Raw genomic sequence first — 279,004 nt, forward strand, 5'->3', positions numbered from 1 at the left:
ACCTTATACTTGATGATATATGTACACAGATGGTGAGTCTCCATTGATAGTATTGCAGCTGACAGTCGAGAAGATGAGTTCGTGCCGCTTTCTTTCAGCTGGTAACCGAAATGGCAACTAGTGAAACTGAAAGTGATCCTCCGACGCCTATAACCTGTCAAAGTATCCATCCATATGGCATTCTTTCTTCACATTAGGGATAAGGGCACTCACAATGCAAGACTCTATCGCAGAGTCCAAGACAATTAATTACATATTATTTATAATATTTTGCTGATGTGGCACCATATTTATTGAAGAAAGAGGTAGAAAAAATAAAACTCCAAGTCTTATTTAGACTCTAAGTCCACATTGTTCGAGGTAATAAATGACTTTAGACTCTATGGTAGAGTCTGCATTGTGAGTGCCCTAAGGGAGAAACGTGATGGCAAAAGAACAGTGTTTTTGTTCGTTTGAACTACTTTATCAGTATTTTTTAGTGAAAGAACGTTATTTTTCTCTTACAATAAATCAGCATCAACATTAGCTAAATTTTAGCAAAGCGAATATGAGATCTTTAGAAAGCGTACACATTATCCACCACTGCTATATCATTGTAGGAAAAGGATACACATTTTCTGTATCAAAAAAGGAGCTGCCTTTTCAGCTTTCCCCGAGTGGGCTGAAGCATCAGACATTTTTGTCATTTGAATTTATTGCAATCTTGTGATGAAGAGATTTACTATATTTGTTGCCACTGTTCTCTTTTCATTGAAGTTGAAGCAGGTTTGGAAATTGTGGAACAGATGCTTTGCTTCAATCTATTGTTCCTCCACTAGGCCATGTTTAGTTTTCAAAAAAATTTTGCAATTTTTTTTTCAGATTCTTCGTCACATCAAATCTTTTAGCACATATATAAAACATTAAATATAGATAAAAAATAATTAATTATACAGTTTAGCTATAATTTACGAAACGAATCTTTTATAGTCCATAATTGAACAATATTTATCAAATACAAGCAAAAGCGCTACAGTGTTGATTTTGCAAAAAAAATTGAAACTAAACAAGGCCTAGCTATCACGATTTGCACTTGGCAATGATTTCAGCTCATATTGCAACGCTTAGGTATGCTCGTCTGTGAAATGTTCACAACGTTTATTCATGAACGACATGCCTTGCGGTGAATGTACCTGTCACTCCGCAAGGGCACCGTTTCTTTGACACAGGCATGCGCTTTGTATATTGATTGAGAAAATATACATCGGCAATTTTCTACGTTAACAATTATCCAAAAACTTCAGAGCATACCGAACCTTCAAACCTACAGACCTTGTTCGATTGACAGCACGTCTCCTACCTTGTTGTGTTGTATACATGATACCAAATTAGTTTAGCCTAGGAACTAAGGATGTGGAGGCTATCTGGCAGTCATCTCCTACGGACAAGGCATATTTTGCCTCGTGTCAAAAATCGTACAAGCATTTGTCGGCTAACATATGGTACTATTGTTGCTAAAGTGCTAATAAATTACAGATACAATGAGTTGGAAAACATGATACCCCGACGCAAACTCTCACTTGCCTTCTCGAACTTCTTCTCAAGGTTAACCTCCCCTACGGCTTCAGCAGCAGCTCTCAACTGAGAACAAATTCAGAGTTAGAATAGAAGGCTGAAACATGGAACAAAAGGACGTTCACTATGAAAGTAATTACAAATAAAGAGCAGGCATCGTTGATAGGCATGGTGCGCATCTACCTATCATTATCCGAATAGCAAAAGCACAAAATGTATTTATATCTTTGTAGCAACCGGCTGTAACCGGCATCCAATCACATGTACTGTAGCCGGTACCCAAGGGCACATCTAATCTATCTCTCTTATAAAGCTAGTCCCCACTGCAAGTCTATCCAACATGGAAGCCATCTATATCATCCCCCACTAACTATCCACATCATCTCCACTAATAGTCATGTCATCCCAATAACTTTCAACATCTTAATGCATGCTATCCAGATCATCTTCACTTAATTTCATTCCAAATTCTTTGCAACCCCTTCAGCAACGCGCGGGGTATCTTCTACTGTTCCAAACTCACTATCCAGCCAACCAAGGTGCAAACGATGCACAAAATTGAGCAGTAACACATCTACAGTCGATTTAAACTTTTCTCGTGCAAATTAATAACTTCAACACTATATCAGAACTATGGCTCAGACTTGTATGACATATTAAAGCATGTCAATATGAGTATATGACAGTAAAGTACTCTAACATAGTGACATCTTATAGTGGACATTTCCCAAGCAGCCTTACCACATTCTACAAGCCTAATACTGTAAGTCTGTGATCAAAGGAATGCATCCATACAACCAAGTGACACTGAAAGTGTGGAAAGCAATAAACACATGATGGAAGGTACTTTATGTTGGAAGAGGAGATAAAGATGCCAGTCTACCTGATTCAGAAATTCATCCAGCCTTCGAGCAAGCCTTATGACACTTCCTTCAAAAATGTCGGTCATTTCCATCACCTCTGCAAAGGTGGCTCCCTGTATGAAGATAATAATACATACAATTAAGATAAATTAATGAAATCACAGCAGCCTTTCCAATAGTCTAAAATTGCATCTAATCAGAAATTAGACAAAATATGAACCAAAAACCAAACTGGATATTAAGATGTTTCTAAGGTCAACAGAATTTCCAAAAGGATCTTTAAAAAAAATAAAAAAAAACTAATATCAAGAGTTGTACAGGGCCTCAATCTCACTAACCCTTGACCAGCAGTATATGACATCCATAAGGTAAGGTCTGCATGTTGATTCAACATATTCCTCCACATTTACTTCCAGTTTGCATTCTTTTTGTACCTAAAACAATGAGAGATCAAATCAAATACAGGAAGATAAAAAAATATACAGGAGGAAAAGAAAACATGCTCTTTGACCTCACTGCATTGGAAACAGGAATGGGAAATTTACATCTCAATCAAGTTCAGGGACATATCAAAGTTTGAGACAAGTATGCACCTCAGCTATTTTTCTTGCAGCCTCCTGAAGTTGCGTCATCGGCCTAGAAAGTTCATTTCTTAGGCGTATCTGCTCACTTGATTTATCACAAGGTACAAAGCAGCTAGCAAGGGAAGCAACTTGATGATGGTCAAGATCATTAAATGTACCTAGACAGATGGAAAATATTAAAGCAATACTGCAACTACAGTCACAGAGAATAACTTGACACACAAAATCATATAGAACGGATACCATTGAACATAAGTTCAGTGATAAGCAGTTCATCCCCTGTGTCTATTAAACAGGCAGCACGTCCTTTTAACTGGAGAACACCATCAGCATCAATATGACCAAGCATCTTCAGAACGCGGGATCGGTTCTTAAGTTCATCTCTAAATTTTTGTAGCTGAATGAAGAAGTTACAAAAGTTCATTTAGTTGTTTGAAAGGGTCCCATTGGACCAAAGGTAAAATAATGAAACCAACCTGTGAATCCCGCATCTTTGACTTGAGTTGCTGAATTTCACTATTCAAGTCTGCTTTCCTTTGGTACCAAGATAGTTCCTGATCACTTTGACCAGACTAAGATAAAGAGTAGCAAAAGATACGTCAGTCAAAAACAGAAAATACATTATTCCAGATACTTCATGATGCAAAGGTGACAGAAATATATACCTTATGAAGTCTGTGAGAGCATTGTTTCTGCTCAAGGTCCTCAAGTTTATGTACCAAGTCAACTAGTTCAGGTTCTTGAATACCCATATCCTGTTAATAGTATTAGACAATCAAAGTGAGTGCATGCTTCAAGAATTTGTTCTATTGAATGCTAGAGCATTAATTGTAACATATGCTCAGACAAATTGGACCCATAACTGAGAATTGCCATTAGAGGGGCAGAGGGCAGAGCAAGAAGTCATCAGAAGTCTCTGAATATGCAAGGCAATATCAGGAGCTAATGATCACGTGAATAGATTTGTTCTTTACAGATAAATTATGTGCAGAAAATGCATTCAGGGCCACAACGAAAAAATACATGTTCCATATATTTGGAAATGTTAATTGCACAATAAAATTGTATCAGAGAAGGAACAACATTACAATTCACAGCTATTTAACAACACAAGAAGAGCTGGGTTCATGTAAAAACTAACCATGATTCCATGTGTTTGAGTTTGTTATAATTTTCCGGAATTTAAGCCACAACAAAAATTGCTAGTAAATTCCCATAAGAAAAAAAACTATCATACGTTGATTGGATGTAGCTTCGGAAGGCCTTGGGGGTAGCGCTTTCCTAGTTCTTGCACTGCAAAAAGTATATTTTGTCTTGCTTCAGGTGGTCGTAGATCAGGAGGAATGTTGATTCTAACACTGCTTAGACCAGATACTAAAGGCAATGGTACAGGCACCTGTAAATACCTCAAGATTAATCAGAGTAATACCCCAGATGATGATAGTCTAACATGATAAGACTCCTTGTCATAAAGCTTCAACTCACCACATGCATTTCACCCTTCTCCCCTGGGCGAGGCGGGCATGGCTTTGAACGTGATCCATTCTCGCTGGAATTAGAGGAGCAGTGAAGCAAGGTGTCAACTATATAGTTATTGCTGCGTGATGCACTTAATGCAGGGGGGAGAGTCCCAGATACTGGAGGTTTCTTCACTACATTTACAACCACACCCCATCCCCAGTCTGTTGAACCATCCCTCACTCTAACCTGCCAGAATGCAAAATACTGAGTGGGAAGAATATGTATAATTTTGTAAAGCCTACAACAGAAGTGATCACAAAACAACAGTTCATCAAGGAAATAAATAGTGAGCCAAAGCAGAGGAAGTATTTCTACACTTTCTAGTCAGCCAAATCCAAATAAAATGGTAGTGACAACCTCCTTGACCACAAACAGAAAGAAGTTGTGAAAAATTGAGTTACCTACCAGCCTCCCAGGAACCAAATACAACAAAGCCCTCTCTGGTCTAATCATCTCAGACATGATTTTCTTCTCTAGTTCAGATATATCAAGCCCCAATTTGTGATATTCAGCAAGATCAGTCTGTACAAGGAAATGTGCAAGTCTAGTAACAATGACGATGATGACAAATAATATTGAGTACAGCAATTAAGATAGCATACCTCTCCAGAAGAATCGAGAAAGGTAGCTTCATCCTCCAACCGTGTAATCTTTTGAATTATTTCTGGCAATGCCTGAAAAGCGGTAGTTATTTTAAACATTGGCTAGTGTATGAAAGCAGAAGCATCTATAAGAGTTACTCAAACAAACCTTCTCATACTGAAACTGATGGAATGAATGCCTAATCACATGCTCAGCGGTAAATTGGCCCTCTACACGGCTCATTAAGTTCAAAATAGTGTAATAGCTCAGTCGAAAAGTACTGACAAGAGGTGCTGGTTTGCCTAACACCATGTCCTTGATAACACTCATTTCCATCTGCAGAACATACTCATGTTAAGTCGGACAGACAAAAGCAGCAGATTAAAAGATAGGCGCAACACATGATCAACTGGAATAGTTAGCATAAGAAATCATGAAAGCAACCCCACCACCCCGCAGGGCAGGGAGAGAGACAAGGGCCACGCCGAGCTTACCGGTGGCGGCGGCTGCGAGCTGGAGAAGAAGGAACAAGGACTAGGGTTTAGGGTTTAGGGTTTAGGGTTTAGGGAGAAGTTCATCATAAAGCAAGCATACGTTTAGAACAAAACCAAACTTTTATGTGGGGATATTTCAACAACACAAAATGAACCTTTAAGCACACCTACTCAATTTCAATTTAAACTGCAAAGGTTCAATGCAGTCTCAAAGCATATCATAGATCATGTTGAACTAAGTAAACATCCGTGCATACCAACAGACAGTGAAACTGATATAAAAAGAACAAAAATGGAACCTAATAAGCATCAAGTGGATTTCTAACTGCAATAGAAATAGCAAGAACATTAGATATTAAGGAAACCAGTGATCAATTCTCACGTCAGATTTTGTCAACTGGACACAGAAAGACAATTGCATAATCAGGATGCGGTGGAATAGATTGTGTTGTATTCATCCCAAGAGGAAGCCCAATTTTGTTAAAATAGTGTGTTAAAAACAAGTCAAGTAGTCAACAAAGACACTAAATACCGTCATAAACACGATGACATGCTATATGAATTGTACTTGAAAAGCAAAGATAATAAGGACATAGAACAATGAACCTTTACCTTCTCATCTATCATTATAACACAAATACCACGTTCATCCTTGCCACGCCGGCCAGCTCTTCCACTCATCTAAGAGTGCAGTCCATGTAAACTTAAAGTAAGAATGGGCGTGTATATGTCCTCTCTATAAACTTACATATATGAGTGTATGCCTGACTTGCGTTTCATATATAAAAGTTTACCTGTATGTATTCTCCAGATCCAATATAGCGGTTGGTATCACCATCCCATTTTTTTACAGAGGTGAAAACAACGGTTTTTGCAGGCATATTAAGACCCATGGCAAACTGAAGCAGAACATAGCAAAATGAAGACTGTTACTGATCAAATGGGGAAACTAACAGTAAAAAATGCACTATTTGCATAAAGTGTACAACAATAGTTCTCTTACTTTACCTATTTGAAAACTAAAGAAAGAATCCAATCAAGAAATTCAACTCTACCTTATACTACATGTAAAAGATATGAAAAAAGTTTAAGGTCAAGAGAAATAATCAGGATAGAGATCATACTGTCTCAGTAGCAAAGAGAGCTTTGACAAGACCTTCTTGAAAGAGCAACTCAACAAGCTCCTTAATTATTGGAAGAAGTCCAGAATGATGTACTGCAATACCTCGTTTAAGAAGCGGCAACATCAACTCTATAGCAGGTAAACTTCTATCTTCCTCAACTAAACAACCAATAGCATTACGGAAAACCTGCTCAATGCATTCCTTTTCGTCCTCAGTGTTGAAATCAAGTTTTGACATAGACATGGCATGGTGCTCACATTCTCTTCTACTAAAGCTGAAAATTATGACTGGTTGAAACTTGCGCTCCATAATCATCTGAAAATTAAGATGCACTCAAAATTAAGCAGGGATATGAGTGTCTCAGGTCCAAATAAGATAACAACACTGAAATACAAATGATATATCAACAACTGAACCATAAATATTTACTAGAGAGATGTCAACTTTAAGGCTCCTGAAACACAACGTACTTTACATTAGAAAGTTCCATGCACATATGAACTGCTAAATTCAGAAAGGACACTAAGCCAAAGAATATCATGCACAGAATAGAAGAATGTGAATGTCTGTCTACCTTGACAATTCTGTATATGTCAGAATTCCCAGAGGCACTTCCACCTTTCGCAATTCGGCCACTCGCTTTAGGTCCACCACCTTTCCTTCCATCCAGTTGATTATTTTGCTTCGCAAACGAGTCTTGTAGCTTTGAAAAGTTATCTTCTCTAAACTGGCCATTTTCATCTACTACAAGGTACAGACCAGAACCGCCTATTGGAAACACATAGTGCTGCAATGGTGTCGGTCTGAAGTCCGTATACACAACATGACAAGGCTGCTTGTGCAGGCTGCATATCCACTCAGCAAACTCAGTCGCATTCGACATAGTAGCGGAAAGGAAGACCATCTTGATGGCAGGGGGCAAGAAAATGATGCTCTCCTCCCACACGACTCCTCTCTCACGATCCTTCATGTAATGTATCTCATCAAATATAACCCAGGCAACCTCCTTAATCACCTCAGAACCCCTGTAGAGCATCGCCCTGAGGATTTCTGTCGTCATGACCAGGCACGTGGCATTAGGATGGAGCGTGACGTCACCAGTCATCAGCCCAACATCTGTGAACTCCTGGCTGAGCTCCCTGTACTTCTGGTTGCTCAGGGCCTTGAGCGGGGAGGTGTAGATGACCCTCTGCTTGTCCCTGAACGCCATTGCAATGGCGTATTCAGCAACAACGGTCTTCCCCGCAGAAGTGTGCGCAGAGACAAGCACGGACTCGTTCCGCTCCAGGCACGCGATGGAGGTGCTCTGGAAGGGGTCGAGATTGAACGGGTACTGCTTGGCCATCTCCCCATTGAAGTCCGGGTTGGCGAGCGTCCCGTGCACCGCCTCGTCCTTGGCCGACTCGTACCCTTTCGGGACGGCGACCTCGTGGACGCACGAGCGGGAGAGGTTCCGGCGCTTGGCCGCCGGGTCCGCCTGCGACTGCGACTGCGCAGGCGCGGAACTCGGCTGCTCCTCCGCGCTCGAGTCCGGCGCCTTGCGCTTGCAGGTGCTCTCCGCCTCTTCCCCCATCGGCCCCCGCTCGACCCAAACCTAAGGTACAGAACCCAACGCCAACGGCGCGTCAGTAGGTCAGATGCGAATACAAGGTTTGGGTGCTTGGTTTCGCGCAGCGGGGAAGGGAAGACGAAGGAGTGGGCATACCTGGCGGTGCTCGTCGCCGGCGAAGGGCCTGAAGAAGACCTGGGCACCTGGCGTTTGTCGGCAGCGGCTGTCGCACAGTCGTCTCCACGAGAGAGGGAGACAGCGCGCGCGGCGGTGGGTTGGGGTTGGCGGCGGCCGGCGGGGGAATGCCGAGGGGAAGAAGGGGAAGGCAGGCGCTGCAGGGATAACAGGGCTCCTTTGAATACAGCAAGCCCAGTTGGGATACCGGCCCAGTCTCCGCCGGTGAAAAAAAAAAGCCCGTGAATTTGCTGCCCTCGCAGAATTGCACGTGACGTTTTGCTTGGCGTTGTCTTTTGTAAACAGAAAGTTAGATAGAGCATCTCTTTTTTTAAAAAAAAAATATAGGAATAGAGATTTTAGAGAGAAGGTACTCTCCAACAGCCTTTTTAATTTAATATCTAATTATAGATATATATGTCCTATATTTCAGATTCTCGTTAGCCAAAGACATAGAACGATCCCTGTAGGGCCGTTTTAAAAAATGTTTGAAATACGGTTGTAGTATTAGTTTGTTATAAATTTCTGTCAACTTTGTGACCACATCGATCGTATCCATACATGTTTAGTTCCTAAAAAAATTTGTAAAATTTTTCAAATTCTCTGTCATATCGAATCTTTAGACGCATGCATTAAGTATTAAATATAGATAAAAATAAAAATTAATTGCACAGTTTGGTCGGAATTGACGAGACGAATCTTTTAAGCTTAGTTAGTCCATGATTGGACAATATTTGTCAAATACAAACGAAAATGCTACTGTGTCGATTTCTCAAAAAATTTGGAACTAAACAAGGCCTAAAACAGTGGAGATGGAAAAGGAGATTACTGGAGCCTTTTTTCTTTTCTTTTCTTTCTTTTTTTTTTTTGGCTCCTGCTTTGCATGGCAAAGTGCCCCAGCTCCTTTTGCTTGGTATATGCATGCTTTGGGGTTGCTCTTGGTATAGTAGTAAGTCCGTTTGACACGCTGGTTCATTGGCAAAAACCGCAAGGAGCCGCGAACAGGCACTGTGCCAAACGCACTCGTGCTACCACCTCCTCTAAAAATTCCGATGCTAAACTAGTAGTACGTGATTGTCACGCGAAGCACAAGCCTGTTAGGACGATGGTGAAGGCAGGCATGAGCGAGGTGCTCACGTTTTGCATGTGCACAAAGGCTGCTTTAACCGATTTTTACTTGCTGGTGTGTGATAGCAGTGCACTCGTAGGCAAGTATATATGGTGCGTGTGCCTCACTTTGTAGCTAAAAAAAAGGCCACGGGATATGATCGCGTCAGACGTACACCATTTGTCCGTCTACGTGATCGAGCAGAAATTACGTGGTATATATTTGACATATAAAAAGATTACGTTTTTATATACATGACATTTTTTAGGACTACTTATACTGAACCATTTTTTTATTCTAGCTTCATAAATCATAATGAGAGACTGAGACTGTTTGGCCAAGATTAAAGCGGACGGGTGTATGTTGAGAAGTGTGTGATATACAGGCTTGTTTTCCAAGAACTTGTGTTACTTTTTGGTAGTACCAGGGACATGTTAAGTGATGACATGCTTGCGCAAAAAAAAAAAAGTGATGTAAAGTGGTCCAGCAATTGCTGTCTGTCTGAAAGATGATTACCATCTGCTTTTCAGCCTAAGGATATATATAGTGGTCAGCAATTGCTATCTGTCTGAAAGATGATTACCATCTTTTTTTCAGCCTACAGGACATATACTCTAAATTTGGTCTATGTCAAAATAACCCTTTAAACTAATGCATGGTTCAATATACTCCCCAATTTTTCAGTTAATTTATTATTAAAATTCCTGATTTACTAAAACAATGATAACATAATTAAGATTTACTACCGATGTTCTGGATTGTAAATTCTTCTTGCTTTTCTAGATATATATAGCTAGCTTTAGCTATGCACCTAGATATACAGTAAAATGTTACTCCCTCCATCCCAGAAAGAAAGTCGTTATGTTATGCGTGTAGGTCAAACTTTTTAATTTTGACTAGGTTTGTAGAAAATATGTACATCATTTATATCTCCAAATAAATTTATTATGAAAGTATATTTAACGATCTACCAAATGATACTAATTATGTATTATATAAATATCAATATTCTTTTATACATAGTTGGTCAAAGTTAAAAATAGTTAACTTCTCATGAAGCAAAAATGATATATTTTTTTAGATGGAGAGACTATGTATCTAGAAAAGCTAGAACTTACAGTTTGGAATAGAGTATTTTTAACATAAAGTGTGATGCCCTATATCATCTCATATAATTTGAAAGCAAAACTCAACTTCTACCATTGCCTGGAAAAGAATGCAACTATAGGTGCATTATCGATTAAAGTGCTCAAAGTTTAACTAAATATATAGTTAAAAGTACTAATGTTTATGAAACTAAATAAGTATATTATGAAAATATATCACAAGAGAAATCTAGTGGTACTTATTTGATACCATCAGTATTTATATAACTTATATATATAATTAGTCAAGTTTTGGATGCTGGTTATACTGTGGTAAAATTACATTCTTTTCTGGACAAACCGAGTACATGGAGAAACAAATAACAAACCTTGTTAAGGGCTAAGTTGGGCCAACTGAAAATAGTAGGGGTAGTACACTATAAGAATAGTGTTGATATACATGACATTCGCAGTTGGTCACAATGTCCCCCCAAAACACATACCCAACTACCCAAGGGGGCAAATAATAAATAAAGGGGTTATATATGATTAGCTCCCTTGTAAACAAACCCAAGCCTAACGAGTAGTACTCTTATACGCTAGTAAACCATTATTAGTGCATTTGCGCTCGTGATCATGGCACGACAACTAGAACTACACTACACACATTCCTTTGCCGTGTTGCACACGTACGTATATATAGGCAGGATCATGATCAATGGAGCAACATACGTGGTCGTCGAAAAGTGCACGTCACCACCATCACCATGTTGCCGCGCATCGCCGTCGGCGAGATGATTTCAAGCATGGATTCCAGACGGATATATTTATACACATAATAAAATTATACTTGGTGAATAAATGCACTTCCTTGCAAATGATCGATTCCCCGGCCGGCCTGTCGTCGTTGCTTTGCTTGCTCACGGACCAGCATGCATGAGGATGATTCTTCATTGCTGCGTGCATGTGCATGCACACTTGCATAGTGCGTGAGCACTGTAACTCAGTAGCAGTAGTAAAGTGGCATCACCATGTTCTCCTGGTCTAGCTATCTGTATCTTGCTTCATATATGCAGGCTATAAGGCGCCCTAGCTAGCTACTAGTAGCTAGGAGCCAAGTTGCATTGGCTGGCCGGCGCACTTGGGGCGTCAAACTCGTCCGTGCCAATATATGCATGCCCTCGCTCTGTGTGGTGGATGCCTACGGAGCAGGGAGAGTATAGCTAGGCCTGGTTTACATCCAAAATCTTTTTTGATTTAGATACTGTAGCACTTTTATTTATATTTAATAATTATTGTCCAACCATGTATAGACTAACTAGACTCAAAATATTCGTTTCGCAAATTACAAGCCAACTGTGTAATTAGTTATTTTTATTCTATATTTAATGTTCTATGCATTTGTCGCAAGATTTAATGTGATGGAGAATTTTAAAAAGTTTTTAAATTGTAGGTGCAAGGCCCTAGTACAGTATCTGATCCTCCCTCTGGTTGCTGGGACGACAGTGGCCCTGTTTGTTGTGATGGGTAATTCGTCGACACGCACAGAGAGATGAGCCACAACGGGAGACCTGCTGAGGCATATATCCATGTCTACCATACCACGTAATTGGAATCACTCGAGAGCCTATCCGATCGATATGCTCTAGCTAGAATTTGGACCATATATATTCTCTTCGGTGTGTTGACGCATCCTCCGTGACACGTGATACGTACTACTGTGGAAGCAGGGAGATCGAGCTGAAGGATCATGCATCCAATCGATCTTTTTTTTTTGGACCATATGCATTCGTACGTGGAGCTTCACGTACCAGATTCTGAAAATTTTCACGTATATGTACAAGATTCTGAAAATTGGTCGAACGACGGTTCGAATTCGAAATTCTCATGGAGGCGGTTCGTTTGTTTTGACCTGGAGGACACTTGTCGCGTGCATCGTTTTTCACCGGGCCGCTTCTAATTTTTGCAGTTATTATCTTTAACTCAAATTGTGGTGCTCGTATCCAAACGACAAAGACATGTGTGTGAGTTTGTTTGTACTCACGTACATGTATGTTTCCGCCGATGAAATGTCTCAACACACACACGCGCCACGCATATATATGCATCCTGCTCTTCAAATCAAACTTGAAAGGGCAACTGTATATATATTTCTGAACACAGACGGCCTGCTATTCTTACACACGCACGTTGCACGTAGCCGTACGTACAAACAAACAAACAAACAGGAGAACGTACATACGTTTATTTGTGCGTAGGACACGGTAGGAGTCGTACGCGCACCATCATCGAAAGAAAAATATCTGCGAGCGAGAGTTGTGGTTGTGGGTGACACGGAGCCGATCGATCGGCCTCGGCCTGGCAACACCTGACGATGCCGCTCGTGCTGGCTTTGCCGTTTCGGTGCAAGTTGGGGGGGCCGCCCCACCGCGCGGCGCCGGCCTAACATGCCCCGTGCCCAAGCAAAGCCGCCAGCCTCCCTGACCGCGGTCGTCCTTTTTTTCCTTCCCGTGGTCTGCAACTGCAACTGCATGCATGCATGCATCCACATCCACATCCACTGTAGTGCACCAGCGACGCGCGTCGCCCGTCCGTCTCGGTTCTCGAAATCTGCTGCGCCGGACGCGGATCCGTGTGATGATGATGATGAGCGAGTGGACAGTGGAGTAGAACACCACCGAATCATGCCGGGCGCCCGGCATGCCTTGCCAGCCCGTGGCCAAGCTCAGGGCCAACAAGACTCCAACGATGGTGGTACGGTAGCAGATGGAGAACCCAGAGTTTGCGATCGTTCGGTGCTCGACGACTGCTCGTCACCGACGGGGACAGAAAAAGATCCGCCTCCAAACTGAAAAACCATCAGAAAATGATGCGGCTACTACTATTCCAAAAACGCTGAACTCGGTAGGAGTAGCTCGCAAGGTTTTTTCATTAAAAAAATTCACAGGAGTTTTTTTTTTTTGTGTGTGTGACCGGAACAACAAGACTCCAAATTTACTGATTGTAACCTTGTCCCTGTCCAGTACCGGAACTCCAGAAATCTCTATTCCAAACTACGACGACATGGCTGCCTTGAAGCCAAACAAAAATAGAATCCGTTGCGACTATTCTCGGTACGGTAGTCGCCGCAGGCCGGCGGGAGCCACATGTAACGTAACGGAAAAATAAGCTTAGTGGAAGTTTGGAACCCAACACAACACTTGGCAGGCACACCAGGATTGGTTTCACTCGCTCCACTCAAAAGGATGCGCGCCGGTACAGCCCTACAGCAACGGGTGCGCGTCTTAAAGCCGCGGGTGCGCCCGCGCGGAAGAGATGCAGATGCCCCCAGCCCGGACAGAGACCGCACCGCACCGCACCGCACAAGGAGGCTCGCTACAGGGCCGGCCTTGTGAGAATCTGAGTTGCGATACGCAGCAGCACACGACGCCGACCCCGACCGCTCGCTTGCGGCGCGGAACAAAGCAGCCACCGCCACCGCCACCACCACCACCGCCGCCGCCGCCTCTTCCTCCTCCGCTCCCTTATTCGCTCTCGCTCCCACATCCACCACCTCTACCGCCGCACCCCTCCTTCTTCTTCTTCTTCTCCTCCTCCTCCTCGGCGAAGGCCGGCCGGCCGCACACAGCGACGCGGTGGCCGCAGTGGACGCCCGAGCCTCCAGGTAGAGACTAGCTAGCTCGCTAGCTAGCTAATCTACTACCAGGCCGGAGCTTGTCCATTGCTGGCACACACCATCATCAGGTGAGTCGTCGTCGTCGATCGTTGCTTCATGATCGAGCCGCTAGCTGGTTCCTTCCCTGCGCGAGCGAGCTTATGTGTTACGACCCCAATAACCGCCTGCTCCCTGCTTGTCGGCTCCGTCGTTATTGCGGTGTACGCAAGCGCTATCATTTCTCTAGGCTAGCTCTCTTCGCTTTCCGTGGTCGGGGATGCAACCCACACGCCGGCACGCAGCATCATATCGATCATAGATGTGTTGCTTGGATCATAATTAACCGAGTTTTCTTGCCCCCCGGGTGATATCTTGTTGTTTCTTGCAGCTGCCTCGAGCAAGCGATCGACCGGATTCGGATCATGAACCGGATGGAATTGGAAATGCGGTGACGACAACGATCGATCGACCTGCTGTGCCTAGCTCGATCTCTACCTCTAATTAATTAAGGTGTGTGTTGAATTCGAACAGCATCGTCAGCTGTGCTTGTTCATCCTTTGTTCTTGATGTGGTTCCCTTTTTGTTTTCGTTAGAAGAAAAATGAACTGGATCATTCGTCAGTAGTACCATTTCTCTAACATAGATGGATCCTTATTCGACCGGCCGGGTTTCTTGAAAGTTTAGGAAACACACGCACGTTGTGTCTGTTGGCTGTATACGTACGGTACGTCGTAGTTGCTGTTGATTAGACGATTAACTGAATTTTGTACGTAGAGAGTAAGCCATGTTCCTTTTTGCCAACAATCCAAGATCAGGATATGCTCTACAGAGAAAAGGAAAAGCATGCAGTCGGATATGTGCGCTGACTACTACTGCCCAAAAATATGACATGACCCGCTCACAATTAATTTCTCATACAAATTAAAAGCTGAGGGAGCTGTGTGTGACTTTTCTTTCAGTCGGTGAATTCTGATTAACAGTAGTGGTTAGTAAAAACGCAACAACTAAAAAAAATTCACACGGAGAACTGATTAATATACCTACATACTTTAACTACTAGATTAGATCATTACAGACTTTACGAGCTACCAAAAACAAAATTTACTAGTATAGCTACAGCTACCTACATGAAAACTGCAGGAATATATAACTTCCCTTGTGGTGCATAGTTGCGCCAGGGAAAAAAAGGGAGGAGAATTCAGGCCCAACACTACTGCTACCATTCGTCAAGGAGAATTCAGGCTCCTTTGCTTTATTCCAGTCCACAATCATCATCCAAATGCTTTGCCTGCTGCCTGCCGCTTTAATTTGCTCTTTTTATTTTTTCCCTACAAACATCCAAAGCTCTGTGTGACAGTCACAGAAAAGCCATGTGTGTATCCTCTCCGGCAGTCCACGGAGCTTTCGTTTCCGCCTCTTTAACCGTAATCTCACTCCAAAGGCTGCTTGGCAAGCTCTGCTCTGCTGATTTATGCTGTTTCTCGTATTGCGCATATATGCGCTCATGTTATCCGGTCGTCTCGTCACACGCACTGCTTTTCTTTCAAATGCCTTTCACCTCTTTACATACGTATATACCCTATCTGGAAACTAGCCCCTTCGCCACGTAAGTGTGATAACTACCCTTTTCTGATTTTCTCTTAAACCTCGCTGCTCTTCGGTTGTGTTCTTCGGTCCATGACGATCTAGGTGATCTAGTCCTAACTACCGTGTGACCAATCTTTACGTCAACACTGTCACTTTGGAGAGAACGTTTTGACGCTTTTTTTTTGAAACTCGGCTGATTCATTAATGAACTGACAAATCGTTAGGCACAATCATCGGGAATGGAACTTGTGATAAGCTCCTCCCTTCGATGCACCCATAACCTAAAGCAGACAAAGCATGGTAGCTCTATATATTGCCAGCTCCACCCAAGTACGTGATTACAAGCAAACTCATTAAAATTGAAACTGACTAGGAACTTAAGCTCTTCAATCAGAACAGCATCTGGTTTTGAACACGCAATGCAATAGTTGATTGCCAGCACTGTTCCAAGGAAAATGATATACTAGCTATAGCGTTCATGGGGAAAACAGCACCGTTTCTTGGAACCGAGTTTAACTGTTAGGCTCAACCTAACTATATACTGGCAGTAAGTTATATATATGCAATGCTGCCACAAATAGGAAGCAGGAATACATATGGCTAGTAGGATGTAGCTAGCTTGCATATACAGTGGCACAGTGTGCCGAAACAGGGCGGTAGTGTTGCCCACAAAGCAAGGCAGGAACAAAGCAGGTCTTTAGGGGGCCGAGGACGCATGCTTTGGCGCAAAGAAACACATCGTTTTCGACCGCGCCAACGACGAGGAATGAAATGATGTGCGTGATGTCAGTCGAGCGAGACGTACGTAACGAACTAGTACGAGCTCAGACGCATCACGCCCCTTGCGTGTGAATGAACAAAATCTCCTCCTTTTGTTCTTGTCTGGATTAATCTTTGTTTACCTGATTACCTCTCCCGCCCTGTGTCCCGTCGTTGTATGCATGTGTGCAGGAAAAGCAAAGGAGAGAGCAGCTAGCGGGCCGCGGTCGGTGTCAAGTTCTCCGTTCTCGGGGGGCCGTATAGATGACGCTTGGCGCCGCGGCCGACGACATGGAGGCCGCCGGCGGTGAGCGCATCAGCGGGAGGCGCGCGCGGTTCACGGAGGACTGGTGCTGCTGCGCCTGCGCGGGGCTCTTCCTGGGTCCCAACCCGATGATGGCGCGCTACATGTACGCGCTCATCTTCCTCGTCACCAACCTCCTCGCCTGGACCCTCCGCGACTACGGCGACTCCGCGCTCGCCGAGCTCCAGCGTGCCTACCCACCCACCCACCCGTTCTCCATGCCCGTGCACGCACGCTTGATCGAGCCGTCTCTGACCGTGCGCGTTCCATGGCGTGTTGGTGATGTGCATATATGCATGCAGGGCTCAAGGTGTGCCAGGGCGCGCGCTACTGCCTGGGCGCGGAGGGCGTGCTGCGGGTCAGCCTCGGCTGCTTCCTCTTCTTCTTCGTCATGTTCCTGTCCACCGTGAACACGCGGAAGGTGCACGAGTGCCGCAACTCGTGGCACTCCGAGTGGTGGCCGGTCAAGCTCGTCCTCTGGCTCGGCCTCACCGTCGTCACCTTCCTCGCGCCGTCGCCGCTCGTCCAGCTCTACGGTCAGTGTAGTTACTCCTCCTGTCGATCATATATAGATGTTTCCATCCAGATATATACAGCCTTTTGATCTTTTGCTGACGACGATGCTGGGGCGTTCGATTCGTCCCGTTCCTCTGAACCTCTGCAGGGAAAGTGGCGCATTTCGGAGCAGGGTATGTTTTTCTTGTTCTTCAGCTCAGCATTTCAGATTATGTTTCGTTCCATGGATAGAAGTAGAACATGCATGTCCTAATGAACTTGTGCTTCGATCGGAATGAATGAAATCGAACACAAGCAGGGCGTTCCTGGTGATCCAGCTCATCAGCGTCACCAGGTTCATCATGTGGCTCAACGACTGGTGCCGGTCAGAGATCAGCCAGAAGAGATGGTAGGTTCACTGTCACTGACGATGGCCTGCTGCTGCCCAGCCCATGCATGCTGCTGCTGCAGCTGCTGCTGCTCTTGCATTCTTTACAGTACCTGGCTATCATGGATGCGTGGTCACCGTCCGTCCTGTTGCGAAATGTGTGCATGCAGCCACTTGCAGATTCAGGTGGTGTCCATCGTCACGTACGTGGGGTCGCTGCTGGGGATCGTGCTCATGTACGTGTGGTACGCGCCCAGCCTGTCCTGCAAGCTCAACATCCTCTTCATCACCGTCACGCTGGTGCTCGTGCAGCTCATGACCTTCGTCTCCATGAGCTCCAAGGCAAGCAAACAAGTGCATCCATCCATGCTCTGAAAATGGCGTTCATTCATCATTAATTCACAGCTGGAGCTTGGAAATGTAGCTAGCTAGGCTGAATCTTGTTTCTTGGTTCTTGCCCTACGAAACAGGTGAAGGCAGGGTACCTGGCGCCGGGGCTGATGGGGATCTACGTCGTGTTCCTGTGCTGGTCAGCGATCAGAAGGTGAGATCGATGGGTTCTGAAATCCTGCCTCTGTGCTGTGCGTACAGTGACTGCATCTGAAATTAATCGGTGCGTTTCATATATAGCACGATTTCCTTTCGTAATTCATCTCTTTTTCCTCCAAATTTAAAACAACAGTGAGCCGCACACGGAGGTTTGCAACAAGAAGGCAGAAGTTGCCACGAGCGCAGACTGGGTGAACATCGCGGTAAATAAAGTAGCCAGAAAGTTCAGTTAGAAAGACGAATTGGCATGTGACTGACAAGAGGTGTGTGTGTCTCTCTCTACGGCAGAGCTTTGTGATCGCCGTCATCGTCATCGTGGCGGCGACCTTCTCGACGGGAATCGACTCCAAGTGCCTCCAGGTGCGTGCTCTCAACTCTCATTTGGGCTGAAGAACGAACCAACTGATCACAGCCAGAATGAACCAACTGACAACTGAGAGTCCGAACAAACAAACTCGCAGTTCAAGCAGGCGGAGGGGGAGTCGGAGGAGGACGACATCCCCTACGGCTTCGGCTTCTTCCACCTGGTGTTCGCCATGGGCGCCATGTACTTCGCCATGATCTTCGTCGGCTGGAACGCGAGCCACACCATGGAAAGGTAAGTGATGAGCTCAGATTTCACAAGGGAGAAGAAGAGAGAAAACTCACTCACTCTGAATATAGAATCCACTGAATATGCATGGTCTCATGTCATGATCGATATCCGCCGCCGCAGGTGGACGATCGACGTCGGTTGGGCGAGCACGTGGGTTCGTATCGGCAACGAGTGGCTGGCAGCACTCGTATACAGTAAGTGACCTGAACTCAACTGCCTCCCTTGCTCGCGGCCATGGCGGCCAGGGCTGTGCTTACTGACGATGACGACCGGACGATTGAATGCTTGTCGTATATATGCAGTATGGATGATGATCGCGCCCGTAATCTGGAAGACAAGGCAGGTGGGATCGTCGGCGGAGACGGAGACATGAGCAGATTTCACTGATTCTGACGGCGTGATGACAGCCAGCAATTTATATATATATACAAACGCAAAACAAATGAAAGGGAAGGGGAAACGGCAAGAGGTGGTGCGTGCTATGAATTGCATGTATGCATCGCCGGCAAATTCGCATTCCTGGATGTTCGTTGGTCAATGAGGATGATGCACTGCTGCTCGATCGGGTAGTTTTTGCTAAGCCAAGACAAGGCAAGAAGGAAGAGGCAACTAGGGAGTACTATATATGCTACCACTAATCCACCGTGAAGCTCGGTTGAGGAAGCTCATCATCGATCTCGCTGTACTAAATTAACTATCTGAAAAGCATAGAGCTTGTTTGTTTGGGAACCTGACAAAGCTGTCTAGTCCGAGCAATAATGCAAATCCGGGCTCCTTGAGGTTTGGGATTGCTGCTCTGCTCGGCTGCAGCTGTTTGGACAGGTCACCATCCGATCACTCCTATAATCTTTTTCGAAAGGGCAGAACACTCTTATACTCTTTTGCACTCTCATAATCTTTTGCTTGTCACTTGTCATTGTCACTGACTCACTGATGCTGCGGGGCTAATAAAAGAGCATGTTTAGATGCTGCCTGTCAGGCAGCTGCCCACCCAAGCAGTGATTAGCTAGACTCCAGGCCAACGAAATTGTGTGCCTCGTTGGTGGGGGTTGCTTGTTTGTGCATGGCAGATTCTCAAGGTTTGTAGGCAAACATACCGTAATTGTGTGGACACAGAATTACTGATGCCTTGCAAGACTGAGAGGCGTTTACCAAAGAAGGATAGGGAAGTTGCTGAAAAATAGTCTTCAGTCTTACTTAACGCAATGTAAAAACTTGTAAAACGTTGTAATGTTTTCAATTCATCTGGATTTTGGAGCCACACTATAATTTCAAATCAGGTGGGGGATTCCCCCACTCGGCTTATCAAAAGAAAAAAAAGACTGAGGCCTTGCTCAGTTCACAGATTTTTTTGGCTTTTTCATATGTATTTGACAAATTTTGTCCAATCATGAACTAACTAGGTTCAAAAGATTCATCTCGCAAATTACAGACAAATTGTACAATTAATTTTTAGTTTCGTCTATATTTAATGCTTCATGCATGCGCTATAAGATTCGATGTGACGGTGAATCTTGAAATTTTTTGACACCTTTCTAGAAACTAAACAAGGCTTTAGATGAAACCATGACGCTACGTGTCCGAAATGAATACACGCTGTTTGGTTATTTGGCCAGGGAACCTTGCCCACAAATCTCTATATGACCAAGATCTATTGAATTCGTTGTGAACAATCTTATTAGACTATAGAAAAAAAGTTGAAGTGAACATTACCATAACAGAAAAATACTATGAAATATATATTTAAAATAGAAAATAAAATAACAACAAAAGCAAAGTAGAAAATAAAATTAATAAAAATAAAAACTAAAACAAAATATAAAGATACGCCATGGAATATACAGTGAATATTATCGGACCAATACCAAATATACAAAGGGACGTCTCATGAATATAATGAAAAAGATGAGATGTACCCCGTGAACATCTCATGAAGGGAACAATAAAAAAACACATAATCGAAAATCTCATGAATGCTATATGAAGAATAGAAAATGCACCATTAAACATGTCAATACACGAGCAATCCTAAACACACTGTAGAACATCCCATGATTACTTAGAAATGTACTGTAACAATAGATAAAGAAAAAACGAAGAGTAAACCAAAATAAAAAACATAACAAATAAATAGGAAAAATAGAAAGGAAATAAAAAATTTTCATGCAATGGAGGAAAACGAAAGAAAGAAAGCATAAGCCGAAAACTGATGTCCTGTGCCCATAAAACAATTTTAGCAGAAAACGAACCGAACTCCTACTTTTGTGGGCTGAATACTGGTTGATTGGACCGAGCTCCAACTTAATGGGCCAAAACTAGAGTTTGTTTGATTCTCCTTACTAAATTTTAGCTAGCTAAAATTATTTTAGCTACTCTTGGATATAACTAATGGAACTAAACTATTTTAGCTCCTTTTAGTCAATATGTTTGGAACTTTAGCTACTAAAGTGACTAAAATTTAGTTAGCTAAAATTTAGCAAGGGGACCAAACAGTGCCTTAACTTCATGGGCCAAAAAATGGTTGGGACAAAAAGAACAGCCCGATCCGTCTGACGAAAACCTCGATGACGCCTTTGGGTGGAAGGGTGTGATTTTACGCACCTTTATTTACTAAATTTATGAAAACTATCTACCGTTTTCCATTTATTAAACTAAATAAAATATTTTTTGGTACTCATCCCACGTCTATAACTCTTATAAAGATAAACCGCACTAGATGAATTCTCTCTTAATGCAAGGTGTCCACATCATTCTCCACTAAGTGACCCACTAAATATTCTATCTCTTCACGCAAGGTGTCCACATCATTCCCCACTAAGTCCATGTCATCTCATATTAATTACAAAAAATGACCATGTCATCTATATCATGTGAAATATTTTAAATTTTTAATCTATTAACATACAAGAGTATGTACACTATTTGTTTTATCACCAATTAATTCCTCTATAATGTAACCAAATATAAGTTTTTGTTCTATTAACTTTTACTAGATCTAATACAATAAAATACATGCAAGTCAAATTCATATGCATACATACATAATAAATTGAATGTCATATAGTAATGCTATGTATATAATGATTTATTTTTATGAAAATACCGCAGCAACGCGCGGAGAATTCACCTAGTTTCTTTGGTAGTGTTCCCACCTTATTTGTACATTTCTAGTACTTTTCTCTATGTATTTCTTCTTTTACAACCTCATTTATCTATATGAACGACTTTACCTTTTCCAATCACCATAAAGCTGGTCTCGTGCAATTATAGCTAGCATTCTAGTTAAGAACAAAAAAAGGGACAGGTAGGGATCAGAAATTAAAGCCCGAGTGTATAACAATAGCACTAGTGTCCGGTAGTGCAATATAGTGCATAATTAATGTTATTTCTTAGATAATTTTTAAACCACATAATGTTGTTATGAAGGAGTGAGTAGTATTTTATATGCATTTAAGTATATGCTATGTATATCTAGAAACCACAAAATAATATAGAATTTAATTTGGAAAGGAGGAAATAACAACTATAGAAATATAGAATTTAATTATATGCAGAATTTAGTTTTTTACATGCTAGCTTCTGAAAGTTATATTATTTACTAAAGTTGGATTATACAAGCTAAGTTGAGAGGTTGTTTGGACTCGGACATTGTAAAAAATGAGCAAGGTTGATCTATATATTGAGGAAAACTATCATAAATGTCCTTAATCTCTGTATTGGGTGGGCAAAAAACGAGGGGTAGATTCGTCAAGTTGGATCCACAAGCTGAGCTGAAAGGCGCTGCATTTTTTCAGCTTGTTAGATTGTGGAATCTGAACGCTCTCATATTGTGAAAGTTACAAGTTAGATCTGTTTGGATACCCAGGCCTGCTGCATGCATTATGCGAGCTTCTAGAAGCTAATTGTCAGTTAGGGAAGTGGAAGAGTTGGAGCTTCAATCATGCTAAACCTTAAACTTCTAGAAGCAGGTGCTCGATCTTGCTAAGCGCAACTGAGATCCATCCATCGTCCCGATCGATGATGGACCCTCTATCATGCAGATTGCAGAAAGATAAGAATATATAATATTAACATATATATATATATAGACTCCATCATCCATCCATCCATCCCGATCGATGGACCTTCAATCATCCAAAAACCTTTTGTCGCCGTTGCCATGCATGACGAAAGATATATCCAGAAACCTTAAATTTGCCCCGGCTGATCGATCGATTTCTTGCTCGATCGGATTTCCCGGGCGGTCGGTCCCTCCCGTTGCCATGACGAAAGATCCAGCACGACGATCTGCTCGACGCGTCCGGTGTCGTGACGGACTGCTGGTGGGGTCGAACGAAAGCGTCAAGTTCCGGACTCATCTAACGATTGGTGCATGCTTACCAAATCGGGCTCGCGATCCTAGCTAGTGGCTGCATGTCATCGGGGCGGCCGGTCCGGTCGTCGCCTCGGCGGTTCGTGTTCGTCACGGCGCACGTCACGGGGGCGACGACGACGTCGATCGCTTGCCCGCCTGCCTGCCTGCCCCCCGATCAATCACACACGCATGTCTGGCTAGGGGCCACACGTGCGGCATATATAGCGGCAGGCGGCAGCGGGCTGTATAGGAGCTGGAGCCGCGCGCGGCCGTCACGTCGAGCAGATGAGGTGCGCGTGCATATCCAACTCACGGACGGAGACGAATGAGGTCGGGAGTCTGCCCATCGCCATCACCGATTGGGCAGGGACGGCGTTTGCTTGTTGTTTTGTTTTGCCACTGGTGGGCCGGCCGCCGCACGCCGCCATTGGGAGTTCCTTTCCTTGTTCCTGCTTGTCTCTTGTGCGCGCTCTCGCCTGCTTCTAGAGCAGGGCAGGGCAGGGGGCCGCGACATCGATTGCGATTTACTCAGCAGTATTTAATTTAATTTGCTACCCGGGATCGGATCGAAGTGAGAGCAGTTACAATAATGCGTTTATAGCTAAGCAGCTAATGCTGATGTGGAGAAGAAAAGAGATAAAAGAGATGATAGTTTGGCTCTCATGTAAGCACCAAGCTGGACACGGATGCATAGGTAGTAATGGGCCCAAATAGCAATTGTTGTGAGAAGGAATAGAAAAAAGAAGATATTTTAGAGATAAGTATGAGACAACTTATTGTATAACTGAGCTCTAATTACTTGGTTTATAGCCAAACACTTGGCTCTATTATTGACCTTGCTCTGAGGGACACAGTTTTTCTCCCTTTTAAGGGCATGTGCTCTCACTCCCACCACCACTAGATTTGCATTGAGAAGTGTACAAACACACATCTCAATACAGATTCGCTTTGAGATATGTATTTGTACACTTCTCAATGTAAATCCAGTTGTGGAGGGAGTGGGAGCACATGCCCTCAAGGGCAAAAATAACTTTACCTTGGAGTGACTGCCCGTGCGCTGCTTGCATTGCTGTCCACTCGTCAGTCAACTGGTTTCTAGTTTTTTCTTCTCTTCATTCATTCATATATTATAGGATTGCTGCCTTAATCTATCCATCTTTTTTTTCGCAATCATGCCTAAGCATGTATTTTATTAAGCAGAAAAGAGTTTGTTACAACCCGAGATGCTACGATAATCCTAGGTTACCGAAGCATCTCTACAAACGAAGGCACACGAGCTTGTACTTACTAAGTAAAGAATTTAGCGACCACTAGAGGAATGCCGCAATCAAATGGGCATCAGCAACGACAAATGTCTATAGCCAGCAATACGCCACTCATCAAACTCCTGTTGGATGAGCTCGTTGAGTTGCACGACCGAGGTTGCTGCCCCGTTGAAGGTATTGGCATTGCGTTCTTTTCAGACCATCCACCCAATAAGGAAGAAGACGGAGTCGAAGCCTTTGCGTATTGTCTTTGGGACTTCCTTGACGTAGAACAACAACATCCTGTAGATGTAACTTCTTGAGCCAAGAGTGCCAGACCTCCTTCGCATATGAGCAGCCGAGCAAAATGTGATCAATTGTTTCAGCATTCTCCTTCGCTTGTAACAAGATCCATTTCTACTAGCCCCTAGCGCTAACGTTCCCAGAAATGCATCTGGGAATGGCTTACGGACCACCTATACATAGCTTTATTGTACTAGTGGTAAGTGTATGCCTCATTTCAAAATTCATTTTGTATCTACAAATATGAGAAAAGAAACAAATAATTTTTTATCTTTTATAATGGGAAAATTGAATGTTTTTTATTGTTTGACTTTACGAAAGAGTTTTGATTCGTTCATGTCTGTTTTGGGAGGAAGATGTGTCTAACGACAAAAAGTCAAAGGCCAACCCAAACTTTGGAGTAAAGAGAGATGAGATCAGAGGAGAAGAAAGAGATGATGAGGATCTTAGTTATCCAAGTTAAGCTTAGTTTCTTTTTCAAGTTTGAAGTTCGGGTATCTGGTTTTGTGATGGCATCCACAATGTCGATCTAGGATACCATATTTCTTGCTGTATTCAACCTCTCGGAATGCACAAGGTTGTTCAATGAAATGCGTCAAAGAAATGTCGCTATGTGAATTTGCTGCATGAAAGAGATGTCATCATGTGATTTTGCCTATATTTGTTTTGCTTTTCTTGTTGGTCAAAATTTGGAGATTACCTTTATGAATATATGCCCGTAAAATTCATGCACTTAATATGCGATATTAAAACTTTTAAAATCAAGTTTAAAATTTGATGTTTGAATATAATAATCTTACTAAATATGTATTTGAATAGAATAATCTTACTAAATATGTACTATACAAATTAGGTAAAAAAGCTTATTGGATCCAATTTGAAAAAAATGAGGTATGAAAAACAAATACCATCACTAAGAGTCGATCACAAGGTCCAACTTCAAATAGTTAGAATTAGATCCAAAAAATAAAAACAAGTACCTGTGAATTGAAAAATGTGAAAAATGGTAGTGAAAAATTATGTATGTGTATGTAAGCCTATATACGCCTTTTCAAAAGTCAGCTTTGAATGTGGCAAACTATGGTCTTGTTCAGTTTACCAAAAAACAAAAAAACTTTTCAATATTTCTTGTCACATCGAATCTTGTGGCACATGCATGGAGCATTAAATATAGATAAAAAACAAAAACTAATTGTACAGTTTGCCCGTAAAATTGCGAGGCAAATCTTTTAAGTCTAGTTACTCCATAATTGGATAATGTTTGTCAAATAAAAGTAAAAGTGCTACAGTGTTAAAATTCAAAACCTTTTTGATGTAAACAAGGCCTATATATAAAAAAGGCCTCGTTTAGTTCCGAAAAGTGAAAAGTTTTCGGTACTGTAGCACTTTCGTTTGTTTGTGATAAATATTATCCAATCATGGACTAACTAGGATCAAAAGATTTGTCTCGTGATTTACAGCTAAACTGTGTAATTAGTTTTTGTTTTTGTCTATATTTAATGTTTCATGCACGTGCCACAAGATTCGATGTGACGGAGAATTTTGAAAATTTTTTGGTTTTCATGGTGAACTAAACAAGGCCAAAGTTGGAATGGTAGGCCCGTGCTTTTACTATCGAGAGAGATGTTGACGCTTGTTTGTTTTGAAACGAGGAAGATGGGGTCAGATCGAGCCCCGTGGCACTTCAGCAGTTCCGTGCATTGCATTTGCACCTGATCCCCTCGGCAAGATGGCAACACAGGCATGCAAAGGCCAACACGAACACTGCCACAGCCCAGAGAGGCAGGTAGGACGTTACGCTACAGTGTCCGGCGCCACATGCGAAACGACACCCAACTGGCCTACTGTGAGTACTTTGCAATGCATTGCATGTGGCGGTTAGCTCAGAGCTGCGCCTGGACCTGGCCACTGACGTATTGCGCCAGGGCAAGGCAGCAGGAGGGCTATCTAGGAAAGACAAGCTACCCACACATGCATTGTCGGTCCTTTATATTAAAGAAGATTTACTGCTGCTGAATTGTTACTTGTGACAACCATGGTTGAAATTTAGATGGGCTTGGCCCATTTGAGAATTTTCTAAAAATTTCTAAAAAAAAATCTCAAAGGCTAATTTATGTGTGCAAAAAGATGATGTAGAAACTCTTTAGTCCCACCTTGTTTGTGGAAGTGAAGGTAACCATATTTAAATATTAGATCCCCGCTCACTTCTCTAAGTTTAGTGTGACGAGGAAAAAGAGAAGCCCACATGCGCGTGCTCACTAACTAGGATGGATTTGGGTGCATGGCAAATGCGTCCAAGGGTCTGCTGAAATCTAGCTCCCCCATTTTGCAGGGGTGCAACCTCTTTTTGTAGTTTTTAGTTTTGCTCTTGGCCTTCAAGTTTGCAGAGCTCTAAATGATTTAGATTATGATCGTGACACGAGATCGGCTTGAACAAGACTGTACAAGCAGCATGTCAGCCATGCCAAAATACATCCTATCGAGCTAGGGCTTTTGCCTTTTCCCACCCTTGTGCAGCCACCGTAGTTTCTCGCCGTAGTTTCTCCAGCCCATTCGCTTGTGTGCACCGGTGATCGGACAAGCAGGTTTCTGGAACCTTTGTTTTTGTATCAGGGACCATAAGAGGACAAAGGTTTTTGAGAAGCTCTCTTCGCGCGACTACTCCTAGCCTTCACGACAAGACGTCTTCTATCCAAGTCAGGCGACGCTATGTCCTGGCGTATCCGTCGTCAACTGCTCCAATCTCTTCCTCCATAGTTCATCGACGACCTCGCGCCACCACCACCAACAGTGTCACCATTTTTATCTCCATCACTGATGACGTCGTATACTTCTATAGTCGAAAGGTATACACCTCGTGATCCAATATCTTTGTTCATACTTTTTGATATGGTGCCTAGGGTACGAGCTATGCTTACACTAGTTCTTTTGCTCATGCTGATAGATCACGCTAATATACAAACTATGCTTAATCTAGTTCTTAAATTTGTCATGATCTATATTCTAAATTTAATCTGAAAACTGCCTAATTATTTAACAAAAACTGCCTAATTATTTAACAACCAGCAGCAGCGGCTGCTCTGCTCACCGCTTGCGTCACCGGCGTCCTCTCCCCAGTATAAATAGGCGGCATCGCGCCCACCTCTCTTCCACGAGACCACGACCACACCATCACTCGCTCGTCTCGAACGCACGCTCGCCACAGCCATCAGCCACTCACTCACTAGCTAGCTTCCAGCAGCAGCGCCATCAGCGGCCACTCTCGCACAATGCCGGCCATGGTGGAGGAGGAGGTCGTCATCAGGGGGGCAGCGGCGGCGCCCGAGCCGGAGCCGCACTTCCTGGTGGTGACCTTCCCGGCAATGGGCCACATCAACCCGGCGCGCCACCTCGCGCGCCGCCTGCTGCGCGCCACGGGGGCGCGGGTCACCGTCTCCACGTCCGTGTTCGCGCTCCGCAAGATGTTCCCGGGCGCCGCCGCCGAGACGGAGCCGGAGGGCCACCGCGACGCCTCGGGGGTGTGGTACGTGCCCTACTCCGACGGCTACGACGACGGGTTCGACAAAGCCGTGCACGACGCCACGCACTACATGGACCAGATCAAGCTGGAGGGGTCGCGCACGCTGGGGAACGTCCTCGACCGCCTCCGCGACGCCGGCAGGCCCGTCACGCTCGTCGTGTACACGCTGCTGCTGTCGTGGGTGGCCGACGTGGCGCGCGCCCACGCCGTGCCCGCCGCGCTCTACTGGATCCAGCCGGCCACCGTGCTCGCCGCCTACCTCCACTTCTTCCGCGCCACGGACGGCGTCGACGCGGCCATCGCCGCGGCGGGCGGCGACCCGTGGGCGACCGTCCGGTTCCCGGGCCTCCCGCCGCTCCGCGTCCGCGACCTGCCGTCGTTCATCGTCTCCACCTCCGAGAACGACCCCTACGCGTTCGTCGTCGACGCGTTCCGCCAGCTCATCGAGCTGCTGGACGGCGAGGACAGCCCCAGCGTGCTCGCCAACACGTTCGACGCTATGGAGCCCGAGGGGGTGGCGTCGCTGCGGGACCACGGTGTGGACGTGGTCCCCGTCGGCCCCGTCCTCTCCTTCCTCGACGACGACGACGACGACGACGCGGCGGCCGGCGGCGGGAACGACCTGTTCAGTCAGGACGGCAAGGGCTACCTCGACTGGCTGGACGCGCAGGCGCCGGGCTCCGTGGTGTACATCTCGTTCGGGAGCCTGTCGGTGATGAGCGAGCGGCAGATCGAGGAGGTGGCCCGGGGCATGTCCGAGAGCGGCCGCCCATTTCTGTGGGTGCTGCGGGAGGACAACCGGAGCAGCGAGGGCGCCGCGCCGCTCGGCGGGGAGCGCGGCATGGTGGTGGGGTGGTGCGACCAGGTGCGCGTGCTGTCGCACCCGGCCGTGGGCTGCTTCGTCACGCACTGCGGGTGGAACTCCACGCTGGAGAGCATGGCGTGCGGCGTCCCCGTCGTCTGCGTGCCGCAGTGGACGGACCAGGGCACCAACGCGTGGCTAGTGGAGAGGATCGGCACCGGCGTCAGGGCCGCCGTCAGCGACAAGGACGGCGTGCTGGAGGCCGACGAGCTGCGGAGGTGCCTCGACTTCGCCACCTCCGAGATGGTGCGCGCCAAGGCCGCCGTGTGGAGGGAGAAGGCGCGCGCCGCCGCGTCGGAGGGCGGCTCGTCGGAGAGGAACCTCAAGGCGTTCGTCGCCAAGCAGATCGCCGGCGGCAACAACTAGGCCGTCTCGCTACATGATTATTATTGCCAACTATGTGCCCACGACAGCTGGCATAGATACTATCCAAGACGTAGGAAATGGAACTCTATACTACAACTGTACTTACATTGTTGCTCTTGCTGGATTTGGTTCGATTCCAATTAATTACTAAGCATCTATCATGTACATGCATGTATGTTCATGTCTTCATGATATGTTTAAAAAAATCAATGTTCTTCATGAAACTCAAGGTAAAATTTATAAAGTCATCGTAGACGTCATTTTGTCGATGGACATATCACCTATCACTGAAACAATAACGTCATTTCGACGGACACACCATCTATCATTGAAATAACAACATCATTTAAACTTGAAAGAGATTTAGAAAAATATCCACGTCAATTGGATAGCTCGAATTCGTAGACATGTTCCATCATAAGTTGATGTCAAGTCAATAAAAATGTACTCCCACGTAGGAGACTAGGAACAGTTATTATAGGTTGACTAGTCCGCTTATGTATATGTTCTATATATGTTCATCGAAGTATATATGCGAGTGACCGGCAAGAAATTTGTTTGAACACAATAATTCTTGTGTGTCAACCGCGTCCATGGGTAGGAAAAAATTCGGGGTATTATTTTAAACGTATAGATGGACTGAACCACGCATCCCTAGGTCCGCAAGGTGTTTACGTGCGGATAGTCCTCGCGCAATTGTTTTCCCATGGCTATAGCCTCTTTGGATTGCTTTCATTTGCAGCTCCTACAGGGATCAAGAATGCATGTATGAAAAATTCCAATAAAGTGTTTGGATGCAACATATGAAAAACACACAAGGATTGGGGGGGGGGGGGGGGGAGAGAGAGAGAGAGAGAGAGAGATAACAAATTTTTTAAAAAAAAACCTAAGAGGTTGTACCTCGTGTTCAGTTTTCTCTAGAGAATTCCTATGAGTACCATACGTTGATCCATTGTAAAGAATTTTCATTACGATTTCAGGACCACATGATACCTTTAAGGTTGAAAATCTCAAACATTTCCTCAACAAATTCTAACACAGCCTTAAGTTCTATGTCACCCAAGGACTAAAAAAAGACAGTTATCTAATATCCCATCATTTTCTTTGATTGTAGGCTGAGGCTGAAGACAACTTTTTGCAAATCGCTCTGGCCCAGAGAGATCATCCCCATGTTTGAGTTTGACACGAGGCTTATCGCAAAACATGATTAGTTTTCCAGCTGTTTTTCTGCTCTAGATAGTAATCAAGTTGTAACTTTTCTTTGATAGAGATATGCTGCGTCCTCGCCACTTAGCGCTGTTGCTGAAGGCTGCAGCTGTACAGCGTGCTACACTTGTTTGCAGCCGCAACAGCAAGAGTAATTAGTAGTAGGACTGTAGAAGCGAGCAGGATTATCGATATCTGACCTGTGGTGCTCGACACTTCTGTTTGAGAAAGTTCACATGGCAAGTAAGGAAGAACGGGAGAAGAAACCATTATCCAGGTCATTATCGTGTTTTCGAACTATTTTGCTCCGCAAACGATCCACTTCTTTGTATGATCCTAGCTATATACAATATTGGCTCGATCTACTCTTATTCAAATTGTTTTAATTTGCTCCCCAGCATTTTTTTTCTTGTTTTATTTCCCCTCATATGAGTTATATTTTTGTTTCTGATTTCGTCGGGTGGTAGATGATATTATACCCTGTTTGCATTGCAATTGCAACTCCAATTATTCATCGATTGGGAACATTCGACAATGCTTTTAACCCTTGATATATATGAAAAAAAAAGAAAACGCATGAAAAATAATTTAAAACAATCAAATTATTTTCATAATACAAGTTAATATCCTTCTGCCCTTCCCCCTACCTTGTTCCCCCACCCTGTCACACAGCATCGTCGCCATCAAGTCTCCCACAAGGGACGAGGAAGATGGCAACGAGAGGTTGCAGGCAATCTAACGGTATGTGAAGGGAAGTACAGAAAAATAGATGATTTTGGTTTTGAAAGGTACCGCTAAATGCATACCAGCTTCGCAGTCGCAATAGCAGGTGCGAACGCGACCTCGCAATTAGCTTTGTGTGGCGTGCAATATCACATCTTGGGCCGCCACTGGAAGACAAGTCAACAATCCGTCATGCTGCCACACATGGATGATTGATGGATGTCGATTTCCTTATAAATTCATTGATGCCATACGTCGTTCTGGGCACAATTTAGCCCCGCCCCTTTTTTTTTTGTGGAGAATTCAAATGGGCGATACATGTGGCACGAACTACGTGTTCGTGTCTTCATTCACACCACAGCATTGAATGTGCAGGATCGATTTAACGAGGAAAACCAGAATGTACATGTACCAGAGGAGCCACATGTCAGATTTCAGAAGAGGCACTACATCCTGTACTGTGCCATTCGTTTCATTCATTGTGTGATAGCGGCTAGAAGCTCCCAAAGGCCCAAACAAATTCACAATCTGAGTGACCCAATAATGAGACAACATAGCCGCTATGCAGACAACACGCCAGATTGTACCAACAGATAGCTGACCTACATCCTGGCCCATTCTTCACCGGGCAATATGTTAACCGGGAGGTCTAAAGAGAACAAAAAAAAAAAAAGATGACAGAAAACCTATGTACAGGAGATGCGAAGGAGGGGGGAGAAGGGGAGGGGATGCTATCTACTGACTCGATCAAATGGAGCAAACATGCTCCCATAATCAGCAAAAGAAGCATCGAGCTAAAGTTGTATGTATGCTCGCGGCAAAAGGCCCAACAAAAAAAAAAGTCAGCGTTCCTCATTCCTCAAATCCCTTCTGCCATCCCGAGTGTCTCTGCTGGAGGATTTGATTGCATCAGCAATCATGAGGGCTACCGTGGCCTTATGGAGGGCAAGGTCAGCCTTCTGCATCAGGCAGTGGGCCTTTTCCCTCTTGAGCTTCGCCATGGCAGCAGCGTGCTGTGCTGCACTTGCAGCATCCCGCAGCTTGAGCTCCTCAATATCAACACGGGACGAGCCCGGGAAGAGGTGCTTTGAGTTCTGCCAGTCATGAACGACAGCATTCCAATGGTCATGTGCACTCCTTTTTACTCTCTGAGGGCGGAAGGAAGGTGATGGCTGGTGATCATCAGAGAAAGCAAGGCTCGCACTCCTTTTGACACTATTGGTCCTCAAAAATCTTGGTGTAGAACTTCTTTCTGAGTCAAATGCCCGAGGAGAATCTGTTCTCGAAGAGAACCTGGGAGAATACCCTGTTGGGGAATAAAGAGAACCAGTGTCATACAATTCGCATATCCTCCCATCCACAGTGCATTCATTGTATCTCCTGCCTGATACTGGACAAGAGGAAGATACATCAGCAAACAGGAAAAAGGCAAAACAATCATTAGAGCATCTCCAATGGCTCCCTTAAAACAACTCCCTAATTTGTTTTCCGTAAGGAGACAAAACAGCCCACCAACAGTTTTGCATCTGAATTCCCTAAGGCTCTGTTTAGTTCCCCAGCCAAAAAATTTTCATCCATCCCATCGAATCTTTGGACACATGCATGGAACATTAAATGTAGATAAAAAATAAACTAATTACACAGTTTGGTTGAAAATCGTGAGATGAATCTTTTAAGCCTAGTTAGTCCATGATTAGCCTTAAGTGCTACAGTAACCCACTTGTGCTAATGACAGATTAATTATGCTTAATAGATTTGTCTTGCAGTTTCCAGACGAGCTATGTAATTTGTTTTTTTATTAGTTTCTAAAAACTCCTCACGACATCCTTCTGACACATCCGATGTGACACCCAAAAAATTTTCATCTCCAATCTAAACAGGGAGCACTGGGTAAATCTCCCCCTCGACTCACAAATATACACGTGTTCCATCTTGCTATCCATCCAGGTGTTCCCATCCCCGCGGTATCCCGCACGGTTTTCCCTCCTATCTAGTTTTCTTGTTTTAGGAAGCTAACCATTGGAGACTATTGAAGAACGGCAAAAATAGAGCTCCCTATTCATTTCATTCAATTGGCATAATCATTGGTTTACCAAGTAACTTTTAAGGAGCTTTAGCAGATGCTTAGTCTAGTACTCCCTCGAGTTTTGCATATACTTGCGTTTTGGAAACAGCAGTTTTCAAAACATAGCTATGACCAATATTTTCTATGAACAAAAATGAACATTGTAACAAAGCTGTGCTTTTCATAAAAGTATTTTTCAAGACAAATTTATGCATATGACCTTCGAGTTTCTGACGCAGCACTTTAAAGTTATTTGCAACCAAAGTTTAAAAAGCTTTAACTCAAACCTTGTCCTTTCAAGTATTTGCAAACCAAAGGGAGTAGCCATTAAGGGAGAGTACCTTGCCGGTAAAAGCCATCATGCTCTCTTGAAAAGCTATGGCAGCCAGTGGACATAAGCTTCTTATGAGAACGCTGCTTTGGTCCCTTGTATGGTACATGGAGTCCACGAGGCCTCAAACAGAAGGCAAACAATGCAGGCTTGGGAGGCAATTTCTTTTCTTGGTACCCATTTGATGAACCCTGCATTCTGTATACCTTTGATTCCCATTCATGTACCTGCTGCTCGTAGATCTTCCACATAGCGGACTGAAAAGTGAAAATGATGTAAGAGTTAGAACAAGATTGTGCCCATTCTCAGCAATTATTTGTCAGAAAGATATGTCATAATCAAAGCTCAGGAAAGACAATCAATTATTTCACAGGAAGCATCTATGTTAACCTGAATTCTAAAAATAATTGATCAGAACCGAAGAACAATCAACTATGACCAAACAATTGCTGCATTGCTACTGTTCAAAAAGAAGGCTTTCATATCTTTAGCCAATTAATAAGCAACGAAAAGATCCCTCAAGGATCTATTTCAATAAGTCTTAGTCAGAATGATACCCTGCCACCGTGGGATAAGATTGATTTGCAGCAAATGTAAAGAGTGTTATGGTGTTTTACTTCACTACATTGGCACTGGCAGTTATCAAAAAGCTGACAACAAAATCTGAAATTGATAACTTGTTTGCAAAATAATGTCAAGCATGTTTCAGTACTATATGCCTAGATAAATAAATAAATAAATAAATATATGCACATAAAACTATGCAAGTGAACTGCAGAGTCACGCTGGTACCATGATTCCATGAAGGATCCATGACTGCTTACTAAACATTACATGAAACATAATAACAGAGCTAGATAACAACTATCCAATGCTCACCTGTTTTCTCTATTGTATCAACCAAATGATGACTAAACAATGGAAAGCTAAACAAGAAGCCAAAAATAAATAAATAAAACGCAAAAATATATGTGTTCACCTGAAAATGTCGAATAAGCGGCATTCCCTTTTTCTGCCTCTTATCCTGCCAATATGCATGTATCACTTCAATAATGTCCAGAGGTACATCATCAATATCCAGTTCCTTCATCTGATCAATGCTGAGTTCATTACAGTCATGGCTATATGCAAACTTCTCTAGTTTGTCCATAACCCTCTCAAACAAATCTTCTGCCAACTCAAGTGTGCTGGTGTTGTCTCTTACTAAGAATTTCCGCCAGCTTGATATCCACTCTTCATCATCACTGTCCATGTCATATAACACACGGGATTGATCAAGAGCAATTTCAACATCTGTTCCAATGTGGACAAGATAATCTTCAGATTGCACAAAGGATACCCCATCATTATCATCATGGATTTCAACCAAACGGACACCAGGGATTGGAATGTTTTTCACAGAAGCAGCTCTGATGTTGTGGCTATAACACTCATCATGCATTTGCTTGAAAACCAACCACTGGCTTCTGTCAGGAAATTCCAGGCACCATTCAGCCCCACCTTTCCACATCATGGCATGTGTATAGCGGTTTGTGGCTCCAGGCTGCAAAACTTGACAGACCTTGTGAGCATACTTGGTCCCTTCAGCAAGCTTCACACATATCCTCCGTTCACTCTGACCATCAGAATCCATCGTGATCTGGGTATCATACTCCCTCCAACCTCTATCACCCACTGTAACAAGAACATTTGCAACACAAGTCAATGACTCTGGACTGCTATGCCCACTTCTAGAACTATCAGGAAGTTTCTTTGCATCATTTGTCTTAGCACTAACATGAGATTGTATCTTGCGGAAATGGCCTTTGTTTTTTATGCCAAGTTCCTCACTTCTAGGAGAAACTGAGTACGAAACTTGACTTCGTGGCTTCTTAGAACCACCAGCAAAGCCAGTCAACACGTGATCTTCTGGCAGTAATTTTGAACCATCTCCAAAAGCACGTGATATAGATGTAAACCGGTTCTTATGGTAAGTAGTTCTGGGGGCAGTTGGTGTAACACGACCAATTGGATGTTCATTCAATTCCTGAACCAAGTTAGATATATGTTGCTTTTCTTTTTCATCTTTGTCAAAAGGTTTATCATTTGGTGCATCAATTGCATTCTCTAGAGGAACATTGATGGAAAGACAAATCTCTGCAGACTTCTGTGAAGAGCAAATATCACCAAGATTGGAGGAATGTGGCTTGTCAGCACCAATACAAGGCCCATTTTGATCTTGAAACTTTATGTGCATTATATTTGCATCACCAATACTGCTGACATTACATTCTGGGCTCACATTCCTTTCAGCAATCTTGGATTCCCTACTAGCAGAGCTAGATGGATTTGCACAACTAGCAGAAGCCATATCCAATGGACTATCAGGTGATGAACCAAGATTAAGTGAACAAACTTCAGGTGGAGCATGGCAAACTGTATTAGATTCATGTTCCGTTACCAACTGCTGCTGATCCTCATCCAAAGTACATGACATGGGTTGCTGAGAACCACTAGTCGAATTGCTTTCCGTTAACAATTTTTTATGGTGCCAAAGCAGTAGTGAAGGTGCAGTTGTCATGTCCACAACACTTTGAGCAAATTTACACTGCACATCCAAACAACAAATAACAGGTTCAATATCTGAATAATTAGACTCTGGGTGAAAGACAGACTCCTGAACATCAAAACCCTGTTTAACAGAAAATATTTAAACGATGATCAGCTGATTTTCTAAAAAAAAAATAGAGTTCTAGCACAATGTTTTTAGAGCAGTGTGTTAGATGATGTTAACAACTATGTGTAGAAGATCAATTAAAAATAGTTGATTGCACAGAAAGGTGCAGATCAATAAACAAACAGCAGTTAAAATGTGTATTTCCACTGAACAATGATTCAAATTGACATATGAATCACATGAGGTATAGACACAACATAACGTGTTGTGCATTGCAGTTTTACAGGGAAAAGGGTTATTGAGGCACAAAAAAATTGACAATAAATAACAAGATGGAGGGTTATGATTACAACAGAAGATAATAAGAGACCACATACAACAGCAATGACAGTACTAAATCATTGACAGGAAGTGGGAAACCCTGCTAGGTACTGTTTCGGCCTTAAACAGAATAAAAAAAACACATTAAGATGCACATTAAGAGTATTATTAATGCAAATATATGGGCAATACGATTCAAGGTTAAAAAAGGCACAAGGCGCACTCTAGGCGTTTACATCAGTTTGTTCTGCATATATGTAATTGACTAACTATGAATTGGACGCCAACATGTGTATGTGTAATTCTTGTTTCTACAGTACCAGAGAGGAGGTTATGAGAACAGAAATATCAAATAAAAGTATATCTAATACTATCTTGTGACAAAATAGAAGTTCTCGTGACTAGAATGTAAGAAATCAGTAAAGGGAATGATAGTAAAGAAATCTCTAGGATTTGTTAGAAAAGTGAATGGGCAAACACAAAATTGCCCCCTCTCCCTCTGGTGGAGGGCGCCTGCAGTCCAATGCAATCTCCGTGCACTGCCACAAAGATTGACACCATCTCGCGCACTCCCCGCAGGATCACGACCCCCAATCCCTTTCCCTTCTGCTCCCTTCCCCTTCCCTGCAAACGGATGCATGAGAAAGGGAGGTGGTGCCGCAATGGATCCGGTAGTGCGACTCCCTCAGGCAGCGTAGCTCTGGATCTGGTGGCACGACACCTATACCTCCACCTACCCCTCCGCCCAGGGCTTAAGTGTGCCTAGGCGAGCCCCTAATTACACCTTGTGGGATAAAATATTGTTTCGATGAATTGTAACATAGACAAACCTATGTTTTTGCGCAGTTTAAACAATGATTGTCTGTCTAGCTATTCGAGAAAGAGGATAGCAGACAAGCATATAGCATAGTATTACACGGGGTAAGAGTGATGACCATCCATCACTAAGGTTCCTCAGAGAACCCAAAACTGGTTATTGATAACCTCACATAAAGTCCAGGAGTACTTACAGAAAGAAGCCATTATAAGGGGGTTGCTACTGCATACTGAGTAATGTACTAATGTTAATGCCCTTATTTGTTAATGACACGGTGTTCATAATGTGAAAAGCACGCAAGATTGTTTAAATGCTTTAGGGAATGCATTTATAATAGTCATGCAAGGCGGGAAGATACCTTAGAGAAGAGATCCATTGAAGAAAGGGCTCTTTGACCGGTACATTTTGTAGAATCTTTAGACAACTCCCTCTTTGGACAGTGATATTGAAGCTTTCTTTGAAGATGTTTCCATTTTGATTTCTCTACACCAACAAAGTTGAAGAACATAAACACTACTTGACTTCTACCATGCCCACCAGATATCTGAAATCTGATTGAAGTACAAGGTATTCTCGATTCCTTGGTAGTTCTCTGCCTAGAACACTGCTTGAAGCTTCCAGCAAGTAAACAGAAAAGTGATACTGCCGATCTCAAGCATGTGTCAAGAAGGAAATGTTTCGAGCCTAAAGCATTATCAACAAGAAGTATGTCCAGATGTACAACTGGCCATAAGGCAACCAATGTACCACATTGAAGGAGAAAGAAGGCATTGAAAACCGAAGCGCAACATGCTTCACAAAGCAACTTATAAACAGGTTTCAGTGGGAGGCACAATGCAGGTATGACATATGTGATTGAAGCACCAGTTGCAGTACTAGATTCCATACTAGGAAATGCAGCAAGAACCATAGCAGAACTTCCTCTTCTTTGGCAATTAGAACGCTGTTCAGAAATGCTAAGAAAACCATTCTTTTTTCTGCAAAATCGCTTCCTAGAATAAACAAAGCGAAACCTCCTGTCCTCAGGTGTGGTCCTATCCTTGAGAACCTCTGCACCCCCATTTGCAAGTGAACTACATGGTATAGAATCATTAGACTCCTTGGCAACAGAACCACGGCACTGCTTTTGGTCAAATGAAATTGCAACAACATTGGAGTGATTGTGATCCTGCTTGCTGATGCCACAAAGTGTAGCTGATTTTGCTTGGTTTGATCGAGCCAACCATGAGATGATGGGACCTGACTCAGAACTCTCTGTATTGCTTCCATCCATGTCTTCTCTGTCACCATGTTCGTTCTTCGGCTCAAACACTGACCTTGAGTTTGTGCATTTAGATCTATTGCGAGCTTCCGCTGGTAAGAACAGGAGTTTAATCCTCTCATTTTGAAGATTGATCCATTCTTCATCCTTATCATCATACCTAACATGATGTAACCTTGTGACTGGATTATATTCCTTGACCAAGCCAAAGTACCAAGTCTCATCAAGAGGCCAAAAAACCCTGATCCTCTCTTTTACAATGCAAAATGGATCCACATCGCTAGGGCTGACTTCATAAAAATGCCGACGTGGACGACGCTTCCTGAAGGGAACTTTACCATCACGCTTCCGCAGCGACCTAGCAGGACCAGGTACATCCTTGATTTTTTTGTATGAATTTTTAAAATGATTTGAATGCAGAGGAAAAGATCTCTTTGATGACCTATCAGGTGATTTCATTCCCTTCCTTGGTGATCCAGCACATCTGTTATCTGATAAAGAACAGAGCATCCTAGCAGCATTTTCTTCTAAACTAACACCATCATCATCTTTGACATGGTCACAGCCACCCTTGTCAACATGAACGGCTTTTGAGGGTTCACCTGAAGGATGTGATTGCTTTTCAACTGAGAATTCAGTTTCAGAACAGAACTTGGTGCCAGTATCCTGAGCACAAGTACCATTCTCAGTTCTCAAACAACTGACAGGTTCATCACCACCAATTCTATTCTCCTGGAACGCAACTGATTCCCCCTTCTTGTTCTGCCTCGGGAGTTGGGAAGACATAGGAACTCCATTAGCTTGTGGAATATTATGACCACCAGTCCAACTCTCAGTATTAGCATTCTGAGCCAGCCTCCTTAACCTCAAGACGCCACGAGGCTGCCTGATCACTGTAACTCCTGCTGAAGTAACTGAATGTTCAGAGTGTTCGTTCTTATTTCTCGACAATGAGAGTTGGCGACAACCATCCAGACTATCTATGCTCCATGTGGAATCACCTGAGCTGGAACTTGGCGTCCCTGGTTCATTGAGTTCCATTTGATTAGAACCCAAGTTGTCACGCTTCCTCTTATTCCCCGCAGATAAACTGCTTGAAGGAGCCTCCTTTCCATCCCCATTTGGCAAGGCAGGGCCATGTCTTGCTTCAACAGATTCCCTCTCGGACAAAGTCTCCTCACCATCTAAACCCACCACTGATTCGGTAGCATCTGTTGCAGTGGGTTTATCACAGCCACTGGATTCCATTCACGAGCCCACGAATCAAGAGAACAGATTTCCGTAGAATTTCACCTCCTAAACATGGGGATTCAGTTGAATCCACCGGCGGAGCCAAGGCCCGGCCACCCTAGGCAGCTGGCCGGGCTCCCACGGTACAGCAGAGGCGGGAGGGGAGAGGGAGGTGCGTACGCAGGGTCGCCGGCCGGTGGCGGAGGACGGAGGCGAGGGCGCGAGGCGACTGGCGAGAGGCGGGAGGGGGAGCGACGCCGCCGCCGAGCCTGGGACTGCCCCTCCGTCGATGGACGCCGCCGAGGGGGAGCCGCCGACGCGCGGAAGATCCGACCCCTGGGATCGAGCCTGAGCGCGAGTGGGGGAAGGAGCAGAAGATCTGCGCTGAGGGACCGAGCCTGAGCGGCGCTGCGAGGAAGACGGAGGCGGTGCACTAGTGCCTTAGGCACTAGTGCCTTGTTTAGTTCAACAAAAAAAACCAAAAACCTTTCAACCCATCATATTGAATCTTGCGGCACATCCATCAAACACTAAATATAAATAAAAAAACAAAAATTAATTACACAATTTACCTGCAAATCGCGAGATGAATCTTTTGAATTTAGTTAGTCCATAATTAGACAATATTTATCAAATAAAAACAAAAGTGCTACAATACCGAAATCTAAAAAAAATTCGGAACTAAACAAAGCTTAAATAAAAGCCCACCCATTTTTTTCTCTTTTATTTTTCATTTCTTTTTTTTGAGCAACTTCCATTTTTTTCCTTTTAACATCTTTTGACAAATTAGCACCTCTATAATTAATATCTATATATTTAATATAATATATGTTACGGATCATACTAGTGTCTCCAGGATCCAATCACATAACATTATGACATAATGATTCTCTAAAAATATTTCTTTTAAAATACAAACCCTATTAGGGGAAATTATGAAAAATTTTCCTCACACCTTTTCTTTAAAAGGGAAAGAGGGGAGATAGATAAGGACTTATGTATTCATTTGCTCTTTCTCAATTGCTCTCCATCTCTTCTCTATTTATTCGGTTTAAGATCAAAATTGTAATGTCTACTACATCATAAAACTGTTAAGGGGTTATGAATCCTTATGCATGCTTATGTATTCATTTGCTCTTTCTCAATTACTCTCCACACTCTTCTCTATTTATTTAGTTTAAGATCAAAACTGTAATGTCTACTACATCACAAAACTCTTAAGCGATTAGGAACGCTTAAGCATGCTTAAACTTAGTCACCGAGCCACTACTCGCTTAACACTTAACCCCTCTTATAATCTTACGTTATGTTTATCTGGTTAGTATTAGTATAATATTACGCCCAAGCTTCATAAAATATTTGGCTCCGTCACTTGTTGAGTCCATGATCAGTTAACAGAAACAGTTTCAATCATCCTCTCATCAGCAATCCCACACCATCAGTTCATCCACAATCACCACAAAAGTCCATTTGATATCCAAACATTAAAAGAAATCACAGATCTGTGCACGAAAAATATGTTTTAAAGCCCTAGAGGCATTAAGCGTCGGTGACGGACCAGAGTGGGCGACAAGCCTGGTGGCGTTAGCAGGGGTGACCGGCGGCGAAGCGCTTAGTGTCTCGGGGATCGAGAGAAAAAAGGACGATAAATTTTCCGAGCGGCGAGACGATCCCGCCACGGATCGGCGACAAATTGATAGGAGAAATCGAATCCGAGGACAGGGGAGCGCCGATCTGTGCCAAAAGCCCCTTGCCTAGTCGATCCAATGCGGCGAATTAGGATTTCGTCGGTGCCAATGGAACCTAGGGTTTGCTCTTCTCGAGTTTTCCCTCTTTTCTTCAAGGTTAGTTTTTTGTCTTTACCGAGCGGGGAATGGTGGGGTACAACTAACTGGCGAGGAGAGTGAGGAAGTGAAGGGTGCGGGAGTTGTGGGAAACCGTGTCGTCCGATCTCGCTAGTGATGAGAGGTCACCGCTTCTAGGCTTTGGGTGGCCTTGGAGGCGCGTCATTGAGTGAGCTAAGCAAACTTGGCAAAGATTGCCGGGTCGGTCCTTTTCTTGAATTTAATTTTTATTTTTAATACCAGCAAACATCTCTATGTCCGATTGTCTCAGTGTTCTAATCTCCGGCTAAAGCATTTAACAAATGCCTTCTCAAACAACTCTGAACTAGATAAGACTATAACGGCTAAATTATACATATACATAAATAATTAGATATATGTACGTCCGTTATTTTGATGGATTTGATCAGTTTTAAGCATTTGACAGATGCCTACTCAAACAACACTAACAGAACTAGATAAGGCTATAATAGTCGAATTATAGGTAAATTATTTAACCTAGCTTAGGCAGATGTATGTTGTTATATCTAAATATTTAAAAACTTTACTACAACATAACAAATAATAATAACTCGCTAGAGGAACACATATGATTTATAGTTTGTAGGTTCAACGAATGTTATCTATTCTAATACGTCTTGGAATTTGTATTCTTGCCTGTTGCATATTGGAACATGATTCTACCATCACTGATCACTAGATGTAAGCTATTTTAACCTCTGAGTATAAACGTGATTCTAGATTACATACAAGACACAGAGAGCATAAAGGAGTTGTGGTAAGTAAGAAAAAGACCATTAACATTAAATATAGATACATATAAACTCTCTTTGTTGTGAAACATAAATGTTTTAGAAAATTATGGAACATATTATAGGGTAAAGTAAATAACACGTGTGAACCTTCCTTAATTTTTAGAGAATATCGTACTTATTATATTTAGGTTGGTGATTAGACATTTATTGATATTTGTGTATTTGAATGCTTATCTTTAAACTGAGTAGAAGGTTATTTCACTTAGAAACCTTTATAATTTAGGGTTTTTTTCTCGCTCTTATTTTGATATAGTTGTAGCATATATTTATACACACATGCAAGTTCATACTACCCACATATGCCACACGTGTATAACTAGACATATAACTACACGCAAAGTAGTAGAACCACTTCTTGGATAGCTTGCAAGCTAACTGCAGCATGTAGGCTGCGAAGACAGCCAAAATCACATAGCAGTCTGAAAAACACAACACTGTATTAGTTTAGAATACTTGCTCTTTTTACGCCTCTCATATGAATACAACATATATTCATGCACATAAACACGTCCACATTATCCACGCACGCCACATTCACACTACACGTTCACGACAAGATAACTACACACAAAGTAGAACCGTTTCATAGATACGTCATCAATCCCATAATAAATATTGTTTTAGTAGAGTTCAAAATCTATCCTAAAATAAGTGCACCGCTAGGTATGAGACAACTTAACTCTAATTGTCTCTTTCTTTCTCTCTTTTTCAAAGTGTAATAATTACATTTCTATAAGAGCACGAGAGTGTTTGAATGGTTACCGCTGCATGCCACGCCGTTGTTGTGGCTGCACCAAAGTTGCAGCGAGGAAATTGTCGACCACAGTTGCGGTAGCTTTTGGCATGAAAAACGAACTAGCCCGTTATGGCAAGGCTGCACCGCAAGTTCGGCAGCCAACCAAACACACGCTCAACTTCGGCAAGAAAATTGTGGCACGGTGCGGCAAGTTCTAGACTCCATACAAATGCTCCCATATGTAATTTTTCACTAGCATTAATCTCTTTATTAAAGATCTAGAAAGCTCACTTATTTTGAGATTCACGTCGAATGTTTAGACACATACATGAAGTATTAAATATAGACTATTTACAAAACTAAAAACATAGCTAGAGAATAATTCGTGAGACGATTTTTTTAAATCTAATTAGTCTATAATTAGACACTAATTGCTATAGTTATAAATATACTATAGTATCTATTAAACTTTAGTACCAAACACCCCCTAGCTCCTTCCTTAGACCGTCGGCTGATACATCGTTGTTTCTCTCGAAGTATTGCAAGGTATAGCATTAGGATTTTTTTTTTGGTTAAAAAAAGGCAGTGCATTAGTTAGGGGTGAGAATTGGTAGAAAATCGAGGTATAGCGACATACCGCGCCATATTAAGAGAAACAATGATTTATCCTACCTCAGCTAGTGCACATGAGGCTCCTATGGTGGCATACGAAGAAATGAAAATAGCCCGTCAATACAACACTAGTGCTGCCATTAGGTATTTAACCAAACGAAGCAACTTGATCGCCACCTTGTACGTACCACTGCAAACGATTACAACTTGACAAGGTATCGGAGGAAATATTTCAAATGTATTTCACACACCTTTCAAAAAAAAAGTATTTTACCCGTCTTAGAGTAAGGCCTTGTTTAGTTCGAAAATTTTTTGGTTTTTAGCCACTGTAGCATTTCATTTTTATTTGACAAACATTATCCAATCACGGAGTAACTAGGCTCAAAAGATTCATCTCACAAATTATAGATAAACTATGCAATTAGTTTTTATTTTTGTCTATATTTAATGCTCTATGCATGCGATTAAAGATTCGACGTGACGACGAATCTTGAAATTTTTTGAGAACTAAACAAGCCTAAACTCAGAGGCCAACATCAGATCAGCACCGTCAACACTCCACAGGAGCTTCACTGGCACTAGCCAGGAGCCCAGGACAGCTCCTTTTGGACGGGTTTCAGGAACCAATAGGAACTCTTACAAGTTACAAACCAAACCCAAACATAACTTGAAAAGTACAGGGCGGGCGCATATCAGGGCACAATATATTATAACAGCATTCAGGTTTTTGTGTCATAACCAGTAAACGGAATAACAATTTCTCGCATAGATTCAAGCGCACAAATACAATCGAATTTGTGACAGGCCTCCTTGTTTGAGCTTTCAAAACTGTGGTCACCTGAAAGATGTGGACCTAAGCCTTTTTCTTCGATGACTTCTTGTGGGGTTTCTTCTGGGGCTTAAGCTTATCAGATTTCGATGACATATCTTTCTCTTTCCTTCTCTGCTTTTCCTTTTTCACCTTGTACATTGTGATTGCCTGCTTAGAAAATTGTTCACAGATGCTGTTAGCTCGCCCAAACAAAACATGGAGCAGTGCCACCAATGGTGGGCAAAACACAACTTTATTTAAGCGGTTAAATCCTGAAACTTGCCTTGCCAACATCAAGCGGTTCATCAGAGTTTCTGGCAAGTAGAGAGTTCAGGATTTTGTCATTCTGCTGTTTCTCCAGGCTGCCCATTCCCTTCCCTTCGGCAACTGGGAGGAACTGCAGAAACGGCATCATTCAGCCAGTGAACAAAATCAGCCTACAAAGGTACAGACTCAGAAATCAAAGTCATTCAGATATAAAAACCTTTCTGTGTTTGCCAGAGTGCTTTGGAGGTTTCTCGCCAGGCAACTTCTCATCAAACTTCCCACCGCTTGCTGTTGCTGATGAAGCCATGCCAACAACACTCTCAAGATCCTCTTTTCTAGATTTTTTTGGAAGGTCAGCTTTAGTTCCTGTGATGGGCAAGGCCTTTGCAGCAAGCTGTATATGACTGCATACAAAAGATATTGGATAGCTGTAATTCTAGAAGGTTGATTCCTAATACAAGAAGACATTCATAATAGAAAGGAAGGGGAAGCAACAGTTACTAGTGAAGGATAACAACCTTGGCAAAGCGCCAATCTTTGCAGCTTTCTTTAAGTTCTCTAGTCTGTTTTTTTCTTGCTTTTCAACCCTCTTCTTCTTCTCATCCCTTCTTTGCGCAAAGGGATCAACACCAGGCTCTGCAATAAATGAATAATATTAAAAGTGTATCAGGTTGGCAAGCCAGATTTAGGACACATGAGAAAGATTGATAAACGAACAAGAAAATTCTTGCCAGATCCAGGAGTTAAACTATAAAAGTACTACTTATCTAAAATAAATGAGGCAAAGCATTGCACATTAAGAAATGCTGAACAGAGCCAACATGCACAAGGAGATGCATATGACAATTAAAACATGGCAACATGCTACTGGATAGGGAGGAGAGGCAACAGCCATGTTGCACAACAGGTTTGTTGGCAAAAGTTCAAGAAGACAAGTTACTAACCATCAGTCAATTTGGCTTCAACGATTGGAATGTCTTTGTCATCATTAACACGGTCATAGCCATAAGTCCGCTTCCAGGATTGAGTTTGCTCATCCCACTCGCGCTTGTTCTTCTTGCGCTTGGTTATTCCTGTGTTATGATCACCCAAACAATGATGAAAAAAAAACGAGTAAATTTCTAATTTCCACAAAAGAGTCATAAAAAGCAAAGACATTGTGGACAACAGGATCACCTTTCGCCTTTGCAAACAGCTCCCACTTGGTCGGTGGCTTGGGCTTGGGTAGCTGGCAAGAACATAAACCAGGTTGTTAAACATTCGAAACACCTCACGTCACATCACATATGCTTAATGTCTTGAGAAAACAGAGGCAAACAAGCCAGCAGCTTCAGCTCACGGCCATGTCAGAAGCACAACTTTCATTTCCATCGTCAAAAGTGGAATAAAAATAAGATGCCTTAGTGAATCGAGCACATGTTTTGCAGCAAACGAGGTTCTAATTTGGGCACAAGATTTATAGCAGCAGCCGAAACAGCAGCCCATCCCATGTGACTGACTACTTGTACAGCGCATCATCTTCAGAGGATGCTTTAGTGTAGCGTATCACCACCATATAGGCAAACAGAACTAGCAGCAATTAAGAGAGAGGTTCTCACATGCTTCTCGCGCGGGAGTCGGACGGTGGGCGGCGGGAGGTGGACGATGGGGCCGTCGCGGTCCTCGCTGGGAGGCAGCGCGAAGAGAGCGTCGGCCACCGCCTGCGCCAGCTCCGTCCCCTTCCGTAGACACTCCTGCCTCAGTTCCTCCCTGAGTTTTTCCGCCCCAACAACCCCACCGCATTCTGTCAGGAAAAAAACACCGTAACAGAAAAGGAAGGCACGAGACACACTACCTGGAGGCGGCGGCGGCGGCGGAGACGACGTGGTGTGACGGGTCGTACGCCATGAGGTTGCCGAGGTCGACCTCGCAGCTGGAAGCGGCGGCGACGACGGCGGGCACCTCCGCCATGGCTGCGCCGGTATGAGGCTCGCGGCTGGCTGGGGAAGGGAAAGAAATCGAGGCTGCGACTGGAGAAGGGAATTAGGGTTTTACTTGGGGCTCGCTGGCGCTGGCCGCTGGCCCAAGTGACATGTGAAGCGTGTCTCAATTGGTGGGCTAGGCCTGACCCACAGACTTAAAAAGCCCAACTACGTACGGCCCAACTGAAGCTATGCCACACCACATGCCAGCCTACTCATATCATCCAGGCCCGTTTTGGTTGGAGACCTGGGTGAGTTGCCTACTTGCCTCACAAAAACTATATTGTCTGAAAGTTGCCAGTGAAATTCATGATTTTTTGCCTAGACAGGTAAGATTAAGGCCCTATCCCAGTGCTAAACTTTAGCATTTCACTTTTAGCACTTTTTTTAGCAATGAGATCCAAACAGGAGTGCTAAAAGTGTTCCAAAGCCTATAATATGGACTAAAAACTTTAGCACCAAAGGAGGCCCTAAAAAACTTTAGCCTTTAGTGCTAAAGTTTAGCAAATGGCAATGGATCCGAACACCCTCTAAGAAAATATGTTTGGTTGGATGTCTGTGTCTGATAATATTAACCAAATTAAAGTGATTTTGTATTACCTATATATTAAGATCGGTATATATTACCTGTGCCCGAGAACTAATTGTTAGGACTAGATATTTTGATAAAAAAAACCTCCAATGACTCATTTATTTGATTATCCAAATATAGTTATCTTCTGTTTTGAATTTCTCGCTAGCCAAAGATAGAACGAGAATAGTTTTCTAGAGTGCACACAAACTATAGAAAATTATTGAAGAGCGAAAAGATATATAGAAAATGATTTTTACATAAATGACTCTCCAAATGATAATTTAGGCCTTGTTTAGTTCACCTCAAAAACCAATTTTTTTTAAGATTCTCCGTCACATCGAATTTTGCGGCACATACATGGAGTATTAAATATAGATGAAAACAAAAACTAATTGTACAGTTTGCCTGTAAATCGTGAGATGAATCTTTTAAGCCTAGTTACTAAGTGCTACAGTGTCAAAATCCAAAAACTTTTAGGATCTAAACAAGGTCTTAGAAAGTGAGATTTAGAAAGACTTTTGGAGATGATCTAAAATTCTAAATCATATTGTCATTTCCATAGGAAGACATGAACTGTTGTATCAACACTACTATTTTAAAAATCCTTTACACAGAAACCACATGGCATGGAAGATATATGAAACAATTGGAACACACGATACATCCAAAACGCCATATGTAAGTGTACATGTAACTATGTAAGCACATCAGCTATCTTTACTATCTGAAAACACGAGAGCGAGGAAAAACTGTATGCTATACATCTTTCTGTAGGGGAGCAAAAAAAAAAACAAGTGGCTATCATATCATATCTTCAAATACAGTGTGTCAGAGTTGGATGCAACTGGAAACAGATTTTTGCTTCTGTAGGACAGTAGACTAATTAAAGGTATGTTATACATCCTTTTCAATTGCAATATATAATATGTTAGAGACTCAAATGTAAGCGGTGAAGGAAACTACCGGTTAAACATACTAGTAGACAAAAAGTTGATTCAAGAGAAGCTCATGCACAACAAATCTAGGCATGATACACGGCCATGTCATCAAATGACAGAGATGTAAACCGGAAACAATCAGGTGAGACTTAGATGTACTGATCGTGGTCAACAGAAATATAATACCACGGACTAGAAATATATATAATGTCTTCATGTTGGGAGGATTGGACCTCTCTGACGAGACCACTTGAAGCACCCACACAAATGCTTTGTGCCATTCCGCGCCCTCATGTAAACACCATAGGCAGCTGGGTCACCCTTGATCCAAACTGACACTGAGAACAAGACAGACACTAGACCAAGGATAATCCCAGCAATATATCCATGACTCCCCATGATAACCGAGAGGTCAACGATCAGAACGAAAGCAGCAAGACAGGTGCAAAAGCGGGCGCACGTGGACAACACTGTACGTGCGTAGCCTGTAGATACGACTGGAGAAGTGGCCATAAGACCTGCTGCCAATGTACCAGCTCCCACAATTAGCGACACCACGAAGATCACCTTCAGAGCTTTGCTCCAACCAGACAGCAAATCATCGAGGCCATCTCTAACACCCATGATCACTAAAGCAGCAAATGCCAGCTGAGCCAAGAATCCCTGCAATTGACATCGCGGAAAACTAAGCTAGCATGCTCTGAATATTGATATTCTCAAACCACTGTTAATTAAAAAAAATCTCAAACCACCAATTAATGTGAATCTTAGAAATACATTCATGTCCATTGGATTAAAGCATTTATCATTAAAAATGGTCAATCGATTATCGATTTGGTTACGCTAAGATCGACTGCTGAGCTATAATTTGATCGAACAAAAGTAACAGAATCAGACAGAAAGAGCTCCCATGCTATTATGCTAATTGATTTTACTAACTGCGTGTGGTTGATACCTTGCCCAACCAATTATATCGTGGAAAGCAGGGAAAGTATAACATACATCACGTTATCGATCAGCAGTTTATAACAGATTAACAGATCAAAATCAAGTACCTGATAGTCCTTACTAGCCTCAGCTGGAGGAGGTGGATGCGATGCATCCTGGTTGCTCTGCCTCTGCAGAGGTGGAGGAGGAGGAGCAAGAGGAGGCGCGCACTGCAGGTTGGCGAGAGCGAAACGGGACCAAGCAGGCAACATCAGGGTGTGCGCCCGAGGATCGCCGTGGGTCCACTTGATGAACGGCTTCTGAGAAGGAGGGCCGCTTGGTGTGTGCGCCCGAGGATCGCCGGGGAACCACGGGATGAACGGCTTCTGAGCAGGAGCGCCGCGGGACGCAGTGGACGGCTTTGGCGAAAGGGGCACGTCGCTGTGGCCGACGAGACTGCGCCTCCGCATCCACGGCAGAGACGACGTCTTGTTGCGCCAAGAGTAGAACATCTCGCCGGCGCGCGAAGCCCACGGCACGAAAGGGGCGGCGTATCCGGTGGTAGTAGGGCTCGTACCGACATGGTAGAGGTGCAGGACGGAGCGTGGGAGAGGCTGCCACGACGACGCCGAAAGCTCCGATTCCGCTGCCTCAGGCGACGAGGAGTCGGGGGACGTGGCGTTGGCGGCGGCGGGGATGTGGTGGCGGTGTGTGCCGTCGTCCGCGCCGGCCGGACCGCCCTTGTTGCCAGCGGCATCGGCGAGGCGGCGATAGCGGGAGAGCGTCATGGCAATGCGCTGCCGTGCAGGTGGCTTCTCTGCGCTGCGGGGTGAGGCCGCGTTTTTGAAATTCAGAATTTGGGGAAGGGACGGTGCCGCGGTGCTACTCTACATAAATGGAAATAGGGGGGGGGGGGGGGGTTCCAACTTCCAAGCGCCAAGGGAATGCCCAAATTTGGGATTTGGGTGTGGATTCTGCAGTGCTGTCTTTGCGCAAACATGAAACGCATCTCGGATTTCTTGGGTATAGAATAAAGCTACTATACATGATCCGATGAGTATGAAATATTTACTATAGTTCAAGCATAAAATAATTAGTCCACCATAAAAATTTCACCATAATAATTGGACCACAGAAGCTGCAGCTATAAATTATTCCAATTAATTACAGATAAAATTTGATTTTGCTAACTAATTTAAAGCTATAGAAAAAATTTGTATTAAAGTATAACATATTATATATTCATTGCGTAGATCTACTCATGCGGAGTCCAACAAAATTAGATTTTCTATTTTATAATTTTTCTGTGATTTACTGTGATTTTTCAAAGATTATATGAAAACAAATAGAAAAAAAAAAGTCAAACCCACTGTAGCAAAACCATGTAGCAAAACCGCCGGGAGGTGGGGGGGTTTTAATTTGAACGGTTTTGGATAGTTCAGGTAGTAAATTAAACTGTTTCATAATTCGAAGGAGGGGTAAGTAGACATCACCCTATAGTTCAGGGGTGATGTAGACTTTTTTCCAGATAAGACCTATTATAATTTTAGAAAATATATTTTGAGATCTTAAGCCTTGAGGACCTAGATAAGACCTATTATAATAGACCTTGACCTTCACCGTTGAGGACCTAGATAAGACCTATTATAATAGACCTTGACCTTCACCGTTGAGGACCTAGATTACACGTGCAGACAATTGTTTTTTTAGATTTCAGGGGCATAGCCCCGGCCATTGCATTAACAAAGACCATATCACCGTTTACAGCATCTGGAAACTTGATATGATTCGATACAGAAGAAACTTAGCCACGTGACGTGAGAGCTGTTGATGAATTTTATTCAATATAAAATACTGGGATCCTGATTGAAAGGTTCTTGGTGAAGTTGCTCTAACTGGCTACATAAAATTACAAAAGCAAATTCCACATATGAACAGCATTACAGCAAAGCAAGAGACCGGAAACGTCCATTCATTTATACACTTCTCTCTACACCCGAGGCTAAGATCGCTACCTATTATTTACAGGCTCAGAAACTTTGTTTCCGAGAAAGAATGCAACTACAACTGAGCCAATGTACACGTACAACTCCTTGGCGAAACTTGCATATCTACAAAAACAATTCATCAGGCCACCTAATCTTTGTATGACAGCTGCTACGCCCAGTTCTTGCTGTGCGCAATAACAAAAATGAATCAATCCTGCGATGTTGCTGAGTACTCGAAGAGAAGCCTATTGGATGGGGTAGACTGGAAGAGAACACGGAGCCTACTAGTTAGCTGATATATCAGCGTCCACTGCATCGCCATTTCTGAATCTTTCATTTGCCTGACGACGGAAGCCTGCACATTGATGACAGGAATTTAGGTCAATTCCTATTCAATACAACACATTGCACCTTATCAGGCTGAAAGGTTTAACTTGTTTCCTTTTTGAAAAGAGTGTATACCTGAAGGCGTTTTCCGAGCTGCACTTCAACCTCCGTGGCAAAAGAGATATTATTTGCCAGAGATTTTAGTGGATCAACTGTTGGATCCACAGAGAGTAAACTTGGGATCTGCGGAGCATAAACCAGTCGCCACCGTGCCTGTCCAAACTCGCCCTTGCCTTCAATCCTTGGCATCAAAGTTTCCAGCGTTGCAGTTGCAAGCTTCTTGAATGCAAGCTGTCCGTCACCTTCTAATAATGATTCTGCAAGCTGTGATTCGAAAACCTTGGCAGCCTAAAAGACAAGGAAAGCAGATCTAAGAACTAGATATTAATATATGATAGAAAAAGAATGCAGCAAACCAATTTTTTAATGATTGAATACTTTGTGCACTGTTGGAGATAATCCTTTGTGCCCAAGTGCATGCTAAATTTAGCTAAATTTAGAGTCTACTTTAGCTAAATTTCAGCATGGAGTAATAGGCTGATTATTTTGGTAATATTCTGCATCAATTAGGAGGCTATCACAGCCACAATTGTAGCTGTCAGCACTGTGTAAAGCTCAAGTCATTCCAGCCACCAAAACCAATGTGATCGTGTATTTGTGTGAGTTCCCGGTGATCTGTTAGAGGCTATTTGCCTGTCATGCGCTTGTCTACTCTAAAATGGATTGAGTAAACACCCAGCAGAAGGTACATAAAACGTAAGAAAGTTCACCAGATTGCAATAGTTGAAGATTTGAAACTAAAGCAAGGTGTTATCGATCCTACAGTAAAGTGACTTGGTTTATAACTCACTGCAGTAGTCTTACCTCACTAGGTGACAGAACATCCTGGTCCACAGAGCGTGTTGAGGTTACCACCAGATTGTCTTGCCACATGCTTGCTCGACTTTGGATTTTGAATTGCCATTCAGATCCAACAAGAACGAGATCAAGAACAGGATCCAAACCAAGATCAGGTTCAAATTTTGCTGCATTTAAATGATCATTTTTAAGTCTAACCTGCAATTGAGTACATGCAGAGAGTAAAAAACCATCATAACCATATCAACTTGAATGTATACTTTGACAAAATGAAGATATTCTAAGCAAGGGCTTAGGGAAGTAAGGGCTTACTTGCGTTGCTACCAGGTTGACCTCACCATTTTCAAATGTTAAGATGCCCTTAGGTCTTATATACTTTGGATGAACCATCCCATTAAGCTCTAGGTCACCACTGACGGCGAAATTCAGAATTAAAGGATAAACAATCCTTAATTCTGGTCCCAAGGTGAGCTTCAGATCATTTAGCCGTGCATCAATGTTTGGCTTAAAACTTCCATGCTCAAGAGTCTTTTCTGTGTCTGATTGATCTCCTAGTATATAGAGATGGAAAGCTTTAGTTGGCTCATGAAGGAAACAGAAGAAATGCTGGAGAAAATAGCATATAAAAAGCAAAGAATATGCCAATTATTTCATGGCAAAACTGAATTTTCTGGTTGGGCATACTGATGTGCAAGTGCAACAACATAAGTAGTCAAGCAAAACATGTTGGCCAAGAGTATTTGGTGGAAAATATGAGTGAAGCTCAAATTTAACTGAATACATACTGTCTGCAGATGTTGACAGTGACCCCAGAATTCGTGAGACATCCTGTGAAGTGGTTGATTGGTCAAAACCAGAAAGAAGATAACCCGACTTGTTTGAAGTCAACCTAGTGACAGCAGCACCATTGCCTTTATCATGAGGCAAATATGCTTCACCATGACTCAACCGGATCATCCCAGAAAGATCTGGTCGCAAAATTGAGCCTGTAACTTGCAGCTGGCTGTCTACTTGGCCACTGCATAAGTCAGCACAAAAACAACAAAACAAATGTTAAGGCTCATATAACTCCACAGCATTGCGTGTTACGTATTACTCCATCTAGTCACAAATGTTAAGGGCATATTCTACAGTCAGCATTGATTCACCTATCAATTTATGAGATGCATGTAAGGACAGCATTATTGTAAATGCATTACATAAATCTTGAAGGCAGTACCAATTACACTATTACAATGCCCAACCCAGGATTCTGAAAACCTCATAGGCTAAAAAGCTCTAATACGGAAATAAGTATAACTAGTAATGTATACCCCTCTTTAATGCCACTGCCAGTAAGCAATATGTAGGAGCATTCAGAGAAAACACTTGCCCTAAAAAGATGCTGTATTAATCTTCTTGGCTATTCTCTAAACTAAAATCATCCTAGTACTCCTAGGTACTTTTTTTAATTCTATTTTCTTCCTTCATTGCTCTCAGTCTCTCACATTTTCCAATTAGTACAAATGAACGGCAAAAAGACTATTGGACCTACTTTCTTAATCCTTGTGCACAGGTCCAAAATGATCTAAATTTTGCAATAAGAGGGAGTATCTATTTTAGAGCATATACGTATAACTTAGAAACAATGCAATTATTTATTTTGATAAACAAAAGGATAAAGAAACAACAATGACCTCAAAATATTTTTTGCTCGTATGTCCAGAACTTCACATTTCAAATCAATCTTATCGTTGGCAGATGGCTCGCTATTTTTAAGAGGTAGGGTCCCTTTCATTGACAATCTCCCTTTCCTCCCAACCCTGCTTTCCATTGAACTGATGCATAGTCTGTTGGATATGACTTGAATTGTACCCGCAAAATTCGTCAATGGTGTCCGAAGAAAGGGAGAATTCACAATTGCTCGATTAAATGTTGCTGACCCATCAACAACAGGCTGATCAACAGTGCCTTTAACCTTGGTAAATAAAAGACAAGGGCAAAATATCAACAACACAGTTTCATGTTAGATCCATGGGGTGTGTGTGTGTGGGGGGGGGGGGGGTGAGTTTCTAAAGATTTCACAAGGACAACAAAAGAACCTGTATATAAACACAATACAATAGTTTTTCACACTATATTACTGAAAGGATTTGCGCAACTAGTCAGAGACATAGACTGTCACTAATAGAACAATACGAATTTAAAAAAATACCTGGAGGAGGACATCAGCATAGCCTTGAAGCCAGTTTGCATAAGGACTCAATGCAGTTATCAACATCATACCCCCATCCTTTATATCTGCATCTATCCTCACTTCACCTGGTTCTAGCATGTTATAACTTAAACCTTTAAGTTTTTCAGCTAATTGAAATTCCCAGCCCTCCTCCGTCTTGTCTCTCACAATTCTTGCTTCACTGATCTCATTTGATGATCCTCTGTCTCTTGCCCAAACAGGGATTCTTATGATACCTTGTTTCCCATCTGCCTCTTCTGGACTTTCCTCTATTGAGCTGTTGTCTACATAAGTGACCGGGATACTACCTTGAATGTTTACATGTCCACTTTGTATTATTGGTTCGAAATTTGCATCAAATACGAAACGGCTCGTATGGGTAACAGAAGCTAATACTTCTGCTCTTCCAAGATCGATGCCTCCAATAGTGCCATCAAGCAGCCTTATTTGAACATCACATTCTGGTTTTGCCAGAGTACCTCTCAAGTCCCCCTCCATGTGCAAAATACCTTTGATGGGAGTCAACCATTGCCTCAGAAAATGAATTGAGTCTGTGGTGGATGATTCTATAGCCTGAACTAAAGCTGGTATAAGGCCAACTGGGAAGTTAAGCACAGCAAAGTGAAGATTTGTAAGCGGCCCAAGAATCGACCCATCAGCATGAAGGGTGGCATTATCTTTCTGAATAAATAATTTATCTAATCGCAGACCATCATTATTGCTGAATGAACCAGATGCGAGAACACGCTGTGTCTTGTAAGTTCCCCATTCCCAATCTTCACCATTGAAATCAAAATCTGCCTGTGTGGTACATAACTTTGTTATGATCATGCATATGTACATGCAGAACATAGTCAAACCATAACTGTAGGATAATTATCTTGTTGAAGGGATAAAAAAGAATGTAAATTGTAAAGGAAGCAAGTCACACACATAAAAACAAATACTAGGAAAGAAACAAACAGAAAATAAAATTGAACAACAAAATACACGTCCACTCGTGCTTCTTCTCAATTGTTTTCGAAATCCTAACAAAAAGGCAACTACAAAGGGCCAGTTTCAGAACATGCTCACCATGGTATCCCCATTACCACCTCCACTGGCATCAAGAGAGCCACGCCAATAGCCTCTTAGTTCAGCTAAGCCAGGAAGTGTTATATCTTCCATTGTGTCATCATCCAACCAATCATGATACATTTCTAATGCCTGGAGCAAGTAACAAGGTAAAGTTTAATATAAAGAATCATGTCATCATGAGACCATAAACCATAGCATTAGACTAGCCATCAAAGTATCAAACCCTATGCCAGTGGATCTACTTGACTACAACACTAGCTTTAGTACAATACCTTTAGCTGATCATGAAGACTTTGAGCATTGAACCCAACAGAATGTAGACATTGCATAAAAAGTTCCTGAAAACAAAAGGAGGGTTATATGGTGCTCTGCCCTCTAGGGTCTAGGCTCTAATAGACATAATACCAATAAGTATTTTATCCAACCATAGAAAAGCAGATTTAAAGGACCAAATGGGTACCTTTGATCTCGAACGAATAACTGGGTCTGTACTCCGTGAAAGAAGCCTTGCTAAAGGAAGCATTTCAGCTACTTCAGCACCAGGAACCTCTAGTCGCATCCTCCACCTGCCCATCGAGGACATTATGCTACCAAGATGCCCTCCCATTGCTTTCTCTATGAACCCATTACTCTGACTTTCCACAGGCAATCTATCACGTGTTCCAGGAAAAACATACTCCCCTTGAACCTCATACTTGCTATTAGCTTGCTCCAGGATAGATTTTTCCATAGTAATCTGTGTTTGAATATATTAAAGAAAAAGGCTAGTGAGAGAGAAAGAGAGGGTTCCAAAATAGTAACTAAAAGACACAGGCCTTGCTAGAAATGGATAAATAATGACAGGAAAAACCTATGGATGCATGATGCATTCACACCATACACCAATTAGTCTGTGCTAACAACTGCAGATTACTATCACTCCTAGAGATCAAAAGCAGCGTAAAACTGATGATTGCTGAGGGTATATACGTCTAAAGAAGAGTACAGTCAGAGATTGAGATTATTAATAAGTGACTTGTTTCTACAGTGTCAGCGTGTCCTTGATTCTTTGGCTCAGTGAAGGTGATGCCAACACAGAACTCTTCCATCTACATGCCAAATACCGAAGAAGAAAGTATTTCATAACCAAGCTCATCAATGAGGGAGGGTTCACAAGCCATGAAAATAATAGAAAAAAAATCATTCTTGATTTTTATGGTCAGATGCTTGGGGAAAGTGTTGATTGAGATGTCATGGAAGACTACCGGTGTCTTGCCGGCAAAAAAAGCACCAGAACCGACGGTTTTACAGGGAAATTTATATCAATGCTGTTGGCCAACCATTAAAGACGATGTGATGGCAGTGGTTTCAGCTATATGGAGCAGAAAGTTTATGAACTTTGAGCAGCTTAAGTCGGCATATATCACCCTCTTGATAAAGGATGAGACTACAAGTATCAGGAATTTCAGACCTGTAAGTTTGGTGCATTCCTTCATTAAAATTGAAATCATTGTGCGCCTGTGAGTGCGAGTGTGATGGTGTCCCCAACAAAATGGTGGGTGCCTTACTGCTTGCAGAAAAAGAGGCGCAGCTTTGGGGGCATGGCTGGATGCAAGGGCTCTCCATGTTGCGTGCCCTTGCACTTGCACCTAGTGATTAGGTCATGTCGTGGTCAGTTTATCTTTTTTCACGGGCACAAATGTATATTGAGAACCAAAATGGTGTGAGTGTTTGAACTTTGGGGTTTCTATCCTTCTCTCTTCATACAACGATACGAGCTCTCCTACGTGTTCTAGAAATTTTGTTTCTACAGTGTGCATATCAGTATACAGTCTTCCAAGGATGTGTTACTAATTATCAGTTATTTTTGTATTCCAGAATTCAACTGTACAGATCAGTCTGAGTTCCTAGCAGAAACATCATTACTTATTATAAAACAGCATGCCTCAAAAGAGATGATTTGCCAATCCTGGTTTCAGAACTGAAAAAAAGAACCTATCCCGCATGGCCTCATTCTATATACGTGTGAAGACTCGGGGCAGCAACAGGCGGCTGAGATGGGTCCGCGACGAGCGGACAAGGCAGATGGGCCCACGGGACCGAGGCGGCTCAGGAAACAAGGAAAATTTTGAAAAGAAAAACTTACAACATCACCGCTCCATCGAGCAGCTATATCAAGTGCTTCACCAAGCACGCCACTAAATTTGGGACGGATTATTGACAGCAAACCATGACCTCTTCTTTTCTGAAAATTAAGCTGAACTTCTGCCTGCAATAAAAAAATGTCATGTCATACAATAGGGGATTACTCCACTAACAAAAGTTAGTGATTTTGAATCTTCCGGATTCAACCTGTATGGCCACAAGATCCCAATAAAAGTTTTTTAAAAAACCCTAGAACAATAGGCAAAAGTAACAAAAAAATGCTATGGTAGTAGAAGACAAAAGGCATTGCAAAAGTAATAAAACAAATACATACACGGTGAACAATAAACAACCCAAAATAGCAGTAAACCAGAAAGTTACATTACTGCAAATAACCATGCCACATTTTCAACTCAACATGTAAATTTGAACTTTGTTAACATGGTCATAGTATAACATTATTAGTGTACTGCAACATGCAAATTTAGAATTTTAGATTTTGTTGACATAATCAAAATATAACATTATTAGTATTAGTATTGCATATTGTTGATGATTTGTGCACAGCAGCTTTGCTTGGGATTAAAAGCACTGTTGTCGTCATCGTTGCATATTGTCAATGGCTACACTAATATAATCATACCTTTTTTTTTTCCAAAAGGCAGGAGAGCAGCACTTCTTTGTATTAGAATATAACATATCCTAAGAGGCTAAGACAATATATCTTAGAAAAAATCTAAAATGTGGCAATCTCAAGAGAAGATATGTCCAAACTTAGATAGGTGAGTAATCTAGTTATAGGTATATGGCACAGCAGCGCAACCAAAGAGATCTAATGAACAGATAAAACTCATATACACAACCTGCCCATTTTCCTACACCAAACAGAAAAAAAAAGATAATGTCACATTATTATCTAAACTATCATTACCTTCTGAACAAATCCACGCAATGAAGCAAACTCCAGCTCATCGAGTGTCAAATTGCGAACCTTTAAAACCAGGAAACAAGGCTCAAGAACATGTAGTATTAAAAGTTTGAATAGACTTCTAAAATCTATAGTGATCCATAATAACCACTGGCAAGTAAAATACAAACCATATCAGTGGTGTACCTCTAGACTGGTCAAATTCTGAGGATGATAACAGATATTAGATCTCAGCTGGCCCTTCTGGAGGAAAACTGACAGAAGCCTTACATCTTGAATATCCTCATTTGAAGTGAAAAGCAATGGTCCATTCACTTCTATGGAAAAATTTTCATCAGGCCTGCCAGTAGCATTCAACTGCTTGACCAGGGAATAGGGATTGTAAGAGGAAAATGAACAGGAACCGCAGTGAAGTCCATACTGATACAATACTAAAATCAACATAGAACAAACATATTGCACACTCTATCCATCTTTTTAGAGCAAAACTTCATGTGGAACAAATCATATGCATTCAAGAAAACAAGTTTATTTTTTGTGTAGAACCAATGGGTGGGTGCACATGGAACTAAAGATCCTTTAAAGTCTCAAAATTATGATATGCTGTCATTTCAATGAAGCCTCTCTTTTGCAAAGTTTCTGCAGTACCATATTAAGATTACTATTTGCTGAAATGTAATCTGTTAAAGTAGTATAAATGCAGTATAATTATCAGAAAGAGAAGTGTATTAACTTGGAAAGAAAAATGAACTTGAATGCATATGGACGTCCAAAGTTTGATAAAAATAAACAAATGGAGGACATATTTTGTTCAGAATTTCTATCCTTGTATTTCAAATTTGCCTTTGATTTGTATTGCAAAGTAAATAGGAGATATGTCGCGTTTGAAAAGGTCAAATATAGGAAGTAATGAAACATTAGTTAAGATTATGGTGGATCTATTTGTGCACATAATACCATCATTGCTTTTGGCCATGGCTTCAAGTACACAAAACTAATACACATGCAAACAGAAAAGGAAAAAAAACTGAATTTGACTATAGAAAATAATCTGAATCAGAAGAAGCTGGATATGGGAGATGACCACAAGAAACAAACAATTTGATAAGAAATTACCATCATAGAATCCCGTGATATGGAAAGGAAACCAGTAGATTGTGGCGCTAGCATGAGCTGGTTGAGTTTAATTCCAGAAAGAGATATGTCGCCTACAAGTTTTGACACATTGGTCTCAAGCTTATTTTGGTCAATGTTACTTTGAAGAACACCATTGATATTGCCATCAGCTATATTGCTAGATTTCATGATTTTTCCTTGAAATTTGACCCTTCCAGATGCTTTCAAATGTAATGGTCGTGGTGAATCGAAAGGTATTGAGGAGGCTATATGAGCAAACTCAAAGCCTCTCATACGTAAATCCAAATCAACACCCTCCACAATTAGTGGCATGATTTTTTTCATTTGGTAAGTCTCCTTGTTCAACAAGTAGTCATCAATATATGATGTTTGAACACGAGTATTTAAATCGAAGGAGACTGATGAAGAGTTGACCATAATGTAATCATGTGCAATAACAATATTGCCACGTGCATCTGAAAAAGAGTCTTCAGCATTTGGTGCAGCCCATTTGATATCAAACTTCCTGTAAGAGATTTGTTGTTAAAAGATTAACAAAAACTAGGACAGTTGACATTAAATTTAAGATACTCACGGTCTAATGAGGGAACCAGAAAGTCTAGTCTCTCCATTGAGCTCTCCAATCTTGAGTGGAATCAGCTGGATTCCTCCAGGAATGTAACGATGCAATACTTTATCAAGTAGAATGGTCCCAGACAAATTAATATCCATAGCAGAATCATCACCTTCCCCCTATAAAGATTGAAATCTATAACTATATTTTAAATAATGTGACTACTTGTACTGATGAGAAACCGTAGGTTAATTATAATGGATTAAAGTAGCAATACTGCAAATTTATGCTTGCCTTCTTAGGAGCACACTGCTGTTATTTTACTTGTTATTAGGAACTTTAACAGCAAGAAATATAGGTTGTTTGTAGTAGTTTGCTAAGCTCTCAACAATGAACATTCACTGCAACCCCAGGGAAATGAACAATAGAATGGCTTTGATGGCCAGCAACTATATTTGTTATAGCAAGTGGAAACCTATGGTCTTATGAATGCTCTTTGAGAATTGTACTGAATTAAATCATTCCATATAAATTTTCATTTTTGAGTTGTTATTATATCATCATCTATTCGTTGCAATTCAAAATATTTCACTTAGTTCTCATCAGAAATGGCCATTTGGCGTAAATTGAAGCCATTATAGTAGAAGTAGAAAGAAGTTAGTATGACTCAATCAAGCACAGAGGGGTGACTGAATGGAAGTGTGAAAGACACTGCATAACAACAATACCTCTGGGCAAATCCATGCATTACCAGCCCCTCGAATTTCTCCGCCATCCAATAGGCATGCTCTAATACCATATAAATCAGCAACCTGCATCCAGGGATGAGAACAAGTGAGAGAAATAGTTGCTAAACTCTAAACTTCCGAAGTAGAAGAATTATGACTATATTTGTACTCACGGAGTTGTCAAGGTTGAATGTGAAATTGGCCGATACATGAGAGAATGGAATATGGTCAAATGCAGCAACTGCACCAGCCTCTTTGTTTTGCATCACAGCTTCAGAAGCTGCAGATGGAGGCATACCAGATACTGAAAAAGACTTCCTTGAGACAATCCCACTTCCAACAAAAACAGGAGCATCAAGGGGTCCTTGACAGTTAAATACAGCAGTAACAGAACCGGCCAACTGAACAGATTAAGTTGTGGTATCAGAGGTCAAGTCATAAAAGGGCCAACAGGAACATGGGGCATAGAGGTGTTGAAACACATTACATCAGAACTAGGGCCATTCCAAATCATCATGTACAGGAAAAAAAAAGTAAGATTCATAACTCACGATGATCATTTAAGCTATCATTTTGCTTCATCCAGAGGCTAATTCTTTTCATGCTAAGAACCAAAGCAATATGCTGTCCCCCACCCCATCCCCCCACACACACCCCACTCCCCTCTCTCTTTTTGAGGTGGAGAATAGCAACTGTAGCCGTACAAATAAGTGAATTCAGCCATCAATATCAACCCAAATGGGTTAGCCAGTTAACTATTTGTCCATAGGATGACGATCATACAAATAGAGAATATATCAACATCTTATCTTTACTCGCTCTACTAGACATGTTGGGTGTTCAATTTAGCTAACTCCACATATGACTTTTTAAAAACTAAATTCTCACACTGAATAAGGTAGTGCAAAACTAAGTCGCAATATCATATTCCTTACTTACAAAACTAATCAATAATATCATTGCCTTTTGTTTCTTAATTGAAACTAATATATTCAAATTTTATTTCTACCATACTATAGTTGAACCATCTATGACATTTCCATATATACCAAGAAATTGAGTCAAAAGAGATCAATCCAGATGCATGCAGAACTGGAATATGATATTACTCCCTCTGTTTTACTATGTTTGTCCATAGTATTTGAGAGAAAATATTCCATATTGTTTGTCATAGAAGATATCATTATTAGAATACTTCCACATGGTTTGGTCTATGGTATGCTATCGACAAATATAGTGAACATAGGAGTAGCAGAGACAGAGCAAGTACCAGAGAGAGAGAGGGGGGGGAGGAGAGGAGTGGAAGAGGGAGAGAGAGAGAGAGAGAGAGAGAGAGAGGGGGGGGGAGAGTGAGAGAGAGAGAGGGGAGGGAGAGAGAGAGGGAGAAGAAGTGGGGAGAGAGAGGGAGAGGAGTGGAAGAGGGGGGAGAGAGAGAGGGAGTGGGGAGGGAGGGGGAGAGGGAGGGAGAGAGAGAGGGGGGGAGGGAGAGAGAGAGAGGGCGAGAGAGAGAGAGAGAGGAAGGAGGCTGGGAGGGGGAGGGGGAGAGGAGGGGGCGCGGGAGAGAGAGAGAGAATGTCATACCGGGAACATAAGAGGTTTCATTTTCATTGTCCTCATAAGTGCATTAACTTCAACGGATGGAACCTGAAAATAGAATAAAAGTTACCAAAAGATGTGAGCATTGCTGTTTAGGAAACTATGTATATGAAATGACACCGTGTATGCAATTAGAACAGTTTATGGTACCTGGCACATTAGATGAAACTCTCCATCCTCAGGATTTAGTCCCAAATCTCCAGAAGCTTCAACTGGAGCGTCACCAAACCACCCACTTGCATTGTGCAGAAATACTCTTTGACCACGAAATGATAACTTTGCCACTATATCCTGAATATATTCAGGCTTATTATTAAAGGGTGGTAACTACACACTTGCAATGTCTCCAGCACTAACATTTCCAAAGATTTTATTCCATCGAATACATGGGTTTAAATGTAAACGTACAGAAAATGATGATGGAGCATCCAATATCTGAAAAGCTAGACCTTTCACATCAAGCTGACCATGAATGCTTGGAAAACTGTCACCCTTTGACATACAAATATGCACCTGTAATAAGCATACCAAATGGTCAAGCATGGTATAAGAAAGCTTCATGAGAGATTGGTGTCTTGGCGTGGCTAACAGTAAACCCTATTAAGTTCAGCCACTCATCCAGAGCATGTGAGAAGGCACATCTCTGCTTGTTTTAAAAAATAAGAACATGCAACAATGCAAGCAGTAAAAAAAGGATATGTAAGAGATCATGCTTAGCAAAGTACCTCACCGGTAGCTCTTCCTTTGTGCCAAACAATAGGTATTTCTAAAATTCTTTCAAACAGCTGCACATGAAAAGTGCTTTTCAACACAGAAACTAAACTTTCAACATCATTTATTCGATAATAAAACTATGGTAAAACATAAATCATAAAAGCAGTATCATTACCGGAGCAAATGCATCGACTAAACATAAATCATAAAAGCAGTATCATTACCGGAGCAAATGCATCGACTACATTGAGATTAGCATGCCATGTTTCCTCAGCTATGTCAACAAATACATCTGTAGAAAGATAACCCCCTCCTTGCGAAGATCGGTCTTGCCTCCACTCCATGCAATTCCCAGTTACATGCACGTGTACACGATTATAATTGTTTTTGAACTTGACATGTCCACTAGCATGTTTCATTTCTCTACAATACACACGAAGTCAGTGAAAACAAAGTAGTGGGCTCATTAAAAAATGCCAATACTACTCCCTCTGTTCTATAATATAGTGCATTGTACAGATTTTAGGACAGATTATGAGAGAACACAATAGACCTGTGTGCCCTCACTTTATTTCCTAATCAGACACTACCATCAACATGATTCTGGTGATTGGTTGATAAATGGAAAGTAACAATATATACCTACCAAATTTATGCTACTATTTAGTGCAAACTGTTTTCTGCCCCCTAAAATCCCTTATATTTGAGTATAAAATTTGAACGCTTGTATGCGCTATATTACAGGACGGAGGGACTATGATCAAACTCCGAGCTGAAATTAGTTTCAAACCTACAGCATAACTTACATTTTACAGCCATTTTACAGAATTGTGCTTACAGACTAGGGTAAGATATGTTAAAGTGCATTCTGCATACCCAGACTGTGAGTGTGATGCTTTAGCAGTTTTACTGTGGAGTGGTAATTTATAAGATAGGTTATAGGCTAATACAAATATGAAAGCCTAAGTTGAAAATATTTACATTCACAATGTCGCAAGTTGATCAGAGATAATGTGCTAGAAATATTAAAAAAAAAAACTACAGAAGACCACATATCTGAAACAAAGATGTTAAATGAAGACGTCACACCTGGGTTCTTGGTCACCATATCCCAGAAGCATCAAGTTACCTCCATTGAAATAGACAGAATCAAGGGTGATCGGAAGTGCATTCTGAACGCCACCAGGATGGATCTGACTAGTCCCTTCTGTAAGTTCAGCAGAGAAATCTCCAGGACCAATAGCAAATTGTGACTTCAATTTCTCAATTTTAAGATCCAGAGATGCACAAGGTGCATTAAAACTGAAAGGAAAACTCTTTAATTGGAACGGCCAAAATGGCACCCAGTTGTGAGCATGCGTGCATGAACCAAAATCCCCAAAAATAATCTCTTGCTGTGGAGCAAGTTTATTTTCAGAAGGATTCTTGGCCTGACCGATCTGCAGATCTTCCAAACTGTGCCATAGTAACAAGTTGTTGTCAAAATTACTTGAACTGCACTGACTAGATAGTTGATTATGCGATGAGGATCCAGCCAAACTGGCTGATGCAGTTTTAGAGTAGCTGACAGTTTCATCATTTGAAGCAATTCCACTGCCACCAACATTGGCATGACCACCATCAGATGAGCCTTTTCCTGGTCCAGGGGACGAACCATCAATATTAATGCGATCTTTGTTCTGAAAATATGCTACAGCAGCATCTGCACTGCGTCTAAGAATCCTTTGCTGAGAAGAATTATCAACATCTGGAATAACCTTACTGAGAGCCTTCCTCCTGTATCTGAGCCTACTAGAGCTTGAAATCACCCTAGACCAGAGGTTAATCCTGGGAATGCGCGATTTGAAGCCAAAAGACTTCTCCAAATCTGCATGCTTTGAACCAGAGTCGATGCCTGTTGCCAAGTGATGATCCTTCTTATGCATTTCATCAGCGCACACAGGAGGACTGGACTTCCCAATCTCAGTAGTCCCATCAACCTCCAGAATCTCATTAGTGGGCAGAGAAACCGATTGGCCACTCGGAATGGTGTATCCCTTTTCAGCAGCTTCCCTTGCGGCTTGATCCCTCTCCTCGTTCCATTGCTCCGCGGCCTTCTCCCTGGCAAGCCTCCTCGTCTTGGTGCGGTAGTCTATGCCCTCCTCCCCGGAGTGCCTCTTGACCGTGCCCTCGGAGGGCGGGGGAATCCCGAGCCACGAGAAATCCTTCTTCTGTGCCACCAGCGCGGAGGGCTCGGACAGCACGGCGTCCACGACGACTCTTCCCCTCCTGATGCTGGCGAAGGGGCGTATCCTAATCTTCATGACGGGCACCTCGGCGCAGGAGAACTCCTCGGCGTGCGGGCCGATGGAGCAGGTCTGCAGCGTGATCCCGAGCGGCGAGACGCTGCGCACCTTGCCGAGGCGGACCTCCCGCTGGAGGTACTCGCTGAGCGCGGCGCATGCGGCGGGCAGGAGGCGGGCCTCGACGAAGGAGCGGGCCCGGAGCTGCGCGAGCCAGGAGAGCGCGGCGGCGACGGAGACCACTGCGGCGAAGACGGAGCAGCGCACGAGGAAGAGCCCCTCCCGCCATACCGGCGCGAGCGAGCCGATCAGGGCCCGCGGGCCCGGGAGCAGCGACGGCGCGGGGCTGTGATGGGCGTGGGCACGGTGATTGCTGTGGTGGGCGTGCGCGTGCGCGTGGGTGGCGTCGGCGGGGGAGTCGCTGGAGTCGGAGACCTTGAGGCGGAACAGCGGCGGCGGGTCGAAGCGGGCGAGGGTGAGGAGGGGGCGCGAGGTCAGGTGGAGGCTGCGGCCGCGCGGGCGCCGTCGCCGGCGCGGAGATGGGCAGTGGGAGAAGAGGAAGGGCGACGGCGGCGCGAGGAAGAGTGAGGCGCAGAGGCAGTGCGACATTGGGTGGGGAGGGAGCCAGCGGCGCGTCGGCCTCGCGCGCCTAGGTGACCATTTGCGTGCGGCAAGAGGAAGGGGAAGGAGGAGAGGGGGAGAGTAGTGGTCTGGGCGCGGGGCGAGGCGACAGGTGATGCGAGGGAGATGCTTGCCTTTCGCTGGGACCGTTTCGTCGTCGCGCACTAGCGCTGCTGGCTTCCTCTTTGCCTGGCCTGGCCCGGCCCTCTGGCGCTCTGGCGAAAGCTTAGCCCAGCTTTCGCTTCCATGCCTCACCTCAGTTTTCTTCTACTGCCTCCATCAAAGAATGTCGCTTCTCCAGTTTAATCAAATTTATATAAGATACAGTTAGATCTTCAATTAAGTTTATTACAAAAATATATTTCATAACTAATCTAATGGTACTTATTACATATTATAAATGTTAATACCTTTTAAATTATATTTAGTTAAAATTAAAAATCTTTTACTCCTCAAGTTGCGAAGATAACATTCTTTTTGGGACGGAGATAGTATTCCTTTTTCTTTTTACCTTTGGATAGGGTAATGGTTTATGAGAATTTGGTCTCTTATTTAGGAGTTGTAGCATCTAATCAGCCGATCCACAGTGTGCAATGCGAGTGATCGTTTGTCCAATTGGAAAAAGGTTGCACCAGCTTGCAGCCTTGCACAAGGTAGTAAAATGTTACCGTCAATACATCAAGTGGGCTCACATGAGTCCCAACGAAATTGCCAAATGGTAGCACCTTTCAGCAAAAACGAAACGGGATGCATCCCAGGCATAGTTATTATGATGAGTAGTGCTGATACGCCATCAAATCAAATCTTACAAATCATCAGACTACAATATGTTATTCCATAGAACTGTAGAGTGATGAGGGCAACATTCAGAACCTGTTTAGAACACAAACCAGAAATCATACAGGAAATTTTCAAAGAAATCAGTTCGATTTTGTAGTGAAAATGCAAGGGGAAAACATCTCACTTTCCAAACAGGTTTCAAAGTTAGTAGTCTATAGGAATAGAAGAGGTATATATAAGATGAAAGAAATCAGGCTGAGGATAGTGTAGCCACCGCAGTAATGCAAGAATTGGGACATGGGACTACAGGAGGTGCCGGAGTAGCCCTGATTGACCATGTTGTCCATGAAGTTTTCATTGGATTGAACAATTTAAAACACAATTACACCACCGTTTTGCAACCACAAAGGCCTTTCATGAATTCTGAAATAAAACTCAGAAAGGCACTTCCCAGTCATAAATACCACAACTCAAAAAAGAAGTTTTATTGTGAGTCCAAAACGAACAAGGGGATATCAAACTCAGAGCACCCAAAATTTTATGCCCATTTACCGCACGGGCTGCTGGTTGTAATGACTCTTCTCTTTCTTCTTGGCTGCTGCAAGCCTTGCGCTCCTCGCTGCGGCCTCGGCAGCGGCAATTTTGGCAGCTGTGTCCATCTCTTTGCTCGATTTCTTCTTCTTCATTGAAGCCATCTTCTTTAAGCGCTCCTTCACATCCACAGCAGTGGTATCTTCATCAGGTCCTGCACTGGCAGTCTCCTCTGACCCGTCAGCTGCTTCTTGTGTTTCTTTTCCCTCCTTTAAACTCTTGTCCTTCCTTTTCTTCTTCTTTGAGGTCTTGCTCTCCGAAGGGGCAGGAGCATCTTCCTTTTTCTCTGCATCACCAGTTTGGTTGGCACCTTTCTTCTCAGCTGCAAGAAAATATGGCATGAGAAAATTGAGTCCATACAAATAACAAAACCACACAAGAGAGCTATTGAGATCAGGCAGTTCTACTGGCAGCATGTATGATTCTTACCATCCTGTGCGGCGCTGCTCGAATTCCCAGAAAGTCCCAGCTCAGCCAATACTGCATCAAGTTCTGCTAGTTCCTTCTTTTTCAACTCCTTTTTAGACAGCTGCCTTTCTGTATCTTTGGGTGGCGCAGCCGGGGCTGCAGCTGTCTTGATAGCAGGCTCGACTGGGGCATCTTCCGCTTCATGCTCAGGTTCATCCTCAGCTCCATCATCAGCCTCATCATCAATGTCCTCATCATCACTCTCAATGTCCTGCAGCATAGACACAAGCAAATACATCTAAGAATACGATCAGAGGCTAACTATAAGGACAATCAGTGTTCCATCTCCCACAACATGAATAAATTATACTTCCACTTAACAAAGTTCAATTTCAAAGCAAAATTTTTGACAGAAAACAAGTAGAACAATAACCAGAGTTTGCTATGACAGACAAGCAGCACCTGTCATGTATAACCATTTCCAAATCACTTGCTTAGCCAAGATATAGAAGTTGGAACAAGTCCCTGTCCAAGGTGCTTCTTTTCTTTTCTTTTTCTTTAGTAGGTGGTTTATCTCCAATGGTATTAGTACAAACACATCTTGTAAAGAGCTTCACTGTAGCTCTCAATTGCATTATGCTCCTTTAGACCACAGCTAATTAGAACTGGAATCCTAAAGGTAGTGAAGAAACATCCATACACACAATGAGCCTCTTTAATTCGTTACTGTCAATATGTGAGATTATACAGTTACCCAGCATTCTCGCACCCGTTGCTGAATCCATTAATTGCCAAAAAGGATAGTATGGGCTATATTGCGGATATGGGCATTAATACACCGATTTGCCAATTCTGCTTACGCGACGTAACTACACCGTGTCAGTTTGTCAGCTAAGCATATGCTGTAGAACACGACAATCCTTCTATCACCAAATCAAAGGACAAAGTTATTCACGTGGTATGCCTAGTCGCCTACAGCAATTTGCAGCTGAAACTAAGCGTTTCAATACCTACACCAACAATTGATTGCCATATTGCACACACGAGACACGACACATGGCCAAGGGAAATAATTGTATCCGTTACCGACACCAATAAAACGGCACAATGCACACGTAAACCTAGAGAATTTTGCATGCCCTTACTCCACCGATTCCGCGCCAACTGTCAACTAACCAGTACACATAGATTAAACAGCAGCGAACAGTCTGACGGTATAAGAACATTTCATAGGCGCATTCCACAACCAAATCACAAGGCATACAGGGAAGGTGGGGGAAATAGACCTCCTGAAGGGCGGCGCGCACAGCATCCTCGACGTCCTCCTCCTCCTTGACGGGCTCGTCGGCGGTGCCCCAGACGGGGCGCGGCGGCGCGGTGGTGGCGAAGTAATCGTCGTCGTCGTCGTCCTCGACGTCCGCCCAGGACTTGGTGGTGAGCGGCGCGGGCGCCCAGAAGAGCTCCTTCTGCGGCGGCTCCTGCTGCTGCGCGGCGCCCTCGCCGCTCTTCTTCCTGGAGGACGACCCGGCCGCCTTGCCCTTGTCGCCCTTCTTCTTCTTCTTGAGGGACTCGAGCGCCGCGAACACGTTGCCGGTGTTGAGCTTCACCTCCTCCGCCGCTCCGCCCCGCCTCCCCCCTCCCACCATGCTCCCCGACCGCCGCGGTGGACCCCGGCGAGACGACCCGAGCGAACCGCGAACCCGAATCTGAATCTGCCCCCGCCCGCCGATCTGCGTGGACGAATCGGCGCGGAGGGGTCCTCGCCGCCGGGGGATCGGGCTTGGATTGGGATTCGGGTAGGGATGGAGGCGCGGTTGCTAGGGTTTTGAGATGGGTGGAGGCTGGAGACGGAGGGGGACGCGTGCCGCAGCCTTCTCCTGGCGTTTGTTTAAGCAGCGGCGCAACGCAGAGACGAGACGAGACGAGAGAGAGAGGCACGGTGGTTTGCTTTGCTGCCGTGCTTTGCTACCTATCGCTAGCTGTAATTCTATCCACCCGCACCAGCACTACGCATTGCCAGACTGCACACGCCACGCGCTGTGGTGCGGGTGCCGTGCCACGGCTGCCTTGCCTGTCGTCCAGTCGTCCTCCCGCGCCTGATGTGGGACGTCACAGAGAACTCGCCTGAATCCTGATGCCCTGAGCTTACATTTTGCGCACTCGCAGAGAACTCGCCTGCGGCCTGAGCATGGAACGTTTGGATGCAGGGACTAGAGCTCATCCGGTATCACACGGTGTTTCATATGAGATGTTTAGATACTAAAAATAAAATAAAAGGATAAATTTTATTAAACTGAATTAATTTATCGTTAGCACATGTTTATAGTAGTACAACATCGTTAAATTATAGACTAATTATGCTTTAAAAAAATCGTCTCAACTAAAGTTTAGACGCATCACCGCCAGCCATAATATCAGATTCATGTCGTCATTTTTTTTCTTAACCGTACTAAAAGCGCAAGAAAAACTGTAGATGAAACAAAAATAAAACTCTAAAGCGCAAAAGAGGCATCATCCATGATGTCAGGACTCTAAGCGCAAAAGAGGCATCATCCATCATGTTTATAGACAGATATAAGGGATACCCTACCTCAAAATTAGCTTAGACGTGACAGATATCCTATCTGAAAATTAGCGTATGAAAACAGGAGAAACAGCATATATCAGGAACAATCAGAATAGCATGTGAAAGAAGTGGCAGGGCAGACTCCCGTATAGCGATCTGACAATGACGAGAAGCGGTCTTGTAACACTGCTACCACCTTCCTAATACTATTACTGTTTTAGCGAATTGTTACATTATAAATATTCAAATATATAGTGGAGATATTACCAACCAAGAGTAACATATAAGTACTGGAACTCCTCCCAATTTACATGACCACAAAAGGGTGAACGATTGCTTATCATCCAGGGTGAAAATTGTGTACACGGTGTAGTATGAGTAAAAATAAAAGAATACTACGCATAACAGCCAGAGCATCTCGGGCAGAATGATGCAGAAGATCAAGCGACGAAGAATATGAAGATCATGAGGAACACCATCAGCACAAAGAATATCTTCATCATCAGCCACCTGTTGGATGAAATGCTGTTGAGGTACTTCAGGAGCTGGCCCTGTGCTCCCTCCACGTTAGTCAGTGTGTCATCCATGTTATCGTCAATTCTGTCATGGACAACACGGCAATTAATACAAGATAGCCAATAGGGCACATCAATGCCACACCATGCAATACAATAGGAGCAGTACGGACTGATAATACAGGATCTGTTTGGGGGTAAGGTCCAAGAAGATATATGCTTCTACCAATGCCAAACTTATCACGGATGCCACGAGATTCTAATCAGCAAGGTACAAAAGTTGGTTCATTTTTTCCCTGATCATAATTTGGTACATAGTGTACGGTTTAAAGGCTCCTTGACCATGCTAATGCCAGTGTCATGGTACTGTTCACGTGCCCAAGGACAGGCCTTGACCCTTAACAACCGTATCCACCTTCCTAATGGACCATACCTTACTTTTCTAACTAAATAGATAAAAGCCCAAGAATAATAGATAGGATACCAGTTAACTTAACCTTATCCTCATAATCTAATTACTTATTAAGAAACATAGAAATTCCAAACCCTATCTAACTTTAATGCTTGCACTAGGCGCTGTTCAAGTGCCAGTATCAGTGCCTGCTTACAACCAAGCAGCCAGCAAATTCTCAAATTCATTGTCAACATTTCAGACAATGTTCATCTTTGATAAGGCCATAAATTCTCTTTAGGTGAGGTCATGATATGTTAACACCAATGCTCACCTTCAACATATTAACACTCAAAAAATGAAGATATGGATCTAAGTTCAAGTGAGTTTTTATTTCATGGACAACAAATGGAATAGAATTTGGATGAGGAAGTTCACCTGATTGCTAGCTCTCCCTGTTGAGAAACCATGGTTGCTAATTGTGTAAATATGTTGCTCAGCTCATGGATTGTTGATTCCACATTTTGAAGAGCCTCAGCTCTGCTCTGCATATAACTGTCCTGCTGTACAGCCAATTGCTGCTGCTGTGCAAAAGGCTGAGATGATGATGATGATGCCCCATGGTCTCCATTAGTCTTTTTCCTGGTGAATGGGAGCACAAATTTAAGAACAGAACTCTAAAAGCACACAAACAATGGTTTGCATGGCCAAGCAACAGATGCATTCTGCCAAAAAGTGTTGGTCTAGCCAATTTATATAAAATAACTTCAGGGCAACCATAGAGATAACAAATAAAAAAGATTAGCTTATTCCAATATGTACATGTGTGCCAGCATTCATGACCTCAAATGACAATAAAGACAGAAATGTGAACTCAAATGAACCAACCTGCGTCCGCCTAAGCAGCATATGTGTATCGGTATCGGAAGGATATGGATACATGGATACGGCAATTTTCTAAAAAAAACCAATACGCAGATATGTTTTACTATTTAAAATTTAAAATAAAAAAAATATAGTAGTCTCAAATTTAGGAAACTAATAGAAGGCAATTCAGGCTCACGTCAAGTTCCTATATTCCTCATAAAGTATTGGACAATACTTATCGCCATAAAGTATCTCCTCCACCAGTTCTAGGCTTCTCCAGAATGGCTGCAGATCCTACGCTAGCACTAGCATTTAGCACTACTCATATTTGGAGACGCCATCTGCTGTGCATACAAGCAATCAAGCAGTCACGAACTGCGGAAATAGAATAGATCGAGAATGGGAAGAGGAAGAAGTGGGGAGCACAGAAATCAAGCAACAAGACGAACTGAAGAAAAGAAAAAGATCGAGAACGGGGAAGGGGATGAAATCACAGGAGTTCGCTGAAGCCTTGATCCATGTCGCAGAGGCAGAAACTCGTCACTTGTGGCCAGCGAGCGTGTCACCTGGAGGCGACGCGAGGTGCGGGCGTCGAAGGCTAGGGCATCGGGGGCCTCGGGGCAGAGGGAGATGAGGGAGCTTCTTGTTGGGCTGGGCCGTATCAGCGAGGCAGATACATGTCGGCACACATATCCAATATTCACGAAAAATGGAAAAATCGGATACTCAGACAGTACGTATCGGCAGCGTATCCAACGCATATCCGTAGCCGATACGTATCCAATACGAGGCCCCAGCCACGTATCCGTGTAACGTAGGTGTCCGCATGGTAAATAACAAATTTCATGAGTAAGCATTGAGTTGAGGTTGTTCCATCAAACTAGTAACCTAGAAAATACCCAAACAAGCAGTGCAACAAACAGTACATAACATTGAATTATGTGAATGTTGATGTACTTGGTCAGACATGAGGAATTTTGTGGAACAGTACCTCGTTTGTACCACATTACTTACATGATAGCAGACAACTAAGGTGATTTTGAATAGACTAAAGCAAGTGAGATGTTAGCAGTCCAATGCCCAACATACAGCTAGCATAGAATGTGAATGACAAAACTAAGGTGATTTTTGAAGGGCTGCTGACAGGTGAAAGTACAAATTCATCAAGTTTTGCATGTGTAACAGTACCTCTGGAATAATGGGGTAGATGCAGAGTCGCTGGCCCATGGTGCTGGGGGCACAGAGGACTCTGATGGATCCCTAGCAACAAGGGGTCGTTGGCGGATGAATGGATTTGACGCATCGTTTGCAGCTGATGATGAGAACATTTGCCTTCTATTTTCATGAACCTTCAAATTCTGCACATCAAGGGAAGAAAGGTTTTAAGCAACCATCTGTGCTGAAGACTTTACAAGGGAGGAAAGGAGCACTATTATCGAGGAAACAAACGATTTTATCTGACCTCTGTTCGCATGGTAAGAACTTCTTTAAATTCTTTTGTTGCACTCATCAAACGATTTTTAAGGTTGTCCACAATTGTAGTGGAATGATTTGTTGTGTCCTTGGAGAGACTGCCACTCTCATTTTGTGAATTGCAGATAGCTTGTAGGTCTACAACAGCAGTATTCAAAGCCGTGATATCCTTCTTGATAACTGCAGTCAACTCTTGAATCTCCACTGTGGGGTCATCAAAAACAGATGTTCTCTTTGCCACTACAAACATTCATTTTATAATATCAGTTCCATAGAATAGCACAATCTTTATAAGTGCATAATATTTGAGTGTTCACAATAAGAGATTCATAGAGTCATGTGATCATATCATTGATGAGGCTTTGTCATAATACATCACAAATGCCACTGGAACTAATGAACAAAATTAGATCTTATGTCAGAATGCCATAGACTATATGATTAAGGACTTAGTAAAATGTGAATTCATAATGTCAGGTTCAACTGGCACATCAAGGAACATAAATCCATAAGCAAAAAGTGGCAACAAGCAAATACACATTTTGCCAAGGAAAATTGCAAAGTTGAAGATTTCGCAGCCTACCCTAGTTCTTTGCATTACAAGTGGAAGGCCAGAGTAGTTAAATCATTTAGAATGGACACCTATTTAGACAATGCCTGGATAAGTAGGAAGTCCAGCCATGTAAGCTATTGGCAAACCAAAGCTAATGCTCACTGACGTGATCTGGTGCAGATAAATAACATTCATCTTCAATTTGAATTTGAAAAAAAAATAGTGGCCCAAATCTCCATATTTCCTCAAACATGCTCTTCAACACCGTTAAGCACAAGGTTTGATACATGAAAGCATTAAAACACGGCGTAATAAAGCGCTAGTAACAAATCAGCATCAAATCAGATCTGACGCTATCAGAACAGCACCAACCATCAAGTAACTAAAAAATATTTGAGAAGATATGATGTCAATCCGTGCCTTGCCCAGACTATGGTTCATGTTTGATACACTTACAGCCACATTACAAGCATGCAACATTCACTGAAGCATCTAAAGTAGCAAGCCGATAGGCAGAATAGTTTATCTTAGCTCGTTTTGGCCGATTAAGGTGCTAATGAACTGCTAATGGCATCACTGAAACCATCAAAACAGAAGCACATCACACTGTAGTCTCAATCTGAATATAGCAGAAAATATCCGGTTAAACAGAATGCAAACAGTACGGAACAAAAGTGCCATGATATTCCCAAGTTAACCACAAGCACAAGCACCTAGCAATCACTGCCTACAGAGTAAATCTCTACCCAAGCATCCTACACACGACGAGAGTCCCGAGATCTCGCCGCCAATACGATGGCTAGCAGTTCAGCTAATCTGAAGCAACGCGCGAGAGACGAATCCAGAAGCACGGGAAGGAATAGGACGGAGGCCATACATTTGGCAAGGCGGCTTAGCTTCTGGGAGGTCTGGTGGATCCCGAGCCCGATCTTGGACGCGCGGTTGTTGAACTCCGAGCGAGCCGACGTGGCCGCCATCAACCCATCGAGGGGCCCGGTAGAGCTGCTGCTCGCCGCCGCGGGGGCCGACGACTGGCGGCGCGCGCTCTCGACGGCGGCGCGGAACTCGTTGGTGCGGTCACGGAACGACGCCTGCGCGGGCCGCGTCGGGTTCATGGCGGCCCCCGGCGATGGATCTGCACGTGGATCTGGATCTCTATCTCGCTCTCGCTCTCGGACTCGGTGGCGGTGGGTGGGAGGGGACGAGGGGCGGGGGAGGAGCACGCCAACGAGGGAGATGAGCGCACGGGCAGTTGGGGAATTGATCGAGCTGGAATAGAAAGTGGGGGGTGATTTGTTGATTGTTGTCAGAGATTTACAGCAGTGTTTTGCTTCGCGACGAGGGTGAACCTACGCGGAGAGGGGACGCCCCCGGTCGAATATCTTCTCTGCTCGTAAAAAGAACCAGGGTTTTTTTTATTTATTTAGGTCATTATAATTCTTTGAGATTTTTTACGGTGCTTGGGAGGAACCGGTGGTTCCTCCTGTTAACCTTCTTTGCGGCGGGTGTTAATAAAAAGTTATAATTAAGGGTAGTTTAGTATTTTGCCTAATGTACTGATTCTCAGCTTCTAAATCCAATTCCACGAACTGCTTCGTGTCGTGCTTCGCGAGATCTACGATGTCTCCCAGCTCGTCGCCAATCGAGATCTACGATGCCTACAGCTGAAGTTACAGCTGCCGCTGACCTTGGATGCGCACACACCGCTGCACCTCCAGGCCTGGAGCAGCTGCCGCCGGAGCTGGACCAGAGAGCTTGCACACTGGTCAGGCCTCACGTGCTATGAGAGGGAGGGAGGTCACTGGTGTGCAGCGCCTCGCAGGTCACCGGCTCGCCGCGCCGCCTCGCTGCAAATCACGAGGGTGGGCTACTGCCTCACCAGCTCTTTAGGACGTCGCTCACCGGTCAGCTCCGCGCACTAGGAGAAGGATGCAGGTGTGGGGCTTGCCCACTGGGGCCGCGCGCCACTGAGATCTCGTGTCACCGCCAGCCACCGAGGGCCGCGCACAGGGCTGGGCGTCGCCGAGCCCCGAAGGGAGGTGCCGGGCCTGCCCACCAGGGGCCGCGCGCCGCCGAGCCCCGACGCCAGCCAGCAGCCACCGGGGGGCACACGCCGGTGAGATTTCGCGCCGCCGCCAGCCACCGAGGGCCGCCGCTCAAGAAGACGATAAGAGAGACAAAGATCGGTGCAGATTTGAGAAGCAGCTCCTGTTTGTGTGCAAATGAGAAGCAGCTTCTATTCCAGTGCTGACGAGAAGTGGACTTCATTTTCTGATTCAAAGAAAATAGGAGATGTAAAAATACTGTTATACCCTTTTTGTTTATTTATAAACTAGTTCCGGGTCCACTTATTCTTTGGTTCCGGTCCACAACTTAAGTTCCTTTCATCTGGTTCTTTCTGTTTTTAAACCATCGGATCTAAGCAAACGGATGGTTCCCATTTATTCCAAGCATAGTAAAATTTCTCTAATTCTTTAAGTTTTGACATATGTCATTATAATTCGTTTATTTGAAAATCTATCATTATGATCTGAGTTAAACACACCGGCGGTACTTTAACTTGTGCGCCTGTGTCACCTATGTCCATAAACTTACAAACTCGAAATTTGGCTCCCTAAACTTGCTTAGTCGTGCACTGAAGGTCCATATCTCTTCATATACGTCTTGTTCGTTTCATCGTTTGGCTAATAAACTATGGCAGAAAGTATCGTTGACTGATTTGTTGTGAGAGAAAAATACTAGTGAATGGCTCGCTGATACGGCTGATAAGCTGAGGCCGTGTTTAGTTGGTGAAAGAAAAAAAATTTCGCGACATTGTAGCACTTTCGTTTATTTGTGGTAATTATTGTCTAACCATGGACTAACTAGACTCAAAAAACTCGTCTCGTAAAATTTGACTAAATTGTGTAGTTAGTTTTAATTTTCGTCTATATTTAATACTTTATGCATGCGTCTAAAGATTCGATGTGATGAGGAATCTTTTAGGTTTTGAGGTGGAAGTAAACAAGGACCGAAGCTAACAAGGCCATAGTTGTTGACTAAGATAAAATTTTATAAAAAAACATTCTAGCATAGTTATTTTCTTGGTCGTGCGCCCTGGGTTCGTCCACCTGCACCTAAAATCTCTCCGGTAGGGCTAAGATGAACCAATGTGCATTCGCCTACATTCTCCATTTCACTGTTGTGGATGGGGCTTCAACTATATGATACCTTGTCGTGGACAGCTTTAACTCCTTGATTTTGTAACCCACGGTGGAGCTTTACTGTTGGACGATGCCTGAGATCTCTTGGTGGCGTACAACGTCATCGGAGAGAGCACCTCCAGCTTCGGTTGCACGTCGAGCGAGGAGTCCGCACCATTGATAGACCATCCTTCCCATGTCGTTCTACCAGGCTTCGCTGTTTTGACTACCACGACATCTCTATCTTTCACCAACAACCATGACACCGTGATCCACATGGCCATGACTTCGCTGAGCACCACTCTTGTTGTGCCAAGATACACGGCGGGCTGGTATACATGTGCGGTGGGAGCGTAGCGGGCCAGCCTTGGAGCAATACGTGGATGCTGGCGTTGGTGAAGGAGTGCTGGAGGTAGTAAGATACTATAGAGGGTGATTTTGTAAAATTTTATCCTAGTCAACGTCCTCGAGTATGGACCTCCGGAACATGACTAAACAAGTTCAGGGAGATAGAATTCAAGTTTACAAGTTAGTGGACCTAAGTGACATAGACACAGAAGTTAAAAGGTCGTCAGTATATTTAACTCTTATAATTTTATTTCTTCCTTTTCTATGCCATTTTGTACGCCTACCACGTACAAGGACACTGTCAGACCCATATGCCTACGGAAACGTTTATACGAGCATGTATGGACATGTACAGGTCACTGAGAGCGAGCAGCTACGAGCTAGACTGCTGGGCCGCTATCTGTGTTCCGCTTCTACCATTGCTTCTGCTTGCACGCGGGCTTCTCGCTTTCGTTGGTGCTTCGTGCGTGCGTCCCTCTCCTGATTCAGACTGTTCAGGAACTAAACAGAAGTTTTACCATTTTGCTATAAAATCGTTGTCATTCTTATGATAAGATTAAGAACCACGTTTGTATTTTTTGTGATGTGTACGACCATATCCAATGTAAAGGGTGTTTGGTTGGAATGTTAAAGTTTAATAATAGAGACTATAGTTGTTTTATTTGTCAACTAGTGTCTCATCATAGACTAACTAGATTTAAAAGATTCGTTTCGTAAATTATTCTTTAGCTATGTTTTTAGTTTAATAATATTTAATATTTTATACATATATCAAACATTCAATATGGTACGAGTTAAAATGTATCGGAGAAAACTAAACGGGGCATAAGTTGATTGATTCAAGATTAATCCATCAAACGTGTGGTCTGCTACTCTGCTTTTGCGATGGACACGTATAGGTGGGGCCATGTAGGCGCAGCGTTGCCCCGTGCACCGTTGTTGCTGCTTGCCGCAGCAAACGGGCGGGCCACCCGTGCTCCTCCATCTGCGCGTTCTCCAACTTCTGCTCCTTCACCCTCTCCGCTGCTGCGCATATGGACGCCATGTCGCCATGGTCGCGACTCTCGAGCTCGAAGCCAAGCTTGTCACCATTGTTCTCGGCTGCCCTCACCACCGCTACCAGCACCACCAACGCCCCTAGGCCGGCCGGCCCCATCTTCTTCTCTTCCGGACGTGTGCTCGCATGAGCTTTTGCCGCTGGAGACCACCGGCCATCGCCGTCTTCGTGACGCCCTCACCGCCGCCCGCCGCCTCTGTTCCGTCGCGTGCATGGTTCCCGTTCCCACCGTTGGTCGAGCCGCGGTAGGCCCGGTGAATCCTGCTGGCCTGCACTCCTCGCCGCTGCCAGGCGCTCTAGATTGACGGATGCTTGATTGATGGAACTTTTTTGTAATTGCAGTGTGATTTGCGCAATATGCCAGCTGTTTCACACAGCTTGAGAAGGATGAAAAGTATCAGTTGGTTTATGAGCTTCTAAAGATATTCCTTACTAAGAGGCTTGATTCCTACTTAGAGTTTCAGAGTGCAAACTCTGCCTTGCTGAAAGATATGCATAACCAAAATGCGCCTCATGTCTTTGCTCGATCTGAGCAGCTGTTGCTCTGGTGAAATCCCTTAGGGCTCGTTCGTTTGCCGTGTATTGAGCCCCTGGAATGATTCCAGCTGGAATTGCTTCAGTAATTTGTATAGTTTTCATAATCTGGTATTGTTCCTGGGTCAAATCCAAGGTAACCGAACGTAGCCTTATTCTGCAAGGTAAATTGTCTGTTCTACTTTCTGTTCATTCTGTCAAACAGCTTTTATTGGCATTGCTGGAATTTTTGACTTTTGTAATGCCTCGTTAGATCAACGATGACAAGGTGGAGCAATGGATTGTGAAGGCAATTGCATCCAAGATATTGGATTGCAAGGTTGAGCAGCTTAACCAGACTGTCATTGTCAGGTATTCATGTTACTAAGACTTTGCAGACTATCTTCATCTTTTAGCAGTGGATCAAGGTTTGTTAGCTCTCAGGCATGTTATGTTGTTATGTTGGTTAATTTGTGGTGTCCTGTGTAAATTTAAGTCGGCACACAGAGAGGATCTTGTTGGGATGCAACAGTGGCATGGTCTGCGCACAAAGCTTGGAGTTTGGAGGGAAGTCGGCACACAGAGAGGATCTTGTTGGGATGCAACAGTGGCATGGTCTGCGCACAAAGCTTGGAGTTTGGAGGGTAACCTCTTGATTCTTATCGAATTTGCTACTTGATTTAAGCGCGTTATCTAGAGAGCCTACTCTGGTGGCTTTGGCCTATTAACGTTTGCTGTGCTCCTGATTGAGTTTTCTCGGAAAACTATGATCCAGGGATACATTCCCAGTGCTATCAACACAAATACAAGCTAACAAAGTCACTGAAGAGGGGACACAAGGGATGCAAGGCTTGATGATCCGCTGATTCGAGGCGGAACTGTACCAGAATCTTTTTGTATGAGACAGTGTAATGATTTACTTAGATACTGTGACCATGCTGGAGAGATCCGAAGCATGCTAAGCAATGTGTTCCTTGTATTTGGTCAGGCAGCCGTGCAGTGCAAGTCAGTTGTTACAAATACCTAGAAATACCAAGTTTTTCCACATGATGCACAGTCTGCCCTGATAAATTTCTTTTCACTGATATTTTTTGTCCTTTCCAAATTTTGATCATTCATACGTGTTCGATCAGACCATCTTGTGGTATCCTTATTATTTTATTATTTCTTCATTTGGCTGGACTTGTGCACGAACAGTATTGTTCTATAGAGAGAGACACTCGAATGCATTTTTGTTCATTACCATCTCACCAGAAGAAAATTTCGGCACTTCCCCATAATGAATTTTCTAACGTAATATGCAGAAGGTTTATTTTCTTTTTGTAAATACACGTTTTGGTTTATAACTGAAAAGTGAATGCAAAATGCATTTCTGTTCCTCCGAAATACTACACCTACTTCTTACAAGAACAGAAAGTCAGCACTTTTTATAGAACCCCACGAGTAGAGCAACAAATTTAGCTCTTCAAGAGAGTGGCCAATGCTTTTACTGAACCTCGACATATCAGTCTGTTGTGTTTATAACGTCGCAAAAATTGGTCAGGCTTGTGACTATCGCGCTAGCCTTTAGGTAGGCAGCCACATCCTTTGAATTCCATGCTGTAGAGAATGACATGATCAGTCTGATAGTCTCTCCTGTACCTGAACCTTTTCAGATTAGCAATTGGAAATCAATCCATCCTCGCCCTGCTACAAATCAATATAAATGCAGTTAGATACAAGTAGGAGATTTCTTGCAAGAAAAAAAAAGATACAAGTAGGAGATACCTCAACGCTACAGCGACGAAACGCTGAAACTTGTGACCGCATGCGCAGTTTAGTTCCTTTAGCTCATTTAGCTGCATGCATGACTTATTTACTACAGTAGCAGTCTCAGTTTGCCGACAGCATTTGCTTGGTGGAAGCAGGAGGATGGCGGCAGGCAGCGTCAGTTCTCGGTTGGGTAGGCAGCAGCCCATCCAAGTTTTAGGCACGACGAGAACGAGACAAGACTCGAGTTGGCAGAAGCAATCGCTGCTGATCAGACTGTTACAAAAAGCTGGTGTGGTTGTTGGAGGCTGCTAAGCTTCCACCTTGTCCTGGTTCATGCATTCTTAACATTATCTCCATCGATCTCTACATGCACGAGCAGAGCAGATATGTTATACTCATATGCAATGCAGCCGTGTAGGCCATCTTCTACTCGAGCAGCAGCAGCAGCCATATGCACACTATTCAGAGCAATGAAAACATGCCTGAATATCAGGTGCATGCACTGGGAGTATATATATGTGTAGTAACTTTTCTAAACTTTGCACTGCTAGATATGTAGGTAGATGAGTCAAATCTCTGATTATTGCTCTTGCTCCACTTGGGCTGATATTTGTGTGTGCATAGATATCCCAACTCCCAAGTGCTAACTCCATTGGTATCGTCATCATCCATACATGCATGGATGAGTTTAACTGAAGAAATGGACTCAGGTAGTGGAGTGTGGGGTGAGCAAAAGGTTGTAAGAGAGACGGGCTAGCTACCCTTTTCTCGCAGCATAACTATGATTGATTGATCTCTTTCTTGGCAATTACTTCTCTGCTTAGCATAAACTAAATAAATTGTTAGATTACCTGTCTAAATCCCATTTCCTCGAGGTCGTTTCAGGCAGTTAACTATGAGAAACGTGTTCTAAAAGCGTGTGAAATAGGGGGGGGGGGGGGGGGGGGGAGCAGCATGGTGTTGGTTTTGTTTTTCAGCTGTTCTGGACAGATTTAAATCCCATTTTCCTCGAGGGCATTTGAGGCAGTTAACTATGAAAAGTCATTGGAAAGTCATGGAAGGAATCCAGCATGATGTTGGTTTTTCAACTGTTCTGAACAGATACTTGCCAGTACCAAACAATAATAATGTCACAAACGCAGATGCATACCAAATAACAAATACTTATATGAAAAGAAACTGGCAGCGTCAGCAGCCACTGACTGATGATTAATCAGCTAGATTAATGGATAAATTTTGATTAGCGATCGTTCATCCAGACGCTCCGTTACAGGGAAAGCATATATCGACATGAAGCACCGACGGTTGCCATTTCACCAACCATCTTTTGGTATTTGGCTCATGTGTTCAATATGAACCAATGATACTGGTTTCTCTAACTCTTGTAGGCGGTATTGCATCTGGTTGCGTTGACATCATAGCCATCATTATCATCATCATCATAAAAGGGTTGTTTCCTTCTGTCATGATGCACAGTTGGAGGGCGCGTACATATTCAGTTAAGGCTGAATATTCAGCCCACACTACCATTCTTTTCTGAAAGAAGTTTATTTTTTCTGAAAAAATTCTGGATTTTGGTCTATCAATTTGCATAATGAAACTAAACAACATGTAATTTTTTTGGCAAAATAGTTGTCATTCTTCATTTTGGATTTTGGCTTCTAGAGAGAAAAAATAAACCCAAAAGAGCCTCAAGAGGCCATAGTGAGGACAATAAATTCTGCATTTTGAATATAACTAAACATAATTCTGAAAATTTTGGCATTTTGCAGTTCTCATTCCAATGTAGCTGGTATTTTGCATTTTATATTTCATGGGAAACTAAACAGGCCCCTACTCCCCATTCCAAATTGGAAGACATTCGGGGTTTTCTAGATATATAGCTTTTGCGTCAGTTGGTGGATGTCTTTTTTTTCCTAGAACTGGCTTTTGAGTTATACTTGTCCTAAACTCCTTTCAAGTGTTTTGTGTTTTGAGATGTACTCCCTCCGTCCCTAAATACTGCTATTTCTAGCAGATTTCAGACAGATTAGTGTGGCAAACAAAAGACTATTCTACCCTCAATTAATTTGGGTTCCACCATTTAATCATGCACGTTAAGCCATGGTTCTCTGGTCCCAACGAGCTGCATTTAATGCCAACTAAATAGACTCAAACAATTACCATGCGCCAAAGTACTACTCCCTAGAAGAAATTAAATGGGCTGGTGTGACCACGGAAGTTCCGAGGAGAATTAAATGGGCTGGTGGACTGAGTATGCTAGTAGAAATAGCAATATTTGTGAACAAAATTTTCTCCTAGAAATAGCAGTATTTAGGGACGGAGGGAGTAATAAGCTTGGTCTGATTCCTCTTGTTGGAAAGGATGAAGCCATATATTTCTTTTCATTATCTTAAAAAAAGATGTATAACTTTTGCTATGCAATTAGATATATGCATTATTATATCTTGATAAGTAGTAAACGTATCAAAAAAAATCAAAACGTCTTATAATTTGGAATGGAGGGATTACTAAACCAAAAAAATCAGATATCTTTGACTACCAAATCTAAAATTAAAATAAAAATATTGCTTCATTTCTAAAATAATCATGGTCAATCTAAATTAGAGAATATGAAACCATAACCATTTTTTCAAAAAAAATAATATTGTTGATGCTCTATTTAGTATTTACAATTGTTTGGGTCTTATATTGTTACTATTGTTCGTAATAGTTATGAGTTGACTGCTCTGTATGTAAATTATAGTTTTTCATATTACTTTATGTTGATTGGATGATCAATTAGCTGATTGCCCAATGTTTGAGTCCTTTCCTTGTTTGAAACTTATTACCTACTCATTCTTTAAAGATTTAAGGTAAAAAGGAAGGCATACAATGCTTAATCTTTGTAGTCGAACATGGCATCCGTGAGCTCTGTGTTCGAGATATTCCATGCATGTACTTGGAGTATGTTGGATCCTTTTGGCCGATCTTCTGGTCTGATATAGCACAAAACAATACTTTAAAGAAATAACAGTCATCACAAGAGTAAAAAAATACTAGCAATGGGAACAAATAAGATCCAATCTATTAGAAAAAGATCACCAATGTATAGATGCATTATTTAGAAAAAAAGATTGGTACTAGTTTCACATTTTGCCGATCTAAAATAAATTAGTGATAGTTCTTTATAGATTAGACTAGATTTATTTTTATCTAGAAAATACAAGTATAGGAAAAAAAATACCTTTGAAACCAGCCAGAATGTTATATTTGCTAGTTTTTTATATTTTGATGGCAAAAAATATGTATTTTTTTGCAAGGAAAAAATATGTAGCATTTTAGTTTGAAATACTCAAAAGCAGACTTTCCCAATAGATATACTTTTTTCGCGAGAGGGTTCTTTGTGAATTGCATTTAGTACTTATTTATTACTCCCTTCATCTCCGTCTTAAATTGTAAGTCATTCCAAAAATCTTAGAGAGTTAAAACATCTCAAGTTTGACCAAAATTATAGAAAAAAACCACAAAGTTTTATGGCATCAAATAGATATACTATAAAAATATAATTAATAAAAAATATAATGATACTTAGTTGATATTATAAATATTATTATTCTATTATATAAATTTAGTCAAACTTGAAAATTTTTGACTCTTCAAGATTTTTGGGAGGACTTATAATTTACAACGGAGCGAGTATGTTTATTAGACGCGCAATCATCATACTGTAGTTGACGACATGCGTCGCACGCGACTATCAGCCAGGCGGCTCATACACCCTACTCCGACGCTAAACGACGATCCCAGCTGGAGTGGAAAAGATGTGTGGTTGTCTGACGAAACGAGCGAGAAGCTGTGACCTGTCCCTGTGCAAACTAGCGCGCATTACTTTGGATTTCTTTTCTCCCTTCCCTTCTCCTCCCACACATTCCGCATGCGTGCTGCTTGCAACTTGCAAGGCTTGTTTTTCAAATTATAAGCTACCACGTACTAGCGCTCATGATGATTATCCTATAGTTAGTTATCTAGAAAAAGGAGATTAGAGCGAGCAAAGCACTACGCTTGTTTGTATCACTGTATCCACCCCACAACGAGGTTGAAAAAGTTGGCGTCCCACACACAAACACTTGCGATAAAAAAAAAGACACGAGAAAGTGTAAAGCGTCTTGGTTAGTTATTCACAAAGCAAAGCGAGGCAGCGAACTCGGCGTATCTTCGTTTTTTAGGTCAAATCTGCTCACTCGGTTTGAAATCCTTAGACACTGGTGTTTCCATAATCCTTAATTTCTAAATAAAATAAAATTAAATGACATTATTCTTTTTAGTAATGAACTAATGACCATAACAAGAGTATACTTGTGATGACTTCATTAAGTTTAAGATTTCCCGCTTCAATCTTTTAGAGATGCATATATGTAGCGCTAGCGTTATTTCTTAAATAGTGAGCGATAGTCTCGTTAAAAACAATATGCCTGTCTTTAATCTCTAGATCTGTCGGTTTATTTTTATTTTTTTTTAAAATAATGCTGATAGGAACAAGATGTGTTTATATGGACGAGAGTATACATGGCTCGTCTATGCGCGCCATCGAAAAGAAAGGAAAGCGAGGCGGCTTACGCAAACTCCCGCGTGCCTGCGCATACGATACGAACAGCGTGCTGAACGCCTCGGATGCGAGCCGCGCGCGCGAGTCTACCGTGCACGCACCCAACAATAAACAAGGGCGCGCGGCATCTCCATCCCCATGTCGTCGTCGCCGTGCTCTCTTCTTTTGTTTCGCTCGCTACCTGCTAGCGAGTAGCGACGCGCGGCCTCCATCACGCGGACGTAATGCTAGTATATACACCGTGTTAGTTAAACCAATCGACCCGTACGGCACTACCCGTGTCTCTATTTTGCTAAGAGGGTGTGTTGATTAGAGATGTTAAAGTTTAATAGGTATCGTATAATTTATTCAATTATAAATTTTTATTTTCGAAACTAAACGAGGCCTAGGCAGGAGGAGCAAGTAATGCTTGGCTTGGACCGTGTCTCGTCTCCAAAGACGACTCAGTAGTAGCTTCCATGCCCTGCTTAGAGTTAGGCCTTGTTTAGTTCCAAAATATTTTGCAAAATTGACACTGTAGCTTTTTCGTTTGTATTTGACAAATACTGTTCAATCATTGACTAACTAGGCTCAAAAGATTCGTCTCGTCAATTTCGACCAAACTGTGCAATTAGTTTTTATTTTTATCTATATTTAATACTTCATGCATGTGTCTAAAGATTCGATATGATGGAAAATCTGAAAAATTTTGTAAAATTTTCTACGAACTAAACAATGCCTTAGAGATAGCATACGAGCGTGACTTCACACTACTGGATCGGAAGGCGTCGCATGCTGGAGCGCATGTGTCTCGGCTCCGAGTCATTTAATTTGCTGGCTGGGTGCTGATGGGAGGGACGTCGCTTTCGGAGGAATTTGCGTGCCTGATGGTGAAAGAAATGAGGAGCTAGAAAACGTACGTGGACGACAGGGTAAAAAGTTGGGAGAAGAACCAATAAACCATGCACATGCGTACCGCGATATAGGCCTTGTTTAGTTCAAAAAAATTTCAAGATTCTCCGTCACATCGAATTTTGCGGCACATGCATGAGGTATTAAATTTAGACTAAAACAAAAACTAATTACACAGTTTGTCTGTAAATCGCGAGACGAATCTTTTGACCCTAATTAGTTTATAATTGGATAATATTTACCACAAACAAACGAAAGTGCTACGGTACCCAAAATCACAAAATTTTGCCAACTAAACAAGGCCATATACGAGAAGCCGGCCGGCCGATGTCTTCTCTGTACTGTATGTGATGAGTCGTGAATGTGCCAGGACTGGTAGGCAGGTGACAAATCGGTTTCATCGGCTGCAGAGGATCGTGGTGTCTATATATATTCTGCTAACTAACCTGGAGTAGTTAGTGATCCACCCCTACTTATTATATTATGTAGTATATGTGTATATATTATCTGTAGTGATTAATTGACCTAAGTATATTAGTTGATGAGCCAAGGGGTTACGTTTTTTTTCTTTTTCTGTGTACTGCGCATGCTTGAGAGTGGTATTATACTGACTGATGCGGACGAGTGAGAACACACAGAACAAAACAGGTTTTCATTGAGTCATTGAGAAACGGAGTGCGTCGATGTGGGTCCACGGATAGGAATGCACACATGATTATTGCATCCGCCAGAAGGAAACTGCACATCATGACTTGATGAGCTGATGATCGATGCAGCCTAAAGTTGTTCTACGTAGATTCTAAGGAAAATGTAGTAGTACAATTTTATGTAAGATCGAAGTCATAAAAACGATTCTACTGCCTCCCAAAAAAAATCTTAGAATGTGGCAAAAAGAATCGAGATTTTAAAATTAAAACCATGATGCAGCATACACGAGGGTACAGTGCACGAGGCTGGGGATCGGATGGTGGGCTGGTGGCTTTGTTTAGTTCAAACAAAAACCAAATTTTTTTTCAAGATTCTCCTTTATATCGAATCTTGCGGCACATGCATGGAGCATTAAATATAGATGAAAATAAAAACTAATTACACAGTTTATCTGTAAATCACGAGATAAATCTTTTAAGCCTAGTTACTCTATGATTGAATAATGTTTGTCAAATAAAAACGAAAGTGGCACAGTTCTGAAAACCGAAAAATTTACGGAACTAAACAAGGCTGTAGAGCAGCCAGGCATTGGGAGAGCCCATGGCCCCACAGTAGTCCGCCACACAGTCGGCTCCAGCGTGGCAGCTTCTTTGACCCTGACGCCACTGAGCGCGTGGGCCCCCGTGGACGCCTTCCATCCGACTCTCATCCTCGTCACCACCCCAGACCCATCACCCACTCTCCACGCGGCCGCACACCTATAAATACGCCAGCAACCACCCTTCCCGTCCAAGTCAATCCAACAACCAGATCAGCCAAGCAAGGCAAGGCGCAGCAGCAACAACAGGGGAGCTTGCTTACCTGGTCCCCAATCCCCATTCCCATCTCCTCCCGGCCGCCTGCCTCTTCCCTTCTTCCTTCAACAATCCTTCACCAACTCCATCCCGTGATCCATGGCGGCGGCCAAGTCCATCGACCGGCTGCCGGCGCGCCTGGTGGTTCCGGCCGAGCCGACGCCAGCCGGCCCGCTCCACCTCTCCTGGCTCGACCGGTACCCCACGCAGATGGCGCTCATCGAGTCGCTGCACGTCTTCAAGGCGGCCCCCGCCACCGCTACCGGCGGCATTGACGGCGGCGCCGCCGCCAGCCCGGCCAGGACCATCGAGCGCGCGCTGGCCCGCGCATTGGTCCACTACTACCCTCTCGCGGGCCGCCTGGTCCTGTCGGAGTCCGGCGCGCAGCAGGCGGTGGACTGCAGCAACGCCGGCGTGTGGTTCACGGAGGCCGAGGCCGCCTGCACCCTCGAGGACGTGGACTACCTGGAGGCCCCGCTGATGATCCCCAAGGACGACCTCCTCCCGCCCACCCCCGCCGCAGGCGACGAGGAGGACGAGCGCGCGCTCGTCCTGCTCGTCCAGGTCACCTCCTTCGCGTGCGGCGGATTCGTCGTCGGCTTCCGCTTCAGCCACGCCGTCGCCGACGGCCCGGGCGCCGCGCAGTTCATGAACGCGGTCGGGGAGCTGGCACGCGGCGCCGAAAACGCGTTGTCGGTGGTGCCGCAGTGGGGCCGCGACGCGATCCCGGACCCCGCCGCCGCGCTGGTCGGGCGCCTCCCGACTCCCGACGCCGACAGCAAGCGGCTCGAGTACCTCGCCATCGACATCTCCGCCGACTACATCAACCACTTCAAGGCGCAGTACAGCGCGGCGCACGCGGGCGCCGCGTGGTGCTCCGCGTTCGAGGTGCTCATCGCCAAGGCGTGGCAGAGCCGCACCCGCGCGGCCGGGTTCGACCCGGACTCCCCCGTCCACCTCTGCTTCGCCATGAACGCGCGGCCCATGCTGCACGCCTCGCTCCCGCGTGGCGGCGCCGGGTTCTACGGCAACTGCTACTACATCATGCGCGTGTCGGCGCCCGCGGGGAAAGTGGCCGGGTCCTCGGTCACGGAGGTGGTGAAGATCATCAAGGACGGGAAGCGGCGGATGCCCGCGGAGTTCGCGCGGTGGGCGGCGGGGGAGGTGGGCGCCGCCGGCGTCGACCCGTACCAGATCACGTCCGACTACCGGACCCTGCTGGTGTCCGACTGGACGCGCCTCGGCTTCGCGGAGGTGGACTACGGGTGGGGCCCGCCGGCCCACGTCGTGCCACTGACGAACCTGGACTACATCGCCACGTGTATCTTGGTGAAGCCGTGGGCCCACAAGCCAGGGGCGCGGCTCATCACGCAGTGCGTCACCCCGGACCGCGTCGCCGCCTTCCACGAGGGCATGCTCGACACCAGCTGTTGAACAGGTCTGTCGGTCTGTGTGTGTTGGAATGGATGAGAAGTACGTACAGCCCAAGGCGTTAATGGATTAAGGTTAATGGAGTGATTAGGTGGTGGTAGTACTATGTGGGGATTGGTATTGGATTAGCTAACTGATGATGGGTGGGGTTGAAGAGTGTGGATGCATTGGTTGGTGGTGATGTGTGTGTTACCTGCTGAATAACTCTTCAGACTCCTCAATTCAGGGAGTTTGGGGAAACTGAGCTGTATTGCATCTGGTGGGGGGAAGCCGCCACCTACTTACACCATTATTACATTACACTATTCATCTCCGAAAACAAAACAATTATGCACAAGAGCTGCTGACAGCTGTTATTATCCTGTTTTCGATGTATAAGAGCAAGTTTAATAATACAGCCTACTTGCTGGCTGTAAGGTTCCTTACAGCCTTCTTGCAGCCCACCCATACAATAGTTAGCTATTCACTATTAATATATGGCCCACTTATCACTCTCACAAAGTTTCTTGGTTTTTGTGTCTAAGCTGACTGTAAGCTTACAGCCTGCTTCTCCTCTCTCTCCTCCCTTCTCTCTTCCACATCAGCATTTAGCCAGCTTACAGCCCACTCTAATCGCTTGTTAGTTTTTGTTCTGTTGAAAGCGCCAAGTATTATCCTGTTTTCTTGATCTCAGGTGAAATGGTGGTATCGGTGAGTGCTAAGTGATAGCGCCAACACTTCACCTGTGAGTGAGAGCCAGAGCCTTTGTACTATGCTGTCAAGCAGGATCAGTAACCGATACTGATACATGTAAAGGAATCCCCAGCAGAGACACAGACACAGACAGTCATGTAAAGGAAGCGTATGTTGCTACACAGACACATGCAGAAGACAACGAGTTCAAGGCTAGTACTACGTTTCAAATGGCTTCCCTGTCATTTACCCTCGGATTCAGTTAAGTCAGAAAGCAGCGTACCCTGTCGAGATCCATAGCTATTTTAGAACGAAAGGAGTACAATGTTTTCTGTATTTTCCAGTTGCATCTTGCTCTATCGCAGATCATCAGTCAGTCAGTATACAACAACTATGCACACATAGTAGACCAGACTAACAGCCAGACTGGAAAAAAGATCAACGTGCGAACGAACCATGCATGAAGTGGGCACAGAATCAAATCTGACTGAACCCATCTCCAGCCTATCTGTATGTGCTCCTTGTTTATCGCCTGCCGTCGCACTGTCCTGCTCGCATATTCTTTCACCAAGTGGGCGCGAAAAATAAGCAAGCTAGCGAGGAGGCAGCACGCCGTCGCCATTGGCGTCCTCCACGGAAGTTTGCAGGCGCTATGCCATTCTTTAGCCGATAGGTCTCACTCTCACTCAGCATAACAGATTGTTAGGTTGATCTCAGGCCCAGCCCAACGGCTGGGGCCTCTTACCCCCTGGATCGCGCCCTGATCGGGGGCGCCCAACCGATCCATGGTTGGTGGGCCCCCGACGCGCTGCGCTATATAAACAGGAGTGGGGGCCGCAGGCACGGAACTCTAAGTTCGCCGTGCACATCCCCACTCGACAAACCCTAGGCCATCCGATCGGCTTGCGCAGTGGCGTCGGGAAGCACCACTGCGCCTCTCTCCTACCCCGCCGTCGTCGGTCAGTGCCGGTGGAGGCCCGAAGGACGACGGGATCTACTCCGCCACCGCGTCCACGCCCTCAACATGGACCCCGCTGGATCTGCACCCGCCGCCAACGACGGTCGAAACTCTATACTCTAAATCTACATGTTCTACTTCCTTGTAACAGGTCTAGTCTGCATATGTATATCACTGTCCTTATTACTTTGTACCCCGAATCCCTGTTCAAGCTACTAGTAGTAGATCCTGTTATTAGATCTATCAATGGTATCAGCCGATCTAGTAGTAGATCGGGTTTCGGGGATTACCCAGCAAGAACAGCAAGTAGAAAGAAGGGATTTTCAAATCCTAACTTTAAATCAGTCAATTTGAAAACACCCAAACCCTAGCGCACCAGATCCAAATGCAGAAGAACGAGATCAGGGAAGGGAACCAACGAACCCTAACCCTAAAAGCATAGATCGGGAAGGGGAAACCTAACCCTAAAAGCAAAAGGAAGGCCAGTGAACTACCTGTGACGCGCGGGTCGAGTTGTGAACTCCGGCACCGCGCGGTTCTCCATGCACTTGCACCCAGGGCACCGCACACGAAACGCTCGACGGCGACGCGCTCCACAGTGGGCGAGCGCGCGCACCGGCGAGGGACTCGTGGCGGCGCCGTTTTCCTTCTCCGGCCGCCGAGTGCAACGCCGGCCGCTGCGGTGGCATTTTTTGCTGCTGGGCGCGGCGTGGGCTGTGGAGAAAAGCACAGAGAAAGAAGAAAGGTAACGGCCGGGGCGGCGGCGTCTTCACCGGCGCCGGCGTGTTTTCCAGCCGCGGCGGTCCTACTACTGTGAGCCGCCGCCGTCAGGGAGCAAGGAAGCAGAGAGCAAGAGTTAGGGTTTTGGTGAGAGGCGGCGGCGGCCAGCCCTTTTATTTGCGCGAATTCCACGCTGAACCGTCGGATCTGATCCAACGGCCAGGATTCGCTGGACCGACTTTAAGCCCAGGCGGGTTGCGGTGTTGGGCCGAATTCCAGCCGCCGGCCCAGGTTGCGGCCTGCCTAATGGCCATGCGACTGCACGACATTGGGCTGGGCCGTTTTCCCCTAACTGGGCCGCGAGCATCCAGTCAGAGAAGAAAAAAAAAAAAAAAAAAAAAAAAACTGCCGCGCTGCTGGGCCGCTTCAAGCGAGCCGGCCCAGGCTGCGGTTTCGCCAGCGCCCACGGCCCGCGCATGGGCTGGGCCAAAAACGCAGAGGCCGAATGGCCTGCTCAGCATAAATAGCACAGAAATTTTTTATTTTTTCTGTTAAATTTTTCAGAAGCATTTTAATATTTATTTATCCAGTTTTTGACTCTATTTAATCTGCACCAACGTGTTTATTATTTAGAGAGCAAGATCAGCTAGTTATGCTTCTGAAAATAGCAAGTAAATTAATGTTTTTTCCGCTGCGCAAGTTATTTTTTCGTTCTCATATTAAATTGAACCAACGGGATATTTAATTTGAGACATGAGTTTTAAAGCCTAGAATTTTTGTGATATTGTTATTTTTTGACCAACGTTAATAATAGCAATATTGCAAATTCCGAGTTCTAATTTTATGCTTTTATTCTATTCTGCCCAACGGTGATTAGAATTTATGTACAGAGTTAATTTTTTGTATATCTTGATTTTGACCAACGTTAAATTAAGATATGCAATTAATTTTCCTAGATTTAATGTTAATGTTCTCACTATTTTCTCATATTTAAATTCAGACCAAGCACTCAATGCGATGCACTTCATCAGTGCAATCCCAAAGCTGACGGGACAGAACTATGTTCTGTGGCGCGAGGAACTTGATGCTGCTCTAGCACTTGCTGAGATAGATTTGGCTCTTCAGGAGCCAAAGCCCACTGAGCCAGAGGAGCCCGAAAGGGCTCAGAATGAGACCGATGAAGCTTTTGCTAATCGGAAGCGAGACTTTGCTCCCATCAGAGCAAAGTATGATCTTGAGAAGTACAAGTGGGAAAAGTCAAACCGCAAGTGCAAGATTGTCATCAAGAAAACCATCACAGAGGGCCTAAGAGGTGCAATCCCAGAATGTGACACAGCAAAAGAATATCTTGAGAAAGTGAAGAATCAGTTCACTGGTTCAACCAAAGCTCATGCTTCCACCCTGATCCAGAAACTCACTAACATGAGGTTCACAGGGGGGAGTGTGAGAGAGCACATTCTGAGCATGAGCACCATGGCAGCCAAGTTAGAGAAGCTAAAGATGCCCCTCGCTGATGGTTTCCTCATTCACCTAGCTCTAAACTCACTTCCTAAAGAGTATGAGACATTTGTTGTTAACTACAACACACAGCCAGAGGAGTGGGATTTAGAGAAGGTGATTGCTATGTGTGTGCAAGAGGAAGAAAGGCTCAAGAATGCAAATGGTGGTTCTGTGAACTTTGTGAAAGGAAAGAACAAGAAGCCATTCTACAACAAGAAAGCTCCAGATGCCTCCACCTCCCAGAACAAGGGAGGAAGCACTTCACAGCCTAAAGCACACCCAAAGCAAGACAACCAGCACAGGCAGGAGGACCCGGATCGCTGTAGATGGTGTAATGAGACAGGGCATTGGAAGCATGACTGCCCTAAGTTCATGAAACATTGCCTAGTGAAAGGTGAGGACATTATAACTTTTGTTGATGAATCCTTATATCTAAGTTATGCTAGATCCACATGGTGGATTGACTCAGGTGCAACTGTTCATGTTGCAAACTCTTTGCAGGGATTCAGCGGAGGGAGAACCCTTCAAAGAGGAGAAAGACAGATTAAGGTGGCCACTGGTGTTGAAGCTGAAGTTCAAGCTATAGGAAATTTATCTCTAGATTTAGCTAGTGGTTTCACCCTTGAGTTGCATGATGTTCTTTATGTTCCCTCTTTAGCTAGAAATTTAATTTCAGTTTCATGTTTGTCAGACTATGGTTTTGATTGCCATTTCAGCAAGAATGATTGTAAGCTACAGTTAAATAATAAATGTGTGGGTCTTGCCTTCCGACAAGACAAACTTTATTTATTATCTTTGTCTGAGAATGTGAATGCTGAATGTAATAATGCTGAGAATGCAATACCCGCAGATGCTAGCAAGAAAAGAAAGAGAATTGATTCCTCATCGAAATTATGGCACTGTCGTTTAGGCCATATTTCGAGGGGGAGAATAGAACGCTTAGTCAAAGAATCAATCCTCCCACCATTAGAACTCTCAGAGTTAGAGCAATGCGTAGATTGCATTAAAGGCAAGTTAGTAAAGAACATAAAGAAAGGCGCTAAGCGAAGCATGGGAGTACTAGAATTGATCCACACAGACATCTGTGGACCTTTTCCAGTGACATCTGTGGATGGTTTTGATTCCTTCATCACATTCACAGATGACTACTCTCGTTTTGGATACATCTATCCAATCAAAGAACGCTCAGAAGCTTTAGACAAATTTAAGATATTCAAGGCTGAGGTTGAAAACCAACTAGACAGAAAAATCAAAGTAGTAAGATCTGACCGTGGGGGGGAGTACTACGGTCGACATACCCCTTATGGACAAGTTCCTGGACCTTTTGCAAGGTTCTTACAGGAAAATGGCATAGTAGCCCAGTATTCAATGCCAGGGGACCCACAGCAGAATGGAGTAGCAGAAAGGCGTAACCGTACTCTAATGGATATGGTGCGCAGCATGATGAGCTATTCCACTCTGCCGCTGAGTTTGTGGATGGAGGCCTTAAAAACCGCCATTCATATTCTCAACAGGGTTCCAAGCAAGTCAGTACTTAAAACCCCGTATGAGTTGTGGACCGGCAGGAAACCCTCAGTCAACCATCTGCGTGTCTGGGGGAGCCCCGCTGAAGTAAAAGTGTTTAACCCAAACATAGGAAAGCTAGACCCCAAAACAGTAAGTTGTCATTTCATTGGCTATCCAGAAAAGTCGAAAGGTTATCGTTTCTACTGCCCTGGTAGACATACCAAGTTTGTGGAAACGAGACACGCTAGTTTTCTAGAAGATCAGATGATCAGGGGGAGCAAGGCAGCGCGAGAAATTAACCTTGAAGAGAAGCGGGTGTTCGTGCCCATTCCCATGGTGCAAGAACCCTACTTTACGCTGCCTGTTGTTGTTGGATCTACACCAGTAGTGACAACACCTGCTGCTTTTTCGCCTATGGCCAATTTGGAACCTGTCCCTCAGGAGCCGAATGAACCCATAGTCGAAGAACAACAGCCCCAACAAGAGCAACCTCAAGAAGAAATGCCAGTAGCAGAAACTTCTGGCAGACCTCAAAGAGCGAGAAAGTCTCCTATTCCAGATGACTATATAGTCTATGAATGCGAAGAAGTTCAGATGGAGGATGAACCCACTTCATTTGAAGAAGCCATGAGGAGCACCGAAGCATCTAAGTGGCAAGAAGCCATGGAAGATGAATTAAAGTCTATGAGTACCAATAAAGTTTGGGACCTAGAGAAAATTCCTGAAGGAGCCAAAACAGTAGGCTGCAAATGGGTCTACAAGGTGAAACGTGACTCCAAAGGGAACATAGAAAGGTACAAAGCAAGACTGGTAGCCAAGGGTTTTACTCAGCGAGAAGGGATAGATTATAATGAAACATTCTCTCCCGTCTCGAGCAAGGACTCTTTTAGAATCATAATGGCCCTAGTGGCACATTTTGATCTAGAATTGCATCAAATGGATGTGAAGACAGCTTTCCTCAATGGGGATCTAGAAGAAAAAGTATACATGGCACAACCGAAAGGTTTTGTTGTGACAGGCAAAGAAAGAATGGGCTGTCGCCTGAAGAAATCCATTTATGGATTAAAGCAAGCATCCAGGCAGTGGTATTTAAAGTTTGATAAGACAATCAGAAAGTTTGGGTTTACAGAGAACGTTGAGGACAATTGCGTATATGCAAAGTTTAAGAATGGGAAATACGTTTTCCTAGTACTGTATGTAGATGACATTCTACTAGCCAGTAGTGATGTCACTCTACTGCAGGAAACCAAGAGATTTTTGTCCTCAAATTTCGATATGAAAGATTTAGGTGAAGCTTCTTTTGTCTTGGGCATAAAGATTCACCGTGATAGAAGTCGAGGGGTATTGGGATTGTCCCAAGAGGCATATATAGAGAAAATATTGAAGAAATTCAATATGCATAAGTGTAGACCTTCACCTGCTCCTATTGTAAAAGGTGACAAGTATGGGGAACATCAATGTCCCAAGAGCAAGTTCGAGCGCGATCGCATGCAAGCCGTTCCATACGCTTCAGCTGTCGGAAGCTTACAGTATGCTCAAGTGTGCACACGCCCAGACCTGGCCTTTGTGACCGGGTTACTTGGTAGATATCAAAGTAATCCAGGTATGGAACACTGGAATCTAGTAAAGAAAGTCTTAAGGTACTTGCAAGGCACGAAAGGGCTCATGTTAACCTATAGAAGATCTGATGACCTACAAATAGTAGGGTATTCAGATTCTGATTACGCGGGAGATGATAGAAAGTCTACCTCAGGGTATGTATTCACTCTCGCGCAAGGAGCCATATCATGGAAGAGCTCAAAACAAACAATAGTCACTGCATCGTCCACAATGTATGCTGAGTTTATTGCTTGTTATGAGGCATCAGGACAGGTGAATTGGCTTAAGAAATTTATACCCAGTTTAAAGGTGGTCGACAGCATCGATAAACCACTAAAGTTGTATTGTGACAACGAGCCAGCAGTGTTGTATGCTCACAACAATAAGTCAAGCAATGCAGCCAAGCACATTGACATAAAATATTATGTTGTCAAGGATAAAATCCGGGATCACGTCATAAGTCTTGAACATATAAGCACAGAAAAGATGCTAGCGGATCCGCTTACCAAAGGCTTACCGCCCAACGTGTTCAGAGAACATGTAGCCGGCATGGGTTTAAGGGAAAGCCTGTGATTCCTGGATAGTAAGGGGCCCAAGGCGAGAATTCATCTCTAAATAGAAAAGTGTTTGTGGCTGTCTAATCTAGCAGTGATAACTGTCAAGATGAAGCATGCTCAATACACTGATTTGTGATGGGGTGAGTTGACAAAGCGAGATAGCACAGTTGAGATCAAGGGGGAGAATGTTAGGTTGATCTCAGGCCCAGCCCAACGGCTGGGGCCTCTTACCCCCTGGATCGCGCCCTGATCGGGGGCGCCCAACCGATCCATGGTTGGTGGGCCCCCGACGCGCTGCGCTATATAAACAGGAGTGGGGGCCGCAGGCACGGAACTCTAAGTTCGCCGTGCACATCCCCACTCGACAAACCCTAGGCCATCCGATCGGCTTGCGCAGTGGCGTCGGGAAGCACCACTGCGCCTCTCTCCTACCCCGCCGTCGTCGGTCAGTGCCGGTGGAGGCCCGAAGGACGACGGGATCTACTCCGCCACCGCGTCCACGCCCTCAACATGGACCCCGCTGGATCTGCACCCGCCGCCAACGACGGTCGAAACTCTATACTCTAAATCTACATGTTCTACTTCCTTGTAACAGGTCTAGTCTGCATATGTATATCACTGTCCTTATTACTTTGTACCCCGAATCCCTGTTCAAGCTACTAGTAGTATATCCTGTTATTAGATCTATCACAGATGAGTCCTACACTGCCACTGCGAGTCAAGACTGTTTGTTGCAGGAACCAGATCTCCATGGGGTCGTGGGCGTGCGCGTGCACCTCATGCCTAGCTGACCATGCTTTCAAAACTCAGCTCATCCAGCTTTGTCAGTGTTTCGCTGTCTCGATGCTCTTCGACGTGAAAATATCAAAATAAGGCCTTGTATAGTTCACTCCGAAAACCAAAGAATTTTCAAGATTTTCCGTTACATCGATTCTTTCGACACATGCATAAAATATTAAATATAGACGAAAATAAAAACTAATTGTACAGTTTACCTGTAAATCGCGAGACGAATCTTTTGATCCTAGTTAATCTATAATTGGACAATATTTGTCACAAACAAACGAAAATGCTACAGTTGCGAAATCTAAAATCTTTTCGCATCTAAACAAGGCCTAAATGGTCATGTGAATTCCTGCCTGGAAACCCAACAGTCCTGTTCGTATGAAACGATGACAAAAACAGTTTATCCAGTGTTCACTTCAGGTTTTCCACCCCCAAATAAAAGGGATCAAAGAAAAGAACTAGAGAGAAATTGCAAAGCCCTGCAGGATTCAAATAACATATATATAAACTACGACCAAAACATCCATGGCATAATTAGAAAGCCGCCTTGTAATTAAATAGATGTCCCATATATAGTACTCCTCGGTTCTAAAAAAAAAAGGTCTTATCTAGTTGCTCACTGATCCCCATAATCACTGAGACCGGCCGTGCAGGCTGTGGTTGGTTTTTCCGGCATACTCCCACCGTCCCAAAAAGAGTGACGTTTTTGACTTTGAGACATCGTGTTTGACCATTCGTCTTATTAAAAAATTTTATGTAAATTACAAAATAAATTAATCATGAGCAAAGTATCTCTAATGATAAAATAAGTCTTAACAAAATATATAATATTTATGTAAAAAATTTGAATAAGACGAATGGTCAAATAAGATGTCTGCAATTCTAAAACGACACTCTTTTTGGGACGGAGGGAGTATCTTTCTTCACGTCTGTGGTGTGGTTCGTTCATCCTGCTGACTATCTGCAGGGTCTCTAACCGTTTGAACCGCCACAAGAAACGGATCAAGATTCCAAGAATTAGGCCAAAGCATATGCAGATACCGCAAGTTGCACCAAACCACCACCACCCCTGTAGAATTAGCACATGTCTTGGCGATCCACTACTACTAGGCCTTGTTTACTTCACCCTGAAAACCAAAAAGTTTTCAAGATTTCTCGTTACATCGAATCTTGTGGCACATGCATGAAACATTAAATATAGACGAAAATAAAAACTAATTACACAGTTTAGCTGTAAATCACGAGACGAATCTTTTGATCCTAGTTAGTCCATGATTGGATAATATTTGTCACATACAAACGAAAGTGCTGAAGTACCGAAAACTTTTCACTTTTCGGAACTAAACAAGGCCTACGCCCATGAGCAGGAATTCCAAGTTGTGGCATGCAGACAAAACCTATAATATGGATTCAGTTATCCAGTACTCCTATATATATAGCTACATAAACTACTGAACCAACAGGCCTGTCAGGCCAGCTCTTATGTCAGAAAACAAGTGGTATGGATATCTGGAATCCGGTACATTTATGGTAAGGTTCCGTTTAGTTCACTCAGAAAACAAAAAGTTTTCAAAATTTTCAGTTACATCAAATCTTGCTTTATATACATGAAACATTAAATATAGACGTGAGATGAATCTTTTGATCTTAGTTAGTCTATGATTAGAAAATATTTATCACAAACAAACAAAATGCTACAGTAGCGAAATCTAGAATTTTTTCACATCTAAATAAGGCCTAAGAACTGAGGCCTAGCTGTGGAGATGAGGATCATTCAAAAGTTCAAACAGTTTGCCCGAGTGATAAATTCACTGTTGCAGCTTACGCTATGTAGTGACTCGTATATTAGTACAGAGGTAGGAGTAATAACAAGCATTTTTTTCTTGTCCCACCAAAATCCAAAAAGTTTTTAAGATTCCCCATCACATCGAATCTTGCGGCACATGCATGAAGTATTAAATATAGACAAAAACATAAACTAATTACACAGTTTGGCTATAAATCACGAGACTAATCTTTTGACTCTCTATGATTGGACAATATTTACTACAAACAAACGAAATTGCTACAGTAGAGAAATCCAAAAAAATTTCACATCTACACAAGGCGCAGAGTGCTTGTTTGTATTTCTCGACAATATTCACAAATCACAAGAAGGCAGATAATAAGCTTCACTGGCCGTGCTTGGATCCATTGTTCGCCTCGCCTTCTTGTTTGATTGTGCTCAGAAGCTGTTCGATCCAGGTGAAGTGTCGCTGATATCGACCCTGAGACAACGCCAAATGCACCCCAGGTTCATTCGTGAGCGACGAGCAGGCCACGAACAGGTAGGTGATCACTCGCTGTGTAGACTGTGCCTAGGTGCGTTTATAGGGATGAGTTACGTCTCGTAAAAGAAAAAAAAAATCATCACAAGTCTCCCGTTCCGAGCATTGGCAGTTTGGTACAGATGGCATTGGCGAAGCTCTTGGGCTTCGAGCCCATGTCGGTGTCGCCGATCCGAGCGGAGTCCATGTTCTCTTGGCCACAAAAATCTAACCTGCGGTGGAGTCGACCCTGTCGTGAAGCATCCTGTATTAAGGGGAATTGCCTAGGGCTATTTTTTTTAGATTACGGAATCTATTTTTTAGTTCGCTAAAAGTATAGTAGCGAGTAATAACTAGCTGGCTAATAATGAGCTAGCCCAAATTAGCCCAAAAAGGAAGTAAATTGTGTATAGCTATGAAAATCTCGAGTTCCTTCGTGCAAAAAACAAGTGCCACGACTACCAATACATATCCAGATTTTGACAAATGCAGCAAAGTCATATAGCATCAAACAAATGCACTGTCTAAGGGGATATTTGGTTGGAGATGCTAAAGTTTAATAGGTGCTGTAGCACATTTAGAATTATAGTAGTTATTATCCAATCATAAACTAATTAGCTTAAAAAATCGTCTCGTAAATTTATTCTCTAGTAGTTTCGTAAATAGTGTAAATTTATTACTTCATGTATATGTCTAAATATTCGATGAGATATGTGTCAAAAAATAGCACCAACCAAACAGGGCCTAAGTCGTTTTTGGTTTTGTGCTAGCAATGATCAAATTTATTGAAAAATATGTTAACATCTGTAACACCAAACAAATGCACTGCCAAAATCTATTGCTGATGCATCTAATGAATGTTGCTTCATATTGTGAATGTTTGAGATTTTTTTGTGGATTTGGTTAAAATAAAGAAGTTTGGTTTAGTCCCTATTCAAATCAGCTAAATTAAGTTGCTAGGCTGCTACCTGCTAAAAATGCTCTAGCTAATCCAAACAACCTAGCTTATAGCCGCCACCTTTCCTATCATGGAGTGTTGTCCACATCTTCCTTTCATTTTTTTGTGCCTTTCGCCGGATAATCTAGCTCTAGATACCATGAGGTGTTGATGGGCAATGTCTCTATATGTTTACACAAATGGGTTGCTAACGCACCAAATACCGAGTTTTGTACATGTACAATTATTTTGCATACAACTTAAACTACTAAAGTACAATTACGCACCTAAATAGTTCCATATATACACGCAACTTCCATCCGGATGTTTTCAATCATTGGAATAGCATAAACTTTTTAACGAAATTGGTAGGTGTGCCCTTTCATATATAGTAGTAATACAATTAGTATTAGAAGGTAGTGCTGATGGAATTACACATTTCTATGTTTTAAAACATGGACTAAGATATTTAGCCACGATCTCTTTCAAGAGCTATAAAAAACTAGTGGAATATAATAGAAGCTGTTTCATTTAGATGTACAGAAAACATGAAAAATTGTAAATTAATTATGTATGGAAACACTTAACCAAACAAAATTATATGAACTCAAATACATATATGAGCTCTAGGAGAATATGCCTCCATATCAATTAGTTAACATTTAGGGCCTGTCTGGTAGATTCTCCATCTAAGCTGATTATATGAGAGAAGAAGTTCTATTGTTGAAAGCGAATCTCTTTGATTTTTTAGCATGAACTCTCAAAACCACGATGGATAATTACTTCACAAAATTAGGAGAAACTACCTTTTCTAGCTCCGAGAGAATCACTTCATGGATTAAACAGAGAATTACTTCTCTCCGAAAACTATTTGGCAAAAGTCCTGCTGAATCCACTAGAGAATCAACTTTAGGGGGTGTACCAAATAGGGCCCTTACCATAAAGGTGAACATACACAATGCCACGATTAACATTCATTTCATTCAATATTCAATTATCGATAGTTCAATGGTTTATTACATTAGTATCAAGTAAATAACCCAAAAAAAGAGGTATAGACTGCAGTCCTTTGGACTAAAGAATGAATATTTTCCTCGATTAAAATTAGTGGTGCTAAAACTATTCCGCAACTAAGGGAAAATTGTAGTCTTTAGCGAAGCTAAAGTGTCATTAGTGGCAATAGTAGAAGCGTTCATAGAATCACAACGGTAAACCTTATGAAAAAAACTATATTGAGCTATTAGAACCCTGATTGTGAGAGAACCCAACCAAAGATAAACAACTACTAAGAAAAGTAAAGAATGCCTTCCAAATGGTATCTATACATCTAGTGCATTACTAAGGTTGTGAGGCCGCCTTGCTACTAATAACGAGTGGAGCAGCAAACATGATACATACCCGGACCATTTTAAGAGCAACACAACGTGAGCACTATCATCATGTAAAGGGCAAAGCAAGAAGAAGCAACAACCGACCAAGCCAAACAGGAAAAAAAAAAGAAAATAAAAGAAGAGAGGTGGGAGTGGAAGCAACGAACCCTCCTCCACCTCCACTACTCTTCTATATAAAAAATAATCCGCTGGCTGATTAGTGTAGGAAATGATGAATCACATCAGCAACAGCGCGGCAGCCCCGCGGCGCACCCACTCCCAACCCAACCCACCACTTCCCAAAAGCAAAGCACGTTGCTAATCTAACCAATCCCCTCCGCTTGCTTTCCTTCCTCCTTCGCCTTCCTCCCCACCACCACCAACAGCACCACCACCACCACCAGCAGCGCTCCATCCATCCTCGCCTCGGCTCTCCCCCTGCGCCCCCTTCCCCTCCGTCACCGATTCCCTCTTGCTCCGTCTTGATCGGGCGGGCGGCGGGAGGGTCAGGCTGGCAAGTCGCGCGGCGATGATCACCTCTCCGTCTCCCTCGCCGTCGCCGTCGTCGTCGCGGACGCCCAACAAGGGCGGGGGCGGCTCCGCTACGCCGCCGCCGCCGCGGAGTCTGCAGGCCAGCAAGTGGCGCAGCGGCGCGGTGCGCGGGGTGTACGGGCGGCGCCTGCTGGACGCGCTCCGCGCCACGGGCGGGGGCCAGCCGCGCGCCGTGAAGGCGGCGGCGGACTCGGCGCTGGCGCTGACGGCGCGCGGCCAGACGCGGTGGAGCCGCGCTATCCTGCTGGCCGGCGCGGCCTGCAGCCGCCGCCGCGTGCTCGTCAAGGCGGGCGGCAAGGTCCGGAGGCGCCGCCGCCCGCCTCCGCCGGTGCAGGCCAGAGACAACGCGGCGTTGCTCAAGGGCAAGGGCAAGGGCAAGGAGAAGGGCAAGGTGCAGGAGCGGCTCCGCGTGCTGGGCCGCCTCGTCCCGGGGTGCCGGAAGCTCCCCGCGCCTACTCTGCTGGAGGAGGCCGCCGACTACGTTGCCGCGCTGCAGATGCAGGTCAGCGCCATGCGCGCGCTCGCCGACGCGCTGGCGGCCGCGCAGCTGTCGTCGCCGTCGGACGCGGACGCGGAGGCGGGGAGGTGAGGCGTGGTCACGTGGGTGGGTGGGATTGATTGCTTGATTGATTGGCCTAGCCGCCTGGCCCCATGACATGATTGATCACCAGCTCCAGCCGGAGCAGCTCGCTCCCCCCCACCTGCCGGATTCCGACGGGGGATCGGGGAGGGGAAGAAAACAATAATCATTTGCGGTGCGTGCGTTGCTCTTGTCGGGAGCGATTGGTGTTGGGACTAGCAGAGTGATGAACTCGATTGATGACCATTCCATTCCATTCCATGCAGCCTGAATCGCTGCTGCTCGTGATTTGTTGTAAATTCCTTAATCTTTACTCCTACCCCCAGCTGCTCTCTACTGTACTTGTGCATATGCAAATGCTGATCCTTCTCGTCCTGTGCCTTTCTTTCTGCCCTGCTGTGCTGTGGTACTCTACTCTTTGTGTCAGTACGAAAAAAATTGGTGGATAATCGTGTGTTGCGTGCCATGATTTTGGTACTAGGGAATGAACGATCAGAATTAATTTGGTGGATAATTGTGTGTGGCGTGCCATGATTCTGGTAAAAGGGAATGAACGATCAGAATTCTTTTTGTGTTGTGACCTTGCCCCCTTTCATCAGTAATGCTTTGGCCATGTGCCCACTTTAATCCGGTATACTTTTGTGCTTGCGACAGAAATTAAAGAAAAAATAGAGGAATCTTGTATTTGAATCCTATACGAGAAATTCCAGGAGTGCCATGTGCCCTCTTTCATCCGGTATACTTTTGTGTTTGCGACAGAAATCTATAACTCTTATAAAGCTAAATCCCACTAGATGAATTCTCTTCACCACTAGATGAATTCTCTTCATGCAAGGTGTCTACATCATTCTCCACTAAGTGACCCACTAAATATTCTATCTCTTTATGCAAGGTGTCCACATCATTTCCCACTAAGTCCATGTCATCCCATATTAATTACAAAAAATGACCATGTCATCTATATCATATGAAATACTTTAAATCTTTAATCTATTAACATACAAGTCATGTACTACACTATTTGTTTCATCACCAATTAATTCCTCTATAATGTAACCAAATATTAGTTTTTGTTCTATTAGCTTTTACTCGATCTAATACAATAAAATACATGCAAGTCAAATTCATATGTATACATACATAATAGACTGAATATCATATAGTAATGCTATGTATATAATGATTTATTTTTAAGAAAATCCCGCAGCAAGGCGCGGGGAATTCACCTAGTTAAAGAAAAAACAGAGGAATCTTCTTGTATTTGAATCCTATACGAGAAATTACACATGGAGTGCTTTCGAGCACAAGGTGGAAATCCTGTTTGATTAGCGCCTTGGCAGGCGAAATCGCCGGCCAGGCAGCCATCCTAGCCTCCAGGCAACGCCTGAGTGGCATGAATGCGCTCCAACCTGTGATGATCTTCAAGTTTTTTTAAAAAAAATCAAATCTTCAAGGTATCCCTTTTGTGAGTCTACTGTAAACATAAGGCCTGGTTCAGTTTGTGAAATTTTTTGAATTTCGCTACTATAGTACTTTCGTTTGTTTGTGGCAAATATTGTCCAATCATAGACTAAGTAGAGTTAAAAGATTCGTCTCGCGATTTACAGACAAACTGTGTAATTAGTTTTTATTTTCGTCTATATTTAATGCTTCATGCATGTGTCGCAAGATTCGATGTGACGGAGAATCTTGAAAAATTTTGGGAACTAAACAAGGCCTAAATGTGAGATTTTTTTTAATAATGTGGTCTGATCCTCACTTATGAGTGAGGATGAGGATGAGGATGAAACCGGATGTTTATTCCATTATAAAAAAAAAAATCTTCAAGGTTGGTTTGGTGGGGTCGTACCACAGCTGGTTTTTTCATTTCGAAAAAAAAACACAGCTAGCGTTGGGCTTGGCAACAGAAGGCCCAATAAAAAGGGAAACCAAACAAAAGGCCCATCATTAGGAACCAGGCCCCTCGTAAAAGCCCATCTCACGACGGTCAGTTTCAGTCAGGTACTCCGGTCAGCCCCGGTCCCCGCCCCCGCACGTGCTGCGGTCTGCATTCCCCGCGCCGTCCGCCCTTCGCGCGTCGTGTCGTGGCGGCCGTCGGGGGCTCCTGGAACTGGAAGGAAGGAGACCCGGTCAGCCGGCCCCTCGTCCGGAGAAACCTCTCTCCTCCGGGATCTCATGTCGCCTCCCTTCACCTCCTAGTCCCCGGTGGATGTGGATCCATACCGTGTCCTAACCCCACCACGCAGCGCGAGGGAGCAAAGGAGCCATGGCGGCGGCCCAGCATCGTCAGGCGTGGTGGCCGGGGCGGATGGCGGCGGCGTTCGGGCCCTCCTTCCTCTGCCTCGTCTGCCTCATCTACTTCATCCAGGTTTCTCCCCCTCTCTCCCTTTTTCCTCTCCTAAGGATCCTAGCATTCTATTCCCCTGACCTGATCTGATCACTGCTTCCGGTGTAATTTCGTTTAGTAATTGTCCGCCTGTTGATTGTTTAGATCTCAATCTTATCGCATCCCCCACAGGACGCTGTTTGGGAGAAATGGACGTATGAGATACGCAAAAATGCCTTACTGTAGCTTCTAGTATAGGGCAAAAATGCCTTACTACCTTCTGAAGTTCTGATATAGGGCACAGAACCAGAAAATTTGATCATTCATGTTGCCTAGCTCTGCTGATTTGTCAAGGCCCTGTTTGGAACTGAGGAGGGCGACCGCATGGTGCAGTGGCCGAGCTGCTATATGCAGTTCATTCTCGCGGTGGATAGGAGAGCTTTTGCTCGATTGTTGCGGTAGACGGGCGAGAATCCGATTTTAATCAGTTCCAAATCAATTCCTTAGCATGCCTAGTTACCAGTGAGATCCTCGTTTCATCAGTCAACCAACATATTCAAGCATCACCAAGAGCCTAGCCTTTCTGCAAATCTAAATGAGTTAGCTTGTTCACACGCGTACTGCTCTCTATTTTTTTTCCAGATCACCCTGCTAAATTTATTATGTTCCTTTGAACATTCTAGGGTTTCAGGTCTTTCGTCTGGACAGCTGTCTCCTACCAAATGAAGGACGTGATGAAGCTATCACCCTCCACATCACAGTTTCTTGTCTCCCTTGCATATTTCCCTTGGAGCATTAAACCTATATATGGGTAAGGTTTTGTTCCCTCATGAATCTTCTATTGCTTTTCCTCTTCCACTGCTGGTACCGAAACTTATTGGTGAAGCAACGATGATTTTTAGCAACATATGGTTAACATGTATGCTACATTTAACCTGCTGCTTGCAGAGTTGCATGCTTATTTTCTTGTTACTTAAGAAACCTATATGGCTATATGCCTTCACGCATGCATAACTGCACCCATTCTGTTTCATGTTTCTCAGTAAAATCTAAGTCCTACTTTTTGGCTGCCTATATGACAATTGTTTTCTGCAGGATCTTGTCAGACTGCATTCCAATTAAGCAGAGGAAGCGTATACCCTATTTGATCATTTCTAGCTGCCTTTCTCTACTTCCGTGGCTTATCCTTGGACTATCACAAAGTTTAAGGAGCTCAGCCAATATGCTAACTGCCTTGCTCGTAGTACAGAATCTGGGATCTGCAATGGCAGATGTTGTTATAGATGCAATGGTTGCGGAAGCAGTTCGATCAGCAGGGTAGGTTTCTTGATGTATCTTCTATCTTGTGTCCCTATTTGGCATGCTGCTATGGAGTATTGTGAAAACCTTTTAATTTTCTTTCCAGGCCGGAGTTTGCTGGTGATCTACAGTCATTATCTTGGTCATCGATGGCTGTAGGTGGGATTTTCGGGAGCTTGCTGGGAGGATATGCATTATCCAATCTCCCAATACATGCTATATATGTTGTTTTCTCAGCCCTCCCATTCTTGCAACTAGTTTCCTGTATGTTTGTTGAGGATTCTCCAAAAGGATTCCACAGTGCCAATGATGAACACAAGTATGCAGACAATCAGAGTTCTGTTACTGCCTTTTCTGAAAAAGGCTCTAGTGAAGCACTTAGATATGAGGGCACTAGAAGGCGGAAGGGAACTCGTAAAAATAATAAAAGGAGATCACTGTCAAAGCGAACTGAGTCTGATGAGAAACACAATGGGTCAATTAATTCTCTGCCAAGTTTGTCTCTGAGATCAGCCTTCTTCAGTCTGTGCACAGCTTTTAAGCAGCCAAACATTCTGCGGTAAGCAAAGATTCTTTTCCTATATTTTGCCCATTGTATACCCCTAATTTGGTAGAAGGTGCTAATTGGTAATTTTGTTTTAATTTTCCAGGCCTATGGCATGGTTTTTCTTTTCAAATGTAACAATTCCAAATATCTCAACAGTCATGTTCTATTATCAAACAGAGGACCTAAATTTGGACGCATCCTTTCTAGGGACTGCACGTGTGATTGGATGGTTCAGTCTAATGCTTGGCACCTACACCTACAACCGCTATTTTAAGCAGAAGAAGCTCAGAAATATTCTTGTGTAAGTTATCCATTGAAGTTTCTGTGTCTGATAGTTTTCCTTTTGTCGTCATGTCCATATGGATTAACGGGACAAAGTAGCTTTACTAAAGTACATTATTTGTCTTAATATATTGTTATTGTACTTGAAATAAGCTGTCACACTCTTCTTTTTTGAGCTAAGTTTCAACACCTTTGTCGCACCTGGTTCGTTCCTACATATTTGCACAGTACAGGTTTTGTCTTCTTTTCCTGTAACTCTTTCTCGTTCTTTTTATAATAAAATAAATTAAAATAAATTGCACAGTAGGGGCCTCCCCAACTGCATTTCCCCTAAAAAAAATTGCACGTGTGCATTAAACTGAATGTGTGTCAGATTATATACCCCCTTTTCCTTTATGTGCATTATGCTATGCTTCTATATAAGCCACAGTTGGTCACATTTAGTTGTACTATTAAGCCCCTGCTAGCCCATCTTTGCTGTTTTGCTAAACAAATAAGGTTTGTAGTTTTTGTTATTAGTTACTCTTGTTCCAAGATACCAACTAAACTTCTATAAATCATTGTCCACAGTAAAAAAAAAAATGAATATCTATTCAAAGCTGTTATGTCTGCTACTTCTAACATGTGCTGTTGATTTTTCCAGGTTTGCTCATGTCGGTCTTGCCGTAATTACCCTACTGGACATTGTTTTGGTGTCACGGTTACACGTTCAGTATGGAATTGCCGATAAGTACATGGTGCTGTGGGGTTCTGCTTTGGGTGATGCAATCAACCAGTTCAAGTATGCTTTCTTTAGTTGTGAACCAAGTAGCTCTGTCATTTGATATCAAACAATTTGCAAGCTTCTGACAAGAATGCTTCTGTTTGGCAGGATGATGCCGTTCCTGATCCTGTCAGGACAGCTTTGCCCGCCTGGAATCGAGGGCACACTGTTTGCTCTCTTCATGTCAATCAACAACCTTGGTTCAACAGTAGGTTCATTCCTGGGGTCTGCTCTGGCATCAGCTTTGAACCTCACCACAGGACAGTTTGACAATCTTGCTCTGGGTTTGGGTGTACAGATGATTTGTACTCTGTTACCGATTGGGTTCCTATCTCTGATTCCAAAGGAAGTCACAGGACTAACATCGTAGGTTGAGGGGTGTGGGCCTGACCATACTTGTTTTATTCCTGACGGAAGGTAATGGTCTGTGCTTGAACCTCAAATTCCTGACTCATGCACAAATATACTTACAGCTCTGTACCAGAGTGAGGAATATACAGATCATAGGAAGGAAATTAAAGATGGAAGATAGACAGTTTTGTTGACAGATGTATACAACTCTGTACCGGGATGGGAGGAAAGAAGAGTGCAATAGATTTTTAGGGAAAGATGATAGTTGATGCTACTTGACATGTGTAGAAATGAGAACAAACATGAAAGTGATGAATAAATCTGTGCACGTCTTTGGTTTTCATTAGCTGCGTTGTGCATGTGCAAACTTGTTGCTACGAATATGATATGATTATTATATCCATTGGAGCAGTGAAAATTGTTTCAGAAGCGCTCGTGCTCGGTTCAGTTAAGTTGAACGAAGTACTACTAATGTATCGAACAAGTGAGTTGCTCCATCCTAGAAGAGTTGCTCCATATAGAAGTTCAGAATACAACAAAAACGCACCCTTCCCCTTGTACAACTAATGTTTCAGCTGTTACAAAGAATGTAACCACCACCCAAAGCCTAAAACTGTAGTTAACTGATGACACGAATATTAGGTGTCTGCCTCGAGCTCTGCTGGGAGTCAAAATTTTCTGACAGTCTTGCTTCAGATTCAAAGCCATCTTTTCGCCTTCGCTGCCGAGTTCACTGGAGGTGGTGTTTTGGCACCTCTTTTGTCGTTTGAACCTGACAATAAAACAAAAGCACTTTCAGTACAATAAAATGGGAGGATCAGACAAAGCCATCCGTTTCGTAACAACAGAAGTAAAATAAATCTGCTTCATATTCATCATCAGCAATTTGTTTTAGCAGTAAACATCCCTATTGCTATTAGAAACAAAGAAATCCACTCCAGAGCGTGAACTGGGGATTAATATGAACAATTCTAAGGGCACTAGAAAGAATGCCCCCCTGATAATGATTGCTCTATCCAAGGGAAACTAATTAGCAAGCAGGTAAAGGGTGATCAGCCAAGTAAGAATGGGCATTGACCTTGTTCAGGCCATGGGATCCAGGAGAATGGCAGTGGCTTGTACTTGCTGGCAGCACATGCACTGGTGGTTTGACTATTTCTTATACCTTCCATCAAATCACAAGGCAATGTTACACTTCAGTTAACTCATCCAGACACAAAAACCCTAACTATATAACTGATTTAATCACTACGCAGAGCAGCCTACATTGCTATGATTTCAAGGATCAATGTAAACATATAAGAGCAAATGGAGTTCACTGGATCTGAAAACTTACTTGTATCCGACTTCCCTCCAAGAGAAGATCTGCGTGACATAGTTGGCGGTGGTGGCATACCTGTCAGTGACTGTCTTCTCCTTAACCTAATATCAGCTGTAACTGGGGAGGCAATATTATGGCACGCATTGGCTGTGATTTTAGTTGGAGTCCCTTGTGCTGAATGTTGCACGTTTCTGCAAAGTTGCAGAAACAGGGAAGGTTGTTATCACGAGTAATATGTGTCAAAAGAAAAAAGCATGTATCCTAGGGCGTACCTTCTTTCAGTGCCATGAATCAATCTCCCTATGCTGCTTTGAATTGACTTCCTTAGATGAGATCCTTTCTTCACTGCAGTACCTGTCATTATTTTCTCCAATTTGGCGGTGGAAGACGGAGCATCACCGCAACTTGCTTCAGTGCACAGGTTCCTTGACCTACATAGTGCTGCCTCTGGAGTATTTAATCCTGATTGCTTAAGTAGATTATAAGCTTCAGGGGGTAGCTGACAAAATTCCACTGTATCAACTGTACAAATTATCTTCTCCTCCTCTCTAACAAGATCTTCAGCGCATGTCGCTGGCATCTTCCATAATGGACAAGGGAAAAAATGTCAGTTGCCACAGCATTGAATGATATGAAATAGACTAAGAGCAAGATGCACCTGTAGTAGTGATTCATGGTGGCTGGTGTGACGGAAGCCATCAGAGTTGCATTCCTTGTCATGAGTTATACCCATAGCTGAACGAGGCGATTTCAGTATCTTTCTTTCTGGCATCTTGGCTTTACCAGAACTAGCATTCTCTAGGCTTAATCTCCGTGGCCTAGGGGGGGTGCGATCCAGTACTTGCTTTGTTCTCTCACTTGTGGTTGCATTTTCCTTCAGTTTCAGAGATGATTTTTCCAGTTCTTTGTTTGCTAATGCCTTTTTCAGAGTGTCTACCTGAAGAAAGGCTAACTTTTCAGACTTTTTCCGCATGTGGAACAAAATGGCATACATAGTCAAATATAAGACCACGAAACAGCAAGGATTCAATCAACATGAGTGTTACAGAGATATTTCACCCAAAAATGTAGTGACCAAAGAAACAAAATTTTAGCTCAGTGCAACAGGACAAAAAGATAATCATATTACATTATTGACCACTGGATTGTAGTGGACCAGAAAGTTACCTGTTCTTTAAGCTCTCTTATTTCACTGCTTTCTTTGTTTGCATGTGCAGTTCCAAGTTCTACAGTAGAAGCCCTCTGAGCAAATTTCAGTGTACTAAGGGTTTCTGCACAAGATTCTGCTTCTGGACTTATGTGGGCGAACATTAGCGTTTTTGCATTCCCCCCTGTCATTGATATTGTGAAATGTGTAGCGAAGTTAGAATTGCATATATAGCTTGAATTTGAAGAAAAAGTTGCCCTAGGAAGCTTAATTTTACTCAAACAGAAAACAATAGTCAACAGGCATCAGCCAAATTCAGGCATGGTGAAGCCATGAAGTTAAATTATGATGCTAAAAAGATGGGTCAGAGATGTAGAACCATTGGACCACCCAATAAGTTGTTGATTAATGTGCACAAAATTGGAAGATCATTTTATAATGTGCAGCCAGATATACCTAATGAACTCTGAAGTAGTTGGGTGAGTTTACTATTTCTGTAAGGAATGTGAGAGTTCTTCTGAGCTAATGCGTTGATGACATCTCCAAGGCAGGAGAGTGACTTGTTAATATGCTGAGCCTCCTTCAATCTGTCTCCTGTGGCTTCTGACCTATCAATCCTTTCGCTTCCTGCAAGATCCACCAAGTGCAAACTGCTACGGCTCACATTGCCAGCAATGTCCTTTCCATTTACATGAACAGTTAAGATACTGCAAGAAAGCATCCGAAGTCAATTGCAGCAAGTAATAAAAGAATAACAGAAAACAAACATAACTAAAAAGTAGCCTCAAGATAATATTAGTGCAGTTGTGCAAACCTGTGGGAACGACTGCTTCTATGGTTTATTGCTGTTGATCCGGAAGCTCGGTGCTTTTCACCCAGCTGCATCAAATTGATAACATCAGAAGGGGACTGCACTGGGTAGATCTTTGCATCTGGAAGGTTCAATAGACCATTGTTCAAGGAAGCCCTTATATCTAATGTGAACTCAATGTCAGGAACTAACACAAAAACAAAAAGAATCATACTTCGACAAAAGTAACAAGAATAATATGTAAGGTGTGAAAGGATATTTTGTGCTTGATCTGTCCTCATTTAGAAGATCACGAACTTGTTCATTGTATATTTCAACCATCTGCACCCGTATATCATACTTGACATCCTCTCTAGAAGTTGATATGTTGAAGAGATCATTCAAGGCCATGTAATTAATTCCAAAATCCTTGGACAGCCCACCAGATGGACCACACTAATCACCAAAATGCAGAGATAGAAGATCCATTAGATGTGACCAAAATATATTCCTAGAAAACTATGAAACTACTGTATAAACATGGTTTGCCTCATACCATTGTATGGGTTTTGCCGGAACCTGTCTGCCCGTAAGCAAATATGCATACGTTATATCCATCCATGACGGATCTAACAAAAGGTTGTGTCTCCTTATACACCTCATCTGCACAAAGTTGAGAGTGATGATGTAAAACTAAAGAAAGATGTATTGAACTACAATTGATTTACCTTGAGTAGTTGTTGGCCCAAAAACTTTGTTGAACTGGAAGATTTTACGTGCACTTTGTGGTTTAACTGGATCATAGACCATCACTGAGCCATCGCTTCCAACATGTTCGATTGAAGAAATAGACTCTGAATTAAGAAGTGGCCTTATCCGGCAGAAGACTCGGATATTTCCTACAAATAAGCTTTCAGAAATCTCTCGAACAATGACTTACATAACAATAAAAAACAGTGAATTAGATCATGTGATACCTCGCAGTTCTTGAAGCATGTTATACAAGTTTCTGTTTTCTTTTACAGCTTGGTTATAGCCAAGGGCAGCTTTGGAAAGATCTTGGATATTTTCACCTGTGAATATAAAGTTGCAGAGTTAAACCCACATAGTGCTGAGAGGATGTTATGTCTATTGCAAAAAGTGTACCTAATTTGGCCATGTCATCTAGAAATTGGGTCTGCAATGACCTGAAGTTGACTTTAACATCTTGAAACATTTTCTTGAGGTCCTGCAAAAGTTACCAAGTGCCAACCAGAAGAAACATAAATTTTTAACAGCACAAATAAAATTTGGATATGATACAAAAATGCACAATGAATTCTTACCAAAAGTTCAGTTTCATGTGCTTGCAACAGCAACTGTTTGTTCTCGATCTGTGAGCTGGAATGCTACATGGAAAAATGGTACTTCATCAGGACAAGTGCTAGGAAAAATTTATATTCAGGGAAGAATGATAATTATTTTGCAACACCCTAATAACATGTATATACATAATAAGAATTCGTTATATTCCTATATTCCTTGAGCAAAAGTATTTATTCTGCGTCTTGGACATCAAGTATGCTAGTAAGAATCCAGTATCAGTAATAAAAAAATGAAACCTTGCTGTGGACTGGGAAGGCAGCAGCTCTAAGTGCAGAATCCTGCTACAACAAATTTCTTACTATTTGCCCGTTTAAAATTTTACGAAATAGAAAACAACCTCCAGCTACTTTGATTAACAAAGAAAACCCTTATGGATACCATGTTAAGAGATTTGCATCATCACTGGTAAAGAGCACAAAGCAAAGCCAATTCTTCTAACTTCTTCTATTTGATTTAAAAAAACATATGTATTTTCCCCACTAAAGATGAATGCAAAACTGTACCTCAATACAATGAGTTGGCGCATTCTCCGTTATAAGCTTTTCTGGAGATAAAAGCTGAAGATGTTTGAAAAGCATAACAGGGATTATTTTGTGATGCAAATAGCCTTACACACAGCATGCTAGGCATTTTGTGAAGATCCAATTGATGAAATCACTCACACAAGAGAAAAGGAAAGGAAATATTTTAATTTACCTGTTCTTTTCCCAGCTGGTTTGCCAAAACAGCACCTATAAGCTTTGTTGGATCCTGAAAATAAAATCAATCCTTGTCAGTCTGGCACCTGACATGGACAGCACAGTGTATTAAAAAAACATGGAATAAGTTATTATATTCAGAATCACCTTCTTCAGAATGTCTTGGTCAAAATTTTCCTTGTAACTCAACATAGAATCTACTATAACTTTCTTAAGTTTCTCCACTGCCTCTGCAAATGCACAATCTGCAAAGTTAATCAAGTGTGCAGACTATACTAATTATACAGGATAGTAACACCATAAGTTGCAATTCTAGTAAAAGTAGCATTAATACAGGTAGCAGGAGTGATTTATCAATCAGAAAATATTTAGGCATAAAGTGTGTCGAGAGAAATGTGGCACAAACCTTTCATGTTAGGATCTACATTTTGAAATGGCTGTGTGTCAGCATCAGCCTCTGTCAAGTCTAGACGCTTTTGGGAAGGAGAAGGTCCCAAAGCAACATTTTCAGATTGAAGCTGTGAAGAACGCACTGCAAGAGGTGATTTCATGTACTTGATAGGCCCATTGGCTCCGCCGGCTTGCTTCCATTCATGGTAAGACTTCAATGAAATTACACAGTCCACAATCTTGCCCACCGTCCCAGCATCAAGGCTGTCCTGCAGAAGCAGCCGTATTACAGTGAGTAAGCATCGTGCTGTCAACATTAGTTTCATGAGCAAATGTTGCTAACCTTATCTAAATCAGATGCCTCAAAACTCGGCAGCTTCATTTTGTTCACAGCAACTAAGAAGTTGCGGATGTTCTCGAAATACTGAAAAGCCGTCAAGGGCTGGCTATCGCAAGGGGCATTTGTGATAATCTTGGCCACAGCACCGGGCTGTAACTTGTTGATTGCCTTGCATAGGACAATGCCATTCCTTAGAGAAGCAACGAATTCCTGCTCCGACGGATAAGGGGCCAGGCCAAAAGAGCCCACCATTGCTTGGAGCCAGGCTGCAGCCTGATGCCGCCTCAATGCTTGCAAAGAGTAAGAAAGAAGAGTAAGCAAAACTTGAAACTGCGTGTTCCATTGAAGAAACTTCAACTCATTTGTAGCATAGCGTACACAGATTGAACTTAGTGAAGCCATGAAACTAGACAAGTATCAAAACCATATTGCTGCATAAAAAATATAGGGTGCTTGATTCAAGCAATCACTCTATTCTAGATGAAGTGCTGCATCATAAGTCCATTTCTCAAGTTTGCTGGAAGTAACGATGGATCAGCTATTCTATTCCGCAAAAAGTAAGGAGCGAGACGATGATGGATTAACTCATTCCTCAAACCAAACACTAATAGAAGCAGAGTTGCAGTCACGAGCTCACGATCAAACTAGAAATTGCATGTGCCCCGCTTCCCCAGGAATGGGTTACATACATCTCAAAGCCTTGTTTAACCAACAGAACATCAGGTATCATACCACCTACACATCAGGGCATCTTTCAAGTCATCATAAGATTGAAGAACGCCTTCCAGTTGATCAAGATGTGAAGCGACTCTATTATCGGCGAGTACCGCACCCAAGTTGCCGCAGAGGACCGAGGACCGCGGAAGGAAACCCCACCTAAACTCCGAACAAAAACAACGGTCGAAACCGAGAAACCCCTGGAGATCTAAGCACGCAAGAGCGATAGACCGACCGAAGACCGAGAGAGCAAGGGACGGGAGATGCGTAAGGTCAGTACCGGCTTCCTCCGCCTTCCGTGACGCGAGGCGGCCGTCGCGGAACGACACCCGACGCGGCTCCGCCATGGCTGCGCCTCGCGCTCCCCGAGGACGGGGACGGGGCCTTCGGCGAGGGCGTAGAAGCTTCGATGGGAAGGAGACGAGGAGGGCGAGCAAGGAGAGAGGGCTGGAGGGGGAGGAAGAGGTGGTTTGAAATTCGAAATGGGGTGCGGTTGGTGGGGCCCAACCCGACGCGGCGGCCGTTGCCCCGAGAACCGAATCTGTCCGAGATTTCGACACGCGCCGGCCGCACCGCCGCTCTCAACGCACACCTGTCGGATTGGACAGCAAGTACGAGGTTACCTTTTACCTCTGGGGCCCACGAGGCGTTGGGTCCGTTGGTCAGTGACTGCTGTCTGCCTGCACCGCAGGTGTGGCAAAGCCAGGTAGCCAGCTGACCATTTTCTCTATTCTTTGACAATTTTGATTGTTAGTTCCAAAAAAATTTCAAGATTCTCCGTCATATAAAATTTTGCGGCATATATATAGAGTATTAAATTTAGACGAAAATAAAAACTAATTATATAGTTTGCCTGTAAATCGCGAGATAAATCTTTTGATTCTAATTAGTCTATGATTAAACAATATTTGCCACAAACAAACGAAAGTACTACAATACCCAAAATCCAAATTTTTTGCCAATTAAACAAGGCTTTTGCGAGTGACGTGGAATTCGGCTAGTCCCAAGTCAAAGCACCTACTCCCTCTGTCCCATATTAGTTGACATTATAGAAATATTCATCGAGATCAACGTGCAAGTCAATTGATCCTAACACTAGGGCTTTGTTTAGTTTCTAGAAAATTTTACAAAATTTTTCACATTTCTTGTTACATCAAATCTTATAATACATGTATGGAGTATTAAATATAAATAAAATAAATAACTAATTATATAGTTTGTCTGTAATTTACAAGATGAATCTTTTAAATCTATTTAGTTTATAATTAGATAATATTTATTAAATATAAATGAAATACTACAATGTTTATTATTTTTTTAAAAAATAGAACTAAACAGGCCAGGGACCTGCTGCTCCGGCTAGGAAATAGTATTTTACTTAACTCTCCACATCATAGTGTCTCATGTAGTTTGGTCAGACACGCTGCTAGTCTATAGTGTCAATAATTTTGGAACAAATTTTGAATCTCAGAACGTCTACTATTCTGGGCCTGAGGGAATACGGTGTGTGGCTAATCGTAGGTGTTTTATTTTGATTTATTTAGTTTAACCACATGGTATTCTGACATGAGCATGAAGGAATGCACTCTCTTTGTCTAAGATCTAATTCTCATTTTTTTATAAGTTAAATGATTTAAAATTTGACTAAAGTTAAATAAAAAAACACTAACATTTATTTTCATAGCAAAACTAGTTGGAGATATAAATACTAGCACAATTTATTATAAACTTAGGCCTTGTTTAGTTCGCGAATTTTTTTAAGTTCAGCTAATGTAGCACTTTCGTTTTTATTTGACAATTGTCCAATCATGAACTAATTAGACTTAAAAGATTCGTCTCGTAAATTAAAGATAAATTGTGCAATTAATTATCTTTTTATCTATATTTAATACTCCATACATGTGCCGTAAGATTTAATGTGACGGTGGATCTTGAAAATTTTTGAGAAAATTACGCTAACTGGTCTTGCGCAAATCTCGTAATCACATCTTTTGCAGGCGGAGGATTACTATGCAACAGAATTAATCCCGTGCCCTCTCTGACAACTCCACTAGCTTAGATTGTTTCCTAATTCCTACTGCATAACTCATCTAGCTAATTGGACTTCCACAAGAAATGTTTAAACCATACATAACTCATCTACTTTTTTTTGACAAACTTATTCGCTTCTCTGAAAAATTATAGCTAAAATTATTATTTGTTGATTTACTATTAAAAAAATAATACTAAATAGTTGACAAATTTAACAGATAAGTTCAAGCAAACGAGCTCAATAGTCCACTAATACTATAGAGCTTTTTGGAGTCAATTATTTAGCTTTATGGAGGCGAGCAAGACATCCGTCTTCAGTCTTCACGCTAGGAGGAGAGTCCAACGCCAAACACAGAGATGGTGGTGTCATGTGCCTGCCACAGTGAAGAGAAGCAGGTCGCGGGCACGGCATTGTTGTAGCGGTCCATGATGAGAATAGCAGTGGCCTGGATGGCTCGATACGGGTACGTTTACGTTCACCCAAAAACCCAAAATTTTTTAAGATTCTCCGTTACATCGAATTTTTAAACGTATACATAAAATATTAAATATAGACAAAAATAAAAACTAATTGCACAGTTTGGTCGGAATTGACGAGACGAATCTTTTGAGCCTGGTTATCTATGGTACAGTGTCGCAAAATTTTTTTCTAAAGAACCTAAACAAGGCCATGATGCACCTGAGCATGCCATCGAGCCCCTCGTAACCATGACGTGGCCATCGGTTGAGTGGAGCATGCAATCGAGACAGCGGAGGAAGCCTCTGGTTTCAAAAAAAAAATGTCATCTTGGACGATGGTGATATAGTCTTTTAAAAATAATTTTGATTATTATTTTTATAAAGTATTTATAAAATATTATCAAAATATACTTTTATAAAACTATATTATTAAATGAATATGCTTACATTACTTTCATATTTTCAGACTCAACTTAAACAAATTATTTATAATTAAAGTTTAAAATGTTTAACGTAAGATAATATTAAAACGGTATTATTTAGAAAATCGGAGGGAGTAGATGGACGGTGGTTTGGACCATGATTGAATACTTTAATAGATTTATGGAATACTTTAATATAAGCTATATCTATATCTATATCTATATCTATATCTATATCTATATCTATATCTATATCTATATCTATATCTATATCTATATCTATAATCCTTCACTAGCATTCGATCTCACTATGCAAGTTGTTCATATCAGCATTCACTAGCACATTTGACTAGCAAATACAATTTTATGTCCTTATTCAAGCTATTCATATGAGCAAATCACACATCATTCACTAATATATATTTTGTTGTCCACACACACCAGAGTGCCAAAACATTCATAACATGTATTGTGACATCTATTCATTCATACAAATAAATACAAGCAGTATGATTTTATTTGCAATTCTTATTCTAAATAGTTTATGGATCTAGATTTACAATTTCATAGTTTCAAAACCTAGATAAGAATGAGATACTCCATATGTCTTGAAATATAAGGTTTCCAAGCGATTTCCAGACCCCTCACTAATTAGAATGAAGTAAGTAATCAGTTATTATTTTCCTTATTTATTGACTATCTATATATTATTGCTGACACCAAGTTATAAAAAGTAATCTTAATATTGCCTGCCAAAAAACAAATGAGAGATGGAATTGAACGTCTAATACCTTATATTGTGGTATAAAATTTAAACTTCGTATATCCTTTACATTTTAAGATATAGGGAGTACTGTTTAAGGGCTACTAGTAATTTTATCCCCCCTTTTAGGCCTTGTTTAGTTCGCAAAAATTTTCAAGATTCCCCATCACATCGAATATTTGGTCGCATGCATGAAGCATTAAATATAGATGAAAATAAAAACTATTTACACAATTTACCTGTAATTTGTGAGATGAATATTTTGAGTCTAGTTACTCTATGATTGGACAATGTTTGTCAAATAAAAACGAAAGTGCTATAGTAGTCAAAACCCAAAAATTTTGCAAACTAAACAAGGCCTTATGCCTCTGTGTTGTTGTGGTCTCGTAATAGTTTTATGTCTACATGATCTTCCTACGAGGGCTCAACCATCAAAATTACATTTGCACTAATTTCTGGTGTTCTTAATTCTCTACATATTTGGTTAGAAAAAATCAAAATCTTCGTGAAAAAATTTAGGTTCGGATACTATAATACTTTTGTTAATATTTAGCAATTATTGTCTAATTATGAACTAATTAGCCTAAAAAAATCATATCACAAATTACAAATAAACTATATAATTAATTATTTATATTTATATTTAATGTTCTATATATACGTTCAAAATTTGATGTGAAATTTTGAAAATGTTTAGAGAATTTTTGGAGGTAAACATGGCCTTGGCCTTGTTTAGTTTCAAAATTTTTTGGAAAATCGACACTGTAGCACTTTTATTTATATTTGACAAATATTGTCCAATCATGGACTAACTAGGCTTAAAAGATTTGTCTCGTCAATTCTGACCAAACTGTGTAATTAGTTTTTATTTTTATCTATATTTAATACTTCATATCTAAAGATTCGATGTGACGGAAAATCTAAAAAATTTTATAAAATTTTTTTGGTAACGACGATGTCACGGATCAGAGCCCGGAGTCTGTCAGCGGCATGCGAACGGTGAACCCTTCCCCCGCCTGGGTGGTGGGCCCTGGGGTTCGGCCGTTGGGGTCTGGGGTCTTGTTTAGTTCACCCTGAAAACCAAAAAGTTTTCAAGATTTCCCGTCACATCGAATCTTGTGGCACATGCATGAAACATTAAATATAGACGAAAACAAAAACTAATTACACAGTTTAGCTGGAAATCACGAGACGAATATTTTGATCCTAGTTAGTCCATGATTGGATAATATTTGTCACAAACAAACGAAAGTGCTACAGTTCCGAAAAGTTTTCACTTTTCGGAACTAAACAAGGCCTGGGTTTAATTCTGTCTTGTTCTGCGTCAGGCTCACAAGGGTCCGGCCGGATGCGTACCCGCCTCCCCTTTTCCTTCTCCCTCGGATCGGCGGCAGTTCCCGTCCCGTGTCCGTGCCCCACAGGGACAGGGGACGCGGCTCGCCTACTTCCCCGCCAATCCACCTGCCCTAGTGAGCCGCTAGCGGAGAGAAGAAGACATGGGGAGCAACGCCGCCGGCAAGCCGCCTGCCGCTGCCGCCGCCGCCGTGTCGTGGGAATTCCACGCGACGGGGCCTCGCAACCTCTCCACCCCCGGCTGGAGGGACCTCATCCGCTCCAGCTGGTATGCTCCTCTCGCTCCCCATTTCCATTTCCTTGCATAATTAGTAGTACGGAGTACCTTCACGGACCCTGTTGGTCCTTCATTCTCTTCTTCGATCGCGCGTGTAGATTTCGATTTGACCAATCAATTAACCGAATTACTTATGGTATAAATCGGTTCCGTCTGATATTTACTCTACCTGTACTGCACTTACCATAGGAACTAATGCCGAAATCATTCCATCTTTCGAGGCTGTAAAGAAATTCAGTCGAGCACTCAGCGCTCATAAGTGTCTTCTAAAAATATATTCATGTTCACATAGTTCTGCTGCAATGTATACTAGACATGTATACCTGAAATTAGCCAGAATTTTGTCCCAAGAGCATGTGCCATTGCTGTTGCTATTTCCTTTTCCTTTCGTGCTTGTCTTCATCTTTTTTCCAACTACTTTTATTAGTTTTGTAGAGGTCTTGCTCTTGCAGTAGCATTTGGTATTCTTGAGAACAGAGCTGTTGATGTATGCAAACTGACGCTGTGACGCACACCCATTGTTCTGCAGGAGAGATCCAAACTACAGAAGAATTGCAATGTCATGCTTCGTGCAGGCCGCATATCTACTGGAGCTGGACAGGCAGGAGAGCAGAACTGGTGAAGCTGCACTCGCTCCCAACTGGTGGAAGCCCTTCAAATACAAGGTGGTGCGCCCTCTCATCGATTCCAGAGACGGATCAATCTATGGGGCACTTCTAGAATGGGACCAGCTCTCTGCCCTCACAGATCTGATAGTGGTCAAGCCTCAAGGTGCTCCCAAGGTAGTCCTCGCTCTCAGGGGGACCGTGCTGAAACAGCTGACTGTGGTGAGAGACCTGGAAGATGACCTTAGGTTGTTTGCCCTGGACAGTTTGAGGGGTTCCGTCAGGTTCACCGGTGCGCTTGAGGTGCTCAAATCGGCAATCCACAAGCATGGCAGCACCAATGTGTGTGTTGCCGGCCATTCCCTAGGGGCAGGCTTTGCTCTGCAGGTTGGGAAGGCCTTGGCCAAGGATGGAACCTTTGTGGAGTGCCATTTGTTTAACCCACCGTCAGTGTCACTTGGCACGGGCCTCAGAAAAATTCAGGAGAAAGCCAGCAGTGTCCTCAAGCGATATATCAGTAGAAGCAGCAGCAGCTCTTCATCAAATGTTTCCCCAGGAGAGGAGCTACAAGCCGCCTCTCAAGTTGAAGTTGGAGAAGAAGAACTGAACAATGAGGTTAAAAGATGGGTGCCAAACCTATACATCAACAGCAGCGATTACATTTGTTGCTTCTACGCTGATCGTAGCGGTGTTGCTACCGTCACCACGGAGAAGCATTCCGGGGTGCATTCCAAGCTGTACGTGATTGCCAAAGGACCAAGCAAGTTCCTGGAGGCTCACGGGCTGCAGCAATGGTGGTCCGATGATTCCGAGCTCCACTTGGCCGTGCACGACAGCAAACTCATGTACAGGCACCTTAAGTCCCTCTATGTCTAACAACAATAGAGAAGTCAATAGTACTTATTTCTCAGAATGCCTTAGTTCTCTTTTCTAGACAAGAAGACATGTAAATCTTCAACTGATTAAGAGCTCAATATTTTGCAACTTATCTGAGTTCTTACTATATCTTCTTCTGTTGTAGCGTACATTTAATTTGTTGTTTTGTGTGTGGACGCTAAACTCTTTTTCTAGCATGCGTACCTTACCACCATTACATCCTTTCAGGATGCAGCTCTTTAATGGAAAATAAATCTGTAGGAACGTTCAACGCATTACTCTTTTTTATCAGACACTGAGTAGCCAGCCGAATTGAATAACTACCAGTTTTTTTTAATTTCCCGAATGAAGAGACACAGATTTGTTTAAGCTTAAAAGTTCTGCAGGATGTTTCTTTAACACACATCAATAAAAATGATACAAACCATTTTTATCTTACATAGCACGGGCTCAAACATCAGATAAAAACACAATGACATGCCAACTCAAGCAAGCACCAGCAGGGGCTGCATGGTACAGCAACGACTACTTGACCACGAATTTGATTCCATTCACGTATCGAGTGTTGGCTCGGTCTTCACGTTTATCATTCATATGATCCCCCAGCTCAATTGGATGACACCACTGTGGAACAGGAAGTGGCCATATGTTTATTGGTCTCTGGGCATCTTCAATAACAACGACCTTCAAACCTACTTACGTAGCTAGTGTGTTTTATCTTGAAATATTCCAGGATTCCGCGGAGGTCTCCAGGTATGCTCTTATTCAATCCAACAAAGTTCATGCCAATATAATTACCGTAGGTTCTTTTATTCTTGTTTGAGAATTGTGTGATATCATCAGCACCCCTCTTATAATTTCAGTTTTTTTTTCTGGCTATCCTCATGATTACAGGAAATCGTAGCTACCAGCAAACCTGATTACACAACTTCAGAGACCAACAATTAATAACCGTAAACACAATAAATTTACAATTTCTTTCAGACTCATCTTGTTTCATTATTCACAAGGCGGAGTCATCTCGGTCTGATTTATTTATGGCCAGGAGCAAGGTCTCTGTTCTCCTTGTTATAAACATGAATGATTGCGAATGCAGAACAAATGTCCATTACAATGCTGATTGCGTGAATTATCTGACGCATGGATAATATGTACGTTATGTACAATGACAAGACGATGTAAGCTAAAATAAAAAAACATGAGTTCCAGCTGCCGCCCCAATGATAACAGCAATTGTAGCGAGGATAGCCTGTTACACCAAGTAATTCTCTCATCAGAATCACTAAATTTCAAAACTACAATTTACAAATGACTCGTACAGAAGTGATCGAATGAAGAGTTCGTGAGGGCATCTACAGAATTGCATAGCTTTTGGCAGTACCAAGAGAATAGACAAGCATCTTTTCTTAAAAAAAAATGCAGCACCATCTCTGGAAGTGCTCCGTTTCTGTCTCATGATTCATAAATGGGCTCTAGTTACAAGTTAGAACTCTCAATGCATGAATTACAAACTAACAGTTCCATCAAGCATTTTAGTGGTCAAGAGCCGGAATAAAGTTCATTGGAAAAAAAAGAATACGATACAGCAGCCCCATAACAAGATATTCAAGATTTTTTTGAAGAACCCAAGATATTCAAGATGACTGAATTATATATATTTTCTTAGGTGACCGTACGAATACAAACTTTTTTCTAGCAACTTGATCTAGCAAGGTCAAATTAAAGCTAAATATTTTCTTCTTCTTCTGGGAGCCTAGTGTCAACATGAATGAACAACGGCCAAGTTTACTAGGCAGCCAATTTACTAATAACATCAAATTTAAGGCTTGCTCTCAGTCAATTCGCAGTTTACTGCTAGTCATGCACAGATAAAGGAAGTAGAAGTTGAGGAAGCATGGAGGTGAGATTATTTACTAGTACCATCTTATCTTGTTGATGATGGACCACATAACACATGAGTTGTGTAATACTACAAGCTGTTTACTCACCGCTACTGTGCATGCGACATAGCCTGGTTTCTCCCTGTAATCAACTCTGGAACACCATAGCAGAAGGGCTCCAATGTACCAGGGAATGGCACCAAGGAAGAAACCGAATATGAACCTTGAAGCACAAGAGGTTTATAATTAGAAGAAGAGTAAACCAAAGGAGGACACAAAGCTATAGCAGCAACTCTGTCCAAGTATCAAACTGAACAACAATGCTTGCTGCTTGACACAAATGAATGAAACGATGAGGACTTACAGGAACCAGCCAAAACCAATGCCACAACAGGGAAGTCGATCATGGCTATGTCCTCGCACACCTGCTTCATAATCTCGAGCTGAAAGCAGAGGAAGGAAAACAAAACCATGGAATTTGGATGTAAGCATACATGGAATGCTTTGAAATGCGGAGCAGGTATTACATAACAGTGGGCACAGGACAAGAAGGGTCTGACGGTAAGTACTAGATAACTACAGTATAGAACCGTCGCTACATAAATGAAGTGGATTAACTTCCTGGTAATAACAAGGTAATTTGATCGGCGATGTGTTCTGGAAAGAGGACCCATATTCAGGCCAGTGGGATGAAGACTTGATCGGCGATGTGTTCTGGAAAGAGGATGCCGACATTATCCTGGCCCTCCCAATTCACCAAGGCAGAGCTAATTCTAGTGCTTGGCATTTTGATAAGCACGGAAGCTTTAGTGTGAAAAGCGTATATAAAGTAGCACGGGCAAGCCTGCTGAGATCAAGAGAGTGCAATGGACAACAAGGTTGCAGCAATGCTGGGCCTAATGGGGTGTGGAAGGAAATCTGGAAGTTGAACTGTCCAAACAAAGTCAAGCATTTTTTATGGCGTTTCACACATAATAGTCACCCACTCAGATGCAACCTGATCCGTCGTGGTATGAAAATCAGTACAAGATGTCCGGTTTGTAACCACCTAGGGGAAGATGGGGGACATCTTTTCTTCAAATGCAAGGCAGCTAAACAGCTCTGGTACTTGCTGGGGTTGGAGCCTGAGAGAAATCAGTTGATGCGGGTCCAATCAGCTATTGGAGCTATGGAGATAATCCTGAATGCCACAAAGCAGAAAAAGATGTTGATGATCATTGCTCTCTGGTTCACTTGGTCTGAAAGAAATGCAATTAGGGAGGAAGGCAAAAGGCGCTGTCCCCGACTTATTGCAAGAAGCGTCGAACAGTATGTGAAGGAGATGGGCACAGACACAGCAATGACCTCTCCCACTCGATGCAGCCAGCCGGGGCGGTGGGTTAAACCACCAGTGGAAGTGCTGAAACTCAATTGTGATGCTTCGTTCCTGCCTGAATCCAAGTCAGGTAGCTGGGGTGTCCTCATTAGAGATTGTGACGGCGATGTAGTGGTCGCAGGAAGAGGTAAAGTTAAGAATCTCCTCAGCCCATTCCATGCCGAGGTGATAGCTTGCCTGCAAGCAATTCAGCTGGCGATAGATTTGGGAATTGGGCGAATCATTGTCGAGACTGATGCTCAAGAGGTGGTGAAGGCCCTAACGTCATGCACATATGATGATTCAGTGGTAGGACACCTGATAGACGAGACAAAGTTCTTGCTTGCTTCAAATTTCCTTTCCTGGAAGTGTGTGTTCATCAGTAGAATTTGTAATAGAGCCGCTCATGAGCTGGCTGCTTTGGGTAATCTGTGTAATGAGGGTGAAGAGTTGATGTCCAGCTCTGTGCCCGAAAACATTGCTGTTTTTGTTGCTAACGATCTGTTAGCTGAGTAATGAAAGAGATACCCAGATTCAAAAAAAAAAAAAAAATTAACAAGGTAATTTCCTTTGGTTCTAGCAAATCTGGGCCCAATTTGCGCAAGAGAGTGGCCAAATAGGGGCACACAGTTGAGATCAAACGATGCGTTTTTTTTTCCGAACCAACAACTTGATCCAGATTTTTTAAAATGGTACGCCTAGAAACTGAATTGGGGTAACAATTCGAGAAAGGAAATCGCAGCAGCGTTACCGGAAACGGCCTGGTAGCCGCCGCGGTGGTAGGCGGAGAGGCCCGGCGGCGGGGCGGGCTGTGGAAAGCCGACGGGCGGCGGGCGCGGGGGCGGGTAGCTGGGCGGTCCCTGGAAGGTGCCGTATACGCCTCCCTGGTGGGGCTTGGAGCCGTCGGCCTCCTCCCCGCTCATCCTGCTGCGCTCCCCCACTCCTCTGACCTCTCCTCTCTCTCCCGGTCCCCGGAGGCCGGAGCACGCAGTTTGGTGGTCCGGTAGCCTGACTGCGCCACACTAGAGGATCAAGCTGGAGCCTGGACCTGGAGGAGGAGAAGGTCTGGAGGGAGCTAGGAGGCCAGCTGTCGTCATGGCCCCATGTGCATCCGATGCACACCACGTGGACCCCTCGGATCGACCGGCTTGGCCGTTTCGGCCCCAGCCTACTCGTTTCCACATGCCGTTCCGTCGCAAAGGCACACTGTTTGTCACGAGAATATGGCTAGATCAATTTTTTTTTGATTTTAACACCGTAACACTTTTGTTTTTATTTGACAAACAATATCCAATCATAGAGCAACTAGGCTTAAAAGATTCGTCTCGTGATTTACAGATAAACTGTGTAATTAGTTTTTTTTATCTATATTTAATGTTCTATGCATGTGCCGTAAGATTCGATGTGATGAGAAATCTTGTAAAGTTTTGGGTTTTTGGGTGTATCTAAACAACGCGTATGCCAAAAAGGCGAAATAATCGATTGCCGATAATAATGGAGCATGATAATAATCAATTGATTAATACGTTCTACCCTACTACTACTAGTCGTGGATTTCTTAAGGTGACGTTGTTGTATTCACCTCAATCCATATGTGTTGGTGTGGATTGGAATAGAATTTAGTTCAAATTTCGCTCCAATCCACCTCAACACATGTGGATTGATATAAATCCGACTATATCCACGTCCAAGGAACCACGAGCAGGCCACACCACAACCAGTGGCTGATCCGATCCGATCGCATTCATCCACGGCGGCGGCGGCGTCGGCAGGCACGTGACGACACGCCAGGCGTGCCGCGTGCGGGCCGTGTACCACTTGGCCTGACACCTGCGCAGCTTCTTCTTCTTCTGTTGCTGTTGGGCCTGTGCCTGGCCCGTTGGCTGGTCGGCATGTCGCGTTAGCTTCTCACTTCGCCCCCCTCGTCGCTGTCAGAAATCAATTTCTACTACTACTAGTCCTCGCCGTCCGCGCCCGGCTGCCCGGACGTCGTGGTGCGGTGGTGGTGGTCTGGAAGGGCGGCTCCCCTCTTTCCAGAGCAGAGCAGACAGAGCACCACGACCCGCCAGACCGCCACTTGCCAACCAATACCCTTTTACTTCTCCTTCTCCTTCGCCTCCGGGAGGGACAGCGGGTATGGACGCCGCCGAGCTGCCCCTCGTCTACCACATCGGCCTGGTGCTGGCCGCGCTCTGGGCCGCCGCCGCCATCGGCTTCCGCGGCTCCCTCCTCTACCTCCTCGCCTTCCTCTACCTCTACATGGTGGGTACTTGCTGATACTACTATTTCCTGCCCCCCTCACGTATTACTCATTAAAACACTAGAGATTTGCCTCCTTTTTCTTGCCAAAGAAAGAACAGCCCCGGAAATCACACACTAGAGATTTGCCTCCTTTTTCTGGTACCGCATCATACTATTCCAGTATATATTGCCTTTTTTCAGCAAGGTCCGTACTTCGTCGGCTTCTGTAGTTCTGTAATTTCCCTCACCTTCTCTGATGAAACTTGTTTCTATCATCAAATTCTTTTACCTTCTCTGATGCAGCAGCCCGTGCAACCAAAAGGTCAATTTGCCACCTCATTCTGCACTCTGTCTTGTATCTATTCTGGGTGCTATGGTTGTATGGACTATTTACCAGTTAGCCATGAAAGCTTGTTGCGTGCTATCATTGCCTGACTAATTAGCATGACATCATATGCTGCCAAAGTTTAACTCCACACAGCACCCACTTAATCCAATCCAATTCATTGGGACCTTGTCTAGCTGCAGTTTACTGATTCTATGCCCCCAAGATAAATGCAAAATTGGCTTCCAAAGATAGAATTTCTCAAGCAACTAGTAATAAGGTTGATGGCATGCGAGAGTGATATTACATGGATGATTGAATGCTTCCTCCTTTTAAGGATTTGTTGTATCATATTGTGATTTCTAGAGCATCAGACGCTACAAAGTAATTTCCTTCACCCTTTAAGACCTCCTATACTGATTTCCATGGAGTAATTTCACATTCATCAAGAACCCATCCTGCGAGATGTAAAATGTTTCAAATGATTTAGCTGAGAAACCTTGGCACTGTGTCAGAAATTTCTCCATTTTTATTTTATATATTATGAAATGAAATTTTCCTTCTCTTCATCAACTCTGACTCCAAGCTGATTCAGAATTTTTAAACCACACTGCCTTTTCCCCTGATTTACCTCCACATCTTTTCATGACACTTGCTGTTGTTTCTCATTCCAACTTCTACATTTCTGCTTACATGGTTTTCCAAGTCTTTTATATCATGATCTAGTTATTTGCTTGAACATGTGTGATTCCAGAATACCAGATAATCAGAAGAAATTAGTTACAATAGCTCCTCCTTTGTAGGTAAATGCTCGCTGTGCAGTGAGACTGCGGAAGAGGATACAACATGAGGAGATGAAATCTGCCTATCAACGAAGGGTATGCACCTTATTTTTCTGTGATCCACGATTGTTGCACTTCTTAAATATTTCATGGATAAATGTTGTTGACTAGGCTGGAAATTTCATTTTTCTCCTTTTTATTTGCTTTTTTATGACTGTTCCTGCCTGTCTAAATTCAGCTCATATTGTTTTATGTATCAGCTCCTCTCTGATGCAGAATCAGTACGCTGGTTAAACTATGCAATCAACAAGATGTGGCCTGTCTGTATGGAGAAGATCGTTTCACAGCTTCTACGGCCCATCATACCATGGTTCTTGGATAAGTTCAAACCTTGGACAGTCGTATGGTTTCCTTCTTTTATCTTGATTTTCTGATTCATATTCTCTATTTTGTGGCATTTTATCTCAAACTGTTTCTTTTACAATGTTTTCCTATGACAGTCACATTTTAGTTTCGTTAAGTAGGCATCCATCCATCGATTCCCTGTAGCTTACTTGATACTGTTATTCTGCAGAGCAAAGCAGGTATTCAGGAGCTTTACATGGGCAGGAATCCACCAATCTTTACCTCCATGAGAGTTCTACCTGAGACATCAGATGATGACCATTTGGTAGGTACCACTTTTGTTTGATCTGAATATTTCCTTTACTTCTATGGGCAATTGACAATTATCTGTGTTTATTTTAATGCTTTCATACAGGTTCTTGAGCTGGGAATGAATTTCCTTTCTGGTGAAGATATGAGTGCTGTACTTGCTATGCAGCTGCACAAGAGTGTGGGACTTGGAATGACTGCAAAGATGCATTTAACTAGCATGCATGTCGAGGGAAAGGCAAGTTAACTAGTAAGCTGAACCATTTTGCCATAGGAGCCATAAACTTGTGGCATTCTCATAGACAATGGATTTTAAAACACCAAATCCACACTTAGGAAGAGTGATGCTTTCGAAAAAGTGTGATTCACATTATGCTGAAAAAAAAGGAAAAGACTTATGATGCTAACTTTTTCAAGTCCCATGTTATTTTTCTCTGTACAGAAATAATTGACATAATTTATTATTGGCTTGCTTTACGTTGTTAAAGTTCTCCATTATCATTGGGAGCAGTGCTAAAAATTCAAAATAGGATGCACAGTTTCACTTACCTTCACGAAGGCAACCACCAACACTTATGAACCAAAAATACACAGTTTCTTGTACAGACTGGTGGCAAGGGCCATTTTGTAACTTTACTGTAATCCTAAGGAAATCAATAAAAGTTTTCTGGTCAACAAAGGGCCTATACATATGCTCCCTTTTTGTTGTGACAAACAGGAGACCCCACCAATCTTTAACTGTGTTAAGCAATATAAAAAATAAATATACGGATTTGTTCTATGGAAAAAGCAGATGATAAAGATAACTTTAGTTTAAATTTAGAAAACCCTCATTAGACAAAGGAAACAGTTTCTTCCCTACATGTAATGTTTAATTGTGTACCTTGTAAAGTTGTACTCAACACAAGAATATGTTTTTTTGCAGATTTTAGTTGGTGTGAAGTTTGTTCGGAGTTGGCCATTTCTTGGCCGTGTAAGACTATGTTTTGTGGAGCCGCCTTATTTTCAGATGACTGTGAAACCACTTATTAATCATGGGCTTGATGTCACTGAGTTTCCAGGAATTTCAGGATGGCTGGTGAGATTTTCCTGTATTATAGTTTTTTTCTTACTGTATAATTGGTAATTCTGTTTCTTACTGATCACTCGGCCTACTGGGTTTGTTTTTCCAGGATAAGTTGATGGATACTGCATTTGGGCAGACATTAGTTGAGGTCAGATTTTTATTATGGAGTACTATTTTTTGTTTGTTTTGCTTTCTTCAAAAGCCTTTTCAAGGTTACCTTTGAAGGTTCTCCATGTACCTTTTCCTTACTGAGGTATTTTTTTCTTCTGGCAGCCCAATATGATAGTCATAAATGTGGAAAAATTTGCATCTACTCCTTCAGGTAGGTAGCAACTTATTTCTGCTTGTGTTTCAGAAATCTTTAAAAATTACTGTGATTCTGAAATCCTCCTATGGATGTGCTGTTAAAATTTAGTTATAGACAGTTCTCACATGGTATACAGTATGGACTGAAATATTTAGGTCATTTGCTTTATTAGTGTGTGCTAGGCTGGTAGCAAATGCTAGAATTTGGTATGCCCCAAAGTTAAACGAACTTTATAGTTTTATGAACAATGGCTACAATGTTCTATTTTGACTAAAATCATTGAGAGGAATAAAAACTCCCATTTTGTAAATTATTTGATGATAACCTTTCAGTTCCCTTCTGTTATCTTCTCTACGGTACCAATTTCTTTTCATTCTGCAGAAAGTAACTGGTTCAGCATTGAGGAGAGGCCTCCTATTGCATATGTGAAACTTGAGATTTTAGAAGGAATTGACATGAAGCCATCTGATATAAACGGTGAGGATGAATTTTGCAGCTTCTGTGTCACTCTTCATCGGTGTAACACATTTGATGATCCAATGCACAGGACTAGCGGACCCTTATGTGAAAGGTCGTCTGGGTCCTTTCAAATTCCAAACACAGATACAGAGGAAAACATTGTCCCCTAAGTGGTTTGAAGAATTTAAAATACCAATCACATCGTGGGAGGCAACAAATGAACTTGTCATGGAAGTTCGTGATAAGGACCCCATGTTTGATGACTCGCTTGGGTATGTTCTGTTTTCTAAGCTCATGTTGATAAATGATGCCTTGATAAGGAAATCTATAGGATAATGCTTCTGCTGTCTTATTAGGCCGTTGCTGTGATTCAATTGGCTTTTGTTAAAGAGGACAATCTAGCACTTCCTGTTATTTTATAGTGGTCTGACCAATTTGGTATTATTTGGAAATGAAATAAACATACATCTGACGCTGTTTTATTTACAGACAATGTACCATTAATGTACATGAGCTGAGAGGTGGACAAAGGCACGACAAATGGATGTCACTGAATAATGTCAAGAAAGGAAGGATTCACTTGGCAGTAACAGTTGAAGATATATCTGAGGTCAGTGGCAAACATTGTGTCTATTTTCTTTTACTGTAACTTTTCAACACCATTTTAGTGGCCTTCAGTGAGGTTGCAGGGTTATACCAAAATGGCATGTCCAAACCTGAAATGTAGAAGGGCTCTGCTGGACTCAATTCTAGTTGTTGTTTTTTCAAAATGGCAGAAGAGCACTCAATTCTAGTTGTATCTGCAGGACCAAAATAGATCAAGTATGGACGAATCATTGAAACAAGCGGATACTGAAGTACCAGTATCAACATCTGTTTATAGCAAAGTGGATTCTGGTGAACTTCCTGAAGAAAATAAAGTCTTAATGGATGAAGTGGAGCACATAAACATTGATGGACAAGAACAACCTGGAGGTTTATATGTACATCGCCCTGGCACGGGGGTTCCAAGGACATGGGAATCCCGGAAAGGACGAGCACGAAACCCAGACACACAGATTCACCAAGAGGTTGACAAGTCAAAGGAAATCCCGACACCAAAAGGCAGTGGACAAGGGGGTCTATTTAATGTAGGCTCCTTTTTCCGGAGAAACTCAAGGAAGGGGAGCTCCAAAAATCTTGATCCCAGCCTTCCTGCAACTCCGGGTCCTCAGAGTGTGACAGAGCCTGATCCAAAGCTCCCTCAAACTCCACGTCCCAACCTGAAGGAGCTGGGCGAGAAGCGGACATCGATAAAGATTGTAGTGAATGAAGAAGCAAACCCAGCAGACAAGGTGGGATATGCAGAAAACTCAGGAGAAGATGTGGCAAAGGTGATAGAGAAAAATGCAGGTGAACCAGGCAGATCACTGACAAGCACATTGAGCAGGAAGTTTTCCAGAAAGAGAGCAGATGACAGACTATCAGATATCCCAGAGCAGATTGAAGCTCATGGATCTGAGTCGGTGAGTGAAGGGCCTATTCTTGTTAGAGGCGAGCCAATGATAGCAGAAGGCCATCCAACAGCGGAACATGGCAATGGAGATGGCACCGAGCAAGATGTGGCGGGAGCAAAGGTTGCTACCCAGGCCTCATAAAGGATTGGGACTTAAGATCAGCAGTTTTTGTTCTTGTAATCTTGATGATAGATTTGGTTTGTGCATGCATCCCTGTTTGCTGTTTATAGACTCATGGTGGTGAAGAATGTCAGATACTAGACTTGTTTCGTTGTCCATAGTTGCTAAGGATAACCATTTAGAATTGGGTGTAAAATATAGTATCAAAGAGCAGCGTGCTGTGCAGTGATATGCGCTCATGTTGATAAGATAAGTTGGCTCTTTGAGATTTTGTTCACTTCTGTAAAGAAACATAAATTCCATATATTCCTTGACACAATTTATGTAAAATGTATTCTCACTAGATCGTTTTTGCGGCTGATGCTGATTTATTGTGAGAGAAAAATATTGTTATGTGGTAGGAAAAGTACGACTAATTCTGTCTGATAAGTTCAAGAGAACAGGGTAAGCGCATATTTTGTCCACTTATTGTCATGCAATATTGGACTCCAATATTGTCATGTAATATTTTGACAAGAGTTTTAGGGCTGGTTTGATGCTAAGGCCTAATTGTTAGATAAAAATTAGTTAAAATTAGCCCTAGCGCATCTAAACAGGATGGTTAATAGATGGAGTAATTTTTTAATTAAGTTTTAACTAGGTAGCGTGCCCGTGCGTTGCTACGGGATAGCTAACATTTTTTTATTAAAAATACACGTATCGCACAATAAAATAATAATATTATAATAAAACTTAAATACCAGCTATAAAGTGATATTTATCTTAAAGAAGCAAAGTTTCTGAACTCAAACATAGTCACGGAGAGCATGATGTAATAAGTTCACAAATTCTACTTTATAGACCTTTCGGTGATACGACCAAGATAATGTATAATATCGGCAGGAAGAAATCTTCGATATCCATTTCTTTCGTGCGCTAGTAAATACACAAATAAGTTTTGCCGCATCTCCATACCATCCTGTCACACATTTGAGTATATGTATATATATTAGTGTGTGTCGCATGGATAATACTACGTTTTTATAAAAAAAAAATTGTATAAAAACTGAGACAAACTGTTATACTCACGGTATAAATGTGTGTGGTTTGTGGTCTATTCCATGCAGACATATACTGTAGGACGAGAAATCCACTTAAGTACCTGTATGATTCACAATCAGCAATATATAGAAATAGTTAAATCATGGGATGCAGTAAGCTGATATGGTAATTCCAAATCTAAACCATGCCAAGTAGCTACACGACTTATTCATATAGAATCTATAAAAATGGAAACATCTGCAGTATATAAAACAAAATCTATGCACTTGGAATAAGGGATCCACTAAATGGAAGAAATGATACAAGAATGCATAATTCAGTATAAGGAATTCTAATAAACAAATAGATGTTGAAAGAGCTAAAAATAACAACAACAAAAACTGGAAACCACATGATTGTTATTCAAGATTTGGTTTCTCCAGAGTTTTCAAAACAGCTCGCAACACGCTACACCATTCTAAAAAACGAGTCTATACAAATTTCCCCCAATCAAATCAAAGGATGATGTAATCAAGCACGTCTTGCAGCTCCAAAATATACCAGATGAGTACTTTAGCACTTAATCCTAAGAGCATCCGAATAGAACTAACATTCTTTTTTGTGCATAAGGACAGAACTAACCTATATTGATATTGAACAAAACATGTTTTGTAGTTATTAAGGAGACACAATGAAAACATTAAAATGTAGATACAGCTAAATGTAAGAACCTCACCGGTGCTTCCTGGCCCTTTAGTTATTCCAAAAGGTTGAAAATCTGCTTATCCCAGACTATGATAGAGTATTGATCATCACCTCCAGAAACTATTTTGCTGTGTTCTGAACTGGTAATTTGAATTCCCTGCAAATTTCAATTAATTGACACAGAAAAAATCAGGGCCTGAACTGTTAATAAAAGACTGAAACTATTTTGCCACGTTGTGAACTGGTAGTCAAAGACTGAATCAGTTAAGTTTCGACAGGCTGAATGCTTTGGTGTCTCTCCATAGTGAAAGACACAAGCTAGCTCAAGTTTTCATCTATGTTAATGAAACAGCACACGGAGCTTCATCAAAGGTGATACCAACTTGGCAACTTGCACGAACTCTGAACTTGAGCTATTTGATTGTTATGATTACCAAGTCTATGTCCCGATCACATAAGAGAATCTGGAGACTTAAGGATTAGTGCAATATCTTGTTGGTTTTTCATTTATTATATTACTTGATTTTGATTGAGTTGTTTAGCTAGCAGTCCTCTAGTTGTCTGATGATCATCACTACGGCATAAATCAATCTCCAGCTGCAACGATTTAAGTTTTTGACTTAATTATTTTGGGCTATTTTATCGCATCAAGATGTAGTTATGCACTCTGGGAGCCATCTATCCTTGACATGCTAGTTAATCTAATCCCATTTATTGCCCAACCAAATTGCTAGATTGGTGAAGTAGTGGCCGGGCCTGGTGATGCTGCTCAAGGCCAGGTTCATGATGGTGTTCAGTATGATTTTGGTAAGTTGAGTTTCATTATATGCAGGATGATGGATGACGTACCCGGTGTCAGAGCCGCGGCGCTTGAACGACGACTTCGGATTCTCGTCCTCGATGTGCTGCTGCCTGCAGCAACGGCGGCTGCGATCGATGTCTCAGTAACGGTGGCTAGACGTTGGGCTTTGATCTGCCAGCAACCGAGGTCATGGTGCATGAAGGGGATAATTTGTTAACTTGAATGATGGATGACGTACCCGTTGTCGGAGCCGCGACACTTACCGAGGTAGCGATGCTGGCGGCGTCGAGGTCAGGGAAAGGATCGATGTGAAATCCTCGTTGTGCGGCTACCCTGATTGTCGGGGCGACCGGATCCGCGCCGAGGGAGGAGGCGGGCGAGGTCGGCACGACCTGATCCGCGCCGAGGGAGGAGGCGGGCGAGGTCGTCTGCGCGACCGGATCCGAGTGGAGGGAGGAGGCGTCGCCGCGCCGCGCGGGGAGGAGGCGGGCGAGGTCGTCCGCGCGACCGGATCCGCGTGGAGGTCGGCGAGGGCCGCGCGGGGAGGCGGTCCGCGTGGAGGGAGGAGGAGTTGGGCCGCGCGGGGAGGAGGCGGGCGATGGAGGAGGAGGCGAGGTCCGCGTGGAGGGAGGAGGAGGCGTCGCCGCGCGGGGAGGAGGCGGGCGATGGAGGAGGAGGCGTCGCCGCGCCGATGGAGGAGGCGGGCGAGGTCGGCGAGGTCCGCGCGAGGAGGCGGGCCGCGCGGGGAGGAGGCGTCGCCGCACCGCGCGGGGAGGAGGCGGGCAATGGAGGAGGAGGCGAGGTCCGCGTGGAGGGGCGGGCGAGGTCGGCGAGGTCCGCGCGACCGGATCCGCGCGGAGGAGGAGGTGGGCCGCGCGGGACGATGTTCGCAGGAGGCAGGACGAAAGTGGGAGGGGAGAATGTGGCACCAAAACGATGTCCCCTCTTTAGTCTTTTTAGTTGTAGGAGAAGAGTTGTTAGTCAACTAGCTAACTAGCTTCAATTAATTTACGATAATTTTTAGTCCTAAATATAAGCTGACAGAAGAAGAAATGCAAAGGTCGGCCCAGTAAACCATCGGCGCTTTTCACGGCCCATCAACGAGGCATCCATCCCCTCAAAAAAGAAAAAGAAAAAAAAGATCAACGAGGCATCCGCGTTCCCCACACACTCCAACCAGAACCGCCGCCGCTCTCACCGGCGAGCGGCGACTCGCCCGGTCGTCCCTCACCACTGGGCGTGGTGGACGCAGGAGAAGACACAGGATGAGGGCTGTGGTGCAGCGCGTCCTCTCGGCGAGTGTCGAGGTGAGCGCCCTCTACAGTGGACTGCAATTCGCTCGGAATCTTCTCTGAATGCTTCTTCTGTGGGGTCGCCGCAGGTCGATGGGCGAATAGTGTCGGCGATCGGCCCTGGACTCCTCGTCCTAGTCGGCGTCCACGAAGCAGACACCGACGCCGACGCCGACTACATGTATATAATCCTCTCCGTTCATCCCGCTCCCACTTCCTCCAATTACTTCCTCCAATTATTGGGTTATACTGCTAGTGTTAGCCATTGTCTCAATTCTTGTCTGTTTACTCATGACTATATCTTTATGACGCATCAGATTCAATCTGCAGTGGGAATGTGTTCATCCAGATATCAGTTTGCTCTGTACTGTGTTGATTCAGTGACCGGTTATTTGAGCTGGCGGAGTGATTGCAGTGCAGGATGTAATTATGATCTTGATAGATGAATGATAGCAGTAGTCACTTGTACTACTAACGTAATCTGCTGTGTGGTATGCCTTTTTTGTTTAGTACTGCAATGCATTGGTGGCAGCTTCTTTATTACTAATCTTTGGTAAACATTACGTGTCCAACACATTGGCTGGTTTCATTTCTTGTCCATTTACCAAAGGCTGTCACGTTTTTTGTTTTCTGATATGTTATTGGCTTACCATCTTTTTTATGAAATTTTGTTTATGCTGAAATGCTTAGCATGGCTTGCTGTTATAGCTCTAATTGCATGCTAATATCACCCTTATATAGTTGTCGGAAGGTCCTGAACATGAGGCTGTTTCCAAACGACAAGACTGAAAAAGCATGGGATCGAAGTGTAAGCCTCAGATCCATCTTGGCCCAATTGAAGAATAAAGTTGGCTTACTTGAGAGTGCTAATTATTTACTGCACTTCATATGAGCTTTGAAGAAACTTAAATAAGCTTTTTCCTCCCTGCAGGTTATGCAGCGTAACTTTGAGGTGCTATTAGGTAATATGATGATGCCACCTTGTCCCATGTGTAAAATATAAACAGCCTCCATTAAATCTGTTATTAACTACTCTGTTTCTGATCTGATATCTTATTCAGTCAGTCAGTTCACCTTATATGGCATCCTGAAGGGTAATAAGCCAGATTTTCATGTGGCTATGCCACCTGCAAAAGCGAAACCATTCTATGCTTCTCTAGTTGAGAAATTTCGAGGGTCATACTTGGCTGATTCAGTGAAAGGTAACAAATATGCATTTTATAATTCATTGTGATTTACACAGTTTTCCATCCTGAATTCTTGATTATCAAATCAATGTTCTTTTTCCTTCTGTTGACATGGATATGCCTATATTTGGGATTTGCCAGTCATGATTGATGCATGCATTAAAACTTTCCCACACTCCCCATGGTCCTGCGTTGACCATTCGTTTCTGCTGGGTGTGCATTTCATCTTCTGGATAGTCACTCCCCAGTTATGTTATGCCGATAACATAGCTATTTCATTAGTGATGCTTTACAGATGTTCTGCTCACTTATTTACTTTGCTGAAATATTGCCATGACTATGTCTATGCTCCCCATACTCATAATACATAATCTTCTTGCACTTGTTATTGCTGCTGCTGCTGCGACTTGGTCTATTGCTTTTGCACTACGTTCGATCTACATCTAAAGATTTCTGCAGTGAGAGTGAGTCAATGTATCACATGAAAATAAATGTGACGATGTTCCTACTTTGACTGGCAGATGGTGTTTTTGGAGCGATGATGAAGGTGTCTCTGAGTGAAACATGTTATTTGCCTTCATAGCATTTGACCTTTTCAGAAGGAAGCGTAAATTAGAAAGTCTTGCAGGTTTCTTTGGTGAATGATGGCCCTGTAACAATGCAAATCGACTCACCCTCACTACAAGGTGCTGCTCAGTCGAGGTGAGTTTGTTCAGATTGTCAGGTTATTTTAATCTTTGTTGAATCGTATACTTGCTAGCTAGAATAGCATGCATGGTTATATAAACTGGTCTGATTTATTTGTTTTTATGCACTTGAACAGCAATGGTGATGATGATTTGGTTAAAGATGGTGAAGCAAGAGTACCTAAAGAGGCGTGTTAAAATTCTGGGCGCCTGCTGGCCAAGGTGTGATGCAGTCTTGGTGAATATAAGTTCTGCATCACATCTTTCTCATTCAGAATTTTGATTATTATTATTTTTGGGTGCAGCTGGATTTGAAAGCCCTCCCGCTGTGCAATTGGTATGAGTTTTGCGTCCATCTGGCACGTTGATGACAAAGGAAATATCAGAATTGAAGTTGGCATTATTCATGTGATTTGCCATTAAATTTTGGCAGTCAGTTACAGCATTGCTTCAGTCTGTGGAAGCATAGCCTTTTGCACAAATGACAGAGCCAGCACGGTTTTTAGACTATGAGCCTGTTCGCTTGTTTTGAAAAGCCATGACTGAACAGTATTGTTCGCTAATTTATTGTGAGAGAAAAACACTGCTAAATAACTGGCATATTCGGTAGATAAAATCAAATGAACAGGGCCATATATTTGTTATCTTATTCATTTTCTTCTATGGGATAATGCTCTTATTAATATGAGAGCTATACATGAGCTTGTCGCTGCTTAACAATGTAATTTCTAGGGTCTTATTACTGATGGCATTCCTGTTTCCTTGAATGATAGTAGAGTAAATACTGATACATCATACATGGTTTTATCAGTTCAATGCATGGTTTAGATTTTAGGTACATACCCCGACTCGAGAAATCTTTGCGTGAAACGTAATTGAACCTACAAAACGACGTGTCCAGAGTGAAAGTAGCAAACAGTATTCAAAGTAGCAAACAGCATTAACTCTAGGCATCGCATACCAGCGCCTGAGAACCGTGGCAACCTGGGTTAGCTACAGCTTTCAAAGATGTCTAAAATTTGATAAATGGTTCATTTGCTTCATTGGGCCAGAATGGAACATCAACGTTTTATAATATTTGCACCATGTTACCAAGGCACCAATGCGTTAGGCACCAGCACCAATGCGTTTAACTTAAATGACAGACAAAATAGTTCGGACTTCCATCTTAGCAATTGAATACTATGATATCACCTCTGGCAGCAATTCCAGCAGACAAGTTATTGAGCCAAAACATACAAGATTGGAATATAGTCCGTACTACATGGCCAAATGATTTCACAATGTCTTGTCGTGCCGTGCAAGCAGGCAAATGCATCAGCAATTTTGTATTCAGTAGTGCGCATCTGAAATATCATCAACCAATCTTAAGATGACAGCTAATACATGGTTATCAGAACCAATCTTAAGGCATGGTCCCCCACTCCCGGCTCCTCACTCTGCATCCTCTATCTCTGTATCTTCTGGAACACCTCGGAGATAAAGGACATTGTTGCATCTGTAAATTGAGCAAATAGAAATGAATCATACAAGTGGCAACTGTATGTTAGGTGTACGTAAGGCCGTGCTCAGTTTAATCCCCTCTGCAAGGAGATTGGAGGAGATGAAGGGGATTTTGACTTTAAGAGATTTAGGGGGTGTTTGGGACTGCTCCACAAACTCCACCATGGAGCAGCTCCACAAAAAACTGGAGTTTGTGGAGTACCCCTTTAGGTGCTCTCACAACTCCACCCTTTTTTCTCGAACTCAGTGCGTGGAGCTGGAACCGTTTGGCTAAAAAACGTGGAGTGGAGCTGAAAAACGTGGAGCAGATCAGTCCCAAACACCCCCTTAATCCTCATCAATCTCAATCCCCCACGAATACCCACGTAACCCACCAAATTGAACAAGCCATTAAGGGGATAAACTGTATTCCTCACTAACTCAAAAATTGCATCAACGAAACAAAATTTCTATTTTGCAAAAACTGCGCCCAAATATCCAATGCTACAATTTTACAAACTGATGCCACTCTTTATTGAGTATTTACCTTTTCAGATCCAAACTAAAGTACCTTTTTCACCTCAATAATCAGACTTGGACAGCAAGCATGCTTTTATTGGGTTATATCTAGATTAACACACCTGACACAAGCAAACAAAAGGATCATGAATCATTACCTGATCAGAATCTCACCCAGGTTTCCAGAGAATTGTCCATCAATGTACTCCTCTGTGTTAGCAAGCTGCAACCAGTAGCAAAGGTAGTAATCATTTTTTTGGCATGTTCTTCCATATTGAATGAATGATGAGCTTGCAAAACAATAAAAAACAAATAGAGGAGGTCTAATATTACGACAGCCAAACTGCCAAAGACCAAAAGTAGTACCTGAAGGTTCATGTATGAGTCAACAGAAGTAAGATACCCTGGGAAAATAAAGTAAATGTTCATCAATATATTTATGGAAGGGCCAATTCAAGGAATAAAATTTAACATTTAAAATTTGAAATAAATAAAATAAAAATTTACCTTTGTACTCCATACCCCACTTAAGTTTGACAATTACAGTCTTCCCAGTCAGATTGTTCAAGAAAGGTTTTGGGTTAACTGGCACAGTCTGCACAAAGCAAGAGTCCATCCATTAGTAAGTGTAGCATAGCTGCATAAGCTTAGGGCTTATTATGGCTGGCAAATAGGAGTATACATAAACAGACTGTTATTTTGTTCCTTCGACTTATTGGTTCCAATTATTAGCGAATTCCATGAGTCGACAAGACGGTAATTTCCCGATACAAAATGATTAATAATAGCTTAAGCATGGACTAGCTCATTAGAAACTGATGCTCTTCTCATTAAGGTTGACATCACAATGAGCTTTATAAATTAACTTTGAATCTCTAACCAGCTGAGCTTGGAGACAACTGTGGATGCACTTCTAGATTCAGCTCTAACAGGAGCAATTATAAGCTGAGCTATGGGCCATCATTGGTACTGGCAAAGGTAAATTCACTTATCTTAACCTTCGATGGTGGTACTGGCATTCACAACAAGACTACATGACAATAACATAACAAATCAAAAGCTGGCTAGATTATGATGTATACATGACACTAAGTCAAGCAGCTAACTTATTATCGGTACTGGCAACAGAAGAACAGGAAAAAGCCTTATCGGTGCTTCGATCCAGTTCTTGGTTGCCAAAAAAACAAGAGTTAATGGACAATTGCACACGATGTTCAGTGCAAGCATTCCTAACCAAACAAGATTTAGGGGAGTTAGACCTTAAATCGTGTTTAACAGAATCTTCTGATTTAAATAAAAACTCCAAACAACAAGTGTGCCTTGGAACCGACCACTTTGGGAGGCTCTGTTGCATTCTCTAGATTAGCAATTGCCCCTTTCTCCTTCCCCGTACACACTGGATTCACACAAATACCTCAAAATTATTCATCCAACCTACTCCCAACTAGCTGGTTCTGGGCTTCTGGCTGAAATTCAACCTAGGTGCCTATAACCCTCTGTTCCAAACACGCCATAGGAAGCAGCCTGAACTCAATCAATGCACACCACAGGAGACTAAGACTAGCGTAACTGCCTGAGGGGTACTAATTGTCCGCAAATCCCACTAGTTAATTAAACAGAGGTGGAGACAAACAGATCTGGTTCATAAATCCGAGGAGAAACAGAGAGGACGAGACGGCTGGTCTTACCGCCATTAGCTTCTGCGGGTGCGGTGCGGGTCGAGGAAGGCGGCAGCGAGTCGACGACCGGGCAAAGCGGGGGGCTTGGAGCGGAGGAAGTGACGCTAGGGTTTAGAAGGGAAGTCGAATCGAGATTTTTTAAAAAAAAAAATACTGCTTTTTCTGCGTCGCGCTGCACACCTTTTCTGACGTCCGGTCTGCCTCCTCAACAACGGCCCAAGTGCCTTCGAAGACCGACCGGACTCCTCGCAGTGATAACGGCCCAACAGAACACCCGTCTAACGGGCCTCTTCAACAGGTAAGCCTGGCTCACACTCCCTTCGGCCTCAGGGCTGTACCCAACGACAGCACAAATTGGCCGGGCCCAGGACCGCATAAGATCTTTGTTTAGTTCTCCACCCAAAAACTTGTTATTTATTAAATCAAATCTTTGAACATATGTATGGAGGATTAAATGTAAATAAAAATAAAAACTAATTACAAAGTTTGATCGTAAATCGAGAGACGAATCTTTTAAACCTAATTAGATCATGATTAACCATAACTGCTACAGTAACCCATATATGCTAATGGCAGATTAATTAGGCTTTAAATTCGTCTCACAGTTTTCAGACGAGCTATGTAATTTATTTTTTATTATTCTATATTTAGTACTTCAAATATGTGTCGATATATTTGATGTGACACCCAAAAAATTTTGGTCTTGGAACTAAACAATGCCTAAAAAAAGGAAAAAGTCTACTTCACCCCCTCGACCATAGGGGTGGACTACTTAATCCCCTTAACTTTGAAACCAGACATTTTACCCTCTGAACTTTTCAAAACCATTCAAATAACCCCCAAGCGGTTTTTGACAGTGGGTTGCTACAATAACTATGTTTTGCTACAGTAGCAGTGCTTTTGTCTTTTCTTTTTTATTTATTTAAGCATAATATTTGAAAAATCGTAGTAAATAATAGGAAGACCATAAAATAAAAAAATTAATTTTGTTGGACTTCACCTGAGTAGATCTACACAGTGAATATATAATACGACATACTTTAGTATAAAGTTTTTGCTGTGGATTTTACAGAAAATAATATATCCAAATCACCGTATTATTTTCTATAAAATATCCGGTTTTAAAGTTGAGTGGTTTAAGTAGTCCACCCCCCATAATTGAGGGGGTGAAGTAGACCTTTTTCCTAAAAAAATCAACTATAAGCAACTCTCCACCATTCGATGCAAATATTAATATTTTGCCAAACGGCAAGCGCTTAAGCATTGTTTTTGTTTTATATTTTTTTATTGACTATAAAAAAGTTCATATTTTTAGATATTCAAGTAATATTATATTTGTTTTATTATTTTTACTCTATAAATAAAATTTAGACATTTTGTTCTTTTTTAAGCAGTGTTCTTGTGGTAACCCAGCCCATAAATCTACCATGAGAGTGGAAGCGCGTGAAAAGACCTTTTCTCGTACGTGTGTAAAAACCCTCTCTGTCGAACAGGTGTTTACAAAGCAATTTTAGCTCCATCGCTAGATGCTCCCTCAGCGTATTATATATCCCTTCAATGTTTTTATTATTGCTTCCATGTTTGCTTAATAAATGTTGTTGAATTATTTTTACGAGTTTAGCTATGGGTGGCATCTCATCCTTGTCTTGTGATGCTGGGGTGTTAGAATAGAGAACCTAATTGGTTACCATCCTTTAGCTTGAAAGATCCCAAACTCATAAAAGTTTCTTTTACACTCATGAGATTCATCCAAAAATGAGTCTCTTGTTTTTTCTATACCCGTGACAACTTCTTACCTTTAATATATTTGTTTCTCAATAAGTCCTGCTAAATATCATGTTCATTGCCTACTTTTAAATGCCACTTGCTCAAGAAATACTTATATTTTATAAATCCAGATTCATAATCCCTAATACAAGTTTTAGAGTGGTTGCAAAAAAAATATGAACCATTCATTGGTTCAGATCGAACGGTGAAAAAAATACAAAGTACCTAGAAAAAAGCACTGGGAAGTACCAAAACACACGGGACCAATACCAAAACATGTGGAACTGGTACCTATAAATTTCTAGATAATTTTCAGATATTACTATTAAAAAATAAAGGTACTCCAATAATTTCACTGCCTTCTCGGTACATACAGCTCCCATGCCTTCACAGGAGGGGCTAATCACATCTGTTCAAGCCCTCCTCACCGAGGTCCCGGTTGCGCCAAATCACCACGCGGCCGCCAGCCAAGATCATCTCTGCGAGTAGGCCATACTCAAGAGGGCGAGGACGTCTACGCGAACGCGAGGAGCAGCCAGCCGGAGATGGCGACACGAAGAGAGAAGGACGCCCGACCAGAGGCTCGGAGCGGATCGACGGCAAGCAAGAGGCCCGGCTAATCACCGTGGAGACCGGCAGCCCGAGGACGTACGGGAGTCAGACGCCACACGTTCTGCACCATCTATCGGTCAAACATGGGGGAGGAGATCATAAAAGGCCTTGTTTACTTCCATTAAAAACCTAAAAATTTTTAAGATTCTCCGTTGCATCAAATCTTAATATGTACATGGAGTATTAAATATAAACAAAAATAAAAACTAATTGCACAGTTTGGTCGGAATTTACGAGACGAATTTTTTGAGCCTAATTAGTCCATGGTTGAATGATAATTACCACAAAAAACTAAAGTACTACTCCCTCCATTCCAAATTGTAAGTCGTTTGACTACTCGTCTTATTCAAAAAATTTGTGCAAATATAGTCAAATTAAGTCATTCTTGAAGAACTTTTATTAATAAACCAATACACAACAAAAAAAGTGATATTTTGTACAAAACTTTGAATAAGACGAGTGGTCAAACTTGATATTAAAAAAGTCAAACGACTTACAATTTAAGATTGGTTGAGTATAATGTTGCGAAATTTTTTCCTTCCAGAACTAGACACGACCTAAAGAAGACTAGTATAGTGCCCGTGCTAACGCTACGGCTTTTTTCAGAATGCACATGAAAACAACTAAACAATGATAGTTTTCTACAGTTTAAGTCTCATGCAATTATATGTGACCATACATATAATACAAAAAAATACTCATGCATAATGAGACATAATAAAGTCATGTCTCGCATAGTATAATTAACTTATTTAATTTGAAGCACGGGACACATTAAGATAAAAAATTGAAAAGGCATAAAAATCTATAGCCGGCAACTGTACAAGCTGTGATTAGAGCTAGTTAACCCAGCAAAAGTTGAGGCGAGTTAGTCCTGACGGCCTTCACACCCCTTTCCATCCTGACGGTCTTCACATCCGCAAGTCAGTACACAAGAACATTAAATAGAAAATGCTTTTAGAGAGTCTGACGGATGAGTGCAACTGGTGAATGCAAAGTCCAAACTTGTTCTACAAAACAATAAAACACATGAATATTAGATTTAGTCAGAGAGGAACTGCGAGCCTGCACCACTGTTGCATGAAAATGAGGAGGCTAATATCAGTACTAATAGGCTGCAGCCCTACGCCAATATGTTGCAAGCAGCATTCATGTACTATATCAAGCAATTGAATATGTATATCGAAAATATTAGTCAATTGGCTATAAGGTAGGCAATAAAAAAATTATCACTGACCCACCATACAAATTCCATCATAAAAAGCTGAATAAATAGTGCAATTTTTAGTACATCAAAAATAAAATTGATCTTGATATCATAATAATTCCATTAGCAATCAGCAATACAACAAGAACCTTCCCACTACTTTAGAGGGATGCCTTCCAACACGAACTCTAGGCTAGCATGAACTTCAATTAGCTTGCAAATAACTCACCCTTCATTAATATCGATAGGTTTCCTATCATACAAATCAAACTCTCTTGCATGCATACCTATATTTTTACAGTATAAAAAAGTTTACCCACCCCGTCATGGATCCAGACCAAGTATTAGCTGGTAAATTACTAAATTGTACTAACATAGTGGAAATGTCATAAGATAGAAGAAAATAAAGTAGATCAACCCAGGATTAAGTTCTAGTTCATGTATTCTTGACCAAGTACAGGAAGCATTGACATCTTATAAACTGTATCGTCAAATATTTAACCTGAAATGCAGAAATCACATAATTGTATACTGAAGAAATGCAGAAATATTAGTACTACAAAAAGCAGAGTTCTAATTGTCAGGACAACTATTCAGTGTAATTCAGAGTTCCACCTTTAATGTCTTATTTTGTGATTCTTCTACGTACTGTCACTTATCAACACTATCCTTGAGCTGGTTTTCACACAGGGAAAAAGGAACTACATTTACATGCTTGTCAAAAGTGTAAGTGATTTATAGGAAGGAAACTCCTAATACAAGAAAGCCTCATGCAATTCTGTAACCAGTCAAACTCACATAGACAGTAGAATTGCATTTTTGTTTCCTATCACTTCGTATATAAACTACTTAAAACAGGTTAGTTGATGCATATTAGAAGAAGATGCATGATGATTATTGAAGATGGAGGCATACCATGCAGCATGCACATATCAGACCAGCGTAGACCCTCTTGTCTGTAACTCTCGGCAATCTGGAATTGCAGCAGTGCTTGTACTGCAACATTGGAACTGCTGGCCAAGTAAAGACTGAAACACCAAATAAAAAACAGAAATCAGTAACACAAGTAAAAACTTGTTTTGGTTGAAATGCAGAAATCACATAATTATATACTGAAGAAATGCAGAAATATTAGTACTACAAAAAGACAAGCAGAGTTCCAATTGTCAGGATAATTATTCAGGGTAATTCAGAGTTCCACCTTTAATATCTTATTCTGCGATTCTTCTACATACTGTTCAGAGGTCGTTGCCAATCCCCAGTGTGCCTGCTACAGTAACATACAAAATAAGATAAACATTATAAAAAAATAAAATGAACAATCAAAATATCATTAAGATTCAAGGAACAAAACCCTGCAAGAAAGCCAAGAGTGTAGGTGTGTATTTCAACTCCCAAACATGAGACAAGCCGTTGATTTCTGAAAGTTAAAACACTTCAGTAGTACCAGTGCAAATTTGAGGCCAAAAGTACCAGTGCAATGCTATGTTTCACTGTGAAAACAAATAATTTAAAATGTGTTGATTTTATTATCACATATTAGCCATCAATTTTGGCACTTCCCAACATGTTTGAACTCTGTAGCATCTCAATCCTGCAAGACCACAAAATATGACAAGATGCTAGTTGTAAGATAAGAACAAAAGATTTAAAACATTGAGCCTCTCTGTCATGAAGGAAATACATGTAGCTCTAGTGAAAACACAGTTATCCATAAGCTTTGGCTTTATATGTTGTAGGGGTGATGGTAATAGTGATCGAAAACATACTCAACTAACAATTTCTCTATTGCCATATATTATATTTGTCCATATTAGGGTGGGTTAGAATTCAGATTTTGTGTCAAACCTTAAATACATGGAAACTGACATCGTTAAAGAATATATGGTTTACAGAACAGAGAGGAAGCGAGCAAAACTTGCTTCTTTCCTAACTCTACAAAATTAATCAATTATTCTTCAGGCTGCAAACAACCAACAAACTAATGAATCAGCCTAAGGTGGAGAAAAATTCCAAATCACCTAGAAAGCGAAGCAACTCACCTTCTCGATCTGTTCCGGATCTGCAGGAGATTGTCCAAGGAGAAAAACAGGCCGTGATCGATGGCATTTTCCATTGTCCCAGTCCCCGTGGGTGTCGGCGGCCTTTGCCCTCTTGCCGTTTTGTCCCGTACTGGCAGCCGTTGCCCTGTTGGCCCTATCTGTATGCACCAAATTAGGATGACGCGAGCCTCCACGAGTGGGAAATCCGGCAGAGAGAGAGAGAGAGAGAGAGAGAGAGAGAGAGAGAGAGAGAGAGGAGCAAACCGATCAGACGACGGGAGGTCAAGCAGAGCGCCTAGCGGTGTAGAACACCGGCACCAGCCCTCGCTAGTGTGGGTAGGGGGAAGCCGGGAAGGGGGCAGCCGTGGCCACCAACGGCGCACCGCCTGCGCCACGCCGTACCGGGGCCGCCAACAGCAGGGGCCACAGCCGTGGCCGTCCGAGTGGTGCCGGTGGCGGCGAGGACCTTCAGTATGGGCACCGGCAGCGGAGGATCTAGGAGGGCCGCCATGGCCTGCTCGTGCCAGCGCGCCGCCTGCGAGGGCGCCGTCGCCCTACGGCCGCGCCTCCTTGGGACTTGGGAGAGAGATGGAGGGGTATGTGAAGGGAGCAGGAGATGAGGAGTCGGAGTCACTTCGGGAAATAAAAAATTACATGTGCAGGAGGTGACGTCGGGGAGAGACCGAGAGAGGGAGTTGCGCGTGGGGTCGCTGTGGGATGGGAGGAGTGATGAGCTTTGATCCAAACAATTTGGTCCGTTGGATATGAGTGAGTAAGAGAAATGAGTGATTAGAGTTAATCTTGTCCCTTAATTTCATAAGATAGAGCTTTCTGGGTGCAATTATCTGGGTGTATTGAGTGGAGTTTATGACTATAGTAGTGGGTTATGGGGTGCATTTAGCTAAGTTCTCAACTGGTGGATTATATAGTAGTGGAGATACACGTTGCTCCAGTCCATGGCAGTCTTCATAGACGCCGAAACAAATCTGCAGGAGTGCAGGACTGCTGCTGGCCGGAGGGCTGCGTCACGAGCAGACGGAGGCGGATCTCACGTCTGCACGACCCCCTACTACCTCCGCAACAGAGGCAGCCACAACAAATTAAGTAGGCCTTTTCCATTTATTTTTACCGATTCTCTTTCTTAATTTAATTGTTCATTTATCAAGATAAAAATGCAAAGTACTTAAAAGTACTAGTAGTACTTTCCAATCACCGAAACAAGGCTCAGTGTTCTTTTTTGGGTTGGCATAATAGAATATAAGAACCACGTCAAGCTTTTACTCTGTAATTGGTGGAACGCACAAGTTTATATGTGTGGTTCTGTGAGTTATATTTTAAGTATAAGATTATTTTATTGTTGTTTACAGCATATTATTGGACCTCATTCTTCGATCTTCTTCTTTCCAGATCACTTCTAATGTTTTTCCCCCGAAAATTTCACTAGCTAGCTAGTAATAATGGTTGCGTGTACCTTGTTAGAGAGACCAGCGAGCTTTTGTTTTTTAAACAAAGCTTTCTTTGTCCAAAAAAGCATGGATGGGGCGATGCTAAGGCATATATTCCAACTACATATAATCACTCCAACCAGAGAGCTAAAGAGAAGCACAATATGCTCGCAGTGTGCATGCATGTACATAAAGTTTTTTCATCTTGTTTTGGACAAGATTTGAGTCGAATATTAAAAATATAAATCATCAATGATTTTTTAATTGTTGAGTTTACAATGTAAAAATTATATGAATATATTCGTCTTGAAAAATATTTTCATAAAAATATACGTATATCATTTTTTGTAAATATTTTTATAAAAGTAAGATGTTAAAGTTGTGTTTTAAAGACGGTGTCGCTATACTAAATAACTTCTAAATCCTATACGGAGGGAGTATATCTATGTGCAAAAATCTATGAGTTATTTATTCTTGGCTCGGGATCGAGGCATCGCGGCCGGCGTCGGGTTGTCCAGACATATTTCGTTGTCCTCTTCCCTCCCAGCTGGCATCCTCAAAATTACAAAGTCGTACGCACTAGCATGCAGCTGGTGCAGTATTTTCACATCACAACGATCGTGCGCGGGAAGTCAAGTACCAAAGTCCGATACCAATCCACATAAGCTTTCCACAATCTAAATAAAGATCATCATATCATCCATTAACAAATAATAGTGAGGTAAGCTAACTGCATGCTGATAATAATGCGAGGTGCCCTTAGGTTAAAGCAATGCCGTGTCTTTGATGCTTTGATTCAATTCCTTGGTTTTGAATCAATTGCTTTAACTTATTTGCTCATTTGTTCTGCCCCTGCCCCATGTCAGGGCTTGTTTAGATACTATAAGACTCAATTTTACCCGTCACGTACCCGAGATCTAGTTCTAGATCATCTAAATAGGTAGACTAAACTTTAGTCCACACGTTAACTACAAATTAATTAATTCACTAGCTAAGAGAAAGCTAAAAGTGGACTTCTAGAAGCTAGCTAGTATTCCTTTTGTCCTAAAATAAGTGATATATGTTTGTTTGGTTGATAAGCTATGGTTGAAAGTATTGTTCGCTGATTTGTTGCGAGAGAAAAATAATATTGAATGGCTAGCAGATTCGGTAGATAAGCTCAAGCAAACAAGCAACACCAAGTAGGTAGAATATGAAAATATATTTCATAATAAATTTAACAATACTTATTTAGTATCATAAACATTAGTAGTTTTTTTATAAATCTGGTCAAACTTTAAAAATGTTTGACTTAGAAAAAATCCAAAACATCACTTACTTTGGGATAGAGGGAGTATTAGTCTTTGCACCCAAGCAACACTATCGACTAAACTTTAGTTGCATATCGATTAGTAGACTAACAAACCAGTTTTAGGGAATGTTTGATACACATGGCTAGTATCATCAGTTGGGCTAAAAGTTAGTTTAAATTATCTATATGGTTGGTTGTTTAATTGTCACTAGCTAGTTAAAAAGACTTGACAAAAAAAATACACTAGAGCTAATTTGAGCTAAAAATAACTAGCTAACAATTAGCCCGTAATGGTATCTAAAGTCCAAACATTTTAGGTGATCGAAACAACTGCTAGAGCAGCTCTGCGCGAGACTATCTATTTCTTTTCTAATTTTTATTAATAGAGATTTTGATAAAAAAATTATCATCAACGGTTTCTTAAATTTAGCTATCCAAATATAGTCAAACTCTATTATATATTTCTTGCTGGTGAAAGATAGAGAGAGTGATACTGACTTTTTAGTGCGCATAAAATATAGAAAATTTTGTTGGAGAAATAAAAAAATATAAAGTAATTCAAATAATGATTTGGATAGTGTTTTTTTCAGAAAGACCGTCGGAGACGCTCTATAGAAGCAAGTAAGGAGAAGCTAGGGCGTCAAGGTAGGGCTCGAATCCCACTATCCAGTGACCATTGCATCGCATCGCATCCCTCGGTCGACGTCCGGTGCCTCATCAGAATTACTCTGGCCCCCACCGTGTGACAAAATCCATTGACGATGTCATGTCACGTGCATGCATGGTTTTTGAGCTGCAGCCAGCCGGCAGTATCTCCATCGCTCCTGCGTCCTGCCTGGCGTCTAGCCCTCTATATAATCCGGGCTAGCTCCGCCAGAGTTCACCGACCCGAACACAAACCGTACGCCTCTTAATAAACAAACAGCCAACAGACGTTGTACACCTGCATTGCAATTGCAAAGTCAAATGGCAGGCCCGGCGGAGATGCGCAATCCCCGACATGCCGACGACGGCGACCTCCAGCTGGCGTGGATCGGACGCCGCCGTCGTGGCCTCCAGCAGCAGCTCCTCCTGGACTCCGGCGGCCGCGCCTGCATGCTGCTGGGGGCGCTCGTCCTCACCTGGGACCAGCTCGCCCTCGCTAGCTCCTCCAGCCCGGAGCACGTGCTGCTCGCCGCCTTCGTCCTCTGGCTCCTCGGCGCGGCGCTCGTGATGCTGTCCCTCGTCTCACGGCGGTTCCCCAGGCTCGCAAGCGCCGGCGCCGCTCTCGTGATGGCGCTCCGCAACTACTTGCTCGGAGGCGGTGGCCTCTGATGTCTGAGGTTCTGAGTTGCATCCTGCATTGCCTTCAGTGTCCAAGGATCACGCTCACGCATGGCAGTCCTACCGTACCACATACGACAACCGCCTAATAATAATTAAATAAAAAGGATTTTCATGAACTATAGTACTAGTACGAGTATAATATCATAACCTTTTATTATGATTATTACGTACTGTAATATCATAACCTTCTATTACGATTATTAACTGCTGGTTGCTTACTCTCTCCATCCTAAATTATAAATCATTCCAAAAATCTTAAAAAGTCAAAGCATCCCAAGTTTAACCAAAATTATAAAAAAAAATTACAAAGATTTACGACATCAAACTAAATATACTATAAAAATATATTTAATGAAGAATTTAATGATACTTAGTTAATATCATAAATATAATTATCTTATCCTATAAATTTGGTCAAACTTGACATATTTTGACTCTCCAAGATTACTAGAATGACTTAAAATTTAAGATAGAGAGAGTACAAACTATCATCAAATCAAATGGAGTATTATTATTGCATCTTACTTCACCTTGTTGAGGCTTTGGCTTGTAGTTGGGAAAAAATCCATATTACCTTCTTAGAGTATCTCCAAGAGATTAGGTAAAATTATATTCTAAATTATAAGATTTAACCATTGTGTAAAATAAAAAAACTCACTCAAAACATAGAGTTCCACAACAGCCTTTGTATAGGACAGCTAGTGAGAACGACATGCTATATATGACAAGCGAAAGTTTAGGAATAGCAAACTTGCTATTTTAGCAAACCAGATAGCACATCTGTTGGACTTTAATTTTTGCTTTGAAGATGTAAAAATAGCCTAGATAACATGGATAGCATATCTGTTGGAGTTGCTCTTAACTTTTTCAAAAGTCTGTTTTTTCTCGCTGAACTCTAAAACTAGGCAAAACGCTCCCCTCAACTTTTAAAACATTTCATTTTACATGCCTATCCCTGTTATAAGTAGTTTTGAATGTGGTTTTGTCTTTTTCTTTTTAATTTATTTTGGCTAAAACTTTGAAAATACATAGTAAATCACAAAAATAAAAAATCTAATTTTATTAGACTCCACATGAGTGAATCTACACAGTGAACATATAAAATAGTATGCTTTAGTATAAAGTTTTTGTTATAGCTTTAGATTTATGCTTTCCTGTAATTAAATGGAATAATTCATAGGTGCAGTTTCTATGATCCAATTATGATGAAATTTTTATGTTGGACTAATTATTGTATGATTAAACTATAGTAAAAATTTTATACTTATTGGATCATATATATAACTTAGTTATATATTTTATTTTAGATTTATGCTTGTTAAATATAAATAAATCTATAAGTAAACTATACATACATGATTCAATCGCGTTGTTCTCGTTCTGGAGCAACCGACTTTCTCGGCCCATGCCATATGAGGCCACACTCTGAAATCAAAAGTCTTTCTTGATTTGAAATATTCGGGGGGGGGGGGGGGGGGGGGGCGGCTACTTTTGGCCCAATAGGCGGTGCCTCCACTCGCGCGTCGCGACGGCCTGTGACTGTGAGATCCGATGGAGAGTGGAACCTCACACCGACAGTCAGACTCAGGCTTCCGCCCTGACCGCCGGCGATGCATCATTCTTCTTCGTCTCCGACTCCTGCTCCTCTCTGGGGCAGCTGCAGCTGCACGTGCAGCGAGCTGTGTCGTCGTTCACTCCATTACAGATTAAAGAAGATCAGGCAACCGAGATCTAGCTCGCCCGTAAGCTAAACTTGTTCCTCCCGAATGTTTTGGATCGTTACGTCAATTGCTGATGCATGCGCGCACGGAAAAGTGTTGCCGTCAGCCATAGCTGAGCACTTGTCCGGGACACCATTTACCAGCTAGCAGTTAGCTGATGCTGAGAGCAGTAATCATGCACACACACCCCACAAGAGAAATTAACCATCTCGTTATTATATGTATACATATATTTTAATTCATTCATTTACACTTCAAGTTTCACCGATCATCACCTCCTCGTATATGTATTCACCTAGGAGTAGTAATCAATACAATCCAATTAATCAGCCAGCTGCCCTGCTGATGAAGTATCACCTCCAAATAAAAGCCACCCTAGCTACACACTGACGACGACGCATAGTACGTGATCGAACTAGACTGCGCGCGGCGCCCGGGGTAGTCCGATCGATCCCGGCCCAGGCTATGTTCAGTACTCCATCATATCCATCGGCCTAGCTCGATCAGTCGGCGTCGTGGTCGTGCCAGCACAGGAGCATGGAGACGCACCTGCCGAGGATGTACAGCCTCGTCTTGTGCTGCTTCAGCACGGCGTTGCAGCGGCCAGCGAAGCCGCCCACGGCCTTCTGCCGCCGCCGCCGGCGGCCGTACGTCGAGCAGCACATGGCGGAGCGAGCAGGGACAGAGGCCGAGATCGACTCCATGGACGACACCCTAGCCATCTGGTTGATGATGATGAGAATTATATTGAGATGCGTTGGTAGAATATAATGGTTTGCCGCACTTTGCAGGTGCAGAGGTGAATGTGTGGAAGGAAGGAATGATGTTGTAGATTGGTTGAGCACCGGACGGAGAGTGCGGCTGGGATGCCGGTGGTTAAATAGCTAGGGCCGGGCCGGCCGGGGTCCGTTCGTGCCCGGTCCCCGGCGGCGCGCATTGGCAGTTCTACCCTCGAGCACCCCGCCCCCCATAGGTTGCCATTCGGGGACAAGGGCAGGGACGCCAATCCAGTCGTCCAGACCGTGGCAGCAGATCTCGGTCAAACATGCCGAGCCCACACGCCCACTCAGCCAGCCACCGCACGACACGACGCGTGCAATGCCCGGCCGGCCCCATCGCCATCGGGCATCGCGGCTCTCGCTCGCTCGCTCCATCACCATCTCATCTCGCCCACGCGCGCGAGAGCCCGCCACTCGAGCGCCACCGCCGCCGCCGCCGCCGCACCCGCATGATGCATGCGTTGCGCGCGGTGACGACGCACCAGCTCGGCCGGCCGGCCCCGCCGCCGCGCGCCACGCACACAGACACAGCTAGCCTAGCCAAACGCACGCGCACGCGCACGGGCATGCATGCACGCGCTGACGCGCGCGGGGCGGGGCGGGGCTCCATCCGCGCCCGCCGCCTCGTCGTCGTCTTCCTCCGGCACACCACGTTCCCTTCTCCTTATCGCCTGGCCTCGCGCCCACACGCGCGTGCACTACGCTAGCTAGCTAGAGCCTAGGTGCCGGGGGCCGCCGCGTGCCCCGCGCGTCCTGCCAATCTGCCTGCCTGCCCCTGTGCCGGCTTCGCTCGACAGCGCCAGGCTACAGGAACCGGATTGGAGGGCCGGCAGAATGAGAGGGATGGACCTGTGTCCGTGTCCATCTATACCTACAAAAAAAAGTCGCATGATTTGGCGAGATTATTGGCCCGTCGGTCATGAGCTAGATAGGCCCAGCGGCACGTGAAATCGGGCCCGTCGCACGCGCACGGACAGATGGAGATAGGTCTCTCCAATTCTTGACCAGATTCAGATATCCTCGATGCCGTTCGTTCGGTACTCCAGCGTCCACCACCTGGCACCAGCTGAACTGTGGTTTTCTTTTCAAATAACCACCCGCTGATCTGTGAAAACTGGAAATAAAATCTAGTGTCTGCTTTGCTTGTGTTCTTGTCCCTGAGCATTTAAGCAAAGTAACCGGCCTTGTTTAGTCCGAAAAGATTTCGGATTTCGGTACCGTAGCACTTTTCGTTTGTTTGTGGCAAATATTATCTAATTATAGACTAACTAGGATCAAAAGATTCATCTCATGATTTACAGGTAAACTGTGCAATTAATTTTTATTTTTGTTTATATTTAATACTTTATACATGTGCCGAAAGATTCGATGTGACGGAGAATCTTGAAAACTTTTTGGTTTTCGAGGTGAACTAAACAAGGCCCAACACATTTTTCATGCCGTCACACAATCCTGAGCTGAGCTCAGTCGTTAGTACTAGTGCAGATCCAGTAATTTCAGGCTAGCGTGGTCTGTGTACGTTACTCTATTCTTGTTACTGCGTCCGTTAAAAAAACAATTCTAGGTCTGGTCAAAGTCAAACTAAAGTTAGGTTAGGCCTTGTTTAGTTCCGAAAAGATTTCGGATTTCGGTACTGTAGCACTTTCGTTTGTTTGTAACAAATATTATCCAATTATAGACTAACTAGGATCAAAAGATTCGTCTCGCGATTTCCAGCTAAACTATGTAATTAGTTTTTGATTTCGTCTATATTTAATGCTTCATGCATGTGCCGCAAGATTCGATGTGACGGAGAATCTTAAAAACTTTTTGCTTTTTGGGGTGAACTAAACAAGGCCTTAATTTATAAAAAAAATACCATCAGTAGCTTGTAGCTATGACTTCAATATATATATATATATATATATATATATATATATATATATATATATATATATATATATATATATATATATATATATATATATATATATATAAATAATAGAAAAATATGTTATGATGAATTTAATGATATATATTGATTTTTATATAAATATGATCAAACTTTAAATCATTTGACTTAACGCTATTCTAAAATTGTATGCTTTTTGGGATGAAAGAGATATTAGAGATTTTTTTGTCTTTAAAAATATTTTAGAAAACGATTCCAGGCTGCCAAAACAGGAAAGAGGCGAGGAGCAACAGTAAAGTGGTCAGTCTAGCATAGCTGTACCTGTACTGTCTGCCTCCTGCACAGTATCATCACCAGAGCAAACCAAGAAAAGGAACAATAATTGGAGACGTTCTTCTTCTCTCTACGGGGAATTTGGGGGTGCAAGGACAAACAACAGTTGACAGTGCAGCTTTCATGGTGCAATGAAAAGAATGGATAAAGCTTTCTGCAGCTTAATCATGTGTGGGAGCATCAGGTTGTTGGATCTGCATTTGTGCTAGTATGATTCACTCTAAATAAACGTGAGGAATTAGGAAATAAGGGTTCATAATTCACGGATTTATGTGCTCTCTTTTTCATCATGGATAGATCTGTCTGTGCACTTACAGTCACCCAGTTTACTATTGCCTCGCTGTTACAGAGACCTGCATGCATACATCTTTGGAATAGGACGAAATTGTACCTTGCAGACATGTAGTACCAATTACCTAGCATATATACATGAATCTATGCAATGTACAAGAATAACCATTACAGGAGCTGCAGGGGTGCCAGCTGATCAGGTCACATTTTATATACAAGGAGACAGTCACTAGGCAACTTCTAACAGCAAGGAGGTTAGCAACATAGCGTCAACCACCAACGCCGTGGGGTCATCTTAGGTGGCCACCACCAGCATCCAGCAGACATGGTTTCTACGCGAAAATGTATCAGCCAAGAACAATGCTGAACACACTGCTCTGCACTGTAGCAGGAAATACTACATTGCCAATATGAAACAAGTCCATCAGGAAAAAAAAGGGCTTGTTGGACCATACAGTGTGTAACCTTCCTACTTGTAGTTTGTTATATGTTCATCAGTTTAATTAGTCCGCATCAACCTCTTCATGGTCATGGAAAAGGCCAAGAGCAGCTACCGTTGTGACTCGACGTCATTGCCTACTCTGTTGGCGTTGTCAGGACCCACAGAGCCACTCTCCGGATTACTTGTTGTTGAGCCCCCTATCTCAGCCTTGCAAAGAGGGCACAACGCGTTTATCTGGAGCCATTTATCTATGCATTCCATGTGGAAGACATGTGCACAAGGAAGTTCGCGCAAATCTTCATTGTTTGAGAACTTTGACAGGCAGATGCAGCAAATCTGCAGATCCCCAATAATCAAATTTGTGAACTACAAATATGTAGTATGCAGCATGATATATGAAAAGGAACATGGGGAGAGAGCTCACAGCATCTTCTGCAGAAATAATTCGCTCCTTGTCAGTTCCAGCCGCCAAGACTCCACCACCATCTTCTCCCACATCCCCATCATGAACTCTTTTCGATTGGAACTTGTAAGCCACCAAGGTATTGATCGCCTCCGTGGTAGCGCCTCTGTTCAGATCCAAATCCTCATGGACGCCCAGAATGGATATTATACAGGGCAGGCAGCAGCATATCATTGTACATAAAATGAAAGGCAGCGCATAGACAATGAAGCCGAACGCAAGAAATACTATACAGATCCTGAAAATGGTAACAAACAAAAAATAAAACGTCTGAGTTGTGGATTATTAAGAATTGCAACCTGAGCACCACATACCTGTACAAGTTAGGGGCATCATGGGCAGAAGAACGACTACCAAATATCCACACATTTCCCACGACAAACCAGACAGCAAAGAAACAATCCAGCATCAATTTAAAGCAAGCGACCATTGCGTAAAACCTACAAAGATTGATGCATCGTTACTTCATTATCAACTGAAATATCAGAGGAAAAAACTTCAATCGGTCGCAGCATTTTGACAGGACACCTTTCAGATACCAAATCCAGAGTACTCCATCCCAAATTGTAAGTCATTCCAAAAATCTTGGAGAGTCAAACTTTTCTAAGTTTGACCAAATTTATATTATAAAATAATTATTATTATGGTACTAACTAAGTATCATTAGATTCTTTCTTAATTATATTTTCATAGTATACTCACTTTACGTTACAAATCTTAGTATTTTTCTCTATAATTTTGGTCAAACGTAAAAGTGCTTTGACTCTCTAAGATTCTTGGAATGACTTACAATTTGGGATGGAGGGAGTACAAAAAATTCATAGGAAGTACTGAAAGACTAATATTTTATGTGGTTATTAACAGGAAAAAGGCTGCAAAGATTATTGAAGATAGGTGATCATCATAGCCAAAATTCTGTTATGTACACACAGATTTATCCAATGGAAGAATGTTACCTTGGACTTGCCAGTGGTAAGTTCATTCTTGAGACTCCAGTACTGTTGGTACCGTCCACAGCTTCTGATGTGCGAGGAGATGAGACTGCTGCATAAGAATTAGTCTCAGACATGTTCCGTTCTGACAAACTTTGTGGTGTCATCTCCTGCTCCATGTTCGGGCGGTTGCGGTGAAGATAGCGCCAATAAAGATGTGGAAGAATAGCGATACAACCGATTGTATAGCCAAGAAGCCACGTAAATAATGGAGCGTGTGGGTGCTCATTCCTTGATACAGACAGAACAGCAATAGCTGCTACAATCTGGCTAAGGTTTACAATAAGCTCGATTGAGATCCAGAAGCCAGAGTTCAAAGGATTCTGTTGACGATGGCCTCGATCTATTCTTGCAGAGGATGCATTATGAGAGTCAGATGCATCATTTGTGCCAGAAGATCTTTCTGGTCCTGGTGGAACTTCATTTGAAGGACCTCTGCTGTGATGCAACTCATCCAAGCCACTGGGATCATCCTGGTGAGATGTTGATGGGGAGGTACCATCACTCATTGGTATGTCAATTGTGTGATCGCGTTGGCTCAAGTTTCCAGTCTGAGCCATCAATAAAGGATGATTGTGTGCTAGGCCTTCAGGTGATAAAACAGGAGCAACATTCATAAACTAGACAGTCATATGGAACATTGGTTTGATACCCTCCTTTGACATGCAGTTATCTTCCTAGTGCAGCACCTGAGGTAACTTTTATTCTACCTGAAGAAAAGTATACTAAACTGTGTCAATCGACTGCAAATGTGCCTGATTAAATTATGAAAGACTTTGTCTAAGCTAAGGCATCATAATTGACTAGACAAGATTAGACTAGAAGGAAAGATTGCAGCCAGGTTATATGGAGTGTTTCTGAAGACTAGAGCCTTTGTCTAAGGTAAACCCCACTTTCCATAATCCTAGCTAGCATTCTTCTGATTTTGACATTACATCCAACAATTGCATCCTACTTCCCTACCAAACTAGAGCTTGACTGCAAATTAGTCATGACAAGCAAAATAGTCTTCTTCTTTTTCTTTTTCTGTTAGAAAAGACTGATACAGATGTAATATACCTCCTTAATTTTCCTGCGTTATACTGGTATGGAGCGAACTATCCTAATAAAATACTATAGCCTAGTAAGGAATGGGGTACAATCTTCTGGGCATAGTTTCGCAAGGAGGCGTTGCAGCGTCTGCGAGCGAACCAAGCATACTCTAACAGAGAACCAAACGTACTCTAGGCCCGTTTGGTCCCCCTTGCTAAATTTTAGCCAGCTAAAACTATTTAGCTATCCTTGGGTGCTAGTGGGACTAAACTATTTTAGCTTCTTTTTAGTCAGTTTGTTTGGAAGTGTAGCTACTAAGGTGACTAAAGTTTAGCTGGCTTAAATTTAGCAGCGAACCAAACAGGCCCTCTAACAGGCTAACAGCCTAACACAGCAATCAAAATATACACCAGCCGTGGTAGTCAAACATTAGTTCAACAGAAGATTGTTCAGAAATGCAGCAACAAGGAGGAAAACATCGTACCTCCATAGAACGCAACAACTGAATCCCCCACTAATCAGCACAGCTCGTTCGTTCTTCCAAAAATCACCTGAAGAACTAACAATCAGCAACACGTGAGGAAGAGGAACAGCGCCTGCAGCTAAGAGACCAAAATCCTAGGCGCGTTGAATCAAAGGAAAAGGAGCATCGCCCGATGGCCGCAGCACCACAGCACAGGTGGCTAATCGACAACAACAGCACATTACACCAACCAACTGGGGCGACCAAATCGGCGAGGCGAGGCGAGGCGAGGCGAGGCCTACGCTAGACTGACCGGAGGGGAATGGAATGGAATGAAACACGGCCCCATTCCGATGAGCAGAACGAAGGAGGGTGTGCGGCAATATACCTAGCGGGAACCGGGGGCTCCGATTCGGGCCGGTGACCGGCAGCTCTCGTCGATGCGGGTGAATTTCCCCTCGCCTTCCCTGTTCGTTTCCCCTCGACTCGTTTGTCCTCTTGCCGTCGTCGCTTCTGTTCTGTAATGTAGCCGCCCGCCCGCCCGCCCGCCCCCCAGGTCAGCGGTCGCCGGTCGGGGGGTCCCTCGTCCTCGGCCGGGAGGTGAGGGGACGAACAGCCGGAGAGAGGAGAAGGCAAGGGGTAGCTCGGTAAATATAGGCAGCTCTCTCGGGGTCGGGGTGGCAGGATCGGACGGCCGGGGATCGCCGTCGTGGACAGCCAGCGCATGCGATGCGGGGTTAGATTAGAGCCAGCCACCCTCCCTTTGCTTGGTTATTCATCCTCCATTTGAGAAATGGAAACCGTGTGCGATTCGGTGGCGGTGCTCGTTAAGGAATTGCGAGATGGCTTACTCGTGTCGTTTTAGCGTCTTTGGCCTAATGCTGGGTAGGACGGAGAAAAATGGGCAGCGGGGGGAATCACATTTTCCGCGTTCTTTCAGCTGGAGAGTACGTTGTGCAAACTTTCGGACAAAACGTGGGTGTGCATGGCTAAAATTGACATTTTTCTAATTTGCAGCTTCAGATAGCCAGCAGCAGCACTCTCTTTTAGAAACAAGGTAGCACATTGCATTCTTCTCCACGACATGCCTGAAGTAAAACAGGATGACATCTAAAATCTTTGTGAGGTTCTCTGGTCAGGCTATAATATAACTTTGTTCCGTTATATCTAAAAAAACTTCTTTGTCAGCAATCGGAGGCCTGCATCACTCTCCAATTTTTCCATCGGCTTCGTGGTTATTCTCCACGACTTGATTTTGTGGAGGCCCGTGGTAGTGTGGTACACAAGCATGCGCACATATAAAAACTTTAAAGAAGAAATAGGTCGTGTTGGTTCTTCATTTTCTTCTCAAGTCTTTTTTAAGTTCTAACTAGACAAGGAAAAAAAACAATGCATGCTCTCAAAGAGTGAGAGGCGAGGCATCATATAAGATCCGTAGAACTCCAACAACTTGGCTATTCTTGTTGTGGAGATTATTTTAGAATATGCATAACAAAAGATAGACTTCAACAGATTTGCTATCTAGTTTTATAAAATAAAAAGTTGGTTATTTCTTGATTTTCGTTTGCCATATATAGTCAACCACTGACACAGGCTATATGATTTTGTAAAATAGCAAGGCTGTTGTGGATCTCTTTTTTTAAGAATTTTTTACTTTACAAAATAGCTAAACAATAGAATTTGACTACTAATTTTAGCCAGGCTCTTGGAGTTGCTCTTAGAGTTTATTCACTTGTCTGAAAAGTTATGACTAAAAATATTATTCGTTGATTTATTATAAAAAAATAATGTTAGCTCACAGAAAAAAATACGGTTTATAAAAGAAGTAAATTGACTCCGGAATCCTAGCCGTCCACCTCCAAAAACGCCTACGCCTGGCTCACCAACCATCACCTCCCCACCGGCCACCCCGCAAAAAAAAAAGCATACTCTCATAGAGTAACAGAGACAAGGCATAATAATTTATAGGTTCATGTTCAAAGTCTACGATTAATAAAAATTGCTTAGATTTACATGGATTTTCTGTTTGCTTATATTCAAACACAACATGCATACAGATATTTTATATTTTTTTTATAAGGTGGTGATAAAGTTGTCAGATATTCAGTATTATCTATATTTTTTCCCCTCTGTCATACATCCATGTATCTTCAATTATGCATTTAATTGAGACATCTTCGTGACTTCTAGAATTTATCCTTCTTTTTTCTTAACATGTCTTACTAGGATTATCGTGATCTCTAATTAGTAGCAATAAGATTCTAAAAAATTTATTTAGTAGTAGGGCCTTGTTTAGTTCCCCAAAAATTTTGCAAAATTTTTCAGATTCCCCGTCACATCGAATCTTCAGACGTATGCATGAAGTATTAAATATAGATAAAAATAAAAACTAATTGTACAGTTTAGTCGGAATTGACGAGACGAATCTTTTGAGCCTAGTTAGTCCATGATTGAACAATATTTATCAAATACAAACGAAATTGCTACAATGCTCATTTTGCTAAAAATTTTGGAACTAAACAAGGCCTGGGTTGGATGGTAGGGCCGTAGGGGTAGTTCTGGTGGTGGGAAGAGAGGCGACCGCTAACGAGTAGTATATCTTAAGGTTACCAAACGGGCTGAAAACATGGTCGCATGGGCTTTAGCATCGTCCTTTCCCCCTGTCGCTAAGCCATCTGTTTTTTTTTGTGAGTTTAGCCTATGCTTGGATAATAATCTCAGAAACCAATATTTGGTTCAATTTACTATCTTCAACTATTTAAATTGGTCAAATTTACGCCTCACAATAAATTCTTTTGTGTTTCTCTATACAAATTGTATTTTAGTTTTAAAATTTGTCCGGTGATAGAGGACTCATATTTTGTCTTAATTTATTATTAATTTTAATAAGCTATCAAAATAGTGGTAAAAAATTAAGATATATTTTTCAAACATATCTTATGATACCCTCTATCACATCATAAAAGTTGGTGTTAAGGCCTTGTTTAGTTCACCCCAAAATTTAAAAGTTTTTCAAGATAGATAAAAAAAGTAATTGCACAGTTTGCCTGTAATTTGCAAGTTGAATCTTTTGAGCCTAGTTAGTCAATGACTACACAATAATTATTAAATACAAATGAAAATGCTACAATGTCAAAATTTAAAAAGATTTCGGATCTAAACAAGGCTTAAAACTCAACTTGCAGTGAAATAAAAATAACAAATCATGTCAAAGGGTAAACTAGACCAAGTGAAACAGTTAGAGAGAGTAAATTGAACTAAATGTCAAGCATATGCTAAATACTTGAAGGGGAGTACTTTTGGATTTTTTTTCCCTTTGTTTCTGCTTTTTTGGTTATTTCTTTCAATTAAATTAAGTACCACATGTCTATTACTTAAATACTATGGCAACAGTGGTGTCGCAGATAATTTGAGCACTTGACTTTAGGCAATTGTGCCAAAAAAAAAATTATGGCATCATATGGGCTTTAGCATCGCCCTTTCTCTCTCGGCTTTACGATCACAGATTTTTCCTTCTTATATCAAAAATGATTTATTCTCATGTGTTACAGGGGTCCGCACGGCGGGTTCCATCAGCTGGAGGCCGACGAGCGGGCGCAGTCGGCGGCGGCGAAGGTGACCGTTCTTGCGTCGAGGTCGTACCCGACGTGGAAGTTCTGTTGCGCAATGTTGCCGAGGATGGACACCGGCTGTGACTCCGACACGGGCACCAGCACCAGGCACAGCGTCCCCTCCTGCAACAGCGAGAACGTGTTCTCCGGCCGCAGCGTCACGGCAGCGCCACCGCCGAACCGCAGTGTCACGTCCGGGATGCCAAAGTTATCCGTCTCGGACTTGCCCTGGACGTCGTAGCACAGCTGCAGCAGCTGCTCCGGCGGCTGAACCCGCTGCAGCTTGATCCGCCGCTCCAGCTCGGTCACCAGCGGCCCCAGCAGCGCCGGGTCGAGGAACGTCAGCGTCGTGCCGGAGTCGACGATGATGCGGGAGTCGTGGGTCGCCACCTCCTGCCCGCCGACCGCGACCGACTCCAGGGCGACGGTGTAGTACGAGTCCACATCCGACGGCACCAGCGGCGTCGACGCCGCGCCGGGCTCCGACACGACGGCCCTGGACCCGAAGTTGAGGGTGGACGACGAGTTGGCGTCGTAGGACGGGATGAGGCAGTAGGACAACTTGCGGTCGATGTGCGTCGTGGCCCCTAGCTGCGACACGAGGGAGAAGGCACCGGCGCCGAGGCCGACCAGCCCGTCGGAGCGGAACGTGCCGGCGCTGGCCGTGGAGCAGCCGAAGTTGACGCGGGGCACGCGGACCTGGCCCTTGCCGCCGCCGTCGACGAAGCTGAAGGTCTCGGTGGACAGGACCCCGATCGTGCGGGAGCCGTCGCCGTACGAGTACTGGTACTGGCACTCGGAGTCCGCGTCGCACGACGCCTGGCTGAGCGCCTGGCACGCGTTGGACTGGCAGCTCAACTGGCTGTACGTCGACGAGCGGGTAGGCTGGAACACCACGTTGCCGCCGGCGTCCGCGTCCGCGAGGCCGCCGCCGCTGCTGCTGCAGTTGACCCACACGAGGTCGCTGCCGGTGTCGGCGATGGCGAGCAGCTGCGTCGGCGGCGTACCGACGTTCACGTACATGAGGTACTCGAACGACCTGGTGATGATCTTGGACTCGACGCCGCCGTCGGCCGCGGACACGGGCGCGGCCGCGGGCGACGCGCCGCTGTAGGAGCGCCCGAGCACCTCGCCCCGGAGCGAGCGGCGCGCGGCCGCGAGCGCCCGGGCGTGCGGGGAGAGCGCGGGGTGGCGGTACGGCGACCTGGCGGAGTCGCGGTGGATGAAGTCGACGCTGAACCCGCCTTCGCCGGCAGCAGCAGAGGCCGTGCAGGTGCAGCCTCGTTGCCCCGCGAGGAGGATGAGGCCGAGGAAGAGAAGCATCGTCGCTTCCATGGCGTCCTGCTAGATTACTCCAAAACTGGGACACGGTAACCCGCAGTGATCTGGGCAGGGGCTAATGGCACTTGCCGATACTAATAGTCGAATTACCGTAACGTAGATGGTAACTAGTAACTACACGGGAAGGCCAGGGGATGATGAGTCGGGAACTTGATGGTGTTGTTCATCATGGGCTGTACCTGTATATCTGCAACCTTGATTACTTGGTATTATTATTTGATAAAAGGTGATAGTGCCGGCAATATGGCCAGATTCGGTTGATTTCTGGAGAAGAGACGACGAGTGCGTTGTCATTCATTTTGGTGGAAACTGAAGATTTTTGGAGGCAGTAATTAATACGAAAGATAGAATATCAGTGCATGATTAACAATTGCTTGTTTTGTTAATGTCAAGCAATAAAAGCTGAATCTGGAGGATCGGCCATTAGCAATTACCTTCCTCCAAAGGCCTCTCAACTATAGTAAATGAATGAATCCATTAGATTGGAAAGGAGTATAGTGGTATTAGTGGAAGTAATTCATGGTTTCCTATTTTTCATCTTCCTTTTTTTTTTTTTTTTGAGAAGGCCCCTTCATTTCTACACCTTTTCCAATCTAATGGATTACAAACCGCAGGAGTGTGGCCACGGGCCGCCCAATGCGTCTCTTGTTGACAAGGAGGCCCACGTAGCGTCTGTCGGAGTCGGGCCGGCTGTTTGTCGCGCCCAGCAGAAACGGCCCATGTGGCATCCGGGAGCGGGCAACGTGACTGGTTGTGGGCCTGTCGCCTTGTGTACAGGTACAGCCTTCGGCGATGACACAATGTGCACGGTGCGGCCGCTACGACCGTGGCTGGACACTGATATACTGCTGTGCTGATGCCATATCCGTTTGCACTGTTTACGTACTGTAAGTATGCATCCATGGTCTTTTTTTTTTTGCGATCAAGGAGATTCATTCAACACGGGGGAGCAAAATTACAGTATGAGACCAGCAGGTTCGAAACACTGGTTAGGGCATAGGACCACCACCCAACCCTGTTGTCATCCGTGACCTTTTTAGTTAAAGCATGAGCTAAGTTATTACAAGAATGGCTAACAAAAGAAAATTTAAATTCTTGGAAAAGATTGCTCAGCTCCCTTATCTCCTTGATAATTAAGACCACACTAGATCTTTGATTCATCCCCGCTTGCCAAAGCTTCACCACTTCTTGGCAGTCTATTTTAAGCCAGACTTTCTGAAAACCTGCATGAAGCACCAACGCTAAGCCATCACAGCAGGTCAAAGCCTCCATACTTAGAGCATCCAGGCAGTAGCTATACCACTTCGCCCCACCTCTAAGGAAATCTTCAGTATCATTTCATAGCAGGGCACCTGTTGCTCCTTGCCCTTGATGTTCATAGAAGGCACTTTGTGAATACTAGTCAGTGGCGAAGCCATATGTTAATTAGCGGGTGCAAATACACCCTCTAAAAATTATAAAGTAATGATTAGGTCTAAAATTTTACTATATATATGTATCTGCACAAAAGATATCTATACATCCATAAGTTAAGTGTACTCTTTTTAATTTGCTTTAACTTCGTCACTGGGATACCAGTAGTAGAGTACCCTAAAGCGGGAAAGGCAGCACTTCCCGTTTTCTCCTAACTCCTGCAGCCCACTAGTGAGGCCTTGTTTAGTTCACCCCGAAATTCAAAAAATTTTCAAGATTCCCTGTCACATCGAATTTTATGGCACATGCATGAATCATTAAATATAGATGAAAACAAAAACTAATTACACAGTTTGTCTATAAATCACGAGACGAATCTTTTGATCCTAGTTAGTTTATGATTGTATAATATTTGTCAAATAAAAACGAAAATGCTACAGTAGCGAAATCCGAAAATTTTTCGGAACTAAACAAGGCCTGACTAGTCTTTGTTCCCGATCACACTCATGCTGTAGGCAGTAGGCTTGTAGCTTACGTACTCCCTTAATTCCAAATTATAAGTTATTCTAAGAATTTTGAAGAGTCAAAATATTTTTAAGTTTGATTAAAAATATAAAAAGAAATATAAATATTTATGTCATAAAATAGGTACACTATGAAATTATAATTAACAAACAATCTAATGATAGTTAGTTGATACTAAAAATATTATTATTTTGCTATATAAATTTCATCAAACTTGAAAAACTTTGACTCTCCAAGATTCTTAGAATGACTTATAATTTGAGATGGAGGGAGTACATTACTACTCCCGTTTCCCCCTACCGCTATCCAAACCTTTATACAGTAACGAGATTGGTATGGTACCGATCGTATATTGGAGAGAAGGAGCACAGTTTTCAGTCTTTCATTGTTTAGTTTGATACTGCAACATTTTTGTTTGTATTTAATAATTATTATCAATTATATACTAAGTAGATTTAAAAGTTCTGTCTTGTAAATTACAGACAAACTATGTAATTAGTTTTTGTTTTCGTTTATATTTAGTGTATAACGAGGGATTTTTTTTAAAAAAAAATGAATTTTGAGGTGATTTCCATCGTCAATTCAGGCATTGTTTAGTTCACTCTAAAAACCAAAAAGTTTTTAAGATTCTCCGTCACATCAAATCTTGTGACACATGCATGAAACATTAAATATAGATGAAAATAAAAACTAATTACACAGTTGAAAAGTAAATCACGAGACGAATCTTTTGATCCTAGTTAGTCCATAATTGGATAATATTTGTTACAAACAAACGAAAATACTACAATACTGAAAACTTTTTTCACTTTTCATAGGCATTGTTTAGTTCCGAAAAATTTTGGAAAATCGACACTGTAGCACTTTCGTTTGTATCTGACAAATATTGTCCAATTATAGACTAACTAGGCTTAAAAGATTCGTCTCGTCAATTCCGACCAAACTGTGCAATTAGTTTTTATTTTCGTTTATGTTTAATACTTCATGCATGCGTCTAAAGATTCGATGTGACGGAAAATGTGAAAAATTTTGCAAAATTTTTTAGAACTAAACAAGGCGTACACAAGGCCTCAAGCCGGCCACAGTGGGAGAGGGATAGCAGTGTTACAGGTATACGGAGTACGACAGTAATTAATTTAATGGAGCACGTACCACGGACTTTTCAAAGTGGTGGCAAGTCGCTTGCAAATTGGGCATCGGATTCGGGTGCTCCTCACTGAGCCGACAGGATGTTACGTTGACTGACTCCAGCAGCCGCACCTTCGTGGGCAAGCCGCCCATTGGCGGTCCGCCTTTACCGTTCCCGTTCCACGGAAAAACGCCAGCTTTGACCGGGTGAGCGTGTTTGTTTCGCCCCAATCGGCAGGCAGGCAGACAGGCCAAAAAGCACAATCGATTGATGCGCAATAGAATGGGCCATTTTGTATTCCCAGGCAACCAAGGCCTTATTTAATTTCTAAATTTTTTCAAGATTCTCAATCAAATTAAATCTTTGGATATAGTACTCCATATATGGAGCACTAAATATAAATAAAAAATGACCAATTACATAATTTGTCTGTAATTTGCGAAACGAATCATTTGAGCATAGTTAGTCTATGATTGGACAATAATTATTAATTATAAATAAAAGTGTCACAAAAGCCAAACTCAAAAAATTCTGGGAACTAAACAAGGGTCATTAGGAGTACTAAGGCCTTGGTGTCATATCGTATGTATCAGCACACATTTAAAGTATTAAACGTAGACTAATAAAAAAACAAAATACATAACTCATCTAGAAATTGTAAGATAAATTTATTAAGTCTAATTAACCTCTCATTAGCACACGTTAGTACTATAGTAATTTGGTTAATTATGGACTAATTAAGCTTAAAAAATTGTCTCGCGATTTACAACCGAATTGTATATTTAATTTTCGAAATATGTGTCGAAAGAATTGATATGATGACTGAATTTTTTTATCGGGGAACTAAACAAGGCCGAAGTAAAAGTATTTCCTGTACTCGGGTATATGAACGAACCAGCAAATGGTAGGGTGCGAGATTTCTTCTCTCTCCTTTTTTTTTTCCCTTGAAAGCGACAAAAGGAGAAGCAAGTGGTCATCAGAACATTGGCTTGTGGAGCAGGAAGCGCCAAAAGAGAAGCTGCAGTGGTCAGGCAAGCGTGCATGCAATCGATTTGGCATTATTCTGTGGAGTTCCGAGTTCCAAAAGACGGTGGGAAGGAGAGGCTCACAGGCATTGGATTCTTGTGCAATGACCATCAGAATAATGACTTGAGCTGTTGAGCAGGAAAGCGCCAAAAGAGAAGCTGCGCCGCGGTGGTCACTGCTCAGGCTACTTTACCGTGCGATCGGTTGCTCGTCTCGTGACTCACGCCACACAGCATCACAAGTTCACAAGAGACCACAAGGCGCTACGCCTACACTGGACACCGGCGCAGCGCAGCCTTCTTGGAACAGAGATAACATGCCCTGATTACTGAATGCTATGGCCTTGTTTAGTTTCCAAAACACATCAAATCTTTTTACGCATGCATAGAGTATTAAATATAGACAAAAATAAAAACTAATTGTACAGTTTGGTCGGAATTGACGAGACGAATCTTTTGAGCCTAGTTAGTTCATGATTGGATAATATTTGCCAAATACAAACAAAAGTGATACTATTCCTATTTTGCAAAATTTTTTGGAACTAAACAATATGTAATTAACATGCTAAATCAGCTCTAATATTAATCGCAAAAAATATCAGCTCTAATATTTATTTTCTCAGCAAAGATGCAACGTGCAGATCTAAAAGTATTTTCTTAGCAAGAGTTAGCACACACACTTTTCTGAAAATAATAGTTAGCACTTGATAGCAATTCTAATATCATAAGTAAATTTTGCTAGTTACTTGCAGATCTAAAAGTATTTGTAAAGGGGTCCATTCTAAATTACAAGACATTTTTTTGCATAGATGAAACATTAAATATAAATAAAAGAAATAACTAATTGTATAATTTGTCTTTATTGCGAGACAAATTTTTTAAATTTAGTTAGATTATGATTATACAATAATTATCAAATACTCCCTACAAACGAAAATTATACAGCCCAACTAAACAAGGTCATACTAATCCGCATGCATATCAGGATATATGGTCCTAATCCGCCCAGCGCTCTTGTCTCTGGGCCTTGTTTACTTCCTGAACGAAATTTTTTGGAACACTGTAGCACTTTCGTTTTTTTTGGTAATTATTGTCCAATCATAGACTAATTAGGATTAAAAGATTTGTCTCGTAAATTTCGACCAAACTGTACAATTAGTTTTAAATTTCGTTTATATTTAATACTTCATGCATGCGTCTAAAGATTTGATGTGACGGAGAATCTTGAAAAGTTTTTGGATTTTGGGTGGAAGTAAACAAGACCCTGATTGAGATCCTTCTCCCTGCAACCGCAACCGCAACCCCCTCGCGATCCGTCAAGATCACGCTGCAGCTGCGGTTGCGCCCCTCGATGATATATTGCACTGGCGGCACTGGCAGTCCAGTCCCGACTCCCTCGTGATGGATCGGATTCGTTGAGGACAAGAAGGCCCATGGTGAACGTGCACAGGTGGACTGGACCGGCCGGCCTCGGGTCCTGCCCTGTCGCGCCTGAACTGGACAGGGAAAGGGGAAAAGGCGTCGAGATCTCCAGGCTCCATCGAGGCCAGCCACTAGCAGTCTACTGTAGCAGTAGCACTTGGCAGCGCTGCTCGCCAGCGCGCATCTCCACGCGGCCGGGTTCCGTGGTGCACGGCCGCCGTCCAGTCCGCAGGCCCCTTTTCTTGTCTTCCACGGCTGCCCCCGATGCAGAGATCGTTCACACGCAGTTCGCTGCTCCTGCCTGGTCCGCTGGAACGCCTGCAGAACGCACCACCGGACCGGTGCTCGGACGAGGCGCGCGGCCGCGACGCGACGGCCGCACGGGCGGCTCGGTGTCGAGAGCGTTTGAACGGGGGCGGTCAGGGTCTCAGGGAGGGAGGGAGGGAGAGAGCCAGTCAGGCAGAAAAAAGGTCCTCACCGGCGACCGCGAGCGACGGCACGGCCGAACGGGCAAAGCGAAGCGGAGACGCAAACGAAACGAGCCAGCCCACGGAATGGATGGAGGGAGACTGGTGGATACTCGACGTGGGCCGCGCGGGCTGGACTCTGGAGGGGACAAGCGGCCGACAGCCCGGCACTTTCACATGTCGCCGCTTTATGGCACGGCTGGACCTGGACAGCTACGCGTCCGTCCGTGTGTTCCTCAAAAAAAAAAAAAAAAAAAAAGCTACGCGTCCGTGTCCGTCCCGTCCGGCCACCGCAGTTACCCACCCGTCTGTTTCAAACTACCACTCCTGGTAGGAGGCGGGTACAGTTACTGTACTTTGGTCCAAACCGCGCTGGAAATGCGTTCCACGAGTTTCAAAAATCAAAACCTCCCTCCGTGGGCGTGCGTGCGTGCCTTCCTCTATTCCGCTAGATTTTTTTTATATTTTTTAAACTAAAGAGATCCTTCAGCCACTTTTTTTTTATTGAGCGAGCATCCGGTAGGAGTTTCAACGGTGACCGGCGGACCGCCGTCGGCCGGTGATCGAACGGCTGGTTCCGCCGTGGACCCGCTTGCCGCTTCCGGGGGCCGCTGCAGGGCGCCCAACCGGCAGCCGGGGCCCACCCGCGCGAGTGCTAGTACCGCCATTTCCTTGTTTATATATCAATTAAATTATATATATTCCCCTTTTGGGAAGTCTGGAGCCTCGCTTGCCCGGTCTCTCTCTTACGTTTTGCACCTCACCTTATTCCGTATTCGCATAATTAGTGTTAGCGAAAATTTTCACTAACACTATTAGCACATTACGACACGTGGAAATTGTTATACTGATTATTTAGCGTTAAGTTGAGGGGCTCATACGCGAAAACTATCGCGACCTGACGAGGGAGTGACCGCGGCCCACCCACTATAACCAAACCACCTCTCCCCCAGTTGCCTTCGCTGCCTTTTCCTTTTCCTTCCCCTTCCTCCCCCACCGGCGGTCCGGCCTCCCTCGCTCGCCCGCACGAAGAAGAGGAAGCCGCCGAGCGCGGAGCCCAGCACGCCGCCGCCGGCCATGTCGGTGGAGACGGAGCGGAGCTCCACCGAGTCCTCCGCGGCCTCCGGGCTCGACTTCGAGGACACCGCGCTCACGCTCACCCTCCGCCTCCCGGGCTCCGCCCCCGCCCCCGCTGCCGTCGCGGCCTCCTTGTCCTCGTCCTCGTCCTCCGCCTTCCCCGACGCCGACCGCAAGCGCGCCTCCTCCGACGCCAACCCCGACCGCTCCTCCCCGCTCGCCGCTTCCTCCGACGCTGCACCGGCACCCAAGTACGCCCCGCCTTCCCCGGCCGATGAACACAGGCCTTTCCTTTTCTTTTTTTTTAAAAAAATCCCAAAGTAACAAAGAGGCAGTTGCTTTGGCCTCTGAGGTGGAGTGGAGTTTGACGTCGGTTCCTTGCTTCCTCCTGTGTTTTGGTGGGCAGGGCGCGGGTGGTGGGGTGGCCGCCGGTGAGGTCGTACCGCAAGAACGCGCTCGCCGACGTCGCGGGATCCAGCAAGGCAAACCAGGCCGCCAAGTTCGTCAAGGTGGCCGTCGACGGCGCGCCCTACCTGCGGAAAGTGGACCTCCAGGCGTACGCCGGCTACGACCAGCTCCTCCGCGCGCTCCAGGACAAGTTCTTCTCCCACTTCACCATCAGTCAGTGCTGGCGACCTTACCACCCCTTGCTTCGTGCTTCCTTCCTCCTGGCGTTTCCGCAGCGCCTTGCTCTGTTTGATCGAGCGTTCCGTCTGACGGAGATTGTTGTCTGGATGTGCGCGCAGGGAAGTTCGCCGACGACGAGAGGAAGCTGGTGGACGCGGTGAACGGGACGGAGTACGTGCCCACGTACGAGGACAAGGATGGCGACTGGATGCTCGTCGGCGACGTCCCCTGGAAGTGAGCTCCTGTGCTGCTCTGTTCTGTTTTACTTTCCCTAATTAGTTGATTATCTGTGCAGTTTCTGCACGATTACTCGAATGGTTCTTAGCTTATGACTATTGCTTAGGATCTTGCACTAGTCAATCAGATTGGATGTGGTAGCTTTGATTTAACAGTTTCTTTACAGTCCTTTGATTAAGTCTTTACTACTATTTAGTAGCTTTTAGTACTCCAAAGGTTTGTTCCTAGATATGATCATTGCTTAGGATCTTGTACTCCTCATCAAATTGGACGTTGTACCTTTGATTTGAGAAGTTGTTCCCAGTCCTTGATGAAGTAGTTTTTTGGGTGGAGGAGGGGGGTTAGAATTAGATTGTGGTGACATGGCTGTATTTTATATTTTGGGTAGGAAGGAAACAGATCCTAGAGAGAGTTGTTTGGATGAATAGTGATGGATTAGGGGTTTGAATGGATTGTCTTGGAAGTTACTTCATCTAATGGACTGACTAGATCTAGTTCAAATAAGCCCAGAGGTTTGCCTCAGTTATTTTTTTCAGTGATGCATCTTCTAAGTGAGATTCCTAAGAGGTGCTGTTGGTTATTTACCGTAATGCATGCCTGTAGTGTAAGTGCATCTGAGGAATTACTCATATGCTGCATCAACTAATCTGAAGTGTTGTTGAACTATCAGGATAGGAGAATTATTAGGAAGCCCCCCACCCCCCTACCTGACAATGACAACCTTTAGCTCACTGCGATCATGCAATCCGCTGATCAAAAACTAAATCCACTTTTTGTTTTTTAACCTTAGATTCTATCCAGAAACGTCATTCACGTGGACGAATCACAATAATTTCCTGTTTGATACTTCTTGCACCGAATTTGTTGCTGCTGCTGTTTCTAGCTTTTATATATTATAAGCAACTTTGATGTACAGAATACCTATGTTTGAAAGGAATTGACTTTATTAAGTTAGGCTACTTTGGATAAGGTTGTCTTTCTAGTTTTGTTCTCCACTACTAGATAGCTAGATTAAACTGTTCACCTGACTTATCGGCTACCTACGCAGCAAATTGCTTCTTGATCCTTCTAGAAAATATGTTATCTTGAGCATTGAGATCGGTCTGTCCAAGTTAATTTTCATTTATATTTTCTTCCTTGGTCATATTGCAATGAGTAGCGCTTGATACCGAACTGCAAGGATGTAGTTGAATGTTCCCTTAATAAGACTTTAATATGACAAGTTTCTAACTAGTGGTTTTGCAGGATGTTTGTGGAAACCTGCCAGCGCCTTCGTCTGATGAAAGGTTCAGAGGCCGTTAACTTAGGTATATATTTTCCTCTAAAGTCTACCTTCATGTGTTACAGTTATCTGTTTTTTCACAGCCATTGTGATTCATCTGGTTTATTGTTCTTTTCTGTTACTCACAGCACCAAGAGCCGCCCGATGAGGCGCACTCCACCTGTTGGTACGCACTGGCTTCTTGAAGGAAAGAGGAAACTTTGCTGTTTTGAGGATCTTCACGTGAGATAGAAATGTGTACAGTTGTCACCTACTGCTTTTGGTCCCCTTATGCTATTGAGTTGATGAAAGTTTGTAGTTCCGTTACTTATCTGTAGTTTCTACTTATAGATCCGAAGCTTGAAATACACATGGCTACAGTGTCTTTTGATAAATAAGACCAGACACACCAAACCGAACTCGTTCTTCCACATTTCCACACGGTTGCTATTTTGTGGTTATGTGGTGGTGCTTGCTATAGGTGTGCGAGGCTGATGGCATAGCTGCCATTTATACATCTTAATCGTATTGTGTTGAGCTATGATTTTGTTTGATAGTTCATGATTGTCCATCCTATGGGATGCTTCTGAGCTTTTCCCCTCGCCAGTACATTCTGACTTGCTCCATCGCCTGGTGGTGACTGTTTGCTTTGTTTCATCGAATTAGGGTCTGGTTTATATCGAAATGTTTTTGGATTTTGATTTTTGACACCGTAACACTTTTGTTTGTATTTAGTAATTATTATCCTAACACAGACTAACTATGTTCAAAAGATTTGTCGCGCAAATTATAGATAAATTGTGTAATTATTTATTTTTTTTAATTTACATTTAATCTTTAACACATTTTTCGCAAGATTTGATGTGACGGGAAGCTTTAAAAAGTTTTTGGATTTTGGGATGAATTAGGCCTTGTTTAGTTCACCCTAAATTTAAAAACTTTTTAAGATTTTTCGTCACATCAAATTTTGTGGCACATTATGGAGCACTAAAAATAGACGAAAACAAAAACTAATTAGACAGTTTCTGTAATTTTCGAGACAAATTTTTTGAGCTTAGTTAATCCATAGTTGGACAATAAATATCAAATACAAAAGAAAGTGCTACAATATCAAAATTCAAAAAAAAAATTCACATCTAAACAAGGGCAAATGTTTGATGTTTCACCCCCGTTCATATGCAGTAGAATGTTTCAATGGTTATAGTAGGGCTGAAAATGTTTGGTGACGACATCTTCATTGCCGAAACGACTCTGGGATCTTTTCACATTTTCTCAATCTAACTGTCTAAGTAGTATTTTGAAAATGAATAAGAAAACAATTTTATATACATCAATAGTGATTTTTGTAATAATCCTAAAAACATCTCACATCTCTTCTTTCAATTGTTAGATTAATCTCTCCACTAATTAGGCCCAACAGACTAATCGGGCGCTATATAAAGAGGTGGGAGCTGGTGGCTCCAGTCACGAGGTTCACCGTAAGTCACCACTCCCCACCAACACAACCTAATCCAATCTCAAGTAGGGGCGTAGCCAGTGACGGAAAGCCCCAGCCGCCGTCATTACACTGTACCACCTCGGCGTCCACATCTTCACCACCTAATCCCCGACCATCGCTGCCCAAGCGGCTAGCGCAGAGGACCACCACCGACTTCATGACCGGCTCTGGATCCTTCACCATGCCTGCATTTCCCTTCACAACGTACAACCTTACCCCCTCTCTCTCTCTCTTTCTCTAGATCCACTTGTTATCCAGAAAAGTAAAGTTGTATCCACTAGATCTACTCCTAGCTGTTCCTGGGGATATAACATCAGTGCCATGTGGCAAAAACTATATGGGCAGTGGTGGCCAAATGTTTTGGAGCCAATACTATTCCCAAAAATCTTGATCAATGTTGCCGATGGGTTGAGAAATGATTACCTTTCGGCAAAAAGTATCATGTTCTGGTAAACTCTGCAATTTGCTAGGCCATATGGAAAGCACCTAACAGAGCGAGCTTTGACAAAATCGTGATTAAATGTCCTTTGGACATTATCTGTCATATTTGTGCACTTATGAATATTGGGCAGGCCTTTACGCTGAAACCAGACAAGAGCAGATCATCGAGGGGATCAACTCGATGCTGAGGGTGACGAAAAGGATTTTGAAGCGTCAGAAGGACATGGAAGCAGCAAGGCAACTTCAAGGCGGAGGCCCTGATGAACAAGACAATGCCTCAATTTAGATGCTTTACCGAGGACAAGTCATCTCATAGCGTTGGAAAATAGTTCCAAATGGTTAACAGTTTAGCTGTATCTTGCTGATAACCATTTTGTATGTGGCATGCTTGCCTAAAGTCTGTGTTGTTGGCGTTACAATGATTCTGGAAACTTTTGTTAGGATATGTCGTCGCCTGTTCGCTTCTCCTTTTAACCGTATTTTCTAGCAGCGTTTTTCTCTCACAATACATCAGCCAAAAATAATTTCAGCCTTGAGTTTTCGGTTATGGTAAGTGATGGAAATGGGAAGGTTTCTCGGGTGGAAAAAACTATACACCAATGGTGAGAAACAGTCATAATCTATATCACTTCTACGTAAATAATTCCGGTAAACAAGATTTCACATTAATGATTTCAATTTTCATACCAAATTCTGAACTTCTAGAGCGTACGTGGCGTACTAGTGTCAGCTTTGGTGTTACTTCGTTGCACCCAAAGCCATGGTAGTGCTAGATGTAACGGTCATTGAAAATGCTGATGCCTGAAAACTAAACAAGCACAGAAGAGTCAGGCGAGAACCGATACGGATACCTTGGCACCTGCCCATGCGCGGGACAGCGAGAGTGATCGCCTGAGATCACTGCTGTCCAGGGTAAAACTATTCTTGGTTGGAGAAGAATCATGGTCTATTCCAGGTTTCCAGCCATGTTACTTCAGCAACTGTTCGTTTACTGTTCATTTGAGGCCGTGTTTAGTTCCTTAAGAAAAAATTTTGCAATACTGTAGTAATTTCGTTTGTTTGTGCTAATTATTGTCCAACTATAGACTAACTAGACTCAAAAGATTTATCTCGTAAATTTCGATTAAACTGTGCAATTAGTTTTTATTTTCGTTTATATTTAATACTCTATGCATGTGTTTAGATTCGATGTGACGGAGAATCTTGAAAAATTTTGGGTTTTTGAATGGAAGTAAACAAAGCCTGAGTTTATTAGCCGAATCTGTTTGTCATTTAGCAGTGTTTTTTTTCTCATAATAAATAGTAAACAGTATTTTCTGCCATGACTTTTAAGTACCGAATGACTCTTAAAAAAAATACACATCTCACAGATAAGAAAAAAGAAAAACAGGTGGCGGAACCTACAAATAGGAGAATCTCAACAGATAAATGCTGACGCCTCTTTCCATGCTAATGCTGGTCAAGGCAGATGGGGATTTGTTATTTGTAAAGTTGTGTTGGAGGCCAGTTCAGGTCTGAAATTGTTTTAGTTCCCTATATGCTGAAGTTGTGTTTCAGTTCTGCCTAGCACTGATAGACCTTTTCAACTTGACATGAATCATATTATCCTGAAGATGGACAGGGGTGGATATCAATCCACCTCGACTCGGTTCGGCTTGGCTCCTTAAGCTGATGAGCTGGCTCAGCTCATTAACTTAGTGAGCTAGAGAGCTAACTCGGTAGCTCAAGCTAGCTTATTTGGCTTATGAGCTAGGTATAAAAATCCATAATACAAAGGAAAATTCAGATAACTTGTATTAGAAAATATTAATTGCATAGTGTGAATCAATTATTTTTTTCATATCAAATCTTTAACCTTTTCAAAATGGAAGTAGATAACATTTGGACCCCATCAAGTAAAATGGATCAATACATCCACACATATGTATATGTGCTATTGTGTACCTTGCACCGAATGAAGTCCATCAGCAATGCAATTCAAGGAAACTAATCAAAAGGATGAACTAATCATATATTTGTACTCATGTAAGAAAAGAGAAGATTAAGGCCATGTGTAGATACACTCAAATAAAGTTTAGCTAGCAAAAATTTTAAAGTTAAATGTTAGCTAGCTAAAAGTTATTTCCTCCAGCTTTTAGCTAGGTTGAGACAACAAAGCTAAACTTTAGCTCATCTTTTAACTAGGGCCGTTCGAATCCCTAGCAATTAAACTTAGGGCCTGTTTAGATCCCAAATCTTTACATCCAAAAACTTTTGGCAGTAAACTTTACATTCAAGTAGGTGTTTTGATGCTTTCCAAATTTTTTTGTCTGCAAGACACATGACACGGATCTCCAAGCAAGTTTACACAGTTTTGGGGCTCTAAGGTCCCAAATTCCAAATCTTTACAGCCAAGTTTACAAGCCCCTGTTTAGATTAGATTCATTCTTCCAAAAAGTGCTTATTTATCTAAAAGTTTTGGCTGTTTGACTGCATCTAAACAGGCCCTTAGCCAGCTAAAATGTAGTTGGTGGATCCAAACAGGCCGTAAGAAGCTGCGTAAGGAATGAAGATATATTCATGGGGGAAAAGAAAAAGGTTCGATCAGTTATGCAAGACAACAAATCGGTTAGGAAAGTCCAATTAGAAACCGTGCGTTAGAAATTTGAAGCGATGCACGTGCTCTAAATAAAGATTATGTTTACAGATGGTGTGGACACATGTATGTGTCTCATCTGGTCTCCGGCGACATGCCTAGAGCCAACGATCAATGGAAGCTCTTGATTCCGACAAAAAGAAAATCAGAGATTTTCACATGCAGGTGGAAGGAATCAAGGAACCTTCAACCAGAACCTGAGCCCAGCAACTGGTTGTGGAATGTGGAAGCTAGAACCTAGAAGGAGAAGATCCCTCGTTGATAAGTATCTGAACACGTGCGCCATTGACAGTCTGAAACTCCCAGGGCAGAAAAATTGTCGCATTGAAGAACCATGGTCATCTCTCGGCCATGTTCTTCCAGAGCACGGCGCCTCCTGCTCGCCGTCGTCTCTTCAAGCCTCGCCCTACAACCCACCATCGCTACAACCTCCGCTCGATTAGCACTATTAGCACTAACAATCTGGTATCAGAGACCATGTCGCAGCCGCCGCCAACCTCTGGCGTCTCGGTCGGCGTCGCACCAATGCAGACTTAGATTTGCCTGGCCTCGGTTGCCCCGTGACCATCTCCAGGGATCGGACGCACGTACGGCTGACCACCGGCGGCCAGCAGCTCCTCGATCGATCTCTCCGGCCATCATCGATCGGTCGGGCGCATCCTCTTCTCCTCCAGCCGCATCTTCCTCAACCTGAGTCAACTTAATGACTCTGTGATGCGCCGCGCGGCGCGTTCCTCGCCGCCGCCGGCCGGCCATCGGTTTCGTCGATCGTCAGGCTTGCCTTCCGTGACAATTGCGCCGGTGACCCGTCATGCTCTGCGAAGGCTCACGGCGAAGGATGGCAACGGGACTGATCAAATCAGCGGTAAATTTTGGTGCTCGGACTCTGACTCCGATCTGGAGTGCGATGACCCCGAGATTGTTGAATCCTGCGTACTACGGACGGCACGGCCAACATCAACTCCTCCATCGATCTCAGTGGCGTCTGTCTCCCCTAGGCGGATCCTGCAGCCGCCACCGTCGCCGTCCCCCACACCTCGGCGGATCAGGCTGCCGGTGAACGCGTGGAAGGGTCCGCTACCGCCGCCGAGGAACACACCGGCGGCAACATTTGGCGACTACATCCGGGCACCACTGCAGCGGGTTGTACGGCGGCGGAACGACGGCGATCCGCATCCGAGGCGGCTCAGAAATTCCCGGTCTACTCGGTTCGTGGAAGCGGCTCAGCCAACAACACCGGGATCAAATCCGACTCCGACCCCACCGAGCCAAGACATACGACGCCCTAAACGACGCCTGATCAATCCATCCTTGTTCGACACCGCCGCCGCAGCAAAGCCGACATACCGGGACGTGCTCATGGCCGGCGGCGGGATGGGTAGGAGAGGGAGCATAGGTGGCCCTGCGGGTCGCCAGCGCGGACGAGGACGTGGCTTTGAAGATCGTGTTCCTGGAGTCAACCAGGGCCGCGCTCTTGAGGACGCGCACGGCCGGGTTCGAGAGCGGGGTGGTCGCGGCGCCCGTGGAGGAACGGCACCAGCAGCTGGTCGCGGAGATCCCCCCCAGCTGGTCGCGGAGAACCCCCCCCCCCCCCCGTGCCAATCCCCGTTGGTCATGGGCGCAACCCTAGGCCTGCGGCGGGGGAGGCACAGAAGCTGGGCGCTGGAACGGCCTTCGGGGCAGCGCCTACCAATGGTGCAGGGGCTGCCGTGGACACACCTGATGGCGAAGGTCAACCCCAAGGTGGAGAGGCCCTGACGGATTTTGATCAAGCCAAAAAAAAGAAGCGAAAGGATCCATTGCTCAAGCTCGAATGTGCCATCTGCACAGAAGAGCACTTCACCAGCCACTGCCCGTTGCTGCGAGGTCCCAAACCTACGGTTGCCTTCTGCGGCGCTGCTGAGGATGGTATGGGTTTCTTTCAAATAACTTCGGCAAGAAATAATCAAATTGTGGATACGCTTAGATCAGCATCAGCAGCCCTCATCACTGTGGAGGTTGGAGAGGTTTCTGCTCAATTGCTACGAACTGAACTGGCTAGGATTATACCAGTTCGTTGGGACTGGGAAGTGCAGCAGCTAGGGACAAAATCCTATGTTGTTCCGTTTCCAGCCAAGGAGGAACTTCATCGCATGATAGCAATTGGTTCCTTCACCACAAAGAACAAGGAAGGCACCATCACTTTTGCTGAGTTTGTGGATGATGTCCAGCCCATAAAGGTACTTGACCAAACTTGGGTGGGCTGTTGGGACCATTATAGGGGCCACACAAAAGGTGGATATGATACACCTGCGAGCGACAGGTCAGGTCCGTATTTTGGTAGCTGTCTATGATGTTAAAAAGATCCCTGCTTATGCTGATGTTTGTGTTGGCAATGCGATTTTCCGCCTGTATTTTAAGGCGGATGAAGCTAGACAAGCTGATCCTGTTGACCCTGAGGACGATGATTTGCTGGGAGGAAGTGATAAGGAGCCAGAGGGGAGCGATCGGGAGATGGAAGATGCGGAAGCTAATAATCCACAAAATCCCCAGAATAATTCGAAGGCCTCGGAGGCAGCTCCAGCACCTCTGCATAATGTGCCAACGCAGAAGCAGGAGGCTTTGGTGAAAGAGGCCTTGGATCTGGCATGCTCGCAGCTTATAAATGAGATTAGCCTTAAGGTCATGGTGGAAAAAGATGACGGAGAGATGGGGAAAAAATTTTCTCCTCCGACAACAGAAGAACTGGCAGATTATAATGGGCTTGTTGATTCTCATAACAAAACTCACCTTTCTTCTATTTTTGTGTCATCTCTGGAGACGCCGACAGACCACGCTGAGTTGGGGGGTTCTTCAGCGCCTACCGCCCCTCTTCTTGGCACGGACTCACTGTCCTTGGGTGCACCACTTCTGGATTATTCCAGCCCGGCAAGACGTGGAATGGACAAAGCGCTCTCTACCCCAACAAACGAAGCAGCAGCTGGGGGGGAGCTGCCCGTGGCCTCTCTAGCCGACGGGGATGGCGGTGGCCATGAAGCCTCCCCCGGCCATCCACCGCTGAGACAGGACCGACGCCGTTGACGAGCTGGGTGGCGAGAGCTCCCTAGGCAGCAGCTCCCATGCCGTTCCACCGACTGGGGAGCACGCTGCACCGACCCCGCCTGAGGAGCCCCCAGCCTCCCCACCGACCGGGGAGCACGCAGCGCCTACCTCGCCTCAGCCGACTCCGCGCCCTGCTGAGGTGTGGGATGGCCCTGCGACTGCAGAAGGGAGAAGGGGTGCTTCATCATCTACCCCCTCGCCTTCTACTTCACCGACCTCTGGGGACACCGCCACCGATGAGCTGGGGGGGCGTGATCCTGTTCAGTGCCCCCTCGCCCACTGCTCCAAGTGGCACCATGGCCACAACACCGTCTGATGGAGAGGTGGGTGCTTCGACCGCCATCCTCCCCCCTGCCGCCGAGACGACAGAGGGCAAAGCTTCCCCACCCATGGACCCGACGCCTGCAGCAACCAAGCCAAAGGGGGCCGTCAAGGAGGGGGATGCGCCCTCTTCCCCCTTGCTGGTTGCTTCGCAACAGGAGGATGGCAAGCCGCTCGCTGCTTCCTCATCTCCTTCGCTGCCTGCTACGCTGGAGGAGGGGGGAATGTCGGACACGGCCCCCCTAACGCCCGCGACCTGCTCACCGACGGCTGCTGCTGCGTCGCTACCTAGGTCCCCTGCATCTCCTTCGCAGCTGGCCAAGGCTTCACCGACAGCGGGGGTTTTCAAACCCCCAGCGGCTGCTCCTCCTATTAAAGAGTTGCGACGGAGCTCCAGGATTGCGGCGATGGCCGACGTCCATACCCTACAGAAGTCCGAACGACTGACGGCAAAGAAGAACCTTGAATTCATAGGTAATCTTCAGGATGATTTGCACAAGGTTGAACGGATGGCAGCGAAAAAGAACTTCGAATTTCCACGTAACTCTTTCGCTAGCTTTCCAGATCCTAAAGTTATTTCAAACCTTGGTAGGATAGGCATCAACCTAGATACCTCAGACATTCTGTGTTTTAAAAACTTAGAGGTAGATAGATTGGTTTTATGTGCTAATGAAAAAAAATGCTCTATCAAATCCAGACTCTCCAATTTTGAGAGTGATGATGAGCGAGAAAGCCAAATTGATGCAATTCTCAGCCACGCCTGTGGTAATTTAAATGGGAATTTGCTGGAGGACGAGAGTGATCAATTAATCGATCTCTCTCCACTCCCAAGGAAGAAAAAATACAATAATGCCAAAAATACTTTGAAAGGCAAACTTCCTAAAAAACCAAAAACCCCTTCCAAAATTATCATAAAATAAAGGGTGTCTTCTGGAATAGCAGAGGTCTGGGAGACTTGGCTAAGCATAGGTATTTGGCTGAACTAGTTAAGAAAGAGCATATTAATTTTATTGCGCTTTCCGAAACAGGGCGGGACTTATTCTCAGATCATGTTCTTAAAAATCTTTGTGGAGGACATGACTTCCTTTGGTACACTATGGCACCCCACGGTAGGTCGGAGGGTATCTTGCTAGGTGTGGACATAAATGTCTTTGACATTGGAGCTATTGTGGAGGGAGACTACTATGTAAAATTCACCCTTAGAGTCAAATCAAATGACTTTAAGTTTGTGCTATATTCGGTCTATGGACCAGCACAACTCCAGCATAAGCGTGATTTCCTAGTTGAAATGGCTAACACGTGCTCTAAAGAATCCCTACCATATATCATAGGAGGGGATTTTAATATTATGCGATGCCCTGAAGATAAAAGTACTGGGGACTTTGACCCTAAATGGCCAGATTTTTTTAATGCTATTATTGAATCTCTAGATCTTAAGAAGATTACTATGACTGACCGCCAATACACATGGACTGGCCCAGGGGATAATCCAACTTTTGAAAAGTTGGATAGAGTCCTAGTTACCACAGAAATGGAGATCATGTTTCCTTTAACCACAGTAGAACCAAGGGATGGTAATATTTCAGACCATACCCCCCTAGTTTTTAATACAGGTGCTTCGACCCACCAGGCCCACAATAGTCCTTTCAAATTTGAGAGAGGATGGTTGATAAGAGATGGATTTTATGATATGGTTGCAAATATTTGGCAATCTCCATGCTCTGGGTCAACTCCCCTTGAACGATGGCAGTTTAAAATTCGTAGACTCCGCCAATATCTAAGGGGATGGGCAAAACACACAGCAGGGTCATATCGAAAAGAAAAAAAAGACTTTGTTAGCTCTTTTAGAGAAAATTGATAAAAAAGCTGAGATATCTCCTTTATGTGATCAAGAGATCAATTTGAAGCATTATCTAAAAGAGCGTTTGGTTAACCTTCTGAGAGAGGAGGAACTGAAATGGTACCAGAGAGCCAAAGTTAAAACCCTATTGGAAGGGGATGCTAACACTCGGTTCTTTCATTTAGTGGCCAACAGGAAACATCGCAAGCAGCATATCTATAAACTTGAGAATGATCAAGGTGCTGTGATAGGACATTATAATCTCAAAAGACATATTACGACTTACTATAATGAACTCTTTGGACAGCCGGAGAGTGTAGAGATTTCCCTTAGGGAAGACCAAATCCTGGATATTCCACAGGTATCTCCGGAGGAAAATGACATCCTCATTAGCCCTTTCACTGAATCTGAAGTGAGGGATGCGGTCTTCCAAATGGAGCATAATAAAGCTCCAGGACCAGATGGTTTTCCAGTGGAATTCTATCAGGTGTTTTGGAAAGTGATAAAGGATGATCTCCTTCCCTTATTCACTAAGCTGCATAGGGAGACTCTTGACCTATATAGTCTGAATTTTGGTATTATTACCTTAATCCCAAAAGTTAATAATGCCATAAAAATTCAGCAATACAGGCCAATTTGTGTTCTTAATGTGAGCTTTAAAATTTTCACTAAAGTGGGCACAAATAGGCTTAATATGGTAGCCAAAACTGTAGTGAGACCAACACAAACTGCCTTTATGCCAGGCAGGAATATAATGGAGGGGGTCGTCATCTTACACGAAACCATCCATGAGCTTCACACTAAAAAGAGAGACGGTGTCATTTTCAAAATTGATTTTGAAAAGGCATACGACAAAGTGAAGTGGTCTTTTTTACAACAAACGCTACGTATGAAAGGTTTCTCCCCCAAATGGTGTCGATGGGTAGAAACTATGGTCACAGGTGGGAGTGTGGGAATCAAAGTTAATGATGACATAGGACCCTACTTCCAGACCAAACGTGGACTCAGACAGGGAGATCCAATGTCACCAATCTTATTCAACATCGTCGTAGATATGCTAGCTCTCCTTATTAACAGAGCAAAAGCCGACGGTCAGATAAGAAGTGTTATACCCCACCTTATAGATGATGGTCTGTCCATATTATAGTATGCAGATGACACCATTATCTTTATTGACCACAACCTCGAACAAGCACAAAATTTGAAACTGTTGCTTTGTGCTTTTGAACAGCTATCAGGGCTGAAGATCAATTTCCACAAGAGCGAAGTCTTCTGCTATGGAGCTGCTAAAGAGATGGAATCCTTTTATACTAGTCTCTTTGGATGCAATACTGGTGAATATCCCTTCCGATATCTTGGGATCCCTATGCATCATAGACAACTCCTTAATTCTGAATGGAGAAAAGTAGAAGATCGTTTCAAACAGAAACTCTCTTGCTGGAAAGCGAAGTACCTGTCTTATGGGGGAAGACTAGTACTGCTTAATTCAGTCCTAAGTAGCCTGCCGATGTTCATGATGTCCTTCTTTGAGATTCCCAAGGGAGTCTTAAAGAACCTAGATCATTATAGATCAAGGTTCTTTTGGCAAGGATCTTCTGATAAACATAGATATCGCCTTGCCAAATGGGACATCCTGTGCCGCCCTAAGGATCAAGGAGGATTAGGTATCCTAAATTTAAAATTGCAAAACAAGTGCCTCCTAGCCAAATGGCTGGTTAATCTATTGAATACAGAAGGTATATGGCAAACGCTTTTAAGGAATAAATACCTAAACTCCAAAAGCCTATCCCAGGCGACAGCTAAGCCCAATGACTCCCATTTTTGGAGAGGCCTCATGCGTATCAAAGATGAGGTGTTGGCAAAAGGTTCTTTTCATATTAAAGATGGAACCGCAGCTAGGTTTTGGGAAGATACATGGGTAGGGGCTAAGTCTCTAAAAGCTACTTATCCATCTTTATACAATATAGTGAGAGATCCTCACGCCACAGTCTCAAAAGTGATGAGTACGAACCCTCTGAACATATCTTTTAGGAGGGCCTTGGTGGATAATAAACTTACAGATTGGCTTAGTCTAGTGGCAAAGATATCCCATGTCGAATTGGTGGATGGTTCAGATTATTTCAGATGGAGTTTAACCAGATCTGGGTTATTCTCTGTCCGTTCCTTGTATCTCAATCTTATAGATACACATACACCCTTTCGGCATAGGAAGATCTGGAAGATAAAGGTACCTCTAAAAATTAAAATTTTTCTCTGGTTCCTGCAAAGGGGTGTCGTCCTAACCAAAGACAACCTTGCTAGGAAAAATTGGAAAGGGAGTCAGAAGTGCATTTGCTGTAATGGGAATGAAACTATTCAACATTTATTCCTAGACTGTCCCTTCACCAAAATGATTTGGAGGCTTATCTTCTTTGCTACTAGCTTGACCCAACCTAGATCAATCAGCCACATGTTTGGTACTTGGCTATCTAATCAAAATAAAAAGATTAGAGATCTGATTTGGGTTGGGGTGGCTGCTTTGCTTTGGGCTATCTAGAGATGCCGCAATGATTATGTTTTTAATAAAATGAAAACTAACTCTATTATGCAGGTAATTTTCAGGAGAGCGTACTGGTTACGCTTTTGGGCTCAGCTGCAGCTTGTTGAGACAGCCAAGGACGTGCTCTCGAAGATAAGCAAGAAATTAGAAGTAATTGCTTTAGAGCTATCCAATAAAGGATGGAAACATTTATATTGTTTAAACTAGCGTCCTAGTCCATGTATAGGACTTTGTCTCTCTTTGTTTTTCTCAAATAAAACTCTATAATACTGGGCTGTGTACATCCTCGGATGTAGAGACCGGATGTTATATCTTTATCTAAAAAAAAGCAATGTACGTTCTCAACGGAAACCTGATAACATGATCAAATGAAAGGTCCTTCTCTCCCTTTTATTTTTCTGCTGATACGGTGGATTGCAATCGGACGAGAGCCACCAGCAGAGTGTTCTGGGCTAGTGCCTCCAGATTGGTCTCGGCTGCGCCATGCGCGGAACATGGGGTGAGAGAGTGACGGCGACGGCGGCTGGCGAGTCTCGGCCAGGCTTGTGATTGACGTGGTCTCGTCATCGCTCGCTGAATGAGGTGGAGGTTGGGGTGGAGTGTTTTGGCTCAGCTGGCTCTCCCCTTTTCAGAGCGAAAACGAGCGCCTTATCCATGTCTGGTTATCCATCCTATATCTAGGGCTGTCGCCTGCTGCCATGTCAATGTCTTTGTCTTTTTCCCTTGTGAAAGATTTATTTCGAGAAAGAGTGATGACACACCTGGAGCTTGGGAAGCTAATAAATGAGTGTATTGCTCAGCTAGGCGCTTCAGTTGAGATGAAATCACGAGCAGATCGAGCTTCACCTATTGTAGCATGGCTTTCATGAGCAGTTGAGCACGATGTGTTACGGCCTTGGGGAGAACAAAAGTTCAGAGGACGACTTAATGCCTACTCAAACCAGAGTCTCACAATCAAATGAAATGATTAGGCGTTGGGATGTCAAACGAAGCCATCATTCGCCTTAGAAGAATGAAGAGTGCATCATCAGTTTCTCAACTATAGAACACGTACTTTTAGAGAAGCCTTCTGATTACTTTTGAAAAACAAGCCTTCTGTTTGTATATGCATGTCCATTTGGTAAAAAAAACATATAGTATCCTTTAAGACAAGAGTTGGCCAAACTTTTAAAACCACTGATCGATATACCTTCTAAAGTATGTAGTTCTGTAAGATGTATATGTAAATTGTGTTGAAAAATACATACAAAACCTCATGAATTTTGGACTTGCTCTTATCTAGCCGCTGCGGTATACTACTCCATCCCAAATTATAAGTCATTCCAAGAATTTTGAAGAGTCAAATCATCTTAAATTTGACCAAATTTACATTGTAAGATAATAATATTTATAGTGTCAACTTAGTATCATTACATTGTTCATTAATTATATTTTCATATTATACCTATTTGATGTTATAAATTTTTGTAATTATCTCTATAATTTTGGTCAAAGTTGAGATGTTTTGACTCTCCAATATTTTTAAGATGGCTTACAATTTAGGATGGAGGAAGTACCTCTCAACCTGTCGGAGCCTAGCGTGGCGACAAGAGTTGGCTCTTCTTCTTTTTTCTTCTTCTTCTCTCTCTATCTTATGTAGGTAAAATGCTGACTTGAGCTTGTTTGAAGTGTCTCTATTGAAGCTGCCCTAAGGCTTTGTTTAGTTTCCAAAAAGTTTTGCTAAAAATTTTAGATTTCCCGTTACATCGAATCTTGTGGCACATGCATGAAGTATTAAATATAGATGAAAATAAAAACTAATTACATAGTTTACCTGTAATATGTGAGATGAATCTTTTGAGCCTAGTTAGTCCATGATTGGACAATATTTGTCAAATACAAATGAAAGTGCTACAGTATTATAATCCAAAAAAATTGCCAACTGAACAAGACCTAAGTGTTAATAGAAAAAGAAGAAACAAAATGATAAAAATGGTGGCCGGTCACTATGAAATTAGCAATTGAACATGTGCCGTCGCTAAAAAAAGAAACAACCGAATGATATTTCCCAGCCGTTACAACTGATTTCCCATTATCCAATCACCATCATGCAGTTCATACCCGTACGCCTTTCCAGAGCGGAAGGAGGAGGAAACCAGCCATAAAAAAAGGCCGAGATCCGACGGCTGACGAAGCTCGAAACGCCCGATCCGATGGTCGAACCGCGACGAGCGGGCGATCCATCGTCCTTGCAGTTGCAGCGCACCACTGCAGCTCGCTCGCTCTACTCGGAGAGTGTCCTCGCGCCTCCTCCCCCTCTCCGCCCGGCTGCCCTCCCCTCCCCTCCCCTCCCCTGCCACCAGCCCACCACCACCCCTCCTCAAAACGCCAAAATTTCCCCACCTCTCCACGCCCTTTCCCCTCCTCCCGAGATCCCATCCATGGCCGCCTCCCGCCCCCGGATCTGGCGCTGAGCCCGCCATTGCCGGATCCCTGCCAGGCCTCCTCCCCGCCGTCGCGCTCCCGGCCCGGTTTTATTGGGCGCGGCGTGGCATTCCCTCTCATCTCGCTGCGTTCACCGGAGGGCGGTGGTTGATCTGTACCGGCGGGTGCGGCGCGCCTTGCGATCTCTTGCTGTCGCCGCAGGAGGATCGGCCGCTCGTCGACGTTGCCAAGCGCGCTCTTTTAAGGCCCGGGGATTCGCGCGCGCCCCGTGTCCGTGCTGCCGACAGGAGGCCGGGCCTGTCGGAATGGTCGTTTAATTGGGGAGATTTGATGTGTTGTTGGTGCTGCCGGATCTCGCCGACATGTGGAAGCAATTTATTGGAAAGCTGTCGTGGAAGGCGATGAAATCCAGCTCTGGCGGCGGGGGCACGGGCTCGCCGCCTGCGAAGCTGCCGCCGCACCTACCATCGCCGCGGGAGAATGGGGCCTCGCCGCGGGAGAATGGGGCCACGCCGAAGCCCAACGTCTCGCCTCCGTCTCCCGCGGCGGGAGCCGGAGCCGGGGCCGGAGCCGAGGTGAGGTCTAGGGAGGACGCCTTTGTCCAGAAGGTTAACATTTGCTGCGCGGTGTACGACTTCTCCGACCGGGGCAAGGACTCGCCGGAGAAGGAGCGGAAGCGGCAGATGCTCATGTCCCTGGTCGACTGCATTGGCGCTGCTGAGGAGCCCCTCACGGAGACAATGATAGCAGCGTGCGTGCGCATGTTCGCCGCTAACCTGTTCAGGGTCTTCCCGCCCAAAGTCCGGTCTGGCACCTCGACTTCGGAGACCGAGGAGGACGAGCCGTTCTTCGATCCGTCCTGGTACCACTTGCAAGTCGTTTATGAGTTTCTCCTTAGGTTTGTGACTTCGCCGCTCGTCGATGCTAAGGTGGCTAGGAAGTATGTGGATAGCCCTTTCGTCTCCAAGCTGCTCGATCTGTTTGATTCGGATGACCCAAGAGAAAGGGACTGCTTGAAGACAATATTACATCGGATATATGGCAAGTTCATGGGAAATCGACCATTCATCCGTAAGGCTGTGAGCAATATCTTCTATAGGTTTGTGTTCGAGACAGATCATCACAATGGGATCGCCGAGCTGTTGGAGGTCTTTGGCAGTGTAATAAGTGGGTTTGCCAAGCCATTGAAGGAGGAACATAAGTTGTTCTTATGGAAAGCATTGATACCACTTCATAAGCCGAAATCAGTGGGAGTGTATCTGCCACAGCTGACATATTGCATCACACAATTTATTGAGAAGGAACCAAAGCTTGCTGGGACTGTGATCAGAGGCCTGCTAAAGTATTGGCCAGTTACAAATAGTCAGAAGGAAATTATGTTTTTGGGGGAGTTGGAGGAGGTGCTGGAGTTGACTGACATGGCTGAATTTCAGAAGTGCATGACTCCCTTGTTCCGAAAGATTGCTAGTTGCCTGAATAGCTCTCATTTTCAGGTGAGATTCTCTCTTTATATTTTGTTCTGGCCTTGTGCTCATAACAATTGCCATGGTAAGAAATACTAACAGGAATATATGCTTTTGTAATAATTAGTTTCTCTAATAAAGGTTAGAAGCACAGCTTTAAGCTTTTTTTTAATCAAAGTAATAGTTGCAATGTTGTTTGCCAGATGAATCTTTCGCTTATCTTAATTGAAGAGTCTGTTTGACCCCTTTCTTTTTCGACTTGCTTTTCTGATTTATTAGTGTCCCTTTACATGGTCCCCTGTGCCTTTATGACATAGTGCTTACTAATTAATGATAAGAATTTCATCAGTGGTTAAAATCTTTTCTTGTTGGCCAAAGTGAGACCACACACTTGGCTTAAGTTTAGTTGGTGGCCAGTTTCCTTTGCGTGGCTTTTGGCCATTTGTTTTTCCAAAGAATTGGAAATGCTCTAGAAGTCTTAGGTCACAAATAAATCCACAGGTTAAAGGCAGATGATAGGAATCTTTGGGGTGTTAATACGGAGTATGTGGCAGTTGCCAAAATCTGCTGCTCTTGTAAATACTCTATTTTCCTCAATAAATCAAAGATGCAGACATTTGCACTTTGTGGGGCTTGACAATCAGCTAGGTAGAATTGTGATTTTCAATTGTACTGTATTGATTTTGTGCACTAATGTGGATGGGACACATCGACTCCTATTTCCTTGTATGTACAGCATATTGTATTCATCTGTCTTCGTCAATTAAATAAGATCAATAAATGTAGGGTTGTGAACAGCCTGACACTTGCATTTGGACTGTTTTTGATCATGTCACTTCACTTGCATGTTCTACAATACATGCATATAGCATTGTTCCATAAACTCACACACTGATTTTTTTTGGCATTCTTTTCGCAGGTTGCAGAGAGAGCCTTGTTCCTATGGAACAACGAGCACCTATTCGATATGATCTCCCAAAACCGTCAAGTGATCCTACCGATTATATATCCAGCTCTGGAGCGGAACACCCGCTGGCACTGGAACCAATCAGTCCTCAATGTAACAATGAACGTGCGGAAAATGTTCCGTGAAATGGATGAGAGGCTGCTTCTAGCCTGCCAAAACAACTTCCAAGAGGAAGAGGAGAAGCGAGCCGCGACTGAGGAGCGGCGGAGGCTCATGTGGGAGCAGCTGGAGCGGAGCGCTGCTCGTGGGCATCACCAACCTGTGATCGCCGCAGACGCAAGCTTTCCTGCGCCCCCTTCGTCGGCTCGTCTTGTAGCCCCAACCGTGACATGAGAATGAGATTGCAACAAAACGTGCTCCGTTTTCACCACCTTGGTAGCTAAGCTAGATGAAGTTGCTTGCTTCACCGGGGATGCACAAAGGCATTTTGTTACCTTCTGTATGCATAACCCCCTGTCAAAGTATGTAATTAATAGTTGATGGTTTGAGGACAAAGGGACATTTTGAATTTTGCATGGCGTATTCTTGAAATGGGCATGTGTTTTCTTCTTGCCTGAAATCTTGTCTGATTCTACCAGAGTGCTCTCTGCTCTGTATATCTGGAGTCTGGACAGTATGCATCGTGGGACTGTGGGAGGATGACAAGTAACAAGTTTGCAGCTTTCCTTTTTGTATTTTTCGTGGCAAATAGCTTATGCTTATTTTTTATTCTTTTATTTATGTGGAAAAATATGGAGTATGGTGGGAAGGAAACAAGAACAGCTGAGGCTGGCTGACACACGAACCATCTCTTTCAGGATGTTGTGCTTATGTTATCTACTTGCTGATTGCTATTTTGTATTATTATAAGTAGGATGTTTGCATGATCTTACCTAATATTCTGAGAATTATTTGGACCCAGCTGTGGGGACTGGAGAGCCTTCAAAATATACATTGTTAATATGGATAGGTTCATACGTATATACAACTGGAAAAGTAAGTAAGAAATGAATTCATGTCCTGTATATACCTCTTTATATGATATATTGTCTGAATACTGGGTGAATTCTCATCTGATGTTTGAATGCCACCGCATCTCTTATAATAAACACTTGTTTATTGCGCTACTCCAGACATCCGTTAACGTGTGCCTGTCATACGCTGCCAAACAAGATTAACTACTACTAGTACAGCATGATCCTTTCGGATACGATATTATTGACCCAAGGGGGTCAATCAGGTGCTGTAGCAATGATACTTGCTTACCCGAGGAAGTAGCTGTCTGAGAGTGACACGTGACCACCATGAGCTGAGCTGAGCTCCCTAAAAGAGACAGCAGAGCTGCAGGCACATACATATACAGTCATGCATGTTCAACGGAAGCTTCTTGCACCTGGCTATATTACCTCGTGAACTCTTCGTCTCCTCCTGTTGAAGTAGAACAGAGGTAGAAGATGTATAACCCTCCGGCGAGGAAGGAGATGTCCTACTAGGCTACTACGGGCACATCCAGAAGCGCCACCACGACAGAGGCTGCCTCTACGCATGGTGACTGAATCCTTCTCCTGTCACTCTCCTCGGACCTCTTGCTTGCTCTTGCTCATCATCCACCCCTCATCTCTGGCAGCCTCTTCACCGCGTGCTGCTGCTTCTGCTGCCACGAGACCTGCGAGTGCTGCCCCGAATGCCTCTGCTGCTGCGGCTAATAATCAGTTGTTCCTGACAAGCTCATTCCTCACAGCGAGGGGAACAGCTAGTTCAGGATGGAACCCTGTTGAACTTGGAATGGAACTAAGATCTGTGTTTGTTGATTGTTGTTGTCTTGTTGCCGTGTTTTGTGTTTGTTGATTGCTGTTGACTTGTTGCACACATGTGATGTGCCAGATGTGCTTTAAGGTTCAAAAGTGAAGGTGGGTGTGTAGAGATATACTGTGTTATTTTTCTGATCTTCAGTGCTCACATGTATCAGTATTATTCCCATAATGCACCCTTTGTGATTATTTACATGTTTGAATAGTTTTTTTCCCCTTAATTAGATGGGGCCATCAGGTTCCAGCCATCTTTACCTTATGGAGTTTTCAATCATTTTTTCTTTATCTTACGGAAAAGTACATAAAATATTTCATAAATTGATGGCCACAGAGATGATGAGAATAAATATGTTCTTTGTAAGGGTAAATATGCTCACAGAGAAAGCATCGCATGAATCACGTCTCCTGTAATTAGGGAGAACATGTGATCTAGGCATAGAGCAACGATTCTGATTTCTGAGACATCTTTAAGAGGTGAAATTTCTCTATTTCACAGATCTCTAGTGTTGAAAATACTTGATAATAAAAGAACAATTTTACTACGGCTAAGTGTATGAAAATGATCAATGGCACTGCTACACAATTTGCTGTTCTAATTCATCACTCTGGTTTCCCTCTGCCATCTAATGTGGACCTACCATAGCACCAATACTCGCCATAGCTAACATCAGAAAATGTATGTGCAAGCCACCGCAGTAAGAACAGTTGTCAAGAACACAGAGACTACATTGACCCCGTTGTTATCCAGTATGTTCCTCCCTGAAATCCTCGTGACTGTTGGACCGTCTACTCCCACCACCTAAGCAAAACAAACATGACACAACACAGAATCAGTTTTTAAAATCAGAGACACATGAGATAAGGATATGCAGACATCGGTAGATTTCAAATAGTTTAGGTTGCGATACCTTGTTGCGAACACTGCAGAACCCACTATACTGGACTGTTGCGCCCAAGAATGAATCGATCAGGCTTCCACATAGGCCAGCAGCTGTAGCCAAAGGTATAACTAGCAGTTGGCTCCAGAATACATCAGAAGCACACTGAGTGGTGAATAATCCTATCAGCACAAATGCAAGCCCAATCGAGAATCCAGCTGCTGCTGCTGCGAGAAGCCCATCTATGGTTACACCACCATTCGTACCCTTCCGCACTCTCTGATAAAATTGAAAGGAAACAGTGAAAGATTAAATTATATGTTTGCTAATGATATGTGAAATCAGGAAAAAAAGCCTTAACATTACCTTAAATGTTGTGATAATTCGTGGCTCAGCTTTACTAAGAATGCCGAGCTCAGAAGACCATGTATCACCATTGCAGCAAGCATAATGTCCAATAACACCACCAATAAGAGCAGTTACAAGAGTTGACTCTTTTGAATCCAAACACCTATCTGTTCCTCCAGTAACTGATGCTATCAAAACAACCAAGATACTTGCAATGCCGCTATTTGACAAAACTTGCTTCCTGCCAATAAGAGCGGGTGCACCTGCATTAGAGAGATTCAGAAGGGAACTTTCTGAAATCCAAACATATCCAGCTAAGTAATGATGTCAACTGTCAATATTTTCAAAATTAAAAAGCATACAAATACAGGCACAATGGTTGCACCTCATTTACATCCAATGTGATGTGGGGCTAAGTCTACCAGCAAACAAGGCTCGGGATAGTAAAACTGAATTTGGGTTTAACTTCTTGATTGATAATCAATTACAAGTTCCATATATATAGTTTCCCTCTCCCTATCTCTAAGAAACAAACTCCTATATATAGTTGGATGTGCCCACATCCTGGGACTCATGGCGCGCATTGCGACATCAGTGTCACGCTGGGAGACGTAGCCCCACAATCGACAGTGACATCCAGATCAAGAGCTTTTGTTTTGGGAAAACTGACTCACTAAATCTGAAAAAAAGCATAAATATGGGTGGAGGATAATGTTACATCAAAATAGAAACTGGCCACTCTTTATTATTTTTTGTATTCTAGCAACCCTATGAGTAGGAATGAACATATAATGTAATAATCAATGACATAGCTCCTGAGCTGAAGATAGTAGACATGCACCAAGGCAAAAATATTAATTTACACAAGCATACAGAAAGGTATGCAAAACACCTTCTATTGTTAGACAGTGGACATGACGCATCCTTAACAGAAGAAAGGCAATTGAATTCAAATTAAGGGACATCATCTTTCACTTATAAAAGGTTAGTGCATCTAGTCATTTTATCAATGCATATGAAGCCCTTGGTTTCTCCTCAGACACAAAACAATAGGATCATTACACAACGTAGTCAAAACAAAAGTCTCACTAGATTCTCTGAGCTCGCAGAAAATTTCTACTCAGGGACAAACTCTATTCCACCGAATCAACTCATTATTATTCTACTAATAAATAACCGAAACTGAAATCATCTGAAGTCTCTAGAGAGCTAACGCTGTAGACAATAAAAAAAATTTAATAAACCTCCAATGCACAGAAACTCCCGTTCCTCGACCTATAACATCAATCATCCAACATACAAAACCAAGGGAATTTAGACACAGTTTCACGACTTCCAAAGAATTGCCACACCATACCCCAAAACTGAGAACAAGCAGTCCGTATTACTCCTAGTTATAAACTGGGTCTCCTCATAGCGATAAGAGCAACAGTGGGGGCGATCTCGCTCACCAGTTACGCTGCCCACCCTCCTTAAACTCGGGATCGAGAGCACGCTTCCTCGCCTCGCCGACCCTCGTCACCCGCGACGACGTGAAGAAGAACACCAGTAGCAGCCCAGCGAACCTGCACGTCCCAAACTCAAACTCAAGACCTTATCATGAACTCACGGGCGAGCCCTTCCGCCGGAAAGGAATATTTGAAAAGAGGTGGCTCTCTAACCTGTACCCGGCGATGGTATGAGCCACCATAGCGGGGACTCCGACGAACACGGCACTGGAGTCGACAGATTTGCGGCGGACGGCGCGAGCCGCGATGGCGGCTCCCGCCGCCACCGCCACTGCCGCACGGATCCAGATGCTGCCGCCGCCTCCGTGATCCATTGCGGCGACCTGATATGGAGATCTTTTGGAGTTCCCCGCGGATGTCGGAAGAGGCGAGGTGGTCTGTCCGCGCCGTGGAGCAGCGGGACAGACAGTGCAGAGGGGCGTCGCGGGGACCGGGGGCGGCGGGCAGGGAAGAGCAGCGGGAGCGGCGAGCAACCGAGAACGGCGGGGCGCGGCACCGGAAGCAAACGGCGGCTGCGAAATCTCCGTTTGGTAGCGCTACTCGGCTTCTCGCGTGGGCCGTGGAGCTACCGAACGGGCCCTCTGAAATGTGAAAAGTCGTTAACTCGTTATTATCGTTTGGCAACTCCCGCAAGGCACACCTTGCTTTTTATTCAGCACATTGTCATTCCTATCCATCTTCCTGTAACAGCTGGGCCCACAATGCATTGGCTTGCATTTTTACAAACAAAATCTCAGAATTAATAAGAGGCAACAAAATATTGTATACAGTATACATCAACATGTTTCAAATGGATGAACAGCACAAGTAAACAGAAGATAGAAGTCATGAAAATTTCAGACTTCAATTCGTTTGTGCAAACCATGTACGATGTACACCTGCATCTAAGAATAGAACAAAAAAACAGGAAGTCTACAAATTGTTCCTTAATCTAACTACTAGCATCAGCCTTATCCATTAGGCTTAGGCTAGTGAAAATGGGCACATGATTTGAGAAGGTCATCATCGTACCACTTTTACCCCTACAACCAGTGCACTACACTGAACACACAACAAACCTATAAACCTAAACCTCCAACTGTATCGCTGGACTAAAATCTTCCTCTGCCCCTTCCTCGTCCTCGGCCCCTTCCCCTGCCCCGGCCCCTGCCTCGAAAATCTCTTCTACCACCACCTGCTTCATCAGGGCCACTGAAGCTGAACATGCTCATCCGTAAACGTTCAGCATCTGAACTCTCCGCCCCACCACTGAAAACATCTGCCCCACCCTGAAAAATATCACATTGATACAAAAATCAACATTCCACACTGATGTTGCAAAAAAAAAATCTGGAAAGGGATGCATTCATGCATCATTGCAACAGAGAATCGGACTAACATGCATATCTTCTAGATCTAGTTGTTCCTGCAGTTGCCTTGCCAACTCCTCATCTCGGCTAGTGTCATGCACATAGCTTTCTGCTGCGGGCTTCAAACCAATGGCTTTCCTCTTCTCCCATTCATCAAGGGTAAAAACCTGAGCATCTTCTTCCTTACCTTTGCCCTTGAATCTATGACCCCGACCACGCCTGTCTTCAGGCATAGCCTGTGACATTTTCTGCAGTAGCTTCTGAGCAGCAGCTTGGTTTTGGACAGGAACAGCTTCACTGACTGCACATTGCAAGGAAATAAGTCTTAGTTCCAACTGCCCCCTGACTAATTATGATGATTGAATTGATATCAAAGATAAGGTTCTGGAGTCTGACCTTCTTTTTGTCTGCTATCTTGAGTAATTTCCTTAGATTCAGCCTTGCTTTCAATAGTGTCTTTGTTCACATCGTTCGAATCCTCATTCATTGGTTTGCCACCAGAATTAACTGGGGCATGGTCATGAGTATCTGCCAACTTCCTAGCTTTATGAAAGGAAGACAGACCGCAAGTTACAAAGAAATCACCAAAGTCTAAAAGTTTTGCAAGCACGCAATAATAGCGCGTAAGAGATGAGAATAATGTAGGTATAAAGGACAAGTGCATATGTTGCAAGCATGTGAGAAACCTAAGGACCAGATTTCCAACTAAAGAGATGCAGAGCTCCATGTTTGTCAAAAATGACAAGGAACCAGTCCATTATCTGCCAAACGGTGTTTGTTCAGATTTACAGGACTTAACAGTGACTTCCTATTAAATCTCAACAAAATTAATATATTTCTAGCGAGGAGTATAACACTATACAGTATAACACCTTTTCATGAGGAAATAATCCTAAAGTGCCATCCATGCGGATTTCACCGCCTGAACCAAATGCAAATTTCTGTTGACTTCTGATGCTGTATTTTACTGAATGATGATTTTACAGAAGTTTTCCGTTTTTGCTGGTGCCTCATGTTGGGTTTCATCTGTAGCCTATGGCGTACCCCAAACTGCTTGGGAGTTGAGACTAAAAGGCTTTATTGTTGCTGTATTTACTTAAGGTAAGAAACTCATACTTCCACAGCTCTTTAGTCAACAGCATGAGTGGAAACAAAAAACAAGAGATGATGGTTACCAGGATATGCTTGAACTTTGGTTGCCCTGCAGGGACGTGCCTCAATGTCTAACTTCTCAAATGGTGGAGGCCCAACTCCATCATCACTTTGAGACAACCTCAAGGATGGACGAGATAAGCCAGAGTACTTCTGGTTCATCTGCCATTCTTCATACAATGATTGGACAGTCCCCCCAATGACACTCACATTTTTCGCGCTTAAGCACAATATGCCATTATTGATTGGAATCTTATTCTCAAGGCGAATCTATACAGGGACAAGGAAAGAGGTAACATGCATGTCAATGCTAATATTCAATAAACTACAGAAGTTCAACTACTGTATATTTGAGCAAGTGTAAATCACAGAGAACCATAGTTTATCATTTTAATCAAAATTAGACCTTCATATTTATTAAAAAAAGACTGTAAGGAAATTCAGATAGACAATGGGGCAGAGTGGCAGACAACCAATGGGAACAGAAAATGCTATCTCCCAACCCTAACTTAATGCCACATAACCATATACATCGTCACAAATAGGTTTCTTTACACTATCCTTATATAGAAATATTAGTTTGCCTACTTATCTTTTTCAAAGTTTGGTTTCATGCTGACGGTTGGAATAGTGTCACACAAAGAGCCACCTGAACAGTAATATTCACTTACTCATTTCCAACATGCTCGGTGGTTTCTAGCTCCTATGTCATTGATACTCAGAAGTCAGAACTGAACCAGAAGTAAGGGCAATACCTACACTGAATGTGCAGAAACTGCGATTCTCTACAACAAGAATTAGAAGCAGAAGCAGAACATGGTTAACTGACCTTGGCACCTGGAGCTATCTCTTCAGTGATGAATGGGATAGGAGAAAACTCTATGGCTACTGCTTCACATATCCCATCAGTCAGACCAAAGCGCAGAAGACGACGCTGCTGTGGGTTCTTAAAGGAGGCATCAATGATGCTGCGATATATATCCCTTACAGAGACTACCTGTATCAAAACAACAGTTTATAGAAACAGTAAAGATAAGTACAGGATTAAAACAACCAAACACATCTCAGACAAAAAAAGAGGGATTGTCTTCTATAGTAGCATTCGAATGCACGTTCGATTCACGAGTGCAGAACAGACACGATCATCATCTGTTCCATCGTCTAAAACATACAGTTAGGTTTCATATAGGTTCGGTTCAGAGACTGCATTGACAATGCCCTTTTCCCCTCTTATCGGCTAGGATTAGTACCATCACTGCCCGTAGTACCTGTAGATCACAAATGCAATGTCCACCCAAATCGATCCACAAGTTGAATAATACCCTATATAATAAGTAAAGCATTTCCTCGGTTTCGGAATTCGGACACAAATATTAGCTGGTGCAGAACCTTGGGACATTGTGATTTTAGAATTTTTATTTACCGTACCTGCAAGACGACGGGACCGTGGAGGTATGAAAGCCGCTTCGACGTGGCGGCGGCGGTGGCCCGGTCGGGAAGGTACTTGACGCCGAACAACCTCAAGTCCATGTCGACGAGCTCGGACTCCACGGCCTCCGACGAGGGAGTGGGGGAAGCGAGGAGCAGGGCCTGGATGGCCTCGTCGGTGGGGTCATGGAAGCGCCATCCGCGGTCTGCGAGGGACTGCAGGAGCCTGTTCTCCGCGGAAGAGGCCGATGCGCTCGGAGCTTCCGCCGCCGCCGCCGCCATCGCAGTCAGGGTGTTCTCCGGCAGCAAGGTCAGGTCAGACTTCAGGTACAAATAGACGCCCGGGCACACAAGCGCCCATCCAGCCCACCAGTTCAGGCCCACCAATCCAACATAGTACACCCAGACCTCCTCAACCCCTCACGGCCTCACGCAAACACCCAACCGCACGGGCGCACGGCACACCCGGCAGGCCAGCGGCGGCGGCGCGACGCCGCACGGGAGGTGGAGGCGCCGAGGCAGCGGCGGACCGGCGCGGCCGCACGCCCGCACGGGCGTGGGCGAGGCGCGAGCGGCGGCGGGGGCGCCGCGCGAGGCGCGAGCAAGGGGCGGTCACGGTGGCGGCGAGCAGGGTGCCTAGCTCCGAGGCTAGTTTTAGGTTTTGTTTAGATCCACCTTGTTCATTTTGTGAATTTTTTTTTGTTTTTACTACTGTAGTACTTTCGTTTGCATGTGATAAATATTATTTAATTACAGTAATTAGGTTTAAAAAATTTGTCTCCGTAAATTATAGACAAACTGTACAATTAGTTTTTGTTTTCGTCTATATTTAATGCTCTATGCATGTGTATAAAGATTTGATGTGATAAAGAATCTTGAAAAGATTTTCCGTCACATCGAATCTTTGTACACATGCATAAAGAATTAATTATAAACGTAAGCAAAAACTAATTGCACGGTTTACCTATAATTTGCAAGATGAATCTTTTAAGCCTAGTTACTCCGTAATTGGTCAATAATTATCACATACAAACGAAAGTGCTACAGTAGCCAAAGCCAAAAAATTTCACGGACTGAACAAGTTTTTGGATTTTGACATGGTAGCATTTTCGTTTTTATTTGATAAACATTGTCCAATCATAAAGTAATTATGTTTAAAATTTTGTCTCATGATTTATAGGCAAACTTAGTTTTTGTTTTTATCTATATTTGGTGCTCTATGTATATGTCATGAGATTCAATAGAACAGGAAATCTTGAAAAGTTTTTAGTTTTTGGGTGAACTAAACAAGGTCTAAATGGTCACAAGAATTTTATGCACATTATTTATGCTAATGTGATACTGTATTAATGAAGAGAGAAGTGATAATAGTTTTATGGAAATGGAGAGAGTTTCACGAAAATAAACTCTTTTAAATTGTTTTCAAAATATGTCATTCGGATCATGAAACCCCACTGACGGCTACTGTAACCTCTAATTAAGGGGATGTTCTCTTTTTATTCAACAAATTCTGGTTTTGGTTCATCATTTTACATAATGATGAAACTAAACACCATGAGTCTATTCATTTGAGTTTATCAGTCGAATCTGTCAGCCAACAATATCTTCTGTCATGGCTTATTAGTTAAATAAACAAGGCGCAGTTATTCTATTTTGAATTTTGACCTCAGAGAAAAAAATGTAAAAAAAGTCTCAAGAGGTCATAATGAGAATAATAAGTTTTGCGTTTTTATGAAACTATAAACACAACCTTATTTTAACATTTCACATTTCATCATTCTAAAATAATTGACATTTTATATTTTACATTCCACAAAGAACAAACATACCCTATGTATATTATATAATACTCCCAAAGTTGTAGCTCCTAGCAAGTTTACATATTAGTATACCTACCAAATGACCATATTATCGTTCATGAGTGTATAATAAAAGTTATAATAAAAAATATTTAAGCCGACTAAATGCTAAGGTGAAGGAGGCAGGAGAGGAGAGAGATTATAAGCGAGCCTAAGTTCACAGCAACTAATAAAGTTTGTGAGAGAGACAAGTGGATCATATATTAATAATGATAAGCTAACTACTATATAGATGGGCTGCAAGAAGGCTGCAAAAAAACCTTAAGGTCAACGACGGATTAGGCCTTATTTAGTTTCACCCACAATCCAAAAACTTTTCAAGATACCCATCACATTGAATCTTATAGCACCTACATGAAACATTAAATATAAATATAAATAACTAATTACACAATTTGCCAGTAATTTACGATACAAATCTTTTGAACTTAATTAGTCCATATTTGCATAATAATTGCCAAATATAAACGAAAGAACTATAGTGTCCAAATCCAAAAAAGGTTTCAGATCCCTTGTGAAAGATTTTTGAGCTACTATAGCACTTTTGTTTATATGTGTCAATTATTGTCCAATCATAAACTAACAAGGCCTAAAAGATTCGTCTTGTAAATTATAGATAAATTATACAATTAGTTATTTATTTTATCTATATTTAATGGTCCAATGTATGTGCCGTAAGATTTGATGTGATGAAGAATCTTGAAAAGTTTTACAAAAAAATTTAGATTCTCTGTCACATCGAATCTTTCGGCACATGCATGGAGTATTAAATATAGATAAAAAATAACTAATTATATAGTTTATCCGTATTGAACAAATTTTTTGAATCTAGTTAGTTTATGATTGGATAATATTAGTCAAATGCAACAAAAGTGTTATAATATCTATTTTATAATTTTTTTGGAACTAAGATCTTAGACCTTGTTTAGTCGGCAAAATCTTTTGGTTTTGAATACTATAGCATTTTCGTTTAGATTTGATAATTATTGTTTAACTATAAACTAACTAAGTTTAAAAAAATTATTTTATAAATTACAGACAAATTATATAATTAATTTTTATTTTATTTGTATTTAATATTTTATACATATGTTTAAAGATTTTATGTGATAAAGAATCTTAATTTTTTTTTTAAAAAAAACTAAACAAAGCCTTAGCCTTGCTCTTACGGGTTCCTTGTTTTTGACGTCCTCCAGGCAAGGACTAGTGAGGTACTTCCGGCGAGGTTCAGGCTGCCGGCGCCACGCACGTTCCATCCCATGGCTGCCGCCGTCCACCTCCGCCCTCTCCACTCGTTTGCCCTCCCTCTGTCCGCAGCAAAGGCCGCGCCCAGCTGGTTCCCCATACCGGTGAAACCCGGTGCGCGGAGGAGGGGGCGCGTAGCCCTGCTCCTCTGCTCCGCGTCTGCCCACGCGCCAGCGTCTCCCTCGCCCTCGGGCGGGGACGGCGCCGCGGCGTCGGCCGCGGCAAAGTGGGTGGAGTGGATCCCGCGCGCCGCGGCAGGCGCCGGGTCGGTAGCGGGCCCCGAGCAGGTGCTCAGGCTCATCTCAGGCGCCGCGGCCACGCCCATCTGCCAGTTCGTCGACAGCCCGCGCACCTTCCTTCATTCCGTCGACCCGCGCGTCAAGCTGGTATGTAGTGTCCCCGCTTTCTCTCCAGCATGCGTAGTGGATAGACTTATTATCCTGTAGGGGTGTGGGCAGGGAGGGTGCATGGGTGGTGTTTGTGGGAATGTCGCCGCGAGTGTGAAACGATAAATAGAATGCAAATATGTCAATCCATGTGCCAGCCCCGCGTTGTTGTACTAATCAGTGATTGGGCGACTGGGGATGCAAATCAGTGAAATTTGAGTATATATGCAAATTTGTTCATTTATTATACTACCATGATGACTGAGTGCTGACTGCTGAGCTGCCAGAGGGAATGTCCTGGCATATCCTGTGGGCCCAACCCTGCTTGCAGTGGCTTTTCGCTAGAAAATTTACTAATAACAATGTGATTTTTTTCTCAAAACATTTATAATTTTCAGTAAGGAACTATTGCTGGCTAAGATGTTACTTAATATTTTTTTGATACTCCCGAAATAATAAAGCATTATCAAAAGCACAACCTCTTCGGAGTCTCGTACATCTCCCAATATTAATTCCGTGGAATGTTTTTGTTAGCTTAAAACATAAAAGTTTCTGAAACCACAACAGCTGGAGAAATAACATTTGCTTATGTTATTTTTGGAGTGTTGTTTGAATTCATGTAAGTTAATCACAACAGATATATTAGAAGGGCGCAACTACTTTAACAGAACAAATATGATTACATCCTGCCAGCATTGCTACTCAAAGGTAGAGAATCAATTAATAATCACACATTAATTAAACACAAGCTGTTTTCATGAAAATAGCAAAGCAGCATAGATAGTTATAGGACTCATGGTCAGCTAGAGAATATGCACGTCTGCACAGTTGCATAGTTGGTAACCCAGTGGTATGATGCACCTTGGTCCCTTAGCTAGGAGGGGGTGCTAGTTCAATTCCTTGCGAGTTCCATTTTAGTTTTTATTTTTCTTTTGTTATCCTCTTAGTTTTTATTTTCCTATTTTATTATCCCATCCGGAAATTAACTGTAGATAGTATACTTCATCCCAACCAACAACAACATGGTACTAGATCAGTTTTTTTTTTCTCTGGTACATGCAGGAGAGCTGTGTATCTTTGTATTAAGAGAGAAATACTAGATCAGTTTTTATTTTTCCTATTTTGTTTATCCCTTTCGTTTTTATTTTCCTTTTTTTATCCCCTCTAGAAATTAACTATAGATAATATACTTCGCCTCATTTAACATTTAACAACATGGTACTAGCTCAATGGGGCATGACGTGTGTGCTGAATTATGTTGTAAGTGTAGGCTAGACTAGTAGTATTGTAAGATTTTTTTTTGCAATATTTTTTCACTTCTATATTTCATGTGCCTGAATTTTAAGATGATTTCAGGCAACACTTTTGTACTATCAATTAGTGCTAGTAAATTATCATTTTTATGATTTGTTATTTGTCTTTGTATCATAAATAACATATCAAATTTTTGTTCTTGTCTGACTGTAGAAATAATTGTAAATTATTAAATTGTCTTTGTGCCAACACATATCAGATTTTTTGTCAGGTTTGTGGTTTTATCTAACAGGTTTTTTTATTCTGGGAACCAAAAATTGCAGATTGTGTCTACATAATTTGCAACAAACTAAAACTGCAATTTTAGTATAAAATATATGCAATAATCTGTGATTTAGCAAATCCCATATTTTTTTTCTCTCGAACACGCAGGAGAGCTACATATCATTATAATAAGAAGAAAAAAAAGGGGGAAATGTTATGTGGCTGCTGGGATCGAGGGAGATTGATTGGGATTGAGGGAGCGGCGGCTGAAGGCGTGGACAGTACCCGCGGCTACTGTAGCGCGGGTACTTTTCACAGGGAGGCGGCTGTGAGAGCGAGAGAGGAGGCTAGGGTTTTGGGCGCTAGGAACGCCAGCCGTGGGGCTTTGCCCACGGCCGGCAAGAGAGAAGGGATTTTCTTCTAATCTCTTGCTTGATTAGATTGATACATCTCCTCTCTTGACCCCTAAGAAAGCGACTAATTAACCCTAATGGGCTAAGGCCCAATAGGACCTTGACTCTTCTAACACTACACCCCACCTGGACATGCAGCTCGTCCTCGAGCTGCAACTTAACGACGACACTAATAATGACTCCGCAAGACACAAACGTAACACCTACAAACAAGCCTTTTACATCTCGGCTTATTTTATTATTCTGACCCGAAACGGAATGCAAATCTTTATTGATGACTCCTAAAGATATGTCGGGCACCCTCCGCGTGATGAACATGTACGTGTGCGTCCACCTGGATCCCATGGGCGCCATCTGGACAAAAGGGAAGCACATGGACGGCCATCAGGAATTGGCCGCAACAACGACCAGCGGAGGCGCCCTCGTGGCGGCCGACGACGAAAAACAGCGACGCTAGGCAAAGCGCTCCCGCCAATGACAAGATAGACAGGGAGGGGAGCGCCTTCAAAACCGCCACCGACGCAGAGGTTGAGTTCGCCGCCTGCGGAGAAAACAGCTTGCCCGCCACCCATGGGAGGAACTGAATGCAGAAGATCCCTGGCGCAACGGACGGGATTGAACTCATCCATGTGGCGAAGTGCAACTTGGAGGGATGTGAAGGGGTGTCGGGTTGAATCAGTTGCAGTTCGCGCATCTCCCGCACCCGCCGACGTGCAAGGAGACCGCGCGCAGCAGCCTGCAGCCGCACAACCGCCGACAACCTCGCAGCTAAGCAGCTTGTCCGTTGGCTGCTCAATTTGTTGTGACTTCTCACCCTCATCTTGGATCTGTTGGACGCCGGCGCGCCTATAGATGATCCCATTGGTGAATGGGTGCTGGAGGCTTGGCACACCGGGAACAACAACAGCGCCGGTGGTGGGCACTGGAGCGACCGTCGTCGTTACCGTCGGGGTGCTCGCCATCGTGTACACCAGCCCCATCGTTGATGCCATAGCATATGATGGGATCGGCGAAGGAGAGGGCGACATCCATGGCTGATGGATGGAAACCGGAGCCGTTGGCTGCATGCCCAAACTGACGAGGTAGGACTGAATCCCGGCCACCATCTTGCCGAGGTTGAGAACCGCCGTCGTCAGTTCTACATTCGACATGACGGAACCGGCGGATGAGGATGCCCCTGCGGTCAGCGGCAGCGAGGTCCACATCGAATCGAACAGATGTTATGTGGCTGCTAGGGTTGAGGGAGATTGATTGGGGTCGAGGGAGCGGCGGCTGAAGGCATGAACAGCACCCGCGATACAGTACCCGCGGTACTGTTCACAGGGAGGCGGCTGTGAGAGCAAGAGAGGAGGCTAGGGTTTTGGGCGCTAGGAACACTGGCCGCGGGGCTCTGCCCACGGCCGGCAAGAGAGAAGGGATTTCCTTCTAATCTCTTGCTTGATTAGATTGATACATCTCCTCTCTTTATATAGAGAGGTTTACTTGACTTACAAGCAAGACTTACTTGACCCCTAAGAAAGCGACTAATTAACTCTAATGAGAAAACAGCTTGCCCGCCACCCATGGGAGGAACTGAATGCTTTGCCCATTAGGGTACAATTGTCAATGCTTCAAGGACATGTGTCCCTTCATATCTCACATCCCTTGTAAAATTGGTTTATTAGGCCACTAGATAAAGTACCTCGTAATCTATACCTCAAATAACCTGAAAAATCTTGGAAAAAGTCAAAGTCAAATTTACTTCCCACACGGGGAAGTTGTCTGGATACCCCGTAAACTAATTTTGTGTTCAGTTTACCTCTCCAAATGTTTTAGATGATCCAATCTACCCCTAATAAGATTTGTCATTTTTGTTTCTCCACATAAACGTAAGTTGATTTTTAAGTTCAAATTTGTAGGTTGGTAGAGAACATCACAACTTATGTTAGAAAAATACATTATGAATTTTTCATATTTATTTTTGATAGCTGAAGCATTTTATAGTAAATTAACCATACGGATTCAGAATTATATGAAAAATAACGATGAAAAATTCATAATGTATCTGTCTAACATAAGTTATGATATTTGCTATGACCTTACAAAATTGGAACTTATAACTCAACTTCTATGTGGAGAAACAAAAAAGGAAAATCTTATTAAGGGGTAGATTGGATCAAATAAAAGATCCGGAGGGGTAAATTGAACAAAAATTCAGTTTAGGGGTTATCTGGACAACTTTTCTGTGTGGGGGTAGTAATTTACTTTTTCCATGAATCTATTAGGTTGTTCCTTGTATCCTGATGGGTTGAATCAGTGTTTTTTTTAGCTTTTGCTATCTCTGATATCGCCACATCATGCTACCAACTTACCGTACCAGTTTTCAGTTTTTCAGCCCCTTTTCTGTATTAACATAAATTTGACCAAAGTTTAAAGATGAACTGAATAACATTGCGGTTGTTGACCTGTTACAATTAAACAATTCATATACTTCTTTCTGTAGGTGTGGCTGTTGGCCCTTGTTGTCCTACCAGCCAGATCAAATATTTATATGCGGTTTGGTTTGGTAGTATTCCTGGCCCTTCTTTCAATGTGGATTTTACCAAAACATGTTTGGAAGGTATGATTTTATGTTGTATCAAAAATAATTTACAGAGAATTTAATTTGTCCTTAGCTAGCGAATTGTGGTTTCAATTGTCTTCTTTTTGTTTTGAGTTTCTTTTTGATGCTGATACATGGTGGATTGATCTCAATTTGACATATGTAGTTGCAGCTTATGGTGTTTGGTACGATGTGCTAGTACCTTGAGTCTGATGCAGCAAAGCTGTAATGTCTGGCTTTAACTTCACCCTTGGCTGCCCATTCGTTCTAATGTAGCTGTTAATTTTCCTTCTAGGATTCATCTAATGTTTGCTCCACGGTTTCTGTTCCCTCGTATATTCAAACTGTTCTTATCGGATGTGCTTGTTTGTACCTGTAAACAAAATCACGTTTACTCTGTAGGATCAACTTGGAAGGGTTGCTCTCCTTTCAGGATTCTTATTCATCATGCTGGGATTTGGTGCTGATGGTGCGCCTTCATTAGTCCAGACGAGAACGCCTCCACCTTCTGTTGTAGGCATACCGAACATTCCTTGCTCCACAAGTGGGTATTCTTACACAATCTTGAAACTGGGACCACTGCAATTTACAAGGAAAGGCCTATCTGTAGCAAGTACTTCAGCAAGCCTCTCCTTTGCAGTACGTCCTTCACTTAAGTATTTTAGGCACACACTCTTTGGCTTAATCCTTCCTTATCTTACACATTTTTTGTGCCTTCTGTTTACATCCAACAAACCACACCTGATGGAGAGCACGCTATTTGACATTCCTTTTGGATATTAAGAGTGACTTGGTTTGCATCTGAAACTATATGATATGCACTCGCAAATTTGTTGTTTGTATGCAGATATTCCAAAGTGCAAGTCTCTGCTTGACAACAACCACTCCCGAGCAGCTTGCCTCTGCTCTGTGGTGGTTTATGATTCCACTGAAGCATATTGGTGTGCCAGTACCTGAGATAATACTTACACTACTACTGTCATTGAGGTTCATCAATTTAGTATTTGATGAGGCAAGTATTTATGGTAACCACCAAAGTACCTTTTCTTTCTGTCTAGAAATATGCTCTGCTATTGGAGATCTTACTTTGGAGTATGATATTGTTCGCATATCCAACTAGGTTCGCAACTCAGCTCTAGCGATTGTAGCACGCCGGATAAATTGGAAAAAGCTGACAGCTATGGAAACTATAGATAGTAAGTACCTTCTACATACTGGGAAAATACTTCCTGCTTTTGTAACCAATAGCTTTAACAGAACTTGTTCACAAACACTGCGAGACCTGCTAGCTGCTTGTGAGGAGCAGGAATCAAAAACTAATTTCTCATTGGTTAAACATGCTGTTCATTCTTATCAATGCACCTGAAGTTAACCTAAACTGTCCAAAGTCACCCTTGGACAATGTAATTTAGCATCGATAAATTTCTCCAAGTGATCTATTCTGGTGATAAGATTGGGGGAAGAGTGAGATGTCATGCATTGCTAAAATTAAAGGCAATATCGGCCATCTCAAAATACATACATAGTTTTTAAAAACTAAGTTAATAGTGGCCAGAACTGTATTTTTACAACTTTAAAAGTGACTCCTGAAAAGCATAGTTGAGTATGCCTAATTTCAGGAGTACCTTTTATGTTGCAATTCTTCTAGTTATGTTGCACTCATCCCATGCGTGAGATTTTTATATGACTAGGAGCCTAGGACTGCCATTAATTGTTGTATGGAAATATTAACTGAAATATCTTGTGTGCAACTCTAGTTTTCTTCAACTATGTCCGGCGGATATTCAAAAATATATTTGATCACGCAGAGCAAATATCCAAGGTTAGTTTTTCTTTCCTTTTCTCTTTTTGTTGTCACTGACTTGAGTTACAGTAAATGCATCGTGCAATTCCTAAAAAAGGTAATTTGCTGAACGTGGCCCATGGTTTTGAGTTAGGTATGTATTTTGAGCTGCTGTGCAATAGAAATGACTTTGAAACCAAAATTCCTTGTCCTGGGTCAAAATATACTTCATAAGTGATAGTAGGATGATACTGTTTTAAAAAATTGCACTAGAACCATGGAACAACAAGCAATTGACTTTACATGTTTGTTTACCCTTGCTGATATTGGTTCCTGATGCATCATAAATCATCCCTGCATTTCCTAGCATTCAGCTACGTGACTGTTTGGCCCATCTCAAAGTAGAACCAACTATTTACATGAAGCACGCGCTAAATATTTTCTCTAAGTTTAACCGGACCCTGGCCAAGCTAGTTAGGGATCACACGACTGTATTATGCTGTTGGGACATGTCAAGACTTGTGTCTAGACCTCATGCCATCTCACCTTATTGACCTGAAGTCAGCACATTGTGGTAGAGGAAACAACACAAAAAGGATATGAAGTCTTAGTGAAAAGAAAAGTGCTCTTCCAATGATATCGGGAGCTCACAGAAAGTGTGAAACTTGATTATATTGCTCTGATGCTTAGCATTTTTACTTTTTGAGGCACTTGACTTTGTTCAGAGCATATATTAAAACTACAGCTGTGCCAAAAATTATGCTCATTTGATTGCTCCAGATATTTACTTTTGAATTATGTCTTATTATGCTCTTGTTTGTCCAGGCAATGGTAGCTCGAGGATTTCGTGGCAATCCAAGCAATCACAAGATCTACTTTCTTTCAGAATCATCATTTGGAATTGCGGATCTCTTTTCATTGCTTTGCTTATTTGCTGTAGTGAGCTTGGCTTCCTTTTCTGACCAGTTGGTTTGATGGTAACAAAAAGGTATTCATGGATATCCACCTGTTTGATTTTTTTTTGGTGGTAACAAGAATGTTATGGAAATGAGCTAGAGTTCAAAATGTATATGTTACACGATCCTCCATTGGAAACTGGTGCAAAGGATCACACTAACATGGCGTTCCGAGCAGGTGAGTTTAGTTAATGTGCATCTATCTAAAGATGAAATGTCCACTTCTTTTGTTTCTGAACGAGTTTTTCTATTTTCCATCATTTGTAGGAACAGCATGACTTGGATTCTTTGCAAGGCAGATAATCACAGAAAGCTAAGTGCACACGTGGAACTGTTTGATGATGTTTGTTGAGTTGATCCTAGTTAGGGAAAATGTGAGTGAATATTGTTGAAAGGAAATTGCCTCGGCAATATGTATCCTTGTTGAAAGGGAATTGCCTTGGCAGTGTGTCCCCAAGTTTTGTTGTAGGTTTATCATAAGTCAAACTTCTTTAGCTTTAACCAAATCAATAGGAAATTGTACAAACATTTACAACATCAAATAAGATTCATTGTATCCACGATGAAATATATTTTAATGGTGTATATGTATATACATTTTTCTATAAACTTGATGAAAGCTAGAAAATTTTGAGTTAGGATAGCTACAACTTACAATTTGGAATAGAAAGATAAACTAGGAATGTGCAAAAAAAAAAAGAGTAGAAATAAAATCCACTTAAAGTAACATAGTCAATTTTACTCCAATTTCGAGTGCATGAGTTGTTCTATCAATTATTTGCTCCAATTTCGAGTGCATGAGTTATTCTACTATCAATTATATGTATTTGACCGATGCTACGATAAAATATTCAGAGGTACAAATGTCTCAGGAAAGTGATCTTCATGATAACTGTGAGTTCGAATCATTAGAACAATCATATATGTTTCAATAGTGAGAGTAGTTTAGAGCAACTTTAGCAGGATCCACCTTAGTTTTATGGTCGAGGGTATGTATGCTGGTTTGAGGGCTCGTTGAAGGCAGGCAGTAGGGAGAGGACACTGAGGCTGAGGGCACGCGGTGGCGGGCGAGAGCAGGGAAACTGGAAATAGGAGATTGAGAAAATCGGAAAAAGACAGGTTGGAGCCGAATCTAGAAAACCAAGCAATCAAAAGCAGGGCAGCCCCAGATAAAAAGTATGGCCCTGATTTGGGGGCTATTGCTGGAGTTGCTTATATACTACAGTTAAGCTAAACAAGGTCCTAGGCGCACCATTCTCAACAGGTTCTGTAGTCCGTACAACCACGAATTACACATGTAGTCTGTGAACATCGGAGTACAATCTCGTTTCTTAGACCATTTACACTGCTGCACCAGGATCGCTGATAACACCCAGGAAGTCATCCTTTATTGTGCCAATGCAAAACTGCAACAGCAGGGATTGGACCATTAGAACATTGTACAAGTATAACATTGAACTTATAACAAGGCACTAAGTATGAATTCAAAATGCACAAGAAGTTTTGTAATGAAAATGTCCCTTTTCTTCAGCTATCTAATATGCTTTTAGCGAGGGATGAACAATAAGTTCTTGGCACAAGAAGATGTAGTACATACAAAAATCTTCTAGGCTAGTGCTAAACGAGAGTACGAGACTAGAGTATCTAAGGCCTGCTCAGTTCTAAGATACAGGACACAGACATCACGTTTTTATATGTGGCAAAAGAACAGCACAATAAGCATGCCGGCATTCTTGGCTGACTAATCTTGCATTAATCAAAGTTATTATTTACTAAACATAAGTTCTTTGTTGTTCATACAATCTTAGAAATAATATTAGAGAAGGGACTGCAAAATGTTATGTGCGTTCACACATTGTTGTCAATCAAAAAAAAATGGTGATGTGGTTGCATTCAAAGTTAGATAGAAATAAGCTTACAATTTCTGTAGCATCAACACGAGTACCAATAATCTTCAGCCGCACCTCACTCTCTTTTTGAATTTTCACCTGAGTAAACAAGCAAGCAACTACCGATGAGCACAGCAAAATGACCAACATCAAGAAGCTTTGAAAGGAACAGGAACAGTTGTGAGTTTGGGAATCACCATGATACCCAATACCCACACCTACTCTCTCTTTCTTTTTCGAAATATCTCTGTAAGTCTGTATCTCTGTAATTATTAATGCAACCACACATTGACGTAACATGCAGATTTAGCAAATCGTAAAAAAAAACATAAAAAAAACTTATTTCAAGATATCACCAAAATCCTCAAGAGTAAATAATTAGCAAAGCATATGAGAAGCAATAATCCAATGAATATACATCAGAAATATAGTCTATGCTTAGTGCCATCTTGATGAGCTTAAAGTTTACTCCCTCGGTTTTTAAGTAGATGATGTTTTTAGTTCAATTTAACTAATTAATTTGTCCTAAATGTCATTGCATTTTAAGAAGGAAGAAACTTCTGCAGTAGTTACAGATGATGAGAAGACTCATCACTGCTACTTATATATAGAGAAGAGGCATACCGATCCATCAGAAGTTGTGTAGTTTGGCACATCTCCCGATTGGAACTCCATATCGTCTGGAATCAACTGCATTGCAATTGAATAGCAGAGGAAAAAAAAAACATTACTCAACAAAACAGTATTGACTGACACTAGTTAATTAAAGTTTAAACAAGATGTCTATGCTGGTATCCTGTGACAAAAAGCAGCAATGTATATTTACCAAAACGATAAAGGACTAAAGGAGTGAATAAGCAGAGCATAATTCCTAGAATATTCAGAAAGAATTCCCAAACTTCTTTAAGCATTTGACACTTTCGACTATGAAGCAGCTCCAAGCATGGCAAAATCACTCACGTGGTTGGACACAAAGATCTGCACCGGCCCAGCCTCCGCAAAGAAGCCCATCTGCAGAGTCAATAATACCCAAAGTTTAAACACCAAACCAATCCTTGCAGTCACATCCTCCGACACCAAGATCATCACCACCCAGCTAACCAGCACACCAATTCGAACGAAGCAAGCACAAGCCGGAGCGGGGAGGCAAGTAGGCACCCACCTTGTTCACCATGGTGACGACAGCCTCGAGGATCTCGCCCTTGAAGGGTCTGAAGACGACGCACTGGTACTTGACGGGGAAGGTGACGTATCCCGTGCCTTCTCGGATGAGCCCCTTGCCGATGTCCTCCACACCCGTGATCGCCACCACGAACCCGTGCCGCCCGCTGCAAGGCAAGATCGAGCGAAACCCGGCAACCCGCGTGCCATCTCAGCGCCGCCCAAGCCGTCCTCCTCTTAGCCCTAGCCAGGTTCAGGAGCGGGATGGCAAACCCTACCTGCAGGTGCCCTCGACGTCCTTGATGAGCTTGGAGACGAGCTTGTCGCGGAGGTGCGGCCCGAAGTGCCGCGGGTGCAGCTGCATGTTCCGCTCCAGCACGATGTGGAAGAACATCTTGCTCCTCTCCCCTCGGCGGCGGCCGGCGGCGAGTCGAGTTGTGAGGCGACCAAGGCTGTTCTGATTCTGAATGGGCTAGTGCTGATGCTTCTCCCTACTTCTCTTCCCTGCGACACGAGAATAATAAAGCCGTGAAACACGTTTCAGTCGTCCGATCCATCATCTGGTGCATCGTGACCGTTGAACACCTCATCGCAATCACAGCATCACACCACTCGGAACCGGAAAAATGCCATTGAAGCCCACTGCATCATAACAAAAAAAAAACTGAAGCGTCGTCGCCGCCGCCGCCACAGCCGGTCCGCTGCTCTTGCTCTATACCGCTGGCCGGCCGCGGCACCGGTGGTGGTAAGAGTGGTCTTTCATCCGTACATCCTCCTGTCCGCATACTATCGGTGGCTTCGAGGCTCATACGTGCTCGCGCTCCTAATTTGCTTTGCTGCTCATGTCCATTCGCTTCCTACCACATTGGCAGAGGATGGCGTCGAATTGCGCCGCGAGGGTACCGTCTCCGCGGCGGGCGCCGCGGCGTGTCTGGGCGGGGCCGTGGGTTTCGGTCCGCCCGGCGAAATGCGGCGCATCATGTAGGTACTTATGTGTGTGAAACTATGTATTCCTTTTGGCTTTGCCGTTGTCTGTGGCTTGAGATAAATTGGTCGTGCATTCGGCAGGAGGACGTGCTGTTGTGTATTCCTTTGCTTTGTTCTGATATTGTACTTATGTGTGTGAAATAAAATAAAATAAAATTCTGTGGCCAGCTCTATACTTCTACATGATTGTAAATTGCTGCCCCGGCTGTGTATATTTTTTTCTTTCCTGTGGCGTAGTTAGGCTGTGGATTAATCGTGCTAAAATTACTTTATTGTGGCAATCAGTAGTCATTTAAGTTCAGAGTTCAGACACATGTGGCAGTAAACGAATTGTTGTGTTTTGAGAATTGTTTTAAAATTTTCAGGGGAAAGTTAAACAGATTGTTGGCTCTACTCTTTGGGATTCATCCAATGATGGCATGGAACTTGTGACAAACTTTGAATCAGACAAATCTCTTGCAGAATTTTATAAGGAAGATGAACTTCTTGGAGACTTGGAGGACATTGTTATAATGTTTGGCGCAGATCCTGCAAGCCAGGCTGTTGCACTGGAGGCACTACGTGCATATCCTGGTGAGAATTTGTTATCTAGTTGCTGCAAGAACTGTGATTGCTCATTGGGTTGGCCTCTTGTGTTGTTTGGCTGTTTGCTCTTATTAGTCTTATTTGTAGTAGCACTTATGTTTGCCCATTGTCTCTTTATTGTGTGTTACAGATCTTGCAAATGCTAATGGTAAAATGCATAAAAATCAAAGTATCTATTTTAAAAAATAGAAGATCGAAATAGCAGGTAGAGTTTTGAGACTTATAAAAAATATCCTGTTGGTGAGACCTGGAAGTAAATTTGGTTTTAACAAAGCACTATAGGCTAACTGATGATAGATGAAAAAATATTATTTATTTCATTTCATCATCTGTATTCAACGCAATAGTTTAAGTACATAGTCTTTCAATTGTTATGGTGACTCTACTTTTTTTTGTTAGAGTTAGACGCAAGATGATTCTGCGTATGCATACCGGTTTATGGTATCCAAGAAACTGTATTATGTACCAGTTGAACTTATTTTTGTCAAATATACGACCTTTGTACAGGATCATGAAATTTACAGAACAAAAAGGTAGTACTTGTTATACAACAATTAAGCTCATCATGTTAAGTGCCATTCTGATTTCTGATAGGCCTTCACTATAAAAAAATAGATATAAAGTGTTAGAATAGGCCCCTATGGGCTGACCAATGGGCCTTGGCACCTATGCCTGTGTCACTGGGCTGCCTTTAGGGATTATGGTAGATGATTATAGATTAGGCAAGGATCTCCGTTGATTGGGTGTATTCTATAAACCCTACTTGATCATTGCCTATATATTGTACCTCCCTGTACTCTATCAATCAATCTATTATTCCCTGTGCCATATTGACTTACATGGTATCGAATGCCTAGCTCCTTTCTTCCGCTGCCCTACCTGGTCGCGCCCCGGCACTTCGCCGTGCTGCGCCCGCCCACACACCGGTCCCATGCCGTGCAGCGCCGCCATGCCGGCGACTCCTCTTTCTACCCCCAAGTCTAGGCCAAACCTGCCAGGAAGCTTTTACTTAATACGTGGAGAGACAATTTTATTTGATATACTTCCTTTTTCATTAGGGCCTTGATGCTTTGTACTTTTCTGTTTGTACAGACCATTCTTTCATTCAATTGAAAACCAAAAAAATATAGGTAGGGGACTCCCCTACTGATTCGGTCAAAAAAAAGTCTAGGGATGAGAATGACGCCTCCTCTGTGGCTGCTAGCCTCACCAACATCCAAACCGACGAGGTCTCCCTGCGCATCGCCCAAGAGAAGGCCAACGAGGCTGCTGCCGCCGCTCAGCGCCTATGCTGCCCTGGCGCGCGTCCTTCAGACCAAGGGGGAGGTCACGACTGCCGCCAAGGACCACGGCGCCAATGCTCAGCGCACCAGCGAAGCCCTACCGTGCACTGCCAAGGAGCGTGTGGCCGTTGCCGCTCCGGAATCCTCCGGAGCCACATCTGAAGGTGCACCAACACCGACCACTGACCTCTGCGCCGCCGTGCTGCTTCACGAGGTTGTTGCCCTTCTACACAAAGCTCCATTGTGCCTTTGGAGGAAGATGCACTAGCAGCATTCATATCTTTTTCCCCAAGGTTTGGTCTTTCTTCGTTTCTCTCATGGTTGGATTCTAAGTACCAAATTTGTCACCGTAGTCAAAACTAGGAAACACAATCTCCTATACAACTAAAAAGAGTAAAAGATGGACATTTTTTTGGTGCGACATTGCTTTCGTCCTGTTGGGCTGGCCGTGCGTCCGCATCCGCGCTTATTAGGAAACAACCAATCGTTTTCCCCTTTTGTCGGCGCGAGCGCCGTGATCCGCAAGGGCCGCCGCCAAGTGCTCTTTCTCCCCTTCCCCTTTTCCGAGCGCCGCCGCCAAGCGCTCTTCTCCCCTCCTCCTTTTTCGAGCGCCGTGATCCGCAAGCGCCGCCGCTCTCGGCTGTGGCGAGATTCCGTACCTGGACGAGAGCTCCGTCGAGACCACAATCGCGACGAGAGTAGCGTCGGGGCCGCCGCCAAGCGCTGTTCTCGGCCGTGGTGGGATCCCCTACCTGGACGAGAGCGCCGTCGGGATAGGGACGAGCGTGGCAGCAGTTGGTCGTCGAAGGGCGTGGCCGCCTGGAGGGGCGCATGTTGGCTGTCCACCCGAGGATGCGATGGGATTGCACGCGGCCCAACCGGCTCCAGTAGCAGCACCTGGATCCATTGTGCAGGTGAGCGATTACGATGACTAGTGAGCGGGTGTGCAAAGGATGGAGGAAGATGCAGCTCTAGCGAACTCGCACTAGATCCACGGAACGAAGGCCAAATGCTGCAGTTGCGGCGCGGTACCTCTACGCACCCACGTCGTGTTCTTTGCCTCCTCAACCCGCCATGCGTCCTTCGCCTCCTGGCTGCCGGTTCGCCTCCATCAACGAGCGTTGCCCTCACCTGCTAGGCGGGGCTTGCTGATTCATGCCCTGATGCCAGGTGAAGTTTCTGTTCTGCAATTCAGTTTACCAGGAGCAGTTTGATGGGTCTCTTATTGGTGTGTTATTGGGTTTATATTATTGATTGCTCTCAGACATATTTTAATCCTTGTTTAATCGCTAGCTAGCTGTTGTAACAGGTCATGTAGGTTCATGGAGTTTAGGTACCTGAGCGTGGAGGCAATCCTTGTGCAATTCATTCTCATGATGCAGGTGCAGCATGTATTCACATTTGTCAAATTCACTGCAGCGTGCGATAGTGAATTAACTTTATAGACTAACTAAAGATTAGATCCTTGCTTGTGCGACATATATTAAGTATCTCAGATTACTTATGTTAATTAAATGCTATGCTTCCGATAGTTTCTTTCGTATGTCGCATACAAGGCTTTTGCTCTTTGCATGGTTGCATGTTTCAGTATGAAATTTGTTTATTAAATGCTTGGACAGAGAGGTCTGGTTATTGCTTGCTTATTAAATTTGTTTATTAAATTTTGAGGCATGAAATACAATTCATCTATGTGTTACGATGTTATTGCTTGCTTATTAGAAAATTTTGGACACAATGAGTCGAGGTTCAGTGCTTCCTGATATTATTTAATTTCTTGGATATCAGCACCATGAGCTCTTAATGCAATACTTACAAGAGCCAAAATTTTGTTTCACAGTTGAGTTGGTATCTTCTTAAAGAACTTTGTCACAGTATGATCTGCTTGATAGATCGATTGAGAAGCTTAGTGACACACTATGGAATGTAAGGACTGCTCGTGTTTAAATCGATGTACATCAGCTTCATTTGTTCTGTTTACTAATCATAGTGAAATGCTACATGATTTTTGTGCCTCCACCTTTTTGTCCTGTGCAAATTCGAGTTAATAGACTCCTAGCCTTGCTTACTGAATCAGTTTTATATTCATGTTAATAGCAAGCCACTTTTAAAAAAAAACTTAATAGGAAATTATCTCTCATTGTAAAGATTTACTACTTATCCTCTAATTTTGGGAATTTAGCATCCTGCACTTTGGATGTTGCTGCTGATGACTACTCACCACAGTGCTTGTGTTGCCATCTCTCTGCAACATCGCTGATCTCACCACTTGCAGTCCCGGAGCCTGCAACAGATCGACTATCGTGACGCACCCCACACCCATTGTACAATTGAGCAGCAACGATCGATAGTCCTCGCCGCCTCTACTTCCTCGTCGCTGTGCCGCCTGTCCAGGTTATCCCTCCCTCCCTACTATTTATAATCCTCAAGGGCCTACTGTTTATTGTTTGACACACGCAGGGGAGTGTGGCCAGCCTACTGTTCTAGGGGTTTATTCCTTGTCTTGCCACCATCATGATCCATATTTATTTTCTCCAACTTAAACCAATTTGAAATGCAATATGCTACTATTTAGTAACATGGAGTTCTGAACATGGCTGCAATATTTTAGTTGCACACATTGCTTGACTACCATTAATCATTGTCTCAAACTTTGTTTAATCATCTCAGATTTTCATGAGAAAAATAAAAGGATTAAATGCCTACCCAGTCCAAGGCTCTTTGCTACCATGAAGAAGAGAGTAGTGAATAACCTCTCGATGTTCTTTTAGATTTCCAACTCCGAAAAAAGAGAAGAAACTATCGTGTTCAGGCCTTGCGGTGATGTGGATTGAGGACTATGAATTTTAAAATAATTTACTATCATCATCTACATGCCATCTAAATATTTTTATTTAGAATTGACTATATACTAATCACTGACAATATTTATTCTAATGCAGTATGTAACCACAACCATGGAGCTATTGGAATAGTTTGGAGCAAAGACTACGAAGATGTACTTTTAGCGATGGCGTAATAGTGAAATTTTTTTGGAGTACTAAAAATGTGCTGGCTATTTCGTGACATAGCTAATGTTTCTCAATGATCCATTATTTTAGAAAAAAATGAAAATAATCTTCCATAGTAAATAAAATTGTTGTACATAAATCTCAATACATCTTGTTTGTGCATCAGTATCACTAATCCATTTTTTATTTTCCATGAGTCAGTATAAATCCTAAAGTATGTGCAGGTCACCAGTGGCTTGCGACAATTTCCTGACGCTTCTTGTAGAGATTGTGCAGGTCATGCTAGACAAGCGCTATATTTTGCAGGAGTCATACGGTAGCTTCAAGGTATAAAATATAGAAAATTGTACTTGTAGTGCATTTTGGAGTATTCCATCAGAGACTGATTCAATCCTACATCCTTCTTCGAGAATGTTATTCTCACGTACCATTTAATAATGTGTAGCAGCCTGCCAAGGTTAATTATATCCTTTTGATAATGTGAAGTTGTGTTCTTTTTTTTTTTTGAAAATATAAGGGGCTGGATTTTTCTCATTACTGTTAAGATAGAGATAATTATAAGAAAAATAGAAAAAGTCATGTGCAAACCTTTTTCCATTTGGAATAGTTCCATATATACAGTTTTCAAAGATTTTGACTCATCTTTTAATTTATTTCATATACCTTTTTCTTTTACAAATTTGACATTTGTGTAGCTGTTTTAGTTACCCAAGTTAGGTTCTCCTGAGATCTCCAAGTTTCTAACAGTGGTTAATATTGCTAATATTTTATCCTTTTAACAAATCCTTTATGGGGGTCAAGCACTCGCTCTTCCGTACTCCAGCAGCTTAAGCAGCATGAGAATGGACACATGCTTGAAAATAATAGACACATCATTTCAAAGCCTACCTATCTAACTGCAAACTTCTTATGACTATCAATCTCAGGTGTTGTGACCGTAACTGATAGTGCATTCCTGATGGTGTGGTGGTGAAGCCAATGCAAATTGGTGGGAGAGATGACTTGCAGTATAAATGGTTTTCAATGCTATGATGGTCAGATTAGTCGAACATTTTACAAACTTCAGCACTATGACCAGAGAAATGTAATCCATTTTAATGCCTAGAGTTAGTGAGTGAATCAAGTTGTGTAATTTGGGTGACCTATGGGAAAAATAAGTTCTGTGAGTAGTAGATGGTACACAATTTATCTACCTATTGTATACAGTTTATTATCTATGACGGAGAGCTTGAGAAATATTATTTGAAATCATAATGCACATGAATATTTGTATTTACTTGAGCATGTGTACATTACATTTACAAATATTATTTGACAATGCACGGGCATCCTTTCCATTCAGCTCTCATCCACAACAAGTTTCAGATAAAATGCATAGGTGCTAACTGCTATCTATTTCAAGGTAAAAAACTCAGAAGTCTGAGTTGCACAATGCAAATTTACTTCAGTTAAAATATTAAGCATTCATGTATGAGAATGCCTGCTATGTGTATTTGTTTCGTAGATGGTGGAACCCTCTAACCTGTTCAAAAATATATTGTGAAATTCAAAGACCTCTTCTTCCATGGCTATGATTTGACGCGGGTTTTGATCCATTTGTGTGGGGGGGGTTTCACAGTGTCATATAGAGCTAGCTGGGGAGGCGTGGAATGGCGCAACCGTGATGGGAACTAAGTGCCGCGGGCCTCTCCAGGTAGCCTCCGCGTGGAATACTTTTAAAGCCACACATATTTATACAGTAAGTATAACATACTTTGTTTTTAGGTTTTACGATATAATTTTCAAGGCACACAATATTACACATGTGACAAGCACGAATGTTTACATATGTAGTTGAACCTGCGTATAGGATAGCATAGAGATGCAGCGGAACTCATTTGTGAATTTATTAGCACATGAAAGAAATGCCGATGTAAAACAATATCTTAGCCGCATCACGAAAAAGGTCTATAAAGTGCAGTTCGTGAGCCTGCGACACCACCTTGTTTTTTAGATTAAATAACACTTTAACATTTAACTTTTACGGTATTGTTATTTTATCGTGTGATCCGTGTATTTTTAGTATAAATTGTTAGCTATCCCGTAGCAACGCACGGGCACACTACCTAGTCTACTAAAAAGAGGAAAAGTGATGATTGTACACCTGAAGCCTCTAAAAGGTAATTTAAATATTGCTGGAATCTCTCTATCACTACATCTTGCTTTAAAAACTAAATTATTTGACTGCCATGACAGCCACAGCCTGGAGGTTTTAAGTAAGAAAATGGGAAACCGCACTAACTCCAACTTTGGACGTTCAAAACTGTATGTCTTCTCATTCTAAATCTCAGTTACATTCATCCATTTTTTCTCTTATCTAAACCATTGTCAATGTATAACATTTGCAGGTTAAGAAGTGGGTCAAATCAGTCTGAAGCATTTTCTATTGCTTCATGCAAAAATCGACCTGCTCAAGTTAAAAGGAAGTGGACACCGATCAAGAAGAAGCTAGGCCTTCCAAAGAAAAAAAGGCGTAGACATTCTGAAGGTGCCACTTGACAGCCCATCGATGGGTACAACCGTACAAGAAGCAAGACATGAAATTCTAACAGCCCTACCATGAGCACGTGAACCGAAAGAAGGCCTAGTTTTTTATTTGTGATATGCCTATTGAATTCGCTCGTTGCATGTGAGATCAATGTATGTTTGAATTCTCATTTTTGTGTGACCTTATTTATGTGAGACTGAAACTATTAATGTGTGAATTTATTTGTTTAATATTATTCTAAATATATAACAAACAAATAACACTTTGTATTTATTGGTGGGGGTAAATTGGTCTTATTACTCTTGACTTAACACCATCAAGTGGCAAAAATGGACAGAATGCCATAGAAGCAATGAAATTTTGTTTTAGAACCATACATGTAAGTTACAAAAAAAAAGTCATACAAGGAAGAACAATTTCTTTTTCAGGGCCACACAACTAAAAAAAGTTCATCACAGAATGCATATTTCAGGTGGATTATAATTTTGTACAGTAAGTACTATATCCGTTCTTGAAATAATATTAAACTGATGTTATGGTGAAAACGCATCATATTTTCTAGTATTTGTTGAAATAAAATCTCTAATTATGTTTTCATATTTAATCTTCTCATCAAAGCTCTAGATGAGCCATCGCACTGAGGCTCGAGTTGGAGCCATCGTGTACACACTCGTCTGCATCGTATTTAATTATGTCTTCATATTTAATAATTAGCTCTAGCGTATTTAGGTGAGGCTAACTTTTTAGGGCACTCATAATGTAAGACTTTATCACAGAGTCCAAAACACTTAATTACATATTATTTATGGCATTTTGCTGATGTGACAGCATATTTATTAAAGAAAGAGGTAGAAAAAATAAGACTCCAAGTCTTATTTAGATTCTAAGTCCACATTGTTCGAGGTAATAAATAACTTTAGACTCTATGATAGAGTCTGTATTGTGAGTGCCCTTAGCCAACCTCAGCTAATTTAAGTTAAATTTTTAGTCAAACCAATAAATAGTCCTAACTTACCAAATATATTGCCGTGTTGTTCCAAGGGAGTGTAATTTAATTATGTAGCATATGAAATGGCTGTGCTTGAACGTACTTACCAAACTACTAGTTTTGATTTTGTAACAATTGGTACTATGGTGACCAGCGATTTGACTCTGTCACTTGGGTCACTGAATTCGCGGGTTCCTCTTCCTGTGTATATTAACAAAAAACCATTTTACAAGGGTTATTTTTTTTGGGCTGTGACCGACCCGGCCGGGCCGTGAACGACAATCGGCAGCACGACCTGCTTGTCCAACGGAGCCGATGCCGATTCCATCCATGCCCTGATGCCCATGGCGCTTGCTCAAACGCGACCGGTCCCGTCATGGTTCACGGCGCCTCCGCGACAACGCAATTCATGCGCGCCGCGACGCAGCAGCAGCAGCAAGGAAAGGACCGCGTGCCCGTGGGCGCCGGTCGACAAAAACCTCCTCGCCCCCGGAGGGGCATCGGATCCAGCCGAACCGCAGCGTGTACGACCGCGGAGCGGCAAGCGGCGCGACCCGAACCCGACGCGAGCTGCCCGGGCGCACCGGCAGTCCGGCCTCGTGCTTCTGCATTGGGTCGCGATCCAAATCCTGGGAGGCTCTCCTGTCTTCTCTGGCTATCCGAACAGGTCCGTCCGAGCATTATTTGTCAGATCTCTTTCCGTCTTGTCAGTTGTCCACGGTCTCCGAGCCCTCCTATTTGCATCCACGTAGATTGATGATAGATTCCTCTCGGAAGTGTCTCGAAATTTTCTAAACTCTAAAATTAGAAAGTTAGTACTTGTGAAATTCTTTAAAAAAAAAATTACTAGTAAAACTGAGCTGCGCTAAACAGATTTCGCCAGATTTGAAGATCTGAGATTTCGAGATTATCTAGTGCAGAGGGACATTTCTTATTTTTTACCTTCTCAAATTTGAAACACTAAACGACTTCTTTTTTCAGCAGGAGAGACTCAGATTCTGATCGCATTTTTTTTTCACTGATCACATTTGTGCTTCTCTCTCGTAGGCCTTGTTTAGTTCCGAAAAGTGAAAACTTTTTGGAACTGTAGCATTTTCGTTTGTTTGATCATGGACTAACTAGGATCAAAAGATTCGTCTTGTGATTTACAGCTAAACTGTGTAATTAGTTTTTGTTTTCGTTTATATTTAATGTTTCATGCATGTGACACAAGATTCGATGTGACGGGAAATCTTGAAAACTTTTTGGTTTTCAGGGTAAACTAAACAAGGCCGTAGTCGTTCTGGACAAGTTTTGTCCTAACGAGCAGAAGCGTACTGACGAAACTTGTCTTCACTGGCCCATTGGATCTTGTGGCAGCTCATGCAAAAAATATTTCGATAGTTGCCTATCACACGCATGTGTTTACTGTCCACAGACGCTGATTCTAAAGAATCTTTTCACCATCAATTGGCCGCGACATTTTGGCGATTTCTCTGCGAGACTCACTGATGACACATTACTTTTGCATTTATTAAAAAATCCAATCTTTTTGTCTCTTTTTACCCGAAAAAAGCTCCCTCCTTTTTTGACCCCTCTTCCTTCCCCTGAAACGCACGCAGACGCAGCTGAGCCTGAATTCTTATCCACCCACGGCGCCACCCTCCACTCCCGGAACGTAAGCCAAAAGATCAGAGAAAGAGACAGACAGACAAGATTAAAAGAGTGACAAGGCAAAGAGAGAGAAAAAAGAGTAAGAAACCGCCCTAGAATCTTTTCAGTTTTTCCCTGTCTTCATGTGTCTTTGTTATAGAGACGCTGCCTTGTCGGGGCAGCAGACTTGGGACGAGAGAGAGGCCTAGAGGGGGAGGAGTTGGTGAGCGAGCTCGGGATCAGCGGGTGACCCCAGAGGTTGTTGCCTCTGGAAGTTCCCAATTCTTTAACCCCCATCTTCTTCCACATGACTTTGGACTCGCTGCTGTTCTTTTGGTTGGTATATCCTTGGATCTCTGACTCCGCCTGTTCCCCGAAATTTCCAGTTCTTGCTTCCTCTTGGAGGAGGGCTGCAGCCTGCACCCTGCAGGGGAGAGAGAGCAGGAGGGGACGGAGACATGGGTAGCTTCGCTAAGCTGGCGAAGAGGGCGGTGGAGACGGACGCGCCGGTCATGGTGAAGGTGACGAATTTCTCCTACCTCGTCGAAATCGCATCTTGACTCTGGAGTTTCTTGGGCTTCCTTGGTGAGTTCTTTCTAATAAGACGTCCCTTTTTCAGATACAAGAACTGCTTCGAGGGGCCACGGATGTCATGTCGCTTGCGCAGGTATATGACCATAATTTTCTCGATTTGGCTGTGCAATGGTTTCCTGCTTTGTGATGTTATTTAAGGTTAATGGAACAAGCACGAAACGGAAAGTCAAACGAAAGCAGAACGGATTAATGGGAGTCGATCATCTTATAGCAATTCGCTCCCAAATGGTTTCTGTCAATTGTTCAAGTTGAAATGTACTACTGTAGTTCGGTACAGTTCATTTGCTACGTTTCGTGTAACAAATCATACTGTTTTTACTTGCTATTCCTGAATAGTTCTTATGTTGCCGAAGTGGGACATTCGTATGTAATCTAACTAGTGACATGCGTGTCTTTTAGTGTCCTATTAGCATGACCCGACCATATGATATTTATTTCTGAGAAATTCGTTTCTGTTCTTCACTTTTTGTAAATCCTGAATGCAGGGAGTTGTTTACTGGCAACCTCCTGAGTCAGCTCTGGATAAGATCGAAAAAATCGTCAGGGAACCAACAGTCAGTAAGTATGGTTCTGATGATGGACTTCCTGAGCTTCGAGAAGCACTTCTCGAAAAGGTAACTTCTTTTTATCATAGAATATATAATATATTTTGCCCATACACTGACTAAAGCAGGCCATGCTCTTGAGTATTACCACATTGCCATGCCTTTGTCATTGGGAACTAGGGATCCTGCTTCTAAACCACTACACCGTAACCAAATTTTAATAGAGATATTTGATCTTAACTCACAGTCGCATCAGCAATCTCAAGTGACCGATGCAATGGTTCAGAAATTACTTTGTCAAAACAAAGGTTCCAAAAAATCTTTTTGTTCCCAGAGTTACATTCCTGGGAAGCATCTAATTTTCTGAATATTGGCAGAGTGTGTCATAAAACTCTCTATTCATCAACTGAGAAATGGGAACAATATTCATTATTGTGAGTTTGTGACTCCTCTGGAAATTCAGAAGAGAAATTCATGGTGGTGCTAAGAGTTGCAAAGTCTCTCTGCCATGTTGTTTGTCTAACAGTTGAGATGAAATCCTGAGATGATTTAGGTGCTCTAACCGTTAGCCTAAATGCTCCACATCGCACAGTTATCTTTAGAATTTGTTCCACCGTTTTGTCACCTACTGGGCTAAGATTTTTATTGCTGTTTGGACCACCAATGTGTTAAAATTAGTACTGCATTGCAAGCATCTTGTATATCTTTCCTGATGTCTACTGTATTTTTGGCAGCTACGCAGAGAGAATAAGCTTACCAAGTCATCAGTCATGGTCACTGCTGGTGCAAATCAGGTAAAAACTTACTTTCCTATTTTGCCTTGTAAAGTTTTCAAACTGGGCCTTACGTTTCCCAATTTACTTATGTTTATTACTTCTTTAGGGGCACACTCTTCCTTTCCTTTTTCACTGCTAGACCTTGAACTTGTCTTACAATCTGGTCTTTTGTTACATTGATTTTTTCAGGCTTTTGTGAACTTGGTCCTCACTCTTTGTGATGCTGGTGATTCTGTTGTCATGTTTGCACCATATTATTTCAATGCCTACATGTCATTCCAGATGACAGGTGTTACTGACATATTAATTGGTGGTTGCGATCCCAAGACACTTCATCCTGATGTTGGTAAGATGATTCTCTTCTTCTTTCTGTTTCATTGGAGAAATTGGTGAGATGTCTTATATCAATAGTCTGTTGTAAGAAATTTGTTGTACTTAGTGCTGGTTCAGGAGCATCTGCTTCATTGGCACATGTTCAATTTCCGTTATAAGTCTACATTATCTTTTAGCTGATGAGAAGATATGCTTTTGTAAAATACAACGCATCTAGTATAAGAAATTATGCATTGGACGTAGTTGATAATATTTCATTTTGGAAGCATACATTACAATTATGTCTAAAACTGCAGATTGGTTGGAGAAGGTTCTGAAAGAAAATGACCCTATCCCTAAACTTGTTACTGTTGTGAATCCGGGGAACCCCTCTGGAGCTTTTGTTCCCAGGCCTATGCTTGAGGTCATCTCTCTCCACTAACACTTGTGTTTGGAATCACTATCCAATATTTCCTAATATTGCATTGTCATTCCAGAGAATTTCAGATCTGTGCAAAAATGCTGGTGCATGGCTTGTGGTTGACAATACCTATGAGTAAGTCAATACTGTAAAGTGATCATTTTCACAAGCAATTATATAATCTTTTGTGGTATCTGTTAGAGAGAACTTAGAAGAGCCGGGGAATTATGGTTGTAGTCAAAGGGACAGATCATATAAGCCATTAGAGCTCTTCTGCCTCCTCTTGAATCTGTGTCCAGATGAAAGACACTCTGATGGCATATAGGATTTCTAGTATCTTTGCAGTTTCCACAAGGAAGGGAAAATCAGAATATTGTGCCCATAGGAGATTCAGAAAGTAGTCGTCCTGCACAGATATGTTGTGTGAGAATATGTCGAATACAGTTATCCTGTGTTTGTTTTTTTGGTTTAGGATAAGTTCTCTTATTCAAATTCATTCCAGCTGCCAAGCCTTTATAAATACGTTTTAGGCTCTAAACTTGGTGATGTTAAAAATAAGCCCTCCAATCACACTTACTGCTTTATACTTTATACAGGCCAGGGTTTATGTTTGCCTGAAAGAGTCAGGTGTTCAGGTCCATGTTGAGGAACTAATAGTAATTAATAAAGGACCTTTTCCCTCTAAGCTTAAAGAAACATACAAGTTTTTGTCGTGGAGCTGCGATTAGCCAACCATATTTGAAGTGGTAGCATAAAGAATGGAGTCCAAACATGTCGAGTGGAACACAGAAAGTGGCTTATTCCTTTTACTCCCTGCAAACGAATTCTGCTCCTTATTGGAATTTAGTTATGGTCTTTAGCATTTGAGCTTTGTAAGATTTGATGCTTAGGTCAGTTTTCCTGTGTCTTTTTGCAGATACTTTATGTATGATGGAATGGAGCACTATTGCTTAGAAGATACTCATATTGTCAACCTCTTCTCATTCTCAAAGGCTTATGGAATGATGGGGTGGCGTGTAGGATACGTGAGTGCATCATACTCTTCGTTTATCATTTTATTATGCTTTACTCCACTTTTTGGCTGCTGCTGCTGTTAATTGTCACTGTAACAGTAAGTCATACATGGACTGTCTGCTGCAGATTGCATTTCCAAATGAAGCTGATGGCTTCCACGATCAGCTCCTCAAAGTGCAAGACAACATACCTATCTGTGCCTCCATCATCGGGCAGCGCCTGGCGCTCTACTCACTGGAGGCTGGCCCCGAGTGGATCAAAGAAAGGGTGAAAGACTTGGTGAAAAACCGAGCACTGCTCGTGGAGGCGCTGTCCCCGCTCGGTGAGGACAATGTGAAGGGCGGGGAGGGCGCCATCTACCTCTGGGCCAAACTGCCGGACAACTGCTCCAACGATTTTGAAGTTGTCAGGTGGCTTGCAAACAAGCACGGTGTCGCTGTGATCCCTGGCAGCGCCAGTGGAGGCCCCGGATACATCCGCGTCTCCTTCGGAGGGCTCAAAGAAGAAGACACCAGGCTCGCTGCTGAGAGGCTAAGGCGCGGCTTGCAGGAGCTGGTGACTGATGGAATGGTACAGTAACTGGTCCCTTGGTGTAAGTAAAAACGTAGCATTGAAGTTTTACAGAACTCCAATTTTCCAATGGTATAATTCTATACCGGGATTAATTCGAGAGAAGACTATTTTCAAGAATACATTGTTCGGACGAGAGCCGGGGACAGAATAAATAAAAGGTATCCGGTCTGCAGAGTAACCTATGTTATAAAATATAAATAGTACATATATCATCAGTGAGTACTTGTTTCTGTTTGACATTCAGTTATCTATATTACTGATGGCAGCAATTGTACACAGTCAAAAGTATAAGCAAGAATTGTGAGCTGCTCTTGACGTACAGAGCTGCCTGTTAGTAATTTGCTTGGCTTAGCTTGAGAATGAATACTAATGTCCAAATAACGTCAGCATCTGCCTGGATAATTCATAATTCAAGTGTCTGCAAGTAAGATAGATCTACTATATCTATAAAGCAGTGTTAAAAAGGACTCCTCAAGTTTGCACATAGAAATTACGGGATTAATAAAAAATGCAGTTGGATTTTAAGATAATCTAATGGTATAGATGTACTAGAAATTACCAGAAAATAGAACCAATGGTTTTTTTTAATGACCTAATAGTCTAAATCCAAAGGAAAATGTATGCCAAATATAATCTGCATTTAAACTTTTTCCGTACCTACGGTGCTGTAAGCCAAAAACTCTTCTCCTATTTTAATAAACACGTCTTCAAGGAAAAATATAAAAGTCATCAAGACCAATAAAGTTTATTTATAGAAAAGTTACAGACATCAAATTACGGTTGGAAGAATAGTTTTGAGGAAATTGTGTCAATTTATGTAATCCTTATCTTTTAAAATTGCTTCTTCTCTGAAAATTAATTCTGAATTTATAACTGAACTCACAAAAAATATTAGTTTGAATTTCATATGTGTTACTATAAGTGAAGTTACAAAATCATTTCATTTCCTCTCATGGCTAAAAACTGCCATGTTGATCCTTTGGGCCCCTATCCCATGATCCTGGCTTCAATTCGCCAGCACCGGCAGTGCAGAAGCGGCGCATCAATGTTCAGTAGTCGTCCAAATGTGGCAGCTTGCGCAGGATAACGACTCTTGCTGCTGCGCCTGCCCTGCATCCGCGCGCTGAAAGAGACGCAGCCTCGAGAGGAAATGACAAGGAAGCAAAGGAAAAACCCAGAGGAAATGCTGATGACGAATGAAGGCAACATGATACTAGTATCTGCAGGCCGTTACGCTACTGAAAAAGACTTTTGCTACGAGTTGGTAAAGCGGACGAACCGATCATCAAGAAAACGGTGTTCATTTTGGAGGCAGGGACGACGGGACGCTCCGTTGTTTTCATGTGGTCAGTGTGATGCCGGCCGGTCCGTTCTGTTGAGGCTGAGGATCGAGGAGTATAAATGGCTGCAGGAGAAAGCTGGTGAAGCACCAGCGCTGTCTTCAATTCAATACTAAGAGTAAGAGCAAGTATTATGGTGGACTGTAACCTGGCTAAATGCTGATGTAGATGAGAGAAGGGAGAAGAGAGAAGAAGCAGGCTGTAAGCTTACAGCTAACTTAGACACAATAACCAAGAAACTTTGTGAGTGAGATAAGTGGGTCATGTATTAATAGTGAATAACTAACTATTATATAGGTGGGCTGGGAGAAGACTGTAAGGAACCTTACCGTCAGCAAGTGGGCTGTATTATTAAACTTGCTCTAAGTACTATTTAAGTCCCAGAATCATAGAGCAGGATGCTTATATATATTGCCATCAAGTTGGGGCTTTCTTGGTCGGGTGTCATGCCATTGTCATAACGCACAGGACGTTTGCTCCGATTTCTGGGCAAAGTTTATGAGTGGCCAGAGCACAGGGCTTGTTTAGTTTAAAAAAAATTGCAAAACGAATACCGTAGCATTTTTGTTTATATTTGATAAATATTGTTTAATTATGGACTAACTTGGTTTAAAAAATTTATCTCGCAAATTACATGTAAACTGTGTAATTAGTTATTTATTTTATCTATATTTAATGCTTTATGTATGTGTCACAAGATTCGATGTGATGGAGAATCTGAAAAAATTGCAAATTTTTTTAAACTAAACAAGGGCTTGTCGTGGCTTGTCGTGAGGATACATCAAGGTCAAGCGCCCCGCTACGATAACCCAACCAACTCGCAATCGGTAGAAACACAGGGTCACTTGTCGTTAATTTGGCATTAATCGGTAGAAACACAGCTACTCCTACTAGTGACACCGTCGTAATTTCAATCTTCACCTGTTAAATGTTGCCAGTTTGCCACCCATCCATCCCAATTATTGTCAATTGTTGCCCAGTGCCGACCGCTGGCCCGGGAGTTGTACTTCCTCGATGTTGCCATTGTCACCCATCTCATCCCGTAAACGGACCAAAATCCAACGAACAGTGGCTTCACCAGCACCAGCACAAGCACAAGCACCATAAGGCCCTGTTTAGTTTCCCACCCAAAAAAATTTCATCCATCCCATCGATCTTTAGACACATCATGAAACATTAAATGTAGATAAAAAAATAAACTAATTACACAGTTTGGTTGAAAATCGCGAGACGAATCTTTTAAGCCTAGTTAGTCCATGATTAGCCTTAAGTGCTACAGTAACCCACATGTGCTAATGATAAATTAATTATGCTTAATATATTTGTCCTCCCGTTTTCTGACAAACTATGTAATTTGTTTTTTATTAGTTTCTAAAAACTCCTCCCAACATCCTTCCGACACATCCGATGTATCATGCAAAAATTTTTCATCTCCAATCTAAACAGGGCCTAAGCCAAGAATTAGCCATACTTTTTTGGGACACACAATAGTGTTTTTCCAGCGTCAGCATCACCAGCAACAAGCACAGAAACGATCCAGCTAAGGCCTTGTTTAGTTCGCAAAATTTTTTAAGATTTTCCGTCGTATCGAATCTTTGGTCGCATGTATAAAACATTAAATATATATAAAAATAAAAAATAATTGCATAGTTTACCTGTAATTTGTGAGATAAATCTTTTGAGCCTAGTTACTCCGTGATTGGACAATATGTATCAAATAAAAACGAAAGTGCTACACTAACCGAACACCAAAATTTTTGCGAACTAAACAAAGCCTACCAGGAAAGCTTACAATAAATCAGCATCAGCATCATCAGCAACCAGCACAGAAACGATCCAGCTAACAGGAAAGCACGGCGTTGCACTGACTGTCGCCCGCCAAGGAAGGACTGTCGCTTGCTTATACTCGTTAGTCGTTACAGTACCTCACGTTCACAGCGCAAACTCCTAGCTTCCTCTCGATCTCTCTTTCTCAATCTCAGCGGCAGTGGGCGCGCGGGGTGGCCAAAGCCCAAAGGCCATGTGGATGCAGCAGCCACCGGTCGCGGTCGTCGTTGATCATATCGGTCCCGAGATCTCTCATGACGCACGCGCTGCTGCTACCTTTGGTGTTTGGGCGCCAAGCGCCATCCATAACTGCCAATCTCGCTCGCAGCACCAGCTAGCGGCCGCTCCGTCCCGCCCCGTGGTAAAGAGGATACGAGATCAATGCCGCAGTTTTTTCTTCAGAGGTTGTTGGGCGTCCCTGCTGGAGCGAGCGACGGAGGTTGAGGTTGAGGGCTTGAGGCCTGCAGTTGCAGCTGGCGGTCCAGCTGCCGAAGAAAACTTTGCCTGTCGCTAGAAGCCTAGAATCAGGACGGCAACACAAGATCAGACGGACGAGGACGATCGGCCCGACCGAGGCCTTCAGGCTTCAGATCCGGTGGTCTGCTCTGCTCACATCAGATGATCAGAGAACTTGTCAATTGTGGGCTTTCACTTTCAGGGGATGAATGGATCGGATAATTGTGCATTTGGGCCGAGCTCGTTTGTTTGAAATTATCCGTCGAATCTACCGTCATTTAACGGTATTTTTCTCTCGTAACACATCAGCGAACAGCAGCCAAGCGAACAGTACAATCAGCCATGCGCTGTGTGTCCTCAACTCCACTGACTTCGCAATCAAAGAACCCCATGGACATGCATGTCATTCCGGATCTGTGCAGCGAGGTAGGAGTAACAATCAAGCGTAACAGCACCCAAGACTGTACAGTACATACTCGTGCCCCGGCTCGCATGCCTGCATGTGCTGTGCTGTCTAGCGCTTGCACGCGCACAGGCCGACCGCCAGATCCACTGTAGATCTGAGAGAGAGTGTAACGTGTGGCTTCCTAGTTCCTAGTACAGTAGTACTACTACTACATGGCAGAGACGACAATACAAGCCAGAAGACACGCCCTACTGGCTACTGCTGCGACGGCAATGCGAGATCCGAGTTACAGGCAGGCAATTGGACTCTTGGGGGTTGTTTCGTGTGAGGATCCCTGCGAGACTCCTGCCCTGCGTTCCAAACGGAGCTTGACGAGTCCACGACGACGTGGGGGGTAATTACTGCAGCTCGCAATTGCGGTTGGCAGGAGGCCATATATTATTGGCCCATGAATGCCGCGCCCAGCAATTCAACGAAGAGAAGGCACACCCCCCGCAGTTATTGCGGCGAGCTGTGGCGCCAGGCCACCGGCCATGGGCCATGGCCCAAGACAAGCGAAGCAGCTGTATCGGTGGCCCCTGTGCTGTCTCCAACCCCAGCCAAGCCCGGCTGGCGCTTGCCTCCAATTTCTTTTCTTCTTCTTCCTTTCAGTTTCAATCTTCCTCAACCGTGGCGACAGTGCATGCCTGCCCCTAGCCTATGCTCGATCATCGTTCATCGGAGCAGTACGATGCCATCCTTCTACCTGCCACTGTCGTCGTGAACCACTGAAGGGCCTTGTTTAGTTCACCTCAAAAATCAAAAAATTTTCAAGATTTTTCATCACATCGAATCTTACGGCACATACATCGAGCACTAAATAGAAACGAAAATAAAAACTAATTACATAATTTACCTGTAAATTGCGAGATGAATCTTTTAAGCCTAGTTACTCCATAATTGAATAATGTTTGTCAAATAAAAATAAAAGTGGTACAGTTCTGAAAAAAAAAGTTTTTAGAACTAAACAAGACCTAATTTGGTCATCAGCAAAAAGTCTCCGGTTTGGTTTGCTCACCACGGTACTCCAGCTTGAAGATTGAAGGAGTACTCCGTACGTACTGCCGCGTGCTGATAGACTGGAGCCAAAGTACTGCGACCAACAACCACTAGGCACAGACACTGCAGTGCACAGCTAGCCTGCAGTTAGGTACTACCTTCGCCGCAAAAGAACATAGGCCTTGTTTAGTTCTAAAAATTTTTGCAAAATCGACACGGTAGCAATTTCGTTTGTATTTGACAAATATTATCCAATCATGGACTAACTAGGCTCAAAAGATTCGTCTCGTCAATTCCGACCAAACTGTGCAATTAGTTTTTATTTTCGTCTATATTTTATACTCCATGCATGTGTCTAAAGATTCGATGTGACGGGGAATCTGAAAAACTCTGCAAAATTTTTTGGGAACTAAACAAGGCCATAATTATAAAAATTGTATTGGTCAAAGTAGCTTAAGTTTTACCAAATATTCCCTCTTGTATCTGTAAAAAAAAGTTATTTTTGGGTATTTTTCGGGTTAGATATTTGAAATATAAATCATAAATAACTTTTAAGTTATTGAATTTGGAAATGTGAAAACCATAATACTATTATAAAAATATATACACACCGCTTTTTGATACAATGTTTTTGTGAAAACAAGAAGTCAAAGTTAGTCTTTAGAGACCGTGTCGTTGTTCTAAAGAACTGTCTTTATAGGTATAGAGGAAGTATATAGTAAATAGTACAAGCATTTATGTCTCTAAATAAATTTATTATAAAAATATATTCTATAACTAATATAAAGATATACTTATTTTTGTCTTATTAGTGTTACTACTTTTTCATATAATCTTAGTCAAAGTTCAGATTTTTTATCTTCTCAAGATGTGAGAATAGTATTCTTTTGTAGACCTAGAAAGTACTCAATCCATCCCAAATTGTAAGTCGTTTGACTTTTTTAATATCAAGTTTGACCATTCGTCTTATTCAAAGTTTTGTACAAAATATCACTTTTTTTGTTGTGTATTGGTTTATTAATAAAAGTTCTTCAAGAATGACTTAAATTTGACTATATTTGTACAAATTTTTTAAATAAGACGAGTGGTCAAATTTAGGGTAAAAAAAGTCAAACGACTTACAATTTAGGATGGAGGGAGTATTAGGCATGGAGTTGCAACAGGGCAGCACTGTTTTTTAATCACATCACAGCCACAGGGAGCTGGAAATAAAATTGCACGGCCGGGGTGCTTCTTCACGTGCGACGGGCCATGCATACATGGTGCCAACCTGTTGGCGCTGGCAACCAGCTCGTGCTTGCCGTGCAACTGTAAACATGTCCACGTACTACCGTCCTTGTCCTTCGCCCTTCCTTGCTCTCGCTCGCTGTGGTGCCATGCCATGCAAACGCTTGCAGCCACGCACGGCGAAAACAGCTCAGACATCATCATTGGAACGCTAGAATTTCATAAAGAAAAATTGTCAAGATCTCAATGTGAAATGGTAAAAGCATTTCAATGCCAATGTGCCTTTTCAATTTGTTCCAAATTATAGGTTACTCTATAGCTTCTCTCCTAAGTGCATGTTTGTTTGAGTTATAGTAGCTTTTGTTTTTTTTTTCTTCTCAAAGGCTAGCTTTCTGGCAGACAGCGAATCCACGTGTATTTGTCGGGGTCACTTGACCCTGGTAACTTTCTGATAACTCACTAAAAGTAAATTACTCTTTCAAATAGGGAATCAACACATTCTTGACCCTGTTTCTAAATGCTTGACTTTTGGCTTTTGGTTTCTAGTTTTTGTCTATTTGTTATTGAATTTTGTAAAAAAAATTAGTTTCTCAAAATTCGTTTTATTTAGCAATGTCCAATCATGGACTAGTTAGGTTTAAAGGATTCATCTCGCAAATTAGGGGATGTTTGGTTAGAGGTATTAAAGTTTAATAGGTACTGTGGCTCTTTCGTTTTATTTTGTAATTAGTGTCCAATCATACACTAATTAGGCTCAAAAGATTTGTCTCGCAAATTACTCTCTACCCGTACGTTTTTAGTTTCATAAATAGTCCATATTTAGTACTCTATGTATCTAGACATTCAATGTGACGAAAGTTAAAGCTTACCGATACAAAAAACCAAACATGGCGTGTTATTCTCTAGCTATATTTTTAATATATTTAATACTCTCTCTATATATATCTAAATATTCAATACGATGAAAATTAACGTTTAGCTCCCTCGACCAAACGGCACCTTGACACAGAACAATTACCGTGTCCGGTAATAAACAGTAAAAAGGAAGTAACTTTTTTTGAGCAACAGTAAATAGGAAGTAAATGAAAGGCTACTCCGTAGTACTTTCTTTATATCCACAAAGAAAGTCATTTCCAAAAAGATTTGGATCAAATATTGAAAATATAAATCATAAATAACTTTTAAGTTGTTAAGTTTGAAAATATAAAAATTATATAAATAGATTTGTCTTAAAAATTATTTTTATAAAAATATACATATACCACTTTTTGCTAATTTTTTTTATAAAAATAAAGTGTTAAAATTAGGCTTTAGAGACCATGTCGTTGTCCTAAGCGACTTATGGGATGTTTGGTTGGGGTTGGTAAAGTTTAACAGGTACGGTAGCATTTTCGTCTTATTTGAAAATTATTGTCTAATCATAGACTAATTAGGCTCAAAAGATTCGTCTCATAAATTACTTTCTATCTATGTTTTTAGTTTCGTAAATAGTCTATATTTAGTAATCCATACTTGTGTCCAAATATTCGTGTGACGGACGGTAAAAATTACCAAATACCCCCTTATGGCAGTACTCACTGGAGTCTGAACTGGAAAGCCGGTGCAAAGTTTTTTTTTTTTTTTGAGCAAGGGAAAGCCGGTGCAAAGTGGAGAGGTTCTTCTGGAGTATGTATTAAATGGGCCCCGAAAAAGCCCAGAAGAACCAAACCCGGGGAGTCTCACTGGAGTCTGAACTGGAAAGCCGGTGCACGGCCTCCCCATTCGAAAAAAGTCTACTTTACGTCCCTCAACTTTCGCGAAAGTCTGATTTTCGTCCCTGAACTTTAAAACCGGACAAAATACATCCCTCAACTTTTAAACTGTGCACATTACATCCTTACCTGGTTTTGAAAGCGGTTTTACCTTTTTCTTTTTATTTATTTTGGCTGAATATTTTGAAAAATCACAATAAATCATATAAAAATCATAAAATTAAAAACTCAATTTTGTTGGACTTTAGATCAGTAGATCTACACATTGAATATATAATATAGTATGTTCTAGTACAATTTTTTTTGATGCATCATTAGATCTATGTTTTTCTGTAATTAATTAGACTAATTATAGCTACATTTTCTATGGTCCAATTGTGATGAAATTTATATGGTGAGCTAATTATTCTATGTTTGAGTTATAGTAAAAATTTTATACTCATTGAATCACGTATTACTTAGTTATAGATTTATTTAGGTTTATGCTTGTTAAATTATAATAAATCTATAACTAAGTTATACATGATCTAATGAGTATGAAATTTTTACCATAGTTTAAACATATAATAATTAGTCTAACATAAAAAATCACCACAATTAGACCACACAAACTATAGCTATGAATTATTCTAATTAATTATAGAAAAACACAGATCTAAAGCTACAATAAAAATTTTGTACTAAAGCATACTATATTATATGTTCACTATGTAGATCTACTTATCTGGAGTCCAACAAAATCAGATTTACTATTTTATGAATTTTATGTGATTTACTATAATTTTACAAATATTCAGCCAAAATAAATAAAAATAAAAAAGACAAAACTGTCTTCAAAACCGCTCATAGCCATGTCAGGGACGTAATATGCATGGTTTCAAAAATTGAGGGATATATTTTACCCGGTTTTGAAGTTCAGGGATGAAAATCAGACTTTTGGAAAAGTTGAGGGACGTAAAGTGGACTTCTTCCTCCCCATTTCCCTCCCTTTCCTGTGATCCTCTCCGCTACGCTAAAACCCCCGAGGATTAGAGGGGCAAAGCAGAGAGAGAAAGTCCGGGGGCGACTGATCGAATGGGAGAGAGAGAGAAGGCGGCCATGGCCGCGCGCACCATAAATGCGAGCGAGTCGGTGGATCCACCCCAGTCCGCCATTACCACCGCCTGCCAGTACGCCCTCCTTAAATCCCCGCACTGCTGCGCCACCCACCCGGCGGAAGGGCGTGCGCAGCGGCAACTAGCTAGGGTTTGGCGGGGCGGGGGAGACCGATCGGGGGCGACATGTGGGCGGCGGAGGCGGCGTTCTCGCGCTCGGGGTCGTGGCGGGAGGCGGAGGACGAGCGGGAGGCGCTGCGGTGGGCGGCGTTGCAGCGGCTCCCCACCGTCACCCGCGCGCGACGGGGCCTGCTCAGGTCCCCGGCTCCCGACGGGGCCGCGGTCGTCGAGGGGGACGACGTGCTCTGCGAGGTCGACGTCGCCGGGCTCTCCTCCGGCGACCGCACCGCGCTCGTCGACCGCCTCCTCGCCGACTCTGGCGACGCCGAGCACTTCTTCCGTCGCATACGCAGCCGCTTCGACGCGTGAGTAGTACACTCCTGCATTTAATTTGCTCGCCCGTCAAATTATGTCCAGTGTCGTTGTGTCCCAGTTAAAAAATTATGTCTCGTCCTCGTCGTCTCTCTCTCCGTCTGGCGGTGTACTACGAACGCCCCAGTTCGCCGCCTCCGCACGCGCGGGCGGCGCGCTGACGAGCTTGCGCAGAAGCTTCTAGAAGCGCTCGCTACGTTCCTGTGGTACGGCCAAAAGGACCCAATCGCGCGTTGCCTGACATATGGGCCCAACAGCCCATCCACGGGGTTTGGGAATTGGGGCATTGGGCCGCTGCCTGGCAGGTGCTACTTGTGGCCTCGAAGATTTTTCTTCTCTGAATGGGCTGTTCAGAATCAGAAGTTTCCAGGGCATGGCCCACTGATGCGCAGGCCATGATTGGCCTCCGCGTGCGGATGCGGAAGCAGTAGGCAGAGCACCAGCGGTCCCAGGCGCGAAGTGTTCACCAGATCGCCTGTTGGCAGCAGCGCTAGTCGTGCTACTCGTATGACGATTGACGAGCTGCATACGTGACCGCTGGTCGCTTCTGTCAAATAATTTGCCTCCTTCGGAAGCACATACTAAAAGTTGTATCGCGGCATCACATGTTGTGCTGATCTTGCTTTTGGGCTCTGAAACTCTGTTGTTTTTCCGGTCTCCTCACTCCTGCAGAGTGCACATAGAGTTCCCCAAGATCGAAGTGAGGTACGAGGATCTGACAGTGGACGCCTACGTGCATGTTGGGAGCAGGGCGCTACCGACCATTCCGAACTTCATATGCAACATGACAGAGGTTGGCCCATAGCTCTTAACTGCAAAATTTTCGTCAATTTACGTTCTTCATTATATCGGTTGTTCGAAACTAGTTCTCCATGTGAAAGTGACGATTAAACAAGTTTTCTACGTCAGTGGAAGAATTACTGCATCAGTGTAACTCTTGTAGAATTTAATATTGACATGCCTTGTTCTCTTTAATAGGCGTTTCTGAGGCATCTGAGGATCTATCGAGGGGGAAGAGTTAAACTGCCAATTTTGGACAACATCAGTGGGGTAATTCGCCCATCGAGGTGCGTGTGGAGAATCTGTCTCCCCCATCAAGAATTCCAGGAATATTGCATATCATTGTTTTTTATTTATGGAACACAAAATTAAGCTCTGCTTCAATGTGCACATGCATTGGCTCGTGCTGCAGAATGACACTGCTTTTGGGCCCTCCAAGTTCCGGGAAGACCACCTTGCTTCTTGCTCTTGCTGGACGGCTAGGTCCTGGACTAAAGGTTTGTAACATCGCATCAATCACTTTTCTTTCTTCGAATGCTTGTTCCTCAAAAGTGATGGTTGACTCTTTGTATCTGGGTTAACCCAACCCGTTCTTTGTCTATCACGAGGCCAGACTGCCGGACTGGCCCGACTGGCATCTTCTATTTCCTGACAATGGATTCTCATCAGCAAAATTAGCTTTTCAGGCCCCACATCTTGTTACTGACAGGAAGCACCCAAATTTGTTGTAGATGTCCGGGAACATTACTTACAACGGCCACCATTTGAACGAATTCGTGCCTCAGCGAACATCAGCTTATGTCAGTCAGCAAGACTGGCATGCTTCAGAGATGACGGTCAGGGAAACTCTGGAGTTTGCCGGGCGCTGTCAGGGTGTTGGAATAAAGTATGGTAGGTCACTGCACCGCGAATTAGTCAAGTTTTGCTGTTCCTTGATTGTTTGGTCTTTGACATCAACCAACCTGCAGACATGCTTGTTGAACTGCTGAGGAGAGAAAAGAATGCGGGGATAAAACCTGATGAGGACCTAGATGTGTTCATGAAGGTAGATTACATCTAGGCAGAATGATTATTAAATTATTAAATTATTATGTCGTAAATATTGTTCTCAACTTTTCAGGCGTTGGCTCTTGAGGGTAAGCAGACAAGCCTCGTGGCAGAGTATATAATGAAGGTATGGCATGGGATGCATCTCTTTCAGCTATTTGTCTATGTGCTCTGGACATTATCAAAACAATGTTTCTTTTATGTTTGCCATATTATTTTTTTATGCTGACCTCATTAATTTACAAATTCTTTATGATGTTATTCTACAGCTGTTAGTGGACACACTCTTTTCTAAATCTTATTTTTCTTATTATTTTCAAAAGCTTTTGGCACTTTTTTTTTGTAACCTCTTGATTACATTACTGTGCCAAGACTTCTGAATTGCTAATTTTGATCTAGCCAAGATTTTAGGGCTGGACATCTGTGCTGATACTATTGTTGGAGATGAAATGATCAAAGGGATCTCCGGAGGGCAAAAGAAACGCCTGACAACAGGTTACTGCATATTACTACCATTTATGTATGCTAGTGCTGTCATCTGAAGATGGGCTATTGCAATTTGCAATGTTGCATGCTCTTTTCAGTGTGCAAGTTGTGCTAATATTGTGGTACTTGCAGGTGAATTGCTAGTTGGTTCTGCCCGTGTGCTGTTCATGGATGAGATATCGACAGGCCTTGACAGTGCAACTACATATCAGATTATCAAATACCTAAGGCATTCCACACATGCCCTTGACGGCACTACGATCGTATCCTTGCTGCAGCCAGCTCCGGAAACATATGAGCTATTTGATGATGTCATTCTTATAGCTGAAGGTCAAATCGTATACCAAGGTCCACGTGAATATGCTGTTGATTTTTTTGCTGCTATGGGATTCAGGTGTCCAGAAAGAAAAAATGTGGCTGATTTTTTGCAAGAAGTACGCACCTCTGCACTTTTTAATTCTATATCAACGGAAATTTCTTGTGGATTCACGTTGCTTCCATTGCAGGTTTTGTCCAAGAAAGATCAGCAGCAGTATTGGTGCCACTATGATTATCCATACCAGTTTGTTTCTGTATCGAAATTTGCTGAAGCCTTTAAAACATTTATTATTGGTAAGAGATTGCATCAGGAATTAACTGTGCCATACAACAGACATCGCAATCATCCTGCAGCTCTTTGTACATCAAGTTACGGTGTCAAAAGGCTCGAGCTTCTCAAGTCCAACTATCAGTGGCAGCGTCTGCTCATGAAAAGGAACTCATTCATATATGTCTTCAAATTCATTCAGGTATTATCAATTATGATTTGCTGTATAATACATGCACTAGGTAACAATGCTGTTGAACGGTCGATACAAAAAGCTTATGCATTAACATAAGAGCTAAAACTTGCTCAGAGTAAAAACCAAAAACCACATTGCCCTCACTAACCTATTCTGATATTTTACCTCAGAATTCTCAATACCATACCGGTGGTTTCAATTGGATTAGGAGTTCTAGCAGCGACTGTGTACCGCTGTTATTTCTTTGTTTTTTTCAGGGAGTTGTTTTTGGTTTCTTTGTAGTTGTGGAGGGGTAGTCTTTTCGCCTGGTAAATCTCCAGGCTGTTTTTTCTCTGTACAGGCTTTGTTTTTTCTTTTTATCGTCTAATAAAATCCGCGGCAAAGCTTTTGCCGTCCTTTCTAAAAAAAAATCTCAATACCATGAAATAATAATGTGAAGTTGTCACTCATCAAACAAATTAATGCAAAAAAGTTATCCTCATTCTTAAATATTGAATAATAGCTTATGACTAGATTGATAAACACATATTCTTACATCTTCGTGCTTCCATCAGATGTTGTGAGTTTGAGATTAATGGCACATTTTAATTTTTGTTGTCAATTCCAATCAAAGACGTTTTAACATGGTCTCTTTTTGGCAGCTTCTTCTTGTTGCCCTTATCACAATGACGGTGTTTTTCAGATCGACAATGCACCATGATTCAGTTGATGATGGAATCATTTATCTTGGTGCCCTTTACTTTGCAATAGTTATGATTCTGTTCAATGGCTTCACTGAAGTCTCGATGTTGGTCACAAAGCTTCCTGTTCTTTACAAGCACAGGGACCTGCACTTCTACCCACCATGGGCATATACACTTCCTTCTTGGCTCTTGAGCATTCCAACCTCACTTTACGAGTCAGGAATGTGGGTGCTTGTAACATATTATGTGGTTGGTTATGATCCCCAATTTACAAGGTAGTTGACACTATCTTTTTTCCATTTTTCTTCTGACCAGAGTGTCAGAGTTATTTGACATTTGAAAGTCGATCCTTTCTCATCTGCAGATTTTTGGGACAATTTTTGTTGCTTTTCTTTCTGCACCAAACATCTTTGGCTCTTTTCCGGGTCATGGCCTCTTTGGGCCGCAACATGATAGTCGCTAACACCTTTGGATCATTTGCTTTGTTGGTCGTTATGATCCTCGGAGGATTCATCATAACCAAAGGTTGAGCCTCTCTGTTTTCTTATTGATAACAATTCGAGATTATATGTACCTAATGTTCCCTCGATAACTAACAGAAAGCATACCAGTATGGTGGATTTGGGGTTATTGGATATCTCCTATGATGTATGCACAAAATGCTATTTCTGTCAACGAATTCCATGGGCACTCTTGGAACAAGGTAATACTTGACTTTAAATCCTCTCTCATTTCAGCAAATGCACATGTGGCATATACCTGTTATGTTTTGTAGTTTGGTTGTACACAACCAAAAACCTTGATACATATGTTCTAAGGCTATAATACCAAAATGACTTAAGATATAAGTATTAGTTTATTTTTGTAAACCTATTTTATTTTTCTATTTATACATGCTTGCTGTTTTTCAGCAATTTGCAAACCAGACCATCACAATGGGCGAAGCGATACTCACTGGATATGGATTATTCAAGGAAAAATACTGGTTTTGGATCGGTGTTGGAGCATTGTTTGGTTATGCTATTATTTTGAACATCTTGTTCACAATGTTCTTGACACTTCTCAACCGTAAGTATGCTTACCTTTTATGGCCAAAGCAAATTGACCCTTAAAATATAGTCCTCTCAGTCTCATTCAGTTTTTTTCTCCCTCAGCTATCGGTAATCTGCAAGCTGTTGTGTCCAAAGATGAAGTCCGGCACAGGGATTCTAGGAGGAAGAATGACAGGGTAGCCCTAGAGCTAAGATCATATCTGCATTCAAAGTCACTAAGCGGTAATTCTAGAAGAATGAATTGTTTTTTCATAACACCAACATGACAAAAACAATTCCCCATTCATGAATATTGACTGCGTTCCACTTGCAGGTAATCTCAAGGAACAGAAGGGGATGGTGTTACCTTTTCAACCCCTTTCTATGTGCTTCAGGAATATCAACTACTATGTTGATGTACCAGTGGTACGTCAGAGCTGGATCATTTGCAATGAGGTTTCTCAGAACTAAAAAAGATATGTATCTATTCATTCATAATCCAGTTCTGCTAGCAGGAATTAAAAACACAAGGTATAGCAGAAGACCGCCTGCAGCTGCTTGTTGATGTCACTGGAGCATTTAGGCCAGGGATACTAACAGCTCTTGTTGGAGTCAGTGGAGCTGGCAAAACCACCCTCATGGATGTTTTAGCTGGCCGGAAGACTGGAGGTCTCATTGAAGGAAGCATCACTATATCCGGCTATCCTAAGAACCAAGAGACTTTCACTAGGATATCCGGATATTGTGAACAGAATGATGTCCATTCACCTTGCTTGACTGTGATCGAGTCTTTGTTATACTCAGCATGCCTCCGGTTGCCTTCTCATGTTGATGCAGACACTCAAAGGGTAAGCCTTGATTGGTTATACATCACATGCGCCTTTTGTCCTCCTTATCCTTTGTGTTCCCTTTCATAGGCTTTTGTTGAAGAGGTGATGGAACTTGTTGAGTTGAATCCCTTAAGTGGTGCTCTTGTTGGTCTGCCTGGGGTGAATGGTTTGTCGACAGAACAACGTAAAAGGTTGACAATCGCAGTGGAGCTTGTTGCAAATCCTTCTATTGTGTTCATGGATGAGCCTACATCAGGATTGGATGCTAGATCTGCAGCCATTGTAATGAGGACAGTGCGTAATATTGTTAATACAGGACGGACTATTGTTTGCACAATCCATCAACCAAGTATTGACATATTTGAATCATTTGACGAGGTAAAAGGAGTAACTAAGAAGTCATTATATAGCTATCAATTCCATAAACACGAGTCATTTAATACTGACAAACATTCCAAAGACCTTACATGTCTGTGATGAAATCTCTACTGATTACTTATAAAAAACTAATTAGTGGATATTTCAACACAGATATGTTTAGACTTCCAGTTTCACTACGAAGAACAGTATGATATTTTTTAACGTGAAACAGTATGATATTATATCTACTTTAACAACCATCGTGACGAGAATTTTTTTAGTCTGAACCCTGATTGGTGGAAGTTCCATTGGTCTAAATTACTGAACCTACTATTTCCCCCCCTGATGTTACTACGTATAATAATTACAAAGTTTTCCTCTGCTAACTTACTTGCATATGCTGCTCAGCTTTTATTCATGAAGCGTGGAGGGCAGCTTATATATGCAGGGCCCTTAGGTGCCAAATCGCGTAATCTGGTTGACTTTTTTGAGGTATGTTTTGCAGTATGTGTTTTCTCACTGATACAAACTTACACAAAGCCTCCGTCCTTACACTCTCATATTTGGGAATAGGCAATTCCGGGAGTGCCTAAAATAAGGGATGGCTATAATCCAGCTGCATGGATGTTGGAAGTTACAAGCACTCAGATGGAACAGATTCTTGGAGTGGATTTCGCTGAATACTATCGGCAATCAAAATTATTTCAGTAAATAAATATACCCTTGTAAAATACTCTTAGGTTTTTATTTTCACCTTTTCCTCACCATTTGTTTATGCTATTTTATTTCAGGCAGACCAGAGAAATTGTTGAGGCCCTGAGCAGACCGAGCAGCGAATCGAAAGAACTTACTTTCGCCACAAAGTATGCTCAACCATTTTGTTCTCAGTATATTGCTTGCTTGTGGAAGCAAAACTTATCGTACTGGAGGAACCCTCAGTACACCGCAGTTAGATTCTTCTACACAGTTATTATTTCCTTGATGTTTGGGACCATTTGCTGGAAATTCGGTTCTAGAAGGTATGCTCCCTGATTGATTTTCCTGATAGCAATTTATCTGAATACTTACACATGGTTCCCTTTCTGGTGAGCTGAACCGAGCACATTTTTTGTTGATGTGTAATTGTCAGGGAGACCCAACATGATATATTTAATGCCATGGGTGCCATGTATGCAGCGGTGCTGTTCATAGGAATCACCAACGCTACTTCTGTTCAGCCTGTGATCTCCATTGAAAGATTTGTATCATATAGAGAGCGAGCTGCTGGGATGTATTCAGCGTTGCCTTTTGCATTTTCTCTGGTAATTCCTGTCAGAGTGTTACCCCCCCTAGAAATCATTATTTGTTCATAATATTGCGCTAACAATGGGCTCCAACTAACAATTACTCTTTGGCAGGTCACTGTGGAGTTCCCTTACATCCTTGTGCAGTCACTCATATACGGTACAATCTTCTACAGTTTGGGATCATTTGAGTGGACAGCAGCCAAGTTCCTGTGGTACCTGTTCTTCATGTACTTCACGCTGCTGTACTTCACTTTCTATGGCATGATGACCACAGCGATCACTCCAAATCATACGGTTGCTCCTATTATTGCTGCTCCATTCTACACGCTGTGGAATCTCTTCTCTGGATTCATGATCCCAAGAAAGGTATGGGAGAAACTAGCACCCCCATAATTTGCACCTAACGTCCTGTAGCTGATTTCTAAACCATATAGCCTACCAATAATTGTGAATTTTTCATGTGACATCTCATCCAAAAAGTTGAAAGTTATGACAAAAGACGTTCTAGATTTACGACACAAATATCTTTTGTTGCTTGCATTTCAGAGTTGAAATGCATTTTTTTTATTTTCATTTGGGTGACTGGAGGGAGGATGCTTTAATCCAGAGTTCCAGTCTGACTGCCCTAGGTGGGCCCATATTTTTTGTCGGGTTGGGCTCTAGCTGCAGAATGCATGAGTCCTATCTCTTATGGGCCCAATAGTAGTCCGGTAAAGGCTATTGTCCTTTTCCACAACAACTCCACACCACACCGCACTTGCCAAATGATTTTGAAGAAAGGTTCTCTCTCTCTCTCTCTCTCAAGAAAAAAAAATAAGTAATATTTTTGGTCCAAGTTTGTTTTTCTTTTACTTATAGATAGTATCCTAAAATTTCTACTTCTAAAAAGCCTTGAATGGGTAGTTCATGTAGACAGCACATGTTTTTTTTTGGGGGGGGGGGGGGGGGGAGCTAGCATGATAGAGTTTTTTCCCGGCATATATAAATAAAGTAACAAGTTTGTAAAAAATGTTCGATCAAGACACCGTTACAAGATTAAGATGACCGGGTTCCAATCCACTCACGTTGGTTTACTCTCTGGGAACTATTTGTCTGAGAACCCCCTTTGCTCCTGCGTGTCAGGGGCAATAATAGTGTTGACGCTACATGTTATACCAATGTTATTTGCACTTCAGCTTCAGCTGGAGGGTGCTCTTCGTTGCGGCAGCACTGACAGATTTACCGTCTGTTTTCTGTACGCAGCGCATCCCAGTGTGGTGGAGGTGGTACTACTGGGCCAACCCGGTGTCTTGGACGCTCTACGGGCTCCTGACCTCTCAGTTCGGCGACCTGGACCAGCCCCTGCTGCTGGCCGACGGCGTCACCTCGACCACCGTGGTGGCGTTCCTGGAGGAGCACTTCGGGTTCCGCCACGACTTCCTCTGCACCGTTGCGGCCATGGTGGCCGGCTTCTGCGTCCTCTTCGCCGTCGTCTTCGCCCTGGCCATCAAGTACCTCAACTTCCAGCGGCGATAAGAGAGGGAAGAGGTTCACCCGCCACCGACAGACCACCCAACGAAGCAAAGCAATGCATCGCAGCCCAGCCTATGTCCATCCATACTCCGATCCGTGCACGTGCAGCACAATGAATTATGAGTGGATTTTACCACCGCGTCGTATTGTCACAGTTAATTTGCCCGCCCAGAAAACATTTCGCCGGTAAATAATCTTCCGGTCGGTCACGGGAGCGAGAGTGAGAAAAAAGTAAAAACTGTATAGCCAGCTTTTCATGTAGTACTTGCTGCATTTGGCCTCCCCTCCATCGTTATACGGTGGCGTCGCTTCATGCAGGTCTTTTTTGACCGCGCCTTTTCCTCCGGTGCCCACGAGCGGCCGCCGCTGCGCCTATGGGCGGTCGACACCTGCGGGACTTTTTGACCGCTTTGCGGCTTTGGCATGCAGCCTTCGTCCCGCGTGATACTCTCTCTTTTGGATGCGTACCCGGCAGACGCCTTCCAAGCGAGCAGTGTCTTGGGAGTGTCCTCTCCTGCCTCTGCCATCTGCAGTCGAGGTCGAGGTGACGAGGTGAGTGGAGTGATCGACCCGCTTATGCAAAAGGACGAGCATCGCTCTCTCTCTCTCTCTGCAGGTACGTGGAACAGGTCGAGGAGGCCAAGCTTTATGTGCGTGTACCTGTTGTTACTGCTTGCCTGCCTGCATTCGCAGGCAGTACTGTACATGCTATGATGCTACCATAGCACAAGCTAGGCCTTGTTTAGTTCACCCTGAAAACCAAAAAGTTTTCAAGATTCCCTGTCACATCGAATCTTGTGGCACATGCATGAAATATTAAATATAGACAAAAACAAAAACTAATTACACAGTTTAGCTGGAAATCACGAGACAAATCTTTTGATCCTAGTTAGTACATGATTGGATAATATTTGTCACAAACAAACGAAAATGCTACAGTTCCGAAAAGTTTTCACTTTTCGGAACTAAACAAGGCCCTAGTGAAAAGTGAATGCCATGGTTACGCCGTGAGTGCATGCGACCCGTCCGTCCGGCCTGGCGGCGTCTGTAGTTTGTCTGCATCCGCCGCACGTTAATGTGTTACCTACGGGGCTACGGGGTGTCAGGCAGGCAGGCTGGTTGCAGCTGCAGAGCCAACGAACAATAAGCCAAAGGCCAGGCGTTTGTCTCTTTGCCTGTGCGTGCATCATCATGCATGTCATGTCTCGACGACGGACGGACGGACGGACGGACGGACGGCGGGCGGCGTCGGCGTTGGCGTGCCCGTTGGCTTGACCCATGGCTCGCGTGGGTGGCCGGACGGTCTGGCCCGCCCCGCCGTCGTCTGCGGCCTCTTCCTTCCTCGCTGGATTTTGCCGATCGAGTTGCATGTGGTGAGAGAGTGATCGAGCGTTGGATCCATATCCCACCGCCCACGCCACGCCTCCGGCAGCTAGCTAGATAAGATCACTGCCGATGGGCCGTTGATGTGATCGCCGCCAGCCTGCGCGCGCGTACGTCCGTGTCGAGCACGCAACAACGCCCACTGATCGATCATTCTCATTCGATCGATCTCCTCTGCTAGTGAGCCAATCAGTGGTCAAGCATGGACAGCTAGCTAGCTCGTGCATGGGGGCGCACAACCCGTGCGACCAAACAGGGCCTCAGATTTGTAGGGGCCTCAAAAATAACAGCCTATCAGGTGAGGTCTAATACCCAATAGTCTTAAGTCTTGGAGCAATTAACGTATCTGCATGTACTGAGTCCATGACAAGCAAATGCAAGCTCGAGTCTGGGTCACTCGTGCCGTAGCTTCTTGTTCCACAGTTCATCTCCGCACGTCTCCATTCATCTGACTCCATAGAGACCTGCTCAAACTCGGTGATTCGCTAGGCAAGGGAATCTCAAAGTCCATTGATTTGTGGTAGTGTTGAACCACCGATGAGCTGATGTATGTGAATTTTGAGATGTCTTCCGTGTGTAAATGTCTCGTACTCTTGCATTAGTATACTATATCCTTGAAATTATTTCCTGTAACTGTACGTCTTGTACTCCCTTCATTTAAAATACTCTTTTTTTTCTAGTCTAGATATATAGTTTGGCTAAGCACTTAGATATACAGATCTATGTACATAATAAAAATAATATACTTTTAAAAAACTAAAAAACATCTTATAGTTTAGAACGGAGAGTGTAGTATAGTTATTGGTAGAATTATTTCTTTTGGTACTTAGTTATTATTAAATACTAAAGGTTCATTAGTTCGTGTACACCTATAGTACTGGATATGCAACATAGGCTATACATTTTTTAAATAAGTAATACATTTTAGCTTGGATATATATATTATTAGTATTTTATTTTTTTAAATAGGGCCTATTTTAAAGTTTAGAATAGAGTCTTAGATTTTGTCGGCACGGCCCTGCTAGCTGGATTGGTCGATCGATCGGTCCATGGATCGAGGTCGATCGGGTCCGACGTGCGTACGTGGACGTACGCGGCTACTAGCTTAATCGACCTCTCGCCGTTTCTCTCTGATCAGGCAGGCGCGAGCCGGTGCCGGCAGGATTTCGCCGTTGTTTTGGGTGGTTGGGGATCACCGGCGGCATGGACCGGATTATTCGTGCAAGTTGATACACCCATCGACCATCAGATCCATCCATCTCCTGTACTACGGCAGCGGCACGAGCAAGTGATGACGGTTGCAGGCGGCAGCAGGTATGTAGCTGACACGGTGACGGATACCGCCGCCGCTGGGCTACCTCACCTGCTGCAAGCCAACATGTGCGAGCATAGCTGGAGGCTGGAGCTGGTGATAAACTAATGGTAGGGCTAATCATGAGCCAACTGGGTCTGGTCGCTAGCCTAGCTAGATTTCGACGCCATGCGGATGGGATGCAGGCAGCTGGGGCTTGCAGACGCCGACAAAGATTGATATGCTGATCTCACGCACCCGGCCGCTGGAAGGGATCGGATCGGAGATGCGGCCAAAATACGGCCACCACCGGAATTCCGGAAATTAACAGATCGAGCAAGTAGGATAGAGTAGTTAACACTAACATACTCCAGTACTAGGTGACGGCGGATGCTCCAAGAGAAACGACCAGATTTATTATATGACGACGTCCACGACGATGCTAACGCCAAAGAGTGATCCTGTCGATCTGATAACATCGTAAACTAATTTGGCTACTGCTGTTGGTCTTTTTTGTTTCCTTCTTCGTTCCCTAGTTAGACTTAGGCTTTTGTTCCTATTCTTCTAAAGGCTTTGGCAAATTGATTTGGCATTTGTTGCTATTTGCAAACTCCCATAACAATATACAAAGGATAAAAATATGTCATCTACAAGCGAATTGACATTTGGACTTGGCAAAGGATAAAAATAGAAGGTCCCCAGACGCGCGCGCTTTTCTCGCGCGTGACTTTGCTCGCGCGATCGGATTTGCAAAGTCGTCCATAGCTTGGCATTTTTGCCAAGTTTGCTCCCTCATTTGCCAAGTTGCCCAAATTGCAAACTCCAAATACAAAAATCGTTGGATACCTCTTTTGGAGCTTTTTAGCAAATTACTCAAATGCAAAACCCTCGGAGATGCTCTTACTTTTGTATTTGTAAACTTTTCTTAATAAAATCACCTGTAGGGGCCGCGGCCTCTCCAGTTTCATAAAAAAAACATCGTATACTAAACAACCAGTAATTAATTAGGCCCAATTGAAACGGAGGATTAAGAAAACAACAAATAAAAATAAAAAAAGCTTCGGAAACAGTATGATAGGTATGCACATGCAAAAACAGACAAATGAAAATCACATGTATTTTGTATGAATAGATATTTCAACGAATTGCATGGAAAACACCAGGAACTAATTCTATTAGAAACGAATATGGTTGGGGTTTATGTTTCTTTCCCTTGCTTTTTTTTCCTCAGCAATTGAACACAGTTCCTATGTTTCTTTCCTGCAAACAAAAAAAAAAACTTCACAGTGATTCCAATATTTTTTTTCTTTGCTTTTCTTACGTACGTGCTGCCAAGGTGAGAATGACAGAGCAGCACAATCTCTGCGCCGGCCTGCCACGGAAGTAGTACGACTGTTTGGATTTCATCCTCGGGAAAAGATTCAACCTGTACAGTTCACTCCAAAAACCAAAAACTTTTCAAGATTTTTCATCACATCGAATTTTAGGACACATGCATGAATCATTAGATATAGACGAAAAAAAAACTAAATGCACAGTTTGTCTGTAAATCACGAGATGAATCTTTTGAGCCTAATTAGTCCATAATTAAATAATATTTATCAAATAAAAACGAAAATACTACAATACCGAAATCTGAAATCTTTTGGAAGCAATGAGCATGAGAACGTCGTACGTACTACATACGTGCGCACGCATTGCTATTTTCAAATGAAAGATTCCACGGTACAACATAGGACGCTCTACTACTGTCTACACTACGGAAATGATCTTGAAGAGGATCCAGCTTATACCGTGGATATTTATGAGTGCTCGTGTATTGTAGCGGAGCCTGGAGGAGTCACCCATGGCGGCTTCACATGTTTCCCAGATCTTTTAAACGGAGCTGGAGCTGTTTCTATTTGGGTGCTACAGTGATCTAGGCCTTGTTTAGTTTCGAAAAAATTTCGGATTTCGCTACCGTAGCACTTTCGTTTGTTTGTGGCAAATATTGTCCAATTATAAACTAACTAAGATCAAAAGATTCGTCTCGCGATTTACAGACAAACTGTGTAATTAGTTTTTATTTTTGTCTATATTTAATGCTTCATGCATGTGCCGCAAGATTTGATGTGACGGAAAATCTTGAAAACTTTTTAGATTTCGGGGTGAACTAAATAAAGCCCTACAGTTCTTAACAGTTAGGTTTGGAGCCGGAGTCGGAGCACTGTAAAGCCCCTCGAAATGGGGGCTAACTCAGGTTGAGCGCGACGACGTTGCTGGCGTCGATGTTTCGAGTGGTCTATCCTAGTGGCATTAAAGCAAAAAGTAGTTAATGTGGTTAGGGGTGGATTCCTCAGTTGACAATTGATTCATTCTTAGGCCTTGTTTAGATGTGAAAAAAAAGTAGATTTCGTTACTATAGCACTTTCGTTTGTTTGTGATAAATATTGTCCAATCATAGACTAACTAGGGTCAAAAGATTCGTCTCGCGATTTACAGACAAACTGTCTAATTTTTGCCAAAAAATTATGAATTTCAGAGGTGATGAAAAAAATCCAAAATTTCACATTACTTTAGTGCATCTGCTTTATTGTGTATATATAATTCTTACTCATATTTTATTGTTTATGTTGCATATTCTTCTACAAAACTTGTTTTGCTTAGATCTAAAAAAAATTAGAAAAACACATTTCTTGAGTCTTTAAAATGCTGGAATTTTACGAATTTTAATGATTTGAAGGGTGACAAAAAATTCCAAAACCAGCATTGAAATAACATGTTTATCAATCTTCCTCATGTGTTTTGTTTCCCTTAAATCTATCTCTTGATTGCTTTTCTAGTTCTAGCTCTAGATATATAAAAACATGAGATATTTGTTTCGTGAAGCTGTGAACTAGCCACGTCGTATACTATTCCACATGATTAGCAGATGCAAAATCTCGAGTTGAGTGATTAGGAGATTTTTTCTAGCATCCACGCATGCAGCCAATGCAAAATCTCAAGTTTATCCGGTATTTATTCCTAACCGCGTTAACTGCATCGGCTTTAAAGGGTGTGTTTGGGACTGCTCTGCTCCAAGTTTTTCAGCTTCGCTCCACGTTTTTTAGTTAAACGGTTTCAGCTCCACGCACTCAGTTCGAGAAAAAAAGGTGGAGTTGTGAGAGCAACTAAAGAGGTACTCCACAAACTCCAGTTTTTTATGGAGTTGCTTCATGGTGTTGTTTGTGGAGCAAAATTTGTGAAGTAGTCCCAAACACCCCCTAAGATTCACAAAGATCGCGCTCAAATGGCTGAATGTGTATGTAGACACGCATATGTTACATCTAAATATACTATATCAAAATGAATAATATATCAAAAAAGTAAAAAAAAAGACTTGTAATTTAGAACAGAGAGAGTGCTAAAATTTATCATACTCCCTCCGTCCACGAAAGAATCAATTCCTAGGATCCGTGCCGGTCAAACTTTTTAAAGTTTGACTAACTTTATAGAAAAGAATAACAACATCTATAATATAAAATACACATTATATAAAAATATATTCTATGATGAATCTAATGATACTAATTTGATATCATAAATTTTAGCATTTTTTTCTAGAAATTTGGTCAAAGTTTAAAAAGTTTGACTTAGGACAACTCTAGAAATTAGCTCTTTCGTGGACGAAGGGAGTAATAGTTAAAATTACTACTTGAGGAGAAACCTCCGGTAATTACTATGCAAACCTATAATAATTGATTAGGCGAAGAAGGGACGGCCAAGGATATATGAAGTGATTGGGAGGCACTTTCGTCGACTGTGGCCTTTGTTTGAAGGTGGTACTTGACTCGTTTCATCTTGTGGATAAGTGCATGAACATTCCCGCCGTAAGGCACTATTTTTTCCTTTTTTTTTTGGCAAATGCCAGCGTTTACACAAGTTAAGTTGGAAGACAACTTGTTACGTGGTCGAGTCGGTGTGAATCCGTTTTACATACCAAGCAGGATATGCCTACGAGTCATTAACTTGGGTTTTTTTATTTTTTATATCGTTATTATATAAAAGAGACCTTTATATAAAAGTAGCGAAACTGTTAGTTGTTGTCTTGAAGCAACGAGTCAAATGCGTCACTGTTGATAAATAAAAAGTGTCGGGCTGGGCTTAACAAAATCCATTAATTTTGACTGAAAATGGGTGTTGACAAATGGGTGGTGTGTCATGTGTCACTTTTTATTTATTTTTACCAAACTGGAGAGGCTTTTGGAGCCCCTACGTCACTTTTTATACGTCATCAGCAATATGGCTATAGCACTTGTCAGGTCACAAGTGATGTTGCTTAGTGACGGGCTTTAGTTGCAGCTCGTTACTATTCCTTTTTTGAGGGAATGTCCTTCGATGAGCTTTATTAATTCGTAAGAATAGTTACGTCATTCTTTAGGAATTCAAGAATACACGAGTAGACACATTGGATTGTAATTCTAATTGAGAAACATCTTTAGTCCCGGTTTTTCCAACTGGAATTGGGAATCCGAGACTAAAGGTCTAAGCTTTTAGTCCCGAGTCATGCAACTAGAATTAAAACTCATCTTGGGAACTAAAAAATAATTTAAATCCTGTAGACCTCCCTCTTGCGCGTGCGAAATTCGAACCTAAGACTTCTTATCTCGCACGTATCTTTCTTACAATGTCTTGGACGCTCTCCCTTTGAATTTACCCGTGGGGGACCTTTAGTCCCGGGTTGGAGACTTTTAATTCGGGTTGGTGACTTTAAACAGGATTAAAAGGTCACCCTTTAGTCCCAATTGGTGTTATCAACCTGGACTAAAGGGTGGTTTTTAATCTAGTTGGTATTAACAACCGAGACTAAAGGTCCCTGCTGCAAAAGCCTGCTTATCTGTCGGGCAGGAGATTCTAATCCTGGTCGGTGGTTCCAACCGGAACTAAATCTCTATTAGTCACAGGCTCAATTTAAAGCGGGACTAAAAGTTAGGTTCAAAAGTTTGTTCTCTAGTAGTGATAAATAAAACTGTCAATTTTACTTAGGCCCCATTCGTTTTTATCAGGAATGACTGTCAAGAAGAGTTTCCAGCCAAAATGTTTATTTAATTTGTATAAGCTTTCAGTAGATGGAATAATTCTTGGCGTTTTGCCTTAACCGAACGGGCCCTCATTTGTGACGAGCGCCGGTGGCGGACGCCGATCCGTCATGAGTCAAGTAAGTTATTGCCCGACACTATATATTTACAGTTTATCACTTAGTGATTGTATGTACATAGCTCCAACAAGATATATTATCGAATCCACTTTTATCCTTGTCTGCTTAGCGACTAATTCACACCGTATTTTAGCTAAGATTTGGCCATTGAATCATGTTCCTTTGTCCACTTCATGGGTTAGCACAAAAGGGCGTGAAAGGTTGCCCAAATTTGTGCTTGTGGGCCCTCCTGCTTGACGAAGAACCTACGATAAGAGTGATGGGGGCAGTGTATACAACATTAAGCATGGTTTGGCTTATATGACTGAATCAGTGGGCACTAGCTAGTATCAGATGTGACACCGGCAAACTGAGCATGTCATTTTGCCTCCTTGGGTTTAATGGACTTGATTGTGACGGCCGGGAGAGGCTTTGTTTCCCTTGACCTATTTCCCTCATAATATTTCTGTAGACGCAGTGCCATCATGACCACTATACAGCCTTTTGTCAAAACAAAACAGTGTCAAGTTATGTTATGCAATCATCAAATCATTCCCAGGTAGGGACTCTTCTTTTGCATCAGACAGAGCTAACCATGAGTGCGCCTGTTATCAAACACCTACAAATTAAATTAATTATTGAAATTACCTTTTTAGAATAATTATTGAAAAATACTTGCGTGTGCACAGTAATTTGTGGGCTGCCTAAATAGAATCCTGGTGGGTGGAGTTGCACCCTACCACTGGGCTAATTTGGAAGCAAAGAGGCACACTCAGGAATGAAAAACCCTTCATGAAGAACTAAATAATTATTCAAATTATTTTCCCATGAATTTCTCACCTAGAAAAGTCAGAGATCCCAAGAGGATTTGAGTTTCCAAATTAGCCTAAGAAGTTGTTCCCTCCTAAGTCCTAAGGTAGTAACTTAATTTGGTTAAAAGTATTTGCTCAAAAATAAGTTCTTTGTTTAATTTTTTATCGAGATATGGACCTTAACTTAATTTCCCTTGACCTATTTCCCTCATAACTTAATTCCGTTCGCTTGTCTTATAAGCTGTACTTTTTTATCAACCAACAGTATATTTCTCTCCTAATAAATTACCAAACAATATTTTTAACCATAATTTTTCATATAAGCAAATAGGCGATATATTAGGATAAGAAGACTTGGCGTGATCTGCCATTTATACTACAAGAGAGGACCCTAGTTAGATATGCATCTAGACATTGAAGTTGTTATTGTAACAAAAACATATCTTAGCAGTAACGAAAACCAACATGCAACAATGTCTCTCGCACTATATAAGGTAGCATCCCCACATCGGGCCTCATCGAGCAACATCCACCGACATCCCTTAGGCATGTCTTGTACTCTTATATACACATGTCTTGTACTCTTGTGTTACGTACGATCGAGAGCTTGAACTTATATACACATGTCTTGTACTCTCTTGTGTTACCATCGAGCTCTGGATGCGACACATGGCTCCATATGTTTGTAGCACGTAGCTGTAATTGTTGTGATAAGTGCTTAGCTGTCTTTGGTTCGCGGCTCACTTTCTGAAGTAGCCTTTGTACTTGGCAACATTTTAACCTTCTTCTCCTCTTGATGAAACACGCACAATAAGCACGTTTGCCAAAGAAAACATATATATAGCCCATAATCATATTACCGGTAACAAAACAGTGGCAAATATCAATTGAATAAGGTGCTTAATTGATGAATGAATTAATGTCGGCTATTTGGGATGTAGAAGATATTTTTTTAGTATTTTTGGACATAGTATGGAAAATTTTGAGATGACTTAATAATGTGGACGGTGGAGAGAGTAGGCTAGGGAATAATTTTTTTAGATATCCTCAAGGTTCCACTGTATGGTAACTAGCACCGTTTTTAATAATGCTATCCTAACTGCCTGATTTCACAAAGATCGCCCGACATTTTTTTCAACCTATTGTGCAGTCATGATTGATTGTGCTTGAGAAACAATAAAGCCGGCCCCTCATTTTTGCAAAGAAAAGGGATCTATACCTACGCATATATCTTTTTTTCCTATGCGAAAGATTACATTGCCTCCTTTTTATACTACAGGGGTTGTAGTTATCACACGCCTGTGGTGTAAAAAGGGCGGTGTCAGAACTACGAACCGTCCGTGAAGATGCATTTTTACAGGCGGTTTTCCTAGGCCTTGTTTAGTTCAAAAAAATTTGCAAAATATGAATAGTAACACTTTCATTTGTATTTGACAAATATTATCCAATTATAAACTAACTAGGCTCAAAAGATTCGTCTTGTCAATTCCGACCAAACTGTGCAATTAGTTTTTATTTCCATTTATATTTAATACTTCATGCATACGTCTAAAGATTCGATGTGACGGGGAATCTGAAAAATTTTGCAAAACTTTTGGGGAACTAAACAAGGCCCTAACTGAACCGTCTGTAGAAATCATGCATTTCTACAGGCGGTTGTCCTAAGAAACCGCCACTAAAAATCATATTTCTACAGGCGGTTTTCCTAACAAAACCACCTGTAAAAATCATGTATTTCTACAGGCTGCTTGTAAAAATAATTTAAAATTAAATTTTTTGAGTTTTTCAAATGACCTTCTTTGAAAAAACTGTCAAAAAGAAAGTTGTAGATCTCGAAAAGTTATGAAACTTTGTAGTTGATAATTTTTTCATTTGACATCATCTTGTCGTCGAAAACTACGTTTGAATTTCTTAAATTTGAAATTCAAATTTTGTAAATGACCTCGGATGGAAAAACTTCCAATATAAAAGTTGAAGATCTTAAAAAGTTATAATACTTTGTAGTTGACAACTTTTCCATTGGAATCCGTTTAGGGCCTCAAATAATCAATATATGCTCGGTTTGGGATAATATGTGGGGAACTAAACTCTAATATAGATACAAGTGAGTGATAGGTGGACTAGTGGTAAAGGAGGCTACGCGCAAGGGCAAGGTCTCAGGTTCGAATCCCGCCGGCCGCGAAGCACGCGATTTTACGTGCGGACGAATAGCCAATGGGCCTTTTCTATAATTAAAATCTTTTTTTCCTATTTTTAAAAGTCGATTTTGTATTTTCTGTAAAAAAAAATTCTACATGCGGTTCACATAACTGAACCGCCTGTAGAAATTCATTTCTACAAACGGTTCTTAGTTACCGCATGTAGAATTGACCCATTTCTACTAGTCTTCAGTGCAGGCGGTGCTGAAAAACGCCAGTAGAAATAGGTTTCCAGCCGCCTGTACAGTATGCCTCTGTACTAGTTCCTTGCAGAAAAAAATATTAAACTGCTGAAATAACTAATTATGTGATACCTAATTTTTGCATACCAATATTCATATGCGTGCTTTTCCACTGAGCTCTCAGTGCTCCTTGTCCTGTCAGCTAGGAGACACTACACTCCATCCTTTCCCTATTCTCTTTGCATCTACCAACCAGCACCCTGGCAACCTCACCAAGGACATCGCATTACCCCTCACCACCCAACGGCCTCACAAACTTTGTCTAAATGTGTCCCTAGTGTTTACACCATATCTGCATGTATATATATTTATATATGTATAATTGTATATATGTGCGACGACTGCAACACGTACAAATACTTCCATTGCATTGAGTTTTCTTCTTGGAGCATCCATGACTAATGCTATCAGCCTATCACATAGGTTTATGCATGTTCTGTAATTTTTAGGTAAGTTCCCCCACATCATGTGGCATCCACATGGAAGGCGGCAGGGTTCCTAAATCCAATTTAGCCGGTCATATTTGGCCGGCCCTGGCCTGCTGACAATGTCTCTAGTAGACAAAAATGTGTTGGAGACATAGAATGCCCACATGGTGAGGCAATGTATGTTCTATCCATCTTTTTGCTAGGACTGCTAGCTAGATACTCGATCTATCGATTCACTAATTATGCTGACATATATATGGTTTGCTGTCACAACATAAATGTCCCTCGTTAACATGATTGAAGCATGCATGCATTTGTGACAATAAACATGGAGAAACTAATCCAACAAGCAAGGCACTCACCGAAAGGATGCTATCTGAACACGTCCTGCAACGTACAATATTATATACGATATAATGCCCTCATTAGATTTAGATATAGATAAGTGTACACGGTACACCTCAATGAACACGATCAGTGGTAAGAACAGGGAAACCGTTTTCTTAAGCTTTCAATAAAGCTGAGCCAATATATTTTAGTCAACGTTGAGGATAAATCTCAACAAGGACGGTTTTCGGCAAGCAACCGAATCTTGAGGATAAATCTTGTGTTCATATCTTGGCCGATTCGATATAGACCACTACACTTGCTTATTTCATTCATATTATTTGCTTGTGTGTTGTAGTTGCTTGAGTAGCTCACTAGTTTAGTAGTAGCTCTCTAGAGTAGTTTTAGTTGTAGTTAAGTAGCTAGTGTGAGTTGCTTATCTTTTTAGCTCTCTAGTGTAGCTAGTTAGCAAGTAGCTCTTGCGTGGTGAAGTGTTTTAGAGTAGAAATCAATTGCTACTAGAATTGTGTAGGGACCGGACTTACTTGAGTGAATTAGAGCTAGTACTATTAGTGGCTATCAGGGCTTGTTATTTTACTAACCATGTTACACTAGTGTTTGTGTGTTTTTTAGAGAAATATTGTGTAGGCTATTCGTCCTCCCTCTAGCCATCTAGGTCATTTCAGGTGTTTCTCTCTTCAATCGTCTGACTCTATCTCTTTTGGTTAGACCATCTCACACATTGAGTTGCACACAACACTAAGTGCGCATTACACTTCAAAACCAATTGTCTAACGTGTATTATTTCACTATTGTCAAACCATCCATCCTGCACCACTAAATCCTCTTTACTCTATTTCCTTGTTGGTCTTTGCATCACTTGTTTTCTTTCATCCCTAGGACCTATTGTGACATGTCTTACACCTTATAAAAACCTACCTAACAAAGCTTTAGCACACATGTTAGTTCTACTTATGTTGTCATCTCACAAAAACTAAAATATATGCATGACACGATCATGGGTACACATTCCTTACAAACACAAATATTAAAACACATTATAGTAATTGCTAAATTTATTACAACTAGATAGAGATTATAGAGATGTAAATGAGTATTGTTAGGAAATAGATATAGAGAATAAAGATAATTGATTAGTTGTGTGTAATATACTTGTCTACTAAGGTTTTAATACTTATGTAATTAACATAAGATTTACGAACCATACTAAAACACATGTTGATGGAATAGTACAAGTAACTTTTTTGAGACCCAGTTTCAGATGTAGACGCTTACATACACGAGCACACACTCATCACCCCTATGAACGCACGCACACATACTCTGCCCCTATGAGCACCTCCAAAAAACCGAGTTGGAACAGCAAATCTCGAGATTGATGAAGTCACCATAGGCGCTTCGGTGTCGATGGGCACGTCGTCTACCACTGAAAGCATAACGCCATTAAATCCTAGAATAAATCCAGAAAAATACGAGCACTCGTATCAAGTCAGGGACTTAAAACCTGAGTGGACAAGTTCCACCACAAAAAATCCAATCAGCTTTGTGATGAGTTTGCCAAGTAACTTTGATTAGCCCATCCAGGAACATGGGAAATTATCTAGCATTTCAAGTGTTCTCTAGCAAAAAGGCAGTTTATTATACTAGTATAATGCCCGTGCTAACATTACGGCTTAATTTTGGAATGCTTTTAAAAACAAAAATTATAGTTCAAAAATATTTTTTCATGTAACAAGGCATAATAGAGCTATTTGTCGTATTATGAGCATCTATGTTACATTTTGTCTAACTCTTTAATCATGTATTGGACATCTTCAAAGATGTTGTCGAAACATTCGGTTGCTTTGCTCGTCAAAATGTCCACCAAAAATTCCATCCTCAGCGAAGTTGAGTGTTGTGCATGGCAAATGATAATTAGTTATTATTATTTTTGTAGTGTAAGATATGTATTGTTATAGGCTATATATGGTAACACGGTTGATTTGTGGCAAATTTTCGCCGTCCCACAATTTTATGAAGTTATATACAAGAAAGCCTCCGAATTTCCTGGACAAGAGCCGTTGTTATTGATGTGCACAATGAATGAAATAACCATTTTACTGACAAATGTGAAATGTACTACAAGTGGTTACCTATTATTATCTGTAACCTTTGTTACAAGTGGATATTCTCGCTTCCATTTATAAATATTGCCGGTCCACTTTACATTTGTCTCCCATGGCGAGACCGAGTCTTCTAGCAATAGTGTGTAATGTAGGTATATATGCTATTTTTTGATTATAACCCTCCAAACATGCCTCATCTATAATATGCACGGTTTTGTTTTGCATATCCAATATAAATAAAATGTATGTTCCATCCTTAAAATATGGTAGTAGAATCTAAAAACAAACATAAAAACTATTAGTGGTAAATAGAATGAATTAATTTTGTAAAGTAGTACACATAACCTAAATTACATGGCTACAATCTTTAATTTTGTACTCCATGTTTAGCCAACACTCAAGTACTTTTCTTAATTTTTCATAATATACCTTATCAATCTTACCACAACATCGCTGATCTCGTCTGAACCTAGTTATTTTTTTGATGATTTTGCAAAAAAATCAAACATCTTAAGTAACTATACAACTAAATATTGTAAGTATTTAATAAATTATAATTTTTTATTTCAACAACTTACAACAAATCTGAGGTCCATGAAGTGATATTTTTGTTTCTTTAGCATCATGTCTTGGTTGCACACAGCTATCCGAATAGCCATATTTAAGCATTCATGATCCATCTCTCGATCCTCATTTAAAATATTTTTAATCTTTCTAAGACCTAAAGAAATTGGGTATGGTATTGTACTCCGTACACAGTAAATATATTTAAATGCTGATTACCTGCATTATATTTGTTGCAGTAAATATTAAAATAGAGTGACATCTCGTATAAATAAAATTTATGTCATGTATCGGATATTTACCAATGACTGCAGATAGTCTACTTTCGGACGTGGTTGTTGTGCCAGCGCGCTCTCCCGGCGATGGGGGGCCCAGTGGCTCCACGCGCTCGCCACCTTCCGGGTGCTCGACCTCATGGACCAAGACTTCGCCCGCGGCCAGCCGCCGGCGCGGGCCGTGGCCACGGTGAGCCACCGCCTCCGGCTCCACGCCGAGCACAGCGCGCCGCTCGACGTGCTCCGTGTGGCACTGGCGTCCCCGCCGTCGTCAGGGGCAGCAGGGCCGAGCGATGGCTCGTTTGGGTGGGACGTCATCGGGTGGATCGCAGCCGCCGTGAGGAGGGCGCCAGGGAGGTCGAGGTGGACGTCCTGCACCTGACGGTGTTTCTGGAGCTTGAGCTCCCCGGCGACCTGTTCCAGGCCAGGAACTCGCTGGAGCGGGTGGCGCTCGGCGGGCTCAGCCTCCACGTCGTCCCTCTCCCTACGACGGGCCTTGCTGGCCTCCGCTCGCTCTCCCTCAACCACGTTGACGTCACTGATGAGGCGGTCCGGGGCATTCTCGCCAGCCGCGGCGGGCCTCGCTGGCATTCTCGCCACCGACGAGGCGGTTTTCTTTTATTTGTGCGATCGGAAGAATCGATCCCACGACGCGGCTGACGGAGGTTTGATTTGACGCAAGACTGATGGTGTGTAAGATCGTGATTATACTTCTAATCTGGGCCGTTAAATATGTAGGACATGTGCTGTGAGTCGTTGATATTGCATGTGGGATTTGCATGGAGAAGATTTCAATTATAATAGAGATACATAAGCTCTCTGCCAATTAATATAGATAGAAATCGACGCCTTCTATACTTACAACAACTACTTATATGGAACCGCTATACCACTAAATCTACTCCATCTGTCTTGAAATATAAAGTATCCTAGAAATTCTAGGACAAATTATTAGATAAGCGAAAGGGTGGTTAGAGCACCTGAGTAGCATCCAGTAGGCCTGGATTCGACTCTCAGTGGAAGTAAATTTAAACAAGTTTTAGAAATTTAAAAATAGGCTGAGTTTCTCCTGCTGACTTCGATAAAAAATTATTAGATAAGCCAAATGACACATGTAGCTTTCACTGAACTATAGACTGATCTTGTGCTTACTATATTATAAGTCTAGTGATCGATACTTACGGTAGTTACACATGTGGTTGATGTTTTGGAGAGTTAATTTACCTATAATACTTTATAATTTAGGATAAATTTTAAATACATCAATATCTTATATTTCAGGACAGGAGGGAGTATCATCTAACCATGTTGTATGTGCATATATAGGACACGGAAGTAGTGCCTTGTGCAAAAAAGACTCGCTAGCTATATACAAACAACGCTGATATGCATGCATTCGGTAGGGATTGGAGAGTTTTGTCATTGCATGGTATGTATGTTCACGCGCGCAGTGGCCGGCCCGGCCGTACGTGTATATAGCTAGCTAGTGACCTTTCAGTGATTCATCTAGTCACCCCTTATCTATCCGGCCGCATTGGAGCCTAGCGCGCGGGAGCGCACGGTGACAATGCAAGATCGATCGAGGCCCCGACGATCCGACGGTCGACGACGGACGAGGGGATATGATGAGATCGAATCCCAGACACACATAAAAGGTAGGCAGAGACCGACCCTATATATCCTAGCTACGTGCATGGTGCTCGATCCTGTACGTTTGCAGTACTCTCGCCTATATATATAGCTAGCCACACACACATCGTCACCGAGCTGACGCTATAGCTTACAATTTACCCTAATTAATTAAAGGGGGCCGGGCCTGCATGTACGTACCGTATACGTACATGCTGCCTAGCTTAGCTTATAGCGCGGTGGTGTGTCGAACGATCGTGTGCCCGTGTGTGTGCATGCACCATGCATGCCGTCCCAGCGCCCGGCCGATCACGCGCGCCAACAGCTAACGATAAGTCTGTAGTGGCTGTGGTCGATGTAATGGTAAACAAGCCATGCAGTGCAGCATACAGCATTGCATGCATGATGTATATATAGCAGATCGATCGATTGCACTCAGAGAGAACAACACTGCATGTGCATACTAGAATAGCTAGATAGAAATCGATCGAGTGACGTGATTCGACCGAAGGGCAAATAAAAGGTGGTGCTTTGATCGGTTATCTGTCGAGATATTATATACAGATCATAGATGCATGAACGACGACGACGACACGATCGAGAGTGAGTGATCGATCGAGATGAGCTACTAGTGGCCGACGTGTATTACACAACTTAGCTTAGTTGTCGTCTTGTGATGTCAGCTACTAGCTAGCCCAGTAGCTCATCATCACGTACCATCGTCGTCTCTATCTCTGATCCCTATATATATGTCCCGTCCCTAGGAGTAGGTGTTTACAAGTATGTTTAACCAAAAGAAGGAAAAGCTAAGCGCATGGTCGTTGACCGCAATACCCAGCACGGGAAAATTCTAACAAACCGCCCGACAGGGTCAGGTCACATCGACGATCTGATCTGCATCATCCGATCTGCTGGTTGGAAGAAACATATGGACATGGGCATGCACCGGCCGGGCCGGGGGAGAGAAATTAGATACGCCGCGCCAGGCACACGCACCATCCATGCGTTATATGTGCCTATGCCGGCCTATGCGGAAAACCATCGACATCATCTCGCACTACACCAACAAGTTGATTTTTCTTCCGATCCAGAGAGGTAGCCTAAAACCAACACGCAACTGTCATGAAAGACTGTTTGGATCAGTTAGAACTAGTCTGAGTTGAGGACTTTAATTTGCTACAGTACTTTCAAATGACCTCCTAGTGTACGTACGTACCTTAGCTTTGTTTGAGTTGAGGAGTTTAATTTTTGCTACAGTACTCTCAAATGACCTCTACATTCTGTTGTACTCTCTCCATCCTAAATTGTAAGTCATTTCAAGAATCTTGAAGAGTCAAACTTTTCTAAATTTGACCAAATTTATATTATAAAATAATAATTATTATGGTACTAACTAAGTATCATTAGATTCTTTCTTAATTATATTTTCATAGTATATTCACTTTACGTTATAAATCTTAGTATTTTTCTCTATAATTTTGGTCAAACGTGAAAATGCTTTGACTCTCCAAGATTTTTGAAATGACTTACAATTTGGGATGGAGGGAGTACTTCTGTTATATTGCTATGAATTGGCATGAGCGAGAGATTATATATATGTCCATTTCATTGACAAAGAAGAGTGTGCTACTACTGCCTACTGGTGCGCGCTAGCTGATGCAACACCTTCGATCGAGAAGTTGCGTTAATCAACTTGCACGTACTGCCCGCGCATCCTAGCCTCGATCGTATCCAGCTGATCGATGTAGATTAATCACCAACCAAGTAGTTCTATATCAATTTTGGTCTTGATTGATCATTATTACTGAATATAACTAAATCATTTTCAAAAAAGTAAAACGAATTATACCCCTAATTTGTTGAGACAAGTGTCCTTAATTAGTTGGTGGCAGCATACTAGCTTATTCCCTGATTAGTTAGGATATATCTGCAGCGGCATCATGCTAAGAACAAGCTTTTCCATCCCTAATTAATTAGTAGCCTGATGAGATGTCACTAATATATTCATATGCTAGCTGTTAGGTTAGACTACGTGCTTAAACGACGAACACAAAACAAAAGCCATTAGCTGCGCTAATGTGAGGACGTGTAATGAGACAAAGCGCAAATCTTTTCTTGTCGCCGTGTGCGTTCGTACGCGACAAACATTAATGCGTGTCTCAGTGTCACTTTACAACCTTGGTTTTCATTCCGTGCCAAAGTAATGCCTCCATTTTTTTCTCATTTGCATTTGTTTCTGCTGTGGGAATATTCGTCAAGATCAACTTCACTCTATTATACACAAATGGACTTTTCTTAACTAGCGTACTGTTGCAGTCAAACCACGATGTTCTAGTTTGGGTACATGAAAACCTATATGACTGCTGTTTTCCTAAAACAAATGCTTAATTTTCATAATATTACAAATAGGATGACAAACCTCAGAAACAAAATGAGATAGATGTTGGTACCGACCAGGAGACAAATAAAATCAAAGGTTTATTCTAATATTTGATTCGGTAGCGATTTCGCCCTCCATTTACACTATAGTAAGATTCACAAACTTTTCTTTTCTAATAGGGATGGCCGGGAAACCCTTTCCACTACTATAGTTTTTGTGGTATTATTACTGAATAGTATTACTAGGTGTTCTATTGGGGGTCAAAGAGGCATCTTTTTCACTATGAAAGGTGAAAATGAAAATGTGGCCTTTTCTTTGTTGGAAGGAGCAAGAGGAATAGTGAGCCAATTGGTCTATCTTGTTCTTGTCTTTCTTTTTTCAGATTCCAACATGTAAAGATTCCTTCTCTTTTCAGCTGAATGGCTCCAAAACGTAGAGGTCGATCGGCCCAAGGCTAGGGAGTCCATAGGATGCCTCTGCTAGGTGCTAGCTCGATCACTCAGGCCATGGACAAGGGATGCCCCAAAAGAACCACACTACACTGTACATTTTCTATTATTAGCTGCTGTACTATTGTCTGGTGATACATTCGCTGTCGACATGCAGTTGGTTAGCATTATTGTGTCAGTACAACGGTATGTATAGCATGTAGTATGTGTCCACGCGTGTGGAACGCAATTGACTTGTCAACTAGTACCATCAACGAACTAGGTACTCCCACGTACAGATTGTGCGGTGTCCTTAGATATATGTCCATAAAGAATATCGTTTTAGAATTTCAAACATTTTATTTATGTCTTATTTAAATTTTTATATGAATATTATATATTTTGTTAAGACTTACTTTATCATTAGAGATACTTTAGTAATGATTTATTTATTTTATAATTTACATAAAATTTTTGAATAAGACGAAAGTAAAAAATGTCACTTTTTTGGGACGAAGGGAGTAACAAATAAGCCACATGTTATTTGTTGTGGTGAAGAAATTAGAATGAAATTAAGTGAAGATGACATAGATAGCTTGCATTAAGTTGTTAGAAATTAATGAGATGACTTGGGTGGAAGATGATATGAATGACTTGCATGTTTTTTTAGATAAAACATATAGTGAAGATTAGCTTTGTAAAAAAAGCTAGAAGCATATCCTGTGTGTTATTGTGGAAACTACAGATAAATTATAATGAAATTATTCTAAATTACTTGTGTGACATATCAATGGTAACATTTAAATGCATGTGTCAGTGGACTGCTAAGGTGAGCCATTTGAATATCAAGATAAAATAGCTAGTTGGGTTCCAGACTATAAGATATATAAATATAGATATAGATGGAGGTGATTTTTAGTCTTTCCCAATGTATCAACAATGAATTCACAAAATTATTCTATGTTTTTAATTTTTAATTAAAAAATGCCTAGCAATTGATCCGGCTTGTTGGTCGTGTACTCATAATTCCACCACCCTACCAAAGATATCGACAATGTTCCCTTAGGGTAGTCGATTCCAAACTATTAAGTCATTTTAGGTATGACATAAATCAAAATTATAGAATGACTTAAACAAAGCTAAAATGGTCTAATAGAGTGTGAGTATGAAGCATACCGTCTAGTTGGCATGACAGAATTTTAGAAGCCACTCCAACTAAGCCGAAGAAGCGTTTGTGATGACTTTATCAATCTCGAAATTTTGTTGGCCTAGTCTTCGAAGATGCTCATAAGTGGTGAGTACGTTGTAGTGTCTATGTTGTAATGAGTAATTTGAAAAGAAAACTAAGTCAAAGGCATTGATGACAACCATCTACGTGTTATATGAAGGCAATCCCAATCCAAATATCACTAGAGGTTTCTACAGTTGCCATGTCACATAGACATTACTACACATAGAAAGTATTTGTTTAATAAATGGTTTCATCAAAATAATTCTCCAAGAATCTCCTCTTTTCTCAATCACATCCTCCCTCTATCCACATTCTCCTTTACTTTCTTCTCGTGTCGACATAGTTTACTCTAATGCCATTTCTCTCTATCTCACTAATCTAATATCAAGTCATCATCAGATACAAATCTAGCCAATAACATCATCGGGTCATCAAGGTTAACATCATTATATGGCATAGATTTTCTTAAGCTATGGTGTTTTAAGGAAGGATTTGCATATTTTTATCGGATCGGTGAACCCCCAATAAATTAAACATGTCTAAATTTGCCTTGATTCCCATTTTGCCTACATTGCATCCTAATGCTATAGAAACCATCCTAGTCATCCTATTGTGACTAGCCTAAGATCTTATGAAGATGTTGTTATGAATTTCTTAAATGCCCCTTGCTTTCATTTATAGTCATCTCTTTAACTTGATGTTGTTCTATTGGCTCTTGCCTAGTGAGTTTGGTAACCATCTAAAGGGGGATAGCGAGGATTTTTTTAAAAACAAATCAGATCAATTGTCGATTATATTAAAAAGAAGATCGTGCATTCTAGGATGGAATGTTCAATAAGTTAACAACAACCAGTGTGATAAGCAACAACAAAAGCACTACCAAGCTAAGGAAACAAACCTAGACAACTAACTCAACAATGGACAATGATCGGTTGGACTAGGACCTCATCAACACACTCCACGCAAGCACAAGATTGTCTCATACTCGGCCTACTAAAAACCCAACTGCTTTACCACTCCACAAGGTCCAAGCCATACATATATACCATTTCAATAACTAAAAGAAAATCATCCATACATGCCATGAGATAAAATAGAAATAGAGGAAGGAAGAAGATGACAATCCAATCATTCAAGAGGCATATATTACCACTCCACGGGCCTAGTTACATGCTGTAGCTGATCCCGTTTCATGTTAAGACAAGAGCAGGGACAACCGTCCAGGGCAATTTCGGTTTGCTCATTGGACATTCACGGTGACTAACTTGTCCTTTCAAGAATTTTAGAATTTTCTTTTGTTTTGTATGACCGTTTCAATTCATCTAGTAGAAGAAAAACAATATAAAACAGCAAGCGTCACACGTAGCTTAGTGACAATTTGTCTTTCTCTCCTTGAGAAATTGAAGCTGATAGCTGCTGCTAGGTGTCCAGGTGAGGAGCATGCATTCATCTTTAGTGAAAATAGCAGAAACTATTGTCACATCGAATGTTTGGACACATGCATGGAGTACTAAATATAGACTATTTACGAAACTAAAAACATAGTTGTAGAATAATTTACGAGACGAATCTTTTGAGCCTAATTAATCCATGTGTCCAATTGCCAAATAAAACAAAAATGTTACAGTATTTGTTAAACTTTAACACCCTCAATCAAACATCCCCTAAGACAAAAGGCTGAAGCAAAAAAATATGTGTGTGTGTGTCTCTATAGAACTGAATTCTATCTCTCTCTCTCTCTCTATATATATATATATATATATATATATATATATATATATATATATATATATATATATTAAAGAGAGTGGCTCACACTTGACATGCATTTTTCTTCTTAGAAAAAGATATATAGTTTTTTTTTCAAGTAATAGAGGAGGACGGTGCACAATCTTTCCCATGCATATGTAGGTGTCCATGAATCTATACTACTACCAACAAGCAACCAGCAATGAGTGGGTACTAAACAGTAATCCTTTTGAGACGACCGAGAAAAGGAGGTGGAAATCTACCTAACAATTGGCACATTTTGGGATGTGCAGCCTTTCAAGCTAGCTATTTTCTTCAGACAGGCGTGTAAATATCTTAGCTAGTATTCCTCCCGAGCATGTTATTGAAGACTTAAAGAGTTCATCGTCACTGATATTTTAGTTTGCTCATAGATATTTTGTATATGTAAAGTGGGCTCCTCTCTTAGTTTGCTCATTGATATTTTGTCTTATTGAAACGTATGACGCACTTGAATGGTATGTAGTTTAAAGACAACAACGCTGTACTTCATGTTTGATTAAAAATAAAAATAAATTTATAGTCTTTTTAAAGCTTAACTGAATTAAAAAATAAATAAAAGTGTTGATGCTAAATCCAGTTATTAGTATACATACCAGCCAGCCGATATACATAGCCGAGAGAGGTCTCCACGACTAAGTAGTAGCAGACCCAAAACTTTCTGTGAGCCCGGGCGAGTCTAATGGTTAACTACGAGATTATGCATAATCTCTTAATTATATATAGGCAAAACAATGATTTTATACATAAGAATTGGTGCCGATGAGCCCGGGCGGCATGTCGCCGGGCCTAGGTCCACGGGTGACGACGAGGCCGCCGATTCATAGTTTTGTACTAGCTACTACAAGAATATTTTAGGTCTTATTTGAATGTTGTCACATTCATTTTAATCTTTATGTGTTGGTGTGGATTGAGGTGAAATTTAATTTAAATTTTACTCTAATCTAGCTCAACACATGATGAATCCGACTACATTTAAACAAGACCTTTGCTGTGTTTCTTTGACAACGTGTCGCGGCACTGTTACCCTGAGTTTTTTTCCTACCTTCCGTAGAATATTGGAGTGAGGACAAAAAACAATCACAGGAACGTGTCATGTTTCTACTTGAAACCATCCGGCAGTCAATGCCGGTGGGCTAGCTATGCGCCGTCGCGCCGTCCGTCGCGCGGGCGCACTCGATCGGCGTCGGCAAGCAGGTAGTGCTCTCGAACCACAGCCCCGCTGGCGCTGCGCACCGCCAATTGCAGACAGGCCCGTTTGTCCGCGGCTCGCCGCCGCCGCCGCCCGCCGGCCTCGGGATCCTTACCTATTCGGTGATCGCCACTCGCCGGAAGCAGCAGCGGAGCAGCTCTTTGGCCTATTCGGTTCTGTTTGTTTTTGGCGAACCATCTCGAGCCAACCAGATCCTTACACGTGGCGGAGTTGCAGCGGTGCCGCCTTTTGTTTCCGTCTCCTCTGTGCTCTCCGTCAATTGCACTATACTCCTACTTTCCCTGCTAATGGCAGCTTGTTTATTACCTTTTGTTTTCAAAATATGTACCCCTTTTACTACGTTTTGACATTTATAAATATTTAATGTATTGTTCACCTTTTTCCATTACCTTGAGATTTTTTGGTTGAACTGATCGACAGATGTAACTCAATAGCGACTTTGCCTGTGTACACATAGATTCGCCGTACATCTCTCTAAAGACACGCACACGCCATGCGTCATGCATATATAACAACTTTTTAAGTACTCCTAAAATTCTAATGGTAGACTAAACCAGTGTGCGCCTTTTTCCCCCCTATTTTGAGAGAACAGGACGAGAGGAAAACCTAGAAAAAAAAAACGAGGGTACGTTCTCCTATTATTGCTATAATATATATTGCGGTAAAGCCAAATGTCGTTAGAAATGGTGGTGAAGCTGGATCTGTGGCGATCGAGAGCCGAGAGCGGAGCATGTTACGTACGTGAAAGATTCCGTGGTGCAAGATACGACAACACCCTCGAAACTGGTCCTTAATTAAGCTGATGATGGATGGCAATAATCGTGTTCGCTTTCCATGTGTGCGTATTAATTGGGGTGCCAGTGCCGCGCCACTAGCTGGCCTGGCCTCCCTCCTCCTCACAGCCCAATGCAAGGAGAGAGAGAGAGAGAGAGGCCGGAGGAGCAGTACGTACGAGCTAGATTTGTCACTTGTGTCGCGGCAGCAGCAGCTGGGTGGCCTTTCGTGCTCCACATCGCTCCAAATTAAGGCATACACCTAAAAATCTAAAATTTTACAAGATTTTATATCACATCAAATTTACGGCACATACATGAAACAGTAAATATAGATAAAAAATAATTAATTGCACGGTTTATCTGTAAATCATGAGATAAAACTTTTAAGACTAGTTGCTTCATGATTAGATAATGTTTGTCAAATAAAAACGAAAATGCTACAGTGTCAAAATCCAAAAAAAAAAAGATCTAAAAGGTCTAACCCCCTCACCGTCTCTTTCACCACATTTCCTCCTCTCATCCACTGAATTTCCAAAAAGGCCATCGCCTCATCAATGAATTTCATCTCACTTCAATTGCGCATCATCCTCTCTCTCTCTCTGTCTCAAGTGCATCATCGTCTCTCTCTAGCTAGTCATCCAGCTCTTTGTTTTTGTGTTCTTCTCTCTCCTGATGGGTCGGACCGGCCGGACGGATCCACTACGCTCCAAAACTTCTCCCCTATAAATACCACGCCATGTACTTCTCTGCTTCTACACTTCTCCAGCTTCTCTCATGCCATACCACTAGTGCAAGGTCCTAGATTTACACTTGGTGCTACAGCTTCTTCCTCCCTCCCTCCCCTCTCTAGGCAGCTAGCACGCAGCGCAGCACACGAAACATCTATTGACCGGCCGCCTCCGCCGGGGATCCATAATTACTATACTACCAATCGGCCAGCGTCATGCCGACGCCGTCGCACCTCGCGAACCCGCGCTACTTCGACTTCCGTGCGGCGCGGCGGGTGCCGGAGACGCACGCCTGGCCGGGGCTGCACGACCACCCCGTCGTGGACGGCGGCGCGCCGGGGCCAGACGCCGTCCCCGTGGTGGACCTCGCGGGGGCGGCGGACGAGCCGAGAGCCGCGGTGGTGGCCCAAGTGGCGCGCGCCGCCGAGCAATGGGGCGCGTTCCTGCTCACGGGGCACGGCGTCCCCGCGGAGCTGCTGGCGCGCGTCGAGGACCGGATCGCCACCATGTTCGCGCTGCCAGCGGACGACAAGATGCGCGCCGTGCGCGGGCCTGGCGACGCCTGCGGCTACGGCTCCCCGCCCATCTCCTCCTTCTTCTCCAAGTGCATGTGGTCGGAGGGATACACCTTCTCGCCGGCCAACCTCCGCGCCGACCTCCGCAAGCTCTGGCCTAAGGCCGGCGACGACTACACCAGCTTCTGGTACGTGCACCCGCCGGCCGCGCGCCGCCACACACCGTACCCACACACGTGCGCGCTCGCGCCTAGCTACTAGTAGCTGCTTTGCTTTGCTTACCTTTGATTCTCGCCTTTGCCATGCATATGCATGATGCACGTACAGGTACTGCAGGTACAACATGTCACACGCACGCACGCACGCACAACCCATAGTCCGATACGATACATCATCGATCGACGTGTCGTCACCGTCTAAGGCCATGCATGCATGCAAGCACACGCCTAGACCTTTTTAGCATGCTGGCTGACGAGGAGTATACTAGCTAATAAGCTACTTGTCACTGCGCGTCTTGCTTAATTACACTAGTGCATATTTCTACAGTGATGTGATGGAGGAGTTCCACAAGCACATGCGTGCCCTCGCGGACAAGCTGCTGGAGCTGTTCCTCATGGCGCTGGGGCTCACCGACGAGCAGGTCGGCGGCGTGGAGGCGGAGCGGAGGATCGCCGAGACGATGACCGCCACCATGCACCTCAACTGGTACCCTCGGTGCCCGGACCCGCGCCGCGCGCTGGGGCTGATCGCGCACACCGACTCGGGCTTCTTCACCTTCGTGCTGCAGAGCCTCGTCCCGGGGCTGCAGCTCTTCCGCCACGCCCCGGACCGGTGGGTGGCGGTGCCGGCGGTACCGGGCGCCTTCGTCGTCAACGTGGGCGACCTCTTCCACATCCTCACCAACGGCCGGTTCCACAGCGTGTACCACCGCGCCGTCGTGAACCGGGACCTCGACAGGATATCTCTCGGCTACTTCCTCGGCCCGCCGCCGCACGCCAAGGTGGCGCCGCTAAGGGAGGCCGTGCCGCCCGGCCGCACCCCCGCGTACCGCGCCGTCACGTGGCCCGAGTACATGGGCGTCCGCAAGAAGGCCTTCACCACCGGCGCATCCGCGCTCAAGATGGTCGCCCTCGCCGCCGCCGCCGCCGCCGCCGACCTCGACGATGACGCCGGTGCTGGCGCCGCCGCCGAACCTGTCGTCCATCAGCAGCTACTCGTCTCGTCGTAGCCGATCGATCGCCGGATCGGTCGAGACTGATGATGATGATGCATATATACTCGTCGATGGAGTAGACAGACTAATCAAGCAACCCTGAAACTATGAATGCATGCGTGCGCTTCGTGCTTGCTTGCGCATGCAGCTAGCAGGCTTCATTCCGTTCCGCAGCTGCTCTGCTCCAACCTGCTCTGCTGGATTGATGTATATGGTAGAAGAATTAAGAGATCGATGGATGACGGAGGAAGAAGAAGACGAAGACGACGATGAGGAAAAGGACACGCTGTACGTAGCTGGTTCTTCTAGTCTAGTTTACAGCAGGCCGGGCGGCCGGCTGCTGCTTCCAATCGAGTTTGTCGTTACTGACGATTGTTAGTGGATCGATTAACTAATCTGGAATTCTGGATTATTAATATAATGCATGTGGTTTGGCATCTGGCGTAAAGCAGGTAATGGTACCTAGCCAGTAGCCAGTAGCCAGGCTGGTCAATGATAGGTCTATACCCTGATCCTGTACTGTTGTTTCTTTCGGTCTTTCTGAGAGAGAAAAAAAACGAATATATGGCGTACTCAATTCATCAAATGAGACGATGGGTGATGCAATGCCAAGAGGGCTGCAGAGGACACACGTAAATATAAATAAATATTTATGTATATACAGTAAATGTATAGTATCTCTTCTAGTTCTAGGTCATGGATGATGTGCAGTGTAGCTGTAGCTAGGACTGTAGAGGACACATCTGGCTCGTACCGACGTACACGGTCCTCAGAGCGATAGCCAAAGAGGAAGAGACACGGGCTCATATGTCTTCTGCAGTCTGCGCTACTACGTACTGCATGCGTGCTTTGTTACCTTGCCTGCTTGCTTCCAACAAAGTTGCATCATGCTCATGCATGGAATGGAACAAACCATGCTGCTTCAAACAAGTTACTGCGAGAATTAATCTTTACCTGCTCCAGTAAATTTTCATCCTACGTACTAGTAATAGCATATTACTTGTAATTAACAGTGGTATGTATCTAAAATGAAACGAAATGAAGATGTTTCTGGAAATTCAGTCAGGCCTTGTTTGGATGTTGTCGGATTCACCTCAATCCACATGTGTTGGAGTGGATTCGGGTGGAATTTAGTTCAAGTTCCACTCCAACCCATCCCACACATGTGGATTGATGCGAATCCGACTACATCCAAACCAGGCCTCAGTGATTTCAAACGGGATTTCTGGTATACGACAACTCGAGAAGTAATAACGTGCAATGCGTGTAGGGTGGAGCAGAGTCACAAGAGGAACCCACCAGTACACCTGCTGGGGTTTCATTTGCATTTGCAAGCGGCCAAGTGAGCCCCTTTTGTGTGGTGCCCCCGTGCCGGCACTGCATCCCTGAAGGAACGAAGAACTGGGGGATCCTGAGGAGATCTGCAGTGCGTGAGATGTGGGGGTGGGGATCCGCTTTTACCTTTTGAATCCTGCCTGGCCTGGCCACATCCCATTCTTCTGCTGCTGCGTGATGCAAACCAAGGGGAAGACGCCATGGCACCAGAGACCCACGCACCCCTTAGCCCCAACTAACATTCAGAGGCTGCAATGCAACTTGCGGAACAGCGTCAGACCCAGACAGTACCCGGTGCATGGTCAGTACTACCACCGCATCATATTCGTGTCCTCCTTCATAGGCCATGCCAAATCGGATACCATCTATCTCCAACTGGTTCTCTCAGAGTTGAATCTCAACTTATTCTTCTCGCAGATATAAAAGAACTAGCAAGGTTGTCCGTGCAAATAGTATAGGTGTCGGGTTACATGAATTTTTTTCGGGTCGAGTAGTTCAGTTAATTAGAAATTCGGGTAACGAATAAGTTGAATCAGGTACTATTAGCTGATCATAAAAATCCAACTATACATATTCTTTTCTTTTTTCGACTAATCTCATAATTTCTAGGTTTTCTTGGCAAATGTGAGGCTTTTAACACTACTGTGCATATATAATAGATTTGAATTAGAAAAGGTCTTCAGCATATCACTTGACTTCAATAAAAGAGTATATATTTGCGAATGTGATAATCGCCTGGCTTAGGATTGGGTTTTAGAGTCGCGCCACTGAAAGATCTTGGGATCAAACTTATCCAAGGAAAAAAATATTACTCTTTTAGGGCAGGGGCTTTGTCAATCTAAATTGTGCTTTAGAGAAAAAAACTTAAAAAAGTACAAAAGACATAAATTTTCAAATACACCTACCCTCCCTTTTACATGTATGAGAAGGAATGGTAACAGATCAGTGATGTGTTGTTAGAGTAAATATCCACCCGCAACAAGACCCGCAATATTTTACTAATATACGACCAGGTGTATTAGTGGCACAAGTAATACATTATTATGACAACATTAACAAGGATATGTTTAAACAAACAAATATTTTGTATATTTATATTAAAGGTATCAAAAAATTATGTACAAGTTTTCTTGAAATGGGCTACAGATCTAACACCTATGTACCGTGTACCGAGAATAGTGTAGGGAGCTAGACGTGGCTGCTTGTTTACATAATGTACATGTATTTCATGCCCTGATAGGCACCCTTGGGTATGATTTAGCACCTTCACCCAAAACCTGCATTCTTAGAGCAAGCATAATAAGGGGCTATATAGATGAGCTATATCCTAAGATGAAGAAGAGAGAAGAAGAAGCGTACTATAGGTTTATATCTAGTTTATGCACAAAAACTAAGAAAATTTATAAGATAAATAAATGGATCATATATGAGATAACTACTATATGAATGAGCTGATAAATTAACCTTAATTTTACATACAACCACGATATTACCAGCTCTGCTCTCTTAGGCCTGAACCTGCTCAAACCCACGGGTGTATGTTGGCAGGTGTGAGACCCACGTGTCCAACCACCATTAGATCTTTAAGCATCGTTTGAACGTAGGTACTGAGTAGATGTCATATTGGATGTTACATAGGGTCACTTATGGGCTGTTTAGATATTAATAAAAAAATAAATTACAGATTCCGTCAGTAAGCCACAAAACAAATTTATGAAACCTAATTAATCTATCATTAGCAAATATTTACTATAGCATCACATTGTCAAATCATACACTAATTAGGTTTAAAAATTGTCTCGTAAATTAGTCTCAATTTGTGCATTTAGTTATTTTTTAGTCTATATTTAATATTTCATATATGTGTCTAAATTTTTAATGGAATGCGGTTTAGCCCAGTAACCAAATGGGGCCCAACAAATGTTAAAGTTGACGAAAAGCTCGAGTAACCTTCGCATGAAGTTAGAACAATACATCCTGGATGTTTGCTAGCTCTTTTGGTTGTATTACAGTATATGCGAGGAGCGATAAATCCAAGGGTGGAATCCGTCAAAACAA

General features: G+C 42.8%; 30 protein-coding genes and 3 long non-coding RNA genes across 52 annotated transcripts; 17 read left to right on the plus strand and 16 right to left on the minus strand.

Annotated features, from left to right (window-relative positions):
- LOC8078772 (DExH-box ATP-dependent RNA helicase DExH10) lies at window positions 1,199–8,765 on the minus strand. The gene is made up of 17 exons (XM_002457186.2): window positions 8,428–8,765; window positions 7,297–8,316; window positions 6,723–7,037; window positions 6,393–6,497; window positions 6,211–6,279; window positions 5,273–5,440; window positions 5,125–5,196; window positions 4,928–5,044; window positions 4,487–4,708; window positions 4,239–4,397; window positions 3,667–3,756; window positions 3,478–3,573; window positions 3,245–3,398; window positions 3,011–3,159; window positions 2,756–2,851; window positions 2,438–2,530; window positions 1,199–1,620 (listed from the first exon to the last, which is right to left on the minus strand). Exons 2-17 carry the CDS (start codon window positions 8,293–8,295, stop codon window positions 1,510–1,512), a joined length of 3,015 nt encoding a protein of 1,004 aa, XP_002457231.1. The 5' UTR covers window positions 8,296–8,316; window positions 8,428–8,765; the 3' UTR covers window positions 1,199–1,509.
- On the plus strand, window positions 14,243–19,865 carry LOC8078773 (probable serine incorporator). Its single transcript, XM_002455021.2, has 13 exons — window positions 14,243–14,382; window positions 14,682–14,803; window positions 16,832–17,132; window positions 17,246–17,479; window positions 17,608–17,632; window positions 17,758–17,847; window positions 17,997–18,168; window positions 18,297–18,370; window positions 18,509–18,578; window positions 18,664–18,735; window positions 18,837–18,973; window positions 19,091–19,164; window positions 19,273–19,865. Exons 3-13 carry the CDS (start codon window positions 16,904–16,906, stop codon window positions 19,341–19,343), a joined length of 1,248 nt encoding a protein of 415 aa, XP_002455066.1. The 5' UTR covers window positions 14,243–14,382; window positions 14,682–14,803; window positions 16,832–16,903; the 3' UTR covers window positions 19,344–19,865.
- LOC8078774 (crocetin glucosyltransferase, chloroplastic) lies at window positions 28,009–29,843 on the plus strand. The gene has a single exon (XM_002455022.2). It carries the CDS (start codon window positions 28,141–28,143, stop codon window positions 29,617–29,619), a length of 1,479 nt encoding a protein of 492 aa, XP_002455067.1. The 5' UTR covers window positions 28,009–28,140; the 3' UTR covers window positions 29,620–29,843.
- LOC8078775 lies at window positions 31,976–40,670 on the minus strand. 3 transcript variants are annotated; one of them, XM_021456688.1, is made up of 4 exons: window positions 38,097–40,670; window positions 34,924–36,615; window positions 33,955–34,201; window positions 31,976–32,854 (listed from the first exon to the last, which is right to left on the minus strand). In XM_021456688.1, exons 1-4 carry the CDS (start codon window positions 40,245–40,247, stop codon window positions 32,391–32,393), a joined length of 4,554 nt encoding a protein of 1,517 aa, XP_021312363.1. In that variant the 5' UTR covers window positions 40,248–40,670; the 3' UTR covers window positions 31,976–32,390. The 3 variants fall into 3 exon arrangements, with proteins under 3 accessions (XP_021312363.1, XP_002457232.2, XP_021312362.1); XM_002457187.2 differs by having other exon boundaries at window positions 31,976–32,938; window positions 34,924–36,531; window positions 38,097–40,669; XM_021456687.1 differs by having other exon boundaries at window positions 31,976–32,938; window positions 38,097–40,669.
- On the minus strand, window positions 44,856–47,322 carry LOC8056517 (ribosome biogenesis regulatory protein homolog). The gene is made up of 8 exons (XM_002457189.2): window positions 47,149–47,322; window positions 46,913–47,063; window positions 46,491–46,542; window positions 46,259–46,387; window positions 45,833–45,950; window positions 45,532–45,718; window positions 45,331–45,444; window positions 44,856–45,215 (listed from the first exon to the last, which is right to left on the minus strand). Exons 1-8 carry the CDS (start codon window positions 47,262–47,264, stop codon window positions 45,090–45,092), a joined length of 993 nt encoding a protein of 330 aa, XP_002457234.1. The 5' UTR covers window positions 47,265–47,322; the 3' UTR covers window positions 44,856–45,089.
- On the minus strand, window positions 48,800–50,502 carry LOC110433370. Its single transcript, XM_021455316.1, has 2 exons — window positions 49,843–50,502; window positions 48,800–49,450 (listed from the first exon to the last, which is right to left on the minus strand). The coding sequence occupies exons 1-2, from the start codon at window positions 50,500–50,502 to the stop codon at window positions 49,001–49,003; spliced, it is 1,110 nt and encodes a 369-aa protein (XP_021310991.1). The 3' UTR covers window positions 48,800–49,000.
- On the minus strand, window positions 51,528–67,046 carry LOC8056518. The gene is made up of 23 exons (XM_021455833.1): window positions 65,109–67,046; window positions 64,244–64,442; window positions 64,031–64,090; window positions 63,714–63,818; window positions 63,456–63,596; window positions 63,291–63,353; window positions 61,883–62,110; window positions 61,710–61,793; window positions 61,003–61,160; window positions 60,408–60,933; window positions 59,478–59,648; window positions 59,295–59,354; window positions 58,365–58,487; window positions 56,700–56,975; window positions 56,512–56,577; window positions 56,237–56,368; window positions 55,142–55,963; window positions 54,624–54,904; window positions 53,733–53,965; window positions 53,260–53,498; window positions 52,954–53,145; window positions 52,165–52,437; window positions 51,528–52,057 (listed from the first exon to the last, which is right to left on the minus strand). Exons 1-23 carry the CDS (start codon window positions 66,908–66,910, stop codon window positions 51,911–51,913), a joined length of 6,381 nt encoding a protein of 2,126 aa, XP_021311508.1. The 5' UTR covers window positions 66,911–67,046; the 3' UTR covers window positions 51,528–51,910.
- Window positions 67,981–70,688, minus strand: LOC8056519 (brain acid soluble protein 1 homolog). Its single transcript, XM_002457191.2, has 3 exons — window positions 69,988–70,688; window positions 68,723–68,972; window positions 67,981–68,615 (listed from the first exon to the last, which is right to left on the minus strand). Exons 1-3 carry the CDS (start codon window positions 70,345–70,347, stop codon window positions 68,251–68,253), a joined length of 975 nt encoding a protein of 324 aa, XP_002457236.1. The 5' UTR covers window positions 70,348–70,688; the 3' UTR covers window positions 67,981–68,250.
- On the minus strand, window positions 71,449–76,371 carry LOC8056520 (syntaxin-32). The gene is made up of 5 exons (XM_002457192.2): window positions 75,944–76,371; window positions 74,503–74,753; window positions 74,229–74,398; window positions 72,612–72,815; window positions 71,449–71,867 (listed from the first exon to the last, which is right to left on the minus strand). Exons 1-5 carry the CDS (start codon window positions 76,179–76,181, stop codon window positions 71,708–71,710), a joined length of 1,023 nt encoding a protein of 340 aa, XP_002457237.1. The 5' UTR covers window positions 76,182–76,371; the 3' UTR covers window positions 71,449–71,707.
- Window positions 79,568–81,338, plus strand: LOC110434075. Of its 2 annotated transcripts, XR_002451558.1 has the most exons (5): window positions 79,568–79,898; window positions 79,996–80,351; window positions 80,441–80,538; window positions 80,663–80,810; window positions 80,942–81,338. It is a non-coding gene; the product is annotated as an uncharacterized LOC110434075 (long non-coding RNA). The 2 variants fall into 2 exon arrangements; XR_002451557.1 differs by having other exon boundaries at window positions 79,568–80,351.
- Window positions 88,843–90,692, plus strand: LOC8078776 (acyl transferase 7). Its single transcript, XM_002455024.2, has one exon. It carries the CDS (start codon window positions 88,999–89,001, stop codon window positions 90,331–90,333), a length of 1,335 nt encoding a protein of 444 aa, XP_002455069.1. The 5' UTR covers window positions 88,843–88,998; the 3' UTR covers window positions 90,334–90,692.
- On the plus strand, window positions 93,684–94,972 carry LOC110433539. Its single transcript, XM_021455893.1, has 2 exons — window positions 93,684–94,574; window positions 94,682–94,972. The coding sequence occupies exons 1-2, from the start codon at window positions 93,698–93,700 to the stop codon at window positions 94,726–94,728; spliced, it is 924 nt and encodes a 307-aa protein (XP_021311568.1). The 5' UTR covers window positions 93,684–93,697; the 3' UTR covers window positions 94,729–94,972.
- LOC8078777 (transcription factor bHLH150) lies at window positions 103,272–104,936 on the plus strand. Its single transcript, XM_002455025.2, has one exon. It carries the CDS (start codon window positions 103,771–103,773, stop codon window positions 104,380–104,382), a length of 612 nt encoding a protein of 203 aa, XP_002455070.1. The 5' UTR covers window positions 103,272–103,770; the 3' UTR covers window positions 104,383–104,936.
- On the plus strand, window positions 106,407–110,284 carry LOC8078778 (probable folate-biopterin transporter 4). The gene is made up of 7 exons (XM_002455026.2): window positions 106,407–106,741; window positions 107,383–107,510; window positions 107,795–108,016; window positions 108,105–108,557; window positions 108,649–108,846; window positions 109,471–109,608; window positions 109,699–110,284. The coding sequence occupies exons 1-7, from the start codon at window positions 106,640–106,642 to the stop codon at window positions 109,958–109,960; spliced, it is 1,503 nt and encodes a 500-aa protein (XP_002455071.1). The 5' UTR covers window positions 106,407–106,639; the 3' UTR covers window positions 109,961–110,284.
- Window positions 110,390–117,190, minus strand: LOC8056522 (kinesin-like protein KIN-14A). 2 transcript variants are annotated; one of them, XM_021457073.1, is made up of 20 exons: window positions 116,990–117,190; window positions 115,996–116,282; window positions 115,669–115,921; window positions 115,410–115,492; window positions 115,261–115,314; window positions 115,068–115,121; window positions 114,525–114,587; window positions 114,346–114,427; window positions 114,177–114,272; window positions 113,928–114,098; window positions 113,756–113,862; window positions 113,480–113,655; window positions 113,224–113,388; window positions 112,866–113,116; window positions 112,430–112,593; window positions 111,921–112,199; window positions 111,535–111,842; window positions 111,278–111,453; window positions 111,020–111,106; window positions 110,390–110,713 (listed from the first exon to the last, which is right to left on the minus strand). In XM_021457073.1, exons 1-20 carry the CDS (start codon window positions 117,054–117,056, stop codon window positions 110,640–110,642), a joined length of 2,997 nt encoding a protein of 998 aa, XP_021312748.1. In that variant the 5' UTR covers window positions 117,057–117,190; the 3' UTR covers window positions 110,390–110,639. The 2 variants fall into 2 exon arrangements, with proteins under 2 accessions (XP_021312748.1, XP_021312749.1); XM_021457074.1 differs by lacking the exon at window positions 111,020–111,106 and having other exon boundaries at window positions 116,990–117,183.
- LOC8056523 (GDSL esterase/lipase At4g10955) lies at window positions 121,751–123,632 on the plus strand. The gene is made up of 2 exons (XM_002455027.2): window positions 121,751–122,005; window positions 122,544–123,632. The coding sequence occupies exons 1-2, from the start codon at window positions 121,881–121,883 to the stop codon at window positions 123,493–123,495; spliced, it is 1,077 nt and encodes a 358-aa protein (XP_002455072.1). The 5' UTR covers window positions 121,751–121,880; the 3' UTR covers window positions 123,496–123,632.
- Window positions 124,440–127,848, minus strand: LOC110434018 (60S ribosomal protein L18a-like protein). Of its 2 annotated transcripts, XM_021457499.1 has the most exons (4): window positions 127,481–127,828; window positions 125,740–125,818; window positions 125,484–125,598; window positions 124,509–124,744 (listed from the first exon to the last, which is right to left on the minus strand). In XM_021457499.1, the coding sequence occupies exons 1-4, from the start codon at window positions 127,650–127,652 to the stop codon at window positions 124,679–124,681; spliced, it is 432 nt and encodes a 143-aa protein (XP_021313174.1). In that variant the 5' UTR covers window positions 127,653–127,828; the 3' UTR covers window positions 124,509–124,678. The 2 variants fall into 2 exon arrangements, with proteins under 2 accessions (XP_021313175.1, XP_021313174.1); XM_021457500.1 differs by lacking the exons at window positions 125,484–125,598; window positions 125,740–125,818 and having other exon boundaries at window positions 124,440–124,744; window positions 127,481–127,848.
- On the plus strand, window positions 128,609–134,524 carry LOC8078780 (C2 domain-containing protein At1g53590). The gene is made up of 12 exons (XM_002455028.2): window positions 128,609–128,991; window positions 130,099–130,173; window positions 130,338–130,478; window positions 130,652–130,747; window positions 130,838–130,969; window positions 131,657–131,809; window positions 131,904–131,945; window positions 132,071–132,119; window positions 132,486–132,581; window positions 132,652–132,835; window positions 133,053–133,173; window positions 133,370–134,524. Exons 1-12 carry the CDS (start codon window positions 128,866–128,868, stop codon window positions 134,198–134,200), a joined length of 2,046 nt encoding a protein of 681 aa, XP_002455073.1. The 5' UTR covers window positions 128,609–128,865; the 3' UTR covers window positions 134,201–134,524.
- LOC8078781 (D-tyrosyl-tRNA(Tyr) deacylase) lies at window positions 137,832–140,638 on the plus strand. The gene is made up of 9 exons (XM_002455029.2): window positions 137,832–138,013; window positions 138,088–138,179; window positions 138,740–138,806; window positions 138,930–138,960; window positions 139,060–139,200; window positions 139,707–139,732; window positions 139,814–139,887; window positions 140,009–140,093; window positions 140,177–140,638. Exons 1-8 carry the CDS (start codon window positions 137,972–137,974, stop codon window positions 140,067–140,069), a joined length of 534 nt encoding a protein of 177 aa, XP_002455074.1. The 5' UTR covers window positions 137,832–137,971; the 3' UTR covers window positions 140,070–140,093; window positions 140,177–140,638.
- Window positions 140,960–143,717, minus strand: LOC8078782 (probable small nuclear ribonucleoprotein F). The gene is made up of 5 exons (XM_002457195.2): window positions 143,561–143,717; window positions 142,380–142,467; window positions 142,239–142,276; window positions 142,031–142,095; window positions 140,960–141,369 (listed from the first exon to the last, which is right to left on the minus strand). The coding sequence occupies exons 1-5, from the start codon at window positions 143,564–143,566 to the stop codon at window positions 141,306–141,308; spliced, it is 261 nt and encodes an 86-aa protein (XP_002457240.1). The 5' UTR covers window positions 143,567–143,717; the 3' UTR covers window positions 140,960–141,305.
- LOC110433375 lies at window positions 146,599–149,804 on the minus strand. Of its 3 annotated transcripts, XR_002450782.1 has the most exons (5): window positions 149,444–149,802; window positions 149,180–149,337; window positions 148,339–148,731; window positions 148,053–148,165; window positions 146,599–146,940 (listed from the first exon to the last, which is right to left on the minus strand). It is a non-coding gene; the product is annotated as an uncharacterized LOC110433375 (long non-coding RNA). The 3 variants fall into 3 exon arrangements; XR_002450781.1 differs by having other exon boundaries at window positions 148,339–149,333; window positions 149,444–149,804; XR_002450780.1 differs by having other exon boundaries at window positions 148,339–149,337; window positions 149,444–149,804.
- Window positions 158,222–162,197, minus strand: LOC8078783 (E3 ubiquitin-protein ligase At1g12760). Of its 2 annotated transcripts, none has more exons than XM_002457196.2 (6): window positions 162,037–162,197; window positions 161,670–161,736; window positions 160,118–160,863; window positions 159,476–159,601; window positions 159,123–159,399; window positions 158,222–159,034 (listed from the first exon to the last, which is right to left on the minus strand). In XM_002457196.2, exons 3-6 carry the CDS (start codon window positions 160,768–160,770, stop codon window positions 158,807–158,809), a joined length of 1,284 nt encoding a protein of 427 aa, XP_002457241.2. In that variant the 5' UTR covers window positions 160,771–160,863; window positions 161,670–161,736; window positions 162,037–162,197; the 3' UTR covers window positions 158,222–158,806. The 2 variants fall into 2 exon arrangements, with proteins under 2 accessions (XP_002457241.2, XP_021310917.1); XM_021455242.1 differs by having other exon boundaries at window positions 161,670–161,744; window positions 162,037–162,192.
- LOC8056525 (aspartic proteinase CDR1) lies at window positions 164,970–166,772 on the minus strand. The gene has a single exon (XM_002457197.2). It carries the CDS (start codon window positions 166,592–166,594, stop codon window positions 165,221–165,223), a length of 1,374 nt encoding a protein of 457 aa, XP_002457242.1. The 5' UTR covers window positions 166,595–166,772; the 3' UTR covers window positions 164,970–165,220.
- On the plus strand, window positions 173,522–176,370 carry LOC110434097 (auxin-responsive protein IAA1-like). Its single transcript, XM_021457797.1, has 5 exons — window positions 173,522–173,909; window positions 174,065–174,279; window positions 174,405–174,519; window positions 175,768–175,829; window positions 175,933–176,370. Exons 1-5 carry the CDS (start codon window positions 173,659–173,661, stop codon window positions 175,950–175,952), a joined length of 663 nt encoding a protein of 220 aa, XP_021313472.1. The 5' UTR covers window positions 173,522–173,658; the 3' UTR covers window positions 175,953–176,370.
- LOC8078786 (serine/threonine protein phosphatase 2A 57 kDa regulatory subunit B' kappa isoform) lies at window positions 190,452–193,666 on the plus strand. The gene is made up of 2 exons (XM_002455034.2): window positions 190,452–192,055; window positions 192,945–193,666. The coding sequence occupies exons 1-2, from the start codon at window positions 190,925–190,927 to the stop codon at window positions 193,323–193,325; spliced, it is 1,512 nt and encodes a 503-aa protein (XP_002455079.1). The 5' UTR covers window positions 190,452–190,924; the 3' UTR covers window positions 193,326–193,666.
- On the minus strand, window positions 195,137–198,123 carry LOC8078787 (protein PGR). The gene is made up of 5 exons (XM_002457198.2): window positions 197,670–198,123; window positions 197,460–197,573; window positions 196,027–196,249; window positions 195,691–195,939; window positions 195,137–195,581 (listed from the first exon to the last, which is right to left on the minus strand). Exons 1-5 carry the CDS (start codon window positions 197,828–197,830, stop codon window positions 195,450–195,452), a joined length of 879 nt encoding a protein of 292 aa, XP_002457243.1. The 5' UTR covers window positions 197,831–198,123; the 3' UTR covers window positions 195,137–195,449.
- On the minus strand, window positions 198,275–201,900 carry LOC8056527 (tudor domain-containing protein 3). The gene is made up of 6 exons (XM_002457199.2): window positions 201,446–201,900; window positions 200,847–201,014; window positions 200,041–200,287; window positions 199,262–199,408; window positions 198,895–199,166; window positions 198,275–198,784 (listed from the first exon to the last, which is right to left on the minus strand). The coding sequence occupies exons 1-6, from the start codon at window positions 201,725–201,727 to the stop codon at window positions 198,608–198,610; spliced, it is 1,293 nt and encodes a 430-aa protein (XP_002457244.1). The 5' UTR covers window positions 201,728–201,900; the 3' UTR covers window positions 198,275–198,607.
- LOC8056528 (protein ABCI12, chloroplastic) lies at window positions 202,034–212,795 on the plus strand. 3 transcript variants are annotated; one of them, XM_021456617.1, is made up of 9 exons: window positions 202,034–202,103; window positions 204,501–204,935; window positions 209,349–209,465; window positions 209,850–210,086; window positions 210,295–210,459; window positions 210,568–210,643; window positions 211,205–211,269; window positions 212,056–212,364; window positions 212,454–212,795. In XM_021456617.1, exons 2-8 carry the CDS (start codon window positions 204,564–204,566, stop codon window positions 212,203–212,205), a joined length of 1,182 nt encoding a protein of 393 aa, XP_021312292.1. In that variant the 5' UTR covers window positions 202,034–202,103; window positions 204,501–204,563; the 3' UTR covers window positions 212,206–212,364; window positions 212,454–212,795. The 3 variants fall into 3 exon arrangements, with proteins under 3 accessions (XP_021312292.1, XP_021312291.1, XP_002455080.1); XM_021456616.1 differs by lacking the exon at window positions 202,034–202,103 and having other exon boundaries at window positions 204,475–204,935; XM_002455035.2 differs by lacking the exon at window positions 202,034–202,103 and having other exon boundaries at window positions 204,475–204,935; window positions 212,460–212,795.
- Window positions 213,307–215,745, minus strand: LOC8078788 (DNA-directed RNA polymerase II subunit RPB7). Its single transcript, XM_002457200.2, has 6 exons — window positions 215,515–215,745; window positions 215,238–215,403; window positions 215,036–215,086; window positions 214,700–214,765; window positions 214,106–214,174; window positions 213,307–213,592 (listed from the first exon to the last, which is right to left on the minus strand). Exons 1-6 carry the CDS (start codon window positions 215,628–215,630, stop codon window positions 213,527–213,529), a joined length of 534 nt encoding a protein of 177 aa, XP_002457245.1. The 5' UTR covers window positions 215,631–215,745; the 3' UTR covers window positions 213,307–213,526.
- LOC110433836 lies at window positions 215,882–222,253 on the plus strand. 10 transcript variants are annotated; one of them, XR_002451213.1, is made up of 5 exons: window positions 215,882–219,261; window positions 219,401–219,473; window positions 219,929–220,482; window positions 221,031–221,426; window positions 222,026–222,253. It is a non-coding gene; the product is annotated as an uncharacterized LOC110433836 (long non-coding RNA). The 10 variants fall into 10 exon arrangements; XR_002451217.1 differs by having other exon boundaries at window positions 220,364–220,482; XR_002451215.1 differs by having other exon boundaries at window positions 215,882–220,014; window positions 220,364–220,482.
- On the plus strand, window positions 226,264–230,720 carry LOC110433996 (aspartate aminotransferase). Its single transcript, XM_021457414.1, has 10 exons — window positions 226,264–226,504; window positions 226,633–226,767; window positions 226,866–226,913; window positions 227,326–227,454; window positions 228,120–228,179; window positions 228,351–228,507; window positions 228,791–228,897; window positions 228,971–229,029; window positions 229,811–229,919; window positions 230,035–230,720. Exons 2-10 carry the CDS (start codon window positions 226,705–226,707, stop codon window positions 230,485–230,487), a joined length of 1,185 nt encoding a protein of 394 aa, XP_021313089.1. The 5' UTR covers window positions 226,264–226,504; window positions 226,633–226,704; the 3' UTR covers window positions 230,488–230,720.
- On the plus strand, window positions 239,807–249,191 carry LOC8056529 (ABC transporter G family member 31). Its single transcript, XM_002455036.2, has 24 exons — window positions 239,807–240,105; window positions 240,785–240,905; window positions 241,091–241,179; window positions 241,305–241,389; window positions 241,624–241,783; window positions 241,861–241,937; window positions 242,013–242,066; window positions 242,344–242,434; window positions 242,558–242,859; window positions 242,932–243,213; window positions 243,849–244,165; window positions 244,255–244,415; window positions 244,490–244,593; window positions 244,802–244,958; window positions 245,045–245,164; window positions 245,256–245,347; window positions 245,437–245,769; window positions 245,839–246,129; window positions 246,520–246,603; window positions 246,685–246,818; window positions 246,903–247,130; window positions 247,241–247,412; window positions 247,509–247,763; window positions 248,640–249,191. Exons 1-24 carry the CDS (start codon window positions 239,807–239,809, stop codon window positions 248,910–248,912), a joined length of 4,281 nt encoding a protein of 1,426 aa, XP_002455081.1. The 3' UTR covers window positions 248,913–249,191.
- LOC8078789 (gibberellin 3-beta-dioxygenase 2-2) lies at window positions 273,877–276,197 on the plus strand. Its single transcript, XM_002455037.2, has 2 exons — window positions 273,877–274,586; window positions 274,945–276,197. The coding sequence occupies exons 1-2, from the start codon at window positions 274,099–274,101 to the stop codon at window positions 275,624–275,626; spliced, it is 1,170 nt and encodes a 389-aa protein (XP_002455082.1). The 5' UTR covers window positions 273,877–274,098; the 3' UTR covers window positions 275,627–276,197.

The sequence above is a fragment of the Sorghum bicolor genome, chromosome 3, assembly GCF_000003195.3.
Source record: "Sorghum bicolor cultivar BTx623 chromosome 3, Sorghum_bicolor_NCBIv3, whole genome shotgun sequence".
Classification (NCBI taxonomy): Eukaryota; Viridiplantae; Streptophyta; class Magnoliopsida; order Poales; family Poaceae; genus Sorghum; species Sorghum bicolor.

Bases quoted from the DNA above. Each gene is read 5' to 3' on its own strand.
- LOC8078772 (XM_002457186.2), bottom strand. From the start codon at position 8,295: ATGGGGGAAGAGGCGGAGAGCACCTGCAAGCGCAAGGCGCCGGACTCG. The intron at 3,757-4,238 runs GTATGATAGTTT...TACTATTAACAG, and splicing joins CGAAGCTACATCCAATCAAC to GATATGGGTATTCAAGAACC. The intron at 2,531-2,755 runs GTTAGTGAGATT...ATCTTCATACAG, and splicing joins TCATATACTGCTGGTCAAGG to GGAGCCACCTTTGCAGAGGT.
- LOC8078773 (XM_002455021.2), top strand. From the start codon at position 16,904: ATGACGCTTGGCGCCGCGGCCGACGACATGGAGGCCGCCGGCGGTGAG. The intron at 17,133-17,245 runs GTGCCTACCCAC...ATATGCATGCAG, and splicing joins CGCGCTCGCCGAGCTCCAGC to GGCTCAAGGTGTGCCAGGGC. The intron at 17,480-17,607 runs GTCAGTGTAGTT...GAACCTCTGCAG, and splicing joins GCCGCTCGTCCAGCTCTACG to GGAAAGTGGCGCATTTCGGA.
- LOC8078774 (XM_002455022.2), top strand. From the start codon at position 28,141: ATGCCGGCCATGGTGGAGGAGGAGGTCGTCATCAGGGGGGCAGCGGCG.
- LOC8078775 (XM_021456687.1), bottom strand. From the start codon at position 40,247: ATGGAATCCAGTGGCTGTGATAAACCCACTGCAACAGATGCTACCGAA. The intron at 36,616-38,096 runs GTATCTTCCCGC...TCTGTTAAACAG, and splicing joins CAATGGATCTCTTCTCTAAG to GGTTTTGATGTTCAGGAGTC. The intron at 34,202-34,923 runs GTGAACACATAT...TTCACTTTTCAG, and splicing joins CGCTTATTCGACATTTTCAG to TCCGCTATGTGGAAGATCTA.
- LOC8056517 (XM_002457189.2), bottom strand. From the start codon at position 47,264: ATGGCGGAGGTGCCCGCCGTCGTCGCCGCCGCTTCCAGCTGCGAGGTC. The intron at 46,543-46,912 runs GTGAGAACCTCT...TGTTCTTGCCAG, and splicing joins GACTCCCGCGCGAGAAGCAT to CTACCCAAGCCCAAGCCACC. The intron at 45,719-45,832 runs GTTGTTATCCTT...TTTTGTATGCAG, and splicing joins AAGATTGGCGCTTTGCCAAG to TCATATACAGCTTGCTGCAA.
- LOC110433370 (XM_021455316.1), bottom strand. From the start codon at position 50,502: ATGACGCTCTCCCGCTATCGCCGCCTCGCCGATGCCGCTGGCAACAAG. The intron at 49,451-49,842 runs GTACTTGATTTT...TGTCAATTGCAG, and splicing joins AGGCTAGTAAGGACTATCAG to GGATTCTTGGCTCAGCTGGC.
- LOC8056518 (XM_021455833.1), bottom strand. From the start codon at position 66,910: ATGTCGCACTGCCTCTGCGCCTCACTCTTCCTCGCGCCGCCGTCGCCC. The intron at 60,934-61,002 runs GTGAGTATCTTA...AATCTCTTACAG, and splicing joins TCTGGTTCCCTCATTAGACC to GAAGTTTGATATCAAATGGG. The intron at 53,146-53,259 runs GTAAGCCCTTAC...ACTCAATTGCAG, and splicing joins TCAACCTGGTAGCAACGCAA to GTTAGACTTAAAAATGATCA.
- LOC8056519 (XM_002457191.2), bottom strand. From the start codon at position 70,347: ATGGTGGGAGGGGGGAGGCGGGGCGGAGCGGCGGAGGAGGTGAAGCTC. The intron at 68,973-69,987 runs GTCTATTTCCCC...TCTATGCTGCAG, and splicing joins TGCGCGCCGCCCTTCAGGAG to GACATTGAGAGTGATGATGA. The intron at 68,616-68,722 runs GTAAGAATCATA...ATTTTCTTGCAG, and splicing joins GAGCAGCGCCGCACAGGATG to CTGAGAAGAAAGGTGCCAAC.
- LOC8056520 (XM_002457192.2), bottom strand. From the start codon at position 76,181: ATGAACCCGACGCGGCCCGCGCAGGCGTCGTTCCGTGACCGCACCAAC. The intron at 72,816-74,228 runs GTACTGTTACAC...CCCATTCACCAG, and splicing joins TCTACCCCATTATTCCAGAG to GAAAAAGACTAATGGAGACC. The intron at 71,868-72,611 runs GTGAACTTCCTC...TGTCCATGACAG, and splicing joins CAGGGAGAGCTAGCAATCAG to AATTGACGATAACATGGATG.
- LOC8078776 (XM_002455024.2), top strand. From the start codon at position 88,999: ATGGCGGCGGCCAAGTCCATCGACCGGCTGCCGGCGCGCCTGGTGGTT.
- LOC110433539 (XM_021455893.1), top strand. From the start codon at position 93,698: ATGCACTTCATCAGTGCAATCCCAAAGCTGACGGGACAGAACTATGTT. The intron at 94,575-94,681 runs GTGAGGACATTA...AACTCTTTGCAG, and splicing joins GAAACATTGCCTAGTGAAAG to GGATTCAGCGGAGGGAGAAC.
- LOC8078777 (XM_002455025.2), top strand. From the start codon at position 103,771: ATGATCACCTCTCCGTCTCCCTCGCCGTCGCCGTCGTCGTCGCGGACG.
- LOC8078778 (XM_002455026.2), top strand. From the start codon at position 106,640: ATGGCGGCGGCCCAGCATCGTCAGGCGTGGTGGCCGGGGCGGATGGCG. The intron at 108,017-108,104 runs GTAGGTTTCTTG...TTTTCTTTCCAG, and splicing joins GAAGCAGTTCGATCAGCAGG to GCCGGAGTTTGCTGGTGATC. The intron at 108,558-108,648 runs GTAAGCAAAGAT...TTAATTTTCCAG, and splicing joins AAGCAGCCAAACATTCTGCG to GCCTATGGCATGGTTTTTCT.
- LOC8056522 (XM_021457073.1), bottom strand. From the start codon at position 117,056: ATGGCGGAGCCGCGTCGGGTGTCGTTCCGCGACGGCCGCCTCGCGTCA. The intron at 115,493-115,668 runs GTTTGTGCCACA...GTGCATTTGCAG, and splicing joins TGTAGATCCTAACATGAAAG to AGGCAGTGGAGAAACTTAAG. The intron at 113,863-113,927 runs GTAAATCAATTG...AACTTTGTGCAG, and splicing joins TGGGCCAACAACTACTCAAG to ATGAGGTGTATAAGGAGACA.
- LOC8056523 (XM_002455027.2), top strand. From the start codon at position 121,881: ATGGGGAGCAACGCCGCCGGCAAGCCGCCTGCCGCTGCCGCCGCCGCC. The intron at 122,006-122,543 runs GTATGCTCCTCT...ATTGTTCTGCAG, and splicing joins GACCTCATCCGCTCCAGCTG to GAGAGATCCAAACTACAGAA.
- LOC110434018 (XM_021457499.1), bottom strand. From the start codon at position 127,652: ATGAGCGGGGAGGAGGCCGACGGCTCCAAGCCCCACCAGGGAGGCGTA. The intron at 125,819-127,480 runs GTAACGCTGCTG...CTCTGCTTTCAG, and splicing joins CGGCTACCAGGCCGTTTCCG to CTCGAGATTATGAAGCAGGT. The intron at 124,745-125,483 runs GTGAGTAAACAG...TTGGTGTAACAG, and splicing joins ATGTCGCATGCACAGTAGCG to GCTATCCTCGCTACAATTGC.
- LOC8078780 (XM_002455028.2), top strand. From the start codon at position 128,866: ATGGACGCCGCCGAGCTGCCCCTCGTCTACCACATCGGCCTGGTGCTG. The intron at 132,120-132,485 runs GTAGGTAGCAAC...TTCATTCTGCAG, and splicing joins ATTTGCATCTACTCCTTCAG to AAAGTAACTGGTTCAGCATT. The intron at 132,582-132,651 runs GTGAGGATGAAT...TCCAATGCACAG, and splicing joins GAAGCCATCTGATATAAACG to GACTAGCGGACCCTTATGTG.
- LOC8078781 (XM_002455029.2), top strand. From the start codon at position 137,972: ATGAGGGCTGTGGTGCAGCGCGTCCTCTCGGCGAGTGTCGAG. The intron at 138,014-138,087 runs GTGAGCGCCCTC...GGGTCGCCGCAG, and splicing joins TCCTCTCGGCGAGTGTCGAG to GTCGATGGGCGAATAGTGTC. The intron at 139,888-140,008 runs GTGAGTTTGTTC...GCACTTGAACAG, and splicing joins CAAGGTGCTGCTCAGTCGAG to CAATGGTGATGATGATTTGG.
- LOC8078782 (XM_002457195.2), bottom strand. The intron at 142,096-142,238 runs GTACTACTTTTG...TACTGGTTGCAG, and splicing joins ACTCATACATGAACCTTCAG to CTTGCTAACACAGAGGAGTA. The intron at 141,370-142,030 runs GTAATGATTCAT...CTCAATTTACAG, and splicing joins CTGGGTGAGATTCTGATCAG to ATGCAACAATGTCCTTTATC.
- LOC8078783 (XM_002457196.2), bottom strand. From the start codon at position 160,770: ATGAATGTTGCTCCTGTTTTATCACCTGAAGGCCTAGCACACAATCAT. The intron at 159,602-160,117 runs GTAACATTCTTC...CAATCTTTGTAG, and splicing joins TTACCACTGGCAAGTCCAAG to GTTTTACGCAATGGTCGCTT. The intron at 159,400-159,475 runs GTATGTGGTGCT...TACCATTTTCAG, and splicing joins GATGCCCCTAACTTGTACAG to GATCTGTATAGTATTTCTTG.
- LOC8056525 (XM_002457197.2), bottom strand. From the start codon at position 166,594: ATGGAAGCGACGATGCTTCTCTTCCTCGGCCTCATCCTCCTCGCGGGG.
- LOC110434097 (XM_021457797.1), top strand. From the start codon at position 173,659: ATGTCGGTGGAGACGGAGCGGAGCTCCACCGAGTCCTCCGCGGCCTCC. The intron at 174,280-174,404 runs GTCAGTGCTGGC...ATGTGCGCGCAG, and splicing joins CTTCTCCCACTTCACCATCA to GGAAGTTCGCCGACGACGAG. The intron at 174,520-175,767 runs GTGAGCTCCTGT...GTGGTTTTGCAG, and splicing joins GTCGGCGACGTCCCCTGGAA to GATGTTTGTGGAAACCTGCC.
- LOC8078786 (XM_002455034.2), top strand. From the start codon at position 190,925: ATGTGGAAGCAATTTATTGGAAAGCTGTCGTGGAAGGCGATGAAATCC. The intron at 192,056-192,944 runs GTGAGATTCTCT...TTCTTTTCGCAG, and splicing joins TGAATAGCTCTCATTTTCAG to GTTGCAGAGAGAGCCTTGTT.
- LOC8078787 (XM_002457198.2), bottom strand. From the start codon at position 197,830: ATGGATCACGGAGGCGGCGGCAGCATCTGGATCCGTGCGGCAGTGGCG. The intron at 196,250-197,459 runs GTGAGCGAGATC...TCTTATTGGCAG, and splicing joins GAGGGTGGGCAGCGTAACTG to GAAGCAAGTTTTGTCAAATA. The intron at 195,940-196,026 runs GTAATGTTAAGG...CAATTTTATCAG, and splicing joins GAATTATCACAACATTTAAG to AGAGTGCGGAAGGGTACGAA.
- LOC8056527 (XM_002457199.2), bottom strand. From the start codon at position 201,727: ATGGCGGCGGCGGCGGCGGAAGCTCCGAGCGCATCGGCCTCTTCCGCG. The intron at 199,409-200,040 runs GTAACCATCATC...CCTTTCATAAAG, and splicing joins CAAAGTTCAAGCATATCCTG to CTAGGAAGTTGGCAGATACT. The intron at 199,167-199,261 runs GTCAGACTCCAG...TGCAATGTGCAG, and splicing joins AGATAGCAGACAAAAAGAAG to TCAGTGAAGCTGTTCCTGTC.
- LOC8056528 (XM_021456617.1), top strand. From the start codon at position 204,564: ATGGCTGCCGCCGTCCACCTCCGCCCTCTCCACTCGTTTGCCCTCCCT. The intron at 209,466-209,849 runs GTATGATTTTAT...TTTACTCTGTAG, and splicing joins TACCAAAACATGTTTGGAAG to GATCAACTTGGAAGGGTTGC. The intron at 210,460-210,567 runs GCAAGTATTTAT...ATATCCAACTAG, and splicing joins TCAATTTAGTATTTGATGAG to GTTCGCAACTCAGCTCTAGC.
- LOC8078788 (XM_002457200.2), bottom strand. From the start codon at position 215,630: ATGTTCTTCCACATCGTGCTGGAGCGGAACATGCAGCTGCACCCGCGG. The intron at 214,175-214,699 runs GTATGCCTCTTC...TTGTTTACTCAG, and splicing joins ACACAACTTCTGATGGATCG to GTGAAAATTCAAAAAGAGAG. The intron at 213,593-214,105 runs GTAAGCTTATTT...CTGCTGTTGCAG, and splicing joins GTGTTGATGCTACAGAAATT to TTTTGCATTGGCACAATAAA.
- LOC110433996 (XM_021457414.1), top strand. From the start codon at position 226,705: ATGGGTAGCTTCGCTAAGCTGGCGAAGAGGGCGGTGGAGACGGACGCG. The intron at 227,455-228,119 runs GTAACTTCTTTT...TATTTTTGGCAG, and splicing joins GAGAAGCACTTCTCGAAAAG to CTACGCAGAGAGAATAAGCT. The intron at 229,920-230,034 runs GTGAGTGCATCA...TGTCTGCTGCAG, and splicing joins TGGGGTGGCGTGTAGGATAC to ATTGCATTTCCAAATGAAGC.
- LOC8056529 (XM_002455036.2), top strand. From the start codon at position 239,807: ATGTGGGCGGCGGAGGCGGCGTTCTCGCGCTCGGGGTCGTGGCGGGAG. The intron at 242,435-242,557 runs GTTACTGCATAT...TGGTACTTGCAG, and splicing joins AAAGAAACGCCTGACAACAG to GTGAATTGCTAGTTGGTTCT. The intron at 244,416-244,489 runs GTTGAGCCTCTC...GATAACTAACAG, and splicing joins AGGATTCATCATAACCAAAG to AAAGCATACCAGTATGGTGG.
- LOC8078789 (XM_002455037.2), top strand. From the start codon at position 274,099: ATGCCGACGCCGTCGCACCTCGCGAACCCGCGCTACTTCGACTTCCGT. The intron at 274,587-274,944 runs GTACGTGCACCC...ATATTTCTACAG, and splicing joins GACGACTACACCAGCTTCTG to TGATGTGATGGAGGAGTTCC.